This window comes from Passer domesticus, chromosome 16, assembly GCF_036417665.1.
Source record: "Passer domesticus isolate bPasDom1 chromosome 16, bPasDom1.hap1, whole genome shotgun sequence".
NCBI lineage: Eukaryota > Metazoa > Chordata > Aves > Passeriformes > Passeridae > Passer > Passer domesticus.
The window spans coordinates 7,789,554-8,033,878 of NC_087489.1; the positions used below are offsets into that span (position 1 = coordinate 7,789,554).

At 52.8% G+C, this 244,325-nt stretch overlaps 10 protein-coding genes and 2 long non-coding RNA genes across 20 annotated transcripts; 4 read left to right on the forward strand and 8 right to left on the reverse strand.

The window, feature by feature from the left end:
* Positions 1 to 1,505: 1,505 nt before the first annotated feature.
* Positions 1,506 to 39,079, reverse strand: LOC135282088 (BPI fold-containing family B member 4-like). Of its 2 annotated transcripts, XM_064391588.1 has the most exons (18): positions 29,581 to 29,759; positions 29,030 to 29,093; positions 9,088 to 9,214; positions 7,896 to 8,007; positions 6,782 to 7,610; positions 6,356 to 6,457; positions 6,124 to 6,246; positions 5,689 to 5,752; positions 5,182 to 5,242; positions 4,740 to 4,819; positions 3,933 to 4,142; positions 3,766 to 3,819; positions 3,517 to 3,687; positions 3,058 to 3,125; positions 2,724 to 2,766; positions 2,275 to 2,338; positions 2,076 to 2,152; positions 1,506 to 1,839 (listed from the first exon to the last, which is right to left on the reverse strand). In XM_064391588.1, exons 4-18 carry the CDS (start codon positions 7,990 to 7,992, stop codon positions 1,765 to 1,767), a joined length of 2,118 nt encoding a protein of 705 aa, XP_064247658.1. In that variant the 5' UTR covers positions 7,993 to 8,007; positions 9,088 to 9,214; positions 29,030 to 29,093; positions 29,581 to 29,759; the 3' UTR covers positions 1,506 to 1,764. The 2 variants fall into 2 exon arrangements, with proteins under 2 accessions (XP_064247658.1, XP_064247659.1); XM_064391589.1 differs by lacking the exons at positions 1,506 to 1,839; positions 2,076 to 2,152; positions 2,275 to 2,338; ... (11 more) ...; positions 7,896 to 8,007; positions 9,088 to 9,214 and adding exons at positions 27,926 to 28,082; positions 28,613 to 28,689; positions 30,680 to 30,747; ... (9 more) ...; positions 38,257 to 38,386; positions 38,975 to 39,079 and having other exon boundaries at positions 29,581 to 29,623.
* On the forward strand, positions 16,187 to 24,206 carry BPIFB2 (BPI fold containing family B member 2). Its single transcript, XM_064391590.1, has 14 exons — positions 16,187 to 19,584; positions 19,853 to 19,957; positions 20,095 to 20,232; positions 20,657 to 20,702; positions 20,942 to 21,002; positions 21,246 to 21,337; positions 21,458 to 21,634; positions 21,988 to 22,029; positions 22,196 to 22,360; positions 22,631 to 22,698; positions 22,973 to 23,018; positions 23,276 to 23,339; positions 23,446 to 23,522; positions 23,814 to 24,206. Exons 1-14 carry the CDS (start codon positions 19,163 to 19,165, stop codon positions 23,880 to 23,882), a joined length of 1,572 nt encoding a protein of 523 aa, XP_064247660.1. The 5' UTR covers positions 16,187 to 19,162; the 3' UTR covers positions 23,883 to 24,206.
* A 33,817-nt stretch (positions 39,080 to 72,896) lies between the features above and the next one.
* On the reverse strand, positions 72,897 to 79,817 carry MAPRE1 (microtubule associated protein RP/EB family member 1). 3 transcript variants are annotated; one of them, XM_064391161.1, is made up of 7 exons: positions 79,687 to 79,817; positions 78,941 to 79,064; positions 76,188 to 76,333; positions 74,725 to 74,914; positions 74,248 to 74,357; positions 73,414 to 73,566; positions 72,897 to 73,044 (listed from the first exon to the last, which is right to left on the reverse strand). In XM_064391161.1, the coding sequence occupies exons 2-7, from the start codon at positions 79,059 to 79,061 to the stop codon at positions 72,988 to 72,990; spliced, it is 777 nt and encodes a 258-aa protein (XP_064247231.1). In that variant the 5' UTR covers positions 79,062 to 79,064; positions 79,687 to 79,817; the 3' UTR covers positions 72,897 to 72,987. The 3 variants fall into 3 exon arrangements, with proteins under 3 accessions (XP_064247231.1, XP_064247229.1, XP_064247230.1); XM_064391159.1 differs by having other exon boundaries at positions 74,710 to 74,914; XM_064391160.1 differs by lacking the exon at positions 79,687 to 79,817 and adding an exon at positions 79,537 to 79,560 and having other exon boundaries at positions 74,710 to 74,914.
* Positions 79,818 to 80,982: 1,165 nt separating this feature from the next.
* On the reverse strand, positions 80,983 to 103,580 carry DNMT3B (DNA methyltransferase 3 beta). Its single transcript, XM_064391557.1, has 21 exons — positions 102,835 to 103,580; positions 99,461 to 99,537; positions 98,761 to 99,038; positions 95,112 to 95,238; positions 94,323 to 94,426; positions 93,146 to 93,229; positions 92,494 to 92,685; positions 91,217 to 91,375; positions 90,325 to 90,432; positions 89,567 to 89,708; positions 89,099 to 89,227; positions 88,643 to 88,687; positions 88,236 to 88,315; positions 87,840 to 87,952; positions 87,279 to 87,462; positions 86,953 to 87,037; positions 86,265 to 86,410; positions 86,017 to 86,107; positions 85,665 to 85,813; positions 84,959 to 85,044; positions 80,983 to 83,854 (listed from the first exon to the last, which is right to left on the reverse strand). Exons 3-21 carry the CDS (start codon positions 98,863 to 98,865, stop codon positions 83,713 to 83,715), a joined length of 2,271 nt encoding a protein of 756 aa, XP_064247627.1. The 5' UTR covers positions 98,866 to 99,038; positions 99,461 to 99,537; positions 102,835 to 103,580; the 3' UTR covers positions 80,983 to 83,712.
* Positions 103,581 to 106,716: 3,136 nt separating this feature from the next.
* On the forward strand, positions 106,717 to 112,471 carry COMMD7 (COMM domain containing 7). 2 transcript variants are annotated; one of them, XM_064391892.1, is made up of 9 exons: positions 106,729 to 106,981; positions 108,256 to 108,309; positions 108,395 to 108,497; positions 109,994 to 110,050; positions 110,132 to 110,169; positions 110,730 to 110,820; positions 110,944 to 110,993; positions 111,475 to 111,523; positions 112,061 to 112,471. In XM_064391892.1, exons 1-9 carry the CDS (start codon positions 106,898 to 106,900, stop codon positions 112,135 to 112,137), a joined length of 603 nt encoding a protein of 200 aa, XP_064247962.1. In that variant the 5' UTR covers positions 106,729 to 106,897; the 3' UTR covers positions 112,138 to 112,471. The 2 variants fall into 2 exon arrangements, with proteins under 2 accessions (XP_064247963.1, XP_064247962.1); XM_064391893.1 differs by lacking the exon at positions 111,475 to 111,523 and having other exon boundaries at positions 106,717 to 106,981.
* Positions 112,472 to 116,995: 4,524 nt separating this feature from the next.
* Positions 116,996 to 118,032, reverse strand: LOC135282271 (uncharacterized). Its single transcript, XR_010348542.1, has 2 exons — positions 117,964 to 118,032; positions 116,996 to 117,125 (listed from the first exon to the last, which is right to left on the reverse strand). It is a non-coding gene; the product is annotated as an uncharacterized LOC135282271 (long non-coding RNA).
* A 366-nt stretch (positions 118,033 to 118,398) lies between these two features.
* Positions 118,399 to 133,862, reverse strand: LOC135282270 (uncharacterized). Its single transcript, XR_010348541.1, has 5 exons — positions 133,725 to 133,862; positions 126,184 to 126,374; positions 121,969 to 123,346; positions 119,194 to 119,374; positions 118,399 to 118,615 (listed from the first exon to the last, which is right to left on the reverse strand). It is a non-coding gene; the product is annotated as an uncharacterized LOC135282270 (long non-coding RNA).
* NOL4L (nucleolar protein 4 like) lies at positions 133,593 to 196,501 on the forward strand. 4 transcript variants are annotated; one of them, XM_064391888.1, is made up of 11 exons: positions 133,593 to 133,901; positions 151,331 to 151,486; positions 155,070 to 155,181; positions 159,548 to 159,657; positions 175,755 to 175,896; positions 187,121 to 187,392; positions 187,789 to 187,974; positions 188,055 to 188,246; positions 188,333 to 188,455; positions 188,715 to 188,916; positions 191,715 to 196,501. In XM_064391888.1, the coding sequence occupies exons 1-11, from the start codon at positions 133,593 to 133,595 to the stop codon at positions 191,912 to 191,914; spliced, it is 2,004 nt and encodes a 667-aa protein (XP_064247958.1). In that variant the 3' UTR covers positions 191,915 to 196,501. The 4 variants fall into 4 exon arrangements, with proteins under 4 accessions (XP_064247958.1, XP_064247959.1, XP_064247961.1 ...); XM_064391889.1 differs by lacking the exon at positions 133,593 to 133,901 and adding an exon at positions 148,584 to 148,606; XM_064391891.1 differs by lacking the exons at positions 133,593 to 133,901; positions 151,331 to 151,486; positions 155,070 to 155,181; positions 159,548 to 159,657 and adding an exon at positions 169,654 to 169,806.
* Positions 196,502 to 198,324: 1,823 nt separating this feature from the next.
* ASXL1 (ASXL transcriptional regulator 1) lies at positions 198,325 to 216,356 on the reverse strand. 2 transcript variants are annotated; one of them, XM_064391167.1, is made up of 12 exons: positions 216,184 to 216,356; positions 211,610 to 211,692; positions 208,433 to 208,541; positions 207,225 to 207,345; positions 207,056 to 207,150; positions 206,626 to 206,719; positions 206,200 to 206,352; positions 205,638 to 205,801; positions 205,455 to 205,551; positions 204,904 to 205,009; positions 203,860 to 204,475; positions 198,325 to 203,148 (listed from the first exon to the last, which is right to left on the reverse strand). In XM_064391167.1, exons 2-12 carry the CDS (start codon positions 211,663 to 211,665, stop codon positions 200,278 to 200,280), a joined length of 4,482 nt encoding a protein of 1,493 aa, XP_064247237.1. In that variant the 5' UTR covers positions 211,666 to 211,692; positions 216,184 to 216,356; the 3' UTR covers positions 198,325 to 200,277. The 2 variants fall into 2 exon arrangements, with proteins under 2 accessions (XP_064247237.1, XP_064247236.1); XM_064391166.1 differs by having other exon boundaries at positions 216,189 to 216,344.
* A 4,600-nt stretch (positions 216,357 to 220,956) lies between these two features.
* KIF3B (kinesin family member 3B) lies at positions 220,957 to 229,470 on the reverse strand. The gene is made up of 9 exons (XM_064391283.1): positions 229,380 to 229,470; positions 224,742 to 226,180; positions 224,069 to 224,170; positions 223,301 to 223,423; positions 223,070 to 223,188; positions 222,728 to 222,841; positions 222,146 to 222,251; positions 221,760 to 221,938; positions 220,957 to 221,187 (listed from the first exon to the last, which is right to left on the reverse strand). The coding sequence occupies exons 2-9, from the start codon at positions 226,122 to 226,124 to the stop codon at positions 221,091 to 221,093; spliced, it is 2,223 nt and encodes a 740-aa protein (XP_064247353.1). The 5' UTR covers positions 226,125 to 226,180; positions 229,380 to 229,470; the 3' UTR covers positions 220,957 to 221,090.
* A 387-nt stretch (positions 229,471 to 229,857) lies between these two features.
* On the reverse strand, positions 229,858 to 235,473 carry POFUT1 (protein O-fucosyltransferase 1). The gene is made up of 7 exons (XM_064391869.1): positions 235,259 to 235,473; positions 234,585 to 234,706; positions 234,314 to 234,496; positions 233,684 to 233,796; positions 232,843 to 233,035; positions 232,096 to 232,338; positions 229,858 to 231,662 (listed from the first exon to the last, which is right to left on the reverse strand). The coding sequence occupies exons 1-7, from the start codon at positions 235,419 to 235,421 to the stop codon at positions 231,474 to 231,476; spliced, it is 1,206 nt and encodes a 401-aa protein (XP_064247939.1). The 5' UTR covers positions 235,422 to 235,473; the 3' UTR covers positions 229,858 to 231,473.
* Positions 235,474 to 235,489: 16 nt separating this feature from the next.
* Positions 235,490 to 242,434, forward strand: PLAGL2 (PLAG1 like zinc finger 2). The gene is made up of 4 exons (XM_064391868.1): positions 235,490 to 235,552; positions 236,006 to 236,115; positions 237,522 to 237,910; positions 238,710 to 242,434. The coding sequence occupies exons 3-4, from the start codon at positions 237,648 to 237,650 to the stop codon at positions 239,929 to 239,931; spliced, it is 1,485 nt and encodes a 494-aa protein (XP_064247938.1). The 5' UTR covers positions 235,490 to 235,552; positions 236,006 to 236,115; positions 237,522 to 237,647; the 3' UTR covers positions 239,932 to 242,434.
* The last annotated feature ends 1,891 nt before the right edge of the window (positions 242,435 to 244,325 follow it).

A 244,325-nucleotide genomic window follows, 5' to 3' on the forward strand; every position in this document is an offset into this window, starting at 1 on the left:
ACTGGCCTTTCTTAGTAAAATGGCCCCTTTTTAACCTTATAATGATAAAAATAACCAGAGCTTCAAAAGGATATCAGGACACAAAACCTCCTTAAACTTCCATGTTAAATGAATGGATTTTCAGAAAAGGGTTTTCATTTTGCTATAATGACCTATTTTCTGATTTTTCAGACTAGTCACTAAATATAAATTGGAATTACTTCATTCCTACTATTGTTGTATTTATTCCCATTTTTTTCTTGGTTCACTGGAATGTATCATAAGGTTTGGGGGTAAAACAAAGCTCACAGTACCTTGTACCACTTTTTGAACTATTTTTCTTTACCTGACCTTATCCTGAATTTCAAGGCTGGCTTTGCTCAGCTCCTCCTGAAGTGAGACCTTGCCCATGGGCAGCTCTGCTTTAACCCACACAGCAGATCCTTCTATAGTGAAGATGCTGCAGGAAAAGTGGAAAGGTGCTTGAATTTCCAAAGCTGGCTAGTGGATTGAGGGTACAAAACACCATTTGTGAGTTTCATATATTCCACTATAAATAATGACTTGTGAACCAGAGAAAAGCATTGAGCAGCAGGTTACTGGACAGCACCAGGCAGCACTGCTCCCAAGAGCCCAGGGAAAAAAGGGAAGGAAAAGTGTGTGAGAAAAGTGTGTGAGAAAAGTGTGTGGCTGCAGCACGTGAGGCTGCACTGAGCTGAGAGAGCCGTGTTGGGAAATCAGCTCCTTCCACAGAAATCCCTGCTGACACCTGCCCACGGGCTGGCACACACGTTACCACACCAGGGGAAGTTTTTAACTTTCCAGCGAATGTGTGGGGAGGCTTTTGTCTACTTTAGTGCTCAAGGAACCTCGAGAAGTGGTTCCTGAGGCTTGTCCCACCCATCCTGCAGCTGCCAGCTCCTTCCCAGCAGATGGTGTTTCCTCCAAAAAACCCCTGTGCTGGGACACCTCCACGGCCCCTCCTGGCCACAAGGGCACCTTTGTTCTGGTGCCCTCAACACTTAATACCTTTGTGAGATCAAATGTGCTTTTTTTGACAGCCTGGTGTGTCTTACACAAGAAGGGGATAATACACACCTAATTAAATCCCCATGGAGTGTGTGCTCACGTTATCTGTGCCTGGCTCTGGACAGAGCCTTGCACAACCAGCACCAGCAGGCTCCATGTGGGACCTGCTGCCAGCAGGAGCTGCTCCAGAGGGTTCCAAAGGAGAGGGAGAGATCAGCAGGAGCTGTGCCAATGCTGCATCACAAGCCACCAGGCAGGCATGAGAGATGGGCTGCAGCAGGGCACCCACGTGCACCCAACCCAGTGCCCCTCTGAGAGGCTGTTTCACACCTGGTGCCACAGGCTGAGCTTCAGAAATGCTCTCTGTAGGTCCCAGTTTATCCTCTGAAGGCACAGCCTCCCCACCCATCTGTGTGCCATGTGGCACAGGGGCACGGAGCAGGTAAACAGCTGTGGGGAGCCAGAAACTCATATAAATAAATATCCAGAGAGGAAAATACTGTGACAGTGAGAGATTTTATTTAAGGAGCAATAGGAGAGCAGCCTTTGTGCCTAAGAGCTCTGCCTCCTGGCTATGGATCTTAAAAGTGGCCACAGGAGCCCCCAAACATCCACCAGCCGAGCAGCTTTCCCACATGATGCTGGCCAGAGGCTGCTGCCACTCCTGCTCAGGCCACAGCACAGCACAGAGCAGCACTAGAGAGAAAGGAACAGGGAGAGAGTGGGGCAGAGCAGGATTGGGGGGCATGTGCTGCCTCAGAAAGGGAACAGCATGGAGGTTCCTCTCGAGCAGGATTTTTCTAGAGTGTTCTGGCCAGAAAACTCGTCCACCTGGAAGAAGCAGAGCAAAAAACAGCTCAGTTTTCTCATTCAGACTTCCACCAGCTTTTTGCTGTATGCCAGGTGAGCTTTTCCTGTGGAAAACCAGCAGAGGGAAACTGGGAGCAGCCCATGGGAAATGAAGTTGGCCAGGGTGGTGTGGGGCTGTGGGATCTGCATGTCCCAGCCCTGGGTGGGCACATTCCCACTCCCCAGGACACAGCACAGTGGGAAAACTCAACCCTTACATCAGTGATGTCGACTTCAGCATTCCTGAGGCTGGCGTTGAGGACGTTGGGCAGTGGGATCGACACACGCAAAGCATCTGCAAAAACAGGGTAAGAATCTCATCACAGGGATGAAACCCGGAATGAAGGCAGCACGGGGAGGGGGAGAGCCCCAAATCCAGCTGAATCTGAGATGAGGAGGGGGACCTGACCCCCATACCTTGAACAGAAGGTACATATACAGCTGTGAGGACCTTCTTGAGCCATTCTGCCAGCATGGAGGCCTGCAGGGAAGAGGATGTGTCAGAGCAATGGTTGTGGGGCCATGTCAGGGTTATCAGTTGAGTTCTACTCAGTTTACCATGAAATACAAGAACTAGGAAGCTTCCTTCAGTGAAACACTCCCAGAACTGAGGGTGGATACACTCTTTGGGTAATTTATTTTTTAATTATTCCTCCCCCATTCCCAGCACCCCCAAGTGAGGGGATACACCCAAGTGTCACTGCTGTAGAGCACAGGGGATCTGCAGGGCAGAGGGAAATTGCCCTCTGCCAAGAGACGTAGAAGGATGAAAAGTGAAGAATTAGCTTGTGGATTTCCTCCCCCACACAGAGCCTCTGGCCATTGCATCACTCACTGCAGCACCTCAGCCCAGTGCATGCACTTACGCTGGGAGCGTCAAGGCTGGCGGGGAGCCGTGTCAGGTTGATGCTACAAAAGATAAAAACAAGGAAGGGTTGGGGTGTGTTGGTGCAGCCTCCTCCAGGCCCTTTCTCGGTCTGGAAGTTTTTTCACTTTCATAAAGACACAAGATTTTAAAATTAGAACAACTTTTTTACAATTCTCTCATCATGTCAACCATGCAGTTGGTCTGAGGTTGGGGCTGGGGGGAGGCAGGAAGCTCCAGCAGCCATTGACATCTTTACCATGTCTACATCACTGTCCCCCACAGCCCCATTTGTCCCCAGGCAGAGCCCCCCCACCCACAGAGCTGGGCTCTACCTGTCAAGAGCCAGGGAGGTTTGCAGTTTGCCATCAGAGACTGATGGGGTGATGCTCAGAACGATGTCCTGAAAATGGAACAATGAAAGAAATGAGGTTATTCCCCTGCACAGCTCCCAAGACTGAAAAGTGTGTTTGTAAATTACCCATTCTGAGAAAAAACACTTGTCTGTGCCGAGAAGGCACATTTCTGTGACAGATGGCATCATGTATCTCTCTCCCCAGGGTTCGCCTTCCTGTCTTTATTTTGTGTTTTTCCTGAAACATTTCACTTACGCTTTATGCTTGGTTATGAGCTTGTTTAAAGGACTGGGCATCACCGTTTTGATGATGCAGTAAACACAAAAGTACAAACGCTGCAGGGCCAAGGGCAGGGCACGCCAAGGGGATGCCAGCAGTGATCCAGCCTCAGCCAGCGCCCTGTTACTGGGGCATCTCATCCCCCAGGAGCTCACTCACCGCATCAACGGAGAACAGGAGCCCCTGGGGGTTCTGCAGGGCAGGGCTGGCGACATCAATAGTGGCTTTGAGGGTGACAGTGGCTCTTCCATCCCTCACAGTCACCACTGGCTCCTTGCTTACTCGGACACGCAGCTCCAGGGGCAGGGAGCCAGGGAGGGCCCGGCTGAGCTGCAGGGACAGAGGAGGTCAGGGCAGGGGTGGGTGAGTGAGGGGTTGGAGTCAATGCACGTGGAGAGGGTGACTGACCTGGGGGATGAACGGGAAAAGGGCGGACACGGTCAGCGAGCTGCTCTGGGGAGCCTGTGGGGACAGCACCGGTGACATGGCTGCTGGGAGGGGCTGGCAAAGCCCACACGGGCGCAGCCGGACCCCACAAACACCGGCAGGCAAAGGTGGGCAAGCAGGACACCAACCTGGCCTTGCAGGGGGGAATTGCTGCCCGTCAGGCTGGTGATGGTGAGGTTGAGGGCGGCCTGGCCCTGGGCCTGCTCCAGCAGGGCGCTGAGGGTGTCCTGGGGGAGGCTGAGGCGCGGAGGGCGGCCGGTGGCCAGCTGCAGGCTGGCAGTGAGGGGCACTCCCTGCCCGGGGGTCTTCGTGCCATCCCTGGCACTCTCAGAGAGGAGCTGCAGGGGACAGAGCAGGGAGGGGCTCAGGGGACTGCACTGGGCACCCTGCCCGCCTTGGGCCTCGTGAAGAGGCTCTCACGAGGTTTGTCAGCGTTAAATGATGGCAGGGCTGCTCCAGGCTGCTCTGGCACAGGCAAGGGCTGCATCTGCTGCACCTTCCCCACTGAAACACTGCCACATATCCTGATTGGAAAGACACATTGCTGATATTTTATGCATGATTCTGGTCCCTGTCAATTACCAAACTTTGACAAACCACTTATAAACAGAACATGCCTGTGAGCAGTGACTGCTGCTCCTGTATGAAATTAAACTTTTCTGATTAAAAACTGTGAGAGTGCTGCAATTATTCTTAATTAAGTAGCATCAAGCCACTCTTGATCATGCCGCCATCAAAGATTAGCAGGTAAAAAAATAAAGTAGAGACCCAGCAGTGGCAATAGCAGGGATGTGGCTGGAGCAGACTCATCAGAACCTTCCTGTGAGCAAGTGCCTGAAGGCAGCTGAAATGTGAGCAGCCTTTGATAAACATCTACCACGTTCCAATGAATCAAAGCCAAAGGTTTTGGGACCAGGGAACACAGTGGTACTTACATTCAGATCCATCTGGATGGCGTCAGCACTGAGGATGGAGAAGGAGGGCAGGTCCCCCAGAGCCCCAAGTGGGAGCACCTCTGTGAACACAGGGAAGAAAGCCCTTCAGCTGCAATGGCAAGGGATTCTCCCAAATCCCCTGGTCCCAGGAGTTACTGGAACCAGCACAGGCCCCATTCACAGCATTCCCAGCTAGAAAAGCCACTGGAAAACAATAGTTTGCAGCAAAAAATTGTTTCTAAAAGGAACAGTTCCTGTGGTGGGGCTCTGCTAGAAGAGCTGGCTGCTGCTGCTGGGGCAGGGAAGCTGAATGTTGGGTTTGAGCTGGGAGTTGTGGTTTTAGAAAATTACTAAAATATTTGTATTTGCCTAATGTAAAAAGCCAAGCAATGCTAAGGGCAGGATGTCACAGGGAGGAGGGGAACAGGAGGTGTCAACTTACGGTTCCTGGAGCCGAGCAGGGAGCTCAACACCTTGAGCCTGGCGTTGATGATGTTGCAGCCCTGGGGAAGCAGAGGGGAGTGAGAGGGTCCTGGGACCCACTGCACCACTGGGTGACATGGCACCAACACAGCCAGTGACAGCAGGCACTGCTGGCTGCACATGTGGGCAGAGCTGCTGCAGGCAGTGCTGGGGGGCACATCCCATCACACAGGACTCAGCATGGCATGGGTGCACAGCCCCTCTGAGCCAGCGTGGGTCTCACCTTGGTCAGTGGCTGCTAAACCAACGCCTGGCTCGGAAATCTGTTTGCCAGCAAGCCTGGCACAGGTGATGGTGCTGGTGCCTTTCAGCAGGAGGAGAGGCTGACCGCCCCACTGAGCTCACAGCTGTGCAAATATCCACATCCATGGGCAGCCTGGCCTTCTGCCTGCCCTGCCCTGCTGCCTGCCCTGCCCTGCTGCCTGCCCACCCAGCACTGTGCATAGAGGTGGCTCTGCAGACTCACCAGATCCTGCAGGACATTGCTGAGCAGGCGATTCAAAGGCTCTTCCAGAACTGGCACTCTGGGTCTGGTAACAGGAAAATAGGAAATAGCAAGTGACAAAGATTAATGCTGGAAAGTAAGGGGACTTCACACAACACACAAGAGAAACATGAGGCCTTGCTTGCATTGTCCTTACTCAGTGCTGAAATATCACCATTCCCAAGCCCTCTGAATCCTGCCCAGTGCCAGGTTCCCCACACCCAGAAATGTTCTTTTCTTAGCCAAAATTTTAGAAAAAAGTCAACAGTTCCCGTCTGAGCCCAACAGCTGGATCACCCTCAAGGCACCAAGCAGAAAGGCACTGCCATCAGTGACCAACAGCACCAAGGTGTCCCACTGCCACAGGAGCCACGGGCCACCCCCTCACACAGGTGTTCCCTCACATCTGGTTCATACCTCACATGGACGTTTATGTCAACAGTCTTGCAGTTCAGAGCCCTCTGCTGAGGTGTCCACGTGTCCTGCACCAGTATGGTCGCATCTACCTCCACCAGCTGGCAGAGGGGCTGGCCCGGCACGCTGCCCAGGGGAAGCACAGCAGGCAGCTCAGGACACTTGCTGACCATCTTCTTTCCAAAGAGATGGTGCCCCCCTGCCCCAAGCCATGCCCCTGATGGACAGGCCCTACCTGCTCTCTACCAGCAGCTGTGTGTTGAAGTCCACCTGGTGCCCAAAGCCCGGCAGGGAGCGCAGACTGATTTTGGGCAGGGTGTTGTTCACAATTCTCAGTCTGGATGGTTGCAACAAGGAAAAAGGCAGTGAACAGCACATTTGCACAGCCCTGTCCCCTCAGCCCCCAGCACTGCAGCTGTGCTTTGGGGTCCTCTTCCCCCTGGGTCATCAGGCATCCCCACCAGCCAGGAGCAGCCTGTGGCACATACAAGGCACCCTGGGATGCCAGGCAGAGGCAGAAACTCCCAACAGATGAACCCACATTTATGAGCCCACCCCAGGAGAGGAGGGAGGGAGCCCTGTGTGTGCAGGCTCCAGAATTCCCCAGCATGGCTCAGACAGACCAGGCTGCTCAGGGTCACCATCTCCCACTCGCACTCACCCAATGAGTTCTTCACCATTTCTGCCAAGGAGTCTGCCAACGAGACCGTTTTTGCCAAGGAGACCATTTTTTCCTATGAGAAGCTCAAGGACCGTGTCAAGGAGAGTGTCAACAAGGCCATCTTTGCCAAGGAGACCATCAATAACACCATCTTTGCCAAGGAGACCACCGAGGATGCCATCTTGGCTAAGGAGACCACCAACTACACCATCTTGGCCAAGGAGACCACCTAGGAGACCATTTCCACCAAGGAGACCATTTCCACCAAGGAGACCTCCAACAGCACCATTTTCTCCAAGGAGGCCACCAAGGAGACCATCTTGGCCAAGGAGATTGCCTACAGGACCATCTGGGCCAAGAAGACTGCCTACAGGACCATTTTGGCCAAGGAGACTGCCTACAGGACCATCTGGGCCAAGGAGACTGCCTACGGGACCATTTTGGCCAAGGAGACTGCCTACAGGACCATCTGGGCCAAGGAGACTGCCTACAGGACCATTTTGGCCAAGGAGACTGCCTACAGGACCATCTGGGCCAAGGAGACTGCCTACGGGACCATTTTGGCCAAGGAGACTGCCTACAGGACCATCTGGGCCAAGGAGACTGCCTACAGGACCATCTGGGCCAAGGAGACTGCCTACAGGACCATTTCGGCCAAGAAGACTGCCCACGGGACCATCTGGGCCAAGGAGACTGCTGACAGCGCCTTCTTTTCCCAGGAGACTTCCAGCAACTCCATGCTTGCCAAGGAGACCACCAAGCAGATTGCCACCAAGGAGACCACCTGAAGCTCTCTGGGGAACACCTTTGGCTGCTGAATCTTTAAAACCTGAAGAACAGAATCAGAGGTCACTGTGAGCTACACAAGGTGTTCCAGCCTGGCTTTTCCCTCCCCTCCCCTCTCCCTCTTCATACAAAAGAGATGGTGGCACCAGCCTCTGTAAAGTAACTGAAGTGCCATCTCCAAAGTGCTTTATAAATGCAAATTTCTTACATTGCTACTATTGCTGGGCAGATGTGCACCAGCTTCTGATTTTCTGACTATGGTCAAGAGACAAAAAAAGCAGAACTGGCCTCAAAAGAAGGATAAATCCTGTTTCTTACATACACTTACCATTTGTATCTGGTCTGGCAACCGATAAGGGGATTATAAATCCTTGTGAAGGGATCAGCAGGCTGTTGAGCAGGACAACAGTCCACAACACCGACATCTTTGGTCCTGATAACTGTGGGAAGTGATAGCCATGAGTGCAGTGCTGCGAGAGCGAGCACCAGCCCATGGAGGGAGGAAAGAGAAGGGAGGGAGGAGAAAGGAGGGAGGAAGGAGAAGGAAGGAATGCCTGTCAGAGAAGACAAAATCAGGGAGGAAGCTGCTGGCATCTCTCCTGCCTCCTCATGACTGGTGATGATGGACAGTGACACTCCTGGTGGCTCTTTCCTGCCAGAGGAACCAGAGTGTGAACACCAGTCACTCCAAAGACCGATGGCCAGAGCAGCCAAGGGGAGAGCAAAGGGTTGTTGGGATGCTCCTGCTGTGACCCCCTCAGTGCTGGTGAGCAATGGCATGACTGAGCTGTGTGATTTGGGATTCATCCATCCTGGATGGGGATTTCTCCAAGAAACACATCCTGCATGCCACAGGATGGGAAAACAAGACATTTCTGACAACATGATTTTCTGTAGAAGAAAAGCAACAACATCTGCAGAGTACAAATACAGGAATGTATCGAGCAAGGAAAGAACCTCCAGGGTGAATGTCATGATTTCTGCACAAACATCAGATTCTGAGGCTTCTCTCTGTATGGAAACACCTGATAGAATTGTAAGAAAGAGAAAGTAAACTTTAGCATTTCAATGTCATTGAAATATTTCTGTGGGACCTACAACTTGAAGTAGATTATTTTTCTTTTTTAAAGAACCAAAATGAACTTCATTGCTCCAAATCTATTTAAATGTAAATAACTCATCAAAAAGGGATCAAAACAAGTGTGAGAGGTCTAATTCACCTTAGCTAGAAATCTATGGCAGATAATCGAGTTATACCAAAGATAATTGAAGTGATAATTGTTTATGAAAACCCTGAAATACCCTTTCTTCTGCAAGGACTGCAAATCCAATGAACACGCACATCTCTTCTGGAGAAACTTGCACTGAAAGGCACCATTTGCTTCTCAGAGCATAATTCAGGCAGGCAGCAGGCAAGAATAACAATTTTTGTTAAAAGGCCAACGCTCCCAAAGGAACACTGAGGGTTTGCAGAGGCAGAAGCAAGGAGAACACTTTTTGAGGAATAAGTTTGCTCTTACCTGACCAAGTTCTCTCTCCAGCCAATGTCCCTGTCTTCTGAAGATCACCGGGATCCAAGGTCTTCATATATAGAGCTTCTCAGCAGGAAAAAAAGGCAGCTGATGTCATTTGGGACATCCAAAATAACTGGTGGGGAGCAAAACAAACAAGGTCTTGTTTCTGGTGACTTCCACTGCAAATATTTCCTTGGAGATATTAGGAGTTAGGTAAATCATTGAGCAACGAGCGGTAGGTACAGACTGAGCCGGCCCTGGGTGCCTGGTGTGGTACATCATCCTTTCATCCTGCCTCGATGCGGACGTGGCTGAGATCTCATGCCCTGATAAAATACCTTTCTTTCTTTTTTCCTTCTGAATAAAATTGATGTTCTGACTGAAAAATGTGTCAGAACACTGGCCACCCCTGGCTGCTCTTCCTTCTGCAGTTGTCAGGGCTGCAGTGCTGAGCAGTAAGCCCCTGTGTGGGGATGTGCCACATGTTATGATAAATGAAGGACCAGGCAGCACTTTTTCCATGTAAAGACAGACTGTGGAGACAGTAATAGCCAGGTATTCCCTGTCCAGGCCTCCAGGACATGCCCAGCATTGCCATCCAACTTTCCTACAGCCTGATCAGATGTCACAGCCTAGCAGATACCCTGTTAGGTGACTCTTTGGAGAGACACCATCTAACTGGGAAATGTTGCCTTATCTAACTGGCATGGAATTGCTTCCAAGTCCATCACCCCTCCTCAGATGCTCCAGAGGGCTGGAGGTTGGAAGACTCTGTTGAGAGGCTGATGCCATTGACCTGGAAGCTCCCAGGCCAGAACTTGTTGGTTTGGGGTCTTTCTGAAGTTCTGAAGGATTGTTAATCCCACTGTGGGCACACCACCCCATGCAACAGATGTGCTGCAGCTGCCCAGGTTCTTCTGCCTCCTCCGTGCAGCTCTGTCCAGGCCCATGTCCTGATTGCTGCCCAGGAGACACAGAGACACTGCAGCAGCTCTTTGGGGCAGGGAAAGGAAACCTTCCTCCATGGACTCCAGACCAAACTGGGATGTGGGATGTGGTTCCCATGCATGGGGCACATCCCAACAAGCACAGCAAAAGCTGTCTGTGCTGAAGGGAGAATGAACCAGCTGAGGGGACTGGGGTGAGCTCTTCACTCCCTGATGTGCTCACTGGCAGGAGTGGATGGCAATGGCTGCTCCCCAGCTCTGCTGAAAAATAATCCAGAAAAATTGCTTGCTCAGTGTTAATACTTTCTGTAAACTTGGAAATAAATATTTCCAGCAGATTAGCCAGCTTTGGACACACATTATTTCCAGCTTTGAAAAAATACCTTCGTTAAAGGCCAAGGAAATGGAGGCAAAGATATCAAAGCACTGAAGGAGTTGTCACTCTCCCTGCAACCTGAGCAGCCAGGACCTCTGGAGCACAAAGCCCAGCTGTCATGGTGAGATCATGACCTTTGATAAGATGGACGAGGGTGTTAACAAGATGGCATTAAGTTATCATTTATCCTGAACTGCTTCATGGTCCAGGAGCCACTGTCCAAAACCTGAATTACCACGAAGACAGCCCCGATACTGGTCAGTGCACAGGGAAGGGGCAGGGTGGCAGCTCTGGGAACAGCTCCCGTGCAGTGACCTTTCAGGCATGACAGTATCTTGGCCTCTCCCCAGTGGCTGCTGAATGCAGAGGTCTCTGACCATTGGATATTTTGGAAAAACCGAAGCAGATTCCCATAAAGAGAATGACATGGTGATGTCCAGGTCTCGCTAAAGTGACTTTCAAAGCCCCAAGAGCACAGAGCCAAATTACTGAGTGAGGACAGAAACCAGAACGGATTTGGTCAGAGGGAGAAGAATAGGACTGGTGTGAACAGACATGTTTGCCTCAGTTCCCTGTGCTTGGATCACCTGAAATGAAGCTGTCAGGCAAACAGTGAGGGCACGTACTCCCAAGAAGAGTCAGACCTTGACATCAGCAGGCTCCAGCCAGAGCCGGCTGGGGGAAACGTCCTAGCTATGGCTGGAAAATGAGGTGGATCTGCTCTGCTCTCCCGTTGATGGCATCATTCACACATGGCCTGTCTGCCTGAGGAAACCAAGGTTTGCCCTGCCATCCCTCTGGGACCACTGAGAGGCTGGTACATCCCTGCTGCTGAGGGATCAGGGCCTCTGGGTCCGTGTAGGGCTCCAGGGAACAGCGCTGGACAAGGCTGCACGTCCACCCCAGGTCACCAGTACCAGGGACAGTGTGGCTCAGCAGCAGAGCTGCTTCATGAAAAATTAACTAGGTGCTCTCTGAGATTCCCAGCCTTGAATTCTCTAGGAAAGCCGTGGAGAGATATTTGGATTCATTTTTTTTCTCTGCTCAAAGGATTGAGGCTCAAACTCTTTGATTTGTTTGTTAGCTAACACAAGAACAATAAGGGAGATCTGGCCCATGCTTGCAGTGACATGAAGAGAGGCATCACAAACGCCAGATTTTGTGGGGAGCTGGTTTTACAGCTCCTTCCTCGCTGTTGAGGACTCCCAAGGAGAATGATTCCTTACTCATGATGCAGAACAAATCCCTGTGGAGAGCACACGGGGTTTTTGGAGCCTGCCTCCCCAGCAGGTTTTCCTGGGAGTCATTTCCTAAAAACACAGCAATCTTTCCAAAGATATCCTCGGTTCAGTGCCAGCTTCCTGTCACCAGGAAAAGATGTGCAAATCATGTCAGCTCGATGAAATGAGGATCAAAACTGTTTATTGACTTACTAATGACAAGAAATTATCCATGAGTCAGTGAGTTACACACTCAGGATCAATATCAGTGAAGCAGCTGATAAATACCAACACCAGCCTGAACCTAACTCCTGCTGGGGTCCTAATCCCTGGGCACACTCCCCACCCCTCCAGGGTGTGCACCCTGGGAGCAGGGGGTCACATTCTTGAATCCACCTTGTGGGAGGTGTGGGTGATGCATCCTGACAATGCAAATGTGATTTATTTAGGGATCAGCTCTTTCAGGACACAGCCTCTGCCCAGCCATGCCCAGCTGGATCTGACAGTGCACAGCAGGACAGTCTCACTAGGGGGTCATGAGGTCTTTTTACTTCAGTTTGTGGAGTCAAAAATTCCTGGAAAGCCAAAGAAAGGAAGAGACACCCCAGGAACACCAGCACCCTGCTGCTCCCTCCCCCATCCATTCCCCTGAGTCCTGGCCACATTGGAGATTGGGGACTGCAGCCACAGAGTGCCCATCCCTCAGGTCTCAGTGACAAACATGTCCAGCACCAGCATGTTCTGTGGATTTAACAGCAAAAAGCACCTGGGTGGGATTTAACAGTTGATTCTGTGTTTGTGTGTGATGGACTAATGGCACCAAGCCCAGGGTTGGCCCAGGGTATGGCAGAGCCACCACAGCAGGGTCCCTACCTTGTCCCCAGTGATGGCAGGGTCCCTACCTTGTCCCCAGTGATGATGTAGGTGCTGCCCAGCAGGTCAGACAGATCCCTGCACACAGCACCCCTGAAATGAGTAGGAGACGCTGTCAGAGACTCCTTGGCTGTGGTGGGCACTGCCAGCATCTCCAGCATTTCCCTGCCTACCAGAGGATTTTGGGAATACTCAGAGGGAAACTCAGCAGGGTGGGAATTCTTGGCTTTGTGTATTTTAGTTTAGTCTCTGCTTTTGGCATAATTCCCACATGAGATAAGTAGATAAATGGGTGCTACAAGGTGGGGAATTTTGCTGCCATTTCAGATGGGTTTAGGCACAGTTAAGGGAGATGTGTTGATTTTTGGAGATTTCAGAAAGGCAAAGAACTGTGATAGCAAGGAGGTTTGATTCTGAGGACAGGAGCAATGCTCCAGGAGGCCTCAGAGAAGCTGTCTGCATCCCGTGCTGTGGCTCTGTCCATGCAGGCAGATCCCTCCTGCCTCTGAAGGACTGGGCAGACAGAGCCTGGCTGCAGGCACTGCCCAACACTTCCCCCTCCAGGCCCTCTGCAATGGAAAGGCTGGCAAGTGACTGTCCCAGCAGAACCCCTGACAGTCCTGGCGACTGGAGAAGCGTGCCAGGCTCCCATCCCACAGGTGACACACCCAGTGGAGTTACTGGTGGCCAAAACTCTCCCACAAATGCACATGTGATTCAGGGATCACTTCTGAGCGTTTGTGCTTGGGGGGAAACAGTTTAGGAGGCTGATTAATCATTTGTTATTCTTTGAAATATTATTCCTTGAAATAACATTCTCATTTTCAGAATGCACTTCTGGTGGGAGCAGAGCTTTGAGGCTGCCAGACCACAAACATCAGGAGCCTCCACTGCTGGTTACACAAACCAGGGCTTGCCTCAGTTTCCCCTGTCCCTGGCTGAAGTGGGTTATTCTGGATTAAACCTGCCTTAAAATGAGCAAAGAGCAGGGCCAGATCCCCACAGGTACCTGACTGACATGGACTGACTTTATGACGTGTTGGGGGGCTGCAAGTCTGCCCTTGGACAAGCCTTTGGGAACTAGTGCTCATCCCCAAGGGCAGCTCACATCCCTGCCCGCCAGGCTGGGACAAGGGCACTTCCAGCAGTGCGTTTGCTGCATAAACCCAGGAATGGCTGGAAATGCTGCTTTTCACCAGCCTGAAAGCTCCTTTGTGTGGCAAAACTGTGAAATCTGCTACAGTGCACTGAGAAGAAGGAGGAGGCGGAGGAGGTGGAGGAGGAGAAGGAGGAGAGGGAGGAGGAGATGATCTGGGAAACAGGGATGGGAGGAGGATGGGACTTAGCAGAGCTGGCAGCACTTTCTGAAGGCTGCTGTGAAGGACCTTGCTCACGACTTGGGTTGCACACTGGACAGGGAGAACATGTCACCCTCGGAGCCTTCATGTACCCAGCAGTAATTATTTATTGAGGATCAAAAGGTGGGAAAGTCACTCGCTAAAGAAATTGATCTGGTACGGATTAGAGCAAAATTTGCCTCGTGTATAATAAAATGTGTTTGCTCTCTTTGCAAACCTTTTCTCAAGAATGCCATCTTCTGGTTTTAAATGAAGTTGAAGGTTTACATCCCTAAAAGAAGCTCTGACAGTCTGGGAGTATGAGGCAGACAAATATGCACATTGCATGGAATAACACAACTAGAGCTGGCCTGATTTTGTCCATAAAATCTTTGTTTAGTGGGAAAAAAGAGCTGCAAAAAGTATTTGTGTGCTGCAGAAATCCAAACCTGAAGACTGAAACCTCTAACAGTGCTGCTACCTGCCCCTGAGGAATTACCAATCCTGGCAAACCAGCAATGTGTCCTTTGGGATTTTCCTGCTGGGGGGGTTGTTCTAACACTGACAAAGGGGGTGTGGGAGCTCCTGGGGCTGAACCTCGGGGTGCCCGTGGTGTCCTGCCCCAGCCACCCTCCGACCATGAGGTTTACAACCAGTAAACCTCAGTGGTTTCAGTGTTCCTTCTGTAAAGCTGCTCAGAGCAAAGTTTGCTCAGCACAGGATAAACCCCAGGGACAAGTGAGACCCCAGATCCCCCAGCCCTGCTCCCCGTGGGCATTGACTCCCATTAACCCTTTCCCAGTTTTTCTCATTTGGACTAAGCCATGAAGAGCCCTGAGCCAGGGGAGAACACCACAAAGTTCACCAGGACACAGAAACTTTTCACCTTCAGCCTGAAGGAAAGACAGAGAAAAGAGCTGGGTGAAGGGGAACAGTCAGAGCCTGATGCCCAGTATTTTTGTTTACAGCAAAGTCACCTCTTTCTGGTATTCTCACTACTTTTTTCTCCCCCTTCTTGTTCAAACTTTCAATTTAAATCTAATTTAGAAATATGTTTTTCCCAATGAAAAATCACACTGTCTAATTTAGGAAAAAATTCTTTTGGCATTCAAAACATCTCCATGCCCCCATCCAGCATGGATCTGGGGGATGGAAGGCTGGCTTTGACCCCCCAGAAATTGGGGGGTTGCGTTGGGACATCATGGGACACTGCAGAGCTATGACACCTGCCCTGGACGGTGCTGAGGCGGGAGCTGAGGCGCTTTGCTGCCTTTAAGTTACAGTTTCTTTGTGTGTTTGTAGACACAACCATGCAGAAAATCACCAGCTTTAATATCCCACTTGTTAGCAGGGAGTGATTGGTGGCTGCCTGCGGGCTGACACTTCCCAGCCTCCCGGTTTTATTTGCTGTCCGCGGTTCCGGGCTGGCAGCGCGAGGCTGCGGCTCATCACTCACCCCCAGACGCCTTTCCTGGGCTTGGGCTTCTTTTTCACAGCTTCCTCTGCCATTTTCTGCAGAACATCACTCCCATTTAGAGCAGCTGAGGCTGCTGGAGGATTTGCAGAATGTGAGGAGTTCAGCACAGACCCAGGGGGGAGCCTGTGCTGGAGGGTGAGGGGTTGCAGAGTATCATATAAAATATCTCTATTAACATATCCCATCCCAGCACAGCCAGGACCCCTGCTGATCTTCTGCAGAGAGGTAAGGAACAGTCAGTCTATAAAACCTGACTGAGAAAGACGAGGGCCAAAAGAATTAAACAGGATACTGTTGTGTGAGCTGGTCCCTGAGGGTTTCCAACATCTGCCAATATAAATAATTTCACTGATAAATCTGAAAGTCTGGGTAAGCTCTCAGTCTCGGGTCCCAGATGAGAGTTCCCAACAAAGAGACTTGTGCATCAAGTCTGAAGGAAAAAACTCATCTCCTTAATTATGTGGTACAGACAGAAGTGGGAGCAAGAAGAAACCTAAGATGGGCAGTGGCAAATTCTGCTCCTGGAGCCACACATGTAATTGTGACTCTTGGAGGAGCAGCTCCCCAAAGGTTCTTGGGGTTGTGCAAACACTGAGGGAGGAACAGTGTGCAAACACTGATGGGCTGAGCTGGGGGATAACCCAGTGAAAATTGTGGTGACCTCAATAATATTCTTACTGATTTCAGGCAGGGTTAGAGTGAGAATGGAAGAGCTTTGCCCAGAGAATGGGCTCCTCAGCCCCAGCCCTGTCCTAATTCCACCAAGGGACATCCACACATCCCACCAGCTGCACAGAACCCTCCTCCATCCTGCTGCTGTCCCTTTGGCCACCACTGTGTCCTCCCCATCCCGTCCTGGGTACCCCACCCAGCAGAACCCAGCTCTGGGAGCTCAGCCGGGTGAGGTAATGCAGCACAAAGTAATTTATTTCCTCTCTTCATTTCTGTATAAAACTTGTCATGAGGTTTAATCCGTCATTACCTCCCTCCCAGAGCTGTGCTCAGTGGCCTGCTGCTAAGCCCAGACAAGGAGATTTACATCTTATCTAACAGGAGTGTAAGATTTATGGATAACTCCCGACAAGGAGCACATCATGCCAGAAAGACACTTTTGTGCTAGTAACTTGATCAGTCATTATGCTGTGAGTTGACATCTAATTAAGCCTCCACAGGCATCATCAGGTCCAGAACAGCTCTTCAGGAGGAGAAAATCCACCTCTAAGCACCGTGGTGGCAGCTTATCCTCAACCCTTGCACTGCTGGAACAGATAATAATGCTCCCCAGAAAACCCCCAGTCTCAGGGAGAGCTGGTGGTATCACCTGCACTGGGAAAAGAAACCACAGGGGCAAATTGCTGCTCTAAAATGCAACAAACACTCATTTCTCAGAGGCTTTCCTAGGCTGTGTCCATGCCCCTGCCAAAGTCAGATCCCACAAAACACCTCCCATGGCCACAGGGGACTTGTCTGAGGGTTACAACCTTCTCAATGGATTTACTTTTCTGAGCACATTTCTTGCCTCTCAATGGGCTGCCTACACCAGCGTGGAAGTGTAAATCCTGCTCTCCCTTGGCAGGCTGCTCGATCTTCATATTTTCTCCTGACACTGCTCCAGGATGCCTTCGATGGAAATGCACAGCGTGGCTGGAATGCTGCTTTTTTGGCATTCCCCTGCCATGCTGAGCAGGGAAATAACACCATGTTGGGGAGAGCCAAGGGCTCTGAACGTGTCAAGATGCTCCTGGACCCAGAGCCCGGTACCCGACGTCACCGAGGCACAAAGGACAATGCTGCTGCCCGGGCTGCAGGTGTTTCAACAAGCCCTGAACACCTCACCCCACTGCCAAGGCAGTCAGAGCAAAATGGGCAGCTCAACCCTCTCTGGTCATGCTGAGCTCGTGGGGAGGATGGGGGGAAGGCAGAACACAAAGGGGAGCTGCTCAGGCCATGCAGGGTGTGTGGATGTGGTGTTTGCAGTGGTCCATGCTCTGTCCTCCAGGCCAAAAGGAAGCCAGGGGAACATGATGGACATCAAGCACAGGAAGGGAGGAACTCCTATTCCCTCCCACGAAGGGTTTCACTGTTTGTGGAGATATGAAAGAGAGTGGATGCCACTGACTATATTCTCAGCCAATTGTAATAAGTATTGCTGGTGGCTTTTGTTAGGGAATGGGTTTAAGAGAGGAAGGGATTATTGCACATGGGCCATTTCAGATCTTCTGTCTGGTCTAAAACTCGCTGAACCCAACTGAAACACTTCTGTTACCTTCAAAAGGCTTATCCAGCTCTGATGGAGCCAGAGAATGTTCTTAATAAATTGCCAGGATCTCCCTCAGGTCGTGTTCAAATCTCATCCCTTCTGGCCTGAGCTCCCAAGCCAGGAGAGTGACACAAACCACAGCAGCCTCTCATAGAATCCTGGAATAGTCTGGGTTGTGAGGGACCTTAAAGCTCATCCAGTTCCAAACCCCTGCCATGGGCAGGGACTCCTTCCTCTAGACTTTTCCAAGTCCCATCCAGACCTTGAACATTTCCAGGGCTGGGGCAGCCACAGCTTCTCTGGGCACCCTGTGCCAGGGCCTCACCACCCTCACAGGGAAGAATTTCTTCCCAATCTCTAACATAACCCTGCACTCTGTCTGTTTAAAGCCATTGCCACTTGTCCTGTGGCCATGGCTTCCATGACCCAGTCACAAGTCCCTCTGCAGCTCTCTTGGAGCCCCTTTAGGCACTGGAAGGGGCTCAAAGGTCTCCCTGGAGCCTTCTCTTCTCCAGGCTGAACAACCCCAGCTCTCTCAGCGTGTCCATAGCAGAGGGGGACATGGAACTGCTGTCCCTGTGGGGTTCAGCAGAAAGGGTGGCTGCAGAGCAAAGAAATCCACGTTTGCTTTCTAACAATGTTTGATTTCTTGGCACCCTCCAGCAGAGGCCTTTCTTTGTGCTGCTCAGGAACACCACAGTGAAGACAAGCTGCCCCAGGACCTGCTGTTCAATCCTTCACCTCGCCAGGTCAACGGCCAAAGTAATCAATTCGGTGGGGAAACAATAAAAATGGGACAAAAAAACAAAATGTCCCCCCAGTGTCCTGGTTCCCAGCCCTCTTTGCCAATTCCTGCCCCATCAGCTTTGGTTGGAGGGTATATAAAACCACAGAATTTCTCGGTGTGGCCACGGCAAGGCACAGACTGAGTCAGAAGAATGGGAACACCGGCCAGGAGAGGTAAAGATGCTTTTGCAAACTGAATAACTTGATACAGGCATTGCTCCTACTTTTGTGTGTCTCCATAAGGGTCAGCACTCACCAGAATGATGCTTTCTGCAAAGACTGAGATAAACATGTATGTTTTCTGCAGGTTAAACTTTCTGAATTACTTGTTTTCATAACATTGTAGGAACATTACAGACATTATAAATGATTCCCAAATGTTTTTCAGAGACAGATAACACTTTCACCTTTTCATTTGACTTTATAACTCCTCCATAACTTCCATTTCTTCCTCTATTAATTTTAGCTTCTGTTTGTTTGCTATATTTATACCAGTTGTGGCCATTCTGTGCTCCTCAGTAAGTGAGATATCGCTGCAGGCACTGTTCTAGCTCACAAGATTGCAGAGGCTCTTCAAGGCTGAACCTTCTGTCAGTGCTTTTGAGACACCACACGAGAGCTGTGGGCTGTTATTGCACCAAAGCTGACAAGCTCCAACCACAACCCCAGTCAAGGAGCAGATCTGTGGCTCCTTGGCCAGACAAGGGCCACATTGTTCTGACCAGGCTGCTGTGGGTGCCCTCTTCCTCCCCCTCCTCCTCTTCCTCTTCTTTCTCCTCCTCGTCCTCCAGGTGCCTGCACGGCGATGCTCCGCACCCTGAGCCTCCTCCTGAGCCTGCTGGTGCCAGCTCACACCACCAGGTCACCCGACTGTGGGGGCATCCTCAGCCCCTCTGGACTGAGATACCGTAAGTGCAGAGCCACACCTCCCCTGCCAGCAGCAGGCAGTGACACCTTCCTCTCTGCTGGTGGAACACCAAACACTGGCACCACGATCTCCTGCCACTGCTCAGCTTACCCACCTCACCCCCTGCCCATTGCTGGGGGTCAGCAAGGGATGGAAATGGGTTTTAGTCTGTCCATCAGGACACAAGCTCCAGAGGCTCTCATAAAACATCTGCTGTGTTTCACAGTTGCTGAGGTTTCAAAGCCACACGCAGAGTCGGTCCTCAGGAGGGACCTCATGGCCCCGCCAGCCCCAGCCCCATCTCCCACCTCTCCAAGTAGGTGAGTTGCCTTCTCTTGCCCCTGCCATACCCCTGGCTCACACTGGTGTTTGAATATTGTGACAAAAGGCACTTTGCCAGGGAGAACAAAAATCCTCCGGCAGACCAGGAGGTTTAGAAAGGAGGTCCTGGCTCCTTTGTTGGTGTCCAGCAGCAGCAGAACCCACTCTGCTCTCAGAGCATGAATTTATCTGTGCAGATCTTGTGAACTTTTGGGGTTTCTCAGGGTCTGTGCTGGTCTCCCAACACCTTCCTTTCTGCTCCAGCAGGAACCAAATTATCTCTGTCAAAGTTGACAAGTTTTCCCTGACCATTATCCCCGACACCGGGATGCGGCTGAGCATCGAGGTGGACCTTGGCACCTCATCTGCCCCGTGAGTGCCAGGGCTGCCGGGCTGCAGCCACCCAAGCTCCTGGCTGGAGTCACAGGGCACTTGCAGGAGCAAGGGTGGCCTGGGGGGAGTGTGGACAGGAGCACCCCCCAGCTCCAGCCCTCTCCTCTCCTCCACAGCTCAGCCACCAAGGAGATGAAGCTGTCCATCCGGGCAGACCTCCACGTGGACATGAACCCCGAAGGGAACCTGGAGCTGGTGACCTCTGACTGCAAACCCACCCTGGAGGAGGTGCAGAGCACCGAGGAGACAGGCAGGTCAGCCCCACGGTTTTCCTCCTTGTGGGATTCAGGAAATGGGTGAAAGAAGAAACTGAGGCACAAATGTTTCTAGGAGTTAGATTGAGACTTGCTCACTGCCCTCAAAGCTAACAAAGGCCAACACTAAAACTTTATCTTCATGGGAGGAGCTCTGCTCTACTTTTGGGGTGGTTTCCCCATTTTAAGAGAGTTTCAGTCTGTCACAAGGGAGTGGTACCTTTAGAGCTGTGCATCTGGAATGCTTTTAATGTAGGTCCAGTGGCAATTCTCCAGTGGTTTGTGATTCTGAATTGTAATCATAGCTTGATAGAAAACAGAGGAAATTCTGTCTCTCGATACCTTTTGGGTCAGATAAAAGACACTCACCCACCTTTGGCTGATCTGGTTTTCTCTTAACTTCTGTTCTGTTGTTTTTACCCAGCAAGTCCTCGGGCTCTGATGTGGACAAGCAGATCGACATTGAAAAAGTAAGATAAAGTTTGTAAAGACATAAGAGAGCGTTGTACAGGTCTGTAAGAATTAGAGCAGTTTATGTCTAGCTGGTGCTTTTCCAGATTTCCCCCACACCTCCGTGCTCACTGGACACTGCCATTGTCCCCTGGCTCCTGCTACCAGCCACCTCAGAGGCTTTCTGGGGACACCCAGTGCCATCAGACCCCCATGTTCATCTGTCACCTCTCTTTTCTTTTTGTTCTTCATTCCACAGATTTGCCTGGAAGTCTCCAGACTGCTGCTTCTCCCAAACGAACGGCTGATGTCCCTGGCAGGTGGGCAGTTGGCTTTCAGTCCCATTGTGGACTGAGGGGTTCAAGGAGCATTTTGGAGCAGATGATGAGGTGGGACAAATTCCTACCCTGCAGTAGCAGAGGCTCTGCTGCCATCATCTCCCTGGGACCTGCTCCCTCTGCCCAGCTCTTTCTCTGTCTTTTTTACTCTGGAAACCCAGGCACTTCCCAGAGCCTGTCACTCCTTCCCTCCTCTTCCTGAGCATCCCTCTGCTCCATTTGCAGCTCCATTCCCCATCACACCAAACTGCCAAGTCCAGTACCTGCCCCTGGCTGCCCCCATGTACTCCGAGCAGGGAATCATCATCTCTTTGCAAGTAAGCCTTCACTTTCCAGTTCTTACAGCCCAGCTCCAGTCCTTGGAAGAGCTGCTACCACCAAGTGCTACAGCCCTGAGACACTTGAAATTCATTTTCTCTTTGCCTGTGTCCCTGCAGACAACTTTCCAAGTGGCAGGGACAGTGGTCCCTCTGCCAGTCAGCCCTGTGCCTTTCAGCATGCCCGAGCCAGCGAGCTCCAGCCCTTCCCACCTCATCCTGGCCTTCTCTGAGCACTTCTACACCAGCTTATTCTCTGCCTTGGAAGAGTCTGGAGCCCTCAACGTGAGTCTGCTGGTGAGTGGAACAAGAGAGGGAGGAAGGAGGGGGAGACACACACTTGGAGGAACAGCCCTGCCCTGGGAATGTCATGGAGGAACCAGAAGCCCTTCACAGAAATGAGAGTGTGTCCAAGCACCTACAGGAGTCCCACCCCCTCACCCCCAAGCTCCTAAAAATGTTCCTAGTCTAATGGATCATAGAGAGTTCGCCATGAGGAGTAACCTGCACTGCTCCTGGCATGGGCTGGTGTGAGGAGGGCTCCTGCTCGTACCCAGGGTGGGATGGGGCTCATCAGAGGGGCTGCACGGCTGGACACGAGCCCTGCAGCAGCCCCTTGGTCTGATCACGAGCTGTGCTTTGTGTTTCAGAGCTCGCTGACCACGGCCACCTTGGCTGAGAGGATCACTCAGGTGTGTTGCTGACCCTGGAACCCCAAGAGGCACAACCCCAACCCAGGCAGGGTCCCCCAGCTGCCCTCCCCACCCTGGGGGTGCAGGGGTGGCTGCCTGAAACAACCCAGAAACAACCCAGAAACAACCCTGAAACAACCCAGAACCAACCCCACTCCCTCGGCAGATGGGCTCCCTCTTCCAAGAGGACCTTCCAGTGGTGCTCCAGGCTGTGACCCGGAGCTCCCCTCACGTGGTGCTGGAGGAAGACAAAGCCATCGTGCAGCTTTTCCTGACTGCCCACATCGGAGCGGGATCATCCCCCTTCCAGAGCTTCCTGAGTGTCAACGTGGTGGGTGTGGGAGCTCGGGGAGCGTGTGCTGAGAGTGTCTGTGCTGCCCCCAGGCACTGCCCCTTCCTCTGAGCCCCAGTGCAGCCTTGCAGGGCTGCCTCAGCCTTTTCCATCACGGTGTTCCTGGGGTCCAGCAGTGTTTGCCTGTGTGGCATCGTGCAGGATGCAGGGAGCACACTGCAGAGGCAGCACGTGGATGGGTTCCTCACACCCCACAAAGCCCGAGTGGGATTGTTTCCTTGCTGATTCTGCCCTCTGTTCCCCCCACAGGATGTGACTGCCAGGCTCCACCTCAGCGTCGCCGACACCAGGATGATCATCTCTGTGGCAGCCGTAGAGTAATGGCCCTGCAGGAGCCCCAGGGGGACACGTCCCACCCACAGCAGGGAAAGGAGAGCCAAAGTGGGCTGGGGAGGGCTTCAGCTTTTTGAGTTTGGGCATTGCAGATGTAGCTTCTTCCCCAGGGAGACAGTGAAATTCCGGAAACATGGCTAGGGAGAAAAGTGGGAACTGCAGCTTCCACACTCCCACAAAGGCCCAGATGAGGAGTTTGGGGAAACTGCTCAGTACAGCTCAGCCCCAGCAGCTCCTGTGCTGCTCTTTGTTTTCCAGGGATATCGAGCTCAGCCTGGCCACCTCTGACGTGGGTCCTATACTGGTAGGTACCTCCAGCTGTGGCCACCCTGGTACCATCCTCTAAGAGCCTGGTGCCCCTCAGCTGCCCCAGCCATCCTGGGCAGTGGGTGCCAGCAGGGAAATATGGGAATACTGACTTTGGGTGCTTGCTGCACCTGGTGGGAGGCACAGTTGAGCTCTTGTGGGGTGGGAAGAGGTGCAGTGAGCATCAGGACCCCTCTGCCCCTCTGCTCCTGCTTTAGCCCCACACCATGAGCTGAGCCTGACTTTCCCCCACAGGCTGCCTTGCTGGAGGAGCTGTTCCTGCCCACGATCCGTGAGGAGGTGCCAGCCCAGATAAACAGTGAGGAGATGGGAGCTCTGCGAGTGCTGCCATGTGGGAAGTTCAGCATGGACCCAGGCAGCACCCAGCTGGCAACTTTCCCTCTCTCTTTCTTTCTTTCTTTCAGAGGTCCTGAGACAAGGGGTTTTCCTGCCCCACATCGCCAGTTTCACCTACACCGATGTCAACATCACCATTCACAAGGTAAGAAATAAGACATTGAAATTGCTCCCTGCTGTGCTTGATTTAAAGGAAGCCTGGCAGCAATGCTACCCTCCCAGCTCCAGAATAAATCAGAGCCTGGTTGTCCAGCCCTGGTTACTTGCAGGATTATGTTCCACTGCCTGAAATAGGCCCAGCCCCTCTCTAGCCCCATGACCACAGGCAGTGGGGTTAAAGTGGAGCTGTGGGGGTGATGGTGAAGCCCTGTGTGGGCTGATGGAGCCACACAGGCACCATGCTCAGTCCTCCTTCCTTCCTTCCTTCCTCACTCAGGATTATGTCTTGATCCCCTGCAACCTGCAGCTAGAGGCAAGGGCTGCAGAGGCAAGAACCTGGGAGTGAAGTTTGGTGTCTGGAGTAGAACAGTGGCAGAATCATTCAGCTGACTCTCACATCGTGCTCTGTGGTTTGCCATTGCTTGGAATGTTGAAAGTCTTCTTTCTTGATGTACTAAAACATCATGGTTTGATATTCTGGATAATAATGGTGTTGCACTAGCAGCTTTCTCTTCCAGCCCTGCTCCTGGTAGTTTTGTTGCACAGAGAATGGATTGTAACAACGTTCTGTTCTTTAATTAAACATTTCTCTTTAATTCTGCATTTGTTGGTGTGACTATTGACATTTTCCCCCCTCAACAATTTGTACCTATAAACAAATAAATTTTGTCCATCATGTCCAGACCCTCCATTTAATTAATTCCACTCATTTACAAGGATGCAAAACAGACTTGTGCCTCTCAGCTGCAGAACAACATAGTCCCTACAAGGAGAGATCTTTCATCTGCTTTTCCTCCATGTCTCGTGTTACTATGGGAACATTACAGCTGGTGAGTTTCCTGGGTCAGAAAGAAGAGGAGGGGGAGGAAATCAGTCTGCAGAATGGTTTCTAATTTTAGACCTGAAGGCAGTTATATTTTCAACACTTTGCTTCTGAGGAAGCTCATCACAGAGAAGATGCTGAATGAGAGGTGACTGCAGGCCTCCGACTGCGCCGGCGCCGCGCCCGCTGGCATGGGGATGCTCCTTCCCACTGACCAAACACATCTCCTGGCTGTTCAGGAACACAAAGGGAGAAAAAAACACCCACAGCAGACACAGGCATCCAAAAGAGGAGGGTGAGTCATAACAGAGCTTCAAAAGCTGCCCCAGTCACTCAATCACTGGGTGCTGTGGGCATCTACCCCAGACAGGGAGAACATGAGACTGTGCTGATGCCCAGGAGGAGAATCCTTGTCCCTGACCATGCAGCCCAGAAGGAGCATCCTCACCCCTGACCATGCAGCCCAGAAGGATCATCCTCATCCTTAACCATGCAGCCCAGGAGGAGCATCCTCATCCCTGACCATGCAGCTCCCACCTCAGCTGTCCCATGGTGATGCTTCACGTAACCACAAAACTTTATTGATTATATCTACATCTGCTTTCACTTGCTACAACTATACCCATCATTTCTAGCTGCTGAAAAGCACTTCAAAACCTTCTATTTCAAAGGCTCAGAAATAGGAAAAGCAAACAAAACAAGCCAGGTTGATTTACTGCAAGGAGTAAAGAACCCTGAAGGTTTATATGCCCAGTGTGGGGACCTGACTAATGATGTTAATGCCTGAGGTTGGCCATAGCAGGAACAGCTCTGAAGAAAAGCTTCCTGGTAGAGCTGCAACCATTACTCTTTGACTAATACATGTTAAACCAGCTTCCCAAAAGGAATAAGCTACAGTAGTGAAAAGATGCATTTCTTTGGCAGGGAATATTCTGGCTCCAAGTTTTACTGCATGACTTTGCCTCTCCAGTGCAGGGCTGGAGTCTCGGGAGCTGCACCCACGACTGCCAGCCCCACCTGGGAATAGCCACAGCTTAGAGCTGCCTCATGCTGGAGAACAAGGGTGTTCTGTTTCTCCTCCAGACACCCCATTTACTGAGAGTCCCAGCACAGCCAGGGAAAAGGAATGCTGAAAAAATTGTTTGCATTAGCCCCCTTGGCAAACACAGAACCCATCCCTTTCCTGGGCAGTCTTGCAGGAGGAGCTGCCTGGTGACCCCCAGCTTCCCCCACTGCTGGCACATGGAGCAGCACACACCAGCCAGATGGGGAACAAGCCCCTTCTCCAGCCCCCACAAAACAGAAGGGGGATGAAGCTTTCGCCAGGGGCATTGCTGGAGCAAGAGCCAGAGAGCTCCACCAAACCCCCAGCAGCACAGCCAGTCCCTGGCACCCCCTCCTGCTGCTCACCCAGCAAAAGATGTTCCAGCCTGTCAGGGTTCCAGTGTTAAAGGAACTTTCCTGAACAGGATTATTCCAGCTGTTAAGGGTTCTGGGTTGCAGTTTCCTGCTCTGGGTATACTCCTGAAGCCACTAGAAATTCAGAGCATTAGATGTACAAGTTGCAGAAGTGACTGGGAAGATGCTGCCTTTCCCTTTGGAAAGGCTCCTCTGCTGCTTCCCCCTCAGTTCTATGTGATAAGCAGCACGATGGAGGCCAGACCCCAAGAGGAAAAGCCTTTTCCAGGGGCACAAGATGAACATTTCCACTCCTCTGTGGCCCTGGGCTCGCTGTGCCAGCACTCCATGCAGCAGCAGCCTCTCATCACACGCTCTCACCACACTGTTTTCTTTCTCAAGGCAAGCAGAGGCCTGGGACAGTGCCAGATCACAGAGCCCTCTGCAATGTGCCAGAGAAATGAATGCCTCCCAGCAGAGCAGAACACACACAGAAGTGATGGCCAAACGGGAATGAAAAGAGGCCCTAAACTTTACTCACTGTCCAGAAGGTGTTTGCTCGGGAGCCAGAACAAAACCCTGCATCAACACAGCCTGTTCTGCCACCTGTGGGCAAAAAGGATGCATGGAGACACCAAGGCCCAGCAGTGCAGGAGCCCTGAAGTGGCACAAAGCAGGGGCCAGCACAGGTTGCTGGGGAGGTGTCACTCATGCCATCCTCCAGGTAACAGGGTCCCACAGACCCCCAGAGCCTGCTCTGCCAGCGCCAGGGGCGTGCTGGTGTCAGAGAACATGAGCAATGGGATCTGAGCTCCCTGCTCCTGGCTCTGAGCAGCTTCCAAAGCTCCACAGTGCTCACTCTTGTTGGCAGCTCACTCCACAGGGGTTCAGCTGGTGGTGGGACCCAGCCCAGTGTCACCACACAGGAGTCACTTCTGCCCAGGGACAGGACAAGGCTTGTGTCACCAGCAGCTGAACGGTCACTGGGGAGCACAGTGCCACAGGCAGCACCAGCCTGCACCATGCTGGGAACCAAAAGAGCTGTTCATACTCACCAGGACACTCACCCATGCACTTCAGCCCACCCAAAGCCTTTCTGCTGGACACAAGGCAGGCCAGCCCTGTGGTGACAGTGTGTGACACCAGGTTTGTGTCTGGCACAGCTCAGGAGGGCGCTGGCCAGTTCACACAAAGAGGGACCCCCGATGGGTCCAGCACCTCCTCTGCTGTGCTCAGTGACTCCTCTGCAGCACCTCACAGTGGAATATTGCCCCATCCCTCACCTGGTCAGTGCCAGACTGCCACAACCTCTGGGGACACAAGGAGTAAGTCTGGGGACACAAGGAGTAAGTCACACACTTGTAATAACATCCAGTGCTGGGAAAAACTGGTGTTGGAGAGGCCATTTAAAAGCTGAGATTTGTAATTTTTTTTTTTTAACGCAGAATAATTTGGGCTTTTTAAAATCCAAAATGCTGGGATTCCTGTCACTGTGACATGCAGAGACCAACAGGCTGTGACATCAGCCTGAGCAGTCATGGCTCTGGCAGGCACAGCAGTGTTCTCCGGGGCTTTCAGACCTCTCAGTCCTCTGGTTGGGAAGTTTTCCCTCCAGATTCTATTAGGAAATGCTTCATGACCTTTGGAAGTTCGATTTAATTTTGATTTCTGCTTGTGGATTAGCGTTTGGTCAGCAGGTTATCAGGCCAGGAGGAGCCACTGAAAGTTCAATTTTTTTTCTCAGGAAGTTCAAGTGGGAAGACTTTTCAAACCCAAACTCAAAATATTGATTGTCAAAAAAGGAACAAGATCCCAGAGTGGAGGCAGGACAGAAGCTCACCCTGAGAAGCATCAGAAACCAGAACCTCATTCCAAGCACTAAAAAAGTAGGAACATTTATTAAAAGAATTACATGAAAAATGTATGCTGAGCTCCCACTCAGCACTTCACATCCTCCTGGTCAAGGATGGGGAGATTCACTTCAGAAGCCACATGCAACAAATTTTTTCACTCTATCAGGAAAAATTTTACTCAGAACAAATTTCCCAATTCCACTGCAGCACCACATTCAACTGCTGTGACTGTGACCCCAAAATCACACCAACTTCTCCAAATAAATATTTGTACATAGAGCTGCCAGTCAGGTTTGCAAGTCTCAAACTGTACTCACACAAGCCAATTCACTTTAAAGTGTCTTAAATATTATCAAGAATCTTGAATCAAATTTAGTAAAGAAAAGCAGATAATGCTGGTGCTGGCATTCCATTCCTGCTGCTCTCTTCCTCTCTCTGCCCCCACAGCTCACACCAGAAACATGATCAGGCCCTGGAGGACAGCAGGGAAAAACACAAACACATTATCTCCCATCAAGGGATGTTGGTTCACGACACACAGCAAAGACAGAACCCTCCTGCAAAAGCCCTCACGTCCAGTTTGTAGTAAGGAGGGCACAGAACTCTTTGGGAGTGTTGAGAATTATCCTGGCTATTCCAGGACAGCTCCGGGGTGAACAGGGCTGGAATTTGGGGCAATTCAAGATTCTTTGAGTGGTGCCACTGGAGAGGGCTTGCCTGAATGGCTGGATCCACATCAGAGCTGCTCCCACTGAGTTCCTCAGAAAGAAAAGAGGGCCTGGGCAGGGAACTGGGACCTGCCCGGTGCCTGAGCTCTGCTCATGATGCAGCTGGGCCCACCCCTTGTGTGGGCATCACATCCTCAGGACACTCCCTGGCCAGGGAGGCCTTTCAGTCCTTCAGGGAGTGGATTCTCCAGCCCTTGCACACACAGCCAGCACCGGCAGGGCCCTGTGAACACCCTGGAGCCTTGCAGGAGGGAGCAGCCATGCGAGCACTCACCGCTTTGATCTGAAATTCCACATTCACTAAGGGAATGCGCAGCACCTTGGGCAACGGGATCCCCATGCTCAGGGCACCTGCAGGGCACAGACAGGAGCTCACGTGCTGAGCCAGCTCCAGGGAGGGCACAGGGAGCAGAGCTTCCCAGGGCCAGCACTGTGGGCTTGGCTTTCCTTAGCTCTCCATCACTGGCTGCTGCCAGAACCGATGCTGGGGTGGGATGGTGCAAATATAAGGTTGGGCTTTTAACTACATACTCAAAATGGGGATTTCAGGGTTTGAATGGCTCCAGCACCCCTTGTATATCTTCCAAACACACACCCACATACACCCACACCCACACAAGATCCCCTCTTCCCTCCTTGCCCAGAACTCAAAGTGCTCCCAGCATTACAGCCATCATCCAGGTCACCTTACCATTGATCACAGGCATGAATGTTTCCACAAGCAAACTGCTGCAGTGGGGCTTCAGGGTGGAGATCTGAATCAGAGAAGGAACAACCATGTGAGCAGCACTGCCTGGCCCAGGCCAGCAGCAAGCAGGACCCTTGGGACTGCAAACCACTGCCCAGTGACACAGCAAAAGAACAGTCCCTCTTCTCTTTGAAGTGAATCCACTTTTCTTCTTCAATTTGTATTCAGTCCTTCCTTTAGAAAAACTTCTGCCTCGTGACACTTCTGCTGCAGCTCAGTGTGAGCTTTGCCCAAGCAGAGGTGAATAAACAAATAGATTTCAGCTTTACATTTTCTTTATTAGAAAAGGCAGAAGGGAAAAAGAAACCCCAGCAACAGAGGAATTGCTACAGCCTACACCACAGAGCAGCTAACAGCTCTGACCACCAGCAGGGGTAATCCATCACAGCATCCCACAGCCACTGCCTGGTTCCCTCCCTCCCCAAGAGCCACAGGGCATCATGCTTGGCTGCTCTCCCTGCCCAGTAAAGCCCAGAGTAGTGTCAGAGACTTACATTACTGATGCCAACATCAGAAGACTCCAAGGAGAGGGAAGTGCTGCAGGGAAAGGAGAGCAAACAGCAGGTCAGGCACAAGGCACTGGCCAGAGCTCACAGCCAGACCCAGCCTCCTCCAAGCACACTCAGCCCCTGGACAGAGACCCACAAAGGGACACCTGCATTGTGACATGAAAAACAGGGGCTGGTACACTTGCAAGAGAGAACAGAAAACAGGAGAATCAAAGCTTAACCTAATTTTAATTTGCTTGTCAATGATGCAGCACTGCAGCAGGGCAGACACAGCTCCTGGCTGCGCCTTCCCTCTCCCTCCCTTCACTTTCAGGAAGGAGACAGCTCCTGGCCAGCTGGGAGCAGAGCTTCTGGAACCCTGTGGCAGCGGGGCTGGAACTGGATGATCTTTAAGATCCCTTCCAACCCAAACCATTCCGTGGTTCTATGGAAAAGCACAGAGTCTGGTGAATTTGCTACAGCTCATCTATCACTGCAATCACACCACTATCCATACCTAAAATGGATACTTTATTTCCACTTTCAATTTCTCTTTTCTACTTCTACTGAATCTTGTTATGCCCTTGTCTATTGAATTAAAAGCCTTTTGAGGCATTTCTATTCCCTATATCGCTGCATACAAGCTATGCCAATTTTGCTTCTAAATCCAGCTCTTTGACAAGCTAAATGGCCCCAAATCCTCAAACCTCCCGCTATAAGGAATGCTCTCCAATCTTTAATCATGCCTTGACTGGCATTAATGACAGCACTTTCCTTTACTGCTTTATCATTCATGTCCAATATCAGGCATTTCGAACCACTGCCCAGGATCAAAGTCAAGCTGACAGTCTTACAATTATTCAGGTTACCTCATTCCTCCTTGTTATAAAACTGACACACTTTTCCTCCAGCCTCTTAAAACTTTCCAGCTGCTGCAATCCTTCCTGAACTACCCCATCCACCTTAAGCCATCAGTCAGGCATGAAACTCTCACATTCAGATGGAATGTCTGCTTTACAGACACAGAAAACGTTTCAAGGCAGGAGCCCCAGAGGTAAAATTGCAGAACAGAGAATGTCCCCACCTGCATGAGGGGACAGCTCACCTGCCCAAGGCCAGCTGCAGCACCAGCCTGCCCCCAACAATCGACACACGGACGTTCAGAGCAAGGTCCTGCAAGCAGAGAGGGAGAGGATCAGCAGATGGAAACATCCCCATCCCAGCCACCACTCACTGACCACTCCCAGCCACCACGCTGCACCCCTCGGAGGCAGCTCCATCCACACTTACAGCCTTCAGCAGCAGGAAGTTGAGGATGGATCCATCTAAGTGGTTACTGAACAGCTGAATCAGGACTGAAAGCTTGACACTGGCTTTGTTTTCTTCCAAGAGGATGAGCGGGTTCCCTCTCAACACCAGCTTGATGCTCAGAGGACTGGTCCCACTGCAGGCAGAGCACTGTGGGAATTGGGGATGCATGGAGGTGGCTGGTGGCACCCCACACACCAGCCAGGCAGGGGACTGGCAGCCCTTGGCAGACTCTCACAGCCCCACAGCTCCACAGGGCCTCCCCAAGGTCACACACACCCTGGACAAGCCAAATTTACAGAGCAAATAGGTCTGGCAGCAGGGATCATTCTCCATGCTGAGGGCAGAAGGGATGAGGAAGGCAAGGTGGACACAGAGGGGGCTGTGGGTGCCAGAGGGTGCCCAAGAAATGGGACACACCAGACGAGGAAACAGGAGATATTTATCAGCTTTCCATGTCAATGGCTCCAGGCTGAGAGAAGCTTTCCCCTGGTCAGGGAGCAGGAGAAGGCAGAACAGACAATGGCACACAGAGAGCAGGTCCTGGGCAGGGCTGTGCAAACCCCAGCCCCTTCTCCCACTCCCATCAGCAGGTCAGGCAGCAGGACAGGCTCAGGCCATGCTGGTGCAAGAGGAGGGGAGCAGAAGACTGGGGACCTTTGGCAGGGGCATGATGGCACATCCAGGCGTGTCCTGGAGAGCTTTACACAAACCCTTGTGGCAGAAGAAGCTCCTCACCCCAGCAGGAGCGATGGTCCGCACGGCCTCGCGCAGGCGGCTGGCACCCGAGAACTGGGGGGACAGAAGCAGCCCCAGTGAGCCCTCCAGATGGTTCCAAGCACCCATCCTGCCAGGGCCACCCCATCACACAGCACCCCGAGCCCCCCACTCCCTCCACTGTTCCCCAGCTCTCTGGGTGACTCCTGGGAGTTGTTAGGGTGATGGCACCCAGCTGTGGAAGGTGAGGAGTAGCAATGTACCCCCTGTTGATGGAGTGGCAAAACTATTATGTCCCCCTAAAAAAAAAAAGAAGTCCAGAAGTTTCTCTCATTGATTAGGTGAAAAGACATCTCATAAGACCTTGAAGACTTCACCTCAGACTTAAGGATAGCTAATTGGACAGAAGCCAAAAAGTCCCGCCTGGGCAATTTACTAGAAAAGAAGTGAACAAAAAAAAAAACTAATCGCTTTTGTGAAGCGTTTTATCAGGGGCAAGAGAGCCTCTTGCACCTAGATCAGCTTTTCTATCTGTTATTTTGCCTTTTATTAAACCTCTTTGTTTCCAACACTGCAACAAAAATCATCCTGCTAATTTTTATGCCTCCAAAAGTAGCTAAGCTATCTTAAGTGTATTATATACCTCCAAGAGCTTATGAGACCTGGCTTGAGGAGGCACACACAACAGTGATGTCCCCCAGAGGCTTTCGACACCTGCCACGTGTGGACATTTCCCATTGCAAGTGGAGACTAGAGGCACAGGAAATGCAAACACCCAGGGAATGGCACTGCAGACATGCAATGTCTTTTCTTGGTGGCACTTTGCAGACTCCTTGAAAGGCTCACAGCCTGCAGGGGTCATTGGCACAACCAGTACACAATTGCTCTCAGCTGGTGTCCCCAGGGATGCCCTCAGAGCCAAGAGCACATCTGGGCAGTGCAGGGGCTATCAGAGCTCTCTGAGAAGGGCAGTGCTGGCAGCGAGCACACACACAATGCACACAGCCAGGGACAGGCACAAACAGCCCTCCCTGGTGCTGTCCCTTGTCACTGGAACACAGCCCTGCTGTACTCACAACTTCTGGCGTGCAGGGGAAGGTCTGTGGGGGCAGCTGGAGCAGCAGGGACAGCACTGCATTGAGGAAGCTCTGGCGCATCACCAGGAGCAGGAGCCGGTCCATCAGAGGAGGCAAAGCAGAGGGGGACGAGTCGTGGGGGATGGTGCTGCCTCCCACCTGCTTCACCACGCCCTGCAAAGAGAGGGGACACAGACAGACATCAGCCCTGTCTGAGGCATGGTCAGGTCTCACAGGAGAGCAGCGGGTGCCCACTGAACATCTCTCCCTCCCTCCCTCCTCTCCTCAGAGCTTCAGGAAAGCACCGGACTCGGAGCAGGTCCCTCTGTTTTTTCATAGATGGCAGGAGCTGACAAAGGTGCTATTAGCTAAAACACAGTGTCCAAATCACAAATCTCTGCTTCACTTCATCCCTGAGGTCCCACTGCAAGCACCGAGGGGTGATGGTGCTGCACACAGTGATCCCAGAGCTCCCCACAGCCACCCTCCAGCTCCACAGACACCCACACCGACTTTTTGCTAAGGAGACTGATTCTGACCATCGGGGGGTTGGGGGCAAAGGCTCCTCCCAATGAAGTCATTTCACCAAAGTTAGTTCAGCAGCATGGGTTTCACAGGCTGCAGTGTTTGCTATCAACCCCAGATCCTCTTTTAGTGCTCACGTCCCACTGGCTTCTTGCTTTTTTAAGCAACTTGGTTTTTTAAGCAACTTGCTTTTTTAAGCTCTGTTAGCAAGTAATTTGCTTTTTGCTGGTTTTTTTTCCCCACTGGTTTCTGTCCAGCTGCTTGCCTTTTGAAGCTCTCCTGTTAGCAAGTAGTTTGCTTTTTGCTGTTTGGGATTTTTTCCTCACAGTGAGACAGAAGTAAAAAAATGCATCCATTTTATCATTCACCCATTGCAGAGGCTGAACAGTAAGGGCTAAAGCACCAACGCCAGGTCTGCAGGGCAAGGGAGATGAGGAGAACTGCTCATCCCATGAGAAGGAAAACTGCTCATCCCAGCAGCTACATCCAACAGACACAGCCTCGAGCAGACTCAGGGTAGGTTGGCATACAGAGCACGAGAAGAAAAGCCCACACAATCACTTAGTGGTGATTTGGATAAAGATCTAAGACTTAGGAGCTGCATTTCCAGGTCAAATCATTAGCCCAGCTCCTCATGGGATTCTACAGCTCCCATGGGATGAGGAATGAACAGCCACGCTCCCAGGGTCCTGCTGCCCAGCATTAACTTACGTCTAAATCCAGCCCAAGGAACTTGCCAGAGGTGTAGGGGATGCTGGCCAGCTGGTAGTGGATTGTTCCTGCTGTGCCCACCGGGATCACCGCTGCACACAGGAAAAGGATCATTAGAGCACCAGGAAATCAGCAGCACCACAACCTCCCCTGGCCCCAGGGGCCACCAGCCCCCAAACCACAAACAGGCCCAAGCATTCAGGGCTGAGTGGTGCTTGCTGCTACTCCAAAAGGCCAGAACATCCCCAAATTTACCTTGGTGGGATCTGCCTTTAGGATATAGCACAAAAAGAGCATCAAAGACGTAAGAAAAATCCAAAGGTGATGCATAAAAATGGAATAAGGAGGGCCAAGGTGAGAGCAGTTCATTGAATGCTGGGGTGTGAATTCCAGGCTCACCAATGGCCCTGCAGAAGTGCTGGACTTCTGCTGATGCACCAAGGGACTTGATGTGGGAAATGGGTCTTGCTCCCACTGTGGGAAACACAGGGCAGCAGTGCCTCAGCCTCCACAAGCAACGCACCATTGAGAGTGCTCAGCAGATGGATGTTCACCAGGTTCATCACGATATCGACCACGGGGCAGAGCTGCAACACAAAGCAGAAATGGGACTGCTCATCCCCCTCACCACCAGCACCCACAGCCTGCCCCGAGGCCCTCCTTTCCCCACCAGGGAACGAGCTGCATGGCAACAGACACAGCTGGGATGCTGTGAAAGACTTGGGGCAGTGCAGCACCCCTGGGGCGGTGGGACCACACTGAAGGGAAATGTTTTGATCTGAGGCTTCACCCCACAGGCAGCAGCCCTGTGGACAGCCCAGCCCCGTGGCAGTGATGTGGGAGAGCAGCACAGAGAGACAGTGGATCTTGCTGCGAGCAGTTTTCCCCAGTATTTCTGTGCCTCAGCTGTGGAAGGAGGACAATCCTCAGCCGTACCAAAGCGGGCAGAGTCGCTGTCAGCTGGCGGAGCACCAGCTCATTCACTGACAGGGTGAGCAAGCTGGAAAAGAAAGAAAAAAACCTCCAAATCAGCACAAACAAAGCTCCAGGACAGGAGACAAAAAGATCTCCAGCCTTCATTTTACATTCTCCTACACCCTCAGTCATCCCTTCAGGGCCAGTGCTGTGGCTGATGCTCACCAGAGATAAAAAAGAGCCACTTACCCACTGAGGAGAGAATTTCACTCATTGCTGAAAATCACAGAATCATTAAGGCTGGAAAACACATCTAAATTATCAAGTCCAACCATCAGCTCTGCACTACCACCAGGTTCCCCACTAAACCATGTCCTCAGGTGCCATAGTCACATTTTTTTAGCACTTCCAGGGTCCCTGCCACATCCCTGGGCAGTTTGCTCCAATGCTTGACAACCCTTTCTGTGAAGAAAATATTCCTTCAGCTCTCAGGGAGCTTTCACTGCATGAAAAGAGTGAGCCTGTCACAGTCTAACCTTGTGCTTGGTATCTCCCTCAGGTATTTAAATCAGTGCTGTAGTTAAGGGAAGAGGGAGCTGTTAGGAAATATCTTCATGTTAGTTACTGGGAACAAACAATTTGCATCTGGAATAACAAGAGGAGAAATCTGCTGTGTGACATTTCCACACTGCTGCTGAACAACTCACTCAGGACCTGTGATGCCTGCAGCAGCACAGAGGCAGTTTTATCTGATAATCAATATATTTCTGGACTGTTGAGTTGGCAAGACACAGACAGCTGGAATTCATAGAGCACCTGTTATTTATGCCCAAATTCTGCCTACAAATGGATCTGAGGAGCTGCCATGAAGTCATTTGTGTATATTTACACTTCCCTTGGCCCCCTAGGAGTTCACTTCCTGCAAACCATCACTTTAATCCTGCTAAAAATTAAACCATGACCCCCCAGAGCAGGTGAGTCGTGTTCCTCTGTTCACTCACACAGCATTTTTCAAAGCAGCTGCTGCACTGATTGAAATATAATGCATAATGCAAAGATTAATAAGGAGAATTTCGATGAACCCGAAAAGTGAGTAATTCAAAAGCAATAGAAGAAAATATTTCCCATTATCAATGTACTGCTGAGTTCATCAATACATGAAGTCAGCAGATCCTTGCTGTCAAGAATTTAATAAGACTGAGTAAGAGATGGCACATTTGCATGGAATTACACACAACCACAGCAGTCAGAGGGAAACTCCACATGCCAGGGATCCTCCTGGGACAGCAGCCAAAGGCAGAGCAAAAAACCAGGGAAAGTAACAGTCCTGTTTTCCTGGAATTCTCCCAGCCCTCTTACTCCTACCCTTTGGATATCAATTCTCTAGCTAAGTCTAGAGAAAGTGTGTTGGGAAAGGTACCAAACTTCATGCTTCAGACCTTAAAATTTCCACAGGCAAACAGGGCAAATTAACCCTCATTCCACTGATGCAACTGGCACTGGCAATAGGGAAGAAATTCCATCCCTGAGGCCTGGCTCTGTATCAGCGAGCACTGGCTGTGTCCTGGCAGACTGTCCATATTAATAAAGAGGAGAGGATTGCACATAAAGAAAACATAAATCCACAGGCACTTACCCAGAAAGGACCTTGATCTTTATGGCCCCAAGAACGCAGAGGCAGTCTTCAGTGACAACCTGGAACGTGCCAGATTCAAAATTCGTGCATTTAATGTTTGCAGTAATGTTCACCTCCACTAAGATATCAATGAGCTCTGAGAGCAGGCCAACCAAGCTGCAAAAAAGCAAAGGGGATTATTGCATCTCCCAGCCTCTGCACACAGAAACTCACCAAAGGCAGGAGAAACAGATTTCTCCATTTCCAGCAGGCTATTGCCAATGTCACAGGTCATTTTCGGTGTCTGTTTTGCTCTGTGACTTTATTATAGGTAAGAAACACTTCAAAATCCTTAAGAGATGCAAAGTACGTCAGGGTAGGGGTTTCTCTCCCTGAATGCCCCACTCACCAGTTGCCTCTGAGCTGCAGCCTTGCCCCGATGGTCAGCTGGAGCCCGATCCCTGGCAGCAGCACCACCGACAGCCTGGGCACCCAGACCTTGATCAGGTGCAGGCTGTGAACAACAGCAAAGGCTGGCACAAAGTACAAACCCCTTCCAGCAGCTGAGCAGCTGCACCCAGGGAGGACCTACGGCACCCACAGCACCCCTGCCAATTCCAGCTGGAGGTACAAGGACAAGAGACAGCCTAGGACAGACTGGGGGGGAAGCTGACTTTGGAGACTGTCTGCTTTTTCCCTCTGTGGTGCTTTTCCCTCTCTCAGCACTGCCAGGCATGAACAGCACCACCAGAGCTGTCATTCTGCACCCACAACCTGCAGTGTCCCTTGCTGTCCCCACCCACACTGTGACCACACTGACAACTCTATTGGGTCAGATTTTCAGGATAAAACAAGGATAACAGGCCAGGCCAGCCATGCCAGGGACAGCTCAGCTCGTCTTGCTCAGAACTGATGCTGAAGGAGCACTCAGTGAAGCACTTACTCCGTGATGCTGGTGGGAGAGTTCAGCTGACCCCCTTCACCCATGATGTTGGGAACCACGAGACCCTGCAGGTGCTGGTGGATGAGCCCATTATGAATTATGGCATCTGAGAGAACTGGAAAACATCTGTGTGTGAGGACCAGCACGGGCAGCAGTGACCTCTCCCCCCTCAGGCAGATCCAGCCTGGCACAGCAAAGCCCCTGCACTCCCCAGAGCTCCTCATGGAGACATCAGCTGTCTCCATGCAGTAAAATAGCACAGGGATGGCATTTTACACTTTGCTGCAATAAACCAAAGCTGTCCTTGGTGAAGTAAACAGGAGGGGCGGCAGTGGAAGCATCCCAGACTCCAATTCAAACATCACAGCTTGGCTGTGCACTGCCAGGAGCACCAGTGACCCCACTCAGAGCCTGGGCTCCCACTCACAACTCATTTCCCCTTTCTCAAAGAGGTTTTTACTTGTTGATTTTTGCCTGTTTATTTTTGCTTTTGGCTTTTGGAGTTTTTTTGTAGAAATAACTTGAAACAAGCCTGAACATTGCAAATATTATTAAGTCTGCTGCTTCAGAGCAGCTGTTTGTCAAATATCAGCTGCTCCAATATGGAAATGAGAAACTGAGAAAAAAAAGAGGAAATAACCCAGATCTAGCCCTGAAATTCTGTGTGGCTGCTTGGAGCTGAAACGTGCCCCAGTTCTGGAGCAGAGATTTCCCTGACCCATGAATCCAGTGATGGCTCTCAGGGGCTCTGAGCAAAGTCTGCAGCCCTGGGGAATTATGAAATAAAGATGATGGGGAGTAAAACTCAGAAAGTTATACTTTACACAGAGCTTTCAAAGCAAACACAACTTTGAGGTGGTTTTTGTAGTTACCGTTCTGCATTGCCTGTGGGCTGACAGCACAGGACAGCCCAGACAAGACTTCCTGAGAGGGTGAGAGCAGGCCACAGAAAAAGATGATTCCAAAAAGCTTCAAAACCGTCATCTCCAGAAGATTCCCCTGCTGGCAAGGGAGACATCAGAGGGGACAGTGAGGAAAAAAAACTCTCAGAAGCAACCCCAGTGTCTTTAGAGGAAAGAGGTCAAGAAAGGAATCCCTCCTTTACTCTTTATCTGGATCAAAGGAGACTCTGTTCAAGCCAGAGCAACAGAACCTCCTTCATGTCCACACACATGGACAGGCTGCATGTGTGGGTCAATAAAAGCCCTTTCCTCATCCCTTGTGACTGGCCCAAAATGTTCACACAAAAGAAGCCAAACTTGATGTTTAAGCTATTTCTGTAGCCCTGCAATACACAGTTACAGATCTACTACTGGTGAGGGGCTTTGCCAAGGGAAGCATCTGAGAACTCTCTGTGCTCCTTCTGCCTTTCAAAAGCAATAAACTAAAGCACGGGTGATAAAAATAAGCCAGCTAGAAGTTATAACTTAATAACTACTAACATAAATTTAATTATGCCATAGCAGACATAGAGAGGTGATCAGGAGCTTGGTGCCCAGCACAATCTCCCACCAAGCACTTCCAGCATGGGGACCCTGCCACTGCAGCTGTCACCCTGCCACCACACAAGCAGCACCCAGAGGATGTTACCTGACTCAGGTGCAGCCAGCTGGGATGGCTCTTGGCTCCACTCAGGCTCCTCTGGGCTCCTCGAGACTCTGTGATGTCCCTTTTCTTCCCACAGCAGAGATTAAAGCATGGCCCTTATATAAAATCAGCCAAGAGGACACGCCTCTTCTGCTCAGCCTCCCTGGCCATGGGCAGCCATCCCTTTGCTCCTGCTCCTTGCAAGCAGCACCCAGCTGCCAGCTCTCTTGTTGGAAACAAGGCAACACCACTGAGCCATCCCCCTGAGTGCTCACTTGGCCTCTGGATGCTGCTTTTCAGCCACCCCCCTCACCCCATCTGTTCTGAAAATGGTGTCACACAAAAGTCAATACACTGGGGACCCCATGAGGTAAAAAACCTTTTTAGGAAATAGAGAGAATTACTGAAGAATCTTGGCAGAAAGCTGATGTGACTTCCTGTGCAGGAAGGCAGCACACAGAGCACAGGAATGTGGGTTCTAGGAGGCTTAGAATATCTATTTTTGGCAACCTGGTGAGGTGTGAGATGTAAAAGACTCATTCCTGGTTCAAGTGGACTCCTGGGAAAAGATTTTCTTGACAAGAGGCAATACTGAGAGTTGCAGAGATCTGATAAAGGCCAGCATTCAGATTGATTTCAGATGGGTCTGCAAAGTGCCATGTAAAAAAATGAAGTTGTATTGAAATGCACAAAGCCAACGATTAACATGATTTGGAATAAACAACACTTATGGTAGCTGAACACTGGCAGCAGCAACATGGATTTCAAAGGAAAATCTCATCCTGCAGGAATAAGGCTGTCACCCCTCAGCAGATGCCTTGGCTGGGCTTAGCAGAAGTTTCCATTGTGCAGGGCCCCAGGGAGATCTTATCTGGGCACTTTGTTTGGGTCTGGCCACCCGTGTTCAGCTGGGATGGACGTGGGGGAAGCTGGGCAGCAAAGGGCTGCTGAGAGAGCTGGGAGATGGAGAGGGGCTGGTGTGCTCAGCCTCATGGAACAGGGAGCAGCAGAGATACAATCACCCTCCACAAACACAGGAGAGACAGGAGAGCTGCCTGGGCTCAGGGACAAGGCTGGCACAGGAACAAACAAAGCTGATGATTCAAGGTGAAGTTAGGAGAAAGCTGCTGCCACCACTGTGAGTTTAAGGCTAGTTGTCCCCTGGGAATACAGAAAAATGTACTCAGGATTCTCTTCAATGCTGCTCAAGGTGTGTTTTGCAGCAGCAGCAAAGTGCTTGCACTGAGTCCCTCAGCATGTGCTGCCCTGGGCTGGGGCTCAATGGAGAAAACTTTTGCTTGTCACAGAAACTTGTTTTATTTAACACTCAACCAGCACTGCATTTGATGTGCTGGTGGCAGTCCATTCCCAAAACCAGGGGATGAATTGATGATGTTAACAGGCAACATGCTGCTCCTTTTTTGTCCCATTTCAAAGATCCAAGTGCACCAGGCTGAGCAGTCACCATGAGCACATCCGCAGTGAAAAGTCCATGACACTGCTCCAGCCAGGAATATCACTGCTGGCAAAAGGCAGCTGCTGAGCATGAGCAATTGTGGATTTCCAGCTGGTTTCAGAGTGTCCCTGTGTGTGCAGGAAGCTCCTGAGTTGCTGTGTACGTGCACGTGCCCAGCAGAGCCAGGAGCTCCCGTTGGATCCTCTCGCTGTTCCATGGATCCATGTCCACACCCTCACGTCCTGCACCACACCTGAACCACGGCACTGACAGCAGCTGTGAGGAACACAGCCCATTTTACACACCCCATCCATATTTCTTCTTGCTCTCTGACTTTTTCCTCCTCAGCCACCTCCCTTGTCTCCCCTCTCCTGCGCCCATATTTCATCCTCTCCTTGCAGCAGTGATTTAGATATCACTTACCAGGAGGCTGGATTCACTCCTGCAGTGACAAGGGAAGATATATTAAAATAAAGCATTGCAAGAAATTGTAGAAGAGATTGTCTCAACACAACTGCTGGAAAGCAGAAGGGCTCAAAGAAAGACCAACACCCACAAAGAAGAAATGCTCCAGAGCAGCCTCTGGCATCCTGCACTGCCCCAGGCTTGGGCTTCTGCAAGAAGGCAGGTTAAAAAGCAACAGGACCTTTAGAAGAGTAATATTAAAGTAATTAAATGTAATAATTTATTAAATATTATTAAATTAACTGATTTTTTTTTTCTCTAATATTCAAACCATGGAAGCCTAGGGAAAACTTAATAGAATTGCACCATACAGGTCAAATTAAAATGCTGAGCAATGCTGGAGATGAAATAAAATAAGAATTTTTGCACTACATTTTAATGACAGATGGTGGTTTTGGGACATTTCAGGAGTTTGCAGGCTAGAGGAGCACAGCTTTCCTTCACTGCTATGTGACAAATAAAAATTAGAACTAAAACTAAAAGGAATAACCTCAGAGTGTTAAAATTCTTTAATGGGCAAATAGTAACTCCTTGTTTAGAGTATACATAAACTGAATCCTCTCTCTCAAGGTAAAAAGCCTAAATCTGGTGGCAGGACTTGCAGCCTGTGATGGAGCTGCTTTGTACAGATGTTCAGCCTTTTCCCTCCCAGAGACACCTCCTAGGAGTCCGTGACTGCTTCCAAACGGGTGCTGTGAACATTAATGAACTGCTCAGCCCAGATGTCAATGGAAAAAATTCCCTGATGCCAACAAGAAGGCAGCAGCCCAAGGGGAAGGAGAAAGCACTTGGGGAGGAAAGCGACGCAGCAAACTGCTGTGCTGGAACAGAAACTGGGAAAGGGCAGGGGGAACAAAATAAGTTTTAATTGCTGACTGCAGCTGGGCTGTGAACTCGCAGCCCGGTCTCCGAAATGCTGAAGTTTGGGTGATGAATTGTTTTTCCCACACAGGGCAGCATACCAGATCTGCCCTGGGAGGGGATCAGGCACCTCGGTCAGGGCAGCTCAGTCCAGAGCCTGGGCATGGAAAAGTGGGACTCATTGCTCTAATTCTTCTGCCTCACTACGAGCTGGCTTGTTCAGAGATTTTTTTTTTCCCACTCCTGTTAATGAAATTGCTCAGGGAAGTGGAAGGAAGGAGCTGTCTCTGAGCTCCCCAGTGCAGTGTAAAATGCTGAATTCAGCACCAGAAACACGGCATTAGTGCAGCACTGTCTCTGTGGAGTCACCTGTGCCCTGGTTGGTTTGGGATGGATTAACCTTCCCAGAGCCAGGCTCCAAAACTAATTTTGAGCAATAGGATTTGCCAAAACTTAAACTAGAGTCTCCTAGAAAGGACCTGGAAGGTTTTAGTAAGAATGGAAGGACTCAAACCCTCCTAAAGTGTTGGGACTTGACTCGAGGCCAGGATTGACAGAAACCCACAATCCCCAGGGCCACATTTACAGTTGCTGGTTTAGCAGCTCCCATTGTCAGCAGCCCAGGAGGGCAGAGCAGCTTAATTAATACCCATCACTCCTGCAGCACAGGCAGCCTGGCCGAGCTCAGGCTGACCTGGGGCTGCTGCTTGGCACACAAACCCCAGGCCCGTGGCAGGGCGTGCGTGGGCAGACGTCAGAACCCTCCTTTGCAGCTGTGCCCGTGTCTGATCGCTCAGCCCTGCAGTTTCCTACACTCGAGAAGCAGGAACATGATCTCAGGCAGGGGCCACACAGAGAGCCCAGGCAGGGAAAACAGGGAGAAGGACACAGAGAGCTGCCACGAGCTGCCTGTCAGGGGGAGGCAGAGCAGCAGCATTGATTTCTGGAAGCATCCGCAGTGCTGAGCATAAACAGCAAAGCTGAGTAAAATCACTGCCATGAGATAAGCACAAATCGATGTCTCCAGGAATTTTATAGACAGGAAATTTTCTTCTTCTGAGACGCCAGCAGAAGCAGAAGGAGCATAATGTTATCAGCCTGCAAAAAGAGACAAACTTCATCAGGCAGATGCAGCACAGTGAGACGGAAAAGAAATGCACAGAAAACTCACTGGACACTCTGCAGAGCAAAAACGGGGGCACTTCTGCAGTCGGGTGTTCAGACCTTGCCCAGAGCTCCCCAACACAACACTGACAGCAGCACAGGCTGGGGGCTCACAGGGACACCCAGGGAACCCCGGGCAGCCTTGCAAATCCCTTCCCAGCTGCTTTGGGCAGGCACTGCTCCACCAAGTTTTGCAATATTTTATCAGTGTCTGTCACTGCAAAGACCAAAGTGCAGCCAAAGTGCTGCCCTGAGCACCTTTCTGGGTGGGTGTTTTGCACCTGGACTTTCAGGTTTGGCCCATTCCGGGTTCCCCTGGGGAATCCTTTCTCAGCTGACCCCACACAAGGGGTTGTGACCTTCCTGAAGCACTACCAGGAGCCTCCAGTGATGGACCACAGGGCACACACCAGCTGACTGCCCTGTGCTTGGGGCCAGAGCCATCCCTGGCCTCTGCAGCAGCTGACCTACACCAGCCCCTCTCTATCCCTCCCTCCCTCCCTCCCTCCCTGCTGCTGCCCAGCAGAGCCACGGTAGCCTGGGTTCCTCAGTGATGCAACGTGCACCTCAAAGTCAATTCCAGTTCTGTGTTTTAAGCAAATGAATCCCTCTCCTGCTTTCCTCCCATCACTTCCAATCACTCGCACTGCGAGGGCTGTGAACGCCTCAATTCCTCCTCACTCTTCATTCTTCCAATTTATTTTTTGCCTTCCTCTCAGGCTGGAAAATGGATTTCTGTCCATTTTGTTGTCTCAGAAAGTGTTGGCACTGTGGTGCCAGTGAAGACTTTTTAAATAAAGACAGCTAATTCTATTTGACTGAAGGATAGCGACACAGACTCAAAGTCATGTTTCTGCCTTGCCTGAGGTTTGGGGAAGCTTTACTTTACAAAAAGAAAAGCAGTATTGAGTGAAATTGTCCTTGATAGTCTCCATTAATCCCTGGGAAGAATTAGCAGCAGCTTTATATTACATTCATACATCTTCTAGAAGCAAAGATTTCAGGCTTTCTGTCTTATTCACAGCTTTTAATAGAGACTTGACACGGTCTCTTCGGACACATCATCAGCACAGGTGGCAGAATTAGTGCCCTGCTTTGTCCAGATGCTCCTCGGGGGATAAATTACAGCCCTGCAGGCAGGCAGGGTTTGGAGTCAGCGTTATGGAAATAAATGCTTATATCCAGGAAGACACCGACTGCTCTAAAGAAATTGCAGCTGAAACCAGAGAGTGAGTTCATGTTAAACAAACCTTGCTGATGAGTTAATTAGCCTGACGAGCACGGATGAGGTCTAACTCACCCAGGTGCCATTTTCCTTCCATCAGTTTGGTGATGGTGTGTCGATTCTGTCTTGGGGCAGAAACATCAAAACAACCAATGTGATTCTGAAAGAAGACAAAAAGGCATTAAAGAACAAAGAGGCATTAAAATCCTGAGCAGGCTGGAGGGCAAAGAACAGGGTCACACCACGCAGGTGGGTGGGTGGCTGTCCTGCCTCTGACCCCGCGGGGCTCAGCATCCCATTCACACCTACAGCTGATGGTGGTGTTTGTGAGCACTCATCCCGTGTCCTGTGCACCGAGGAGAGGCCACATTTCTCACAGATGCTGCCTGGCTCCCCATGGTTCCACACGGAAGAGCCATTCCAGTGCAAAGCATGGGCGAGGAGCTCGGCTCTCGCAAGCAGAGACGGGAGTGAGGAGCAGCCGCGCGGGGCAGGGCGTGCACGGGCCCAGAGCTACCCTGGGGACAGGCCTGGAGGGTTTCTGGTGAAATACACTCGAGAGAAAGAGAGACACTCCGGGAGCGGGGACAGCGGCTCGGACCCCAGCGCGGGGTGGAACCGCGGGACTCGAACCCGCGGCCCCTGGAGTTCAGGGCGGCTCCCTGGGGCTGTGCTGCCCCCTGCTGGCGGCGGGCGGCCCCGCGGGGCACGGACCGGGCAGGGACCGGGCAGGGACCGGGCAGGGAAAGGGCAGGGAAAGGGCAGGGACCGGGCAGGGACCGGGCAGGGACCGGGCAGGGAAAGGGCAGGGACCGGGAGGGAGAGGGCAGGGACAGGGCAGGGACAGGGCAGGGACCGGCAGGGACCGAGCAAGGACCGGACAGGGACCGGGCAGGAACCGGGCAGGGACCCCCGCCGTAGCAGGGACGGGGCACGGACCCCCGGCCCGTGCAGGGACCCCCGGCCGGGGCAGTGACCGGGGAGGGGCACGCGGCAGCGCAGGGCGGCAGGAGGGTGTTGATGGAATGCCGGGGGTTTGGAGCTGGAAGGGAAAATGCACTGGTTGGAAAGGTTCATGAAGGGGCTAAAGCTGCTTAAAGTGACTCCCGGTGTGGGCAGATCGATTCCTGTGCACCAAATGCAATAAAGACAGAATAGAGACCATTTAATTCCCTTTTCACTAAGAAGAGCTGTTTGATATCGACCTGACACATGGCAAGGAGGGCAATGCCAGCCCTGAGCATGGACACAGCCCAGGGGCTTGGGGCACGTGCCAGGGCAAGGTAACTCACACTACAGCATCACAGACACTCAGGGTGATGGGAACAGACATTTTAGCAGGGCCTGTTCTCAAAAAAAAGGGAACATTTAGACTAGAGATAAGGAGGAAGATTTTTTTTTTTACTATGAGGTTGGTAAGACTGGCACAGCTTGGCCAGAGAAGCTGTGGCTGCCCCATCCCTGGAGGTGCTCAAGGTCAGGTTGGAGCAATCTGGTGAAGTGGAAGATGTCCCTGCCTATGGCAGAGGGGCTGGACTAGGTAATTTTGGAAGGTCCCTTTCAACCCAAACCATTCCATGATTCTAAGTTACAAAAATTATGTGGCTCAAGGATGATTTCACTCACACAGTAAAAGCAAAACTTTGACAGCCCAGATTGATCTGTTAAGAATATCTATTAAGAAACTCCACAGCAGAGCTCCTCACATGCACAAAGGGACTCACTCATTGGCACAGCCATCCCACATCCTCTGGGAAAACCATGTGTCCCTCACCTGCACAGCAGCAAGGAAGGAGTCATGGGTCAAACCCCACTCCAATCTAATTAAAACCTAAATAAGCTTCCACAATTGCTTTTAGCATCCCACCACTGAGCAAGAAACATCCATTGTAACCATTTGGGGGCAGAGGTGCTCACAACTGGAATTTGTGTGTGAAACCACCCCGTGTTCCACCAAGGTGTTTCAGCTGGATCACCCAAACACTGAACCACAGCGTGCAGCCCTCCAAACTGTCTTCAGAAGGAAGAAGAGGATTTTTCACAGCATCGCCAGGATCTGGTAATTTCCAGCAGCCTCTCCTGACTGCAGATGCTCAGACTGTAAATAATCACTACACGTTTTTGCTGCCACTGATATTTTCTCGCCCGAGGCAGCCGCTGGCTGTCCTGCCTCTGAGATAAGGCTGGGGAGCTTCACAGGGTTTGGGCGCTTTGAGGGGAATCTTCTCAACATCAAAGTCCCAGTAGGGTTTTTAGCGAGGCTTTAGAACCAAGTTAAGGATTTTTAATGTGCCATACAGCACCCAGCATCAAAGGGACAGCGTCTGCAGGGGCCTGCTGTTAACGAAGTCACCAATAGCATGGAAATACAGCTGAACTAAACAGCCCCATCACCACTATTTTGGGCAACTTTTATGTAGAGATGAGCACTCCGGAGGTTTACTCGGAGCAGAGAGTCTGAATAAAACAACCAGACTCCCCTATTGGCCATGTGAAATTAGTCAGATGGAAATGAGGAGCTGGGAATCTTTGAGCTTGTGCCGTGCAGCTCAGTATAAATATTCTCATTGAATTATGACACTTTGCAGGCCTCACACACGGAATCAAGGTCATTGGCAGCAGTTGGCAGGAGAGCTCTGCTCCTTCAGCTTTGCTATTTCAGGATGCAATTGTTTTTTCGCTTTCAGCAGAAGTTATTGTAAGCAGGGGCTAGCTGGGCTGTCAGAGGAGGGAGTGTCCAACACGGCCATGGAAATGTGCTCTGTGTGAAACTCTGGTAGCACCAGCACCCTGCAAACCCTTCCCTCCTGCTGCCCATTTCTTCCCAGGAACCACGAGCATCCTGTCACTCACACAGAATTCCCCAGGTGCCCTCCAGAGCCACTGCTGCAGAGGCTCCTGAGGAGCCCCCAGCACTGAGGGGTGACGGTGCTGCCTCGACCAAGTGTCAGCCACAGTGAGGGCAGAACTGCACCTCCATCCCACTGAAGGGCACAAACACAGCTCACACACAGCAATCCAGCCCTGCTCCTGCACTGTGAGCTGGAACACTCTCAGAAACACAAGCTGTTTTTCTGGGAGCTGGAGCAAATACACGTTTTCCACCAGTTGCCTCTATTTTTTAGAGAATAAGTAAGACAAGCAAGGGCAAAGCAACACCCTGTGGCACAGCAGGATCCAAGGCTCCCCTCTGCAGCATGCCACACCAAACAAAGGTGAAACACGTGCTGCCTCACCCAGGTGAGTGGGCATTTGGGACATAACACAGCAAACACCATGGCAGTGGCTGTTTGTCCCGCTGCAGTACAGTGGCAATTTCAGAGCCACAAGATTCTCACTTGTTTTTGCCAAGCCCTGATGCAAGGAGGACATAAAGCATCTTAAGGGGTTTTTTGTTGCTTTTTTTTTTAAGTAACAGTCTCCAGCATCCTTTCAGACCAGTAGGAACCATCCCTACAGATGCTGTGGCCCCATTTCTGAGCATGACCCTGACTGCCTTTGTGCCAAGCAGCAGGTCTGGATTCAGAGGCTTTGGACAGCCTCTCCCCAGCCCTCCTGCTTGGCCAGCAGCAGATTTCTGCTGTGCACCACGGCTGGGTGGTTGCAGGGCTCCCAGCTGCCACACAGCTGAGAAAATCAAACTAATATTATTAAGTTAACGCCAGCCCTGGGTGCCTCCACCAGCGATCAAAGCCACCTTCGGCTTCACCGACACGCAGTGACTTGTAAAAGGCTGAGCTGAAACAGTATTTCACGGCTTGAATTGCTTCAAATCCCCCAGGAACAAGTGTCAGGGCTTTCAATAGCTATAGTGCTAATAATAAAACAGGGACCTCTTCCAGTATCACAGCACAAACAGTAGTTATTTCTCTCTCAAAGCTTTGATTCCTAAAACCTTTCTTACATTCAGCTTGACATCAAAACACCCATCTCATTCACTCAGGCTGTCACAAGAGAGTTGTGTGCTGCTATTAGAAATAGCCCTGAGGTGAATTAAGAACAGTCTGTAATGATGTTCCACTACAGCATCTTTATTTCTACCAAACCAAATAAATGAGCAATATTTTATCTGATGTGCCTTGGCTCAGCAGAGAACGGCAGCTGCTCCCCTTATGATTTATTGAATTGATGTTTTCTAAATAGCCAAAGCTGGTCTCTGAAGCCAGCCACCAAATCTCCCATTCCTAACAGCCCAGCAGAGATAGGAGAGGGACATTCAAGATCTGGATAGTGGCAAGTTTGGACATGAACTCTTTTATTTGTAATTTCCCCCCAATAAACAAAATGCACAAACAATAAATTGTATTTAAAAATATCTATAAATATTGATGCTCAACAGCTGGCAGCAGATACAGGGCACAGACAAAGCTCTTCCTGAACAGCTGCAGAAGCAACAGAGTCCAGCACAGCCAGGGGAGCTTTGGGTGTTCTGGGTGCTGCCAGGAGCCTGGGATGGGGGCAAGGAAAAGGTGGAGGGATCATGGAAAGATGGAATGTCTTTGGGAGTGGTACAGGCAGCGCATCCCAGCACTGCAGACACCCCAGGCTACAGTGGGTCCCTGCAGCCATCACCCCAAAGCAGCACCCAGTGAGGTGAGCAGGAAGGGAAGAAAAATCAAACAATCACAGAGGCACCAGCCCTCCAGCAAACAGGACTGTGGCAGCCACAGCTGAAGCGGGATTTGGGGCTTCTGGAAAACTGGCAGGAGGAAATGCATGTTCACATCAGCTATTAAAACATGGGCTATTCTGCCAGAGGACATCTCCTAAGCCAAGAAGTTGATGAGATGCAAAACAGGTCTGGACACTCACACAGACACTAAGGACACAGGGAAGCATTGCAGGAGCAGCAACACATTTCATGGAGGTCACACTTCACAGAGGTCACACTTCACAGAGGTCACACTTCACAGAGGTCACACTTCACAGAGGTCACACTTCATGGATGTCACATTTCACAGAGGTCACACTTCAGTGGGCTCTGCTCCCAGAGGCTCCAACACCAGCACAGGAGGGAGCAGGGGGTGTTTTAACACGTGCTGCAGAGTGCTGGTGCCTCGGAGGGGCCTGACAGAGGAGCTGCCAGCGAGGAGTGACAGTCCCGAGGGACAGAGATGATCCATTCAGGGTGTTTTCATTCTTTTAATGCCAGAGCAAAGGGAAAGCTGATGAGGGCAGGGCAAAATCCTGACCCGGCAGCAGCAAGGGCCTGCTGTGGGCACCACTGGGATTCCTGCCCTGAGAGAGGAAAAATGCCCCACTATTTATAGCCTGAGGAATGCCAAGCACTTCACTGCACACGCTGGCTGGATGTTTGCTCCAGGAGCAGCACCAGGAGCAGCAGTCTCCAGGGATGAAGGAGTGAAGGGCCTCCAGACCATTCTGGAGGACACCAGTCCCAGGAGCTCCCATCTGTGGAATTGCTGATTAAACACACCCAGGCTGGGGGAAAGCTCCAGAGCACGGCTTTGCTGGTGTTAGTCAGCACATCAGCCCTGTCTGATGAAACAGGGAAGGCTTAAGGGAAAACAGCTTAAAACCTTTACAAAAAGCTCACAAAGGCTTGTCCTGATGCCAGTTCAAGTCCCTGTCAGCAGATTCCCAAACCAAAGCAGCCTTTGATGCCAGCTGGGCACACATTCCCCACAATATTTCACTCGAAGGCTATAAAAACAACAACAAAAATAATTTCTCTGATACTTTGCCCTTGACTAATGTGCACTTACTGAAATAAATAACCACCTGGTCTTGCCATTGAAGAGCAGCACAAACATTGCCACAAGCAGATTATTGACCAGAAATACAGAAGCCAAGGTATAAACAGGTTGGTAATTCAATAAACAGAACTGTGAAGCATTTCCAAACAGACCATACAAACCTCACTCTACCTGCCTCCAACAAAGGAAGTCAAATATCTATTTATGAGATTCTAACTCCCTATTTTCTATGCCATTCAGCACAAAGAAGAAAAAAGAATCAAGATAAAGAGAGGGCATATTTTAGCTGTTCAGGATTTATTCATTCCATTTACATTTGAATCAATTATCCAGGCAAAGCTCGAACACTGCCAACGTGATTCAGGTGGCTGAACACACATCATAAATAGTGCAGCATTCAAGTCATATAATCCATGCCTGTCTTTCCTGGATGGCTCCATAAGCAGCAAGAATATCCCGACTCACAGCGTGCCATTATTTCCAAGCAGGAGCGTGCTTGGCTGCAGCTTGGAACAGAGCCTCTGAAACCTTTCAGACAAAGCCCTGGCTAACATCCAGCCCAGTGGATTAGGGATAAACCCCTGGAAGGCTGGGCCAAGCCCCCAGCTCGGGCAGGGCTGAGCAGGGCAGGACAGGGACCTGCCTGAATGGCTTTTTGGACATTTGTCACTTAAGCAGTGCTGGGGTCACTGACGGCTCCTGGGCTGGGAGAGCCCCTGGACCCTGCTGTGCCCACAGCAAGGACACAGAGCTGCCTCTTGCAGGCTGGGGCAGCTCACATTCACCTCAGGGTTCCCTTCTTCTGGCTGTAGCTATGGCACACAATTCATGTCTCTGAGGAAAACAGATGAGAAAACTCAACTCATTTCACAAGCAGAGAGCGGAGCCGCTCCTCTGCTCAGCAGAACATTTCTGTGCTGCAATGGAGTTTAGCTTTGCACAAATGCAAGAAAGGAGACAAAGAATTATGAAGCCATGTATCCCATTAGCATCCAAATGCAGCTGTGGAGGCAAGGGGTTTTTCTGGAGATAAGGTGGTTTTGAAAGAGTACAGAAGGAGGAAAAATTTCCTTTATGAAACACATTTTTCACAGACCTGAAATCCACAGCGCATTATAAAACTGAATTTGTTGCTGTTGTTTTTATTTTACAGCATTAATCACTAAAGGCTTGCTTAGGTGGGCAGGAAAAATCCATTTCCCATTGTATTAACTTCACACAATTTAAAAAGCCTTTCAAGGCCCACATAAATGCAAGTAAACACTCCCAAGTCTGCTGGTCCTGCACTGGCTGGGCACACAGATGCTGGAAGCATGTCAGTGGGCATGCCAGACACTCCAGAGGTGGAGAGCACTTAAATCCTGCAGTTCCATCACCCATCACTTGATTTAAAGTCTGTGGGAAATGAGCTTTCCCAGAAAACCATTTCCTCTGGGACAGAGAGCGAGAGGAGATTCACCCTCCATCCCAGAGGATTGGGAGGCAGCAAACACCCTCAGATCCTGAGTGCTGGGATCTCTCCACCTTTGAGATTCTGAGAATTAACAAACACAAAGGCTTCACTCCTTTGGCCTCCCCAGCCTCACATCAAGGTTTCAGAGAACAAGTGCACAGGGTGAAGAGCCAGAAAAATTCACTGAAGATATTTAACAAGACTCTTTAGTGTTTGCTAAAGCAGATGTGCAGTTACAACACAAAACTCTTACCCCAGTGACAACAGACTGCCTTTAGTCAATTCTTAGTAAAATTATCTTATTTCAATGTGGAGAAACAGATGGATTTGGTGCATCATCTGGAGATAAACAGACCCGGGTCAGGTGTAGGCAGAAACACATCAGAGCTTTGGAATTTTACTGCTCACTCCCCCAGACAACTACATTTTCATACAATATACATAAACATTGTTTTGGCACATGAGCAGCCCAGCCTAAGAGCCAAAGGGATGGTTGTATATATGCAAGGTTCCTAATGCCCAGCTTGACTTTTAAGAATCAACAGAAATACAACAAACAATTGCTGCAGCAAAGAGCAGGCACTTGGACTGCTGCAAAAGGGAAATTTAAAAAAGGAAAAAAAAAATAGAAAAAATAATTTAAAAAACCTATTGGCTTGCATAATTTCAGTTTTGTACCAGGAGCAATCAGGGAAGAAAACAGCCCTGTGGACTTGCAATTGATTTCCAGAACAAAAGCTCCCAAGGGATCTTGAAGGAGTTTGATCTGAAAAACAAAAGATGACCTTCCAGGCCAGCCACAAGAGCAGATCTCTGCGATCCTCCCCTCTCATCCAGCAGGAAGGAGAAAGGCCTTGCACATCCTTGCTGTGTTTGCAGGCGCTGGTGTGAAAGGAGCTGGCGTTGTCACAGCTCTGTCCCCTGCCTGCCCCGGCTCCCACGCAGCTGCTCGCAGGAAATGTCAGGAAAATCTGGGGAAACTTCAGCCTCTGACAGACACTGAGCTCGCGCTTGCCTCCCCGGGCATTTCGGAGCAGTAATTACGGGCGGCTCGGGCACACACTTGCTTTCCCCTTTCTGAAACGCAATTACAGCTGCAGAGAAACAGGAGGAGATTTATGGAGGGAACACCAGGAGAATCAATATATCAGCCCAGGTGGAAGAGCAGGATTTTGAGCTGCTGCTGAACTGCACTAAAGCACCTAAATTAACTTAATTACGTGTCAAAACATGTTTACTTGATATATAAGAGATATTTGTTTTTAAAAAGCCTCTCAGTTCAGTTTAAAAAAGCAGGCTCGGCTCTCAATCAACATAGCTCCTCCAATCAACTTTTAAAGACTCCATGCACCATGAGACCCAGACGTTTTATAGCTCATCTCAAAGTTATATTTAGATAACAGGCATTCAGCAATTTACAGACAAAATCAAATCAGAAATATCAGCCAACTGATTCAAGAGAAAATAAGGAGGCAGTCTAGGATGAAAGCTAACCTTTACATGCCTAAGCTTCAGTACTTCCACAATTAGCTGTTCATGTATCTGGATGGTGACAGCCACTTTGGAAGATATTTTTAATATATATATGTGTGTGTGCATATATATATGTATATGTATATATGTGTTTTTATATATATGCGTATATATTTTAAATATATATTTAATATATGTATATTAATATACATATATGTGTGCTTTTATTTATGTGTATATATTTTAATATATGTTTTAATATATGTATATGAATATACACATGTATGTGTATATTTTAATGTAGAGTTTTTATATATTTATTCATTTATTTATTTATAGTTATATGTATATATATATGTATGTATGTGTCTGTGTGTATATATATATGTATGTGTATATATATATATGTATGTATATGTGTGTATATATATATGTATGTATGTATATGTGTGTGTGTGTGTATATATATATATATTTATATATATATATTTATATTTATATATATTTATATTTTTATATATATATATATATATATTAAAAGAACTTAGTCCATTCCCTCCTTCCTCCTTTTCCATAAGTTTTTCACGTTAGGGCAGCATTTCAAAACACAGTAACTTGTCTAAACAATTAGTGAACACTCCACAGGGTACACCCTGTCCCGAAGCTGGTGACAGGTGTGAGTGCAGCTGGAGCAGGCACATTGCAAACGGGGTGCCCACACCACTGCAGCCCACAACAAACACCCCGACAGGTCAGGCAGGCACCAGGGCACCTCCCCACCAGCATCGCCAGGGACACAAGGACACCTGAGAAGCAGCAATATTTACAATTTCTGTGGTACAGCAGCTGCTGTGTCCAGTGGAGAGCAGCTGGAAACATGAGAATGTTATTGAGTTTCAGGCTCAGAGATTTAAGCTAAGTCAGGGAGAAGCCCAGGCTCACTGTTTTCCTTTCAGGGGTGCAGGGTGTCACCCGTGCTGTCACACATGGCTCCAGGGGGGCTGTTATTCATCAGATCACAGACAGGGCAGAGATCTCCTCCTGCCGCAGAGCTGGGCACCGAGGGTGGCACGCTGCTCCAGCACAGCCTGTGACACACCTACAGCTCCCACAGGGACCCTCCTGGTGCAGCCCGGGCAGGTGACACTGCCACAGCCAGGGGGACAAGCCAGGGTCCTGCCCTCTTCCAGTGCAGGCTTTGTAAAAGGTGTCTCAGAACACACTCCATGGCTGCAGCACGGAGCTGAGTGAGAATAATCCCTTTTCTCCTCTCTTGGCCCCAGGGACTGCCATCAGCAAGGAGCTGAGCCTTGCTTTGGAACTCAGGGGATGTTGGTGCTGCCACACTTGCATCAGCACTGCTGCAAAGGGAAACTTCTGCGGAACTAAACAAACCTTTAGCAGCCAAGAGCAATTAGAGAAATCACCAGGAGAGGACTGGAGCCCAATTCAGTGTTTGGAAGAGCTGTCTCAGGAGAGGGCAGCCTCAGCAAGCAGATGCATGCTCTCCTCTCCCCTGGAGAGAGAAGAGGTGCACACAAAGCTCACCAAGGCTCTGGTTCTGGGCTCTCGTGGCCAGCCAAGGTCACAGCCAAAAAATCTGGTCCAAATCCTTGTCCAGAGCCTGCTGCCGAGCCCAGGGTCTGGATGCAGCCTCCCCAGCAGGGTGTGCTCCCTAAGGTGCTGTGCCACAGCTGGATCCCAGCTTTCCTCCAAAATAACCCAGCCAACACCCGTGATTCCAGGGACTGAAACAGTTCACAGGGCCGCCCTGAGCTGCTATTTGAGGCACACATTTAAGTCTCTATTTTTACCTAACACACTCCAGTCTGTACAGGGAACACTCCCTTATGGAGGGAGGAAGCCAGACGTCCTTCCCTGAGACACCTGCTCCAAAATCCAGCTCTGGCAGGAGCTGCTCACAGAGCAGCCACCCCAGTGATACTCAGGGTGTGCCCTGCAAAACCCAGCCCAAAACACTCCTCTGGGCAGCTCTCACATCACCTGCTGCTATGATTCTCAGCTCCCCAAATCACGACAGGAAGATCATTATGTGCAAAACATTCATAATAATATAGTTACCATTTATAGGGTACTGCAGACCTCACCCTGTTGGTTTATTCTTATCTCTAAGCATGAGAAAAATGTGTTTAGTGCTGGGAAGGTGAGTGATAAGATCTGGATACAAACAGCCCCACAGTGCAATGAGGAACATAAAAAGATCAGAAAAGTGCCCTAGAATGTTAGGAAAAGTAGAATGCAAGGCCCATGGGCTAATGCACCTTCCCAGAGGCACCTCCTGGCCCCCCTTCCTCCAGGCAAAGACCAAGGTCACCTGCAGACTTCCCCAGCTGCACCACCAAGCCAAAGTCCTGCCCTCTCCCACTAGAACGAGCCAATAAACATGAATTAATAAAAAAACAAGGCACAATGCACAGCATTGTTCCACCACTGGTGTTTACCTTTGTGTTCAGCTCAAGTAAAGCCCAGTAAAGCTCAGGCTTAGAAAAAGCAACACGAATTTCTTGCTAAAAGCAGTTACAGGCATCCCTTTATTTATTTCCTTACAACCATACAGACAACTCAGGCTCCCAGGGTGACCACCTGCCCCCCAAAATCTGCTGCTCTGTGCCTGGCTGAGGGAGCTGCTCCCCCTTCCCCTGCTCTGCCCCTTTTTAAGCTGCGATCCGAGCCTTGCTGGTGCTGCCAGAAATGATGAAGTGGGAGCTGACACATGTTTAAGCTTTCCTAATTATCCCCCACGGCCTACTGAGTATAATTACCAAATAATGCCTGGGAACACGGCTGCCTCCTTGGCAATTAGGGTGATGGCACAGGAGGGCCAGCAGCCCTCCCAGCATGTCCTGCTGCAGTTCCTGGCCAGCCAGCTCCTCCAGAGCCTCAGCATCCCACAGGCAGTGGCAGAGCAGCACCCAACATCCCACCTTCCTCTAGCCAGAGTGGTTGCTCAGGATTTTTGGCCATAAAAACAACAAACTCCCAGCATTGTAAGGATCAAGTGCTCAGAGGGAGGGTGATGAGCCTGTACAAATGGTTTATTTGCACTTCACACCAGCTGCTCCCTTGCAGAAATGTGTCTGGCCAGGTCTGGTCCCCACTGCCCTGAGTTTCACCTGTGGTCTCATCCCTCAGACCCTGTGGCCCCATCCTGCTCCAGAGCAGTGCCATGAGATGGAGCTGTGGCAGACAACCACCCTCAACAGCCACAGAACCAAAATGGAGAGGGGCACAAAGCCAGAGAGGACTGCAGGGATGTTTCAGCCACTGATGGAAATAACAAAGCTCGTGCATCCTTCTCTGACTGTCAGACCTCTGCTCTTTCCAGCAATCCTGTGCCTGCCCTCAACAGAATTCCTTCTCAGAGGAGAGGCAGAGTCATGCCTGCCCAGCTCTGAGCAGCCTGCTCAGCCAGCTCTCAGCGAGTTCTGGTTTGAAATCATCTAGTTTGAGAAATGGCACAGGGAGGATGCAACACCCACACCAGGCACCCCAAAACCCTGCCAGGAGTGGGCAAGGCTGCAGTGGCTCCTGCCCAATGGTCTGCTGCTGCTGGGGGCTCCAGGAACCTGCCCCACCTGCGCCCTGGGCTCAGCAGCCAGGTCAGGCTTCGTTCACCAACAGCTGCAGCTGCTGTAAACATAAAGATTTACCCTGGTTAAAAATTACAGTGTGAGCTGACAAGAATTGCAGCTTTTTCACACTGATTTTAATTGTGTTTTGGCCAGCCTGAAGTAAATTTTTATTTGCTGTAGCTCCAAAATGCGTCTGCCTCTAAGCTGGGGCTGAACCCAGATTTGCTAACTCATGAGCACAGATCTTGCAACATCTTAGGAGATCAAAAGCTAGAGGCCAAAATAACTAACTCTTTAGGGACCAGGCAACTAAAAATAAACAGAGATAAATATTTATGTATTTCTTTTTTTTTTTTTTAACCTACTGTAAGGTCTGTCAGGGACCCAGGCATCCTCCTCCACTTTCAAATAAGAATATACAGAGTACAAACAAATCAAAAGTTAATTATAAACCTGGTCATAGCAGCTAAGAAAACACTGGAAGGTAAATATCTGCTCAGGTGAGATAATTCTGCCATGGAACCAATGTCCTACTCCACAAAGGCCAGCTCCCATTAACAGGTGAGTTTTCCATGGGGTTGTGTCTGCCTCTCTTCCCGGGAGCTTCCACCCCTGACATCACAGCTGCTGCTAAAGTAATGATAACCCTGAGACTTTTTATATACAAAATGGGTGATATGTTCTTCAAGTGACCCTCCAGGATCTCAGGAGCTCTGAAGGGATGAAATCCAACCACTGGCAATCTGCTGGACAGATAAAATAAAATTAATTAATTAAGATTTTCTCTAAGGACAAGATTAATGATTTATGGGCATTCTTGACACTTTACCCTTTGCAACTTCAACAAATAGCAAGAAAGCGATCTGCAGGGAGAAATTTTTTTTTTTTTTAAATGAGGACTTTGATCACTTCAGCAGTGGACAGCAATACAAAATTCTTGTAGTTCACAAAAAATGTTAGATTAAAATATTAGATCTCCTCCTTCCTCCTCCACCGGTGGAGCAGGACCACAGCCTTCCTCAGTGCTGATGGTGAGGTTGGTCATGCCAGGATTTTGCTCACCTGTCTTTTGTAAAATCACCTGGAAGGGAGGGCACAGTGACTCATGTTCTGTCTGCTCTCCTTCCTCTGTGCCCAGCGGGTGGGCTGAAGCACAGGACCAGCACTTCCCACCTTTTGTACAGCTGCTACTTCACTCCTCAGACTTTTCTGCCAGTTTTGCTCATTTTGTTTTTGTTACAATTTAAAATTTCAGCAGCAGCTCTCTGGGTCTTGAGAGAATCAGCTCTTATCTTGACTTTTTCACCTTCTGCTGGTGTGGTTGTCTGCAAATGTCAGAAGCATCATCACATTCCTAAAGCTCCTACACTTCAAATCACACCCCATGGACCATCACAGTCCTGCTTTTATCTGAAGTACATTCAGCATGTTTGAAGTCTGACAGCACTTCTTGAGGGGCATTACTTCTTTTCAAGATTAAGCACAAGAGAATGTCATGCAAAGACAGATTCTGCAACAACTTTACTGGGATATAAAATAACCAGAATTAGAAAGTTATACTGCTGTCCAAGACAAGGCAGAGAGAGAAGCAAGGACACCAGGAGGTGAAGCTTCCTCCCTTCTGAAGGGGTTTGCTGCCTTGGAGCAGCATTCATGGAGAAGCAGTAACAGTGCTGGGACAGTGAGCCGGGTTTGGGTTGAGCCTGCCTTGGCTCCAGCTCTTACCCAAAGCCCAGAACCACACTGGGCAATTCCTTCTGGCCTGGGCAGTGCCCTCCTTTGGGCTTTCCATGGCAAGGGAAGCCAAGTCTGCAGCAGGAAAACAGGAAATGGGAGTGGGCCTGGCTGTGAGAGCCCACCCAGCACATGTTCATCCCAGAGCACTTGCAGCTCACACAAAAACTTTCTGTTTCCTTTGAATGCTTCTCATGGGTTCCTCTGGATTCTCAGTAACTGTCTGAGCACTGGAAATAAGTTGTGTTTCATCATGAAAGCCTCTATTGTTTTTTTCTACTGTTTTTCAGCATGCTGCCTTTAATACCACCCATTGGCTCCAAGAGCAGTAAGAGAAACAGAATCCACTACTAAAAGCACTCAGAAAAGTTGAATCCCTTGTTTAGGGGCATGTGTGGCAGGATGCCTGCAGCATTTCCATTGGAGCCAGCTTCTGATGGCTCCACAGGGAACAGAACAGAGCCATCAGCTCAGCACAGGCTCCACATCCAAGCAATATTCATTAAAATACCAAAAACACAAACTCCCACCCCCCTCCTTCCTCAAACTCAACTGTTTGGGGAAATGTATGGCAAACAGCATGATGCATTTGCAAATAACAGCCCCACTCAGGTGCTGGCAATGCCCCTGGAAGCTGGAGGAGATTCTGAACATGTACATCAAAGCATTGAGTCATGATCAGAGCTTTAATCTAAATTTGTTCCATTGATGTGGCAGGAGATTTGTTCCACATCAAGTTGTTTATGTTTTGATGTGCAAGTGAGTAGATTTAGCTCATGGTTCAGTCTTCTAGAAGTCAAAATATTTCTTAGAAACATGGCCCATTTAATTCTGCTTGTTCTTTGCTGCTGGAACACTATGAACATGCATGCTGCTTTTATTTGGATGCCTTCCTATCACTCTTCAACTCATTTTTAGTGGGCACTTCTCCAAAACCATAATCCTCCATACAGGCAATTCACTTAAGAGCTGGGCTCCATGATCCTCGTGGGTCCAAATATTCAGTGATTCTGTAATGCCTCTACAAATATTCTCTGTGGTCCCAGCCCAGAGAAGGCCAGAGACAGCCTGGACTGCAAAACAATGATAAAGCAAAATGTAGCAAAGTCATTCCCATGTGTTAATCAGCACTGATGACAAACAAATCCAACATTTTTCAAATCCCTTCAGTGTAAGTGTAACTTGGTGAGCTGGTGACTGGAGTGTCTGAATCAAAACTTCCCCCAGAGCTGGTGGTGTCACAGCCAGGGAGGGGAGCAGGTGCCTGTGCCTGTCACCACAGACCTGATCCCACCAGATCAGCTCATGCTCCCAGTGCTGGAAAACCTGCACCTTGCACAGCTCACCCAGGCTTTGCAAAGGAAGCCTTGGCATCCCTGGCAGGCCAGGCTGGGGCTCAGGTGAGCCATCCCCAGGAGGAGGGGGCACAGATCCCACCAGCTGCACACCAGCTCTTTGCAAGGTACAACTTCAGAGCTATTTCTTAGACAAATGTGCAAAAAGAGCAAACCCATTGGTGGCTCTTGCTGGAGACAGGCTGTGGTTGCCATCAGACAGGGGCAGGGCACGAGGATAACTGGATGAGGAGAGCCCTAAATGCAGCTTGTTGGGACTGGGAGCTCTGTAACAATTTTAAAGGAGAAAGGAAACCATGCCCCAAGGCCATCTGCAGTGCCTGTGAGGAGGAAAAGACCCTCAAAGCCCAGCACATACTGAAATCCTGGTCATGCAGAGTGTAAATCATCTCCTTGCAGGCACTCTGAACAGGATTTCTCCTCTCACCCATGTCCCTCTCCCACCAGGAAGGTATGGCACATGAAGCTGCTCACTGTACTGGAACCTGCATCAACAACAGGACAGTGATCCAGCATATTCCTGCCAGGAATTATTTGCAGACAAATGTGATCCATCAAGTACAGCCCAGGAAAAACCCCATTAACATGCAAAAAACATCGTGAGGCCAAAAAGACAAGGAATCAGGAGGCAGAAAAACTAATTGCATGAAGGCTGCTTAATTATTTTTAAGGTTACAAGAGAAGCCTGACAGAATATGGGCTCAATATAGCAGGCACTGCAGAAATTTCTATCAATCTTATCACAATTCTGCCCTCCTACTGGAGCAGTGCAGCCATGAATGCTGACCAGCATCAACTGACTGATTAAGACACAAATCTCAATATTACTAATAAAACAGCAAGTGCCAGAAATAATAGGCACTATGAGCATGTTCAGTTTCAGCTGCAGAATGAAGAAAAAAGAACTTTTATGGTGTCTTGCCAATAAAATCTTCTCTGGGGAGCCATCAAAACAGAGGATGCCTTTCTGTAAAGCAATCACTGATGGCCTATGAGCAGAGAAAATCTCCAGCTCTGCATGACAATGACAGCAGGGCAGGAGCCATGGAGCAGATCCTCAGCCAAGGCTGAGTGGGACAGGTCCCTGTGCCTGGCAGGCTGCATGGAGGAGAGGAATTCCAGGGCAAATAAAGAGGGCACAATAGGGAAAGTTCTAGAAAATCAGAGAATATTAAAGAGGAAAGGTTAGATTAAAAAAAAAGGCAAGGCAAAGAAAGGATCAGAGGAGAGGGATTTATAAAAATATCCAAACTTTGAAGCTCTGCAGTGATCACAGACAAATTCCTGACCTAAACAGATTTAGACAGTGAGGCTCAATCAATTGGATGAACATCCAGGTTAAATAAGATTTCAGAAGAGCAAGGGCCAGTCCTGGCCTCCCTTCCATGCAAAGCCAGTGTTACACACAAGTGCTGTGCAAATCCTCCTCTCTGCTTCCAGAAGGAGAAGCAGAGGAGCCTGGCACAGAGCTGGCACTCTTTGCTGAGGAATATGGGAAGGAGAGGACAGGAAATCTCCTTTTGCAGTGGGAGGCAGTAGAATTTTGGGAGCTGTTAAAAACTGCAAGGAGAAGGAAAGGCAAAGATGAGTGATCCCATAATCCATACAGAAAAGGCAGCAAAGAAACAAGATTTGGAAAGGGTTGCTCAGGAGAAGGATGTGCTCTTCCTGCAAGCAGGAAAATCTGGGAAGCAGAAGTCAAATGCAGCTGCTCTTCCTACAATCCCTTGGACAGGAGAGCAGCCAGGCCTGGGCTCTGGCAAGTCAGTGATTTACAGCCTAAAATCAGAGAGTCCTAATAGAAAAATAACAGCCTGTCAGTGTAAGTGATGGTGCTTGCAGGGCCTGCCAGCCTCCTGGAGCAGCTGCTCACCACGGCCTGCCAAGGAAGGGAGTGACCAGGAGAAAACAGGCTGCTCTGCCAGGAGGGATGGGGGTTTCTCTGCTTTACAGGTCCTGGACAACCCCCTGAGCAGGATGCTCACACACCCAGCAGTGCTCAAGATCAGCACCTGGTACTCCAATGGAAGAAACACAGCTCCTGCTAAAAACAAGAATATCTGTGAAAAATGAGGTGAATGCTGTAAGCACAGGGGGTGAAGGAAGCACGGGGACAACTGATTAAAAACCAACATCAAATTATCAAATTTCACCTTTGAAAAGGGGCCTACACAAGAAGCTCACACCTTAGCCATGTACCAAAACACCTGGAAATTAGTGCTTCCCTGGACTAGAGAAAACTGCTTTGCAAACAGAAAAGGCATTTCTAAAAGGATCCTCTCTTGACATTTCCTCCATCCCCTTGCCATGGAGCACAAAGTGGGGGTGGCTGAGGAGCAGCTCTGGCCTGCAGTGCCCTCCCAGGTTTGCTCAGTTCCTAAAATCCCCAAAACGACCTGTGGTTTGAAGGAATCCAGGAGTACACATTAACACCAGCAAAAGGGGCCCAAAGAAACAATTTAAACAGCCAAATTCTAAATATTTGTGAGCAGTCAAGAATTTGCAAGCTGCTCCTGGGCTGAAATTCCCCCATATGCAAAGCTTATGTGCAAATAACAAAACAAACCCAAAAAATTCCGCAGAGATGCCCCAGGTTAATCCCACCATATAATCCCATTTCCCAGCTCCTTCACTGAAAGCCTGACACAAACCCCAGGCTGGGCAGAGCACAAAGCAAAGCCCAACATTACCACCTGGTGGAAATCCTCTTCTGCTGCAGCCACGAGCAGAAAAACCATTAAATTCATTTTGCAGAGTAAAAGAAGCTGGGTGTAGACAGTGGCAGTGTTACTCCAGTGTCGAGTCCTGCACACCAAGGGCCCACCAGGGACTGTGGGTTTAAAAAACACAAGTTTGGCAGCACAGAAAAATTAATTTTTCAAAGAGAAAGGCAACAAGTCCACATGCAAAGCAGCCTCCATGTGCCCATGTCATTTCCCTTGAGTCCACCAATACAGATGCCAGAGAAGATGCACAAGGATTTTTTTTAGTAAGATAACACAAAATTTGCAGGTAGATAAATCGTGACAGCCACAGAAGACTCAACATTACCCTGTCCACCAGCATCAAACCCAGCCATTCAGGAGCCCAGGTGCCAGCAATCAGGATTTTGGACTCTTGGAAGCAGTGATTCAACATTCGTAATTTTGTTATTGCAAAATTATTTGGACAGGAGAACCCCCTGCTGCAGAGACCCCCAATTGCCAGGCACACGTTGTGCTGCTGAACAGCAGAGCACAGCCCAAAGGGTGAAAACAGGGAGAAAACAGCAAGGAAAACAGCACAAACAATACAGCTGTAGGTACAAAAAAAAGTCAGATATCTCCCAGCTTTATGGCAGCCCAGATACAGAACCCTGTCTGGGTGGTTTAAAGCATCTTAAACAGAACCATGGGGTTGGATCCTTACTGGATCTCATCAGTGTTTGGAGCTGGTGGATGGCTGAAAACAGCACAGAAAGGGGGGTGGGAGAATGCAGAGCCAGAGAGGGGAAAAGTAAGAAATAGGAATGAAATGCAAATAAAGAGAGACACAATCAAGGAGTGTGAATTGGAAAAAGAAAAAAAAAAGAAAATAGAAGTTCAAATGGTGGGAAAGTTTGGTATGAGAATGTTGGACTTGGAAGGAGGATAATGTTAAAATCCCAGCAGCATGGCCTGGTCCCATGTGCAGTGGGGAAACCCCAGCTCTGAGGCACAGAGCTGTCCTGCAGGAGCCTGCCTGTGAGATTTTAATGGGAAGCACCATGGATCTTATCAGAGGCTGAGCAGGAGACAAGGCTGGGTGAGGAATGAACTAATGAACTTTATCTGGAGGTGCCAGTCCCAAGGAACGCCTGCACAAGAGGAAGGATCCCACAGAAGGATGTTGTGCTTGGAGCCTCAGTGCCTGTGAACGCCTTGTTTTCGAGGGAGGATGTGGCAGCAGAGGCCATTTGGTTTAGTCCCCTGCTTCTGCTTCCTCAGGAGAGCCCAGTGGGACACAAACAGTACAGGGGGAGTCTGAGACAAGGCAGAAAGCAGGAGGGAGCAGAGGGGACTGGCCACTGAAGGTGGAGAAAGGAAAAGCAGAATAAAAAGCCAAAGGGGAATAGAGGAGCTGCAGTATTTCTGTGCATGCAGAGGTTTGGGACTGACAGAAGCTGAAGGTGCATCCCTGGCACTGAAGAAAGGCCCTCAGAGCAGCAACATTCCCCAGGATTCCCCTCCACAGCCCAGAGAGCAAAGGCTGTGTGAGGATCTGAGTCTGGGGAGAGCCCAGAGCTACAGAAGGATCATGACCAGGACCCTGCTGTCCCTGCTGGCCTGGGGTGCAGCTCCCAGGGACACAGAAGGTGCAGGAGCAGCAGCAGCAAAGTGCAATTCCCATTTTGGTATGGGAAGGTACAGGGCAAGCAGAGCAGTCCCACTGATCCACTGCTATCCATATTTATAATATGCCAGCATCTTACGAGCAATAAAAATATCCAAGGACAATTTTATAGACCAGATTCACAGCCCATTTGAGACACAGCCACAATAACAGTTTGCTACACTGTCTTACATGAGGCATTCAAAGTCCAGAGCTCTTGGAGAGAATCTGTGAAAGAATGTCTCCTGGCCAGAGATAAATGCAGAGCTGTAAGCCTAGAAGAAAGGTACAAAAGGTTGATAAAAAATTTCTGCATAAAATACATATATTTTAGACGTATTTCATCGTCTCCACATATCATTTCGCAGAAAATAGTAAAAAATTAAATAAACTTTATAACCTGCAAAGAGTAGATGAGAAATGAGTAGTGACCTGAAATACTCCATGAGTAAGAAATTTGCAGAGTTCTCAGGAGCTGCCAGAATTGCTTTACACCAAGGAATGCTCAGGGCACTCCCAGGGACCCCTTTCCCAGCAGGGAGGCACAGACTCCCAAAGTCTGGAGTAAAGGAGGTGTTTACCCCCTTGGAGCAGCATCCCAGCCATAATGCAAGGCCATGGAGCAGCTGTCCCAGTGAGGGAGGAGATCCTGACACATTTGTTGTCACAGATATCAAGAATTTGGTGCCAGGTCTGCAGAGATCCCATGACACAGGAGTCACACTGTGGTGGCTTCACACACTTTTAACCTCAGGCACCCACAGCCATTTCCAGAGCATGCGGGGTGTTGGATGTGCTGGTAACATCCCTAAATCACAAAACACCTGACAAAGGCGACATTCCTTTGACTTCCAAGAAAGGGACACTGCATAGCCCCAGAACAGGCAGAAATTTTTGTAAATATCACAGAATCACTGTCTGGTTTGGGTTGGAAGGAACCTTAAACCTCAGCTGGGCAGGGACACCTTCCACTATCCCAGGTTCCTCCAAAGCCCATCCAACCTGGCCTCGTGCACTTCCAGGAATGGGGCAGCCACAGCTCCTCTGGGAAATAGTTCCACCCAGAAAACTGGCACTGCTCAGACCCACATTTTTTGATGTAGCCCTTGATTAATGTCCCCAGGCTGCAGAGAAGAAATAGGTTGTTCCCAGAATTCAGGCAAAGGCTGCCACCATCTGCCTCTCTAGACTTCACTGTCACCTGAAGTGACAAACAGGTTTCCTCGTGCCCCTGCTCTTGGATGAGCTCTGTCCCAAAAGAGCTGCAAGTCAAATGTTTTTCAGCCACAATAACCTTTAGAGACAAACTAAAAGTTCAATAAAAACTCCACGAACAATGTGATAAAGGGTCCAACTGCACCTCTCCAAAATCCAACCTTGTGACCTTGTGCTCAGGCTAGAACGCTTCACTCAGCCAGCAGGAACCTGAGTGAGGATGAGATGATCCTGTTTAAACAGACCCTCCTCGGAAATTAATGAAAAATTGCTTTTTCTCCATCTCAGTTCCTAAAAGGCAGCAATACAAACAAAAAGCATTTCTCTCAGACATGTTCAACCCTCAATCCATGCACACTCCCACCTTGTGACACTGCCCTATCCCTGCTGTCTCAGCACTCAGGTGTGCAAACCCTGAAATCTCCTCAAAGGGTTCCAGTCTGGATGAAGAGACAGGTACAAGGCCAAGGAAAAAGCTGGGGGTGGGATGAAGTAGGAGAGGGGATATACCATCATATTTCACCTCACTGAAAACCTTTCTAATCCCTAAAGAATCAGAAATGTTTGGCTTTTGAAGTACAGAATAAAGAATGAAATGGAGGGGCCTCACAGCAGAGGGGGGATGCAATCCAACACCTGCTTATGGTGGAGTTGGAATCTTTATCCTTCTGCTGAATGTCTATCAAACTTTTCCATTTTTCCTTAGAAATTCACGCTCTAGTCCTGCCCTGCCTTTAGTATTAGAAAGGGAAAATAAGTGTTCAATGTGGAATTTAATTCCATGAGTTCATTTCACCATGGACATAGACTGTTTTTGCAAGAGGCTCTTGAACCTTTAGTCTCCTCCTCCAGCCCTGGTGCAGTCTCTCTCCAGGCTGGATTAAACTCAGTTCTTTCAATCTTTCTGAATAGGCCATTTTACCTCTAAATCCACACCCCATGAAGGAGAATAGCTGTCATAACTTATATCCTGATTTGCCTTTGTAACAGGCACAATCTTCTACATTCATGGTCTCATATACAATAGCCTAACCAGACTGGTTAAACCCAAAAGAGAACCCATTTGAAGGAGTCATTTATCACCAAATCCATTGCTTTACAAGAGACATTCTCAAATGAGGAACTGGTTTATTAAGCCAATTCCATCAGGGAGGATGCTCATGTTTTCTGTTTGATGGAGAAATGAATGCTCAAGGAGCAGACAAATTTCCTGGCAGCACAAGAGAACCAGTTCAAGTGGAAGACAAATCCCAGCAGCTCTGGATGCAGGGTTGGGTCTCAGAAATACTGACTCTGACTCCCTGGAGTCAGAATGGCTTTCCAGCATGGGAATTTGGGTTGCACATGGTCCAGACCCTTCCTGCAGGACAGACACTGACATCATGTGCACAGCACCAAAGGGAGCAGAATTAATTACTGAGCTTCTGTGGTGCTGACAGGAAGAACTACGGAAGATTACCATGAAAATAAACACTGCTTACCACTGGCAGCAAATGGTGTTCCTTTTCTTACTTTTTTCTTCTTCTTCCTTTTTTTTTTCTTTTTTAATACATCAGGAAATTACTTTTGCAACTGCTACTCCTTCAGCTTCATCTTTCATTCCAGAGGACAGTGTCATTAGCCAGGCTGTGAAGCATCACAGTCAATGTCAGCCTTCAGAAGTGTCAAAAATGTCTCTATCATTAATATTATCTATAATTTCTTTCATTGCCTGCAGAACCCATTCAAACCTGTGAAAACAAGCATTGTAAATTCACACCTAGACTTACCCAGGTAATTCATAACTGAGGAAAAAAAAATCATAGACATGGCAGGCTGTAATAGATGAATCAAAAGTGAACCCCAAAAGAGCCCTGCAGCACACTCCCAGAGTTTCCAAACCATTTATTAGAAGCCTGAATGGTGCAGTTCATGGCCATTACACACCCACACAGGTATGACAAACAGTTATTTTTTAAATTGGCTATTTGGACATGCTGCTTTTCAGCTTGCACACATATCTGCAGTGATTTTGCACACAGAACAAGCCACTATGCAACTCTGAAGTATTAAACTTGCATTGTGATTACTGCTCACTAATAAAAACTTTCCTAAATTGGTCAAAAGGGAGTCACAGGTTGCAGCTGTTATCTTGCCTTACTACTGGAAGCCTCGAGCCTTAATGCTATTGCCTTTAAATATTGAATGTTTGAAGGAGGAAGCAAAGGAACATTTTTCATAAGAAGCATATCATAAATTAGGAGGAGAGGAAATTCATTTCCTCAAGTATTTCCAGATATTTTTCCCAGCCAGTTTGTTGTTTACTGTAAGTGATCAGAAATACCTCTCATGCTCAACAAGAGGAAGATACAATCTGTGAAAAGCAGTCATTGACCCCTGCCTGAGAGTTTCCTTGACTAAAAACCAGTCTGATTCCTGAATGGATTACGTGGAGTTTGACAGCACAGGGAATCTCATCACTGTATCCTGCAGAAGGGGAGGAACAGGGGCAGTGCAGTAAATGTGCTGAAAATGGCTTCTAATTGTGCCAAGGAATTTAGGGTGGGTAATAGGGGAAATTTCTTCCCTGACAGGGTGGCCAGGCACTGACACAGGTGGAGTCCCATCCTTGGAGGAACTCAAAAGCTGTGTGGATGTAGCACTTGGGGACATGGTGGCCTTGGCAGTGCTGGGGGGACAAAGGGACCCAATAATCCTGGAGGGCTTTTTCAACCCAAACAATCCAGTGATTTTTCCAAGGTCACTCTTTCTGACCCTCTCTCTGAGGAAAAGCTCTGCTTGCAGAGCTTTCCCACCCCAGTAACCCCTCAGAGCCCTGTCAGTGTGAAGATGAAGCAGAAGGAAACCAGTCACCACCAGCTCCTCGTGTCCCACGGTGCAGCACTGTGCCAGGGGGACTTGGCTGTCACTGCTCTGGTGCCACTCACCCTTTGCAGCAGCACATTCCATCTGCTCCCACCTCCCTGTGCATCCTCAGCTCCAGGGTGGCTGCCCCACCTCTGCTGTGGGGCTTCCCCCCTTCCTGACAGCCACTGTCAAAACCTCTCCTGCCATTTCCCTCCTCACTCTCCCAGAAAACCCTTCCTGGAGAGAAAAGCCAAGATTAAACACAGGTTTATATTCAGGTCCTGGAAATGGACCCACCTCCACCATCCCTCATTTTAATCTCATCTGCTCATCACTCTCCATAAATATCAACCTGCAGAGCGTTGGACATGTTAAGATTTATATCCATGCTGTCCCCTGAGATTTAATGCCTCCTGAATGTCCATTCATCCTCAGCATTCCCTGGGGACAAAATCAGAGTCAAAGAAGATTGACAGGCAACCATTTTATGAAATATTTTCAAGAGGAAAATGTCTGCAAAACATCTGTTGGACTTAAAAACAAAAATTGCACCAGTTCCTGTGTCCTACAGCTCTGAAAGGTCAGACAAAAGAATTTTTAATATATAAATACATATATTTATATATAAATAATAAAAATGTATATAGCATAGCTACATATAATGTTTAATATTATTGTATGTTATCATACTGTTTCAATATTTATATATTGTTTAAATAAATATTTACACCTATAATAATAGATATCAAAGTTAAAGATATATTATTTAAAGGCCACAGTTCACAAGGCCAGCCAGCTGTGTTGAAAAAGAGAAGAATCATTTTTACAGAGAGCAGCCTTTGCCTCCTCAAAGCCAGGGTTGCCCTCTGAAAACTTCCCTTTTGGTCTTAGAAGTTTTGGTTTAGTTTAACTTTGTTCCCTCTCTATTAAAAGGAAAAGATTAAATGGAAGATAAAGATTGTCTTATTGACAGTTTACATCTGCACAGCCTCAAAAAGACCATTTTCTTCCCGAGAGCCTGATTCTTCAGTTTAACAGGTGTTACTCAAAAGAGAAACCCCATTCATTTTGCCTTTCTTTGGCTGGACTTTGTCCGGATCAAACCCAGCTCCCTTCCTGCAGCACAGCAGGACAGCTCTGTCCTGCCTAGAGCTCGTGCACCCATCCCTCCTCTCCAGCCACAGACCAGGGCACTGCTCCTTCCTGTCCCTAGGGCTGCTTTCCCACACCAGACACCTTTGCAGCTGTCCCTGTACCACTCCATGGCACCACTTTGTTCTCATGTATTCATCCCCTCCTGCAAACCTCTCGAATTTCTCCTCCCATAGACACCCACCACGTTCTGGTCACACGTTTAACATCCTCCTTCCACTCATTCCCAGCCCATTAACTCTCCCAAGGGAATTTCTGTGAGGCACCAAGAGGCCCAGACACCTCTCAGGTCTCACTCAGGCCGCTCAGGTGTCCTTCCTGCAGAGGATGCTGTGGGTTTGCTGCCTGGTTCAGAGCTGCCCTCCCTCCCCAGCTGCTGCCCTTGCACACTGCATCAACAGGAGTGCTTGTTATGAACTGGCAATGCTCCATCTCGCCTCACTTCCTCCACATTAGGAGATCAGTAATTCCTCAGCTGTCCTGACACAAATTTTCTCTCCTCTGCCAGTAGCCTGCAGTAACAGCCCACATTATTATCCCCTTTTACTTGTACTAGTACAGGATTAGAGGCACGGGGTGTGCACCATCACACTGCCCTGAAATCTATGGTACAGCCCTTTGAGTTTACACTCCATCGTGCAAAAAATACTTTTCCCTTGGGAGCAGCAGATTCCGGCCTTATCCTTGACGAGATGCCCTCAACTCCCACCCCTGAGCCTGTTCCTGTGAAAGGACATTCCACCAGACAGCCTACGAGATGACTGAGTGCTCAAGCAGCCACATTAAACTGTGACATGATATGACAACAAGAAAGTTTCTGGCCTTTATTTGAAGGCTTTTTACCAGTTACAGTAAGAATTGTCATTGCAAACCAGGAATTTTTAAAAAAATGAATAATAAAAGTTAAAAAAAACATCCACGAGTCCACCTGCAAGTAAGACGTGTTGGTACAGAAAGGAGACATGAGCTTTTGCTTCTTCCATTCTGTTTGTTTTTCAAAGAACTGATAGAACTAAGATACTAGGAAAGGTTGGATGCTATCAGAATCATTCCAGCAGGTGAGCATTTAACACCATATACTGTACCAGGGTAACAGAGTAGCTATGTTAAGTCTATGGGTTTGAGTTGAGCCTATTGTAATTTTCTTCCCAAAAAGGACATTAAAAACCATGCCAAGATGTTCCAATGGAGCCATAAGTTTGCTACATGAGTTTGTCCCCATTCTGTTTAGGACTCATCTTGGTAGCAAAGGAGTGATGTAAGCAACTGGAAATCTGAGCAGTGTGGCTGACCAGAGTGCCACTGCAACTCAGCTTTACAATGCACCTTCAGTGTGTCCACACATCCACGGGCCTGCCAAGGCACACCAGCAGCAATTCTGACTCGGCCTTCTCTTAGCAGGAAAGGCCATTTACCTGCTTTGACCAAAATCAACCCCTCTGATGACCTGTTGCTTCCCAGTTCCACACATGCAATCCTCTTGGAAAGAGACTTGAAGCAACCAGGTCCCAGTGCACAACTTCTGACCTCCCAAAAGTCATCTTCACCTTCAGCCACATCCTGCTGCCACCTTTTGCTTTGAGTTGCTGGAATAATGGAATATTTAGAGTCGAAAAAAAATATGCTTCCGACTTCAAAGCAAGGAAGTAATGGGAAAGAAGATTTTATGTGCATCAAACCCTGGGTCTGTGTCCAGCCCCAGCTGTGCCACACCAGCAGGCAGTGCCAGCAGTGCCTGTTCTCCTCAGTAAGGCACCCACAGAGCCCTCAGGGGCAGGGAAGGTGCTCCCCAGCACAGGATTCCCTGCAGGGATCCCTTCCCATTCCATGAGCACTTCTCTGCAGATGCTGGTCTGTGCACACAGCTGTGACAGGAACATTTAAGAAACACAATTCAAGTCAAACAAATCAACTCAGTTTACAGTCAGTCTGCTCACAGAGCCTGGTGACAGAAACAATTAACATCTTGCTTGTCTGTAACTCATAACCAGTGTTTTAGCAGTTTCAAAACACGTTAAACACACATAAAGCCATGGGACAGCACTCCTGTAACACATCCCTATTCCCACACCAAGAGGAGGAGGAGGAGGAAGTCAACACCACACTCACATCCCATTGACTTGTGGGAGGGAAAACACAGAAAGAAAAAAACCCCAAAAAATACAACAACCATTTGTGCCAGCACACTCCAAACAAAGTTCCAAGACTACTGCTACTGAGGTTAGCAATGCCTGGGGCTGGGGAATGGAAGCTGAAATTCCAGGTCCTGCAAGCTTCATCATGAAACTACCACGGGCTTCAGCTCTGCCTGATCGTATCTGAAAGCATGAGAGACTCCAGCAGACAGGACACTCTTGAAATACAGAACTTTATTTAGAAACTGCTTAAAATAGAAAAACCCTGTCAAGAAAAATCCAAGTCAAATATGGTTTCTCAGTAAAATGGAGTTTTAGGGCAACAGAAGTCTAAAAGGCCACAAGAGAAATAGCACCACTGCAATTTCAAACAATGGCTAGATACTTGCATTTTTGGCATTCACTGAATTTGGGTTTTTCTCTGAACTTCACAAAGATTCATGCACTACACAATTACCATAAAATGCTCTCCTACACACATTTTAGGACAAGCTACCACCAGAAACAAATGAATACAAGCACAACAGGACTGATCAATCTCAGTAGTGAAGGGGGGTCAGAAGTCTTGCAGGATCTTGCCAAACACAACAGTAATGAGGGGCATGATAGAAAAAAAGGACAGTTAAGGAAAGTATTTTAAATATTAATATTTAAGTTAGTCTCAGTACTGTATTTTCTGCAATAACATTAGCTCTGTTAGCCAGCATCTTTTAGTTTTTACCCCAGAAGACTACTGAACTGGCAAGTGTTATTACTAATATGCCCTGGTTCAAAGGGGGGGGAAAAAAAAAAGAAAGCAGACAGAAAAATATCATCCTCATGTGCTCAATTCACTTTCATTCAAAGCCAGTTGCACAGTGCCAGTCCTGTTACAACTATTGGGCGTGCTCAGCATTCCATGGGATGGGAAAGGGAAAAGTGAGAGAACAGAAGGGACTCCAACAGAAATGAAAATAAACAGAACAAATAAAAACAAGAGCCAGGAAGAAAAATCACTTCTGAAGGACATTTCAGGCAGTAAGACTGTGTGCCCTTTGCTTTGTTTTGCTTTTCTTACAGAAAACACAGTACGTTTTGGCAAAGCCACAATGCCACAGAAAAAGGCTTCAGCACTCTTCAAGGTAATTTATGTGTCTCAGCTGTTCATACTCCCTCTAATCTTGTGACAGGCAACGTTAAGGCCCATTTCATCGAGAACTAATCACTTAGTAAGCAGCTTTACATAGGAATGGAGTTTTGTTTTAATAGCCCCTTTTGAGCACTTGCTGACACAGTGAGACTGCCACGCAAGGCCTCTCGGACAGCAGTGAATGGAGTTAAACAAACGTCTACCCCAATATGAAGCACATAAAATCTCCCATCACATTACTTCAATTTGGCATATGGAAGCATATTTTAAATACTCTTAAGGCATTTATTATAATTTCTGTTCTGCAATTTCACATTAACTCAATCTTTCTGTGAGTCAGTCTTTAATTTCTCTACTGCGCACCGCCTTAGATACAAAAAGAGTCTTCCCACAAACCAGTGTTTTACCAGCAAACCATTCTGCAACAAGTTCCAAATATTCAGCCTCTTGCTCCCTAAATATACCACCTCGATGTGAATACTGCTCTGCTACAGCGTGAGAAAGAGCTCCTAACTCAAACCCACTGTAAAAGTGAAACTTCTGCAAAGTGCACTTTAAGAAGAGGTACTTTTTGCTTATGAAAAGAGACCAGTGAGTCCTCTAAGAATAAAGTGGAGTATTTTACAGTTAAGCACATGATCTGGGGCAAAGAATTCTGATGTTGCTGCTCTGCTGGTACAGTATGTGGTCTGTTAATACTCTTCTTGTTCCTCCTGCGGTGCTCCTTCGTCAGGTATCACAAAGCCTTCCTGAAGGGGAAGAAAACAAGTGCTTTAATGAAAATCTGATGTCAAACCAGTTCCTGGCTACTCTGTAGGTACTTTTTTTTTCCTCTTACTTCAGGTAAGACACCCTTAAGTCACTGTTTACAAGATGTATTACCAGAAGTATTTTCCTCATCTTTGATCTGTTACATACTACTCATGAAAGGTGTACCTTGTTTGCTGTCTGACAATAGTTAAATTATCTGATGCTTTATTACAGGAAAAAGCTAGGCCATAAACCTCACAGGGAAAAAAAAAATAAGGTAGAACAAGAGGGAGGCCTGGAAAGCAAACCAGCTTCCAATTACGAGGGCAGGAAGAACTGTGCAACCCCGTCTATAACAGATTACTTACATCTGTGGCATAAAGAATTTCCACAATCCTCTGCAACACTGGATCATTCTCCCCTTCATTCTCCTGGCAGATCAACTCAATGTTCCTCAATTTGCCAAAGTAGAAGTCTCTCTCCTTCTCCAGATCTTCAACAGTAAGTTTCAATGCATTGATCTGCCAAAGGGCATCAATAATAATTATATCCACCAGAGACAGAATTCAGTAGGATCTATGCAAAAGGGGAGTCCCAAAAGTTCTCAGAAGGGTGTTGATATGCAAAGCACTTCAGCAGTAACCAAGATATGGGGGAGGGGGGACTGTGACAGGAAGAAAAGGGCCATTTCTCAAATTTTAGTATCACTGCCACAACAAACATCCAGTCCAACACACCCAAATCCACTTGGAAAGCCTAAAGGCTGATTCCATGAAATAGGTAAAGCACTGACTGCCTGCAGTCCCCTCTGCTAGCACATTCTTTCATGACAACTCTCCTGCTGACAGCAGGCTCAGTTGTGTTCACTCCGGATTTCAGTGAAGGAGCAGCTGCTCATAGCTCTGCTGGAATGCTGGGAGAGCTGCAACACAGCTGTGGGAATACTTACAAGCCCTGCTATGTGTGACACAGCCCACACTGGGGTGAAATGTCTGGCCACTCGTGTGCTACAGGACGGGGGTTTGCTTCCATCAGGAGAGCAAGACCATTATAACAAAGGGTTCCAATTAAGTGATTTTAAATTAGCTGATTCACATCATTTTCTTCCATCTGCCTGACCCAGACATTCCATGGTACTGGAAAAACAAACCTGCCCATAACTCTACCAAGCAGAGGTCAGTCACAGGGCTGTCCTTACACACCTGCTCGATCAATCCCGCTGATTCATCGTCTCCTCCACCCTTTTTGCCCATCCCAGGCCCAGCTCTGGGACCTGCTGGGGTCCTCTGTGCAACAATGGGCCTCTGCGGGGCTGCAAGATAATTCACCAATTAATTCCAATTCTCCCTCCCATAAAGGTACTATCCCCCCTCCTCCTAACATGCTTAGGCATGAAAGAGATTGAAGATATGTTCCTTCCTTAACTCCATGTAACATGTCCTTTTATTTTGGCACCAATTCTTGCCATTCTCTTTTATACAAGACTGTTCTTTCTGTAGCCTCCAGACACCTGGGTACTACAGCAGCCTCAGTCTTTGAGCCTGGCATCTCTGAAACAAGATGCAGAATACTATAATCCCATACACTGATTTTAAATAGCAACCCACTCTTCATTTCCCCAGAGTTTTTCATGATCTAGATCATCTTTTAACTATTTTCTCTACCTGCACTGCCAGTACCGAGAGATTTCCTGGTTTTGTTCACAACTGGAGTAACAACGTTTGGTGCTATTGTGTCTTGGCCTTGTCGAGCAGCAACAGGATCATACTCCTTCCCGTCATAGTTTGCATCAAAAAATTTTTTGAACCACTGAACAAATTCAAAGTTGTCCTGAAATTTTCCTTTCACTAGTTTGTCCACAGGAATTATCTAAAGAGGGGGAAAAAGAAAAAAAAAAAAAAGTCACACTCATATTATGGGTAAAGAACCTCTCTGGGATTTTATGTAAAGATTTAAAGTTAATGCACTCAAAAGATATGCAAATTTAATTCTAGTCCAGTCTAGGGAAAATCCCCCTTGACCATAACTATATCCAATAACCGGATTTTTGTAATTATTGGAATGAAAAACCAATCATGCTTTGCTTTTGAGGGATAATTTTGAATTATTCTGCAGCAAAGTTTCTGCTAGACCAAGTTTACAGACAAAACTTCTTCCTGTCCACATGAAGCTGGTTCTGATGGATCTGAACTGACCAACTCCAGAACTGCTACAAGAGCTAAACATCTCTGTCATAGCAGACTCCAGCTTCCCTGGCATGAGGTGTATAACTAAGGACTATTAAAAATGAAGAAAATAGTGAAGTTTTGTTAGTAGAAAAAATTTCTTTTCATAAGGCATTTGGAAGGCAGGCTGGCTGTCCAGATGGGTTGTGTGGACAGACTGCACAAGCCACTGTCCCCAAGCAGAGACTGACTCTGTGCTGGAGCTGCCAGCCATGGAATGAGACATCTTCTTAAAGATGGAAAAAGCTTCAACCCTGCAAGTTCTGCATCCTACCAAACACATTGTCTGTAACTATTACCTGAGTAAATCCCCCCTCCATCAGCAGAACTGTCAGTCCATCTGAACAAGTGTTTTCACAATTTCATTTTCACTACTAAAACTCACTGATTTTAGCATCTGGAGGCTTTTAAAAGCCATGCAGATGTGGCACTTGGGGACATGGTTTACTGGTGGCCTTGGCAATGCTGGGGGAAGAGTTGGATTTGATGGTCTCAGACAGATTTTCCAACCTTAACAATTATGTAATCCTATACACTTGTAAAGAGGAATTTGGAATCCTTAGGACCACCACAGCAGTAGGTTATGGGAACATATCTCCTACGAAGATGGTCCAAAGAGGAAGCTCAGGCATACCTTATCTCACAGAAATTCCAGTATTATTTTGTGCCACAGAAGTTTCCCACAACTAAAAAGGTAACATTAATCTCATCATTAAGAGCTGGAAACCTGACCTTGGCTGCAGCAAAGCAAAATGTGTCCTAATTGATGTGAGGCCCCCAAGGCAAGCCAAAACTAAAGGTTTTGAGGTTTACAAACCAAAACCAAACTCTGTTCCCAGATTTATTCAGTTTTAAATCTGAAAGTTCATCCCATCTCCATTAACATTAAAAGCAGAGTCAGTCATAGCCCAGCTTACTTTGTCAACACCCATTCGTTTAAAACCTGCTTGTAGAACCTTGAAGTTTTGAATGTACTCATGTTCCAATTTTGCTTGAAACTTCACTTTCTTGAGGGCTACAGAACCTGGGAAGAGCATGTCCATGAACTGACAGTATGCAGCACCTGCCAAAAGGAAAAGAACACAAATCCTGGCATGAATTAAGTCAGCTCAGCTCACTAACCCTTGTGAGTTTCTTTCCTGTCAGGTCAGCAAACTGACCTGACTCACTCCTCAGTCACACAGGCCCTTTAAAGGCAACAAAGGCAAGAAAACAGGAACCTTCAGTCTCCTTTTTGGGGCAGCATGGCCATAAATAAGCTTAAAGGAGCTGGAGAACCAAACTTTTGGGCTCATGACTTGAACTCTTATGAATAAGAACAAACCTGCCTCCAGAATTCCAAGGGGAAAAAAAAATCTAATGAATAAACTTGACTTTCCTTTCTTCGTGGACATCAGCACAGATCTGAGATGTTATGTGTGTCTAACAGGCATGTAATCTTCTCTTAACAACACTAATAGAACTAAATCAGAAAAAAGCATTATTCTACAAATTGTACTTAAGCATTATTGAAATTGTAATACATTTACCTCCTACAAACAGAACCTATACACAATTCAAGGTGCTCTCAAAGATAAGAGGCTAATGAAGCTGAATTATATTTAAAGCAGGTCTCAATTAAAGAACCAAAATAAGATAAGTGTTTCTTCCTATTAATTTAAATCCTTCATGTCCTCCAATTCAACACTTGCTGGAGTAAGAGGAAAAGAGAGATTCAGTCCAGTCACAAAGAGTGGACAACCATCTCCATATTGGCAGAATACACACAGTTAAAAAAAAAAAAAAAGAAAGATCTAAACTAGATTTAGATTTAAAGAAAGATTTAAACCAGATCCTCACTCTGCAGTGATGATGCACACCCATTAAAAGCACAAGCACAACATTCAGAGCATTATTCCCACACCAACGCGAATGAACCAAGGAGTAAAGGAAACCCTAACCTAAGCCATCCAACAGCTACACAACAAGCTGTTGGGAGCTATCTGAAGGCCAAGAAGGAATATAGGAGAGCATTAACCTCTGTTCAGCTCAACCACATCCTACAACTGTTCACTCTCTTACCAAGACACTTCACAGGCACTCCCACTTTCACCTGCTACCAGAAGACTGATGTCATCCACTGGTGCAAATTAAAAATAAAAACAACAAGGCAGCTCTTGCTGTTTGCTCTCCACTGTGTCTCAGTTCACTAGCTGCAGAGCTCCAATCCCAGCTCAAACACAGAGGATTTGCCAGAAGCCAGGGGTTTGCTCTCCATTGGCAGTCAGAGTGATAAGCGTGATAAAAACAGAGGGAGCACAGCGCAAGTCAAAGGGCACTTTTTGTGCATTTATGCAACCTCAAACTGCTGCCCTTGCCAAAGACAGCAAAACAAGCTTGGGAACTCCAGCTTCCACAGGACTATGACAGCAAAAGCCACTTCATCCCTGCCAAGGCACGAAGCATTATTGCAGATGCAGAAAAGGACATTGCTCAGGACATACCACATCAACAGCTCTCAGTCTTTTCCCAAAAACAGGTGAGCTGAGCTGGAATTCTGCAGAGCCAGTATTAATTATCCTCACTTCAACACAGAGCTCTCACAGCATTCAAGGCTCACACCAATCCCATGCAAATCAACCCTGCACACCACAGGGCTTAACCTGCCTATCTGAAAGCAGACAGTGCTTATCACTTCCCCTCCTCCCGTGTCTTAGGTCTTTAGTTTTCTCACCCTTACACTTCTTGTGCATCATCTCACTGACAAAAGCCACGACCAATAGCTGCCAAATGCCTGTTGTGAGTCCCTTGCTTCTCTGTAATCTTTGGGATTTTTTTTCCATCGATTCAGCCTGTACTGACAGTCTAAAAACCTCATTTTTAACTAATTCCTCCTTTTATTTCCACATCTCTCCTTCCATGAGCAACACCTTATCTTAAAGTCACTGTATGAGCCAAGCTTCCACTTTTCACTGACTGCCTGTTGTAGTTATCCAAATTATCTTGTACCCAGGCTGCATTCTTAGCCTTGGGTTTTTTTTCAGCTCTTATTCCACAGACTATTATCTTTTATTTGTTCTTACAAGCCTCCTCCTCCCACACACTCCTCCCTACGATGACACTTGACTCAATTTCTGTACCACAGACACTTCCCCTTTCCTGCCTACTACTGTGTATGAGATTCAGCTGTGCTGGAGTTAGTTCAAGCCCAGCTAAGCTGGGCTGACACAGACTGGATGTGCTCCAGGACCAAGAGGAGTTTTAAAGTCCTGCAGAAGACCCCACGAGTCACTGCTCTGTCTTCCTCACACTCCAGTTCTCTTCCAGAATAAATCACAATTGTTTCTGCCAGTTACACTTGTAAGACTTACTCTAACCATGAAGACTAAGCACTTAATTCCTCATGGGAAAACACCCTCTTCCTCAGAGTCACTTTTCACATTAACACCCATTGCTTATAGCATCAATGCTGTAGTGAGTCATGAGAACGTGCCTTTTCATTACACTGCCATTATTGACAGCCACTTCAATAACACTCCAACCATAACTGGATCGTAACACTGACCACGAACCTGCTGACACCAGGAGCCAAGCCAGGAGCAGAGCTGCAGCAGGGCAGCACACAGGCTGCAGCTCCACAGAAGCGGGGTGCACATGCCACTGGGAGTGCCCTGGGGGTGAGCCCCCTTACCTGAGCACAGCTGCTCAATCTTGGTCAGCGTCAGCTGCAGAGACTCATTGATCCACGCCAGCATGTCATGTCGGCTCAAGTTATCGCTGGTCACTGAAGTAGAATACACATTCACTGCCATTTTCTGAAAGACACAACCAGAGCTGTGAGCGCCACAGACGCCGGGCAGCGGTGGAGCAGCTCCTCGGGAGCCCTCCCGAGCGGTGAGAACGGCGACGCGCCCGCGGGCACCGGCACCGGGAGCGCCCTGCGGCACCACCCTGCCACGGGCTGGGCCGCGCGGCCGCCGACCGAAAACGAGCACCGGGGCGCTCACGTGGGGAACCGCTGCAAGGAATCACGGCCAGTCACCGATCCCCGCGCCACCGGGAACGGCGGAGGCGCTTCCTGCGCGGCCGCGGCGCGTCCCCGGGGACCGACACCGAGCGGCCGCTCCCCGCCCAGCCCCGCCGGCACAAAGCGGAGCCGCCGGTGCGGCTGCCGCCGGGCAGGGCCGCCCGCGCTGCGGGCGGGGCGCGGCCCGCGCTCTGCCCGCTCCTACTCCTCACCGCCCGCCGCCGGCCCCTCCGCGCCGCCACCCCCGGTCCCCGCCGCACCTCCGCCCGCCGAGGGGCGCGGCCCGGCCCTGCAGGCCTGCCTCGCGCCGGTGCCCTCAGGGCGGCGGCGCCCCGCCCGGCCGCTCGCGGAGCCCGGGGCCCTCCCCGCCGCCGCCGCCCGGCGGCCCCGCCGCGGGCCCGGCCCGGTACCTGCGCCGCGCTCGCCCCGTCGGCCCCGCGTTCAAACCGGCCCCGCCCGCCCTGACCGGGACCGCGTCACGCGCTCGCTGCGCGCCTGCGTCACGCGCGCGTCACGGCCCGCGCGGGGAGCGCCGCGCGACGGCACGGGGAGGGGAGCCGTTGTCAGGGGGCGGGGCGAGCTGCTTGTTGCTATGGAGATGTCACGCCCGCTCCGCCCGAGGGCTCGCCTGCCATTGGCCGGGCTGCTGGCCCCGCCCACACCGGGGGTCCCGCGTGCCTGAGGGTCGCGCGGGGCTCGGGCCTGAGGGTGCGAGGGAGCCGCGCCGGCCGCGAGCGCCGGGAGCCTGAGCCCCGGCACTGCCCGGCCCCGAACCCCGGCACTGCCCGGCCCCGAACCCCGGCACTGCCCGGCCATGAACCCTGGCACAACCGGGCCCCGGACCCCGGCACTGCCCGGCCATGAACCCCGGCACTGCCCGGCCCCGAACCCCGGCACTGCCCGGCCATGAACCCTGGCACAACCGGGCCCCGAACCCCGGCACAGCCCAGCCCCGAATCCCAGCACTGCCCGGCCCCGGACCCCGGCACTGCCCGGCCCCGGACCCCGGCACTGCCCGGCCCCGGACCCCAGCACTGCCCGGCCCCGAACCCCGGCACTGCCCGGCCATGAACCCCGGCACTGCCCGGCCCCGGACCCCGGCACTGCCCGGCCCCGAACCCCGGTACTGCCCGGCCATGAACCCCGGTACTGCCCGGCCCCGAACCCCGGCACAGCCCAGCCCCGAACCCCGGCACAGCCCAGCCCCGGACCCCGGCACTGCCCGGCCATGAACCCCGGCACTGCCCGGCCCCGGACCCCGGCACTGCCCGGCCCCGAACCCCGGTACTGCCCGGCCATGAACCCCGGTACTGCCCGGCCCGGGACCCCGGCACTGCCCGGCCCTGATCCCTCCGCACAACCGGACCCCAACCCTTGGCACAGCCCGATCCCGAACCCAGCAGCACAGCCCAGCCCATAACCCCTGGCACAGCCCGGCCCCGACCTGCGGTACAGCCTGGCCCGGGACTCCCAGCACTGCCCAGCCCTGATCCCCCGGCACAGCCCGGCCCCGACCCTTGGCCCAGCCCGACCCCAAACCCAGCTGCACGGCCCAGCACGGCCCAGCACGGCTCCAGCTCTCCGGGCACACCAGCACCGGCCACCTTGGTGTCACTGGGGTCACCTCAGCAGCAGCTCGGGTCCCTGGCTGTGTCCTTCCTCCCACTGTGAAGCCCCTTTATTTACCCAATAAGACTGTCCAGCCATACAGAAATACTCGTTTTTAATCAGACACGATAAATGGTAAACTGTAGACAATTTTTTTTTCCCACGTGGAAACCAGTGAAATCATGTGGACAAGGCAGAGTTGCGAGTTTCCACACTCCAGGATACAAAAACTGTGAAATGTGTTAAAAAATTATACATTTCTCTCATTTTTAAAAGATTGTATAAAAACCCGCAGCATGTTCAACATTAGAAATCCTTAACCTAAAAAAATAGCACCAGGGAGAGTTAAAAACCTTTAAAAAGTATTAAAAAGGAATTTCTGAGATCCCCCCTCCCTTAACATTTTATAAACTCAAAATAAAAGGCAGCTCTTACAGGGAAAAACATTTCAAGGAAGACTTGTCTACTACAATTCTCATCAAGAGAGCTTAATGCCAAGACAATTCTCATTCCTCTTTTATCTTTGTTTACTTTCCCCAAGTCCTTTTTTCCCCCCTCATCTATTTGTTTTCCTTTTGATCAGATAGGAAAGGATGTGAGATCTGGAGTATACAAGATCAGGGATGCCATGGAGTGGAGGGCAGTCTGGAAAGATCACGCCCATCAGAGCAGGGGATGGCTGTCACCCTGAGCCCCTGCACTGGATGCCTGTTTGCCCTCAGGCTGGGCTCCAAAGGGGACTGCAAGGACCTGGGATGAGGAATTAGTGTTGTGGCTGGGGTCCAGCTGGACAGAAGGATCACAGATTGGCAACGAGTCCAAAAGCAGCTGGTGCAGCGCTGGCAGTGCCAAGGCTTCCCAAACAGCTCCAGCATGCACAGAACCCACCCTACCATCTTCCCAGCACAGGGGCTGGTGGCACGAGGGGGCTACGTGTCCCCAAGCACTTGTCAAGCATTGGAGGTGCCAGCAGTGACTTGGACCAGCCTGTCTGGCTTTCCTCAGTTTTCTTAATTAAGGCACATGACTTGATCAAGTCACCGAGAATGAACCCCCAAGGAGTTCTCTCTAAAGAGTAACCTCCAGCTTAAAACAGGGGAAAAAAGCCTTTAAACTACCTGGGTTTCCCTTGCTGTTCCCTTGCTTCCCTTGGATTGGAGACCAAGAGAAGATGGTTCTCAGAGCTGGGATGGAAAACTGCACACAAGGGTGGGAAATGGGAGGCTGCTGTCCTCCACCACAAGGACAGGGGTGCCAGAGAGGTAGAAGGAGCTGGGAGAGAAGTTCTTCCCAGTGATGCTGTACAGCACCCTGCAAGAGAGCAAGGCAGCCTGGCATTGATTGGGTGGAGGGTTGGCCCATGGTTTGAACCTGAATAATTTTGAGAAGGTGCCCGAGGGCTCTTCCAGAGCCAGGTGACAGGGGAACAGCAGAGGTAGGGGAGGACAGAGGGACCAAGGGGGGAGTGGTTTCAGTGCATTGAAATGTGCATTGGATTCAGAATCCCCAGAGATGCCTGCTGGAACAGTAGCCCGGTGGCTACAGAAAACCTGGCAGAAATGGACACAGGCACCTGCACCTTCCTGCTGACCAGGACTTCATGGAAAGCATGATAATCACTCTGGCAAAGCTGGGGACTAGAGGAAGGCAATCAAAAGTGAGCACAGTGGTGGCCACAGGAGCTCCCAGATTGGGGGTACAGCCCCAGGAGCCCCCCAGGCTGGGGCTGGGCACGCAATCCCACCTGTGTGCACAGGGGAGGAGAGGTACAGCCCCAGACCCCCCAGCAGTGGCACAGCATGAGATGGGCACAGCAAGGGCAGTGCTGCACTCCTGGTCCCTGCACTCCACGAGGGCGGGGTGGGATTTTCCCTGGAAGGAATGCCCTGCCACCACTGCCTGGGTTCATGACATCCTACATGACATTTGGGGTGCTGAGATTTGAGGGTGCCATTGACCATTACACTGTCCTTCCTGCTGACATACCACATTCATTTGGGAAATGGATGCTCCAAGAATATTTTCCTTTACAGACCCTGGAGCCCAAATCCTCCCTGCTCCAGTTACTGTGTAAGCTTTCAAACCATTCAGCAGGAATTTAAAATGTAAGGAGAGGTTTTAGATGCTTTAAAAAGGAAGTAGTGAATATTTGTAAACTACAACCAAACATATAAAACAATATTTCTTTAGTTCTAGCTAGAAAAGTAATTCTATCACCTCACAGTTCAGTTTCAGCTACATTCAGGTCTAGGAATCTCCACATTCTTATGTAATGCCTTAAAGCAGCAATAGACATTAAAACAACAAAATTAAATTTTATCCAAAAAAATAAAAACAAAAAAGATTTGGTTTCTTGATCCTGTGTTCAGTGTGTAACCTGAGCAGGGTCCCTTACACCTGCTGCTACAGTTTGGGGGTTTTTGGCAGTTACTTCAAGAGGTTTTGTTTGTTTAGGAAAAGCACCAATTGACTGTAGTTCAGGTTTGCCTGCAGCTCCCCAGCAGCTGCTGCACACTGGCTGCTCAGCAATGGTGACTTCCCAGCTCCAGGCTAAACAGGAATAGTTAATGCTCTGGAGGATGAGACTCCCGTCTCATCAGTGATGCATAGAGCTTCGTGTGCTGGGTAATTAAAGCTTCGTCCATCATTTCCTACTACTGTTAGTCCCTTTAAAGAAGTTGCCCTGCCAGGTTCTTTGGTTACAGACATTCCGTGGGGCCAGGCTGCCGTGCCCCGCTGGGGACAGGGCCCTGGCAGTCCGGTGGCCGTGCCCGTCCCTCTCCCGGTGCTGTGCATCGTTACCAGAGAGACGAGGGACGCTCCGTTTGCTATTCACAGGCAAAGTAATCCTTGAGTGGGGAGAAGAGGTGCCGGATGACAGGGACGCTCCACGATCCCCCCAGCAGCTTCTGGCGAGTCCCACGGCTGATGTTGGAGACCTCCGTGTAGGGGAGGGGGAAGCCAAAGATCCTGAGGAGCAGAGGCAGGACAGGTGAGGCAGAGCAGGAGCAGGAACCCCTTTCCCAGGCCACCCAAAGACAGTGAGTATCAGGAATCTCCTGTGGGGAGGGGATTCAGCTCTCCAGCCCCACACAGCCTGGATGGGGCCAGGCCGTGGCTTCCCACCATCCCCAGTGCCCTGCACCTTGTAGGATTTCCTGGCAATGCTCCTCTGGCTGGGCACCCAGCCTGCCTCTGCTCAGCAGCACCTCTGCAAGCATTGCCCCAGGGCTACTCCATGGAGATAGGACTGAGTAGCTCTGAGTCATGGGCTGGGCACTTCCCTTACAATCAGACAGATGAAAGTCCAACAGCCATTTCACATGACAAAGGCTTGGAATTGTTATTTTACTTACAAATGCCTTTAGCTCAGTGGTAACTCCAACAAATACTGGCAATTTAAATAGAAGCAAGCAAAATTATTTAACCCCAGTCTTGTGTTTACTGGCCAGAAGCACCCACTGTGCAAAACCTTCAGGTTTTATCACACATACTTGGTGTAATGGACTGCTTGTAATTGGATTTATCTGCTCCCAGTCCTTCTGCTGTATTTTGCCATGAATTCAGGGTGTGAAGTGTGAAGCAGGGTGCACTCATGCTTTGCCACAGCAGCTGCTGGCTGTGGTGTGAGCTCCCCCACACCACCCACCACAGCCACAGCAGCCACTCAGTTCCCTTCCATAAACCACAGCCAGGCACTGACCAGGGCAAGGGCTGCCCTACAGCACCCCACATCAGCCTGGGCCTGACCCCAAAGGCAATCCACATGTGCACCCCCAGGCAGACCCACCAGAGCACCCTGAGCAAGCCCCATCACTCCTCCCTCCAAAACCTTCAGGGCCAGGGCAGGGGATGCTGCTACACTTCTCCCCCGCAGTCTCATCATTGCTTATTAGTAAGAGCATTAATTATCATGTGCACATCACTGCAGGGAAGCTGCCCCATGCAGGAGCTCTAGCTCTTTGCTCCCAGGAGCTGGGCTTAGCGCCAGGGAGACAAAAAAACCCGAATGGGCACTACAAAACAAACCAAAACCACCGTGAGAGATCCAAGGACAGCAGACTGACTGATTACCTGTCCATCCCAGGGAGGTTGCCCCAGAAGTAACGAGCTCGGTGGGCAGCTGATATCTTGATTGCATCAATCATAACTGGGTTACACTGCAAGCCAAAAAGAGGGGAAATAAAAATTAGAAAAAATGTTGGCTTGATTCTCTCCTGCATGAACAGGCCTTCCCACTGCACTGCAGGGACTTAAATAGTTAGGAAATCCCCAAAATGTTGTAGCTCCCACAAACCCTGTTTCACACCAGAGAACAGCTCGGGTGGCCACATGAGCTCCCAGGCCATGGCCAGCAGCTATTGACCATCACAAGGTGCTCAGTGCTGGTTCCCATGAACCAGGATCAGCCTTCAATGGTGATTTTATACCAGTGGTCCCTGCTGACTCACAACTCACCCTGGCTACCACAGAGTTAAAACTCCTTCCCAGTGCCTGACCCCCCTCTCCCTAGAAATAACAGGCATTGCTGGGAACAGATGCTTTCTGCAAGGCTGGCAAAACCCCTCCCCCAGAGGACTTGTGCTTGGGTTTGACCTGATGAAAGCCAGAGGGGAGGATCCAGAGCCAAGACTAAACTTGATTCCTTGGCATGTGCACCAGGCAGGGGGTTTTCCACCATCAGGGCCACAGGAAACCATAGCCAGACCCTCACACCCTGCACAGCCCAGCAAATGTCACCTGCTCCAACGCCTTTCCCACAGCTGTCAGCAATCCCTACCTCCAGAAACCGGGAAATGTCCCTCTTGTCGTTGATCCTCATGGCCACCACGTTCTCAAACATCCAGAAGAAGGGCCGCTCCTCGCCCGCCTTGGGACGAGCGTAGTTGAGCAGGTGGTAGAACTCGAAGAACAGCCGCCCGGTTCCTTCTGCGGGGAAAAGCCGAGCAGAAAAAGCAGGTTGGGACCAGCTGGGGCACGGGCTGGGGGGCCTGGCTGCCCTCCCCACCAAGATGGGTATGGAGATAGCCCATCACCAATACAGCCTGGGGCTGAACCACCACCCATAAAGTGGCTCCACAGCCCAGGAACATCCCAAGGCATGCAGCCCAGCAGAGGCAAAGCAGCCTTACCAAAGAGCGCCTTCCTGGTTGGATTGACAAGGGAGACGTCATCGCAGGGGCTGCCACCGATCACCAGGTCAAAAGGACCCCACTCCTCAATCTACAGAGAACAGACAATCCAGACTGTTAGGGGATGCCACAGAAATGGGTCTCTCCTCCCTGATGGGGCAGGGCACAAGCTTGTCCCAGAGCTGGCGGGGTGAGACCCATGCCCCCAAGGTGCCATGTCCCTCAGGCCCCGCAGAAGCAGAGCTCACATTTCTCTTGGTTATGTTCCTGACATCGTGCACGTAGGTGATGTTGCCCTCGGGCCGCACTTTGCCCGTGGCAATAGGCTTCTCACAGATCTCTGAGGCAATGTACTTCTCCACTTGGATGCCCAAGTCCTTCAGCACCGTGTACCCTGCCAACGGACAGAGGTCTGAGGTGACACTGCTCTCTTTAGCCTCCAAGTCTCCCTCGTCAGCACCGCTCGATGTGGCCGCTCCTGGATGTCCTAGGTGGGTGTAGTCAAACAGCACTTCAGGGTGAGTAAACTTTTATTTGACCCCTTCCTCCAGGCAGGTTTGCTCCCAGAAAGCAGAATGCCAGAGCTGAGTGAACTGAACCAAACCAGTTGCCCTCAGGCACTTCAGAGTACAGGTTACTGGTGTCCCCACAGCTCTGGCTTCTCAAAGGAACCAGCCACCCCAGATCACACTTGGCACAGCAGGAATACCTCTGTGAGGTGCCCACACATGCCCTCCCCTCCATCCCTCCTTTCCTCCACAACCCTGTCCAGCAGGAAAGGCAGACCCTGCCCTCATCCCTCTTCTGATGGGGATGTCACTGCTGTCACCCCCTCCTCCCCACCAAGCTTTTAGAGACAGGTTTGAGCCCACGGAATGATTCATGCCCAATGCCCAGTGCCAAGAGCTGCCCAGCAGTGCTTCCCTACTGCCTCACCTGTTGTCACCCCATCGAACAACGAGAGCACTCGAATTGGTCTCCTCTTCGCTGGAGGAACTGTTGGGTAGATTTTGGGTGCAGCCTGCAATGGAGACAGCCATGAAGCCCCAGCCCTGGCAGTGCTGCATTGTCCCATTAGGCTCTGAATGCAGCACCTCCACCTTCAGGAGAGCATCTGCAGGACCAAGAGCCTGGCACCCTTGGAAAGGGTGGGTGAACAAGACCAAGGCAGAGGGAAGAGAAAATCCAGGTAGCTCACCCTGCCCTCAGTGACCCTCTTCCCCACATCCCAGCACATCAGGCTCCCTGCCCCCAGCCCTTACGTATTCCTGTCCCTTGTCACTGGTGAAGAAGTCCTGCAGGCGCGTGTTCCAGTCCTGCCGGCGCTGCAGCACGCCGCGGCTCTGCTGGGGCTGGCACATGTAGCAGTTCCAGGGCTCCTGCTCTTTTACTCTGGATGACGTCCCTCGCCCCACCAGCACGTCCAGACACTCCACACAGAAGCACCTGCCCAAACCACAACAGTTTGTGCTTGTCACCCCAGCAACCCCTTTGGTCACCCCAACTTCTCCTGGAGTCTCCCCTGCCATGCACCAGAGCCCCCACCATTTTACAGGATATTTTTCCAGGCAGTGCCCTGGTTTTTAGGGCTGCTAACACAAGCTGGTGACCAAGGCATGGGTAAGTCTCCACCCAACCTCCACAGCTTATTCAGGAGATAGCTGGCTCAGTAAGGGCAAGTAGGCTGTGTTGGGATATGCTGCATGGCAGCCAGCTGGGGAGAAGCACAGCCCCTGCCCAGGCTCATGGAGGATCCTGCTTCTTGCAGCTCCCTGGGAATGATGCCAGGCCCTCAGCCCCAGGAGCAGAGACATGGGGCTCACCTGCAGCAGCTGGCGTTGCTGCAGAGCAGCAGCTCCTTGCCAGCGCAGCAGACGGTGCAGTAGGACTGGTACCCATCTTCATCATACATGTAGAAGTACTCCAGGAATCTATCCTAGCAAAAGGACATCCAGGAGCAGAGAAGGACAGAGGATCAGGAACCCTGCTCAGACGGTGGAAAACACAGCTTTGCTTCATTCCCAGTGCACGCCGAGATTTTGGGGATGCACATCCTCAGTGTTTCAATGTGGTGAGGACATGCCAAGGGACAGCTCCGTGGCAGACACAGCATGGCCAGGACCTGGCACAGCCAGCCCCTGTCCCAGCAGCACTGGCTGCATCCCAGCCCCACCCTCAGGCCCCAGGCTCCTGCTCAGCCCCAGCACAGCAGCACTTACCCTGCATGTCTGGCAGAGGCCCCCCTTGAACAGCGGGTGGAAGGTGGCCGGGTTCCTCCTCCCACAGGACAAGCAGCTCTCTGTGGGACAGAGAGAGCTGCGCTCACCCAGGGCAGGGAGCACCCAGGGCAGGGCCCCCTTACACCCACCACAGGCTGCAGAGGCTGGAGCCTGGCCTTGGAGCCATGTCTGAATAAAGCCTGCACTCAGAAATGCACCCAAACGGGGCCTGCCCTTGGAATTGCATCCAGAAGAGGCTGTGGCATGGAGGATCTGCTCAGCACCCTGTGCCCCTCAGCACCCTGTCCCCACTCCTACATGGTGCAGTTGAAAAGGGACCCACAACCCTTGATGGGCACCCTCAGCACCTCACACCTCTTCCAAGGAGAGACAGGGCCAGTCTTTACCTTCCAGCTTCCCGCTGTTGTTCGTGACTTCGGAAACCATTTGCTCTTTATAAATTTGAAAAGGAAAAAAAAAGACATTATAATTCCTTGTTACAAACTTTAAATGCACTCTGCTTACAGGTGCCTTATTTCTTACATTAGAATTACTCCAGCTTTGCTGAGATTTTGGTGCAAAGCCCACATCCTTGCACTGATGGAGATATCAGAGCTCAGTGTAGCAGCACATGGTCATGCTCCAAGCTGAGCCACTGGTGGGGCCAGCCCATGCCTTGCAGTTGGGTTTGCTGGTGTCTTGTAAGGCACAAGTCAGCACCACCAGACCACAAAAGCTCTTCCCTTCAGAAACCAGGCTCATGGCTCCTGGGAAGAGCCAAGCCCTTTGCCAGGATGGTTTCCCAGAGCTCTTGGGGTGCACAGCCCAGGCCAAACCACTCCCCAGCTCTCTCTGTTGGTTACCTCGGGTCTGGTCCTCTTCCACACGCTGCTCCTTGCTGCTGTTACAGGGGTAGGTCTTCAGCCTCTTAGTGGGGGGACACTGTTCAAGGGACACCACCTCCTCTGTCCCATTCCTCAGCACCCCATTCTCTGCATGGAAGAGGAACCTCCTTAAGGACAAGCCTCCAGCCTCAGGACCAGCCCAGGGCACCTCCTGCCAAGGCCTGCCAGGTCTCACCCCAGCCCCAGCAGGACCCTTCCTGGCCACCCAGGTCCTCACACATGGCACAAGGCTCTGCCAGGTCTGATTTCCATGGGGCTTTTGCCTCAGCTTTGTGCAATTCCACTGAGAGTCCCAGAGAGAAGCTCCAGGATCCCCTTGGGACTGGTCTGGCATGACCACAGCACAGGGTGAGCAGGATGAGCCAGGGGCAGCCCCCAGTGCCACTGCCCATGCCAGCCCCCAGCCAGCTGATGCCACCACCTCACCTGAGCCTTTGGGCGGCCGCAGTCCCTTGAGCCCCAGGGGTTTGAAGCCAGTGATTGCCCAGTCGATCATGGGCTTCAGCTGCTCCTCCAGGGACTCCCTGGGGCCAGTTGTGAACGTCTTCCCCGACCGGCTCCGGGCCACCTGATGAGGATGGACAGCAGGGAACAGTGTGACAGGGTGGTCTCTGTCAGGGGAGCAGCCACAGCCTGCCAGGGCCACAGCCCCAGGCCCCCTCCCCACCCAGCACCCACACACACAGGGCTTGGTGGCCCTGGGATGGTGGCAGCTGATGGATTCCCACTCTGGGTGTGCTCAGCCACAGCCCAGTGCCTCCATCCCTGCAATGAGCCCATCTGTCCTTCACCAGCCCCAATGGAGCCAGAAGCAGGGACAGCCCAGCCAAAGCTCTTGCCCAGATTCTGCTCCATGGCATGTGCCAGGAAGAAAAGGCAGAGGAGATGCCTGTGGGTCTGCACTTCAAAGGGCATCCTGCCCTGACCTGGGACACCTCTGGCCAGCCTGGCACTGCTATCTCCAAGCCCTTACAGGGAGTCTGGCCCAGGGTTCTGGAGCAGTGAGACCCTGGAGCAGCAGCAGCTGCCCCAAAACCCTCAGGATAAGCAGAGTCTGGCCCCACAGCTGCACTTGGAAATAATCTCAGCAGTGAAAGGAGGGTTTTGCTGCACCCCATCCCACTGGCCCCCAGCCCAGCTGGTTCATCTGGCAGCTCCTCACACACCCCACCCCTGGTGGTTACCTCCAGAGCGTGGTAAATGGCACGGCGGTAGGACACCAGCTTGTTGAACGTGGAGGAATTGAAATGTTGCCTGAAGGCCATCAGTCCCACCAGTTTGTCAGCAGAAACCTGGGAGAGAGCACCAAGACCTCACCTGTGAGATGGGGATGCCCTGCTGGCCATATCCCCCCAGCACTGTGCAGTCCCCAGCTCCAGCACTGTGGCCATAGGAGGAAGCCCAGTGGCAGCTTTGCCAAGAGCAGCAGCGTGACAAGGACGGGTGGGTTGCACCCTCTGCTGGCACTGCTGGCCTGACACCAGCACAGCACTTCCTCCCTCCTGCCTGCAGCGTGGGAGGGGTTGGTGTCCTCATTGGATATAGGACATATCCTCATTGGATATTAGGAAAAGGTTCATGGTTGGGCACTAGAACACACTCCCCAGGGAAGTGGTCATGGCAGGAGCCTGACAGAGCTCAAGGAGTGTTTGGATGACACTCTTGGGCATATAGTGGGAATTTAGGGCTGTCCTGTGCAGGGAAGGAGTGTGACTCGAAGATCCTTGTGGGTCCCTTCCAACTCAGGATACTCTGATTCTATGAGGGGCTCTGAGGGCACATCCCTCCCCAGGCAGGGAGTGACAGGGAAAGCTCTGGAGCATGGACAAAACCCTCTGAAGTGGCCAGGCAGATGTCCCCATGTCTGAATGATGTCACCAACCTGCCAGTGATTAGCTACAGACACCAGAGCCATGAGAACCTGCCAGGGCCTGGCCATGCTTAACACTGGGAGGGGAGGCCTGGGAGGCTGCAGGAGCACATCCACCCCCCTCAGCCAGCCTCAGGAGTGGGGCAGAGACATGCAGGGAAGGGTGTTTTGGGCTGGGCCAAAACAGAGTCCAAGCTCTCTCTTACCTCGGAGAACTTCCCGTCTCCAAACCACTGCACCCACCGCATGCCCGACACCGCCTGGCGCTTGGCCGTGGCTCTGTGCGAGACGACGATCGCAGGCCACCAGGAAAAACCTTTGATCTTGCCCCAGACAAGCTCCCCGATTCCAAATTCCTTCCCATCCTGAAAGCACAACACAACAGATCAGCGAGAAGTACAAATTCCCCATTTTGTCTGGGCAGTTGGTCAGGAGAGCCCTGGAGCATAGGGGACAGCCCTGGTGTGTCACCATGTGTGTCACGCGTGTGGAACCTCTGTGCAGTGATCTCCAACAACTGCAACCCCTCCCTCAGTCACAGGGCCACGCCATTCCCCCCTGGCAGCACTGTATCCCAGCCCTGATCCATGCTGAAGCTTGGTGGGGAGGCCTGTGTGTGCCAGCCCCGTGCCGAGCCCGTGCCTGGCACACGGCGTGGTGCATGCTCCATCCTGCACAGCCCACCTGGCACCGGGCCCGTGCGTGTCCACTCCTGCCTGCCCTCCCAGGGTCTCTGCAAACACGGGGAAGCCTTGCACCCAGGCTGTTCCTGGTGCCCTCAGCAGATGAGGCTCCTCCTTGGCACAGAACAGCCCCCTCACAGGACTCACACACAGCCTGTGTGGTGTGGCTGCACCCAGGGAGAGGACACCCACCCACCCTCCTCTTTTCCTGCTGGGGAGAGCAGGAAATGTGGCAGAACGAAAACAGAAGAAAAAAAAGAGCCAAGAATTTTGGCGGTACCCGTCGCAGGCCACGCTGGGTGCTGTGCACAGCAAGGAACCTCACACGTAGAAAAGTCACCTCTCTGCCTGCAGAGCCCTCCTCCCCAGCTTTGTTCTGCAATTACGTACTTAATTATGCAGCAAGATGCAATTGCCCAATTCCTGCAAGTCTGGGGCCCTGCCCTGCGGCCCGCAGGCACCGAATCCTGCTCTGCAGCCCCAGCAGCTTTGCTTCTCTCCAGCATCCCCGACAGAAATGTTTTCTGCACATGCAACTGCCTGTCTGAGCATGGCACACGGCACACTCATGTGTGTCTCGGGGGGCCCACGTGTGGCACCAGTGGCAGCTTGGCAGAGCTGGTCCCCAAAGCACCCCAAGCCTGATAGATGGAGACAGCCTGGCACCATCAGGCATGCAGGGAAGGGTGGGCAGGAGAAACAGCACTGAGGTTTCCCAGTTTGTTTTGGGACAAGTGACAGAGGCTCATCCCTGCCCCACACCACCCTGGGTGCAGGAGCAGAGCTCAGCCCCTCCGTACCTGGTATTCCAGGGCCATGCCCATGTCTCTGCTCTCTGCCTCCTCGGCCCCCAGCTCAGCAGAGCCGTTCTGCCCCTCCTGGGAGCTGCCACCCGAGAGTGTGCTGCTGCTCTGGGACGAGTCCTGGGAGTCCTCCTCCTCCGTCAGGTCGATGGTCACGGGCGTGGGCACGGCGGAGCGACGCCTGGAGCTCTGCATGGTGGAGGGAGGCAGAGGAGTGTGAGTGCAGGGGGAGCAGAGACCTGCCCCACATCACCCCCATTCCCCACATCACACCCAGCCCCGTGTCATCCCCCAGCCCCGCAGCTGGGATCGGAGAGGGGCAGCCAGGCAGTGAGGGCACCACTGCAGCCATGAATAGAGAGGAGAGCCCTTAATGGGGGCATCTGCAGGAGAACTGCTCTGCTTCTACCTGCCAGACCCAGAGCAAACGGTGCACCACTGCCCCCTCCCATTTTCCTGTCCCAAATCCACCCCAGGGTGCTCAACACACCCAGTTCACAGCAGCACAAAAACACCCCTTCACAGGGGAAACTGAGGCGCGGGCAGGCTGCACCATCTCTGAAGACACTTGACCAGGGCACAGCAGCAGTGCAGGTCCCTGGAGCACAAGGGAAGCCCCAGGGAAGCCCTGGCCCTGCCAGACCCTCACCCTCACAGGAGTTGGCAGGTCCCTGAGAGGCTCCACACTGCGTGCTGGGTCCTTGAGCCGCATCTCCTGCCGGGTCCGCCCTGCCTGCAACGGGAGGCACAGGGTGGGCTTCTGCCTCAGGCTCCTCCTGAGGCTGCTCTCCCACCCAGCCCTGCCCCAGGGTTGCACCTGATACCAGAACACACGGGGGCACAGCATGGGTGCCCTCCTCACACAGGGACACGGACATTCTGTGCCTCATGGGGCTGAGCACCACAGGCAGTGCCCTGGGGAAGGTGAGAGGAGACAGATGGATGCTGGAGGCACTTTGTGCTGAGCCCCTTTGGGTAACTTTCTGCTCCACAGCATCTCTGCAAGGCTGAGGAGCCCCACTGCTGCAGCCCACTGCACCCAGAATGATAGAGAGAGCAGGAGGCACAGCTGGGATGCCAGGAGAACCACAGACCACATCCCAGGCATGGACCACTCTCACACCCTGGATGCTCTCACTCTCCCATGGGTGCTGTTTCCCACAGCAGCCCTGCAGCAGCACCCAGGGCAGCCCTTCCCTGGTGGTCAGAGCTACAGCCCATCCCAGACTTGCTGCCTGCACCCAGCATAACAGAGGTTCAAAATTAAATGAGATTTTGCAGTGAAACGCCCCCAAACTAAACAGTGGGAAAGATCAATTTTCACCCACTGGATTTATGGCTCTTTCTTTTGGAAGATGCCTCATCTCAGGCAGATCTCCAGCCTTGGGTTTTAATTCTAGCTCAAAACAATAAAGCCAGAAGGCAAAAATGCTTCCAGACCCTGGAGGTGTGTCAACAAAAGAGGGTGAGTGAAATTGGGGTCCAGCCTCACAGCAGCTAAAAGCAGCTCACCCCACCAGTGGGAGGCATGAGATGCTCCAGTGTATCAATGCAGCCAAGACTTTAAAGAAAATATCAGCATATTTTATTAGGCTGCTGCAACATGTAATGGCCATTGCTGCATCCCACACCACCCCCTCCTACTGTTGTATCATGAGAAGCAGGAATTTAAAAATTAAAACATTACACTGTGAGTATTGCATTCATCACTGGACTGCTCCTCTGGCACTGAGCACAAGAGAAGCCCAGAGGGAAAGAGATGAGGGTCCTGGCACCAGATACCACCCACAGACAGCCCCCAAAAAGCACCCTAGGTGTTCACTTACCCTCTGCACTTGCAGATCGAGTGGCCAGGCCAGGTCCTCCTTGGAGAGGTCTCCATTGCTGTTCTTCTCCTTCTTCAGGGGCAGCAGCCCCAGGCCCCTGGAATCTGTGCAGAGACAAGACAGAGCAGCCTCAGGCTCTGCAAGCCCTCCTGGCCGTGTCCTTGCATGCCCCAGCCTCCCACTGCTCCCACAGCACAATTTGGAGGCACCAAAACCTCATCTCAGAGAAACGTGGCTGGGGGCAGAGACAAGAGGTGTCCCCAGGGCTCCCCACTGTGGCAGCACAGCCCCAGATCACCCACCTGTCCCTAAAACTGGGAGGGACTAGCAGCATGCATGGGGACATTCCTATCCACTCCCCTGTTCCTGAAAGCTCAGAGGCACAAGGAGGCCACGTGCCAGCTCTTCTGGGCTTGTCACCAGGTCATTTACAGCAGGACCTTGTGAACCCAAGAGGTGGGATTTGGGAACCCTGACTGGAGAATCCCAGCAGCGATGCAGCCCCTCAGGTCATTGGCACCCCTCAGGCTGGAGGGGCTCCCCTGCTTTCCTCACTCCATGGGAGTTAAACTATGGGGGGCAGAGCCAGCATCCCAGTGTGGCACCCATTCCCACAACCACAGCATGGCCTGGATGTGTTCCTGGGTCACAGAAATCCACTGGGGTCATGGGGGGACTCTGGCCACAGCCACAGCACTCCATCCCCCAGCAGGGCGTGGGACAGAGGCTGTGACATCCCCATCCCTGTGCATGCCTGGAGCACTCTGGGCTCAGTGTGGTGACCCTCACCTGGAGTGCTGGGCTTCCCATTGGCCTCCAGGACAACGCCAGGTGCATTGTCCCTGTTGATGAGGATCAGCTTTGCCCTACAGTCTGCCTCATCCTGCCCGTGGCTCTTGTCCTTCTTCATGGTTGCCTGTAGAAGCCAGAATGGAAAGGAAATTCAGCTGTGCAAGGAAGCCCCAGGGAGGGCAGAGCAGACAGTGAGGTCCTTGAGCAGCTTTAACTCTGTGCCCTTAGCAGAAGGGTCTGACTGGAGATGCAACTAAAGGTCCTGGGAAATAAACAGCACTTGCACATAACCTCCACACAAACGTGGTGGCCCTAAAGCTCAACCAGCTCCATCTAAGAGAGGTCCCAGATGCAACCCACTTATCCTTAGGGAAACACACCAGGTTTTCCCCCAACATCTGCATGCTGGCTCGGAGCTGCTGAGCCCCAGCTCACCCTGTCTGGGGAGGAGCTGCACTTCCCGGCCACCCTGCAGAAACCAGGGGCCAGCCCACCCCTGGGGCCAGCCCACCACTGGGGAGAGCCCACCCCTGGGGCCAGCCCACCCCTGGGCCACCAGCCTCCCCGTGTTCCAGCTGCCCAGCAGGCCCAGAGGCGGGTGGGCTGTTCCCTCTGGAGCAGGACAGGCAGGCAGCCCGCCATGGGGGGCAAAGTCCTGGAGCCTGCATTAAACTCTCTCCGAGGAGAAAACTCCTCCTGCCCCAGGGTGAGGGGCAGAGCAGGGGGCTGTGCATCCTGGCAGCCCCTGCCCGGGTGTCCCCTGCAGAGCTGGGGCTCGCCTTGCTTGCTGCCTTCCCTTGGGTGCCCTCCCTGGCTCCTGTTTTCTGGAGTGGGAGCTCCCAGCTCTCCCAGAGGCAGCCGGATGCCATGAACTGTGCTGCCTCACTGCCGGGCTATGTGTCTGTGCTGCAACTTGCCTCTTCAGCAGCACAGTCATTTCAGCAGCACTGAGAAGCTCGCAGGGCTTTGCCCACCTACAGCCCTGTTAGGAAGCCAAAGTGACACTCCCTCAGCCCCAGAGACCCCAGCTCCAGCCCACCACCCCTTCTGTGTCACTCTCATTCTGCGTTGCCTCCAAGCACTGCCCTAACAATTGAGATTTCTGCTTTGAAATCATCTGTCAGCACCTCCGACAAACAAAGACCAGTTGGAGTTTGATGTTTTGGACGCAGAGGGCAGAGTTAAAAACCTGGTAACACTCAAACACAAAGAAAAACAGGTGTCCAGCACCCACCTCCACAGGCAGAAACCTCTGTGCACATACTGCCTCCCCCCTGGACAAAGGGAGGAGGAGAGGAATGGCACCAGACTGCATAACCCCCCACAGCTGTGTGTGCAGAAATCCCTCTGCTGCAGCACATCTGCTCCCGGACCCAGCAAACAATTCCTGGGAGCTGCCCAGACTCGCCGCCTGCCCCCGGCCCCGGCGGATGGTCCCACATGGCCCCAGATGCTCCAGGATGCAGCAATCCACCACGGCACAGCACAGCCAGGTCGGGGCCAGCTCCTCCTGGTCTGCTCCCCCTCCCCAGCCCACAGTGCTGCAGAGCAGCAGCAGCCGTGACTGGCAGCAATGCTGCCACCAAAACCAGCAAAACTCACCAAAAAGTGAATCTCCCTTGGGAATCCCTACAGGGAGGCTGCTCTCCCAGCATGGGGGTGGATCTGAACCAGAGGGTACAAGGAGATGGAGCTGCATGAGGCAGGCAAGATTCAAGGAGGGCAGAAGCAGGCAAGGATATCTCCCAGCCCTCCCAAACATCTACACCCACAAAACTCCACTGGGACTCTCAACCTCTGCATTCATTCCTTTGTCAGGAACCTGAGTCCAGGAAGTTCAAACTTGCACTTCAAAATGGCTTTTCCTTCCTCAGCCCCACGACTGCCTCATGTCCAGCACACCAGGCAAGAGTGTCCTGTCAGCCTAGCACTGGGGAAGTGAAGGGCTAAGGTGACACAGTGGCCAGGTCTCCCCAGGGACACAGCCAGGACTGAACACCTGATGCCCCAAGCTCAGCTTTGCCACGTGCTCAGGGAGCTCCCACACGGCTTTTATTCCAGTTATAAAGTGGGGAAAAAAAGGGTTATCCCTTTGGAAGGAGCTGCTGGCTGGCAGCAGAGACCCGCAGGTCACAGCTCTGTGGGTCCGTGGCACGGGCCACAGGCCCTGCCGTGAGCACAGGCACGTCAGCTCCCTGCTTGGTCCGTGCCCTTCTCCAGCTGCACTGCCCAGGATCACCTGAGGACATCCCGCCACCATCCTCTGACGGGAAAGGAAACAGCAGAGCATGGCATAAACTGCTCATTAAAAGTGCCTCTCCCAAAATCCTAGTCCTGTGCAGCAGGACTGCAATTCCCACCCCTTCTCCTGCTGTTTGCACCAAGTGCTGCAGGCACACGAGCCCATCCTGCTGCCCGCTGCCCAGCCAGGGTCCCCTGCAGGAGGCACATCCCTGTGAGCTCACCCCCTCCTCCTCGGGAGGAAGGCTTGGTTCTTTGTCCTCGCCTCCCCTCGCAGAAGCACACCAACATGTGCACTCAGGGCATTAATAATAAGAAACAGAGCACTGCCCTCACATGGGCTGGCTCATGGGAGACCAACCCTGCAGTGTTTGCATTGCCCAGCGCCCTGCAAACACACCGGCTGCTCCACAGCCACGCACTCCAGACAGGAATCCATGAGGAGGCAAATAATGCACAATTCCAGCTCCATTGCCAAAAGCTCCCCAAAAACCCGGCACCAGCGGCAGCCCCGGCACTGCCTGGTGACCAGGACGTGCCCTGCAGCCAAATCCCACCCGAGGAGACAATGAACCCACTGACTCCACAGCCCGCCCTCATTTTGCAATACCAGTTTCTTTAAGATTTGCCAAACTGGTTAAAGACCATGCCACAGCATTAACTGCTTAGAGAGAATTCTGGTCCCTGCCCGGCCACGGCTGCTGGCCACCCTGCAGCGGGCAGAGCAGGCAGAGTGGGCAGGATGGCTGGGCTCACCTGGCAGGGAGGGCAGGGTGGGCAGGGCTCACCTGGCCGGGCCATGCTCTGGACTGGACCCCTGCCCCTGCTCCCGGGGCTGCTCCTCCAGCCTGGCCCAGGCTGATTTCAGTTTTCCTTGCTGGGAAAAGAGGCCGCCCTGTTATCAGGTGCATGTCCCCAGGAGGTGGGGAGGTTTCGGACTTTGCCTCCAGACAGGGGCATGCATATCAAAAGGCTGGAGGGAAGCTTTACCCATGGCTGGGATGGAGCCATCGCCCAAGCCCTGTTTGAATAACAAAAAGAAATAAAGGACCCTAATGGCCGGGCTGGCTCTGGGCTGTGGTGCACACTAATGGCCTTTAAGTCTCCCCAAACCGAACATTTCCCTCTAATCCTGGGAAGAAAGGAGTTGCTGGGTTGGCAGTTCCGTAAGAAAGGCGCCGATTTCGCAGATGTGCTCGTTGGGAAGGGCAGGGGGCGAAGGGCAGGCTCCCCCTGCCCGCTTCCTGTGCCTGGCCTCTCTGCGCTCCCGCTCCGGCACTTCCCTCCATTTCCCCCGGTTTCCTCCTGCCCCGCTCCGCTCCCCCCGCAGCCCTCGGCGCCCACCCCGGCTCTCCCCGCTGCCTCTCAGCAAAGCCGGGTTAAAGAAAAGAAACAAAACACAAACCGGCCCCTCCTCTCCCAGCGCAGACCAGGCTGGAGACGTCTCCCGGACAGCCACCATCCCCGCCAGCCGCTGCTCCAGCGGCTTCGGGCTCTTTACCATGTTCATCCCGCCGGGATCCGCCCGGGCCGAGCCCCCCGGCGTGGGGCAGGGGCTGCCGGCGGGCGGTAGCTGCGGGCAGGGCTGGAGGCTCTGGGGGCTCTGGGGGCTCTCAGCACAGGTGAGGCTCTCTCAGAGGTGGCCAGTCTTCTGTCCGGAGTCGTCACCGCTTCATTCTCCCCCTGAACAAGAGGACCAAAGATGACAATGACACCTCGCTGTCCCCACGGCCGCCCGTCCAGCCCCGTGCAGCCCCAGAGGCGGGACTGGGATACCCGGCCTCCCTCCTCCTCAGCTGATTAAAAATTTGGAAACTGAGGCAGGAAAGGAGAGTACCAGTACTGCTCAGGGCAGCACGCTGCAGCCGCCCCCTCCTTGCCCTCTCCCGTTCCGAAGGAGGTCGTGCAGGAGCACCTCTTGCCCCAGGACCACCACTCGCCCAGGGTCCCCCCACCGCTCCCCTCTCCCGGCTTCCTGGGACTTGAGCCCCACGCTGGGGCCACTCCGAAGAGTTCATTCCTGCTTCTCCGATGATCTCCCCTCCCCGGAGGCTCCCCGCGGGCTCGGCAGGAGGCGGATGCCAGCACAGCCCTCCGGTCGATACCTGCTCCGGCCACCCCGTCCCTCCGGATCGGTCCCGGGGAGGCTTCGCGCCCGAGGCGCCGCCGGGAACCTCTTTTCCTGCCAACAGAGAGGGAAGATGCGCTGTCAGATCCCCCGACCGAGAACCGAAAACAAAGGTGCTCGGCCCGGGGCAGCAGCGCCACCGTGCCCCGGTACCCCCGGCAGCTCCCCACGGTGCCCCCGGCCTGGAGGCGGCGCTGCCCGGGACGACCGAGCCGGGCAGGGGGACCCCGGCCCCCCCGAGCCACCCCCGCCCCGCAGCCATCCCTGGCCGTACCAGCGGGGACCCCCCCGCCGCAGCCCCCGGCTCAGCCCCGGCCCGGCCCCGCGGGTCGCGGGGGGTCCCGCACCGGCGCCGCCGTGACAGTCCCGGGACGCGCCCCCGGGGCTTCCGCGGGAAACTCCCAAAGCTGCAACGGGACCGGAGGGGTGGGCGGGACCAGGGGGACTGCGGGGACCATGCCCGAAGCTGTGCGGGCAGCGATCCCTACAGCACGCCCCAGAGCCGAGTGCCGGCAACAAGTGGCGGTCGGGCCCACGCCCTGCCCTCTGTCCCAGCCCCCGGGGCGAAGCCGTGAGCTCCCGGTTACCGGGCACCGGGGCCGCCAGACCGGCCGGGGCGCTCCCGCCGCGGCGCTCCGGTGCGCCCCGTGCCGCCTTCCCCTCCCGCCTCATTGTCCCCCGCCACCGCCGCGGACAACAAAGCCGCCCACGAGGATGTGCCACGGCTCCGGCTCGGACCCTCCGGTGCCCCCGGTCCAGCGCTCACCTGCGCCGCGGCGGGACGCGCCGTCCAGCGGGGCCGCGCCGCCGCTCGCCGCTGCCCGCGCCCCGGCCGGCCCCCGACAGCCCCGCGCTCCGATTACATGGCGTTTTAACCCTGCCCGTGCTGGGCAGCCCCTCCTCCTCCTCCTCCTCCTTCGCCGCCCCACGGCGGGGGAGGGGAGCGCGGGGCCCGCAGCACCACCGCACCCGCCAGGCCCCCCGAGCCCATCGGGCGCGCAGCCCTCGGGGTCCCGCATTCCCCCAGGCCCCGCATCCCCCGGGGCGCCACATCCTCCCCGCCGCGACTCCTCACCCCCCGGTGCCCCAGTGTGTCCCGTCCACTGCCCCACATCGCCTGGGACCACCGCCTGGCGCCCCACATCCCCCTTGCCTCGGCTCCCCGCGCACCCTCCCGGTGCTCTCATCACCCCCGCGGGGCTCAGCATCCCTCTCCGGAGGCTCCACGTTGCTCCGGTGTCTCACACCCTACCGGGGCTCCCCACCCCCTGGTACCCGCCGGCGTCCTGGTATCACCTCCAGTGCCCAGCATCCCCCAGGGTTCATCATTCCTCCGGGGCTCGGCCCTCGGGGCCCCACGCAGCTCAATCCCCGAGGCAGAGGAGACTCCCTTGGCACCCCAGGGCCGGGCAGAGCCCTGGCCCACCGAGCCACTGCTCTGCCCGCCAGTTTCCAGCAGCACCGTGCCCCACACAGCCCCATGCAGCACAGCAGACAAAGCCTCACAAGTTTTACATTCAGTTTTTGTTTGTTCTTTCCCTTTCCCGTCCCGAGGCAAGACACTTGCAGGGCTGTCCCGGGGCCAGGGACAGAGCCCGCGCCTCTCCTGCCCCAGACAAAGCATCCGGAGTCCACGTGGGGTATAATCTTCCCTGCTTGCCTGTTATTACTTCTGGATTCAGCAGAAAAGTGTATAACAGTAAGAAAAGCAGTATGATTATCCTGGTGTGATAGAAATGAGCTTTCAAGGTCAGGAGGAAATCTTAGCTAGCCAAAGTGTCTGAAATCTGCAGGACCAGCCCCAGGCCTTTACAGCAGGTTCCCCCAAACCACACCTCCATCCCTGCAGAACACAAGCATGAAAAATTTGGCAGCAAATGTAAAAAATGCTCTGCAAGTGAACAGGAGGAGTTGAGAAACTCACTCTGAATAAGCCCCTGGGGATACTAAACATCACCATTCAAACAAACATGCACCACAAACCTAAAGCAAATTCACAGCTCGGGTGAGTAGATTAAAACAAACAAATAGATTTTACACCCATTTGTTTTTCCAGATTAAGGAAAGGGAAATGCTTTTGAGAGCTGTGCTCATGAGAGTTTCCAGGGCACTGTGAGGGTGGAATCAGCCCTTCCAGCATCCACAGGTTCCTCTCCCTTTCTACGGAAACCTTCCTGCTGCTGTTGGCCTCACTGACCTGCCATCAATCTCCCACCAGCCGAAACGCCCTCTTTCTCTCTCTGCCCCTCAGTTATCATTTAATTCAGGAGAGCAAGACTCTGCAAACTGCTTGTGGGAAAGGTCTGGTACCAGACAAAGCAGCTCTGGCAGACGGTGAGCCAAAGCCTGATCCTTTTCCTGTGTCTGCGACACACACCACAGAGAGATGCTGAGAGTTTATTTCATAACAACCAAGAGAGTGTGTACATAATTTTACAGGAAACAAGGTACTTCTACAGAGATTTTATACCCAGGGTCCTGCCACACATTCCAGGTAGCTGCACCAGGCTCTCGTGTTGAGCCTCTGTCAGGAGAGTACCAAAGCAGCTCTCTCACTGCTTCCCACCAGCCCTGTGGCTTTCCAGCACAGACCAGTGATGGCACATGGCTGTGTGGACAAAGCTCCTCCACTCCAGAGCTGGAGCAGCTGCAAGGAGCAGGCAGCATGGCCAGGCTGCTGTGAGCAGGGAGGGAGAACTGGGGGGTCCCTGAGCACCCCGAGCACAAGCAGCATGTCCTCTGCACACTGTGCCACAGACACATCCCTGCCCATGATGGAGGAACTCCCATCTGCAGCAAGGCTGGGCTGCCCAGCTTCTGCAAAATGTCATTCCAGCAAGAGCCATTCCCCCATCTGGCTGTGCTCCTTTGGCTGGCTGGCATCTCAGATTCATGGAGCCAGTGACCAACCAGCTGAAGGAGCCATTCCCTGTCACTATCACACAGCTGGGACTGGCAACATCCATTCACACTGGAAGTGACTCCTCAGTTTTCACATGCTTCCCAGCAGCCATGCCAGCTCTTCCACACATAACTCCTCACTCCCAACCCTGAATCCTTGTCTTCACTGAAGGCTGCTCAGCCAGTGCCTTCTCTAAAATACACCTGGGGTACGGCACCAGGCCCAGCTCCTCTTTGCCCACCCATTCTCCCACTCTAATTTCTTCCTAAAATTCTCCTTTGCCACCCTGGCCAGGCAAACTAATGCCACCCCCTGCCCAGAGCTCTGCTCTGGCTGCCACCACCTCCCATCTTTTGCTTTGCACCCAAAGGTTTGAGTTGGGACCTACTCCATGGATCACAGCAGCGTTCCTGGAGATCCTCCACAAATAAATGAATATGTGTCATTACCTACAGCTGTCAGCAGTGTAACCTTGTCACCTCTGGATCTTGTGGGTCCCAGATTCCCACGTCCCAGTAACGGCTGAGCACTTGTTCAGTCTCCTTGCAGGCAGGGAGGAGCACCAGCACCATTAAATCAGCTTGGGCAGTCGCAAGCTGGGGCTGAGAGCAGGAGGAACTTCTCTTTCCACCGAAGTCGGCAGCGATGCTCCTGCTGCGTTCAGGCTTTGGGGCTCCCATGTTGCTGCACACACAGCCCACAGGCTCTTTCCCAGCCCACAGTAATATCATTCTCACTGCACAGCATTCTTCACTGCAAGACCCCATCAGAGCACGTCCCACAGGATGTCTCCTCCTCTTCCATGAGTATCTTCATTGTGTGAGCCCTCACCCCAGCCCTGTGCTGGCCGCCTGCCTCTCCCCCAGCTCCACCAGTGCTGCTCCACCACAGCTCTCAGCAGCCAGCCGCTCCTCACCACGGCTCCCCAGAGCAGGTCTCCTGTTCCTGGCACCTCTCCTGAGCCTGGGGAGAGCTGTGCTGCTCAGCAGGGCTCTGGCTGCTGGAAACAAGGTCTGTTCCTGTTGTGGGAGAGCCTCATCCTGCTGCCACATGTGGGAATGCAGCCCCAGCCTGCCTTACAGCTGGGCTAGCTTTTCCCATCTGGGGGGAATTGCTGTTTTCACAGAGATAGGAAATGTTATCCCTCCTACAAGAAGTTTCTAGCCCTTCCTGTGGGCTGGCCAGGCCCACATGATACAAACCTCTAATAAAAATAAGGTTAAAAATAAGTGTCATCCGTGTAACCAGAACATCTAGAAAGTCTGCAGCTACCGCCTGCAAACTTCAAACGCCAAGGCACACAAAGAAAAATCTTCAATGCCTCTCTAACAAAGCTGGCCACAAAATCCTCTTTTTCCTAGAAAACAGGATACGCCTGCTACAGCCTAATCTGAAGTGACGAGGCCTCCCCAAACCACCCTCCTCACACATATACTTTTATCAAGAGGAACACTGCTCCCAGGGGGTGGCTGCCAGCAGAGCCCCCTCCCTCCACGCCACGTCCAGAGCTGCTCTTGCCTGCCTGGGTCAGGGATTATGGTCCCTGCTCAGGAGCAGAGGAGCCGGTGGAGAGGGGGAGTGTTTTGTCTGTGGCTGCAAGGCAGGAGTGTGCCAGAGCCCAGCAGTGGAGCTCCCAGCCCTGCTCCACCTCTGCACAAAAGACTGGCAGCCGGTTGTTGCTGCAGCAGTGTCTGCCTGGGACCAAAGGCTGAGGAGTGTGATGGGGCGTTAAACTGCTGAAGAAACTGAAATCCTGGTCTCAAAGATCTCATTTATCCAGTGGGGCAGAACTAACTCCTTGGAAGTTTCAGCTGGGCAGCCAGGAAGAGTCACAGCATCCCTCAGACTGTGTCTAGAGATGTTCTCTTAGTGCTTCCAGCCCAAGGCAGACACTGCAGGTGGGCAGAACACCCAGAGAGCAGGTGGGTGAAAGCCCCCCAGGCTTCTGCACACACTCTTGCCTTTTCCAGGCCTTTCTCAGGCTGACAAATGCAGGCAACATTCCCCACTTCAGCTGCAAGGCTGACCTGGGAGCAGCTGTAAAGGGCTGGGAGAGCTTAGCATAGATAATGGCATCAGAGAACAGGATGGGGACACCCCAGGATGTGATCTCTGGCGAACACATAACAAGGACCCTTCCTGAGGTAACACTCTCCGAGTGAAATGAAGCTGAAAAATGCATCTCAAGTAGGGCGCATGGATCCTCTGCTCCATTTGGAGAGCACCAGACTTCTGCTCTGCATGTTTGTGTCCCCACTGCTTTTTGGCTGTTGTTTTTGCTTTGGTATTCATGGTGAACAAGGGCACATACCTGCAACTCCAAACTGCTGCCCTTGGCCTGTCCCCAGCTCTGATGAGTCCATCAGCAACGCGCTCTGCATGAGAATGGCAGGAGCACCCATGGGCTGATGGCTGCCTGCACCCCTACGGCAGCCCTGGGGCTCTGCCCGGGATGCCGAGCACCATCCCCGCTGGACACCCCCATAACTACGGTCATCACCCTTCAACCTGCTCTTTTATTCGAATAAATCTCATGGCACCCGCATGTCGCACTGCCCTCAGCTCCCAGCCCAGGAGGAAGGACCACCGAGTTTCCTGGTGATTGTTTGAACAGGATGTTGTGACCGCGTACGTCAGCCGAGACTCTTCTTCTTGCATCCCGTCACTCAGCTTTCCTCAAGAATTTGGTTCTTTGCCGAGAAATTGTTTATCAGCGCTGGTGTCACCGTGCTGCCGTACCTGCGGCGAGCTCACACGCGCACCCAGATCGCCCTTAATCGGCTCCCCAAGCATCTCCCCGGGACGACACGGGAAGGAAAGGTCTGCCACAGAGCCCCTGCACGGCTGACCTCGGCTGCCAGCCAGGCAGAAGGCTGACTCTCGCCTGGTTTCAACTTTTCGGACACAGAGTACGGGGGGGAAACGTGGTAGCTGTGAAAATGTGCGATAATTAACTGCGACTACTAATTTACACTTGGGGGGAAATTGCATAGGGCTGTATGCAGCATTTTAAAGCCAGAGAGGAATTCTGTGTTCACACATACTGGTATCCAGTGCTACTCCCTGCATCCCATTCCCTGGAGGAGTTTTAGTTCAGATTAACTCATTTTTAGACACAAGGAATTCCCATGGTTTAAACACGCTGACTTGGAGGGTTCACCACAGAAACGAATACAGAATACATTGTTCCAATATGAAAAAATCTACCTTGTTTAAAGATGTCTTAAATATTTACGATCAAATTTTTTCACCCCAAAAATCGAGGAGGTGCACAGTCTCACCTTGGATCCATGAAACAAAAACTTCCCCAGCTTGTCTGGGAGGTAGAGGGGGAAGAAAAGGAAGTTGGAAGCTATTTCCAGCCAGACAACCAGGAAATATCTCTTAACTCCCCATCATTAGTGGTACTTAGCTGCTTATCTCCTTGTTTATAAACCACTGCTGGGATAGATACTTTCACAAAGAAAGCGCTACAAAATTTCCTATATTGTCATTTGCAATTGCAAGTGTCAGAAATAAACCAGAACACCTGTGGGCTGTCCGGGTTTTACCTTCCGTAGAGGTTTTTACACACTGTCCTCTGGCCCGACAGACAGAGAACACCTTCCCTGATAAAATGGATCACACTGATAGTGGAATCCCGGAGAGCTCCTGCTCCTGCTCAAGGGAAGCTGTGAAATAGCAATTTAAGGCAAGAGAGTCCTTCCATTGTCCTCTGCAGGAATAAATCAAGTTTCAATATTCTTGGACCAAGGCCTTCCTCCCAAGACGGAACAGAAACAAGACTGTGTAACGGCGTGAGAAGGCAATTCCTCTGCCTTCCTACAACACATCTTCGAGTCAAGGAGACCTCCTGCATACGGATTATGTCCAGAATCGAGCTGAAATCTCCCTGTGGAACCCTGACCCATGGGCATCTGGGCACTTTCTGCCCAAGAGCTGGCTCATCCCAGGGCTGCTGCTTCCTTGCCCAACATCTGCTCATTCCACAGAGCCCAGTCCTGGGACGTGGGCTGCTCATCCCTGGGGCACCCATCACCCCGAGCTAGGCAGAGAGCAGCGCTGGGGACAGCAGTCAGAGAGGGAAAAGCACACCGAAGTTTCAGTTCCCACGTGGAATTTTTGGAGGAAAAAACCAAAAAACCCAACCAACCAAAAAAAAGAAAAAAAAAACCACAAAAAACCCCCAAAACAAAACAAAAAAATTATTAATCTTATAAACCATGGGTTTAAACTCGTTTTTCTTCTTTTTTTTTTTTTAAGGTTTTTGTACAATAAAAAATCCTACAGCACTCAGCTGCCAGCCAGCTCTCCAGCCCCCGGCTCCACCGACCGCCGGTCCCGCTGCGGGGGCCAAGGGGCCAGCCCGGGCTCCGCCAGGGCCGGACGGGCCCGGGGTGCCCGGAGCGCGGCCGGGAGGGCGGCGGTGCGGAAAGTGCGGCCGCCAATGCTCAGCTGAGGCGGCGGGGCCGGGGCTGGAGCCGGGGCCGGGCGGGCGGAGCCGCCGCCGCCATGGGGCTGCTCAACTTCACCCGCGAGCCGGTGCCGGAGGCCGTGAGCGGCGACATGCACAACCTGAACCAGCTCAGCGCCCAGGTGCGCCGCGACGGGGACGGGCGCGGAGGGCGGCGGGGGCAGCGCCGGGCACGGGACCGGCGGGGGCAGCCCCGGACACGGAACCGGCGGGGGCAGCCCCGGACACGGGACCGGCGGGGGCAGCCCCGGACACGGAACCGGCCGGGCGGCGGCGGCGGGCGGGGCGGGCTCGCACCGGGAGCGCGGACCCGGCTGTGCCGGTCCCACCGCCTCAACAGGGCCCTGCTGGGCCCGGTGCCCCAGGCAGGGCGGGCAGGGGGCCCGGTGCCCGGTGGTACCGCCCCGATCCAGCCCCGAGCACACCGGTGCAGCCCCGATCCAGCCAGGCCAGCCCCGAGCACACCGGAGCTGTTTGAAGGATGTTTATAGAGCCATGGAATCCCGGAATGGTTTCGCCTGGAAGGGACCTTAAACACCATCTAGCTCCCCCCGCCTGCCGTGGGCAGGGACGCTGGTGGAGGGCTGAGATGGTGCCTGGTGGGCACTGGGGTCCTGCCAAGCACTGGGGTTTGTGGTGGAGTCACAGTGTTTGGGTTGTGATTGCCACCCCAGATTCCCACCCTGCGCTTCCTGCCCCAGGCTGAACGGGCCTGGTCATTGGTACCATCTGCCTCCAGGCACCGACACCGGGTGTGCAGCTTGGACTGAAGTCAGTGGAAACGCTGAGGCTTTTCCAGCCCAGCTTGCCAGAACTGAGGATATCAGCCTGATGACAGCCCAGTGCCATCTCTGTTACATGGCCAAGCCGAGGACAGGGCAGGATCTGCAGCCACAAAGCAGCCAATACCACTTTTGGCCATACCAGAAGGTCACCCAGCGCTAGTGCTGGTGCCAGCAGTCTCTCCATCCCTGCCTGCCAGCTGTACACCCAGAGCACTGAAAGCAGCAGCTGGACCCTTAACCAGTTCTGTTCCTTTCCCAAGTTAGTCTGGTTACCCTATGGGGTTTGTGAAACGTGAGACTGGATGTTCACAACTTTTCCCGCTCGCAGTTTTTGGGCTGCACAAGATAGAACAGCAGCTTCCCATTAGCCACAAGTCACAAAAGCCCTGTGCAGTGCCAGCTACCAGCTGCACAGACCCCTTGGGAGGCTCTGAAAAGCATCCTGGGCAAATCCCATCCACAGGCATCACATAATGCCAGGGACAGGACACCAGCACAGGTCCAGCTCTGGGATCAATGTGCTAGAGGCAGGTGGGGATGGGTCAGGGGGTACATCACCACCTCATTGTGGTGCTGAGGTCCGAGTCTAACACCCTCCTGTTTCTTCACAGCAATTCTCAGCGCTGACTGAAGTTCTTTTCCGCTTTCTGACAGAGCCCAAGGAGGTAAGGCAGAACTGGAGAGATGTGTGAGTGCAGCTCTGGTCAGAAACAGCGAAAAGATTTTGTCACTGCTCTTTCTCTTGAGCAGGTAGAAAGATTTCTGATGCAGCTCTCAGACTTTGCCACCATGAATAAAATCAGCTTGGGCCCCCTGAAAAACATTGTCAAAAGTATTCTTCTGGTACCCAACGGTAAGTGATGTATTTGCATATCCTGCCCTGAGGCCAGTCTGTCCCAGCCATTCCCGCAGGGCTTGGTTTGCACAATAAGTTTTAAAAGGTAGCTAATACAGTGCTTAGCACTTAAGAATCAAAAGTTCCCCTGTTTGGTGACTCTTTGTATTATTTATACCCTGCCTGCATGCACATTTCACGGGCTTAAGTAAACTTCCTTAAATATCTGTGCATTAAATGCAGCACAACATCGTGGTTTAAGCAGCACCTGTAAATCCCTTTTGCCAGATCAGGGCAGCGTGGTGTTGGCACCGAGTGTCTGCAGGAACTTCACCCAAGTGACCCAGGGCTGTAATTCCTCCAAGGCCAAGCGCTGCTGGAGACAAATCAGAGAGTGCACAGGCGTTTGGAGCAGTTCTAGGCCGTGTGAAGGAGACAGCTGACCTTGCAGCTCTAGAGAAACACTTCCCGTGTCCATAAACAGTGACACAGAGGTTTGGGGGGATTCCACTGGAATACCCCAGACTCCACCACTTTATAGGATTACCGTGATGTTGTGGCTGCTGTTTGACACGATAATGCATCAAACACTCCACGGCACGTTCATCCCATTGATCCTTCCTGTTATTAATAGTCCCTTGCTATTACCCTGGTTCCCTGTAGCTTCCTTCACAGCCCTGATGCTGAGCACAACTGTTTTTAGAATTTGTTTTAAACTTTTTCTACTGCTTCAAGCAACTTGTCCTATCCAGGAGTAGCGATAATTTCCTTTCCTGCAACTGTCTTGTGAGGATTTAATGCAGAATTTGCATTTTTCCCATCCTGATTCAGGCCTTGGTGCCCCCATCTTGTCGTTCCTCTGTGTGTGTGCACTGGCTTCAATCCCGTTGTAACTTTTCCTCAGCTCTGGGATGCCACGATATCAGGGATCAGAACAGATCACAGCAGATAACTTTGCCTCTGTGCTACACAGCCGGAAAGCCACGTGGGGCTGGCAGTCTCCTTGAATTTATGAGATTCCTGCTCTTGGCTTCAGAGAGCAGAATCCTTGTAAAGGTCCCTGCGCTGCCTGGGCCCCAGAACAAAGGGGGAAGGCGCAGCGGGGGAAAGTGTTATATGCACACGTTCACACCCATCATCCCAAACACAGCAGGTAGGGCAAATTAGCAGCCCGCCAGCCTTAACAGTCCTCCTTTAACAAGCAAAGCGGCTACAGGAGAGAAAGCAGCAGCTTCAAAACATAACCGAGGCCGCTGTTCCCATGGATACCTGCAATGGGATCTCGCCCTCTCCCCGGCACTCCCAGAGCCCGGACTTTTAAAGCACCGGGCATCTGCAGAGATACTGGCAGGCACGACTGGGTTTCCAATCTCCGAGGAGCCGTGGTTTGCTTCAAAACACAGCTCAGAAACAGAGGCTTTCCAGCGTCCGTCCCGTCCCTGCCTCTGACTCAGTAAAAATTGGTTTGACTCTTTAAAAAGTGATTTCTTTTCTTCTTTGTGGTGTTTGTTCAGGTGCCCTGAAGAGGAATTTGTCTTCTGAGCAAGTCAGAGCAGATTTTATTGCTCTAGGTAGGTCACATGATTTCCACTAAATAAAAAGATAATTAATATTTATCACATATAGTAATCTCATATGGTTTCCCCCTACAGGCCTCAGTGAAGAGAAGGCCAGTTATTTTGCAGAACAGGTATTCATATATTTTTGCTTGTTTCTAAGCTAACAAAATGTCAGTTCTGTGAGTGGGAACTCATAAACCCCGCTGTGCTCCTGAGACACGTCAGCACGTTGGGTATTTTCTTCAAAACCAGCTTGGGATTTTGAACTGAAGATCCTCAGAGAACTAATAAGGAGCACTTTGTCTGATGATACCTCTGGTTTGCCAGGGCCTCGCCCCCATCAGTGTCACAGTTCCTTCACTGCTGTGTGGCTTTCATGTGATGTTTTTGTGCTTCCCATGCTTTGAGCCCTGGGGTCATGCAGTTACATGAACACATGGCTTTTTGCACAGATATTGTTACACTGAACCAGTGCTAAAACAAAACCGGTGAGTTTCATTTACAGAAGTGACATGGCAGATGGAAATCCTAGCAGGACTCAAACACCTCTGCAAGCCCTCCTGACCACATTAGTTCTGTCTTTACTCTGGGCTTCTGCCACCCTCTGCCTTCCTTCTGACTCTTGTTGAAGTTTCAGGTACAAACAGAGGCCTCTCTGAATTAATTGCTGGTGTGTCTTTTGCTCTTGTAGTGGAAGGTGAATTCCCCCACCCTAACACGCCTGGCTGTGGGTCAGACACTGATGATTAACCAGCTGATAGACATGGAGTGGAAGTTTGGAGGTAATAGAGCTACAGCATAAACTGGAGGGGTTAGGAAGCCCAGCAGCAGCTCTTGGCTAAATAATGTTTTATTTCACCACTTAACTAACAGATTATCTGCCTTCTCTTCTTTCTGACTCACAGTGACTGCTGGGAGCAGTGAGCTGGAAAAAGTGGGAAGTATCTTCTTACAGGTAAATCTCCCACATCACAGAGTTCAGCTTGTAGGGCAGTTGAGGAACAAGCTCCAGCCAGGCATGTGAGGAGCACTGGCTGTGAGGGAAGGAGAGGGAAGCTCTGTGGGTCTCACAGGAACGGGCTCTGACTGCATCTTCAGTCTCCAAGTGCTGCTGCCAGCAGAGAGCAGGCACGCTGCTTTTTTTTTCTCTGGAGACATGAGGTATCACAGGAACATGGCCCGTTCTGAAAAACTGTTCAAAAAGCTCAGTTTAGCAAAGGTCAACCATCTTTGGGTGGGAGGAAAGTGGGATCAAGGACTTCCAGAGATCTTCCCAATGCCCAGGGTATCTGTTCCTACAGTGACACTCTTGGCAAGCCTGTCAAAGATGTGTGTGCTGTGCAGCAAACTCACAGCAGAATCCTGCTCTGCTGTCCTCTCCTGGTGCTCTGAACAGGTCTCTGAACTAAAATACTTCTGCTTTTCCTTTCCCCAAGCTGAAGCTGGTGGTTAAAAAAGGCAGTCAATTGGAAAACGTGTATGTTGGTGAGTAAACAGTTCTGACAGAGGGAAGGGTGGCAAAGCTGCAGTTTGGGGCTTGGGGTGTTGCTGGGGGAGTCTGGGGGCAGAACCAGGGTGGGATAACTGCAAGAGCATCACTGTGGTTGCTCCTGCCTCTCCATCACTGGCTGTTCCTGCCCCACAGGCACTCCAGAACTGTTCAGGAACACTGACTTTTGGCATCTTCACATCTGTGCCTCAGTAAACACAGATCTGCCACAGAGCAGTGCAGGGCAGTCAGAGCAGCAGGGCAGAGGAGGAAAAGAAATGGTTCCCAAGCATGGAGTGCTGTTGGGAAATCCCATCCCAGGGGGAGATCCCTGCCTGGCCCCCCTGGCAGCCTGGCTAGCATAAGGAACCAGCTGCTGGGAATCACAGTGGCTAATCCTGCCCAGCTTAGGTGAACATGAGTTGCTCTGTGGTAGCACCAGAGCAGCTTTGCCAATATTGGAAATGTAACCTGAAATCTAAGATTTCATCTTTTTTTTTTTTTTCTTTTTTTTTTTTTTCTTTTCCCTGCAGAGTTAACTTTGCCCCAGTTCTACAGTTTTCTGCATGAAATGGAACGGGTCAAAACCAGCCTGGAAAGCTTCAGCTGAAACTGCACAGACCTGAGCCGACATCTGTCCGGGATGTTTAATTCCTCCTCCTGGGCCTGCAGATCTGCTCTTTCCCAGCTGACTCTTCACACCCTGATAAGAGAAGACAAGCTGTGCAATGAGCAGTGGTGTCATGGCCCAGCAGGACCCATCAATCCTTTAGAACCTGAAACTTGGGCTAAGTTTCAGCCTTTTCAAAGCACCTACAAGTCCACTCATCTTTTTTTTTTTTTTTTTTTTTTTTACTACACTATTATGAGAAACTGTGGTCAGAAGTAATGTGGATACCTTTACTAAAATAGCAAAGAAATAAACCCATTCCCATCCTGCTCCATTTGTATCAGAATCTGATTTTGTGAGAAAAAGAGAAACAGGAGCAAGGAATAATTTTGAAACTTGGAAGGATTAAGCAGAGAGGATGACGAAAGCAAGGAGAGCATCTAATGTGGGGAATCACTTAGTGCCCCCTTCAAGCCTCTCCCTTCTCTTGTATTAAGAAACATGTTGATTGTCTTCTTCCCAATTGTGCCTCTTTATGGAAAAGTATCTCAGTGGTAGGTGATTTTAAATCCTAAATGACCAAACAGCTGCCTTTTTGCACTGGGGGGGACATCTCGGAGGGTGATAAATCTCATTTGTATGTGCTGCTCTTTAATCTGCAGCCTGTGTGACGTGGCACAGTCAGACCCAGCCCGTTTGGACATATGTCCAAGCCCCATGAAGTGCCATTAGCTCGACTCTTCAGTTGTCTGAGGGCAGGGATGAGCTCTTCATCAGGAAGCAGAAGGATGCTCCAACCCACCTGGGTTAGTGTTACAGTCACTGAGGTTCCTCTCAGACTGTGGAGTAGTCCAGCAGCCTGGGCTGGCTGAAGCCTCTCCCACAGCACAGGGATGAAGGAAGCTCCTCTTACAGGGCACTTCCCAAAGCTTCTCTGTGTCCCTGGCACACTCAGCAGTTCCAGTGAAGGGAATAAAGGACATTACCAGGGAATATCCCAGTAAGAATCTCTGTTCCCAGCCTCCACCTGAAGGGATTCACTGTCCCGTGGTATCCTGCCAGTCTGCTGTGGGGCTCCCTGCAGCAGCAGCTGCTTCCAGTTAAACCCATCCCAAACAGATCATTTCTGTGAGAAAAGCATCACAAAGCTCCCTGCAACTCACAGCTTTACTCGTGGGTTTCCAGCTGCAGCAAACCCAGCACTGAGTGTCCCTGCACTGCATTTCCTGCGGTGCTGCAGGAGTGACAGCGGGCACAGGCTGAGCCATATATTTGGGAACTGGGAATCCTGCTGGCAAACCCAGGAACGGATTTATTTATTTTCCCACATATCAGATCAGTCACAAGCATTTCAAGCCTTGTCACATGCTTACTGTAAAAATGAAATAACAAAACCAAAAACCTCTGAAATAATGTTCTACAGAATATTCTCTCTCCTTTTGGGTGGCAGGAAAAGCTATTTCGGGGAGGAAGAAGCAGTCCAAATGGCTGCTGCTTTCTGAAGACAAAAGCAATTTTTTTTGCTTTGCATTTTCTGCTGCCTGTTCCCATTATTTCTCCTCACCCTCCCAGTGCCAGGGCGGCACCACTCAGCCCTATCCAGTTATGTTGGGAAGTGGCCATGGCGCTGCAGAGAAGATGCCAGGCTCGGCTGTGGGTCAGGAATCCGCCATCCCCCCGCGCTCCTCCCCCTGCCCGGTTGGGATTAAGCTGCTCGGGGCTGACGCACGCCGAGCCCGCTGACCCCGAGTGCAGGGGTCACCTCCATGCTGCTCTGTGGTCCCCACGGGCAGCTCTGATGGGCGGCATTTGCGCCGTGGCGTGACCTTGCTGCTGCCGCCGGCGCTCCCGCCAGCGCCTTTTCATCCCACGCGCTTGGCTGTGCGAGAGCCGAGCTGGCAGCCCCGTGGGGAAGGGCTGGAGGGGAACCGGCTCCGGCAGCAGCGGCACGGGGTGACGCCAACCGTGAGGGAATCGGGTCACCCTCCCGATGGGGCCGGCCGGCAGCGAGGACGGCTCTGGGAGAGCCATGGCGGCCATGGCCCTCCTCACAGCACGGCCTGGGCCTCGCCGCCAGCACGGGGGTGATGGCCGGTGTCCAGGGCCCTGCCGGGAGCTGGCAGGCGGCGGGCACAGCTGGCACAGCCACGGGCAGGGCTGAGCCGGGAGGGAAGGAGCGGCCCGGTGCCCGTTTCGCCCGTGTTTCCGGGCGGCCCCGCCGCGCTCGTGTGCGCGGCCCCTTCCGCCTGCCCGTCAAGCGCAGCCAGCCGAGAGCTAATCTCGGCGGGACAGCGGGCGCGGGGGAAACAGGGGCCTCTCACCAGCCCGGGGTGCAGCTAACCATACTCCCGCGGCCGTTTGCCTCCCGGAGGCCTTTGCCGGCCCGTTTCCTCCGGGGCGGCCGTGCCACAGCCCCCCATCGCTGTCCCTGCTGCGGGGGACACGTGGGCCTGCAGCGGGGCAGGGGCAGCGCGGCCATGCCGAAGCCACACGCGGTCACCTCCCTGCGTGTGCGGCCATGCCGAAGCCACACGCGGTCACCTCCCTGCGTGTGCGGCCCCCCTCTTGCAGCACAGGGGACTCTCTGCTGCCTCGGGCCTCCTGAGCACGCCCCGGGCTGCCAGGCAGTGTCTCTGGGCACAGGGGAGATGGCAGCGTGGCCCTGGCAGCCAGGGGGATCCTGTGCTCCCAGGCATCCTCCCGCTCACCCCCGGCAGCGCCGGCAGCGCAGCACAGAACAGGGGCTGCACTCTGGGCTCTGTCAGTTCCCACCGGGGGCTGCACTCTGGGCTCTGTCAGTTCCCAGCGTGGATTCAATGCTGTTGTGATTCTCAGCCATGTCAGATGCTAATGACCAAGGGAACTGGGATGTTTTCAAATGAAGCATCTTCTCCCTACTGGAAATGCCAGTGCTGCAGCTCCTTTCCTGTGTGAAGGAATCCTCCAAACCCTGAGAACAAAAGCCTCTGCTCTGAGGGAGCAGAGCAGATGTGGGCTCCACACATGCCTGTGAGCCCACGGGCAGGCAGGGAAGGAAGGAAGGAAGAAATTGGGGCTCCTTACTGCTGGCTCTGCCTGACCTTGAGCAGATCATGTGGGAACTGACAGAGCTCCCCTGAGACATCCTGGTTTCCACAGACCTCACCAGGAGCTGCTCCATGCTGAGGACTTTTAGCTTGGTGGGTATCCCTGTCCCAGCCTTCCCATTTGCAAAACAGAGTGACAAATCTCAGGGCAGACCAAGAGCTGGGAGGGAGCCATAGCAGGTGAGACAAGGCAGGGAGCAGAAATGGCAGGTGAGGGCCCCAAGGCAGCTGGAGCTCAGCCCAGTGCTGAAGGCAATCCTGCCCTTCCTCACTCTATGCCATCCTCCTCCCCAATTCCTCCAGGTTTTGGGGTGATGCAGCACCCAGCAGAAACACCAGCTGTGAACTGCAGCTCCCCAGATTGCTCTGTCTGCCTGGGAACAGCAGCCCTGAGCACACTGGAGAGCCCCGGGGCAGCACCACCACCCTGCTGTGCAACACGGATCCTTGGGGACAGGGACCCTCAGGGGCTGTGTGGAGCACCCTGGGGTAACCATGGCGCTTGCTGTCTCCTCACAGGAGCAGACAGGCGAGGGTGGCACTTGGCACAGCACCATGCAGCTCAGGACACACTCGAGGGACGAGTCCTCAGCCTGCCTTGGGACAGGATTCTGCACCCACTCTGCTCGGGGCAGGGGGAAGGCGTCCCACCCTGCCTGTGGAACAGAGCTGCTGCCTCCCGTTCTTGCAGGAGGTGGGGGAAGAGACTGCTGGTGTCCAAGGCAGTGGAAATATTCCTAGCATGTCGTCTGCTCCTAAGCCTTGCCATCTCTCTAGGCAGTTCTTTGTCCAAGCACGCTGGGAACAATTGGGGTTGCTCAGCCAGACCGCAGGCTGTCGATCAGCAGAGGGAATGAATGCTGCAGCATACGGAACCCATCTTCTCCCACAGCAAGGGGAGGTGGCCACCAGAAACCAGCCTGTGGCACAACAGCACAGGCAGAAACAATGCCCGGGCACCCACGGCAGTGCCAGCCTCGGGAAGGGGGTGGGTGCTCCCCAGCCCATCCAGGGAACAACCCAGAGGGAGGGAGTGGCTGGGCATCCCCAGGCCCCACGTGGGCACGGTTGGCACAGCCATGGTGACAAGGTCCCTGCATGATCCTGCACTGCGAGTGGCTGAGAAGAGTCCTGGGGGCAGAGAGGAGCCCCCAAGCTGTGGGATCAGGTCTTGGCCAGCCCCTCTCAGCACCCAATGCCTTTGGGGTGTCCTATCCAGAGCTGATGGCATTTATTCCCTTGCAGGCACAGCTTCACAAAGGATGCCAGCTTCACAAATCCATCCTGTCCCCGAGAGCCTGATACAGCTTCTCCTGTCCATGACACCCTGAGCAGCCACGGGCTGGTGCTTGGCGGGGGGAGCACCCACCAGCCCCCCGCGGAGGCAGCTCAGCCCATTTCCCAGCACTCAGCTCCAGTTTATAGGGCTGCTCTGTCCCAGGGGCATTACTGCCACCACTAACGAGGTTATCCCAGACCAGGCACCGACGGAAAGGGAAAGCAGGGTTAACCCTTGTGCCACTGACACATCCCACAGCACTGGGGAACAGCTTTGCTTGGAAACGAGATTTTAACAAGCCCCAGTGGGGATGGGGAGCTGTGAAACACCGGGGGAGGATTCCCATGCCATTCCCATGCCAGCCCCAGCACCGCAGGCAGCATCCCTCCTCTCGGAGCAGCCCATATCCACGACAGCAGCACCAAGCCCTGAGGCTACACCTTGCAGCCGGTGTCCATGGCAGCAGCGTAGAAAGGACGGTGCATGACCCCCATCATGTCCCCATCTCTCAGCTTTGTTTCACACCGACAGCTGGGGTGTGGATAAGGAGCAGGACGCGGCCAGGGTGCAGTTGGGTGGCCGAGGCCACTGCTGCCCACAGGGACACGGCAGCGCTCACATTCCTGTGGGGAAATGTGAAGGCTGCAAGCAAGGTCAAGGGCCCTTCCCTTGCTGGAACTCGGCGTCACGCCAGCACCCGGGTGGCCCGACAGTCCCCGGCGGGGCTGGGGACTGTCCCTGCACCATCACCCCACCGCCCTTCATCTGCAGGGCTGGCTGGGGCACGGGTGGGTGCTGGCAACGCTCCCCAGGGACCACCAACACGGACAGCCCGGTTCGTCCGGCTCCCCGCGGGGTGAGGATTGGAGTGGGATAGGTGGGATCCCCAGGCAGGGCGCCCCCGTTTCCACCCCCGCTGCTGAGACCCGACGAACTCGCGGCACCGCCGGGCGGGGCCCCCCGGCCCGCCCCCGCTGCGCTGCGCGGTGCGGGGCAGCAGAGGGCGCCCGAGCACCGCGCAGGGCCCGCGCCCCCCGCACCCAGCCAGTCCCACCCTCCGGACACCCCCATCCCTCCCCGCACCCAGCCAGTCCCACCCTCCGGACACCCCCAGTGCTCCCCGCACCCACCCAGTCCCACCCTCCGGACACCCCCAGTGCTCCCCGCACCCACCCAGTCCCACCCTCCGGACACCCCCATCCCTCCCCGCACCCAGCCAGTCCCACCCTCCGGACACCCCATCCCTCCCCGCACCCACCCAGTCCCACCCTCCGGACACCCCCAGTGCTCCCCGCACCCACCCAGTCCCACCCTCCGGACACCCCCAGCGTTCCCCGCACCCACCCCGTCCCACCTTCATCTCTCCCCGCACCCAACCAGTCCCACCCTCCGGACACCCCATCCCTCCCCGCACCCACCCAGTCCTACCCTCCGGACACCCCCATCTCTCCCCGCACCCACCCAGTCCCACCCTCCGGACACCCCGCCCCGCGCCCTCCATTCTCCGGGCTCCGCTCCTGCATCCAGCGCTCCCGTCCCCCGCCCTCTCTCCCCGGGGCGTCCTGCCCGCCCTCCTCCAGGATATCTCCCTGCATCCTCAATCCCCGAGCATCCCTCCCTCCCCCGTCCCCTTTCCTCGACGCATTCCTCTCCCTCATCCCTTCCTCAGCCCCACTCCTCCTCCTGGCCCCACGGACCCTCCCTCCCCGCACCCGGCAGGCAGCCCCCCGACCCCGACCCCCCCGCCTCTCGCTGCCAGCAGCACCATCTCCCCCGCAGTTCCCACGAGCGCTTTCCCAGCCGGGAGCCCCGCAGCCACACTTTTCCTCGCCTACCCCAAAGCCGGGCGTCACCCCCGTCATCCCACCCCAGCCCCCCCGGACTGCCCCTGCAGCAGCCCCAGCCCCGAGCAGCGGCTCCCACCGCAGAGCCCCCCACACTGACTCAGCTCCGGGATGGGGGCAGGAGCCCCCGGACTTTTTCAAAAGCAATAAAACTGAACCCGAGCGTCCCTGTTCCGTTCTGTCACCCGCGGCTCGTACTGGAGCGAGCTCCCGTCCCAGCGCACACGCCCTGTGCTGCGCTGGGTCAGGCAGTTCCTCGGTCGGGATGGCTGTGATAAGAGCAGATTAAAAATAATCATAACAACAACGAGGAGACCCGTCACCTCTCCGGGGGGCATCTCACGGCGCCTGCTCCCAGCCAGGCAGGCTGGGACTTTCAGCTTCCACTAGCGAGGAATTAGCTGTATTTATGGATTTATCGATGTTAGCCCACCCTCCTCCCCCCACACCCACCCCGGGGATGCCGGAGGGTGCCTGTCCCACTGCAGGTGGCCTCAGCAGGGCCAGGTGCCAGGGAGCCAGCAGGAGCACGGCATGCTGGGCTCTCTGGAGCCCCCCCGGGCAGAAAAACCCGGTCTCAGGCAGAGGCAGAGCCCAACATGCTGGCCCGGCTGCGTGGGGTGGGACTTGGGGGGGAGCCAGAGCCCCCCTCCCCGTGCTGCCGGCACAGAGCAGCTCGACAGAGCAGGTGAAGGAGAGGGGGAGCACCCACCTTTCCACCAGTTTTTCTACTTGCTCCATCTCACATATAGCGAATTCTGAGCACACAATGCAGTTATTGAATAAAATTATGCTTTTTTTAGTACTTGTATGCATGTGGTTTTTAAGGCTCTGCCTAGAAACCAACCTCTGAGCCAGGAGCAGAGAGATCGGAGGGGAAAGCCAGGCCAGCCGTGGACAGTTGTGGGACACAGAGATGCAAGCACAGCACTGTCAACCATAGCAGCTGGCAGGTGACACATCCAGCCCGTGCAGCTGACGCGCCCATCGCTCCTTCCACTCCAGGAAGAAGGAGAAATCGCTCCTGGCTGGGGCAGGGATCATTAGGAAGAGCGGCCACCGCAGCCAGCCCGGGGCTGCCTCTCCTCTCCCTGTCACTATCTCTGTCCCCCATGGCGCCAGCTCTGTCCCCCTCCCGCAGAGCTCTGCCTGTGCCCGTGAGGACGAGTCCTGCCTCCCCTCCGCCATCTCGCTCTCCCTCCAGGCAGCGGAGCCGAGGCGCTGCCAGCTCCATCTGCACAGTGAGCGAGCACCGGGCCAAGGGGCAGGACCCACAATCACATTTCCTTGGAGCACATTGTGCTCCCGCCTTGCCGAGGGTGTTGGAAATGGGTGGCTGTAATAATGGCGCTGTGAATAACCGCAGCTCACTCACTGTGCCCTCCAAGCTCAGTGTGCTCCAGCTCCAGCCTCATCCCCTCCCGAGGCTCTTCCCTGCCATGATGTGCCCTGGTTTCCAACCTGCCTCACAACCTCCTGCCTTGGCCCAGGTATCTGCAGTCCCCCCACCCACCCACAAGCTCCCATCAGCACTTCCCCATTGCAGCTGGTTTGGCTCTGACCTGTGTTCTCCTCCCAGCAGGACCCCCCTGGACCGGGGACACAAAACCCAAACAGGGACTCAGGCAGTGCTGCCCACAGTGCAGCACAAAGGGCTCATGGAGCTTTTATTGCTGCTGATCCTGCAGGCTCCCCCAGACCTGCCTGGAGCAGAGCCTGCCCTTGGAGGCAGCATTCTGCAAACAGCATCCCCAGGGCGCTCCCCAGGGCCGGGGCGCAGGTCCCCGCTCCCGCGGCAGCCCGGATACAGGGCAGCAGGTTCTCCCCTGCCACCAAACCTGGCTGTGGCTGCACTGGTGCCATCTGTTCGTCAGGCACAGTCCCGTGTCACGCTGTGCTGTGGGAGCCGTGCCAAAGCTGGGGACCCTGCTGGAGCACCCGCACAGGAACCGGGCTCTGAGTGCCGCGACCGATGCGATTTGCAGCCCCGGTGAAAAGATGAGGGCACAGATGCCAGCGGCGTTTCCTGGCTCTGGAGATGAGCCCTGTGGGGCGGGGCTGAGGGTGCTCGGGTTGTGGGGGCAGCTTGGAGGGGTGCCAGGGCTCAGGTGGGGGGCATCTTGCCAGACCACCCCCCAGCTGGGGATGGGTGCCCTGTGGGCTCCCAGCAAGGACGCGGTAGTTGCAGGGCTGGAGTGGCATTGGGAAGCCTCGGGCTGGGCTCTGTCCCGCTCTGCTTGCTCGAGAGTGAAAGGATTTGTCAACAGGGAGCTGATGAGTCCCGCGGGCAGCCAGCTCGCCCTCCTCCCAGCACCCCCTGTTCAGCAGGCGGGCTCCTGACGGCACACGGCCATTGCAGGCACCCAGAGCAGGCTGGCCCTGAGTGCCGACTGCACCGGAGGGTGTGAGCCCACCGTCCCACCAAAGCCCCCAGGGTGGGGGCCCCGACCCCACGGGCTGATAGCACAGCAGCTCTGGAGGCTCTGACCCTCTGAGGTGTTCCTGCAGGATGCTCAGTGTGACCCGGGCAGTGCTTGGCACACGGAGCAGCCACACGCGGCGGAGACAGGAATATGCTTTCACCAGGAGAACAAGAAGAGCCTCTGATGGCTGCCATGTCCCTTGTAAACACCAACTTTGAGAGCATCAGATTACAGCCGCTGCCTCGGCTCCAAACAAGATGGTAATCGGGAGCACGGAGGCACCCTGCCTGCATCCTGCCTGCACAGCGGGGAGCACCGGGAGCCTGGTGGCATCGCAGAGGCCATGACACCCTCTTCTGCACTGCAGGACTGCCGGGGCGGGCTGTGCCCCGACCCCACGCGGCACAGCGACCCAGCGCGCCCCGGGCGAACGGGAGCTGCCCGCCCCCGGCGGAACCGCTGCTCGCTCATCCCCGGGAGCGGGCACAGGGTCCCCGCGGCAGGGAACGCACCGCGGCTCGGGGCAGCCGCCTCGGGAGCCGCCGATGGCTCCCACCGAGGGCTCGGTGAACCGACACCCTGGTCCCGGGCCCCTGTGCTGCTGCCGCCCCCGCTCCCGGCGTCCCGGTGTCGGTGCCACGGCCGCTCCCCGAGGCTCCTCTCGCAGCAAGGCCGGTGTCCGGGCTGCAGCCGCCGCCCCAAGGAGAGCTCGGGGAGGGCACAGCCGGGCAGGGCCATTCCCGGGGCCGCAGCTGGCGGGATTGGAGCAGCTGCCCGCAGCGCGGGCCTCCCCCTCCCCGCTGCCCGCGGCCCCCCTTTCTCGGGCAGGAGCCGCTCCGGCCGCTCCCTGCTGAGCGGTCCGGGCTGCGGGGACGGAGCAGCCCCCGCTCCCTCCTCCCCGGCCCCGGCCGCGGGCAGGGCCGAGCGGTTCCTGCCGCCACCGCCCCGCCGGTCCCGCACAGCGCAGGGACCCCGGGACCGGCCGCTCCCCCCGCGGGGGCTCCACGCCCGGCCGGGCCGGGTGCGCGGTGCCGGCGGGGACACGCGGGACCGCGGCTGCGCCCACGCTGCGGCAGCTGCCGGGGGGCGGCGGGGATCAGCTGCGCCCCGCCGGGGATCAGCTGCGCCCCGCCGGGGCCCCCCCGCTCCCCGGGGAGCGGCCCCGGCTCCCCCCGCACCGCCCGCCCTGCCCGCCCTACCTGCCCGCCGCCCTCCCGGCCCTCCCCGAGGCGGCTGGCGGCCGCCCAGCCCGGAGCTGCCCTGCTCCCTCCTCCTCCTCCTCTCCTACTTCTCCTCCTCCCGCGGGCACAGCCCTGTCTAATCCCACGGGTGTCAAATCCACGGTGCGGCTTTGGCCGCGGCGGGGCCGGAGCGTGCCCGATGGGGCCGGCGGGAGGAAGGCGCGGGATGCTCGGGCGGGGGCAGCCGGCCGAGCCCCCCCTCCGCACACCGCAGCCATGGCAACGGCGATGGGCTGTCCCAGCCCGGCCGCAGCGCAGCGAAGGCGAGAGGGACGCAGGGAGGGAAGGAGCCGCCGGGCGATTCCTGAGGGGCTGGCACACACACAGCCGCTGGAAGCGACCGGAGCCAATCCCCCGGCTCCCTTTGTGATGCTTCCTGACACAGATTCCCTCTCCATGGCTGACTTTGCAAGTTTCCCCATCTTCTTCTCCTCCTCGCGCGGTTCCTTTTCATGCGACTAAATTATACACGAGAGGAGGGACATGCTGGAAATTCTAGTGACAAAATAGAAATGAGCAGATTTGCGCAGGCGGCTGCAGCCCGGCCGCCTCCGGGACTCCTGTGAGCCAAGAGGGACCGGACCCAGTCCCAGGGCAGCAGCATTAAAGCCCGAGAATTTTGAAACCACCAAGGGAAAGGCTTTTCCTGCGGCAGCAGAGAAGTGCGGGCGTGTGGAGCGATCGCGGAGGGTGCCGGGACCGCGGCCCCTCCGCGCAGAGCGGCTGCTGTCCCAGCACACAGCACCCTCGGGGACGGCAGGCGACGCATTCGCTTCCCCGGAGAAATGTGTTGTTTGGGAGCCAGTAAAAAATATGCAAATCTGAGAGGGCTGGGCCTCAGCCTCTGAGCAGCCTTTCTCCCCTTCCTCCCCATCCCAGAGCTCCGTGGGGCGAGCTGAGCCCTGGGCGACCGAGGGAGGGGAACGGCGGTGCCCGGGGAGCGCGGGGGCGGCGGGACGGGGGCAGTAGGGTGAGATTCGGTGTGTCACGGAGCAGGACGGGGAGATGTGCTCGGGATAGCGGCTCCTCCAGACCGCGGGCATGCGGAGAAGGCTCCTGCTCCCGCAGCCGGGGTGGGTGGAGCATGCTGTCACTTTTTGGTGCTGGGCAAGCCCGGCATCGCTGTCGCAGGATTGCTGCCTGTGCAATGAGTCAGGAGCAGCGCTGCCACGTTTTCCTCCTACAGGCAGCGTCCCGTGGCGGGTCGGTCGTGCTCCGCACCGGGACGCGCCCGCACACGCGGTGCTGCTTCAGCTCCGACGCCACGTGGGTGGGTGAATCTCCGGCAGCGACTCTCCGGGGAAACCCCTCTCTTTGGAAGGATGAGGACACCGACCTGCAGCTCGGACGAGATGTGGAGCGCCTGGCTCAGGCAGCGATCCCGCGGGACACGGGCATATTCCTGTGCCTGCGTCCCACCTCCTCTGCCAGACAATGAAACACTGCCCTCCTTCCCAAGTCGCAGCAGAACAAATAAAGCAAGCGCCATATGGTGCCAAGACACGTTGGAAATGGGGCCAAGCCCAGGAGGTAGGGGAGGTGGCAAGGCTCCATCCCCACACCAGTCCCCATCGCCAGCTCCAAGCCAGGGCTGTCCTTGGGGGAGCTCTGTGCCCACTCCTCCTCCTTCCCCCTGCAGCCGCTGCCCCGCTGCCAGGCACAGCTCTGCATTTCAGCCATGGCTTTGCCTGCAGTCCTGGGGGAGCACAGAAACCAAAGCTGTCCCTGAGAGCACTTTTCCCTCTAAGGGCTGCCCGGGGACACAGGTGTCACCACTGCACTGACACTGTTGTCAGGAGATAATGCCCTGCACCCTGCCATGGGACAGGGCACTGCTACCTCTTCCCCAGAATTACCAACAGGAGTGGGGCCACAGAGAGCTTGTCCCCACAGTGGCTGGAGGAGAAGCCTCCCACCTGCTCCAGGCTGCCACAGATACCCCTCTGCAAGAAGAAAGTGGCACCATCTTTCTGCCTGTCACAGCAATCCTCCTGCCGGGATCCTCCCACAGCCCTGCAGCTCCTGGATACCCTGTGTGTTTTCAGGCGAGTCACCTCCACGCGCAGGCACCCAGCAGTGAGGTTCCTCCCAGGAGATTTGGGCACCCTATGGCAGGGCTTTCAGAGGTGCTGAGCGCCTGCAATTCCCTGCAGCCTGCTCTGTGAGCAGAACACCTCCCTCTGAAAACCCAGCCTGCCCAAGGCCTGACTCAGGAGAGCAGATCCCAGAGCTTCCTTGGATCCCAGAGCTTCCTCGGGGGCATATCCAGGATATGATGAGCTCCTGGGGGAAGAGGGGGCTCCAGGAGCCCTTCACACTCTAACAGACCTTCTGCATGTGTGGCAAGCAGATGCCAGCCTTGTCTGTGCCCGGGAGCCAGGTCACAGAGCTCATGTGGCACCTCCCCACCTGCCACCCTCATTCACCCCATGCCTTCTGCAAGGGCCTCCAAAAGTGAAGCACCTGGCTCTGTCCTCCAGGTTGAATCAAAGCAAGGTTCTCTTTTGTGTTTGAGGTTTTTTAGCCAAGGGGCTCAACCCTCTCGCTGCAAATACAGTGAGCAGATCATTTGCACCTGAGTCACAGAGATGAGAATCAAGTAAGTTGTGCAAGCAAAGGACTTTGTTGAATCATACACAAAAATGTTGGGATGATAAGGATCAGACAGGACCCAGGAGTAGCCCACAGATCTCTCCATCTCTGTGCCATCCTCCTTCCTTTGCTGTAAAGAGGCAGCACTGCCTGATGGAGTGTCTCAGGACCTGGCTCCATCCCTACCTATCTCTGCTCCCATGACCTGGCTCCATCTTCCCTCCCTTAACTATGGATCCTCTGGGAATGCTCCACACCAATGAGTGCTTGACAGCTGCTCTGCAGATCCAAAGCACTGTGTGAAAATAGCGTTATTTATTGACAATGTTAGAGGCAATGAGAAAAGCAAGAGGCAGCCTTGTCCTGCACAGCCCACCTGGATCCCTGCAGAGTGGAAGTGAGCCTGGCAGAGGGTCCAAGTGAGCCTGCAAGAGGGTCCCAGCTGTGCTGCTGTCTGCTGACCAGTGGCTGTGGAGGTCTGCCCTCATCCTGGTCCCAGCTCCACTTGGGCTTCTTACCCACCACGTGTTGATAAACAGAAAAAAAAAAATGTACAATGGCTGCATTGAAGTTCCCAGTTAAACAGAAGAGCAGTGGCTGCTCAGAAGGGGAACTTCTGCATTATCTTTTGCTCTGTTAATTCAGAGGTGGGACTTGCTGAAACAGGGGCAATCCACAGGGCAAGATCTGGATTTTTGAACACCCCTGGTGTGAGATCTCAGGCAGGGTTAAATGCCACCAGGCAAAAGAACAGCAGCAACCCCAGGAACAAAGGGGACACGGGTATTTTGAGAGAGGCTGACTCCAGGGAGCAGGGGAAGGAGGAATGGGGCTTGGCCATGCCATGGTCCAGCACATGCAGGCGAGGCCAGGGATCCCAGGTGTATCACCAGCTACTGAGGGGCAATGGGCTCCACAGAGGTCAGGGATCCTGCCTGGATCACTAGGCAGGAACGGGCAGCAGGCTCTGCTGGAGGCTGGGGATCCAGCTCTGGCACTGCAGCCACGCACAGGGCATGCCCAGCTGCTGCAGGGTGAGCAGTGGGCACAGCTGAGCCCAGCAAGTCACCGAGCTGCAGGCAGCAGCAGCACAGGCAGGCAGAGCAGGAAGGAAGCCCAGGCAGGGAGCACAAGCAGGGGAACAGAGGCAGGGTGTGCAGGCAGGGAACAGTGCCAGCAGCAGCAGCAGCCTGCCCAGGGGAGAACCAGGGAAAGCCTTGGGTCCACGCTGTGACCCAGGACATTGCTGCTTCCCAATCCCAGGGGTCTGCAGCCTGGTTTGTGCTGAGCTGGCAGGGTCCTGCTCAGCAGCAGCCAGGTGGGATCCTGTGCCAGGAGGAGGCACGGCAGGACGAGCCCAGAGCAATCTGCTCGGTTCGAAGTGGGTGGTGAATGAACGGCAGGGGAAGATCGGCTCCCCGGTAGCTCCAAAGTGGGGCGTCGGCAGCGAGCTCTAACGAGCCTCGAGAAGGCTGGAGCCCTCCGTGCCACTCCATCTCTGCTGCTCTGCGTCGGATTTCCCAGGAGCCCTGCAGCCTCGGCCACATTAATTATGCAAATGAAAAGGTGATGCCAACTCACCGCTCCTCGGCAGGGTCCCTGCGAGGGAAGTTGTGCCCGAGCAGCGGCCGCTGCCCTGGCTGGGGCAGGGAGGGTCCGGGAGCACACCAGGCAGGATGGATGTTTGCAATAATTATCCAGTCATCCCCTTCAAGTGTACTGCAGCCATAGCAACAGACAGATGTTCTGTCCCAGCCAGAGTCCGCAGCGAGCTGGGGAGGGAAGCACAAAAATTAACCCGTTCAGCCCTAGGATGGCACAGAATCCACTTTATCCTGGGACCATCCCACACTTGGGACATCCCTGAAATCAGGCAAAATCCCAATCACACAGTCCCCAGATTAATCCAGGAGAAATTGCCCCAGTGCTGTCTGACACAGAAAGTTGGATGAGAATCAGCAGCATCCCATGGGATGGAGTTTGGCTCTGGGAGGGTTCTGCTGTCTCCTGTCCCACATGGAAGCAGCTTGGCTGAAGCTCATCATCTCCTGGGGGTGATGCTGCAGGTGAGGCTTTTGAGCTCTGCTGGTAACCCAGCCTTTGGAGAGGGATGGATGGCACCAGGGACTTGCTCAGGGACAGCCACAAGCAGCTCTGCCATCAACAGCCACAGTGTCCTCTGCACAGACCCTGCTGGGCAGCCAGCTGGGTTGGATGAGCCACATGGACCAGTGTCCACTTCTGAGTTAACAGCTGGGTCAAAGCCTGTAAAGTATTCAGAGGTGGGATGCAGCCAGACTGAGGAATAGCTGGCATTTCACTGTCCTGCTGCTGTACAAGTTCCCAGGATTCAGCCTGAGTGCATCAAATCTCACCCAGAAACATCACCGCAGGTCCCCCAATACACCAAAAATGTAAACCCAGCCTTTCCTGGGGCCTGCTGAGCAGGCAGCACTCCCCAGGCACAAGGTGTCTTCTCCACCTGCCAGGAATTCCTTCCAGCATTGGCATTAAATGTTGTAAGGCCAGACCCCCGGGGAGGGTCTTCCAGAGGGACCAGAGCTGCCCACCCCAGCTTTCCCCTCCTGTGCCAGCTGTGCCCAGGGGTCCTGCAGAAGCAGCAGGGATTCCCCAGAAAGCAAAGCAACACCCTGATTTCAGAGCAGGCTCATTGGAAAGCCCCATCCAGAGGTTTGCAGCTGCAGATGCTGCTGGAGTGTACCCATGGTGAGGATTTCAAAGGAGGGAGAAGGGGCTGGGTAGGACAGCCTGAGCAGATGTGCCTGGAGTAACAGATCACACCTGGAAAAATGGAGAGGACCCTGCTCTCGACTGGTGGAGGAAGACAGACCCCCCAGCACAGAATCAGAGAACCAAGGAACCACAGAGCTGCAAAGGATGGAAAAGACCTCTAAGATCATCGAGTCCAACTGCTAACCCAACACAACTGTGAGAGGTCACAGGAACAGTCTTACTTCTTAAACTGTAAGACTATTTTTGGTTCATACTCCTTTCCTCTTGTCCTCTGCCACGCAGACAATGAGATCTCCAGCTTGCTGAGGGCACCCCAGCTCCTCCCGGCTGCTCCCGGCGCGCTGCTGACAGCTTGTGCCGCCCTAGCACAGCCCAGCCTGCAAAGCTGTGGTCTCCAGGTTGGTTGGGTTTTTTTTTTTCCTTCTTTCTCCTGAAGAGAAAAAGCAGGGAAGGGTGAATTTGCTGGTCTTGAAACCGAGGGAGACGTGGCATCATGTGCAGTCACTGAGGATGTGGGCAGGTGCCATCAGCCTTCCCCACGCAGCTCTGGGAATGGAGCTCAGCCCTGCTCTGCAGCTCCCTGGCTGTTCCTGCCCAGGCTCCCACACAGCTCTGGCAGCTGCTGGGTATTTCGGTTCTTCCCCACGGCACCAGGCTACCCCACTCCTTCTGTGGCTCTTCCCCCAAGCACATCAATCCAGTGGCCACGTGGTTTGATTCCCAGCCCGCTGAAGACACGCTGGAGACTGAATAAGAAGGTGGGGAAAATGTCTATTATTTCCACAAATCTCTGCTCAATCTGTGACTCTGGCTGCTCTGTTTCTCTTAGTCCCAGGCCTCTCCCAAGTTGAAGGTCTGACCAAATGATGTTTGGTGCTGGGATACAGACAGAAATCCAAGAGGCTCCAGAAGGAATCCACGCTCCTTGCTGACTTCCCTGAGCTGCTTTGACTTATTATCTGACCTGGATCTAAATTGGGTTTTGATTAGAGTCAAGAATAATTCTACTTGGGGAAACCTCTTTGTTTAGGCTCAGAGTTAGCAAAAGCTACAGGAGAATTAAATTGGATTTCTCACTTTGGGCACAGAGACCCCAATGGGACCCCTGGCAGTGCCCACTGTGAGAGGCAGCCACGCTGGACCATGTCACCCAGAGGTGACCAAGCTCTTTTTTGCAGCCACCAGATTCTCTTCCCAGTTCTTCTCTGAGGTCACTCCTGTGGACCCTGGTGGCTCCAATGCTTGGTCAGCATCTCCTTGTTTCAGACACAGGGATATTCATGGTCTGTTCATTCTTACTCATCTTGTTCTAAGGTTTAGCCCATGTCCCTCCCTGGTGTCTATCTCTGGTTTTCCACAAATGTGTCTTCTCTCAGCATCCATTTCTCAGAGATCAGGAAGCTGAGTCATCTCTGTAAGACACTCTCCTCTCTCCTGAACAATCCAGCAAACTCTCCCTGCACTAGTTTCAGGCTAAATTCTCCCAGTGTGGCTCACCAGAACCAGGTGGCAGTCCAAGTGCTGCCAGAGCCCTCATACTTGTCTGTGCCTCCCTTGAAATGATTCTCCCGAGACAACTTGGGATCATTCCCCTCTTCCATCCTGCTGGTGGATCACAGGTCTGCCCTTGGTGGATCACCAGCCTTGGGCAGGTGAGCATCTCAGATGCAGACAGAGACACGGAGGCTCCCTTTGTGCTTGATGGGAAGAATAAGGCAGCTCCAGTGAGCAATTCATCTCACTGCACAGGGAGTGTTCAGAGGATGGGGATGAATGGTTTCTGTGGGTGCTCATTGTCTCACACTCACTGTAGAGACAGTTGAGACACTCAGGTACCACTGGCTGTCCAGCTGTAAATGTAAAGTTACCAGAGCCAAACATCACCCGTGGTGATGCCATCAGTACCCCAAAATTCTCTGTCCCTCCCAAGGAAGCACTCCTGGGTGCCAGCAGAAGGGATGGTTATTAACACCTGAGTTCCCTTTGTGGGGCCTGGCACTCAGCGATGTCTAAGGATGGGCTGGGTGCTGTGCCCACCCCTCTGCCTGGCTCTGATCCCACCCAGCAACTCTCAGGGACAGCCAGTAAATAGTTCCAGTTTTGGCTCTGCTCAAGTACGGATCCAGATGGTGACCAGCAAGATCAGGTGCTCAAGGCCAGGCTGGACAGGGCTTGGAGCCACCTGGTCTAGTGGAAGGTGCTCCTGCCCAGGGCAGGGCGTTGGTACAAGATGCTCTTTAAGGTCCCTTCCAACTCAAACCATTCCATGTTGCTATGATCTCTGGAGTATTTCATGGAATGTCTCTGGCAGCATGGCAGGATTTCTTCCCATCTCAAATGTTCTTCAGACCTCAGTAAGTCCCAATTGCTTTGCTTTCTGCATGTCCAATCCCTGGTCCAGCTGAGCATTTTTGTCAGAAGACCAGAAACTTATTTAGAACAAAACACAACTTGTAAGAAATTAGAAATTTTAGGTGCCCTAAAAGAGGAAAGAGCAGGAGAGTGCTTAAATAAAACCCAACTTTTTTTTTAATGCAGCATAAATAGCAATGGCCCTGGAGTCACCACGTTTGTCTATAAAAAAGCCATCAGCAGAGACCCTGTGCTGAGCACACCCAGTACCTGACAGCCTGAACCAACAGCTGAAGGTCCAGTGCCACCAAACAATTCCACTTTCTTCTTCCCCTATCTTTAAGGACAAGAGTGCCTCAACATCATGCATTCTAATCTGGAGCATCATGAGATTGCTCATGCAGTGCAAGTGAAACCCTCATTGAATCCATGCTGGGTTTGATCTGAAACACTGATCTGAGCCTTCATGCCAGGTGTGAATGGTCTGCCCTGAATCCTCACTCAGAGGACATCAGTTCTTGGTGTGACTGGCCTTGCATCCACACACTGAGGAAACTCACGTCCATGCTCACCAGAGAGAGACTCTCTGCATTGCTTTATAAATGACCCCAAACCTTCCAAAGGTTGGGCTGAGGTAGGAGGAGACTTCTGCTGCAAGAGGACATTCCCTCTGCACCAGCTCCTCAGCAGCTCAACTGCGAGGTGGGGAATTCAGTGGTGACCTCAGTGAGGAAGTCTGGTCAAGGTGAAAAATGCAGCATCACTCCTGGGTACACCAGCTCCTCAGCAGAAGCAAAATGTTCTTTTATTCCTTTCCTTTCTCAACATTTCCTGGAAAGTGGTTGGACTCCAGAAATGGGATTTACCCTGGCTCTCCTGACCATCCAATGGTCCCCACATCTCCCACAATGCTGATTCAAGCTCTCATAGCATCCCCCATAGGCTGTCCTGTGCCAGTCAGCTCTGAACAACAGCTCAGCCATTCACTGCTTTTTTTGGGACAGGTGTCCCAAACAGGGGCTGGAGCAGGCTGAGAGCTGAGCCTGACTTTATGCACAGATTCATTGCGAGAAAGTTGTCCACTGAACACAAATTCTGCAGAACATCCTTTTATTTTCTTTTCTTCCATTTCCATCCACTCACTGCTCCTCTCAGCCATCCCTGGATACAGCCAGGCTTCTATGAGGCTTCAGAGGATGTCCATCCTGTTTGTAGTGGCCATCAGAAATACTGCAGCACACCATCAAGTTCCTGTAGGCATCCTGCACAACGTGCCTGGGGGTGAAAATCCACAACAGGGAAGACCCTCTGAGCTGCCCAAGTCCCTCTCCAATGGTGTCATGTTGGGCCCAGAGCAAACTGGATGGTGGCACTGAGAATTTTTTGAGTTGTCCACATATCCAGTGGCATAGGGACAGTCAACACGATCTACTCTGGCATATTGCAGCAAGCAATGCCAATGCTCCAGTGTCATGGACATCCCCTGGTTTCACCATACCCCCTCTGGCATGGCCAACCCATGGCTCAGCTCCTGCAGCATTCCATTCTCACCTCAAGATCTTTTGGATGGGCACCATGTGACTGGCACAGGGCAAGGGACAGTGAAGAAAATTGCCCTTCAGCCATCAATTGCCCTCATCTTCTCCTGTCTCCAGCCTTGGCACGTGGCACTGCTGCCTGCTGCACCCTGGCTGCTCCAATGCCACGCCCAGCACCTCCAGCACTCAGAGAACTTCCAGACACATCAAATTCCTCTTCCAGGTTCCAACAATCTCCTGGCTCCTGCTCCTACATCCTCATGCCAGCCGTGCTACTGCTGGCCATGCATGCAGCCCTCATATGGACCCCCACTGTGCCCCTGACTTGGGATGGAGCAAGTGTGTGGCAGTACAGGGTGGGCATGGAGCACATGTGGCACTGGTGGACAAAGCAGGAGCACATGAATGGCACTGCCAGATGGGCATGGAGCACATAGGTGGCACCAATGGGCAGACTGGGACCACAAGTATGGCATTGATGGGCAGACAGAAAACACAGGTATGGCCGTGATGGACAGACAAACACAGGTATGGCAGTGATGGACAGACAAACACAGGTATGGCCGTGATGGACAGACAAACACAGGTATGGCCGTGATGGACGGACTGGGAGCATGCAGGTCACTGATGGACAGGGAGCACGAGTATGGGACAGATGGACAGATGGAACACACATGTGGCACTCAAGGACAGACTGGGACCACAGGTGTGGCAGTGATGGACAGACAAGGCACTGGGGTGGTGGCACCAAGAGACAGACCAGAAGCAGAAACGTGGCACCATTGGGTGGGCATGGAGCACGGATGTGGCACTAATGGACAGACCAGGAGCACACGTGTGGCATTGATGGACAGACAGGGAACACATGTGACACCAACAGGCAGAAGAAGAGCACACACATGACACTGCTGAGTGGGCATGGAACATGCATGTGGCACTGATGGACAGAGCAGGAGCACACCGATGGCACTGATGGACAAGCAGCACGCGCGTGGGACCGAGGAGCAGACCGGCAGCATATGCGTGGCATGGATGGGCAGACCAGGAGCACACGCGTGGCGCTGCCAGGTGGGCACGGAGCACACATGTGACACCGATGGACAGACCGCGAGCACACGCGTGGCACCGCCAGCATCTCGGCACATGCGTGTGAGCGCCGGGCAGAGCCCGAGCCGCAGCCGCGGGCCGGGACGGGCCGCCCCATCTCACCCCCCCGGGGCCCGCCGTGGCCGCCCTCGCCTCCGCCCCCTCGGGGCCGGAGCATCGGGAGCGTGTCCCGACCCCCCCGCTCGCCCCGCAGCGGCGGCGCTCGGTCCCGCCGCGGGACAGCGGCGGCTGCGGGGCGCGAGGCGGATGCGGAGGGCGGGGGAGCGGAGCGAGGCACCGGGGCCGGGGTCCGGCCTTTGTCTCCCGCTCCAGGGGCCGGCAGGACCGCGGCTGCCCCGGGGCCGGGCTTGGGGCGGGGTGCGGCTCTCGCGGTCCGGCGGGACAAGCCGCAGCCGCTCCGGTCAACCGAGGGCGCTGCGGGGCGATCCCGGTCCTCGCGGCGGGTGGCGGACCCCCCCTCTTCACCTTCCCAGCGCCGCTCCCGCTGCCCCCGCGGCTCCTCCCCGGCTCTGCGGCGGCTCGGCAGGTGCCCGCCTCCGCCCCCGCCGGCCCGTCCCGCCGCACACGTGCGCCCGCGCCCCGCCGGCCCTTTGTCTGGGACCGGCACCGGGACCCGCGCCCACCGGCACCCCCTGCCCCGCCTCGGCCGCTCGCCCCCCCGCTCCGCTATCCCGCTCCCCGGCCGTACGGGGCCGTATGGCCGGGGAGCGGGGAAGCGGGGGGGGAAGAGGCGGCCCAGCCAAGGGAGCGCATCCCACCGGAGCCGGGGCGGGGGGGAGCAGCTGCCCCGGGACCGGGGGTTGGAGTGGGGGGGGAACGACCCGTCGGTGGCGGCGAGGCCGCTCTAACAGGTGGGATCCCGCTGAGAGGAGGAGGCGGCCGGAGGGGGGCGGAGGAGGCAGGGACGGGCGGGCGGGCGGGCGGGCGGAGGGAGGGAGGGAGGGGGACGAGCCGGAGCCGCCTGTGATCCTGTGACAGGAGCGGCTGCTGCTGCTGCTGGCGCCGCCGGTACCTCCCTCCGGTCGCTGTCCGAGCCCCGGTGCTCCCCCCCTCCTCCCCGTTACAGCGGCCGCCACCCCTCCTGCGCCTCTCGCTCCCCGCTCCATCCCGCCCGTCGCCCCCGCAGCCCGTCCCGGGAGCGCCGCTGCCCCTCCGCCCGCTCCGGGACAGGGCGCGGGGCCGGGCGCCGCCGCTGCTGCTGCTACCGCCGCCGTTACCGCCGCCGCCGCCGGTCGGGCGATGCCGAAGCCGCCGTTACTGCTGCGGGGGAGCCGCCCCGGGGACAGCGAGCTGGGGCGGCAGTTCCGGGACTGGTGCCTGCGCACCTACGGGGACTCGGCCAAAACCAAGACGGTGACCCGGAGCAAGTACCAGCGCATCGCCGAGGTGCTGCAGGGGGGAACCGGCTCCGGCGGCGGCTCCGGCGGGGGGGAGAAAGGCAAGTTCCAGTTCTGGGTCCGGTCCAAGGGCTTCCGCCTGGGAAACGGCACCAGGGAGGCGACGAAGATGGGTCAAGTGGTGGTATATGTGCCGGTGAAAACGGGAACGGTTAGTGCGCTCCGTGCCCCGGGGGCTCTGTGTCTGTCTGTCTGCCTGCCTGTCCGTGTCTGTTTGTCCTCCCCGGGGGTGCGGGCGGGGAGGGGGGGGGGAATTGCCCGGGGTGGGGGCGGGCACCCCCGGGGCCCCGGTCCCCTCCACCGCCGCGCCGGCCCTGTCCCGTCAGCACCGGGCGGCCCAGCCCCGCCGGCCGCCGGGAGCGCGCATGCCCCATGCGGGGCGCGACGCGGGGCCCGGCCGCTCCCGCAGCCCCCGCCGCTCCCGGGGCAGCCGCCGCGCCCCCGCCGCCCCGACCCGCCCGGGATGCGGATGGGGAGAGGCGCCCGCCCGGAGCCTCGCACCTTCCGCTGCCCCCCCGATCCCCATCCCCGTCCCCGTCCCATCCGGTGCTGCCGCCTTCCCCGGGCGCTGCCGGCGCGGGGGAGGTGGGGGGGCGGCGGTGCCCCGCGCCCGCCGCCGTGCACCTGCCCCCGCGGGGGGGCCGCGCCGCCGCCCGGTGCGGGCCCCGCCGCCCCCCCGCCCTGTCCGATCACGTTCGCCCGGCATTTCCCATCCGCCCCACGGCCGGGGACAGGGCTGCAGTCAAGGGCAGCGGGCGGCGGGGAGGGGGCGCCGGCACCCCCCGCCCCCCCGCGCCGCCGCCGCGCCCTGCCCGCCCCGCTGCCGCGCCGTGCCGAGCGGAGCGGAGAGGAGCGGAGCGGAGCGGGGCGAGTCTCGCCGAGCCGAGCGGAGCGGGGCGAGCCCGGCCGCCGCGCCGAGCCCGGCCCCGGCGTCCCGCGGCGCTGCCCGCCCGGCGCGGCCGCCGCAGCCGGTGCCCCGGGGGGTGCGGGCAGCGGCAGAGCCCGGATTAGGGCAGCCCCCCCGCCCGCTCGCGGCCGCTGTCCCGGGAACTCCCCCGCCGGAGCCTCATTGTTCGGCGCCCGGCCGGGCCGGGGAGCGGGGCACCGGCCGCCGCCTCCCTCCCTCCTCCCGCCGCCGCCCGGGGCTGCCCCGCCGCCCCATTGTTCCCGTCCCGAGCGTGTCCCGCTCCCCGGCGCGGGGGGAAACGCGCAACTTTGGCGGCCCCGGCCCCGCGCAGGGAGCGCCCGGCGGGGCTGCCCCGGCCCCGCGCCCCCCGCCATCCCCCGCGCCCCTCTCCGCCCCGCCGGGACCGCGGGCACCGGAGGGCTCTGGCAGGGATTTTTTTTCCCCTGTCCCTCCCCGCCTCTCCCGCTGCTGCTGCTGCTGCCGCTGCTGCTGCTCTGAAGGGTGCAGTGTTTTCTGTGCACACAGACTCCAGCATTGATGTGGCTGGAGGATGCTTCCATTGAGGGCAGCCCATCTGTGGCAAATGCTTCTAAACGCACTATTTACCTCCCATCTGGTCCGCCTGATTATTGGGGGGAGGGGGAAGGGTCATTATTTCTCCCTCTCCCTTCGTGGTGCTCAGAGGCTCCTTTCTTTCTCCCCTCTCAGCCCCCCTCCCCCATGCAATGCCCCAAAAAAAATTCTTTGCAATTTTTTTTTTTTTAAGACCTCTTAGCAGCCCTCCTCTGTCACTCCCCCTGTGCCAGGAGCCCCTGAGGAGGGCGGATTAGGAGCTGTACCCCCTTCCAAAGATCCTGCACTCCCTCCCGGGTCCTCTCCATGCAGTCAGCGACTCTATCCCAGATCTTCCAAATGCTGCAGAGTCATGGTACCCCAGAGAGGCCGAGCCAGACTCCCTCGACCCCGCTGCTCGCTAGATGCCCCCTCCCCTTTGTCCGGGAGGGAGTCCCGAGGGTCAGCGGCTCAACCAGGCCGGCACAAGCCCGCATATTCCCAAAGGGCCTCTGCACAGATGAAGTTTCAGCGAGGAGCATGCCTAGGCCCCCGCATCTTCCCTGGCAGAGTCCCTGCAGGCTACAGACAGGCGTTACACCCAGACTCCCCTAAACCAGCAAACACAGGCAGATATCCCTAGGGGACAACCGAATTTTCCAAGGGGCAATACAGCTTATTTCCCAGTGCCTAGATGCCAGCCAGATGTTAGGACTGGGAGCACTTTGCAGGGCCACTGCAAAGGGAGACCAGTCATTACAGTCCCCAAAACCTTCCAGAGTGGGGTCTGTAGAAGTTGTTGCCTCCTGCTCCTTTGGTCCTGACCTCCCTGGCCCCCCTCGGCCAGGAATCCCGTGGATCATTTCAGATGGGTGCAGCTGAGAGTTTGGTTTTGCCTGAAGCGGCTCTCAAATTTAGAGATAACTTGTCAGGGATTTTCTTCAGCTCCTTGTAATTCAGTGCTCTCTGCATCCTTGGTGGTTTGGGCTGGGTTTGGGGTGTATTTCCTTGCTCTCAGGCACACAGTCAAATAATTCATGAAGCTGATATGAGGCTTTTGCCTCATCCAGTAACGCCTGGATTCTGGTTTAATGTCTGTTCAGCTGCTTTTCCCAAATACTTGTGGAGCGGTGTTTTGGTTGCTTTCTCCTGGCTGTGCTCCTCAGCAATCTGATCCCGCTCGTGCTGTCCGGGGCCAGCACCGTTCTGGGGATGTCCCCTGCTGCAGGGACAGGCAGAGCCCCCACCCCGGGTGCAGTGGGGGGGTGGCAATGGGTGCATCTCGCTCTGCTCTCACTGCAGGATGCCACAGGAAATCCAAGGGACCAGGAGGGAAAGCTGGAAAAGAGGTGGTAAAGAGCGCGTAGAGGGCAGCAGTGGGGATAAGATTTTCTTTCCCTGACAGGGCTGGGGCCACTCCTCCTCTGGATAATAATAATAATAATAATGACAATCCCAAACCCCCAAAATAATCACAGCCTGCCCCCCCCAGCTAGCCAGCTGAGCTGTTCCTTTTGGCTTATGCACCCTGAGCTGGTTTGTGTATTTTCTGTGCATCCGTAGTGAAAAATTAATTAACATGTGGTTATTATTTTCTCTCCTGAGTAACTTTCCCTTGCCCTCCTCCAGGCCTCTCATCAGAACAGGCCTAATCAGATTTGGGTGGCTTGAGAGCAGGGACTGTGCACTGAGAAGGGGGCATCTGCCTTAGGTGGTGGTCAGAGCAGATGGTGGTCTTCTCAAAGAATGCACTGGGAATAGGAACAGCAGTGCGGACGGATGTCTGGCACAGAGACTGTTCACATTTCTTTTTCCCAGATGAACGTCCCAAAGATGCTGGACGTTTAACACATACAATTAAAAAAGCCCTATGCAGATAAACACAGGCAGTTTAGTGGTGTAGGACATAGTTGCCTGACAGTCCTATTCACACGTGGGCTGGACTCTGCATCCTTTAGGTCAGGGTATTGGAAAAAAATACATTTAGGCTGTACTGAAGAGGAGGAGGAAGGGTATCTTTGTGTGCTGCTGCGGCACAGACAATGGATACAGCCCAAAGTGCTCAGATCTGCCCTTCTTTCCTATGGCTGACACACTCTAAGGTGTGAACCCCATCATTATCCATGGGCTGGACCAAATCCCAGTACTGGATGGGCAGCACTCATCCTTCTCCCCATCTTTGCTAAGAACTGTGGGAGAATTTATCCATGACAAGGTGCTAAGACGCAGTTCATTATAATCTCATGTCCCTCTTGTCCTAAGCATTTAGCATCATTTAGACAGCCTTTCCCAGACAAACGTGGAGCAAGATGGAGCCGGGGTGCAGGGAAGTGGGCAGCGCTCGGTGACAACCGGCGGAGCAGATGGCTGTGGCCGGAGCAGCGGGTGTGCAGGGGAGGGCTCTGCTCAGACTTGGGCTCGGGCGTTAGCTGCTCTCTAAATCGATGCTGTACTTGGCCGTGTGTGGTGGGAGCTTGTCACAACTCCGGCGTGGCGGCCAGGACAGATCGGCACTGGCAGCCCGTGGTGCGGGCTGGGGGGCTGCGGGAGGAGCAGGGGGAGCCTGGCGTCAGCCCGGCCCTTCGGGGGCTGTGCGGAGCCGTGGGGACCAGGCAGGCTCTGCAGCACTGCCCACGTTTGATTCTGCTGTGCTGCTCTCTCCCCGTCCCCCGCAGCGCTGACATGAGGCTCTGGGGCTCTGTAGGCATCGCTGGCAGGAGCAGGGCATTGCTCGAGTGGGTTGCTGCTCTTGTGCAGGTACAGCTCACCTGGGCCAGCTCCCCTGGAGCCAGATGTTCAAAATTATTTCATGATTGTGCCTGGTGGAACTCACCCAAGGAACGATGGTGGGGTGGGGGGAGCACTGGAAATGCAATTGGTGAGTCCAAAATGCAAAATGCTTTAGTGGACAGCGGGAAAACTATCCCACGGGACAGCAGATAAATCCCAGAGCACAGCCTAGCCTTAAATTCGTTTTAGCTCCAGAGACAGGGAGTGTTGTGCTGTGAAAGCTGTGGTGCCAGGCCGTGGGACAGCACAGCACAGTGGCAGAATGCCGGAGCTGAGGAGCCAGGCATGTCAGAAAGATGCTGCTCCAACAGCTAATAGAGGCTACATTTTTCCTGATACAAGTACCCTTCAATGCCCATATTCAGTGCCCCAAAAAGCTGCACATCTATAACCTCTAAGAACATCAGTCAACAGAAGGTTTTCACGGCGTGAATAACCACTCAGACTTTCTGGGGACTTCAAGTGATAAAAAAAATAAATCAAGACCATTCAGAAGAGCCTTAGACAAGGCAGATGGGCCTGAGGGTATTATCCGAGAAATTGTCTATTACTCCCATTGCACCAGCCTTACTTAGAGCATGCAGAGCTTTCACCTGTGGAGATCCCACCCTGAGCACACGGGGCAGCAGCAGCTTTTCCAAGGAGTGGAACTGATGGCAGGTTTACATTTAAATGTGCCCTCAGGAGACTGGAACAATTCTGGCCTGGGTGCATGGTTCCATTTAACCCCATCTAAAGAAAATCTCCCACATTAGCATCCCCTCCAGATTTGGCTCCAAATTTGCACAGCATCAGTAACAGATTTCACATCTGAAGCTGCTCATGGTAAGAGTCAGAGAGGGCAGTGACACCCAATCCCCTGGGCCCAAGAGCTGGCTTAGCCTCACCAGGCAGTAGCTAAAGCCTTAGCAAGGTGAATTTAAAGAGCTCTGATGATCTGCAGTTACACAGACTGGCAGAATGAAGTTCCTCACTGCTGGGAGCAGATCTGGCAGCAAAGCCCACTCCCTGCTCACTCCCATCCTTTCAGGACACCTGCTGAAGCCATTTCTAATGATAAGGGGGAAACCAGCATCTCATTCAGTCCTTGCTTAATTTCTGCCAAGCCTACAAGCCTGATTAAAGGCAGTCCCACTGTGGTTGTTAGTACAGTGTCCCAGCCCCAGAGATCCCACCATCCCAGCCACCCTCATCCTTGGGTGCTGGCCTTGGTCACCAGCACTTGTGAGACCTGGAGCTCCACCAGCAAAGGTCCCAGTTCCCAATACATGTCTGACCAAACAGTTTGTGAAAAAATAACTCTGCCATTTACACTGCACATCCTACACGATTCCAGAAGCAGGCATGGCATTGCTGATCCAAGAGGAGAAGTGGTTTTTGGATAACATTTATCTGAAAGTTATCTCTTTCACCTACAACTGTTTTCATATTTGTAGTTCTCAAAGGGTGTCACTCTGAAGAAGGTCCAAAAGCAGACAATCAAAGCACAGCTCTGCCAGGCCCTGGTCAATGAGGCTGAAATGGAAAGAACCCCAGCTCTGACAAGGGGCTGTTGTTCCCACACTCCAGGTTATTCCCACCTTTGCACAGGAAGAGGGTCTGAGCACTCAGGGCCTAGTTCATGAGGAGCAGAGTGGACTGGTGTGAGGACAGTACATGGCTGTTCTCAGCTCTCCTCGTGGGCCTTGCTCAGAGGGGCTTGCTGTGACCACAGGCAGCAGGGGGAATTCAGTCAGTGACTGAAGTCTGCAGCACAGCCCAGAGAGGCAGCCACAGTCCCTTCAGTGGGAAATTTCTCAGGACCACTCTCAGCAATAATCTCCTTCTGATACAACTTACTCAGTTTTAGTTTTATCATTATGTTAGGCTTGATATGAGCGGTCTGTGAACTTACATTGTGGACAGGCAAATGGCAGGGAAAGCCCAGGGGTGTGGAGGAACATTGGTGGAGTGTCCATCCACCCTGCCTGGCCAGCATGGATGCTCTGGCACTGCCATGACAGAGGGATGCATATTAATGTCTCTTTCTTTAGTGCAAATCATTAATTATCTTTCCCTGATCTCGTATCAGCTGTGCCCACCTCTAAAGAATCACACTGAGAATGGGCCAGAGCCACCCCTGAGCTTCAGTGTCTGGTTTAATTAGCTGATTGTAGCAAGGGCAGGTACCTGTTGGCCAAAATCATTGTCTTTGCTGGAAAGCTACTGCCTTCCACTTCTATGGCTGGTGCCAAGGAATAGCAATTTATTTGAGGAGAAATAACTGCAGAGAATCTGTGCTGTGTGTGAGAGCAGAGAGCAGAGCAGAGGTTTGGGTAACAGTGTCCATGTCTGAGGCTAAGGCAGCAGCCCCTGGAAGGGGAGTGGAGGCTGGTTGTGTCTTCCTGGCACGGTGCAGGGCCCTTCACGGAGTGACAGCCAGGAAGACAATGCTGTGTGAGTGGTTTCTCTCTGTCCTTGCTCTTCTTTGGCTTGGCAGCCCCAGAGGATGTATTTCCCTTCCAACAGACGGGCAAAGGCTCTGATGGATTTGCTCCTCACCAGGAGGGAGGAGTGCTCTGGAAAAGATGGGGTCACTCAGTCTCTGTGGCTCCAGTGCAGGTTTTGCAGTTGGTAGTGGGTTGCTTTTATGGGAGTCTTTGGGCTAAGAAAGGAACCCCCTCCCAGAAAAAGGAGCCTAAAGTTTGGGACTCCTCTCCTGGCTTGCATTTGAAGGAGGGATCTCCAAGCAAATACCGAGTCATCCACTGATCCACACTGTGGTGACATCCTAAACCCCCTGGGTGTCGGTGCTGCAGGTACCACCCACGCTGGTTCCCAGGTGCCGCAGGGTGTTCCAGTTTGCAGTCTCACAGCACTGGGACAAGCAGCCAGTCCAGAGAAGCTGGTCCCATGGGGATGCTTTTGGGTTTGTCATTTCCATCCTCAGTCTGAACGCTGGTCCTGTGGCTCCTGGAGCTGGGAGGAGGCTGGGAGGAGGCCTGGCGTCTCCCTCTCACCTGCGCCCGGCGTTTGGATCCGGCAGAAAGCCCTTGAGCTGGTGACAAAGGTCTGGATGTGGGCTGGAAAGTACAGTCCTGTCTCTTAGCAACTGGTTCCTACCTCTGAGCTCTCGGAGCCGTGTGTGGGACAGAGAGCATCAGTCACGCTCCCGCTGCCGCAGCAGCGACGCGCCGAGGAGGGGATGGGGGATCAGGCCGGCTCCAGCCACCGCCGAGGCGCTTAAAGAAGCTCAGGCATTTCTAGCACAAGCAGTCATCTGTGAGCCCAATCAAAGCTCCGGTTTAATTGCTTTCCTCGTGCCCTTCTCTGCCCGGCCAGCGGCGCCGATTGGCTGCGGCAGCGGTGCCTGCCGGCACCCAGAGCCTGCTCCCCACCGCGCCAGCGTGGGCACGGCCAAGGGAGCAGGGAGGACACAGCCCGGGTGTTTCTAGAAAAATTGGGTGTCCTCGGGTCCTCCCCTGAACTCCTCCACAGGGCACCTGGGAATCCCCATCTCCTCGCAGACATTTGCATGGCTGTTTTCCCTCTCAGTGCTCGTTCTGCTGTTTCACCCTCGTGTTTCCTCTCCCAGCCCAAAGCAGCTCCTCTCTGCTGCGCGTTTCTCAGGGGCTCCCTTGCCAAGCACTGTTTCATAAACATTTTCACGAATCCTCTGCTTTGTCCTCCTAATTAACCATCCAATTGGCCCCCAATGGAGCCTTCACCTCTCCTGTGAAGATCCTGCTTGCACAGATTATAACCTGTCAGCTGCCAATTTATTCCTCACACAGAGGGCAGGTTGTATTAATTGTCTGCCTTCCCTGCCCCACTTGCTTTGCCCCTCCTTTCTTTTCCTCCCAAAAGCATCCCTGTTTGGAGACACAGACTCACAAAAGACCAGGGAGAGCCAGATGTGAGGCCACTCCATATGCCTCATGTGTCCAGCCTGCAGTGCTGTGGCACTGAGACCAGATGTGATGGGATGAAGTGTCACACCTGGGAGAGGGATCTCTGTGGATGGATTATCACAATAGAGTGTTTAAGACCATGCTTGACTTCTGCCTGCCCCACATGTAGTCTCAGTTAAGACCTCAAAAAAATTCCACTTGGTCATCCAAGGTTAGTGGGGAATCATTCCTGGGCTTATCTACAAGTATCAGTTTGGCTTTTGGAAGGGTTGGGGTTCACCTGGAGTGGTTATGATGGACACAAAATAGAATACAAGAGGGGGTTTACCTGAATGCAAGGGGAGAACAAACAGATTTCCATCTGTGTCTGTCCCCTGTGGCCCCTGCCCTGACTGCCTGTATAGGACCCTCCAGCCTTGCAGAGCCAGAGCCCAGGATAAATGCAAGTGAGCCCAGGATAAATCCAAGTGCCTGCTCTCACTGAGGGCACTGGACATCAGTTTTCCTGGGTTCCCATGTTGGGAAAGGGCGTGATGGAGTCCAGCATGACCCTTATGGTTCCACAATGTCCCAATTTCTTGAACCCAGCGTGGGTCCATGGGGAGCAGTCGTGGTGGTGCTTGGCTGTGGCAGCCTGTGTTTCCAGGCTCTGGCGTCGGGGCCAGGCTGTGCTGAAGCCACTGTGGTGTGGTGCAGCTCAATCCCTGCTGTGCCCTGACCTGGAGAGGAGGCTGGTTTGGAAGGGGAGGGCTTGCAGGCCTTTTACCCCCCCTCCAACATCCGCTGAGCTGTCAGCATTTCCCTAGAGGCACATCACATTGTTCCTGTGGGAGTCTCCGACAGTGGCCCACATACTGGGAGCTGCCAGGGCACAGGGAGCTGGCACCGGGATGCCACACATCCAGGGCTCAGCCTCTCAGCCCTGCCTGACCTTGATTCACTGTAGCATCATTTGTAACTGATTTTACATAATTTTTCTTACCACTGTTGAGCTGAACTGCTGCTGCTCCGTATCTCCTCCTCCTCAGTTTCATTTTGACATCACCACGTTCTCACTGTAGGTGTGATGATGTCACCTGGCTGCCCTGACACTGCTGGGTCTATTCCTAGGCATAGAGAGGTCACCTTGCTGTGACAGGTCATCTTGTCATTTGTTACAGTGCCTTGGCCCCCCTCTGACTCAAAGGATTTTGCTTTGCTTGTGATTTTTATTAGATTAGTGCTTGGTGCTGGGGAGATCACTCACAGTGATAAGTTACTTCAAGGAAGAGCCACCTCTAGACATGTTCTGAGTTTGTGTTACAGCTACATATTGCCAATATTCCTTATAGTCCTAGTTTTATAATTTTTTCAGGATGCTATGGAATATAAAAACTCTTCTGATTGTTAATGCAGTTTACTATTTCCCCCCCTTATTTTTCCCATTCCAATAGCATTATCCCCCAAATCACCTAACCAAGATCCAAATAACATTAAGAAATCACTGCCCTGCCTGCCTTTGTAGAGATATTTTAAAAAAACCACCAAACTCACATTTTAGAATAATAGAATTCTAGAAGGGTTTGGGTGGGAATGGACCTTAAAGATCATCTCGTTCCAACCTCCTGCCATGGGCAGGGACACCTTCCACTACACCTGGTTGCTCTAAGCCCTGTCCAACCTGACCTTGAGCACTTGCAGGGACAGAGCATCCACAGCTCCTCTGTGCAAACCCTGCCTATTTCAAAATAGTAAGAAACTCTTCAGCATTATAATAATCCCCAGATAATAACGCTCATGATCTTGTCCCTCTTGGCACCCACACCGTGGCACTTCTCCCACCCAGGTCCCTCACACCTTGGAGAGGAGGGTGATGCTCAGCAGCTGACAGGGAGTGGGAAGTCCACAGCCCCAGGGAGCAATTTCCCAGGAAGGTCAGTCAGGTGCTCCACTCACGAGGCTGCAGGAGCCTTTCTCTCAAACCCAAGTGAAGCAGTGCTGCAACAGCAGCTCGGGCTGCCCCACAGCACCCAGTATTTTGTTATCCCTGAAAGAGCCAGCTCCCCCTTGCTCCCATCCAGCAGGTGCAGGGTCACATTTATTGGGGAGCCCTGTGCTTGCCTCTGCCTGCCAGATCCAGCTGCTCCTGCAGCTTCCCTGCCGGCGCACAGCCTGGTGCTGGCAGCGAGGCAGCTCTGCTCTCTTGCGCCGTGCAAAATGTCCTCTGCCTCCCGGGCAGAGCAGGCATCCAAGGAGTGTCTAGGCAGGCATCTGAGCAAGAATCTCTTCCTGCTGGCCTTCTCCTCTGTCCTTCAGGCTGCCCTGGGATGGGTGGCAGCCCTGGCATGGATGGCAGCCCCATCCCCAGCTGCCCACCAGACCCTGAGCACGCCAACCTGCCCTTGGCACCCTGCACCTGGCCCTCTCCACAGCTGGAGGCAGAGCTGCCATTTCCAGGCTCGCCCCTCCCAGGCTGCTCTGTTTTCATTCCCAGGCCTGGGAGCCAGGAGAGGAATAAGCTGAGGTCAGAGCAAAGGCCTGGACCCATCCCCATGGCTCAGCTGCGGCGGCTGAAAGAGCAGCTCGCTCTGAGGAGGCGCCTGTGCCCCGTGAAAGACACACACCTCAGCTGTGTTTGCCAGCTAAAAATAAAGCACCCGGCTCCCCTCATGAGGAAGTATTTACTTTGGGAGGGAAAAAAAAGTATTGTGTACAGTTCTGGCTAGAGAAACAATGTGAATGCCCCCAGTCTTGGCTTGAGTCAGCACAGAGTATTGGGAAAATTATTTCTTCCTGTGCCTCAGTTTCCCCAGGAGAAATGAGCCCTCTTGGGCCAGAGGGATGCTCAGCTGCTCAGGAGGGCTGGGGCTGTTTTCACTGCAGTGAGTGGAGCAGGAGCTCTAAGTGCAGGATGGGGCTTTGTGTTTGCTTGGTGCAACAAGACACAACACAGAATGCTCAGCACAGGGAAGCACCATCAGCATTTTAGCAACTGCTTTTCTCCCATTTTTAAACCAGAAATGATCAGAAAAATTTCCTAGCAAAATATTTCCAGGAGAAAAAAAGAGCAAAATCTGTCAGTCAGAGCATTTCCCATCATCTTCTTGTGGGTTCTTTTATTATGAGCAATACAGCTGATACTGTTTTCAGCCCAGTGTCTTCCTGGTGCCTATTTCTAAGGCACGCTCTGTGCCCCTGGCATGAGGGGCAAGAGGAAGAGGGAAGTTCGAGGAATCTAGCTCCTCTTTCTCCTCGCAGCATTAGCAGAGGGAGCCTGCTGTGGTTTAACATATCCCCCGCAAAAGCTGCTTTCATCCTACACCTAAATACCATGAGGAGTGAACTTCCTAAAGCCCTGGAGAAGTCTAAATATAGAAGCCAATCAAGGGCTGACTTCCCAGAGATGAGAAGTACCAAGAACAGTTTCTTGATCAAAAGTTGTAAGAGTCCATATTGAAATAAAACGTCTGTTTTGGTGCTGAAGCCTGAGAAGGAGGAGTAGCTCAGAGGTGGGCTGTGGGCTGGGCGCTGGTGGTGGCCACAGTGCCAGCACAGGTGGTCCCTGGGGGGCCATGGGCTGCCCAGGGAGGTGGACTTGAGGAATCTTGGTGTTCAGAGGAAATTCTTCCCTGTGAGGGTAGTGAGATACTGGCACAGGCTATCTAGAGAAGTTGTGGCTGCCCCATCCCTGGAAGTGTTCAAGGCCAGCTTGGATGGGACTTGGAGAAATCTGATCTAGTGGAAGGTGTCCCTGCTCGTGGCAGAGGGGTTGGAACTAGATGGTTTTTAAGGTCCTTTCTAATCCAAACCATTCCATGTTTCTATGATCTCTGGAGTATTTGATAGGAAGTCTCTGGCATCATAGCAGGATTACATCCCATCCTTATGTCACAGTTTCTGATCCCAGTAGGTCCCAATTGCTTTGTCCTGTACACATCCTCTCCCTGATCCAGCTGAGGATTTTTGTCAGAAGACAAAAAATTCCCTTAGAACAAAATACAACTTGTAGAAAATTAGAAAGACACTTCAAAGAGGAAAAAGCAGCAGAGTGCTCAGACTTTTGCCCTTCTCAAAAAAGGGATCCTCCTTTGTGCAGCAGAAGGAGCCACCCAGGGCTGGAAGAAAGGGTGACACAGGAATGGCACTGCTGCTGGTGTCAGCTGGGCAACCCACGGTTATGCCATGGGGTGACTCCAGCAGAGGACAGGAGAGCTGTGATCCCGACCTGGCTGGGGACAGTGGCTGTGTCCCACAGGCAGCAGCAGCTGGAGCACAGGCAGAGCGAGCGACGTGGCCTGTCTCTGTGTACAAAGGAGGTGACCTTGAGGGACAGCTCGATACGGCTGGCCCCAAACATCCAGCTCAGCTGTCCCAGGGATGAGGGTGACAGTGGCCCTTCCAGCCAGCAGCAGGAAATTAGTTTAACGTGCGCCTCTGCACTGGGGCGGGGAGATGCTGTGGTTGGGAGATACAGAGGGGAACGCTTTCATGTGGGAAGTGCAAGGAGAGGCGAGGGCAGAGGGTCTGCTCCCGGGCAGAGAGCAGAACACAGCCATTATCAGGCAGGGCTCTGCTGGCAGGAAGCGGCTTTTGACTCACAGGAAGCTGAATTCGGCTGGTATCGCCCCTGGCGCGAGGGCTGGGGCAGTGTTTTATCTGCCGTTGAGCACAGCAGATGGGGAAGCAGTCGGCACTCCCTCCCATCCCACTCCAGCAGTCCCAGTCTGATGGCCCTGCAGTATAACGCCCCTGGAGAAGGGATGCTTCCCTGCAGAGCCTGCAGAGTGGAGCTTCCTGGGCCCCAGGAGAGCTGCCAGTCCCACGGGAGAAGGCAGATATTGCCCTGCCAGCCAGCGCAAGGGCAGAGCCAAGACCCTCCGTGCTGCTGAGCCCAGAATGGGCAGTTTCTAGTTCTGGCAGTGTCTACCCCAGTCAGCCTGAAGAGGAGCTGGGAGCATGCAGGCTTTGGAGGGCTGTTTAAATGCTCCCAGATTCTCCCAAACCCAAGCTGGGGAAGGGCTTGCAGGTTTGAGAAGTCCTGTGCATGAAGCCTGCTGTCATCCCTTGGCCTCCCTGGAGCTGCCTGGGTTGGGAGTCTGGTTTCACTGGGGTGGTGGCAGGTCGCTGGGGCTTGGGGTGGAGGTCACCGCGGGCAGCACGGACTGGATCAGGTGGCAGCTGCTGGCTGTGGATCTGCTGCCCCACAGAAAACAGGGCTGGCTCGTCAGTGCTGCAGTTTGGCTGTGAAAATCTCCCATTATGGCAGCTTTCACACCCAGGCCGGGCTGCTGAGGAATGGCCACAGGGGCTGGTGGAGACACAGCAGGCTGCTGGGAGCACAGGGAGCTGGGTGGGTGGAGGAGGCTGGCCATGGAGATGTGTGGGTGCTGCTGCCAGGCTCCCAGGCAGGACCGGGCTGTGTAGGAGCCATGGCAGGGCTGTGTGGGAGCATGGCAGAGCTGTGGGAGCCATGGCAGAGCTGTGGGAGCCATGGCAGGGCTGTGTGGGAGCATGGCAGAGCTGTGGGAGCCATGGCAGAGCTGTGGGAGCCACAGCAGGTCCATGTGGGAACAAGACAGGTCCGTGTGGGAGCATGGCAGCGCACTAGGAGCATGGGACTGCTTTGGGAGCCATGGCAGGTCCCTGAGGGAGCCGGGGCAGGCCCGTGTGGGAACATGCCAGGTCCATGGGGGAGCCGGGGCAGGTCCGTGTGGGAGCCTGAAAGGGCTGCGGGAGTCATGGCAGGTCCCTGAGGGAGCCGGGGCAGGTCCGTGTGGGAGCCTGAAAGGGCTGCGGGAGCCGGGGCAGGTCCCTGAGGGAGCCGGGGCAGGTCCGTGTGGGAGCCCGACGGGGCTGCGGGAGCCATGTCAGGTCCCTGAGGGAGCCGGGGCAGGTCCATGCGGGGGTGTGGCGGGGCTGTGGGAGCGAGGCAGGGCTGCAGAGAACTGAGCAGAGCCCCGGCGGGATGGCGGTGCCTGGGGGTGGTAGGAACCCGCCCCTGCCCCTGTCCGCCCGTCCCAGGCTCGGCGAGGTGCGGGCCCGGCCCCAGCGGCCCCGCCGCCGCCGGTGCCTGCCCCGGGCCGGTCCGCGCCGGGCGGGGCGCGGGGGCAGCGGGCGCGGGGCGGCGGCGGCGGGCCCGGGGGAGCGGATTACCGCCGGTTGCCGTGGTTACCCGCTACCTGCCGGCGGGCCCCAGCCCGGCCCGGGCGGGGGGGCTGGCCCGGCCCTGCCTCCCTCCCTCCCTCCCCGCCGCGGCAGATGTCACCCCGCGCCGCCGCTCGGGGCTGCCCGGGCGCTCCCCGTCCCCTCCCGCCGCACCGCCCCCGTCCCGGGCCGGGCGGGGGCCGAGCGTGCCCGGGGCGGCTGCCGAGAACAAAGGTGCCGGGGCTGGGCGCTGGCCCCGGGAAGCGCTGCCCGGCCCGTGGCGCAGCCGGGACAGCGCTGCCTGAAATGGCTGTCGCCGCCCGGGGCCGGGCACGGGAGGCGACCTCGGCCCGCAGAGGCGGCTCCCGGCACGGATCCGCCGGTGCTGGAGGTGGCCGGGGGCGGCGGGACGGAGCAGGGACAGAGGAGGTGCAGGGGCAGCCAGGCCCAGGAGAGGGGTCCTGGGGCAGAGGGTCCCGGGGGTACGGCTGCTCAGAGATGTGGAACTAGAGGAGGTGGGGAAGACAAAGGACACTGGGGAGGAAAAAGACCTGATGGAAGAGAGGAGCTGAGAGTGCTCACAGCTCTGGGAAGGTGGGGAGGATGAGAGGAAAGGGGGGTGGGAACTGTGGGGCACTGTACACAGAGAGAAGGAGAGACTGGGAAAATATGGGGAAAAGGAGGATGGCTGGAAGGTGGTAAAGGGACTCCTCAGCGCCTGAAATGCCACCCGCTTCCAAGCACCTCTGTCAGGGCTGAGCTTTGCTCCTGAAATCTTTCACTCCCTGTGGGGGCAGGTGACTTCTAATAAAGCCCCAACACCAGGACAGGGTAAAAGCATCCCTTCTTCCCATTCTGCTTCCCAAGTGAATTTTTATTGCTATTTAAACCTGAGGGGTTTTAAGCCTTTCTGAGATATTATGGGCTCTGACTCATGCCTTGAATACTGGTGAGCAATGCTGGGTGTGGAAGGAGGAACCCGAGGGGCGTGGGCCCCTCGGAGAGGTACTTTACAGCACACGTGTCCTCTTAAATCCTAGGTCAACATTTGGATATATTGCCAGATATAAACCTCCCTAATCCTGGAGGCACTGACTTGATGCAGCTTCTTATACCCAGTGGCTTTGATACTGCTTGCATCTCACCTGCTTCCCAAAGCTAAATAATCACGGGGAGAGCAGTCACAAGGCTGAGGAGGGGATGGAGGAGCGCTGCAAGGAGTCAGGGGAGGATCGCTGCAGGGAGTGGGATGCTGAGGAGGCAGCTCCGGCATCCGGCATCCAGCCGGGGTGGAGAGGAGAGCGCTGCTGGGTGAGCAGGGAGGCTGTAGCAATGCCCAGACCCTGAGGTTACCTTCACTGCATTCCTTCTGAAACCGGGGAGGAGACACGGACCTGCTGGCCGTGCAGGGAGGAGGATATTAGCTGGTTGGAAACAATGATTTGCATACAGGGTTGGTTACAGCCTTAATTTTGAGGGCTCTGCTTGTTAGATCTGACTGTGCTTTTCTCCTGCTGCATTTTCCTTTGTCCTGTTTCTGTAATTATCCTCATTTCAACCCTGCTCTGAGGATTATTGGTCAGTAGGAAGCCTCCTAATGCCCGCTCCTCCTTGGCAGGGGAATACCCATGCCCTCGATTAAACTGAAACTCTCTGAACGGTGACAGAAGAAATTAGATCTATATTCCTCAAAGACACTCCCCGGGGCGAAGTTTCCCGACCCCCTCGACGCAGCCCTGCCACCCTGCCCCTTGTGTTCGCTCTCAATATTCTCTTTGTTACAGCCACCTTCAGACCCGGCTTGGGGCTCCCCGGGGAGGGGAGAGGTGGTTTGTGTTGGAAAATCCTCGTGCCCGTGTCCCGGCTGAGCTCAGCCACCGTCCCGCTGCAGCCTGTGCCCAGGACAGGCAGTCTCTGTTCCCAAATTGGGAAATCGGGGTGAGGAGCCAACTCTAATAGGCAGCGCTGTACATTAAATGACTGCTCCTCGGAGATGTTGGGTAGCTTTAGCAGAAGGTGGGCCCACTAAGTGATTGATTTTTGAGAGGCCCTTCACTGGTGGCTTAAAGAACAGCATTTATTCAATCTATAGACTGTGTAAGATACACAGAGCCCAACCAAGGACAGCACAAATGCAGGTTAGGAGGCTGGCTGTTCCCTGCCAGACCCTGCCCACAGCTCCCTGCCAGCTTCTGCCTGCCCTCAGGGATGTGTGAATGCACGTGAAAAATGTAGTTTGCAGGTAATTTAGATGTGCAGGTTGCTGCTTAGCAGCCTGGTAGGTACCCACTGGACAACATCCATGCATTCCTTTTGGAAAGCAGCCCTTAAAGGGATGGAATATATACACATATACATACATACAGACATATATATCATTATAATATTTAATTTTTTTTTGTAGATGCAAAAATAGCATTTTTCCAAGGAGCAAGCTAAGTGACCTCCCTAAGCCTGTCTCTTTCTCAGTCCCCCTGCCATTACAGTAGCCACTGACCAGCTCCCAGTAGCCCTTCCTGCCCTGGTGCTTTGTGCCAAGTGCCGATAGCAGCTGCCGGGTCCCAGAGGCTGCCTCCCCTTCCCACGGCATACCCTGCCAGTGTGAGCTGACACCGTTGGTGCCAGTCAGCTCGGAGGAGCACTGCTCCCCACACTTCCCACTCCCATCAGTCTGTCACCACTGTCGTGTGGCAGAATTACTGCCTCCTGCTCTCCAGCACATCCGAACACACAAAGAGCTGTGCTGCTGCTGCCAGCGCTCAGCTGCTCTGCGTCTGTGAGAGGGAGGGAGCCTTGGAAAGGTCAGTGCAGGGAAGGAGGGGATGCTGGCTCCTTCCTTTAGGGGCTGTATCCTGGCATCACAGCGAAACCTTGTCCTGCTGGCTGATCCATGTCCACAGGGACTGCAGCCAGCAAGAGTACCTCACATCTCAGGGCTTCCCGGGATGGTTTAGCACCATGTGCAGGTCCAAAGAGCTTCCCCCGCCTGTTCCCCGCCTAGCAAAACCATCCCACGTTACGGAAATTGAATTTTTTGATCAGTTGTGACTCCACTCTGGACTCTCCCCTTGTTTTTATTCCTGGCCCAATTTCATTGCCAGCTTTAGCAGCACGACAGCAGCAGCCGCCACTGCCCTGGCTACAGCAGGATCCTCCCTGAAGCGATGTTTAATTTATCCCCCACATCCCCCGTGCCCAAGGCAGCCCGAGGCTGGAGCACAGCCACTCTGCCCCCTCCAACCACATTAGCCCCGGGCCGATCTCGTCACCCCTGTCACCCATCGCTGACACTAACTCAACTTGCCTGCACTGTTGTAGGGGGCAGATGGACTGTCGGAGCCCGAGGGCATCTCTCTGAAACGCGTGGCTGTGGTGGAAGATTTCTTTGACATCATCTACTCGATGCATGTGGAAAGCTCGTCGGAGCCGGGCAAAGCACCCAAACATGCCGGGCAGAAGAAAACCTACCGAGCGGTGAGAGTGCCCCCGCGCCCGGGCACCCGAGCGGAGGGGCTGCGGGAGGGAGAATCCCTCGGGAACGGGGATGGCAGGGCAGGTAGGAGCAGAGGCACTGGCGGCAGGCAGAGCCCAGTGTGCCTGTGCGGGGAGGCGTGAGGAAGGAGGGGTTTAAAGGCAGAGCAGCTGTGCTGGGGACGGGAATCCGGGCTGCAGCGGCAGCACAGCGCGGCTGCTGGGAGAGCAGAGAGCAGGGGAATCATACAAAGACACCGTGCGTGTCTGAAGGGAAAAGGGAGAGAAATCCTCAGTATTAGTGATGGATGAGAGAATGTTTGTCCGCTCCCTTGCTTGCTCTGGGTCATCTGCCTCCCTGTCTCCCTCAGCCAGAGGGAAATGTCTCGTGTGGGCCTTGAAGGTCAGGAGCAGCCAGACAGCAGGAGTGGGGCATGGCCCTGGCCTTTCTCCTCTCCTGCCCATCCTGGGTTTCCTCAGTTACAAAATGGAGGCAGGCACCAAGCTGAGTCTTTTCTTGGTTCCTTGGTTCTGTGGATGCCAAGAACCAGCTCTATCCACCCTGAACCACCACTCTAGTTAGGTCAGGAATAATTTAGCTTGAAGTGTGCTTCTCCAGGGAGCTTGCTGTTTCTCCTGACTCTGCACAGCCCTTCGATGCAAACATTTGGGCTCTCCTTTTACAAGAAGAGCTGAATTTACTGTCCAAGACCAAGCTACTCCCTTGAATCCCACAGCCCTAAGGACCAGGTCGCTTAGAGACAGGAGTGGTTTGCTGGCAGCTCATCTCTCTGGTGCATACAGTGTCTCAGAGAGGTCTTTTCAGGCTGCCCTCATCTCTGTGATGTTGCCTGAGGTTCTGCACAGCTCTGTGCTGCCAGAGTCAGCCCAGGGTTGGAGTCTACCCTGCCTGCCTGTGTCCCTGCTCCATCCATGCTGTGGTGCTGGCAGTGCTGGTGAGGCAGCCCCGTGCCCTGCAGCCTCCTACATGTGGTGGGAGTCCCCAGGGAGCAGGGCTCTGCACACAGAGCTCATGGCATGGCTCCCTGCCCTGAGCACTCCAGTCCTGCCCCTGCAGCACAGCGTGGGGCCAGGGGCTGGGGCACGCACTGACCCTCCCTGGCTGGGGGCAAGTGATGACCTTTCCATGGTCCAGGGAGGGCAGCCCCACCAGCATGACCACAATTCAAAAACTTTCTGCTCATTTCCCCAGCAGACCGCTCCGACCCTTCCCTAATTCCTTCAATTCATCTCTCTGGAGGACTAATCTGTGCCCTGCACAGCCCCAGGGGAGCAGGCTGGATCCGTCTGTTTTCCCAGGCCTGCTCACAGCAGTCAGAGAGCTTCACGCTCCACCCCTCATCTCCCTCTTGAGCTGAGATCATCACATTAGCAGCGTGTATCCCCTCCTGACCTGGCAGGACGCTGCTGGCTGGGCTGCCCAGCCTGGCTCCTGCCCTCCCTGCTGCCCTTGCTCCCCGGAGCCTTTGTAGCCTGAGCTGGAAGGTGAAATGGTGCAGAGCACACGCCACGCCTGGCACGGCTGCACAAAGGGACGCTGCTGGGTGGCCAATTGGGAGGCTCCAGGGTCCCCTGCCTCCTTCTCCCTGCTCCCTTTCCCCACCACTTCTGATTAGAGACACTGGAGAGTTTGCCCTTGTCCATGACCTCCGGAGGGAGGCAATCAGAAAGGGAGTTTGGATGGGAGATAACTCATCAAGGAAGCTGTCTGCTCTGCAGAGCATCAAATCAGCTGAGAAATAACAACTGTATCACTAAAATTAGCCGAACATTTGCAGCAGAGACTGTGGGCTTGCTGGAGCAAAAGAGGCAGGGAGACGGCTGAGCCCGGCAGGCAGCACACGGGGACAGTTCCCTGCCTGTGACACCATGCCTGCAATTTCCAGACCCCTCCTTTCAGCGTTTCTGCGGGAATCCCTTGTGCTCGTGCACCGATAAATATCGCACAGAGGCAAAGACTGAGCTGGCATCGGCTCGGCCACAACAGAGCTCGCTGGGGCTGCAGCTAAATAGGAGGAGAATCCCATGAGGACCAGGCACTGCAGCCTCCATTTGAGCGCTGGGACAAGGTCCCCGCCTGAACTTTCCACCCATCTGGCATTCTGTGCGTGTGAAAGCCCGGGCTCTGCTGCCGCGCAGTGGAGAGGGATGCGGCTCCCTCCCTCCCTCCCTCCCTCCCTCCCTCCCTCCCTCCCACCGCAGAGCCGGGCAGGCGCTGCCTTAGCCATGCTCCAGCACAGCCTCTGCCCCTGCCCCGCTGCTCTGCTGCCAGAACAGCACCCCCTCAGCGCAGAAAAATGCCTGGAATTTGGGTCTTTTTGTATTTAATGTGGACTTCTGGAATTTAGGAATTGTTAAGTGTGTCAGGTAGGATGCCCACCGGCCGGAGGAGGGGGATCAGGACATCCTGGGCTGTCCTCCCAGCTCAGCCCCGGCACCCCGAGGTGTCTGATTGCAGCCCCACTTCCCGTCCTGAGCCCCACTTCTGCCGGGCTGCAGCCCCGAGGACTGGCACAAACAATTGCATTTCTGTCTGCTTTATGACCCCACTTGTAAGTGCTGTGACCCCTGTGGGGGTCACGGCCCCTGGTTTGGGAACCACCGTGGTCGGACAAGTCACTCAGACCAAACAGGATGGGTGATTAACCAGAGGAGCCAGCCCAAAGTGAGAGGTGGGCTCTCTACCTTTTAATGCCTTCCAATTAAGACCAGATGTCTTCCTGGATGATGTTTTAGGCAAACCACAGGCCACTGGGCTGCAGGAGAACCTGGTGGAGTTTTGTGACTTGTGCTACACAGGTCAGACTCCAAGATTTGATGGTCTTTTATGGCCTTAAAGAAGTCTACATTAAAATTGACTCATTCCTTCTCCAAATAACTTAGCCTTGATCTTCAGAAATACCGTAAAATTATTGCTGGCAGGAATTAATTGCAATAACAGGGATTGCCAGACACCTTCTGTGGGTGCTTAGGTTTGGATCTAGTGTTTAACTCCAAGCATTCAAGTTTTAAATATTTATCCTTAGCTTTTCCTCATCTGTAAAATACATACCCCACAAAGGTTCAGGAGACTTAATTCATTACTGTTTGGAAAAATGTTTTCAATTCCCTAGATAAAATATGTCACAGAAGTGCAAAGTATTATTAACAGTAATTGATTGTCATTGTGGGAAAAAGTGACCTGCCCTTACAAAAGATTAATGGATTCTTCAGGTTACTGGTGTGATGGTAATTAACAATGCAAACAGAGCTGACGAGGCCTTGCTTTCACATTTGATTCTTACATGTTCATAGCTGTGCTCTTCCCAGACTCCAAGGGGGAAGAGGAAGGAGTTTCTGGGAAGGTGTTGGTGTGCAGGGATACCAAAGGTCTGGTCATTTGTATCTTGGTGCCTCACTGGCACTCCAGTTACTCTCCCAAAGTGTTCCCCCACCAGCAGCTGCTCTGCAGGGAGGGATTTAGGGCTGGAGGGGACAATGTGAGCTATGAGTTGTGCCGTGGTCCCTGTGCTCTCCACCCCATTCTCCCTCTCCCAGGACATACAACTCTCTTTTGTTTCCCCAGATTGCAGAGACCTATGCTTTCCTCCCGAGAGAGGCTGTGACCAGGTTCCTGATGAGTTGCACTGAGTGCCAGAAGAGGATGCATTTCAACTCCAACGGCCTGGAGCCCAAAGGTAAAGGCGAGTGGCTTCTGCCAGCAGGGCTGACTCTGCATTTTGCACCAGCACAGTGCCACCGACAGCTGCCAGGCACTGTCCTACCACATCATAACCTAAGGGTTTTCCTAAGCTGGAATATTTTCATTTTATAGCCAAACTGAAGGAATTGTTTAAACCTGCTTCTTTCAGTTTATGGAGCAGAAGCAGCCTGGCTTTCTTTCTGAGCTTCCCCAGTGCCGCCCAAACAGGGTCAGAAATGCCACAGATATGGCTGCAATCAACCCATGATCATGTGAGGGTGGAAACCTCAATGTGTAGAAGAAACAACCTTAAGTTTTTCCCGGAGCTGGTAATTTTGTATTGAAAGACACGGAATATGTCTGAATAGCTGAAGTTTCTGATAAAGAAGCAATTTGCACTTAATTAATAGATAAGCAGGTGATCCTGAGTTAGATAATGGCAAGTGTTTTGGCAATCACAGTTACACCGTGCCTGTGTACACACACAATTAGTGTGGCCACTGAGGTGGTTGACTCCTTATAGTTCTTTTGTGGACAGATCCAATCTGCAACTTCTTAGGTCTAAGAAAGAGCAGGAGTGGGAAGAAGATGGGACCAGGTTCTCTTCCAGAGTAGCTGGTTAAATGTTTGTGTGGTTGTTTTGTGAATTACAAACTTGCTTTCATGATCAAGTACAAAGCAAGTGCAAAGTGATGTTGATTTCAGCCATTAAAATTGCTTATTTTAAAATAAACATAAGCAAACTGCAGGGAGTTGGTCTGTTTCAAAAGTGGCAAGGCAAAGTGGCTCATTTGGCAGCTCTTATCAGGAAGAGACGCAGAATTTAAGGAACAAAAGGCCCAACAATACAGAATTTCTTGTATTAAATACTGATTGCCAGCTGTTTACTGCTCGAGCAGAGCTGTGGACATCCCAGAGGTTTTGTGTAAGTGGATTATGTGCCATCTATCCAAAGGTAGTGACTGAAATGCTTTGTACTCATTATATTTAAAAAAAAAACCAACCAAACTCTCAAAAACTCTCCCAAATAGCTCCATATGAATTCTGTTGAAGCTCCATTACCACAGCACTTCCCACTCTGTCAGCTAAGGGCCTGATCCCTCTTTCCAATTATACCCTGAAAAGTTTTGGCCTTTGGCCTTGCTGGGAGCAAGCCTGACCTTCACACGGACTGCACTGCGTCCATCACAGGTGCTGTTCCTTCAGAGTCACGGACTGGTCGGGTTTGGAAGGAACCTTAAAGTCCATCTCATCCAACCCCTTGCCAAGGGCAGGGATGCCTTCCATCAGATCAGGCTGCTCAAAGCCCTGTCCAACCTGGTTTTCCTTCAGGGGCTCCCACCCACCATCCTGCATCTGCTGTGCCTCTCCCAGCAACACACCCCCATCCCAGTTCAGAGGCAGCTCAGGGAACCCCTGGTTCTGGATGTCCCCCCCCGTGTGGTCTCCTAGCTGTGGGAACCATGGTCAAGGCTGACATCCATCTGTCCTGAACAAATGTATAAATTAATATCAGTTATTCATTATTTTCATAAAGCTTCTGCCCTTTGCAGTTCTCTTAAAAATAAATCAATCAGGAATACAAAGGATCCCACAGGTAAAAGGTCTTAGCCGCCGTGAATGAAAGGACAGAAGTGCTTCTCTGCCTGAATAGCACCTAAATAGTGACTAAGTACATGTGAAAATGCATTGAGTAGATTAGATAAGGTTACTTTTCCCGGGGAAGGGTGTCTGATTTCACTAACACGTATTCAGGAATTTATCAGGAGCAAATCACCTAAAAAAACCACTGGGGTCCTAGAAGAATTACTGAGGTGTATGCACGTGCACACACACATAGAGGCACATACAGGTAAATTTTAACTCAGTAAGATGACAAAATTTCAGTAATTCCCATCTCTTTCTACTTATCTTGTCTGTGAAAGAAATCTGAACACATTTAATTTGTGATCACAAAAATCCCTAATTAAGCATATCTGACATCAAACCCTGCAGGGCACCCACATCATTCATAAAAGCAAATTGTCTTGCTTGTGGGAAAGTTTGAACGTCACTGGACTTCACTGGGATCTCTTTACAGTGTTATTAAATTAGGAGTAATTCTGGTGGAGTGATAAAAATGTGGAGCTAGGATGAAAACCATTTCTGCCTGTTCCATCTGTGTGTCCAGCATGTGGGGCATGTGATAGAGATAACTGCAAAATGAGCTAAAGGATTCCAGGAGCTTCCTCTTGTGACATAGGATGTGAGGATTGTTCCCGTGGAGCCCCCCAGGCCTTTTAAAACAAAGGTTTTCTTTCTTTCCCAGATAACTTAGGAAAAAGGGGAAAAAAAAGGGTTTGGTTTCTTGGGCTCAATCCCTTATGTGGTGCAGTCGCACAAATTCACATTAAATTTGTGGCCTCTAATGGGATTGTTCCAAATTTACATCAGAATGGTTTCAGGCAGAATCTAAGCACTGAAAGATCACTTACCTCCCTCTTCCTCCCCATCTGAGGTTGCTGAGCTGCTCCTGTTCAGCTTCATTCATCTCTGCAGCGCTGAGCAGTGGAGTGGGGAGTGGCAGGAGAGCAACTTCTCATCCTCAGAGATCCCAAACACTCAGCTCGTGGGGCCTGTGCTGCAGCAGGGAGCAGCTCTATCTGTGTTACTCTGAGCAAATGCTTTCCCAAACTCTTAGGGACTCAGCCAGCTGGGGAAGGTGGCAGGTTTTGTTCCTCTGAAAAGCTCCCCTTGCACTGGGATTTTAACATCTTTTCATCACAGCACAGCATCCCTGCACAGCACAATAAAGGTTTATTTTGGGTGTTTTAGAGACATATAAGTGTTCCTAATCTGTAGGTCAAAGCGTGACAGAGACTGCTGACATATAGCCATGAGAAAAGATGGAGGAATCAGTTTACAAGGTTCCTAAAAGCTTTGGACCTTCATATTTGGGCAAGCTGATGGCTTGAGTGGCACTAGCCACCCTTCCCTGCACCCACAGGCAGGAATGCTCTTATCTGCCCAGGAATGGACCAGATGAACCTGAGAAAAAAACCATTGTATTTCCATGGACCCAGTCAATGTCTTGATAGAGAAGATTTGCAAAGACCTTTGTGATGTTTAAGTCGATTACAGGCAGTTTTGGGGTCAGGTAATTTCTTAATCAGGCATGATAGATGTGGTGTTTCCAGAGGTGTGAAGCATCTTCAGGTCTGCTGAGTTCCAAGAGGATTTTTTGGCACTCAGCATTTCTGAGAAGCAGGCCCATTAGGGTTGGGTTGATGGCTTTTCTGAGGTGCTGTAAAACATTTTGTGAAGGCACTTTTTCAAGGGGCTCTGTCACACATGCCTGTGAAACCAGTGACCCCAGAAAATGCAAGCCAGCCAGGGAGATTCAGAACCAGGGATGGAAACCTCCCACCATAAGTTCACCTTCAGCTCCTGGGAATCCTTCTTCCCTCATTGCTGCTTAAGCTCCCTGTCCAGTGGATACCACACGTCCCTTCAGCATGTGCTGGAAGGCTGGATTAATTCTCCAGACTTGCCTGTGCTGGGGGCAAAGAGATCTTGCTTGTAGCCATCAGCCATCCCTGTGGACAATGGCAGCTTTCCTCCTGGACAAACCCACTGTGTGAGCCTGCAAATTCAGTGTTGGAACAGATCATTCCAGCAGCTTTCATGTTCTGTGTCCTGCAGGATCTGTAGTGGTGGTGGCAGAGCAGAAAAATCTTTGAGAATTCAGAGAAATCACTGAGAATTTGCTTTGTGGGGACTCAGCCTGGCCAGACAGAGTGATTTGCAGGAGCGTCCTAACCTGGAGCCATCTCTAGAGCTCAATGTGATGCAGCCAGAGGAATCAACAGGAACAATTTAAATTAAAGATCTCTAAAATTAAGTTTGTGGTTTAATGAGGATGTTAAAAATAATCTTCATCACCAGATAGAGATACTTAATATGTTGCCTTAATGTTAACTCCTACCTGAGGGAATCCCAGCAAAATTGGCAAGGCTTTGCAATGCTGAAGCTGCAAATAGATCCTTGTTCATCACCCCCTGCATAAATCCCATGTGCATGGAAGCACTTCTGAGGCTTCAGCAAAACTCAGTTTCTTCCTCAAGTTTGGGGGACACTGAAAAATTATACATTACGTGTAGTTTTTTTCACAGGTGACAGCAATGCTTTTTTTCTTTATTTATTTTTTTCCCAAGACAACATCTGTTCTGTAATTATGTTCTTGGTGGGGTCATGTTCTTAGAGGAACCTTCTCTCAGCGGGAGGCTCTTGCCAGGGATTTGAAGTTCTCCTGAATACCCCTGAGTTACAAGAACAAACCTGCAGGTCCCTCATCTAAATGAAACTTTTCCTCTGTTCTCCAGAGAGCGAGCCACCTTCCTCCTTGGTTTCTGGGATCATTGACTACAACATGCCCCTCACCTCGACCTACCTGAAGCAGATGAAGCTGCGGGTGATGAATTCCCAGGAGCAGGTGAGTGACGCGCCGGGATCTGCCCGTGCCGAGGGGCTGAATGGAGAGTGGGGAGGGGCACTTTGATTCCAGAAGGATGTTTTTGGGAATGGCTGGTTTGTCTGACTTTGTGAGGCTCTGACCAGCACAGCACGTTGGAGGCAGTGCGTCCTGGATCTCCTGGAAGCTGAGCTGCTTCAGAGTTGTGCCAGTGGAGAGAGGCAGAGATGGGGTTGATTAAGTTATAACAGTCTCCTTGTTCTTCAGACATACAGTTCTTCTAAGAAATTGTTTTAAAAATAAATATGGCAAGTAGTAATTTGTTTATCTCCCACTGATGTCTGGGAGCTTTAGCAGATGGGGTCTGAAGCCCAGACCTGGCTTTGGTTGCTCTGGGACTCTCTTAAACTGCTCAGCAACTTGAGGGGTTCAGCTGCAGCCACTCCATTCCCACGTCAAAGTGGGACACGGCTCTGTTGTTTGGTGACAATGTTAAGCCACTGGATTTTGCTTTGGGGATGCATGGGGCACTCTGCCACAGGATTATACCCAGGCTGTGCAATTTTCTGAAGTTCTGCAGCTGCAGAATTAGCTATGGGAACCTCTGTGCACCATGGAAACAGTCTATAAAAAGAAAAGTATGTTTTACTTGCTCCCCACAATCTGCACTGGAAGCCAGTGCTGGGTTTTCTTTCCAGCACACTGAAACCTGAACCTGATTTCACACATTGCTGCCAGTGGCAAGATGTGACAGCATTTGCATGGTGCTGTGGTGGAAAACATTGCTGGGAGCCTGAGCTCCCGTTGCTGGGGGCTTTTATCCAGCAGCTTCCTAAAGGGATGTGGGTTAGAGCATCACTTCCAGGGTGTAAAGTGCCAAGTGTGGGTTTGCTGGAGGGATACCAAGCTCCTGTATCACTTCTGTTGTGAAACCTTCTTGCTGGAGGACAAAATGGCATCTGGTGGGAAGCACTTCTGTGTCTCAGAGCTTTTTCTTTTGTACTTGTTTGACACTTGAGTGAGTTTCAGGATTTGTTTCAGGTTTTGAAAGGTGAAAGGCTGATGTGCCAGGTTTTGTGTTCATGATGGGTCAGGCAGTAGAACTGTGGACAATTTGGGGGGCAGCTGGGCTGAACTGGGCTGTGCAGATGGAGTGGATGGATGTGCCCCTTTGTGCCATCTGATTGTTAGTTTGGGACCACTTCTGGACAAACAGGCCAACATGTTCCAGCCACCTTGGGTTGTGCACTGTTTGCTGGGTCTTAGTGCAGCTCCTGGCAGAGGGGCATTGGTGTGGCAGACCCTGCATCCTGTCCTTCACCACATCAGGGACTCAGGGCCATGAAAGCTGGCTGTGCTTTCATTTGAGGTGGTTGCTTCAGGTTAAGTTTGCTGCATACAGAGGACTCAGTGGTTTGACTTGTAGCCATTTATGCATTTTCAACCAGTTCCTCTTGGCTCTGAAGCTGCTTAAGGGAAGTGTGCTACAAAGCTTCATTAAACTCCTGTATCCAGTGTGTACAGGTAGCAAACTGACCTTGCAGTTTGATCTTACTCCCAGGACAGCACACCACCCAGAAGCTGGGAGGCTTCAGTAGTGGATCTTGGGTTTTTGAGCCGCCTGCTTAGGGATGCTTGTTTTGAGAACTTTGGTTAGTAATTTAGAGTTCATACCCTGAATTTTGGTGCAGCAGTTTGCACTGGAACTGTCACTAGATCGATACAACGTGCTGCTAACATGAATGCTCCTGAAGCTTGCAGAGATTGGAATAGAAGTGTATGTCATGTGGGAACAAAAAGGGACCAGCTGAGGCAACCAGCAGTTGTTGGTTTAGATCATAAATCAAATGGTTTGATGTTATTCTCTGCCTCTAAAGTTTTCCTTCTCCTGTGCTCCTGTCGTTACGCTGCAGCGCAGCTTTCGAAGCTTTTCAAGCCGTAGCAGCCAAGGGAAAAACCTGTTTGGAAGAAGTAAAAATTGCTGTTCACTGTGTTACTGAAACTGATTCCTGAGAACAAAGTAAAAAAAAGGATCAGTCCTATTGCTCAGACTTCTGAAGCATTGAAATTTTCCATCATGACAAAAGTCTGGAGAGGATTCAGATGGTTGGACCTGCTGGGGAAAATGCAGCAGGATTTGAGTGCAGTCCCTTCTGACATGGGACATTCCCCGGCTTCCCCTGGGGAATCAATATAATTATTTAGGTTGAAAAGATCTTCAGGATCATTGAGTCCAGCCATTCCCCCAGCACTGCCGAGCCCACCACTAAACCATGTCCCCAAGTGCCACACTGACATAGCTTAAATCCCTCCAGGGATAGTGGGCAGCTTGTTCCAGGGCTGGACAACCCCTTTGGTGAAGAAATTTTTCCTGATTCAACCTAAACCTCTCCTGGTGTAACTTGAATGAAAACAAGTGCCACACCTGAGACAGCTGTGGCTGGACCTGGAGCTGCTAATGCTGAAGCTACCTGGAGATAATGTGTGTAATAATGCAAATAATAGGGGGCAGTTCCCTCCACAAGCATTCCCCTGCCACTTTTATTCTATTTATTCATACATTGCACTGGAAAGAAAACAGTGCCATCCTTTTTTCCTGGAGGAACCTGGCAGTCTGTGTGGAGCGTGGTCCTTGGAACAGAGGCTGTGTGACACAGGCTGCTGCTCTCCCTTCCCCAGGGTTAGGGTTGCACAGTCCAGGTGTTGCAGCTTTTGGAGTTCCAGGTGTTTGCCATCTGAAAGAGCCCTCTAAAGACAGTAGAAATAATTCTGACTTTTATGCAAATGCAGAACAGGGAGAAAATAACCTGCTTTTAAAATTTGCCCTATGCAGATATCCCCTGCAAGGGTTTTATCTACCAGCATATGCAGGCTGCTCTCGCTGAGCGCTGCCATTGTGCCACTTTGCTGCCTCCCTCTCACTAACATTTGATGGTGTTAATAGAAATAAATTAAGCAATGGACTCGTGTTTCCCTTGGCTTTGGCCAAAAGCAATTATTTGTATGCAGCAGCACCAGGAGAAACTCACTTCACTTGGGGTAACAATGAGTGAATTTATGCCAAAGTGGCCTTTTAACTTCATTATTCAGGAGAAAAAAAAAATAGTGCATGTAAGTGTAATCTATTAGTGCTGCTAAGCACATCAGTATTAGGGCACCAGTGTCTCCAGAAGGAAGCACAGCCAGAAGAACCTTAAAGAAAGCATTTTATTCCTGCTTAGGGACAAAAAACTGTCAGAAGAGAAGCTCTTTACGTGGTTGCTCACAAAATGAAGAGTTCCCACAGAACATATTTCTATATATTTTTTGGAGTCAGAACATCTGTTCTGGGACAGTGGAAAACAGCAGAGAGCCATGTTGCTTATACTGGGTTCAGTAGGACATGCAGGTTCTTCTGGGGTGGGAATCTTCCATTTTTTTACCAGTTCTCATGTGTGTGAAAAACCAGGCCCCTTACCCTTTCCAAAGTGCTGAATTAGCCCCGTTTCATGGTATCAACCAAGGCATTAAAGCATCTCTGAACTCCTGACCTTCCCAATCTAGAAGCAAAAAGGAATGAATAGAAGATATTTGATATTTATCTATAATGATCCTTCCACCTCATTTTCAAATGCTAAATATTAGCATTTTTAAATGATTGGTTTTTCTATTGCAGTCATTTTTCAGACAATCTTTTCTGTGTTACTCAGCCTCAGCCTTGGATTTATTTTTTATGCTGCTGTTGGGCAGGGTTTCCACTGGTGACAGGAGAAATAGAAAGATTTTAAGAGGACAAATCTCAGCACTGAAATGCCAGGCTCTCTCTCTGTGCTCGAGTTGTTGCTGCTACCTTGGCAGGAACAGTCCAGGGCCAAGTAACCAGGTTTAAATGATACAGAAACGTTTTCAAAGATTGCTTCAGTGCCTGCTGGCAGAAGGTCACACAATCAGTGAATGGCAGGAGCTGCTCTTGGATGGGAAATAAGAAGAGTGTTTTCCTTGTTGCTATGGCTTTGCTGCACTGACTTGTAAGTGTCTGAGAGGGACAGAGCCTTGTCCTGCACCATCACACATCCCATCCATCCAGTAATTTCCTGTAAGCCTGGAGTGTGTGATGGTGCGTGGATGTGAGGTGGTTTTCAGAGCACTATTTCAAGCAATGTTTTAGCTCAGACAGCTGGATAATCCTGGAAGGGGGTGCAGGGGCTTAAATCCCACTGATGTGCATGGAGTTGGTCTTGTCTGGTGCTGGTGAGGATCAAGCCTCTGCAGGATTTGAGAGCTCACAGAGCCTCATGACCAGAGGCTGGCTGGCAATGTGAATTCCTCCTCCTTTTTCCCTGGCCCACCCATTACTGTGCTTGCTCACTTCAGTGTCTCAGAGGCTCTGAGAGCAGCTAAGATGCATCTTCTCCTGGCAGCTCGCTCACTTCCTTCTGCTTTGGAGCCATCTCCAGCCAGTCCTGGGGGTGCAGAAGGCAGGGAGGGGAGCCTGCAGCCGCAGAGGAAGGCACACTGGGTTTTTATTTTCACCCTGGAAGTAGTGAGAATTGCAGACATCTCATTCCACATAGTCCAGAGACCAGGAACAAATTTGGCAGAGCTGGCAGCTGCTGGACAAGCCCTGGGACCTGGGTTTAGCTGAGTGGTTCATGAAGGCATCCTGAAGAAACGCTGTGTGTGTTCACAGAGGTGAGGAAGGCAGTACTTGACAGGAAGTGGGATGATGCGTTTGCATCACATGAGGATGATAAGGTACTTCCCAGTCCATTAAAGAGAGTGTTAAACATCTCAGGGGGAATAAATACCTCTAGATCAACTTGACTTGAGCTCTAGATAGTTCTCACTCAAGAGGTTTTGTCATGGTTTGGGAAGATCATTGTTTCCTGCTGCTAATTTTAAGACAATTTTTGAGCACTAGAGAAGTTCCTTAAACGCACCCTTAGGCACAGAAGGGACCACCGGCCGTAGGCACAGGGACACACCGAGTCAGGAGCAGATTTCCTCGCTGCTCGGCTGCACAGCCCTCTAGTGGGGACAGAGCTTCTGCCGCCGGAGCCGGCTTTGCCTGGGAAACTTCAGATCTGCTCTTAACGACAGAGTTAGTCCAGGCAAAGCCAGGTCCAGCTGTCACACCAGTGTTCTTTACGGGCAAAGATGCTTTAGCAAAACTTTCATCCTTGTCCTAAAGGCTCATGAGATGCAGGAGGTCAGATGACCGATCCATTTAGCCTGGTTTCACCCTGGTGTGAATGGGTGGCTTTCAGTGAAAGGCAACTTTTTTTTTTTTTTTTTTTTTTTTTTTTTTACTGGGAATTAACTCTGGCATTCCCAGCTAGTAAAAACTCGGCAGCTTTTATTTCCCACTGTGTGGATGTGTCAGTACTTTTCCCAGTGCTCCAGGTGAGCTCTGTGTTTGTTCAGAGTGACGTGTGCTGTGAGCAAACAGTGTGAGACCGACGTGGGCTGGCTGGGGTCGGTCCTGCCACCGGAGCTCTTGGCTTCCAGTGAGAAGTGATGCCAGGGCTCTGACTCTTTGCTGTTTTGGGGCTAATCATGCTGTTTTCCATAAGAAAGGAGGTGGCATTGCCTGTTTCTAGTGGTGCTGGGGACAGTTCACCCCCCTGAAGTACTCAGGTGTATTTAGTTGCTCCATGTGACAGCTCCAGTCCATTCTCTTGCACTGGTGGTCCCTTCCCCACTCTCTCTTCACTTCCCTGTGGTGTTGTGCAGCTCAGCTAAGGTCCTGGAGAAGTGGCTGGGGGATGTTTAGAAGTTTCTGTGGCTTTTGGTGGTGCTGTGGTTGTCATGCAGATCCACCCATAGAAAATTGGGACTGATCACTCTGCACCACACACACCTATCCTGGTGCCTGTTACCTGGTCTCAGAAGCCTGCTACAGCCAAGCAGCATGAGCTTGTGTTTGGGAACACTGAATAAGAAGCCACACTACCTCTCTTTAATTCCTCATTTCTTCCCAGTACATTCTGTGTTTGGTAAGGAGAGCTGCTGCCCATTCCCTTGTGTGTTAACCAGTATCAAAGGCAGCTGTTCCCAGGAAAACTGGAAACAAGGTTTTGGTTCAGGGCATGTAAAGTGGGGCTGGGAAATATTTCCAGGGAAAAAACTACAGATGTCAGCCTCAGAGTGAGGAAAACACTTGCAACATCCATGGAGTAGTCTCATGGATCCAGTTGGATCTGTCCTGTTCCTGTGGAAAGCTGTGCATGGTGGGCTGTTCCGCATCATCTCAAAGCTCAGGTGCTGATGTGCTGTACATTGACTTTGATCAAGTCACACAAATGGCTGTTTCTTAATTGCCTTCTCCCTTTAAAAAGGGGATAATACCTTAGAGAGACTTCTGAGGTCTTGCTCACTAATAAAGCTCTTCAAGAGCTTGGATGGCAACTACTTTGAGAGTGCAAACTGTTATTAATGATTTCCGTTATTACAGAAGATGAAGCTGTGTGGTTCAGCTTTTTAACCTTGAATTGTGTGCTTGCTTTTGTTTCTGCTGCTGTACAACCTGTGCGGGCAGGTTTGCACCTTGTGTGCTTGCACACACCCCTCAGACCCACACCAGCAGTTGTGTGTGCACAGAAGGAGCTGAGGAGTCAGTTTTACTCACAAGGATGGGTTCTGAATCATGTGGAATGCTTGAGAGTGGCCAGAAATGGGTTTAGTGGGGGTTCTGTTTGTGGTTACTCAATTCTGATTTGGGGGACCAAGAGATAAGCTGTGAGCAGTATACAGCAGTGCAGAGATCACTGCTGGGCTGCGGATTTGGGCAGTGGAAAGGAATGTTAGGGGATATTTGACTGTCAGGGACCTGTCCCTTCAAACACCCATTACCTGTGCTCCCTAAGAAGAAAATTCTATCCACAGAAGCTCCTTCCCTGCTCCAGTATTTGACAATGACTGGTGTACCCTGTGAAGTACAGAGCTGTATTTCCTTTCCTCGGTCTTGGCTCCTGGGAGGAGAAAACCCCTTTTATTCATGCCCATGCCAGATGCTAACTACTGCTGCTTCTAAGGAAGGAGTGGTCAGGATCAAGTGGAAATACAGCCCTTAGCCCACAAGGAACCTGGTCTTTAATGAAGTTTCCCAAATTTTTACCCTCCATTTTTTCCCTGACTCTGCTCTGGATGGCAGATAAGGTACAGTGTGGATAAAAGCTGTGTCTGCCCCTCATGCCATGCCCTCCTTCAGTCCCTCGTGCCCGTTTCCTTCCTGGCCTCACCCCTGAGAGAAGCACATTTCACTGCTTATTCCTCAGCAGGGTTTGATGGTCACGGAGGACCCAGTGCAGGAGGTCCCGTTTGTTATTTAACCTACTTTTCAGAGGCACAAGAACATCAAGTGACTCGCACAAGGTCGTCCATGAGTCAGTGACTCCTCTGGCGTGATGGCCAGAGCCTGCAGTCCCTGCTCCCACCACTAGATCCCTGTGCCCACAATCCATAGCACCACAACCATTCAATTAAGCTCCTGCAGCGCTTTAAATGTCGTGTATTCCTGGGTTTGACAGCAGTACTGGCATTCTCGTGGAGCCTTGCCTTAGGAAATGACAACAGATGAGGTCAGGTCATTGTTAGTGATGCCCTTGGGAGCATCCCTGCCTGGTGCTGGGGCAGGCTCTGTGGTGTGGGTGCTGTCACAGCTGGGACATGGCTCTTCCCAGGACCTGCAGCTCAGCTCTGGGGGAATCCAGCAGGACCTGCTGGACCAACACAGTCGGACAGGGAGCCCCAGGCTCTCTGCATGGGCAGATCTGTGTCCGTGTGAGGGGGCTGCCAGGTACCAGAGGTAATGAACACATTGTGCAGAGAGAGGGAAGGAAGTGACTTATAAATAATATATTTGATGTATATTATATATATGATATAGTAACAGCAGCACTGGTTTGTTATGGTGTGCGTTTTTTTTTAATGTGTAATCTCGTAAGGCACTTACCCCTGTTCCTGACAACTCGATAAATTATTATTACCAATTTTATATCTAATTGCCAGTTATTTCCCCCTAGACAATTTGAATCCGAAAAGTACCCACTGGAAAGGCGCTTGGTGGGCTGTTTCCCAGAGCCTCCCTGGCTGTTTCTGGAGGCAGCCCCTCTTCCGCTGGTGAGCCCCACTTCTGCCAGCCTCGTGACCCCGTGTGCTGGCACAAACAATTGCATTTCTGTCGGGCTCATGACCCCACTTGTAACAGCGGTGACCCCCCTTGGGGTCAGGACCCCTCTCCTGCCCGGGGAGCAGCTCCTGCCCAGCAGCTCTTGCTGAATGGCTCTTCCTCCCTCAGTCCCTGTGTGGACCCGGCTGTTCCACACTAAGTTTGCCGATGTGAAATTTAGGTTAATCCATTTCCAAAGTGGATTAAGCTAACCCACACAAAGGCACTTAGTATAAAATAAGAGTGTCCACATGGTGAGGCAGCACGGAATAGTGACTGTGCTTCAAACTCGCATCCTGGCCAGTTTGTGTCCTCTGCAAGCTCACCAAATGGAGGGACAGGCACTCTGGTCCCAGGGGATGTGCTCTCTCAAATGGCTTTAAGCCGGTCTAGCTTGAAGCCAAAGGAAGTGCAAGGAGTAAACAAAGCCCAGCAATGGGAAGGGGTTAAAGCCCGCTCTGCTGAGGTTCTCGGCAAGGCTCCTGTTCACCTTAAATGGTCAGGATTTTATTTTAGCTTCAGGGAGGAGCGGCAGCCATGGAGCTGGAAGGGAGTGTAGAGAAGTCCCTGTGGCTGGGGGCTCATAGGCCGCTGGCCTCCCAGCCATCCTCCTCCTGCAGAAGGCCCCCAGGGCTCCCGTGCTTGCATTTCAGCCTCTGGCTCTGTGACCAGCCTGGAGGAGAGGGAAATGTAGTCAGTGATGCCCATTTTCACCTCTGGCCTCAGATCTTCCTAAGCCACCCTCTTCCCTTGCCTCTTCCCTGGCAGTGTGGTGGTTAACGCTGGAACAGATAACATCATAATTGGACATCCCCACTAACAAGCCATAAACCCAAACCTGGCAGTTCCCATCCTGCCTCTGGCACCATTTCTGGTACCAGCCTATTGCTGGCTCAACACTGAACTGCTACACTTGGTTTATTTCATAAACCATTTCCTTTGTAACCATTAAATAGTGAAACATGAGGTGGGCTGGGGAGTGGGATGGGGATTACTATCCCATCATGGTGATCCCAAACTAGGACAGAGCTCATTGACCCACTGCCCTCGGAGCCCAGCCTGGGAGCAGGTCCCAGCCTGGGGGGATGCCGGGACCCCCAGTGCTGCCCTGCCAGAGCTGGGCCGCAGCATCCCCATCCTCCCGGGGACCTGGGGCCGGTGCCCTGCCCAGAGCTGTGCTGGGCAAGCCGCTGCTTTCCCAACAGCCCTGCTCCGGCGTTCGGAGGCTGCGGCGGTGGGTGATGGTGCTGCCGGCAGCGCGGGGTCCTTCTGCTCCCGCGGAGCGAGGGAGAATCCTCGGGAACAAAAGGATTCGGCACCGCGGCACCCACCGCGCGGGGAAGGGGCTGCGGGAGCCACCGCGCCCGGGGCTCGCTGCAGGAGCCCCGCGCTCACACCCGCGCACGGGCGGACCCCGGGACGGAGCTCCCGGGGCCGCCCCGAGCCGGGCGGGCACAGAGTCCCCGGTGACGGGCGGCAGCCCCCGGTGCTGTGCCGAGGGTCCCCGGATCGGCTGCAGCCCCCCGGGCCGTGCGGAGCGGAGGATGCCCGGTTGGGTAGCGGCCCTCCCGGCCGATCCGAACCGATCCGTGCCGTGCCCCGGCCGCGCATTCTCGCGCTCTCCAGCAGGCGCCCGGCCCTGGACATTGTCTCCTCCCGGGGAAGGGCCCTCCCGGCCCTCCACAATGTGCTCTTCCAGGCGCGGCTCCGCGCCCCCCGCCGCGCCCGGCCCGGTGCGCCCGCCCCCCGCGGCCCCGCTCCCCTTCCCCCGCCGCCCCCGCCCCCTCCGCCCGCGGCCGGGCCCCGCTCGCCCCCCTCCGCCTCCCCGGCCCCCCCCCCGGGAGCCGGGAGTGACGCGCTCCGCAGCGCCGGCCCCTCTCCCCGGGCAGCAGCTGGCTGTCAGCCTCTCCGGAGCGCCGCCAGCCCGGGCCCCCTCCCTCCGTCCCTCCGTCCCTCCGCCCCGCGCTCCCCGCCGCGCCGCCGGGCTGGCGCAGGCCGGCAGGCCCCGGGCTCCGCTCCAGGTAGGCGCCCGCCCGCGGGGGGCTCCGGTACCGGCCCCGGGGCGGCGGGCGGGGGGAGATGCGCGGGGGCTCCACGCGGCCGCGGCGCTGCGGGGCTGGGGAGGAGCGGGGGGGGCAGCGGCGGGCGGGGCGGGGCGGGGCGGGGGGGGCGGTGGCCGCGGGGCCCGGCCCCAACTCCGGGGGGAGCGGCCGCCCCGCGGCCCCGGGAAGTTGCGGGTCGCCCGCCCGGCTGCCCGGCGGCGGGGGGGGGAGGGCGGCGCGTCCTTCCCCGCGCCCGGCGCGGCTCCCCCGCGCCCGGAAGAGCACAAAAGCGCCGAAGAAAGTGGGAGGAGGCGGCGGCGGGAGCGCTCCGTCCCCGGCCATCCCCGGGCACCGGCCCCAGCCATCCCCGGGCACCGGCCCCGCGCCGCCATCACCATCAGCCCCGACCCCGGGAGGGGATTGTGCTGGAAATAGCCGCCTCCCTGGAGGTAAAGCCCTACTTACGTGTCAATCCTCGCCGCACGCTGAGCCCCGCACACGCGCGGGCAGGGCTCCATCGCGGGTGTATCTATTTACCTGCGGGCGGGGGTAGGACGGGGACGGGGACTCTCGCCCGGCGCCTCGCACCTCGCTGCCGCGGGGACACGCGCGTGGGAACCGCGTCCCCCCGGGGTCCCGCGGCCGTCGGGGAGGGTGGGGACAGGGGGACCCCCGGCCGCTCAGCCCACAGCGCTGCTCCTCTTGGCCACCGCCTCCAAAACCGGGTCCGTCCCCCCCCCGGCACTCGCTTCCCGGTGCTGGGGGAAGAGCAAAGTGCCCTTTCACACCGCGCGGTATCAGTCACCGTCCCCACCTCGCACGGAAAAGCAAACGCCTGTGAGCAAGTTCAGGTGCGGGGGAGGCAGGTGCGGGGCTCCGGGGCGGTGGTGGTGGTGGTGGGAGTCGTGCAGCCCGGTCCCCCCTGCCCCGCGTTCAGCACCTCCCCGCTGAACAGCAGGAACGGGGCAGCGGCTCCGGGAAGGGGCTGCGGGGCCGCCCCCCGCCCGGGCAGCTCCCCGCGCCTCGGGGCGGTGGGAATGCTCGGGGGGTTCCCAGAAGAGCTCTTAGAGAAGGGGGAGGGGGCGAAGGGGATGAGCTTCCCTTCCTCTTGCATTTGCCGTTTGCCGTTAAAATTAAGTGTTTTGCCCATTTTCGGGAAGTAGGAAATTACTCGGGTTTTGCCGGGTCCCGTAGAAATCAGCAGCAATCGCGGTAAATAAGGACGTAAGTGACCTGACAAAGAGCGCCGGGGATGTTCTCTTTGGTGTGGGAATTGTACACACGAGTAGGCAGCGCAGTCACAGCTCACCGCCGCCACAGCCCGCGCACACCCGTGTGCCGTGAGGCTTTCTCGGCTCTTTGAAGCGATGTCCACCACACCATTCGCGGCCGCAGTACCAATCTTTGACCCGGAGTGTTTTATCTTCCATTAGTAAGCCTTTCTCTGCGCGGAACTGGTTAAGTTAGGGTCAAATCTGGTTCAATACCTTCTTGGCATGCTCAGAGGGCTGGGTTTAAACAGTGGCTGAGGCGGAGATGAGGCTGCCTTCCTGCGGGCTCTGTCCTGGCCGGGCTCGGCGGCTCTGGGGGCTGCCTGTGCCGGGCAGGTCGTGCACGGCACCGGCGCGGCGGTGCAGCAGCTCCGGGGGCTGGCAGTCACGCGTTGCCTTTTGTTGATTCTAAAAACACGGCTGGTTCTGGTGGGAAGCTGAGCGTGGCTGTGTGCTGGGGAGGTTGCACGGCACACAGCCTCGGTTCCTGCTCCGCGCGAGGAAATCCCGTCGGGATAGTAGGTTGTGGCGTGAAAGGACATGCTTTAAAATAAAAGACTTAAAGAGAGAAAATAAACCGTCCTGAGACTCGGAGCTTGGCATATTAAACGTGAGGCACAGCATGTAAATGACTGGAGAGAGATTGGAAGGCAGTCCCCGAGAAACTGAGCCTGGCTGTAAAATAAGCATGTTACCGATAGTCTTGCATATATTTACGAGGTTATAAGAGTAGCTTCCCCCCCTGCCCTGCTCCAGCCCGTGCTGTGGGAGGTTGCTCTCCAGGAGGAAGGGCTTTGGTGAAGAAACATTGTCTAGCAATTACAGCCTTGCAGTCCGGGGGGCTTGATTAGGTTCCTGGACCTGCCAGCGACTCGCTGTGTTCTTGGACCAGCCAGGGTGGCTGTCAGTAGCCCGGGTTTCCAGCTTTATAATACGAGGAGTAGTTTTCTAACTCGCAGCGAAGTTGGGAAGCTCAGCGGGCACTTGCAGGCACAGTGCTTGAAGATCGTGAATGGAAAGTGGGACAGAAATGTGGAGTGTGAGCCCTGCACATGTGAGTGTCTGCTTCTGCTGGGTAGAAAATATTGGCTGTGAATGTCTGCAAAGCAGCTGTGAATGTTGGACTGTAGATAAGGAGAGTAGCAAGGATTTTGTTTTCCAAACCCTGAGTGGTGCCGGGAGCCCTGCTCCGATGTTTGGGTGTGCCCTGCGAGTGTGCAGCAGCAGGATCTGACTTCCCCTTGCAGAGAGGAGCTCTGCTGCCTGACCCTTGATCGCTCAGTCCCTTGAACATTGGAAACAAAGCGATGGGACTTTACTGCGGGGTGAGATCTCTCCGGAGAGCTGGGAAAGGCAGGAAGGAGGAGGGCGGCAGCAGCAGTGCCGGGGTTCAGGGTTTGGCTCTGGGCTGGCTGCTTGGGGCGCCACTGGCATTTCCATCTGTGCCACGAGTGGTGTGGAACTGGGGAAAAGGCAGCAGGTCCTGAGACAGGCACTGGTAATGGATTGCATTCTGTTTTCTAATGAAAGTTTCATTTGAAGTTTGTTTACAGGAAAGAAGAAATTAGCAGAGGGAATTCTCCTGAGAACCCAGAGAGGAAAAAGAATGAGCTGCCTGACTTGCAAGCCAAAAGAGGGTGGAAGGGTAGATTACATTTACCGTATTGCTCCGAGTCGTGGCTGTTGCTGCTGTTGAGAAATGCTTCCTTGTTTGGCTGGATGGGGAGCCCCCTGCAAGGCTCAGCCTTCAGCCAGGTTACTGGCATCCAGGGAGATTCAGAGCTCCCACTAACCAGAAATTTTGATCTTGCTCTGGTGTCCTGTGCTTTGAGGCTGGATTTGTGCTGTGCTGCTGTCCCTCTGCTCCTGGCTGTGCTGGGCAGCCGGTGCTCTGGACGCTGCTGCTGGGGCCTCCTGTCCCTGGGATTGTCCCTGGTATGAGGAGGCAGTGCCAGCAGTTCATGGGCAGCCCTTGGAGGTCACAGTGTTCAGCCTTTGGTCTCTGAGGGGTGTGCTGAGGCAGGAGTTTGCTGGTGGCCTCTGGTGTTCCTACAAGCAGTGAGGAATGCAGCCAAGGGCTAGTGCAGGGTGCCAGAGCGGGAGTGATGGGCATGGCCAGAGCCACTCTTGAGCCTGGGGCTTTTCTTTCTTTAGTAAAGAGGCACAAAGGTGTGAGGAGTTCCTGGGGCACTGTGGTGTGGGCAGAGCCGGGTGGCTGCCCAGACTCAGCAGGCAGTGGATGCTCTCTCCACAATTCCCACTGCCAGGAAGGGTTCTACCTGCACGTTTGGCTTTGCATTCTGTTGGGGTGGGCAGTGTGAGCTGTGAGATGATGGGAAGTTCATCCTGTTGGCATTTTGGCCAAGGATATTAATGCTGGAAAGCAGAAAGCTCTGTCTGGAAAGCGGGGGGTGACTTTCTGCTGGTGGCTGATCCTGGGCTGGTGGATGTGTGACAGCCTTGTTTAACTTGAGTCATTTATAGCTTATCAGTTTCTGGTTTGATAGCCAGAGTATTTCTAATAATAGGTGAATGTTATTGCACCTCAAGAGAATTGTACACATTTATAAAGCACTTTGCATTGCATGTGCATGCGAGGCATCCTTCGTGTCACTGCTTCTCCCCCGTGTGTGAGTGCACAGAGAACCTGGTGCCTCCTGGGTTGTGGTCTGGGTGCTGGGGCTGGATGTCCTCTGCACCTGGGCCTGAACAACCTGAAAACATCATGGGTCGTTCCCCGTGCTCCTCCTCCTCACCGGACAGGTGAGAGACTGTGGGCAGCAAGGACCTTGGCATTTGCATTTGTCTCTTAAGCCTGACAGTAATCTTGAGTAAGCCTTGTGAAGAAGGCCAGATATTAGGGTGGCTGCTTCCCTGCAAATGCTTACAATAAAGAGACTATTTATAGTTTGCAACAGGGAGACCTTTGCAGTTCTGTTCCTGTACGTACAAGATGGAGTTTCTGGAGAGGCAGGATTGCTTTGTGGCTGGTGTGGCAGTGGAGCTGAGCTGAGCCAGGGACCATGTGCCTGTCCCTACCTTCTGTCCTCCTGCTCAGGGACACCTGGGCACGGCGGGGCTGCTCAGGGGCACCTGGTGGGTCTGGGGTCAGGGTGTCCCTCTGGGGGGCACACGTGGGGCTGTTGAGCCCTGTCTGTCTGTCCATCAGTCCGTCCCTTGGTGCGTGCAGGGTTTCACAAGCTGTAAATTCCAGGAAACTCCCCGGGAGGCACATGGAGGGAGCGGGCTGGGGCCAGCACGAGCCCTGAGCCAGCAGATGTGTCTGCAGGGACGAGGAGCTGGGAGGAAAAGCACAAACCTGTCTTTAAAGACATTTGTTTGTTCACAATAAAAACTATCAGCCAGCGGCAGCCAGACAGGGCCGTTTTTATGAGGAGCAGGCGTAGGTTGGAGGGGTGCTGCCAATTACTGCTTACACGGAAAGGGAGCAGGGATTGTATTTTATCTCAGGACCAGGGGGAGGGTAAAAAAAAAACAAGAGCAGAGAGGTTTACAAGCCTTTGAAATGTTTCAATCAAAGGAAAGCAGAGTTGAAAGCAGTTCTGGAAGCATTTTTGGTGTTCCCCTGCACCCCAGGGCTGTCTGTGCCCCTGGCTTTGGGAGGGGAGCAGGGAGAGGAAGGCAGATAAAGGGATCACCAGCAGGACCGTGTCCATACAGGAACATGTATCTGCTTCCTCCCAAGCTTTGCATTGGGAGAGTTCAGCCTGGGGAGGTCCCACAGCCCCTCCTCTCATTCAGGATCTCAGTGCTGCCTTTATGATGATGGTTTTGAAATCCTGTCGCTGACCTTTCCGGCACTGGAAGCGATCCAAGGGCTGTGTCTCGAAGTACTGTAAAGGTTAGTGAGAAGGGAGAGAGGGAGAGAGAAAATGTCCTTTGAGCTGCAGAAGTGGGAGAGAGGAATGTCATCTATGCCATCGTCAGGGAGCAGGCGGCTGGCTGGGGTCCCTGGCCTGAGCTGGGGTGTCCTTGTCTCCCTGGGGACCTCACTCCCCCAGCCCCTTCCCAAGGTGTGTGCTGTCATTTTTGATCAGGGTACAGAGGCAATATCCCTCTGGGGAGGTCTGGAGGAGCCTCCTCTGCAGCATCAGGCAGTGCAGATCTTTGGGGATCCATACCTGTGTCCAGGTATGCCCCAGAAACCTGCTCCTGCTGCTGCCTGTGCTCTGGTGATTCCTCGTGTAGCAGATGATTTGATCTCAGAAAAGTCCAGGTTGTTTTATGGAGCCATTTCTTGCCTGTCCTCAGCTCCCCCAGGCCGCTGCCTCGCCAGGAGCACACTGGGGTGGATGGAGATTAAAGGGTAAACTCCAGGGCTCAGCCATCCGCTCCTACAGGATGTGAGCTCTTTCTAATTGTCCTCAATTAGAGACAGTGCCATTGCTCAGGCAAGTCTTCAGGCAGGAAGCAGAGCCCTGGTCCCTGCTGGGGTAGCCACCTCGCCCTGCACAGGGAAGGGCTGCTTGCTGTGGCCTTGGGAAGCCCAAGGGGCCAGCAAGGCTTCTCAGGGCGGGGAACAGGAGCTGCCCAGCCAATTGTTTTTAGGAAGGAGTGTGGTGAGGAGATGTTAAAACCAGAGAAAGGAGGAAAGGAAATAGCTCCATGAGTTAACCCTTTCCTGCTTGCCTCCAGGATGAGACGTCGGTGAGCAGCGAGGACTTTGATATGAACGACTCCACATGGATCTCAGCTGACCAGCACCTGAACTCCAGCCTGAGCCCCAGCCAGGACGAGAGCATGCGCAGCCCGCAGAACCTGCACGGCCATGAGGACGGTGAGTCCCCCGGCAGGCGGGAAGAGCCCCACGCCTCTGCCACAGGATGTTTTTGTGGCTGATTAAACATTAACCAGTCCTTTCTGATCAGGTGTCCCACCTGGGGGATGGATTTCATATCAGCTCAGAGCTGGCTTCCAGTCCTTCCAATTTAGCCTCTGGGTTCCTGCTCAGCCAGGGCCCTGTCCAGCTCGTAGCTGATGGTTCTTCTGCCTGGAGCTGTCCCCCAGCTCCTCCAGAAAAAGGTCACTAAATCCCCTTCTAACGGGAGGATTTCATTCCCCATATCCTCTTCCCAGGTGATGAGGAGAGCCCTGTTAGTTCTGAACACAGGGAGGATGCCAAGGCTTTGCAGCAGTCACAGGTTTCTGTGTTTGGAACGCTGCACCTTTGACAGGTCTTGCATCCCCCAGGCAAGAAATTGTGAATAATCTGCAGCAGCCACAGCCATGCTGTGCGGGGTGAACGTGGGTGTCTCCTCCCTCGGGGCGGGCGGCTGCAAGGGCTGAAAGCAGCACACGTGGGCTGGGTGGGAGGAAGAGTTTTGTGAAGAGCGGTGCTGTGTTGCGTCTGTGAAACATGCAAGCCCAAAATACAAGAGCAAGTAAATAAGTGGTAGAAGTACGAGTTCAGGTCAGAGTTCATCGCTGTGATGCTTGGGAGGATTTGGTGGTTGGACTCTTACTGGCTTTTGCTCAGGAGGTTGAATCTCTCATTGTCCCAGCCTGGCTGCTGCTGGGAGGAGCAGAGGAATCTGAGGAACATCTGAGGGTTGGTTCTGCTTTAAGAAAGGGGACTGGAAAACCACCCCTAAGAAAAGAAAAGGCTTTTGTGCTGGCAGGTCTCTCTGGGGTGGCTTTAGCTGGTGGTGTGGCCAGTGGCAGGGATGGTAGAGACAGAAGGGGCAACAGGGACACTGCTCTCTTCAGTCCCAGGGACAGCAAGGCCACTGCTCTCTTCAGTCCAGTGAGTTGTGGCACCTCAGTTTCCATTGCAAATCTGCAGTTTTGGGAAACTGCTGGTTTTCCCTAGCCAGCCCCAGCCCCAGAGCCAGGCAGCCTTGGTGAGGATGTGAAACCTGACTGCACAGCACTGCATCCCGGTGCTGGGACGGGCACTTCTGCTTGCCCAGGGCCCCAGGGGGCTGTGTCTTGGCAGGAGGGAAGAGTGTTTTGGTGGTGAGACAGTGGCTCCCATAGAAGCTTTTGGCTCCTCAGGACTAGGCTGCAGCCTCCACCCCAACAAGCAGCTCTCATCCCTGCAGCCTGACTGGGTCTCTCTGTACCCCCTGAACTTTGCCATTCTCCCATTGGGACATTTCAGGCTTGTGACTTAGCCCTCACCACTGAATTCCCAAGTCTCATTTACAATCTAGAATGACATAGTTTTGATCCCTTTGCTGAACATTATTATTCAACAGGACAGTAATTTAATAAGGGACTCACGTATTTAGGCAAATCAAGATGTTCTCACTAAATCTAAATCCTCTCTCTCTCTCTCTCTCTCTGCACTCTCTTAGGAATTGCTTCCAATTTTTCATGCCCTGTGGTTTTACTTCAGAAGCAGGTGTCCTCTTTGGGGCTCTTCTTGGCTCCTTTAATTTCTTTTGTAAGGTTCAGTGATGAGAAATAAAGCAGAAATAGTCCCATAGGATTGCAAGTGTCCCTGTTGTCAGCATCAGCTGACCTGGGTAGACTTCGGTGGATCAGAAGTGATGGTGTCAAAAAAATAAGCAAGCCAAGCCCAGGGTGACAAATGAGACCCATACAAAAAAACCCCAGGAATTGCAATTTTCACCAGGCTGTCACACTTCAGAAGCATTTTGTGGACTGAGGTTTTGTGCCTGTGGGAATGTCCATGATCTGTATCAGAGCTCTAAATACAGACTGATGCTGCCTCATGGCAGTCCCTCTGCCAAACCAATGCTCCCACCCAGGAATGGAGCACACACAAGAGAGTGAAAGCAAAAAGGACAATGGAGTAACCCAGGAGGGCAGTGGGTGCTTAAAGGAGAGGAGCACAGAGCAGAGGAGCATGTTGTGAGAGGAAAAAGCAGATTACTGCTGTGGGGAAGGGAACGTGCACAATCAAAGTCTCGACCAGCCTTCAGTTTCCTCTTCTCTCGACCTATGAAAGCTTTTTTTTTTTTTGGAAACAAATGTGTTTTCCGGGTTCACACGAGCTTGCTAAGGTTGTGCAAAAAATCTGAGTAACCAGCCCACATAAGCTGTGGAGCCTCACTGGAGCCCAGCTGCCAGCACAGAATGCCTGCACTGGGGCAGCCCAAGTACTCCCAAGCATGAAGTTTGCCCACATCTCCTGTGCTCAGTTGTGCCCTGTGCCCTGCCCGAGTCCTGCAGAGCTCTGGCCAGTGCTAAAGTGAGCCCTACACATCCCCTGCAGCCAGGCTGGGCTCAGCTCTGGGCATCCTGGAGCTGCAGAGGGATCTGGTTGCACTCCACATCCTTCAGCTGGGAGCTTGTTCAGGACTGGATACTCTCCGCCTTCGGGGAAACCTTCTAAGTTACTAAATTGGTCCTGCCCGCTGCTGTTTGACGGGTGTGATGCTTGGAGTGTGTCTTCAGTGAAAGGCTTGCTAAAGTATAAAGTTTTAATGAAGAGTTGCCTAGTAGGAGAGCAGTATCATCTGACAGGCTTGTTAAAAAAGTCTTGTTTAAAGGACCAAAGCACCAGCTCCAGGTCTTTTTAAGGCCTGGGAGTGGCAAATGCTCTTCTGTGGCATAGAGTAGAGCTGTTTGAAATCCAGAGAGGTGGGAGAGCAGGGAATTGTCATCCCATGCTTTGATAAACAGGTACCTGCTAAATCATCAGAGGCCTAAAAAGCAGCTGGAGCAAAAGCCAACACCTTCTTTGTCCTGGGTGCCCAGTACAGCCATGCTACAGCTGCTGTCAGCCCTGGAACTTCAGGGAGAGCAGAATACACCTGAAGGCTTGGGTGGGTCATGGACAGAGCAGGCACTGTCAGGAGAGCTGGGGTCCCAGCTGGGTCAGTGAGCACACGGTGGGACTTAGGATACACCAGCCAGCCCTGAGTAGGGACACTGAACACACACACACACACTCGCTCCTTCCATTTTCCTTTGTTACTCATCCTGCGGGCCCCAGCACGGAAAACATGAAGCTCCCAGCAACATCCCTTCCCAGTCGGATGTTGCTCACAGCGTACGTGCCCGCAGGAAGCCGCCGGCTGCCCAAAGCAGCAGCAAGATCAACACAAACTCTGCTGCTGAAGCGCAGCTATTGTGCCGGACATCCTGGAGGGACACATCTGCGGGGGCCAGCACACGCTGCGAGCAAAGGCACCCTCAATGCTGCTCCATCCTGCTGTCTGAGCCCATCTCCGTTCCTGAAGGCATCCCGTGCCCAGCCCCAGCTGAGCACAGGTCCCAGGCCCTGGTGCTGTGTTGCTGTGGTAGTTTGAGCTGGGCTCTGTCCATCTTCAGAGCCTCTCTGCTTCCACAGGCGAGCACTGCACTACAAACCTCCCAGTTTGGTCTGGTGTGTGGGGTTGGGCAGGATGTCCACCCCAGGTCAGCTGTGACTTTCTGGCAAGTGCAATGCCCTTGAAAGTAAGCAGGACTCAGACCCCAAACCTCAGTGTGTGACATGGCAAAGTGCTTGAACTCATATAGAAGAGCCTCTGTCCTGCCCACTAGCAGGATCCACCTTGCCTTGTCCCTGGCTGTACATCCTGCTCCACTGCCCAGGAGCAGTGCTCAGCCCACAGGCAGGGCTTGCTGCTCCCCAGCCTCTTTTGAAGAGCAGGGAAAACTCCTGGGTGTACGGTGTGCTTACTCTATGTGGGGAGCAGGGGGTTGCCTCATGGCACCATGTTGGCCTGATCCCCTTCTGCTGAGATCCCCACGTGCCGTCCTCGCTTGCCTGGCAGCGTCCCCGCTGAGTCTGTTCTGCCCGGAGCAGCAGTGGCTAATCCAGACCTTGGAGAAAGGACTTTCTTAACCTACTTAACTCTGAAGGCACACGCTTCTTGGGGGCATCCCTTGAGGCAGCTGGCTGGGGAGGCTTCTGGGTGTTGGGGACATTCCTCAGGAGTGCTACAAGGAGGGACCTCAAGGACATGTGGGCAAGCATTATTTCCATAATTCTGTCCCAGGTGAGGTGTGTCACTCCCCTGGACACCTTGCCCTGGGATGTCAGGGATGGCACCCCCAGCACAGCAGACTCTCTGCTGGTATGGCACATCTCCTACAGCTCTGGGTCACACTTCTGGCACTTGATGAGATGCCCATGATGTGCTGCACATCACCAGCTCCCCTGAACCACTGGTTTGGCAGAGCTTTCTGGGGAGGAGCAGCCTCTTGACAAGTGCTGACCAAAAGCCAGGCTCCATCCCCAAATGATGTCTTACTCCACAGCTGCACTTCTGACAGCTAGCATCTGACTGTGGGGCAGTGGTGCCCACCTCACTGTGCCCTCACAGGGTCACTGCTGCAGCACTGGGTGTCACACAGCTCCCAGCCAGCCTAGCCCTGCTCCAGGTGAATACAAACACCCTTTGTAAGCCACAGGGAGAGCCCAGCAGACCCTGGGCAGCTGTCTGATGGCTGGCTAGTGCGGGAGGTGGCCTGTGGGCCTCAAGACAATTGTTTAGCCCAAGGTGCAAAATCCTTGCTCTTTCCAGGGCTTTTTGTGCCTGTGTTGAATTTTGGCCCCCTAAAGCCTTAGCTCTAAACAAGACTAGGACCAGCAGCAGCTGGACACAACCTTATCTCATTTTCATTGGGGATCTATTTCCTCTTTCTCCAGGGTGTCCCCATGCCATGCTGGCTCCACAGCAGGAGTCAACAAATGTGTGCCTGCCTCACCTGGGCGGTCTGGGCTGGTGACTCCATTCCTGTCACCTCTTCCAGGGACACATCTGCTCCTCCCGAGCAAAGGCCCTGGCCTGTGATAAACACCCTCCTTTCGGTGTCCTTTGAAAGTTATCCTTCCCTGCTGCGAGGCTGGGGAGTGCAGCAGGGATGCTGTGAGGCTGTGGTGGCTTTCCCAGCCTGGTGCACTGAGCTCAGCTCCAGCTCTCATGGCTGGTGCAGGCACTGCCCAGTCAGTCAGTCAGTTTGTCCTGCTGGTGCACCAAGCAGGGTTTTGAGGGTCCCTTCCTTAATCTGGAGCAGAGAGGATCACCGGGCTGTGGACAGCCAGACCACCTGTGCCCCTCCCTTCCTCCCCAAATTGAGTATCCCCAACCAGAGGGGTAGTGGAGACAGAGGGGTGAGCCCCACAGTGCTAAAGGACAGTTCCTAAAGGATTGGGGGTGCTCAGCATGGTCTCTCTGGTGGTAGGTCTGTGTTGGAGGCACCAAGTTGGCATGAATCCAGCCCAAACCCACCAAACTCGTTTGTTTGGCGTGGGGAGAGGCAGTGCCCTGGCAGCATGGGGCCACAGCATGTCCCCTCCCTGCAGCAGGATCCGGGTGGCTGCCAGCAGCAGTGGCACAAGGAGAGGCTTGGGCTGTGCCACCTCCTTCCTCAGTGTGAGCAAGGGCCAGCTCCTTGCTCAAGCATTCCTCGAGCTGCAAGGTGGCTGGAGGAGCAGCAGTGGGAGGGAAGGAACAGTGTTTGGGAGGAGAAGGGAAAACCGAGGGACAGAGAGTGTTTGTGACAAGGCTGCTCTGTGCGGCGGGAGCTGACGAGCTTTGGCGATGGGAAAACGTCCAGCACGGGGCTGGCGCGGTGAGATCCCGGTGCCGGAGGGAGCTGCTCCCTCGGGCCGGGCAGTGGAGCCGGGGGGAGACGGCACTGGGGGGCACCTTTCATGGCAGGGGACAGGGAGGCGGCCGCACAGCGCTGCCTTGTCCCGCCAAGCTCTCCCTGCAGACGCGCATTGTGTCCGGCCCTGCCAGATGTCTGCCTCGTCAAGGGCTCTGGTCGAGGCAGGGACCCGGGGAGGGAGTGTGGAGGGTGGACACTTTGTCTGGGACATAACGAGGTTTGCCTTAGCGAAGGAAGACAGGAAATAGAGCGTCTTAACTGGAGCCTGGCCAGCCCCAGTGCACTGCGGCCCTCAGCCACGTTGCTTTTTTTCTTTCTTATGCATCTTGGAGGCAAACGCTGGGCAGGACCTGGAGAAAATGGGCTCCGTGCTCTGACTGTGTGAGCAGTGCGGGGCCAGGGCCTCTCCTGCCACTCACCACCCAGTCATGGGTGCAGGATCCCTGCAGTGGTGGTCCCTTGCCCCTAATGAGTGTGGCTCTAACACCCAGCAGTGACCCCCCCACGGGGCCCCCATTCCCACTCGGTCTCTCTAATTTGTATTAAGTATCCCTTCCTCGCAGGCTTTCCTCCTCCCCTTCTTCTCCCTTCTTGTCTCTTTTGTGAGTGAATAATTTATGGCACTTTTCATCTTCCTGGCTGTTGTTCCAGGCGGGCGGCGGTGGGATGCTCTATGCCCTCCTGACGGCCACTCCCAGGCTGGGTGTGCAGCTCCATCCTTTTCCGGTGCCACGGCAGGCTGGAAATGGGACAGACCCACCCGCGAGCCACAGGAAGAGTCAGGTGTGGCAGAAGCACTGCCATCACCCGTGGAGCCATGGCAGGCAGGGCACTGGCTGGTGGATCCATGATGGCCCGTGGGGCACCAAGGGTCACTGGTGGGACCTGGCATGGCTGTGACACCCACAACCGCCCAGGCAGGTGGGCAGCAGCCGAGGGAGGGCTGCCCCAAGGCCAGCCAGGGGTCCCATGGCAGTGGGATGTGGGCAGAGCCGGGTGGACCCTGGCCCACTGCATGGTGCGGGGCTGTGGCGAGGTTTCCGTGGGCCGCTGGCTCTTACATAAGCTCATTGTTTCCTGAGTCAAAAGAGGTTTTGTCTCCGCTCTGGAGATGTGACAGGAGGAGGAACAATTTGCCCCATTCATCTTTAACTCTGCTCTGGAGAGTGGTGCGGTGGCCTGCGCCGGCAGAGACGTTAAACCCAACCACTTCCCCGCCATAAAATCTCCCGGGGAGCAGGTGTTGGAAATCGCCCCTTCCCCTCCTGATCTCCTCAAATCCAGCGCCACAGAAATCAAGGATAATCCAGCAGCCTCTTCAAAATGAAAACGCTGAGCCCTGATTAATTCATTTAATAAGTGACTGATCCCCTCCTCCCCCAGCACGGCGGCCCAAGGAGCCATTTTGCTTCTTGCTCTCCTGGGCTGACGCCGGGGAGATGCCGGGGCTGCAGCAGAGGCACAAGGCTGCTCCCCCACAGCCACCTCCCCAGCCTCTCCACGTGTCCTGTCGTGGTCTGGCCTCTGCAGAGGGGCCGAAGAGGGCAGCACTCCACGGACCTCAGGGCCAGCTGCCTCTGTTGGGCTCTCCAGCCTCAGCTCTCCTGCACAGTGCCAGGGGCTGCTCCAGCTCCGTACAGCCCAAGGAGCCCCAGCTCGAGGGGATTAAACAGGAGAACGAAATAGTCCCGTTTTCCAACCGAAAGATCAAACCGGTTAGAAGTGACATTGTTTTTGCAGTTCCATCTGCTTCAATTAGGGCACGGGGGTGGAGCAGGGGGGCTCCCAATTATCCTCATTAGAGGGGCTCCTCGTGCAGCCAAGCTCCAGCCGTGAGCAGGGAGCTCACCAGGCTCGTGCTGGTTGATAATGAATATATTCATGGCTGCACAGCCTGGCCTTGCTCGCCTGCTGCTGCTGGAGCCCTGCTCCTGACATGTGCTTTGGGCACTGCTGGGAGATGCAGAAAACCTCTCCAAGCTCCAGAGCTTGGTGGGTTTTGCTGAAATGGAGTGTGGTGAACACAGCCTCAGCACTGCTCAGAGTCCTGACACAGCTGCCAAAGCAGCACAGGAGCCTAAATCTGGTCCCAGCACCCAAGGTGGGAATGCTCCTGCTCCCTCTCCCCAGCTCCCACTCCCCGGCTCCTCTCAGGAATGGCTGTGGGCTGGAGATACCCCAGGGAGGCTGCCCAGGCAGCAGCTTCATCCCCATCTTCATCCCCAGCCCATGCATCCCAACAAGGAGACTGCAGCTCCCTCCTGAGCTTGGCTGCATTTTCAAGCTGGCTGAGGCCATTCCCACTTGGACCCAAGGACTCAGCAGTTTGAATTTGTGGCCATTTCTCTCCTCACAATACTGAGATTAACCCACCACTTTGTGTGTGGAGCTTCTGGTAGCGTATAACGTGTAAAAATACAGAAATAAGAAAATATCTGTACCTCATGGGTTTTAAAACCTCATTATTTACGTACATCCATCCCTGTATAAACTAAATTGTTCTTTTAGTAGGTGCTGGCTACTGATATTAGATTCCCATTTCATTTCCTATACCACCTGGCAGGTTTCTAGAGACATCTTCTTCTTTGTTTGCAATATCTTTTGCCTGTAACAAACCCAGGGTTCATAAATGCAGCAGCATCGGGTGGAAACCTGACGTGCAGCTGCTGCTGTGTGTGTTTTGTGTGACACAAAAGAAAACCTGAGACGTGGAGGAATCGGGGAGGTCCAGGTGTCACCCCCAGGATCCTGTCTGGTGTCAGCAGCCAGTGCAGGACTGTCACAGGGGGGCCAGACTTGGGGGCTGTGAGGAGGCTGGAGGTGGATGGGCAAGGGCACAGTGGGATGCCCAGGGGCAGTGGGGGTAGTTAAGGCAGATTGGGGATGTCTGGGGTTGCTCATAGCAGGCTGAGGATGCTTTCATCCCTGCAGGGGTGCCCAGAGGAGGTTGGGGATACCCAGGACAGGTTTGGGGATGTGCAGGTCAGGTTGGGAATGCTCAGGGCACCTGCACATTCTTCTCCCAGGTAACCAGAGAGGCAAAGGCCTCTCTTGGTGCCCTTACCTGGCAGGGATTTTGTGCCATGGTGGGCCCCCAGCCCTGCTGGTGCAGGGAGCTGAGGGAGGAGGTGCCCACCATCATCCTGGCCACGGCAGCGATTGGCCCAGCGCTGTTGCTGTGGCTGTGCCCGGGCCCATGGCGGGGCCTGCCCTACAGCTCGTGCCTCCATGCATGGGAGTAATTCTCCTTAATCCTTCCAAGAGGCATCGCTGGATGAGACTGGAGCCTCCCTCTGGGAGCCCCATCTCCCCTGGCGCAGAGAGCAGTGCTGGGGGAGGGACAGCCGCCATCCTGGGCAGGGAGGCCTCTGTGCCCCCGGCCACCTGCCCGCTCCTGCTGGGGACACAGCCAAGCCAGCATTGCTCCTGCACCCTGCAGAGGGACAGCAAAACCCTGGGGGACTCAGCACCAGATCAGTGCCCTGGGCCAGGAGGGGTGTGGGGGCAGGAGATGGCAGTGCCCCCAACACCCTGCCCCTCCAGATGCAGCAGGAACATGTGGACGTGGTGTGGGATGCAGCCACCCACTGCAGCCCCACCACTGCAAACACTGGGACAGGAGACTGGAGCTCGTTTTGGAGAGGCGGCTCGGAGGGTGCCCCTGGATAAGTGCTGGCTGCTGAGCGCCTCTGGAGCCCCGCACTCCCTGGCACAGAGAGCTGGCACCAAGGGCTTTTGCCAGCACCCAGCCCCGTGGTGGGGCGGGTGACGCCTGCCACCGGCCCGGAGCACCCGGCACATAAACACCACCCCGGGATTAGGTCAGCTCTGGTCATCGCTCAGACGAATAAGTGGATCAGCGCAAGGGAAAGGAGGGGGAGGGAGCTCTGCTGAGCGGGGAGCTCCAGTAGGGCCCTTTTAATTTAGGGGCTCACGGGGCCAGGAGCCGCCTTGGCGCAGGCGCGGGGCTGGGCAGCGAGCGCTGGCGCCCGTGGCGGGGTGACTGGGGACACGCAGCAGCAGCCCCGGCCGGCCCCACGGTCGGCCGGGATGCCCGAGTGTCCTCAAGTGTGTTTATTTTAAGGGATACAAAGTCCTGGGCCACCGCAGGGTCACCGCAGCGCTCGCCCAGCCTCGCAGGAAAGTTTCCCGCAGGTGCTGGCAGGGGGAGGAGGAGGAGGAGGGTGGATGGCAGCAGCTGGGCACCATCCCTGCGCCTGCACACCTTTGGACCTGGCGCCCATGTGCCAGGAGCCATCGGCGCGGGGCTGCGGCCGCCCCACAGCCCCGGCCCATTGTCCCACGGTGGCCGGGCCGGGCGCGGGGACGGCCATCTGCTCGTCGCTGCCGACAGCTTCTTTGTTCAGCCCGGCACACGCTGGCGCAGGAAGCGGCTCCCACGTGCTTCGCCCTTTCCCTCTCGCAGAGGCACCTAATGAAATAAAGGATTTACTGCGGCGAGGGGGAGGGAAGGGAACAGGCTGAGCAGTTTGAAATGTCGTGCCTGGCCCCAGGGCTGGGCTCCCTGGCCAGGTGCAGGCAGGGTGGGTGCAGGCAGTGCTGGGCTCTCTGCCACTGCTGGGCTGTTCTTCGGGAGCCGCCGTGGTGGGAGCAGGCACAGGCAGGGGGATGGTGCCAGGGCCTGGGGTGTGAGTGCAGCCAAAGTCTGTGCACTGGGTGTGTGTGGCACCGCCATTGCCAGGGCCCTAACCTGTTTATGTGGTGGGGAAAAGGCCTTGTGCTGTGGGGATGGCTCTAGGGCATGTGGAAACTGGGAACAGGAGTGTGCATGTAGGGTGTAGGTCACTTGGGCTTTGAATGAGACAGGAAGGACATTGTGCAGCCCCTGTCCCCTCCCTGCAGCAGCATGCCAAGGAGAAGCCTTGCTGGGTGGTGCCAGCTGTGAGCAGAGCTCCTAATGCTGCTTCCAGGCACCATGGATTTAGGGTTTTCCCACCCAAGTGAGCCTGTCCTCATTTGTCATCCCCCTGGCCCAGCACTCTGCAGAACTGCATGTCCCTTAACCACCAGTGCTGGAACTTGTCACTTCCCATTGCACCCAGCCCCAAACTGGGCCAGGAGGATGGCAGGGGACCTGGCAGGGAGAGGCAGTGCCCCTTTCTCCTCCCTGCAATGCAAACAGAAACTGAAAAGGACCAAATTCCAAAGTTCTTATTCAAGCCCAGGCACCATAGCCTAGGGCGGAGGCGTGGGGACTGTCACCTGCAGAGGGATGGGTGGCTCGGGCATGGGGCACGGCAGCACCTGTTGTGCTTTGAGGGATGAGGGAGTGGATCCCTGTGACAATGGCCTTGCAGGCATGGACACCAGCATCTGCTGCATACCAGGGCCCAAAGTGCAGCAGTGCCAGCCTGGCTCCCAGGGGCAGCTCAGCCACCAAGTGAGCCCAGAGCAGCTTTGGGAAGATGGTCGTAGGGTGCCAAGGGGGTGACACACATCCTTCCTTGCAGACGACTCCTCGTCAGAGAGCTGCAGCGGGAATGGCTCCTCCACCCTGAACCCCTCCACCTCCAGCAGCACGCAGGGCGACAGCGCCTTCCCCGAAATGAACGGCAATGGCACCACAGCCCCCATGGACTTCACGGCCTCGGCTGACGACCAGCCCATCAACCTCTGCGACAAGCTCACGCCTGCCCACATCACCCCTTCCTACCAGTCCGACAGCTGCAGTGCCGACGGGCTGCGCAGCAGGGTCAAGTACGGGGTGAAGACCACAGCAGAGGTACGGCCTGGGATGCTCTGGGAGAGCCAGGGACGCGCCCCACACCCCAGCTGCCCCAGAGCTGGGCACTGCAGTGGGCTCACCTCAGCCCTGACCAGCTGTGCCACAGCCACCATGGGACAAGGAGCCCATTCATGCTGGGTCAGACAGTGTTTCCCACAGGCAGAGCTATGGCCTCACCAGCCAGAGCTGTCGTGGGGCCACCAGGTTATCACAGGCTCGCTGAGGCCACCATGCTCCCCGCTGCCCAAAGCAGGCAGGAGGTGACACGCAGGGGAGCCTGGCCATGGGTTCATCTCCCTGGGTTGCAGGGGAGGGATCAGATGCAGCAAGACAAGGAGAAAGGGCAGGTGCATGAGGTGAGAGCTGCTGGTGGTAACCCCTGTCTCCTCTCAGTCCCCGCCGTACAGCTCTGGCAGCTATGACTCCATCAAGACAGAGGTGAGCGGCTGCCCCGAGGACCTGACTGTCGGCAGGGCCCCCACAGCTGATGAAGATGATGATGACCACGATGACCATGAAGACAATGATAAGATCAATGACTCGGAGGGGATGGACCCGGAGAGGCTAAAGGCCTTCAATGTAAGGAGAGCTCCACAGGGAGGGTGAGCCCGCCTGCCTTCCGTCTCAGGGTTCCCACCGCCTGTCTTCTCTATTTGCAGATGTTTGTGCGCCTTTTTGTGGACGAGAACCTGGACCGGATGGTTCCCATCTCCAAGCAGCCCAAGGAGAAGATCCAGGCCATCATCGAGTCCTGCAGCCGGCAGTTCCCCGAGTTCCAGGAGCGGGCGCGCAAGCGCATCCGCACCTACCTCAAGTCCTGCCGCCGCATGAAGAAGAACGGCATGGAGATGGTGAGTGGCCACCCCAGTGCCCTGCCCTTAGTCCCAGCACCCAGAGCAGCACATCCTGAGCATCCTCTCTGCTTGTGTCCCTGCAGACCAGGCCCACGCCGCCTCACCTGACCTCAGCCATGGCAGAGAACATCCTGGCCGCCGCCTGCGAGAGCGAAACGCGGAAAGCAGCCAAGAGGATGCGGCTGGAGATCTACCAGACCTCCCAGGTACAGTGCTGGCAGCTGGAGGTGGGTGGGGAGCAGACCTGGTGGTGTCCTGTGGTGGGGTCAGAAGTCTTTTTGAAAGTCTGAGGGGCTGCAGGACAAAGCCCTGTGGTGTGTCCTGGGGCCAGTAGGGATGGGAGTGATGGTTTGGATTGGGCACACTGCAGTGCAGGACACCAGGCATCCCTGCCCTGTCCATCCTGCTGGCCACAGAGGACAGCCAGGCTCCTTGCTGGAGTGGGTCTGTGTTTCCCCTGTGCAGGACGAACCGATCGCTCTAGACAAGCAGCACTCCAGAGACTCCACAGCCATCACCCACTCCTCCTACTCACTGCCAGCTTCATCTTACTCCCAAGACCCAGTCTACATCAATGGAAGCCTGAACTACAGCTACCGTGGCTACGGGTCCCTGGGGGGCAGCCTGCAGCCCCCTGCATCCCTCCAGACGGGCAACCACAGTAATGGTGAGTGGCTGTGCCAGGGGCACAGGGAGCTCACCTGGCAACACCTCTGCCCCATGCCCGGGCAGTGCACCAGGGTTCCTGGCATCCCCAGCTGTGGGGTTGAGCTGGTTGCTGGAGGAGAGGCAGGAGCTGCTCCCAGAGCTCCCACAGAGCTCCCAGTCATGGCAGCACCTCTCCCACCGCTGCACAGAGCTGCTCTGAAATCCCCTCTTGTCCCTTCTGTCTGGTGGCTCTGCTCACGTCATCAGCAGGTGGTTAATTGTTGAACTGCACTTGGAAGGACGGTTTGGGTGGCACTGGTAGAGGGAAGGAGTGTCACTTAAAAAAAAAAGGAGAATTCATACCAGATTCTCTGTTAATTATTAACAGGGGCGGGTGCCTATCGCTGCCCTGATCTCCTGCTGGTATGAGCCGTTCTGCTCTCGGGGATGGGGCAGGGTGGGGGGCACAGCCACAGCTCAGGAGGGCTCTGAGGGGCTGGGGACTGCCTGGGAACAGCTGAGAAAACAGGACTGATGCTGCAGGGCCGTAAGGTGGAAGGAGAGCGTAGGCAGAGCTTGAGATAAGGAGCAAGTGAACAGAGCAGAGTATCCTGGAGCAGGGCACACAGGAAGGCTCCAAAGTACCTGGTGACTCGCCCACACCTGGAGAAGGAGGTATGGGATGAGATCAAGTGCTCCCTCTGGCTCTGTCCTGCAGCAGCAGTGGCAGGAGGGGCTGGATCCCTTGCCAGTCCTTGTCCAGTCCTTCTGCAGTCCCTGGGTTGCCATTGCCTGTCCTGGTGCACTCTGGGCTCCTGCCCCAGCCCACCCTGACGGGAGCCAGGATTTGGAAGGATGTGATTTCCGGAGGCCTGAGAGATGCCTGTCTGGGATTAACTCTTATCATCCCTTCCTAATGCTTCTTAACCCTGAATAAAGATCCTGTCCCGGCCTCCAGCTGCTGAGACCTAATCCTCACAGCAATGGTTCCTCCCCAGAACAGCACAGCCACCCGGTCCCCAGTGCCAGGCACCCTCCTTTGGCTCCTCCATGTGAGACAGGGAACATGCGGGAAGGTCCCTGGAGGAGCAAACAGGCCCTGGGTGCAGCACCTCACCTTATTTCTTTTTAGGGGATTTTTAAACCTCTGTTTTGCAGTTATCTTTTTCCCAAGCTCTTGCCCAGTCCTTCAAAGGAAAGAGCACTCTGCAAGGAGCTGCGTCTTCTCCTCCCTCTGAGCAGAGGCCCCGCAGGGCTTTTCTGCCCAGAAGTGTCTTCACCCTCCATCCCCCACCTCAGGCAATTCTTGCTGAAGCCCACATCCCTGCTCCCAGCTCTTCCCCCTTGGTGAGCTGGGAAACAAGCTCAGGCTCAGTTTACTGCTGCCTTTTCTGCCCAGTGAAATTGCTTTCGCATGAGAGCCTCCTCCTTCTCCTCCTCCTTCTCCTCCTCCTCCCCCGCTTTGAAGCTCTGGTTGTCTTGGCATGGAGCACTTCTGCTGGTGCTGCTCCTCCCGCAGCTCCAGCATTGCTTTCCTTGAATCCTTTCCATTCCCCCCGGGGCAATGAGCTTCCCTCCCTGCCACCATCAGCAGTGCCACCCACCTGGACTCAGGGCAGCTGAATCCTCCCATCCTGGTTTGCAAACAGCCACAACACCTTGCTCCGTGTCCCTGGTGTCCCATGGCTGAGTCAGGCCACCCAGCAGGGCTCAGCCATCCCAAAGCCTTTCTCCAGCATCACCAACTGCTCCATCCTCCTGCAGCACTCAGCTCACAGCCCAGGGGTTGGTTCAGTGTCTTCTCTCCTTCCCTCCAGGCTGCAGCCTCACCAGCCTCCTCTCCCTGACTACTATCACATCTCTAGTATATCTTCTGGCATTTCCCTCCTCATTTCCAGTTGATTGTGTGTGTTTCTTGCTCTTTGTTTTGCTTCTCTTACTTAGTCCAACATGAAGCTAAGTCCACCTTTTCCCCTGCCTTTACTTTCTGAGGTCATGCATCAAGATAAACCAGGGAAGCACAGCCCATGTGGGATGTTAGTCCCCATATGCAGAGGGAAAACCATGACCTGGAAGGTGATTTTGATGGTGCAGGTGCCAACAGGAGCTGGCTTACCTCCCAGCAGACCCTCTCTTCACAGAGCTGTGTGCCAGGCTGCAGGATGGGATTTTTGTCATATTGGCTCTGAAACCTCTTTGTAGAATTGCAGAATTATTTGGTTTGGAAGAAGCCTTGAAGTTGACTTCACTCCAACCCCCTGCCACAGGCAGGGACACTTTCCACGAGAGCAGATTGCTCCAAGCCCTGTCCAACCTGTCCTTGAACACTTCCAAGGATGGGGCAGCCACAGCTTCTCTGGGCAACCTGTGCCAGAAACTCACCAGTCTCACAGGGAAGAATTTCTTCCCAGTATCCCATCTAAGCCTGCCCTCTGTGAGGTTGAAACCGTTGCCCTTGTTCTGTCATTCCATGCCCTTGTCCAAAGTCTCTCTCCAGCTCTCTTGGAGCCCCTTTAGGCACTGAAAGCAGCTCTGAGGTCTCTGCAGAGCCTCCTGTTCTCCAGGCTGAGCAACCCCAATTCCCTCAGCATGTCCCCCTAGCAGAGGTGCTCCAACCTTTGCAGCATCTCTGTGGGCTCCTCTGGACCTGTGTTCCTGTTGCAGAGGCAGCGAGTGGCTGCTCTGTGGGATGGGAGCTCCTCCCGTTATCCGGGCACTGTGGGCACCTCCCAAGCGGTGCAGAGGTCTGGGATCACAACAGGATGAGCACGGGAAAGTTTGCTATGCCTGAGCTTCCCTCTCCCTTGTTCTTGGCAGGTCCGACCGATCTCAGCATGAAAGGCGGGGCGTCCAGCACAGCCCCCTCCAACAGCAGCAGCCGGGGCATGCAGGCGGCCCAGCTGAGCCCCACGGAGATCAGCGCCGTGCGGCAGCTCATCGCCGGCTACCGGGAGTCGGCGGCGTTCCTGCTCCGCTCTGCAGACGAACTGGAAAACCTCATTTTACAGCAGAACTGACTCCCCGTGTCTGCATCGCTCCTCGGTCGACAAGACAATTTATACCTGCTAGAGAGAGGCTCCCAGCGGTGTCCTGCTCAGGACCACCATCGTCCTCCCGCCGCGTGGTGGGCACATGTAGTTTTAGAAGGTGGGATCCAAAAGACCTGTTTTCTTTTACACTCCAAGCACCTGGGACTTCGGGCACAAGGACACATTTTGGAACCGTACCAACACCCGTGCCTCCGGCCGACCAGAAGCCAACCCTGCAGCTTGGAAGGATGTGGGACTTTGAAGGGCAGAAGGGAGCCTGGGGAGGTTTGGGGCTGCAGATGTACTTAGAATAACCTTTGTGGACCCAAATGTTAGATTCCCATCCCTGGATAATTTCCAAGTCTTAGGTGAGCTGAATCACATATTTATTGAGAAATGGACCCTCCTCTCCCCTTAGTAATTTATTTTTCTGAAAATGGATTCTTTTGAGTTTGTACAGATTGCCAGTTTTTTGTCTGTCTGATCAGAAGGAATTTATTCCTGTGAAATAACACATTCCATATCACTACACTACTAATTTCCAGGCAGCTCTGCCTGTTTCTCTGGTGAACCCTTGTCCCCCAGGGAGCAAGTTTGCCATCCAGCCCTTGACATCGAGGCTGCTCAGCCTCCGGTGAGCGTAGGTGGGAGCTGAACAGCAGCGCAAGCATCCTGCTTAGGCCTTTGTTCTAAGAGGTCCCGTGGCAGCAGTGGGGTCTGAACCTCCCGCAGAGACTCGGCAAGCTCGGCAGACCTCCGGCTGGAAGGACATCTCACACTCATTAAAGTCATTGCAGATAAGAGAAGGAAGGAAGAAAGGAAGGAGATACCTGAGAAACACTGTCTTGCGGTCACCATCCGTACTCTACCTCACACTCCATTGTGGGCTTCTTCCCGGACTGGCGGTGCCGGTCCTGGGGGCCAGTGAGCGTTGCAGACATGGGGATCGTGCCGAGGAGGCTGGAACCTCCGGCTGGGTCCTGCTGCTCCCGGCTCTGCTCCGTCTGCAGCCGGCCCCGGGCCCCCGTGAGGCAGGGCAGGGCTCACCCCGAGGGGAGCTGGGGTGGTGACCGCCCGCTCCTGCGGGCAGCACTGAGCAGCAGAACTGACAAAGCCCTCCCCGGGGCCCAGGATCCTTCCCCCTCCCTGCTCACAGTCCTGGAACAAGCCCACAGTTCCCAAAGTGTGGAAGAACCGTAGCCCAGTGACCATTCTGCCCTGTTTCCACCCCCCACAATGATGCACTTCGTTTTGCTCAGTGCAATACCTACTGCCAGTGCTGCTAACCCAGGGACCTCGCTCAGGCCAGGGGTGCTGAGCCCAGCCCAGCAGTGCAACGTGCTCTGGAGCTGTGCAGAGACCAGCGAGGGTCCCGCTGCTCCCTGTCCCCCACAGCCCCCCCACCTGGCTGAAGGCCACACCACGAGATAGAAATTCGATAAGTGTAAAGCTGTTTTGTAGGTAGAAACTTTCTTGGTTTGGAGCCAGTTTTTATCTTATTTTTTGGCCACTCGGAGCCAGCAGCCAGGGGCTGCTGCTCCAGGGGCCAACGCTGGTGGCACGGGCTTGAGCAGCCACTGGTCTGGCCAGGAGCAGGCCCGGGCAGTTCCCCTGTACCCTCTGCACCCCATGATGCTCCACACACTGGAAGAAAAACAGAACTTTACCCTGCTTTTAGTCTCAGATCAGAAAAAGCTGCTGGCTCCTGAGGCCAGGTGTGCCTGGCCCCACAGCAGAAGGGATCAACCATTGCATTGACTGTTTTCCCCAAACCTTAAACTTCCCATAGCATTTGGAGAAAAGGGACCCAGCCCCTCGCTGTGGGGTGCAGCTGAGGGGTCAGTGCAGAGACGAGGTGATGGTGGCTCTTAGACCTGACCCGATGCTGGAACCAGGAGCATCGTGGCCACATCCATCCCCTCCTGCCCGCAGCAGTGGGGAGGGGGCCCCCGGGGATGCCAGCCCCCAGCCAGGGCTCAGACTTAACGCTCTCCCCAGCACTTCAGAAGCCTGCTTGGTTTGTCCACTGCATCCTCCCATACTTGGAATTTATGTAAATATTTATTTTTGTGTGAATACCATGAAGTAACAAACCTTTGACAAAATCTGTAACTGCAGCCATTTGTGAAAAGTCTTACCGTTCAGGCAGGAGAGGCAGAGACAATCGCTGTCCCGGGATTCTCCCTCTCCGTGGTCTCCCACCCTCGCCGGTGCCTCCCTCAGAGGCAGAGGAACCTTTAGCCATAAGCTTGCCATCAGTTTGTACTGAAACAGAGGTAACCCGGGGGCACGTGGACAGACCACCAACAGCCACCGTTGGGTTAAGTTCTATTTATCCAAGTCATTCCTGATCACCTCTGAACCTGTCTCGGCACATGTGGAAGTTCAGGAGCTCTCACACGTGGTCAAACTGCTGTAGAGGACACCGAAGGAGGGAGCCCAACACGGCCCTGTCCCAGCACCTGATGTTCATAACCTGCAGCTGAATGGTACAGACTCAGATTCCCAAAGCCCTGGTGACAGCCACATCTGGGACAAGTTGTAAAACAAACGGGATTGACTCCGAATTTCTGTCAGGGATATTTTTTTCTTTTTTTTTTTTCCCCTTTCTTTTTCTTTTTTTTTTTTTTTCTTTTTTTCTTTTTTTCTTTTTTTTTTTTGTGAGCCACAGCGTTCTGGTTCCTTTGGCATGAGCTCCACAGACATCTCCGTGCTCTGCAGCTGCTCCGTGCTCCACCGTGGCTCCCTGTGCTCCAGGACTGTTCTCAGCCACATTCCTGCACTCTCACTGGGCAGGACGGGGTCAGGAATTGCTAGTCCAGGTTCTCAACAAGAAGGAACAAGCAGGAGCAGAATACACCGGCTTTCCAGATATCTGAGAGGTGGAAGGAGAATGCTGGGTTAGCAAATGGTCTGGATGGTCTTGGGTTTGGTTAAGAAAAGCTGATCACTGGTCAAAAAAAAGAGATTTTTTTTTTTTAAATTTTATTTAATTTCAACACACCCATCCTGCCCTGGATGTGCGGTTCCCATGACGCTGTTTCTCTATGGGAGAGCGTTCCCAGGGTTGTGAGCAGATGTAACTTGTACCTCCCCGATCCCAAGGGCCACTTCCCTCCTGGAGCGGCCGTCGGATTTAGTACCAGTTCATGAAAAAAAAAAAAATGCTGCTTTGAACTCAGAGGGTTAATATACTTTTGATTTGTAATTTTTTGTAAAACTTTTTACAAGGTAGCATAGTATTTCACCAGACACCAACTACAATCCGTCCATGGTCTGATTTTTATATAATTTAGTGGTGCTTTAGAAACTTTTGTTCGGTTGTTTCGGAGCTGCACAGCTCAGTTCTTCGCCTGTATCTACCTAAGACCAATGTGAACCTTTGTATTTTTGCTCCTAATTTTGGACTCAGTGAAAGTGTACTGTTTACATGTACAGAACTCCCGACCCCGTGTGTTCTGCCAGACCTGCTGTTGAAGAGGAAGCTGCCCCTCACCCAGTTCATCTGCTTAACCCAGCCACAGCCTCACCCACCCACCGCCACGCGCCCGCCCAGGGACACCCCACCAAACCCGCACACCCTTTAAGCAATTTTGGGTTTTGCACAAGTTGTATTCCCCCCCCCACCGCTGTAGTTTTACGGATCGGCTGCAATTCCAATCGGGAGCTGATCCGGAGCTCTGAAGCACCAGATGTGGGCAGTGCTGCTGCCTCCCCATCCTCCTCCTCCTCCTCCCGCACGGGTGGGAGGGCGGTGCTGCCCGCAGGGTCCGGCTGATGCAGGGGCCCAGGAGGAAACACTCCTGGCAGAATTGGGAATGCTTTGGGGAAGGGGGTGAGCTCGCCCGAGCCGGCTGCTGCTCGGGGTGGAGGTGGGAGCGCCGTCCCACGGGAGGCTCCCAGCGAGGCACAAGAGGCTCTTTGGGAAGCTGCTGCTTTCCCGAGGGCTCACACAGAAAGCGTATGGCACTTAATCCAGCTTCTAAGGTGACACTTTATTGCTTAATCAATTGATTCCTTTGGAAATGATATTTTTGCAGATAGGCACCTATGCAACTTCATGTGGCTCTTAAGCAGATGAGCACTTCCTCCTCAACGAGCTTGATAAGAGTTATTTGTGTTATATACTGTGGATTTTTCCAGTAAATGTGGCTTAATATTTTAATTCTTAGAATGTGTGTCTATTATATATGTGATGCAACTTAATTCTGTTCTGTTTGTGGAATGATTAGCACAGGCCAACTCCCTGTCCCCTCACTTAACAAAGACCAATGAGCTGTTAATCGAGCTGTTATCTCCATGGTATTACTTGCTAAATGCACTGATTTCATAAGTATGTGGAATCCTTTTTTTTTTTCTTTTGAATCTGTATATCATATATAAGACTGAATCTACTTAATAAACACTGTATAACAAAAAGGGCTTTCTCCTCCACTGTCGAGCCCCGCTGGGTGCTGCTGGCCCCAGCGCCGCCCCTCGCCCCAGGCCCTGTGCGAGAGGTTGGTGCCATCAGTCACCAGAGCGGGACCTAAATTTACGTGTTAAAAGGAAGAAAAAAAAACCCAAACCAAACCATCTCTCATTCCTGTTGACATAAGCTGTGCTTTCCATTCCGTAACAGACAGCGTGGGTACCAGAGAGAACAGTGGCAGCACTCACAAAGGGGGCAAGGCACCAGTTTTATGCTTAACTTATATTTTGACAAAATTAATTTTGTGAAGTGTCTGGTTTTTGTGAGAAAAAAAAAAGAAAAAAGAAAAAAAAACTTTTCATTGAAGTTTGTGCAAAGTTCTCCCTCATGGAAAATACTGATTTTTCGTTATCAGCTTTATTCACTAAGTATAATAAACCTTTGCATCCATGAATGTTCCTCTTCAAGCACTGTATAGATACCATCTCCTGGTTTGATCATCAGGAGACCCAGAGGGTCCAGGGTGGGGTTTGCAGCTTCCATGGAAATGCAGCTGCCCAGGGGTGGGGATGCTGGCGGGGCAGGCGGGTGGGCTCCCCCTTCCCGGGATTTGCTGCGGCTGCAGCCGGGAGCGAGGCCAGGAGCACCCACCTGAATGTTTGTGCTTGCAAACGATCACCTGGGACAGCACATCCCAAACGGAGCATTCACAGAACTCAATAATGTCTGGCAGCACAGCACCAGTGGCCCTGTGCCCCTGACACCGACAGGTCTGACTGAGCCTCTGGCTGGGCTTTGCTTCCAGATTTCCAAGGGAGCAGGGACAGGGCTAAGCAGTGCTGGGCCACACCAGGTGCAAACCAGTTGGCATCACCTGCTGAGGCTTCCAGAGCCCCCTGGCCAGACTGGTTCAGGATGTCCCCATGCCTGCACGGCAGAGCCAGAGCCAAACAGCAGCCGGGCTGGGAGGGAGAAATCTGTAACTTGGCACACAAATATCACCGAGAGGAAAAAAAGGAAAAAAGTATTGCTCTGTGAAATTCTGATGTTAATGGGTTTTACTCTTGAAACCCCCAAGCTCCCCTATTCCAGAGGTAGCTAACCCTGATGCCATCACCCCCCACCAATAAAACAGGGAAGGATTTAATACTGAGTTTTAAAGCCTGGCTAGGTAAATACTCATTTTTTGCATTCCCTGTATTTAGCTTATTTAGATTATCCAGGTATTCTGTGTGCAGACAGCCTGCCAGAGTCAGAATATCAATGAACCTCCAAAAACCACAGAAGCCTCTTTTCACCCCAAGTGCTGGTGCTGGACCATCTGCTGCCCCAGCCCTGGCTGGTGTGTGAGGCCATCGCTGCTGTTCTGCAATGGCAGAGCTGTGGAATGCCAGGAAGTCAGGGATTGTGTCACCACAAGGATCTCAGCACTCCCACAGCCCCAGGCAGATCCCTGCTTGCCCTGCAGAACCCAGACACATCACATTATAATTCATGTTATTTCCTTACTGCCCAAAAAAGAGAAAGGACTTGGCCATAAAGTGAGTTTCCAAGTAGTTTCAATAAACTGTAATTGGTATCACATTTATGCTCTTGAGAAACATTTTTAGATCCATTTATCCAACAATGACGGCAGTAACAGCAGGACCTGCCCTGACACTGGGAAAAGTCTCAGTGCTGCTGCCCAGAGGCATCACCCCAGCAGGGCAGGGAGCCCCTGCAGTGTCCCACAGCCCCCCATGGCTCTCAGAGCCTCCAGGGTGTCCATTCCCCAAGAGCCACACGGCATCTCTGCAGGAGCTGCACCATCCTCAGTGCTCTCCAAGTGCATAAAACCAGATTTAACAAAGCCAAGCAGCAACACAGCCCCTCCCCACAGTGACTTGAGCAGAGCTCTGGAACAGCTGCAGTTAAAAGGGAGGAAAGGAAAAGCCACATTGCCTTAGAATGGAGGAGGATTTCAGAAAAAGGACTGAAACCACACAAGCAGATTTTACAGTGTTTATTTTTCCAATAGCACAAGGGACAGACACGAGCAGGCCCCCCCGAGGGCTCTGCCCCCCAGACCAGTCCGAGCTGAACACTGCAGTGGCCCCCAGGAGGCAGAGCCAGCCCCCTGCTCCACTCCCCATCTTTGGTAAGCAGGTTCCACACCTCTGCTCGCCCCCAGGGGCACCGCAGCCCTGCCCAGGCGGGGGTGCACCGGGCTCTCACTCTCGTGGGATGAGGCTGGTGGATGCATTGAGGATAAAAAACATCTCAGGGACTGAACTTGCTCCACCCCTCACGATTGTGGCTGAAAGAGGAACTTGCACGGCTGAAAGAAAGTGCATGGTGAAGGGAGGTAGGATGGAGCTGGAAAAGGGACAAGAAGAAAAAAATGAAAATAAACTCCCTAAAATTCTTGCTACTGCCCGCTTGAATAAGCCAGCGGCTTCTCCCCCTCACTGAAGCAATTAACTCTTGATTAGGAATTGCTCCAAAGAGGAAGAGAACTGCAGTTTTGCTCTCCCTCTCTGGATGCACGTGGATGTTCATTCACCTCCTTGCAGTGCAGGTACAGCCATGCCCTGGGAGCTCAGGTGCAGCAACAACTGGCAAGAGCTACAATGAGCAACCGGGGAGTGAGCTCGGCTCAGCAAATCCCACCTGGTCATCCTGAGCCTGCTCAGCACAGTCCACCCGGGCACCTCGGGCACGGGGAGGCTGCTGGAACCAACCCCAGTGTGGTGAGCCTCACGTCAGGCAAGACGGAATACAGTGGCTCTGACAATAACTAACACCACTTTAATGCAATACTGCTGTAGAGCCTGGAAATCCAAGGAAAAAAAAAGACCCCTTTATGCTCTATGTACATTACATCCATTTACAGAGTTGGCCAGTACTGTGTACAACATATAAATATATGATCAAACAGATGCAGAGAGGATACTTACAGGAGCCAAATAACTCACTTTATACATCCAATAATGAAAATATATAAAAAAAAGGAAAATAAAAAAGAGGAAAGAACACTGCTTTAAATGTTAGGTGATGGTCACACAGATGCACAGCTCGATGCTCGCAGGTGCTCAGCCGCTGTGGGCTTTCAGGTCCTCACCACAAAGCTGCAGTGCAGAGCTCACTGACCCTATCACTGAGCTCCAGGGAACCTCCAGTGTTCCACAGCAGTTTGTGGAACTTGGCCAAAGGAGGCAGGCACAGCTGCTGGGCCAGTTCAGCCAGGAACAGTTCCCTGGCCACACAGCTTCCTGCAGGCCAGCAGAAGGCATTTGCTTGGCACTTGCCCCGAAATTTTTTTCCTCTTCTTGCATCCTCCACGTGGGTTCCATGTGGCACATGGTGGGCTGTACACGGCTCCAGAACCACCTGCAGAGCACACCCCTGGGCACCACATCCTGCTGCAGCATCCAAAGACTGCATGGGACCATCCCTGCAGGGCAGCTCTTCTGCTTACCCTCACTGCACAGCAGCACTTCCCACACAAACCGGGAATGGAGATGGCAGAAGGGGAGAGTGGAAGACTGTAGGGCCTCACCTTGCGCAGCCCTGAAACAGCAAACACCATCTTCCAGGTCCTTTGGATGTAAGGATTTCCTCCACAGAAGGTCCAGGGATTGCCACAGCGAACGGCCTCTCCCCCGGCGTCAGCCTCGGTGCAACACCAGAGCACAGCTGGAATTTCCATGGTGCAGGAAGCAGCAGGATCGCTGCCATGGGACACAGCCCACCCAGAGCAGGGTGTCCCCATCAGCAGGAATGAGCTCTGCACTGTCGACCTCCGTGGGAAGGCAGCTCAACGTTCCTCACCAAAACAAAGTGTAACAGCGTTTCTACTATGAACAGAGAGTACTTTGTGTACTTGGTGTACAGGCGTTAGGATCAGTCGTTATCAAAATACACACACTGAATATACAACCTGTCCCATGGCCATAATTTATTATCTCACCACAAGGCACAATACACAGAGCTTAGAGGGTCCTATACAGTCGTCGTGGCAGAAGGCGCCGCAGCCTTTGCACATGATCATGGCTTTGAGGCTGCACGAGCACTGGAACGAGATCTCGTCGACGCTGCTGCTGTCAGCAAACATCTGCACAGCCAGGGCCGTGTTCCGGCTCGCAGCAAAGTTCGCTTTGTGGGTGAGCTGCACCACGCTCCCAGCAAGGCCTCGGGGGAAAGCCGGAGCGTTGGATGAATAATTAAAGCTGGTGGAATTAAGCTGCAGCTTTGAAAGCTTCCCATAAAACGCTTGCTTGATATTGAGCTGAGAGGGGATGGATGAAGGCTCCAAAGGGTGACACTGTCCTTTTCCTGGATCCCTTGAAAACTTAAAGAAGGGCCAGTCCATGACCAGTGGCTCTCTCTGTGTGTGCCCGGCCAGTTCCGTGGGCTGCTGGGCCACATCCCCCCGGTTCTCTGCATTACTCTTGGCTGGGCTGCCACACACCAGCACCTTCTCGCTTCTGATCCCTCCAGGGGTGCTGCTGTGATGCTTTGAAGTCCATTCCTCCCTGGCAGCTGGGATTCCTTCTCCCAGTGCACAGCCCTTGTCCAAGGGAATCTGTTTGCCAGGGGAAAAGGTTTCCATGGCTGAACTGTGTTCCAAAGCCCTGGAGTGATGCAGCCTCACGCTGGGGCTGGAAGGAAAACCAGAACCAAAGAGCTTTTTGCCTTGAACCCCACCATAATTTTTATTGACTAATGCACCTCCTGTCTGGTTTGGTCCAAGAGAAGTTACACCTGGAGATAAAAACCGAGGTTCTGTAGGGGCATTCAGCTTCTCTGGGCTCTTACTTGCTGCGACACTTGCTAACGGGTTGTGCTGTGGCATCCGGTGGACCTTGGGCAACTCCTTCTGCTCCTCAAAGCTACAGGAAGAAAACGTTCTTTCCCGAGGGTCTGCATCTTCAGACTTCAGAGAGGCACTTGCCACGTTTGCCAGTTGGTCCTGGCAGCTTAAAGTCGAACCAACTTTGGAATGTTTTTCTGGGACAGCCTGATCCTCTGCACCCTCTGCTCTAGGCAATGCTGCTCCTGCTCCACAGGTTTTTTCCTGAGGATCTACGGAAGATCTCACTGAGCAAACATCATCGCTCCTGCTTTGGGCACTCGTCTTTATTCCTACATCTGGAGAAGATTCTTTGCCAAAACAGTGACCACTGCTTCTGTCCAGTTGCAGGGAGAGGCTTTCTGACTGCTTCTGCAGCACTGGCTGTGCAATTTCCAGCTTGATGTTGACGTGAGACACTGGGAGAACTTCTTCCAGTGGAAGCTTCCCCTTCAGCAACTGCATCACCAGAGGGTTGTTGGTCTCGATGGAGGACATGGGCCGGGCAGAGCTGGCCGGGCGCTCGGCTTTCTGGGGTCCCCACCTCTGAGCTGGGGGTGCAGCCATGTCCCCAGCACAGGCCAGACTCTCTGTCTCTACAGACAATTTTGACCTAATCCCATTGCGCTTCTCACTGCTGCTGTGATAGGAAGAGCTTTTCTCAGCCATCTCCCTACAGCTGACACTTCTGAAACACATCTCCACCTCCACATTCTCATCAGCCATGTCCCCTTCCCAGTCGGAAGCAGTGTCTGTTGTTTCACTGTGTGTACTCTGTATTTCTTCATCTCCACTTCTCTTCAACTCCTGAGTCTCTCCCAGGGGCTGAAGTGCATTTTCTGGTTCGGTTCTGGGGCACCTCTCCTGTGGCTGCAGGAGTTTTTCAGAGGTATCTATCCTATTCTGAGAAATAAAGTCACCATGCACAGAGGGCTGCAGAAGAGCCTCTGCCTTTTGCTCCTCATTACTCAGTTTGCCATCACTGCCTTTCTCTGCCTGCATGTGTGCAGCATCACACACCGCAGGGATCGCTTTCTTCACTCCAACAGTCACTGTTTTGGAGCTATTATCAGCAACACATTTTTCCAGAAATGTTTGGGAGCTGTTATATCTAAAACCAGACACCTTTTCGGGATCATGGCGTTCTGTGACACTCGATGACAATTCTGGTGGAAAAGGACAACTGGAGGAACTTTGCTTTACATCAGAAGCATAATCCAGCTGTATGGTGGGAGCACCAACATCTCCGAGTTCCACCACAGCCCTGTGTCCCGTGGGACTGACCCCAGCTCCCTGCCCCCCCGAACAAGACAGATTGGTCACCACAGGAACCACACATCCCAGCTTTGTGCTCTCCTGTGATGCAGCACAAGACGGGAGCTCTGTCCTTGGGTCATGGAGGAGCTGCTCAGGACTCTCCTCCTGCCTCTCAGGAGTTGCACTGTCCAAGGATGACACAGTCAGAGAACCACAGATCGGTCTCCTGGGTGACCCATCACCAGGCTGAGTGTCCCCTGATCCCGTGGCACAGCCCGGAACGCTGCTCCTTTCGCTTTTTGAGGAAGAGTGATCTTGTCTGGAAGAGAGGCAGGAATTCACGCTGGCCTCCTGAGCAGCCCCTTTGGAGTCAGCCTTGCCCCCGCTCAGATGAACAGACAGCTGTAGTTGTGCTCGCTGTAGATCTGACGCACGCTTTCCGTGAGCTCTCTTGGATCTCCTGTGCTGGGAACGGCCGCTGGATTCTCCTCCACCACCTCCTTCATCGGAGCCTCTCCCCCCACCAGGGCCACCCCCTCCTCCGATGGCGGCGGCTTCGCGCTGGGCTCGGGCTTGCAGAGCACGGGCCTTAATGTCTGCGAGGGTGCGGGCCCCGGGGCGGCCCCGGCCGGAGGGCTCCGTGCTGGGGATGATCCGGGGGCAGATCTGGTAAGTGGGCTGACCTTTAACCACCCAGGGTGGTTTAATACGTGAAAGTTGAATCTGAAAGAAAGGGAAAAGAGGTGAGTTCTAACACTGCCCATCTCCAGTGAAATGTGTTCTACTGGCAACTGCGCATCGCAATTTTTAGTACAAAATTCAACAAAAATTTCAACTTAGAAACTAATTTGGGCAGAGAAGCAGCACGGTCCTACAACCTCGGCTCTGTGATCTTTGAAGCTCAGTTCACACAAATATTGTTTTATCAGAGCCTGCAGGCAAATAGGAAATAAGTTATTTATATTCACGTGTTCAGAGATCAAACTGCTCTTCTCTGCACCAGGATGACTGCACTGAAGCTACCAAAATGGGTATCCTGGTCAAAATGGAAAAAATCAGGAGGAACACTGAGATTCTGTCCAAAAGCAAAGGAAAAGAACTCAGAAACTATACAGGATAAAGAACACAATTTCAAGGTCTTTTGCAGTCAGTCAGCTCATTTCAGGCAGTGTTTCTGTAGCCACAGAAATGCAAATGAAGGGAGTAAGTCAAGGTTACCCTGTGCTCTTGTGCAAAGACCTTGGGATGATTTTCCATTCTTTGTCTGTCTAAATACGACAGCAAACCGTGGCAGTCAGAGGCACTTCACCAGCTCTACCAATGAAACCCTTCGACTCTTTCCCTTAAGATGGCAACACTTGACATTTTAATAATGTTTTGATACTACTGAGCACGGCAGCCCTGAGATACAGCAGCTCTAAAGCTCTTTCTTACCCGGATGGGTGGGACTTTGGGCTCCTCTTTAGTAGGCTGTGGCTTTTCTGGGTGAACACTTTCAATTGTGTTACGAAAGGACTGACGATCTTCAAGCCGGGGCTTCTTTTCGGGGAAGGACGCAGAGGCAGCCTCCTCAAAGCTTTTTCTCTTCTGCTCCTTGGACTCCTGAGCAGAGTTCTCCTGGGGCAAACTGGGAATTCTGCTGGTAGCTGCCAATGATGGATCTTCTGATTTGCTGTTTGATTTGGAAGTCTCTGGAGAGAGGTGCAGGTCGGTACTCTCTGCCTTCAATCCTGCAGCCGAGGGGCTGGTCAGATCATCTTTCTTCAGGTCTGTCTCAGGCTTTGGCTCTTTATGCAGTGAGGGATCTGGCCCCACGGGAGCAGGCTCCTTGGGAGTCTCCGTGTGCTCAGGTTCCCTCAGTCTGTACAGGCTCCTCCTGGCCCGGCACCGCAGGTCGGCCCGGGAGCGCTTCCGGAAGCGCCCGTCCCTCTGGCGCGTGGCCGGCCCGCGTGGCAGCCTTGCTTCTCCTTTCACAGACAGCTCTGTCCTGTTCTCAGCGTCCTCCTGCACTGAATTCTGTGCCTGGGATTCTTCCTGGGTCAAGCCCAACCTATAAGGCAAACACAAAAGCCAGCTAAAAGGTAAAGTTCACCCCAATTTCAGTGTTACTGAATACTGCCAGCACAGGCAGAGAATCATCAAAGCCTCATTAACTCATCCTGCAAGGGGAGAACCCACACATTCTACATTGCTATCACATGGAATGAGAAAAAAAAAACAAACAAAAATTTGTGATGGAAAATGACATCAACTTTTCTTGGAAACAGAAGAGATGGGCTACAAAATTCTGCTGAACCCAGCCAACTCCACTGGATTTGGAAAATCCAGTTCCAGGATTTTCCCAGAACAACAGCTGGAACAATTCACCCCACAACCCGTGTTTTTCAAGGAGTTTATGCATCTGCTCAGGTAAACAGAAACACTCTGCCACCTACATAAACACGGATAAAGCAGGATAGACATGGTAAAATTTCTCACTTTTGCCCATAGTAGTCCTCGAAGAACTTCTCTTTCCATTGCTCCACTCTCTTTTCCTTTTCCATCTCCTGCCGGATTCGAACTTGCATCTCATGGGTGAATTCACCTACATGGAAGCAAGAGACTGGAATTCAGTTCCAAACAAAACTCATTCTGCAAATGCACCCTAAAGTTTGAACTGTACTAAATATATGTTTGAACAGCTAAATATATGAAAGACAGACCTACTGTTAACACCCTGCTCCCCATACCACTCTGGATCCACATGCTGCCTATGGCTCCAGGAAAAATCATGTCTTAACAGGCCACCTTTTAGGGAAAAATAAGTCTGGCACTACTTTACACCTTGAGCACTTAATGCTGAAGGTCCCATGGTACCAAAAGAAATAGTATCTTTGATTTTAAACAAAAAAAAAAAAAAAAAGAAAAAGCTGGGGGCAACATACAGCAAAGCTGGACTAAGTGCCCACTCATTAACTGCAAAAGAAAACCAAAAATCCTGCAAAATGAGCAGCTATTCCCCAGGCACTCAGGAAAGCAAAGGCACTCACCATCAGCGAGCCGCTCCCTCCAGCTCTGTGCAGCGTGGGTGAAGAACTCGTTGTTCAGAGCGCTGCCACTGAGGCGCATCAGCCCGTCAGCCCCCACCTAGCAGGACGAACAGAACACATCTGCTCCAGCTGTTCCACACTGGAGAGGCAATCAGGGAAGGGAAAACACCCGAATGCTCATACCTGTCTGTCGACTTCAGGCAGCAGGTAAAGCAGCTGCTGCTGGAAGTGTGACGGAAGCGCGTTAAAGGTCCTGGAGTTGATCAGCGCTCGCAGGTTTGTGTTGACAAGGATGGAGCCTGGGGTTTCAAAGTCAATATCCTCACCCCTGTTCCGTTTCATTTGTCCTGGAGTTTAAGGACAGGCAAATGAAATTAACGTTGTTGTACAAAAGTATTTTGGCATTATGGGCTGAAATTTATGTCAAACTGCAATAACAAAAGGAGCAAGAGAGATGATAAAGATTGCAGTATTTGAGTGTGAAGAATGACTCTCCAGCGCAGTAATTAACAAACACAGATCTGGAATTCTGACATGAGGTCACAGTTCTGACATATTCCGGTATGATTCTCAATGCTGCTCTTCAGACCAGGCAAACTTTTAAACAATTCTACCACTAACACTCAAAAGTGGAAAGCCTGGCTTGTGACCTCATGTCATCAAATGCCTCCTGGTGCTCTTTTCTCAGATACATGTGGACTTCACCATCACCAATTATTCTTCTGCCTTTCCCAGGAGCACGTACCAGCCGTGGGCTTTCGGATGCCCCTCAGCAGCTGAGGAGGATCCCTGTTTATCTCTGTCCTACTGCGCAGGCTGGTTTTGCACAGGGCCAAGGAGCTGCTGCTGCTGCTGGATGTGCTGCTGCTCTCCCCATCAGCGTGCCTTCCTGTGAAGCCTAAATGCAAAACAACATCATAAAAATATGCAAAGAACAGTCAAAGCCCAACTGGGAGAGTGGTTTATCATACAGGAATTCTCTGTTACTAACAAATCTGCTATTACAGGGTATTGCCCAGGTACCAACCATTTTGAGTGAGTTAAACACACACACAACTCTGCAGTCTCACTCATTCTCAGCAGGTGTTACAGAAATCCTCAGGCAAACACTGATGACTGGGGACTGTCAGAGATCTGTGAGGTCATTAGGACCCCCCAAAGCCATGCTCACCCGAGGCAGACTCCATGTGTGCCCCGTTTACTTTCAGTGGGGTTAACACCACCCGTGGCAGCATCACACCCGTCTTTTTCTTCTGTTTGGTTGTCTGCAGACCAGAGAGAAACCAAAAACAAAACAAAGGAATGAAGGCATTATGGAAGAGTATAATAATCTTCTAAGCAGCATGCTCCTCAGTTAAAGAGCTGCCTGGCTCCTCCTAGCTGAATCTTCAGGCAACACTACGTTTAGGACTAGCGGAGAATTCAAAATTGTCTTCCCATACATGATCCCTCACCATCCTGCCACTTCTTGCCCAAGGAGACAGACCCATAACTATCTCTGAGGCACTTGTGCACAAACAGTCCCTGTCATACGACCCCAATAGTAATGAAAGCTCCCCTTGAGAGGCTTCATCCTTCCCATTAGTCCCACTTTTTCCTACCTGGGAAGCAGTTCTGTAGCTCTCCCTGGTAGCAGGTCCCTTGCTCTGAGATTCAGTGGAACACGAGGCATTAGAAGAAGTTTCATCAAGAGACACTGAAAGAGATGAGCCCTCAGTCAGACACAGAAGTAGGTCCTGGAGTTTAAGGTTAATGTCACCAGACACTTACCATCGTTGTCACCACTCACAGTGCTGGCTTCGTTGGACCCACAGCTTTCTGCATCTGCTGTGTCCTCCAGCTCCTCCCCTTCTGGCACTGACAGGTTCCGGGACCACTGCAAGGCATCTTTCTAGAGAGGGAACAGAACTGGGGTGGCTACAGCCCTCCTCCCTCCCTCCCCTCCCTCCCTCCCAAATCTACACCAATGAGATCAGACAGTTAACTGGATGTACTTTAACCTTCAATTCTTTTCCTATTTTAATCCCAGATGCAGAAAGGTATTTTAAAGCATATTTGGGCTCATAGCAGAATAGAAGTCACCTAAACTAAGAGTACGTCATAGCCCCTTCCTAGACAAGTACATATCCAAAATACCAGGTTAATAATAATTAATTTAATAGAAAGGTTCATAATATGTCATAGTTTTCTGTAAGTAATGAGTTCATATTAAAGAGGAGCAACTCACTATGAAAGAACAAGTAACATCAGAGTGGTCAAACACTAAGAGAGCAAGCTTAGGAGATGTATTTCCTACTTGTACAATAAAAGCCATTTCAAAGCCATCTATTTTCAGCAAAATGTGTCAATTCAACAGGATTTTCTAACAGCAGAAAAAAGATGGAAATGAAATAGCTGAGATCTACCAAGTTGATATTTATCAAGGAATCCAACAGTACAAAACAATGCAAAGAAAACCTCAGTAACAGAAACATTTTCAATATTACTGGAACAATAAACTAAAAATAAAAAAGTATTCCAGAGAGATTTTAAGATCTGAGGAAAATACTGATGTAAAATAACACGGAATGTAGTGGAACACAGAACAAGCAGCCAGAAGAATGAATATACATTTTCCTATCAAGATTTTACTTGTCGCTACAAGCTCTTGGACCAACTCCTTGGTTGGCTGTTTTCCCTTGTGGCTGGCAGCAAGGGAGTGCACAGATCTGTTCTGATGAACAGCCACCTAAGCTGGACACCAGCTACTGCAGTAAGAGGATTCAAGAAATAACAGTTGGGTTTTTTTAAAATAATTTATCATAGATGGCTGAATACAATTGAATGGTGCAAGCTCCAAGGAAATCATGAATTGCAGACCCTCTCTCACAGGATGATCTCACTGCTCATGATGCTCAGTGACAGGGTAACACCCAGCCCTGCACAAGGAGCAGAACTCACCCCTGAGCCCTCAGCTGGGAGCAGAGCTCAGTGTTTACCTTGAGTGTGAAAAGGCTGATGCGTCCGGGCAGTTTGTAGAAGAGCCCATCCCCTCCCCGGGAATTGGAGTGCAGCATGGCGTTGAGGCAGGCCAGGGGAGATGTGCCACTGCAACACAGACAGAGAAAGGACAGAGTTTAGGAAACAGATCATCAAGAAAACAGCCTGAAAGGTCTGGTTAAATGGGCATCCTTTAGCTGATGAGGGGAACAGAGGTGATGCTATTAACTTTATGGGACAGGCACTTCAGTCAGAACAGTGTCACTGGTTTCATTCTGACCTGTATGTCAGCCTTGCACATCACAGCAAACAGTAAATGTGACACCAATTTTAAAGCTATCCTTGTCTGTTTTTAGACATTTCTAACTTTTATTACTTGTTTTCTCCCCTCCTCTCCTGGAATCCTTCAGTGCTGGAAAACCCCCAGATTTATTTAGCAGTAGAAAAATGTAACAAACTGTAGAGACACATGTTACTGGAATGTCTCCCTGATAAGTCACTGATCAAACTACTTGAGCAGAGCTCAAAGGCTCTGATGCTCTCATTTGTTAATTCCTAAATAACTCCCTGGTTAAAGCCCCATCCTACACTCACAATGCTGGAACTGCTGTGCCACCTAATATGGTGTTTTCCAGTAAGTCCCACATGTATGAGCAGAAAGTTGTCTGGAAGACACATTACAGCACTATCGACTGCATTCCTACTAAAAGTGAAACTGAAAACTGGACTGAGATAAAACATTTCAAAGAAAATCATTGTCAAATTGAAAACACAGAATTTCTGTTTCCACCCTCTACGTGCTTGGGTTTTGGACATTTCTTCACATGCCACAGCAACAGGCAAAGTTACCCTGTATCACTTTCAGATCATGTGAACAAAATTTCCAGCCTTCGGTCCTGTTAGACAGTGTTTTCCCCTCTGTGTTTACCAGACACTCCAAGCACACCCACTAGCCACAGAGCTCTCTTAAAACAGCAAACTAAGTAATTTTCCCCAAAACAAGAAAAAAACCAAGCAGTTAAAACTCTACCAGGAGCTAAACTCAGCATGGTACTGGGTACTGGCTCATGGGAATGTCAGTGCCTGATATGGAACACAGCCCTCCCAGCAGAGCAGAGTGACCCCCCAGCCAGGGAGCCCCACCTCAGAATTGATTCAGAAGGAAAAACATCTCAAGGCACTGAGCTATTTCCTTCAGGAAATGGAGTTTCAGGAAGAGCTTCTATACAAGCACCAGCAAAGTCTGCTGCACGGTCAGCCAGGCAGGCTCACTGCCTTTATTCTGCAAACAATCACGCTCTGAAGAAAACAATCTTTTCTTAAAGCAGAGAATTAATGGCCAGGGAGGAAAAGCAGATATCCCAAGGGAAACTATCGACCTTTAAAGGAATGAGTTAGGTTTGTGGGATTTAACATGACACATGTTCTGAAGTCTGGTCTTTACTTACACAGTGTGACAGGTCACTTGTAAGAACTGGGAAAGCACAGGATAATTTATGTGTGTGAAGAGCCCTGCTATTATCTTTGGCAGGGGACAGCCTGTGCACAGAGATCTTCAACTGCCTGCTTAGGTAACAGGACTTATGTGAGAGAGCTGTAGAAGATTGATTAAAGCAAAGCCCCTCTTATGAAGATTCTCATTAAAATCTGTCTGAATTCTACTGAAACCACAGCCCATATCCAAACCAGAGAAGATCTCAGCGAGCATCACAGAACCACAGAACAGTTTGGGTTGGAAGGGGACTTTACAGGCCATCTTGTTCCAAACCCCCTCCCCTGGGCAGGGACACCTTTCACCAGACCAGGTGGCTCCAAGCCCTGTCCAGCCTGGCCTCAGAGACTTCCAAGGCTGGAGTAGCCCCAGCTTCTCTGGGCAACTTGTGCCATGACCCCCCCCACCCTCACAGGGAAGAATTTCTTCCTAATATCCCATCTAAATCTACCCTCCTTCACCTGAAGTCCATTGCCCCTTGTCCTACCACTACATGTCCCTGTGAGAAGTCCCTCCCCAGCCTTTTTTAAGCCCATGGAAGGTGGGTGCTCCAACAGTTCCAAATCTGATGCAGCAGCACACACCAGCCTCGTGCCTCTCCAAACAACAGCAGGTCCCCCACCCAACACCTCTGTACACGTCACTGATTTTCACTATTCAAAACACCCCAGCTGTTTCCTGATTTCACACAAACAAGGAGCAGAAATGAGCTAACATTTAAGTCCCAGAAGAAATCAGTTTACCTTCTGTAGTTGGGTAAAACACAGGTTCAGGAAATGCAAACACCACAGTGAAAAACAGTCCACGGAAACAAAGGGAGGCAGAAGCAAGACTAGAAACAGTCCTTGCATCTGGATTTGTCAGAAGTCTATCCCTGGACAGCAGCTTTTCGTGTCTCTGGTAGTCAAATTTCCTTTTTTTTTTTTTTTTTTTTTTTTTTTTTGCCAGGCAGCAGTAACTGAGGCATTTGGACTATCACAGTTACCCACTTTCTTTGAGCTGCAAGACACTCTGTATTTCTACTACTGTCATGGAAACAGATGGAAGCTCACAGGAACTTTACCAAGGAAAGCAGTCTCCCACTTCTGCCCTTTTCAAGGCTTTGTATCAGGTTCTTTTCCACATGAAATCCACTCTGAGATGGGCATCTCCTCCTACAATGTGTCAAGAGCCACAGCCGTGTGATGTGAACTGTGTTCTCTTGGTGCTCAAGAATCTGAGCACAAGCCAGTGACACAGGGAAGACTGTCTCTTCTAAAACATAATGTCTGCTCTAGAAATGAAGCATCAGAGGAGATAAAACTTAAACTGTTCTCAAACTCAAGTCACAATAGCAGAAACTGCTGGGAGCTACTTATGTGAGAACCATGGGAGTGAGTGGTAAGTACAGCACAATGCAGGAGCCTGATCTGCAAGAGGCATTTACTTCACAATAGATGGAGGAAGGGACTCTGTATATTACCTAAAAATCCAAGAACATCTTCCAGTTATTATCAGTGAAAAAGAAACCCTCACAATCTGTATATAAATGTCTGTACTGTCATCTGAAATTACCAGGCTGAAAAGAGAAAAAGGGAAGCAAAGTGGGCTGGGGATGAGGCAGAACTGTATGAAGCAACACCAGCCTTCATACACTGCCTCCCCCATGCTGCACACTGGTTTAGACAAATTCATCAATACTAACCTCATTTCCTTTAGACCTTCAGCCTCTATGACCTGCAGAATCTGTTTTGGGGTCATAGGAGCATCTGAGTAATTTTCCAGCACCTGAAAAGACAGAAAGAGCAAGTGTCATTACAGAATTGCCTCCTGCATTCCCAGAACTACTCCATCAGCTGTGGCCCAGACCCAGTAATGTGCCCCCTCAAACTTGATTCACCTGCAAAGACACACAGGAAAATTTCAGGCTACCTCAAGATCCTGGTGAACACGGGTCAAAGCCACAAAAGGCTTCACCCTCATCTCTTCCCCAACTAACTGAAATACAATAATGGAGGAGAAAAAGCAGCAGAATTTGGCCTTGACCCCACCCAATGGAAGCTTTACCAGACTTCACTATACAATAGATGGAGCTGCTGCCACATAAACCTTCCAAAGTGAACAGTGGTGACCTGTAACAATGTAAAACCTTTTCCTACCTCTCCACAAAGCATCCAGTGCTTTTTTTGTCACTAGAAGTATTACTGTGCAGCTATACAATTCAATACTGTACCTTCCTCAGATTACTGCATTCATTTCATCTTCACTCCATCCCAGGAAGGGAACCACAAGTTTAGAGTCAGAATTCGTGTCAGAGAAGGACAGAATTCAGAAAAGGACAAAAATCAGTAAAGGATTTGGGGGAAAAAAATTGGCTAGAGACACTAAAAAGGCTTAAGAGTGCTTGCCTTTGACATAAAATGAAGAAAATCAGGTATTAAAAGGCAACACAATAAATAACAACTCATCCTTTCATATATCATATCAAGGATAGAATTGTCACTTATATACAAAGTAATGAGGTTATTACTTTATATTTTTTTTTAAGCCCGTGGAACTTACTGCTCCGAAATGTCTAGAAGCAAAAACTCAAGGATTCAAAGAGAGGACCGGACATTTCTGTGGATAAGAAGATTATCCACATAAACAGGAAACAATGAGCAAAAATAAGCTGCAGTAGATGTAAACCACTCAGTTTCTTTGGGAGCAGATTACCCTACAGCTGCCGACCACGCGCCGCTCCTGCGCCTTCCCGGCAGCAGACAGGGCTGCTCCTGGAATGCAAAGGCACCCAGCTCCACAGACCTGGGCACGAGCAGAAAGAGCCTGAGACAGGCACAGGCCATGGCCTGGAAAGCAGCAACAGGAATTCATTCAGGAACTTCTTCATAACCGTGGTCTGAATTCCCCCAGCATCACGGTGCACAGCCCCGGTGTCACCTGTCCCCACGCTTCAGGAGTCAGCAACACGGCGCTGTCTCTCAGTCTGACTCGTGTGGGAAGCCAGAGGAAGGACCCAGACACCCCATTTCTACCAGTGACATCTAGAAGTGAGTCACTGCAGCAGCCACGCCAACGGGACATGAGCAAAATCACCCCAAAGCTGTGCAGGCCAACGTTTGCACCTCAGACCATCTCCACCCTCCACAAGTAATGAAAAACCCAAGTGCAGTTCTGCACTTCAACTGTATGTTGTGGTATGGCTGGGCTGGATGGGGCTGGGAGCAGCCTGGACCAGTGGAAGCTGCCCCTGACTGTGGCAGGAGGCTGGAACAAGATGATCTTTAAAGCTCCTTCCAATCTGAACCTTGATTCTACAAATGGAATTCCTCTAATCATATCCACCCAGATTCCTGAAGCTCACAAGCTTCTGAGAATGAGGTAAGAACCTCATGGGGAAGAGAATTACAGAACTAACTTGAGTTAAAACCCAATGAAAACACAAAGAGTGTAAAGAAAAACCAAAGCAAGTGATGAGCCATATTCAGAGAGAGTAAACTAATTAAATTCCATACAGCTCCATCACACTTTTTCCTGCCTCCATAGGTTACAAGGTCTCCATGCCTCCCTCCTGAGCTGTCACCCCATCACTCAAAGGCTGCAGACAGCTGACACGGGGAAACTCATTGCTCCCGAGCCCAGCGAGATCTGCAAAATACAACACGTCTGTTCCAAAAAATCAGGGAATTATTCAAACCTCTCTCCAGTGACAGACACAGCAAGTGAAGTATGTGGCCTAAAACTGAGCACAAAGGAGCATTTACATACGGATAAAAGAATCTATGCTCAGGGGAACAATTTCCAATCAAGAGCTGTATTAAGTATACAGAGCACTTAATGGAAGAACTGGAGGAGAGGATCCTGCAAGCTTCAGACACCAAATCCCAGCCTCCAGCACTGCCCCTTCTATCCCTCCCCAACCTGACACTCCCTCCACCAGAGCTACAGCTTCAGCACTGGCTATTTCTTACCCCCAAAACAGAATTTTCCCCCCTCCACTATTCACAGCAGTGGTAGCTGAGGATTCCTGTGCCCCTAATTCTGGAAGTTTACATCACTTCCCCAATTTACTGGTCATCTAGCTCTGACAGCACTTGTGGGATCCTGCCATGGCTTTGGGCATCCAGATGAACCTTTAAAGTTTATTTTATGGAACGTGCAGAGTTTTAGCTCTGTAGGAGGAGCAACACTGAAGAACATTTTTGCCTGTGATTCTCAGAAACGTTGAGCAGAATACAAAATACACCAGCACACGTCAGAGAGGGAAATTAAAAGCATTTTGACAGGGAGCATGTGTAAGCCTAGTGTGAAATAAAGATCTATTTTTAGTGGATTTACAATCAGTCCTGCAAGCTGGAAGTGCAGCTACGCAACTGTAGGTCTCTTTAAGTGGATAATCTAGTATGAGATCCTTCTATTTCTGGTTCATCAATGGCTCTAAGATGCTGTTGAGGCTTAGACATCTCATGCACCCACCGTGCCCGAGGTCCTGGCCAGAAGACAGGTGAGAGGAACTGTGTGAAGAAATGCATTCCCCACCACACAAGGGTGATGAGGTGTAGTAGGTGACTGCTTCAGAGTCACAGTCTCATGTGCTGCTTTGGGCAGCCTATAAATACTGATTTTTTTTCACCTGTCAGAGCTCAGGATGTTTGAATGAGCTGACTGTGTGCAAGGTCACATAGCACAGCCTCTGCCCCCAGGGTCACCTGGCAGAAAAGCATCCCTGCCATCTGCAGTGACACACCTGGTTCAAAGAACCTGGATCCTAAGAAGAAATGCAGGATGGAGAATGAGACCACCAGGCTCCTGCTGGGAAGTTCCACAGTAGCTGCCTTGTGCCCTTCTCCAGTTTTTCAAGCAAAGCCACATGGGTCTAAAATATTATCATTTACACACAAAAGATGATGCAAGTTGCTGGAAGTCAGATGCTTGTCTGATTAGGTTTTCTCCTGGCAAGAAGTAAGAAAACACTCCAATAGCCAAAAAAATCTTACTCAGAAGCACCAAGAGTTATCCTGAACATCCTCAGTACAAGATATGAGCCTCACTGGACTCACCCACACTGTTCCTCCTGAATGTTTACATGCTTCAATGCATAACCTGGGCTGGCAAAACCAAAACAAACATACACAAGAGAAATAACAAGGAAAAACCATCCTCAAGCCCTATAAATCCACTTCTGCACAAGTCCAGGGGCTACACAGAAGGAACACAAGTATCCTCACGAGCTGCACACCACTGACAGGGCTGTGGGGAGGAACTGCAGGATGCATTCACATCCAAGCAGCTGGATCCTCCCTCACTCCATCCCTGGCACTGCTGTACCTGTGTCACTGGGTCACCAGGAGAGAGCCAGCTCCTTCCACCCAATGCCAGCCAGCCTAAACACCTCGGCAGGCAGCCCTTAAACCAAACCTCTGACTAGCTCCCTGAGAGACCCTGAAGTTATTTATGTTTTTTAGATTTCCTACTTCATAACTGGGGGTCAAGACAGATCCAGCTCAAAGGCTTCACAGATGGAGTCACCTTCCTCGCAGTGCAACGGTGCAAGGACAGTGGCACTGCCACAGACACCGCCGGAGCAGAGCTGGGCTTGGAAGTTGAAGCCTTCCACAAGGAGATTCTTTAAGACAAAAGGACTGAGACATCTCAACGGCCCCGTCTCCTAAACCCAAAAGTGACCAAATACGGGCTGACTGAGGGATGTTCAGCGCAGCTGCTGCTCCCGCAGCCCGGCTCACTCCACCGGCCCTCGGGCGCACAGACGGACCCCGCGCCCTCGGAAATTAAACCACAAACTTCTGACAGCGGCCGTGCCCTCTCGGGAGGCTCCGGTTCCTCCCCCGGGGCTTTAAAACCATCTGAAAGGAAGAGAACGAGCGGCACCGTCCCGGCACGCACGGAACCGCCGCGGGACCCCCGGGCCGCGCCCGGCGGGAGGCGGCGGGGACCCCCGGGACCCCCGGGACCCCCGGCGGGGGCCGCTCGCCGCCGAGGCGCGGGGGCCGCGCTCGCACCGCCCCGGGGCGCATCTCCCTCGCTGAGGCGGAAAAACAGCGGTGCGGGAGAGCCGGGCCACAGCGGCCGCGGGGGAGCCGCGGGACCGGGCGGGGAGCCGGCAACGCCGCCCGCGCCCTCCAGGCGGCCGCGGCCGCGGCTCTCGCCCCCTCAGAGCGATGGCGGCGGCGGCCCCGTTACTCGGGGAGGGGCGGCCGCGGCGGGGAGGCCCCGCGGCACGGCCGAGCCCCGCGCCCCCTCCCTGGACGCCCCCCCGGCCTCACCAGGCGGGCGGCCTCGGCCCACGTGCGCTCCTTCTTCCTCCTCTGCTTCATCTCCTTCATCCTCCTCCTCCTCCTCCTCCTCCTCCTCCTCCCGCGCGGGCGGGCGCGGCGGGCGCGGACCGTTGGGCGCGCGGGCGGCGGGCGGGCGGCGGCGACCGGGGCGGGCTGGGCGCGGCGGGCGCGGCGGGCGGGGCGCGAGGCGGGGGCGACTCCGGGCGCTACGGGAGACGGCGGCGGCGGCGGCGACTCGGGCCCGGCATAACAACGGGGTCAAAGGGCCGGGAGCGGGGCGGGGCGGCGGGGCCCGGCGACGGTGGCCGCGGCGGGACACGGAGGCACCGGAGGGGAGGGACCGGAGGGGCGGGCCTGGGGCTGGTTTGAAGGAAAACAAATCGCAAGGACCACCGGGAGTTGTAGTTTTATTGCGCGAACCCAGCGCAGCATTGCTGTAGCACGCGGACTACAAGTCCCGGCGGCCCCCGCGCTGCATGGCGGGAGAGGCCGCTGCCGCCGCATGGCCGCGGCGGGGAGGTGGCGCCGCCCGGGCCGGGGGCGGCCGCGGGGCCGAGCTGGGGCTGAGGGCTCGAGGCTGAGCCCCGCGGCTGAGGGCTGCGCAGGACGGTGCTCCAACATCCCGGTTAGCACAGTGAGGCTGGAAAAGAGCTCTGAGATCAGCGAGTCCAGCCTGTGACCGACACCGCCATGGCCACCAGAGCAGGGCGCTGGGCGCCACGTCCCGATGTCCTCAAACACCTCCAGGCACGGCGGCTCCACCGCCTCCCTGGGCAGCACCTTCCAACGCCTCATGGCCCCTTCTCGCAAGAAATTCTCCCTGATGTCCAAACTGAACGTGCCCTGGCACAGTTTAACGCTCTTGGCACCGGTGGGCAGAAGAGCCCGACTCCCACCTGGCTACAGCCTCCTTTCACAGAGGTGGAGAGAGTGGTAAGGGCACCCTGGAGCCTCCTTCTGCAGGGTAAACACCCCGGCTCCTTCACAGGACATGTGCTGAAACTCTTCCCCACCTTTGTTTCCCTCCTCTGGGTATCATGGTTATACTCCAAGGCTCCTTCTCCCCATGGTGCCAATAAAAACTGGTTTAAATCAGCACCACCCATTGCAGGAGCCCAGCCTGGACTGGGATTCTGGCAGGGTTTCACCAGCACTTCTGCTTCCCAAAGTGCCACATGCAGGCATCAGCACCTTCTACTCACATATATATATTTTTATACACATATATATTACAATACTTATTGCAGTTCCACTCATATTTACATTTTCCTGCTTATTTTGCACAGACTTTTTTTTAATGAAAGAAAAATAACGGGAGGCATTGTAAAACATGAAGTCACTGAGCCCTGCCCCAAATCAAAAATGAAAAACACACGTTTGGATAGATGCAATAAATCTTATTGACTTTGTTACACGTTGTATTTTAGGATCACTTTACATTCCTAGACAAAAGAGATGATACAAATAAATATAAGCTGTAAAACTATGGACAGAACTATGGACAGGTTCTTTTTCTACAGATCACCTAAGAGAAGGCGGAGGTGGGCGTATCTCCAAGGAGCTGAGAGTTGCCATCGACAGCTGTGCCCATAGAAGGATCCTGGGTCACCTCTTCAAAAGGAAAGGGGGCTGGAGAAGGCAGTAAGCACCTGGATCCCAGCGAGCCAACCCCCCACCGCACAGTGCAGCAGGCAGCACCAGCCTTCCCATCTCAGCTCCATCTCTGTAGCTAATTATGGCTTTTGCAGGTTCTCTTTTCCAGTCTGTGTTTGGACACAGCAGGAACAGACCCCCAGGAATTCCACTGAGCTGTTTAAAGACTGGTGCAGGCTGCCCAGCACGGACAGGAGAGGGGACAGGCCCAGGTACACAGGTGCCTCACTGAAACTCCGGCGAGGGCAGACTTACACAGCCCAAAGTGATGAGCACTGCCTGCTCTGATCTGGAAAAGGCACCGGCGCAGCCCCAGGTGCTCTGGCAGAGGTATGTGTTTTAGAAGATTCAAGCAGCATGCAAATATTTTTAAAAAGGCGCTAGACCTAAGTTAAGGATTTAAGAAAGTGCTTTAATTCCTATGCTTCAGTGTCTGGTGGCCTGCCCGACTCCTGCTCCATGCCACTTTTTTAAAAAAAAAAGATCCCATTATACAGATCAGAGCAAAGACAATTATTTTGAATGTTAAACATTCCTATGAAGAAAAGGTGATGGTGCAAGGCTGTCCCAGGGCCTCTTCCAGGAGTCCAGCTGGATTTCCTGCCTTTGGTGAACCAGCAGGAAGCCCAGATGGTTCAGATAACACCAAAGAAGGGCAAACTCGGCAGGAATGTTTCTTAGAAGCTTCAACCCAGAGCTCAGTATGTTTTGTACAGCTTAAGACAATGTATCTTAACATCAGTGCCACTGAGCATCTGGTGAGGGTTAAGTCCTTTGGAATGAGAATCCAAAGGCTTCTGTAACAGGCCGAGATTGCCCATGAATACACTGACCAAGTCTCCACCAAGCCCCAATTTACATACAATGACTAAATATGCAGATTTATTCTTTTCCACTCTACTGAGTTTCTTTCACCTTGCTAATGAATTTCTACAGAGTTAAAAGCAGAGCCTTTCTGACACTGGCTCATCAACATGAAAACGGGTTTGCACTGCAGAGCTCCATGGTACCAGCCCTGCCACGAAGGCAGTTTCCAGCATATGAGTTTAATATAGAATAGAATTCCCTATGGGATAGTAGCAACTGAGGAAAATGTGCACATGTGCAGACACAGATGTGTCTGTGTATGCATTATTCACATAAGACATGTGTACATAGGTATGTACATACACGTGGTTGTACACTGTGCTGCTGTTTCAGGGTTCTAAACCTCCACCCCCAATTTAATTTCAATTCTCTGAGCACTTAAACCATACAATCATCTTTTAAAATGTCCTAGTACAGAAGATTATGTGCTGGAGAGAAAGAAGGAAGAGAGGGAAGAGAAGGTGATGTTACACTATGCAACAAAAGCTAGTTAAAAAGCTCTCTGGATATAAACAGTGCTTTGTGAAAACAAAGATGATGCTGGGTTTCCATGTTCAGGTTGAAAGAAATTGGTCATGTGCCTGCTCTCTCAGTTATAAGCAAATCCCTCCTTCCTCCACCAAAACTATTTTATATATGTACGTGTGCATATATGTGTGTACATACATTAACCTCGTGGCCCAGGAAAGCAGCCTGTGGAATGCAGCAGCCAAGCTGGTGTTTGGGGGCCCACCTGGCTCACCTGGGCACCGTGCCTGCAGGATGCACAGGTGAGCTGTGCTGAGCACTCCCTTCCTCCTGCTCAGGGGGTCAGTAGAAAGGAGTTCTCCAGCCTGGAGGAAGTCACTCCGTGGGCACGTAACGAGCACAAGGCAGAGTCCACACATCAGAGCATGTCTACAACCAGGCAGGTCCTCACACACTCACACGTGTCAGTCTGGAGGGAGTCATCAGTCAGGGAAAACAGGTAAAAACGTTCACAGGATGACAGCCAAGAGCAACCAGAAAAAGTAACATCCCAAGTCTCAATATACAGTGAACTAAAACTTACAAATGAGCTGTGGGACACTAGACAGGGACACCTTACTCTGTCCTTAGTGTGGAGTTCCACCTCCCTCTACCCTGCTACACGAGCCTGCTTTAGTCATAGGGCAGCTTTGCAATGAGACTGTCAAAAGCAGGAGTTCTCCCTCCCTTGTTTTCAAAGTAAAACCCCTGGAATTAACACCAGCCTCCACCACCAGCCTCAGTTAGGTTGGCTTCACTCCCAGCAGGCTCTGAGTGAGCTGGGAGGTGCAGAATGAAAGCTGCTTAACATGGAACAGGTGAGGCACGAGAGGCACTGAATGCTAAACCTCCTCAGACACCAAGGAAAGGGACCAAACTCCCAGGAGTGCACTCAAAGGCAGCTCCAAGTTCCAGTGCTCTGCCCAGCTGAGAGTCTGAGCCTGGCAGGGAGAGCTCTGAGCTAGTGCTACGTTTTCCATCAGCAGTGGGAGGCATGAGAAAATGGCCATAAGCCATTAAAGATGTCACATGGACACTGGTTTTAAATGCCAGGGGTAAAGATGGAGGCAAGAGAGAGGAGGAAAGCTGTGGAGCTGACATGGCATGCAGAGGTGTTCCTTGACAAGGTGGCTCCTGTTGGTAGGGGTGAGGTCTGTAGGTCAGCATAGAGGAGCTCTCACTTATGCCTGTAAACAAAGAAAGGACTTCAGATTCTACTGCTTCCTTTCTAGAGACCACAGAGTTGTTTTTTGAGACTCTTTCTGTCCTACAGCCCTTTGGGGAGGCACAGCTGTGTGGTGGTGAGGACATGCTGGCCACTGCCATCCTGCCTGTTCAGACCAGTGCCTGAACCCCAGGTGGTGATGCCAGTCTCTCAAGCAGGAAGAGAAAGAACCATAAACCTTGTCGAGTTTGAACAGATCCTCTGCTTTTCGGCCTCTTTTGGCTCTCACTGTGGAGCTGCAGAGTGGTGGTCCTGTTGAGATGACTTTCAGCTCTGTCTTCTCAGTGCCCAACAGCCAAAAAGCGCCGTGCAGCAGGAGGGCTGGTGCAGGAGGAGGACGGTGATGCTGTGAGGTGATCCCCGTGCTTCCCATTGCTCCTAACACACTGTAACGTACCTCATGCATTTTTGATTTCCTAACTAAAATCCATTTCCCACAGAGGCCAAATGCTGAATTGCAAGCACGGATCTTCCCATGGCTCAGTGCCCCTGGACTGGCCCGAGTCAGTTAAACAGCAACAAGGCCATCTCCAGGGAAAGGGGCTGGAGGCTGGCCAGGAGCTCTCTCTGCAGGTTTGTCCTTGTCTCTGCTCCCAGAAGGTAAAGGCTGTTCCCTCCCTGGAGAGGCGTTGCTGGTTTTATTTTGGAACCAGCCCTCGTGACTGTGGGTAGAACTGAGAAGTGGGGGTGCCTGATCCTGATGCAGATCCCACTGATTTCCTTCCAGTTTTCGGTCTGAAGAAGCAAAAATGAAAATATAAACAAGAAAAGCTCTAACAATGTCACCCGTTACTTTCCAAAATTAATCTGCAAAAAGCTGATTTTTTTAAACTGGAGTTATTCTCTAATAAACAGTTTCAGCTTTTTCTTCTGTCCTATGTCCTACACCCTGAAAGAAGGTTGTGGTGAGGCAGGGGTTGGCCTCTTCTCCCAAGTAGCAAGCAACAGACCAAGGTGAAACAGCTTCAAGTTCTATAAAGGGAGGTTGAGGCTGGATATTAGGAAAATTTTCTTCACTGCAAGAGTGCTTGAGCCCAGGCACAGGCTGCTCAGGGCAGGGCTGGAATCTCCATCCCCTGCAGTGTTCAAAAAATTAGTAGATGTGGCACTTCAAGATAAGGTGTAGTAGCATGGTGGGATTGAGTAGGAGGTTGGACTCAAATCTTAAATTAATGATTCTATGTTCCTTTTTCTCTCTGCTTTACTGTGAAGCTCAGCTTCACTTCACTGATGAGAAGTGCTGCCCAACAGCAACTGTACCTGCACCTCTCCCGTGGGCCAGTCTGCTCAGGGCAAGTCCAACTCACCTGGGTTTTGATTTTTTATTTGAAGAGCTCTCAAAGGTGGAGGCGTCCACTTGAATCTCATCTTCATCCTGCAGAGCTGCTTCCAGAGCTGCCTGGACCTTGGGAGCAATGGCTGGACCCTCATAGTTCCTCGTTGTCCGGCTGGGCATGTCCATTTCCAGTAACACAATGTTCTCTGCCTGAGACAGGAAAAGCAGAGTCAAAGTCTCCATGTTTCCACAAAAACTGTTACTTTGCCCTCCAGAAACTTAATCTGAAGCACTTTATAAATGTATGCAGGGCACCACAAATTTACATCTCAAAGGAGAGCACACAATCCCCTCTGGAATTCACATTCCCCTGATCACAGGGTGAAGAGGCAAAGGCTCAACCACATCTGGGCTTACCCTGTACCGAGCAGCTGTGTGATTCATCATGGACGTCCTGGCGTGTTGGCTCAGGGGCCTTTTGTACCCCACAGCAGATACTGGTCTTTTCATCATCTGCTGGTTACTAGAGAAAAACACACTCAGGCTGTTATACCTTAAAACCAAAAGCTCCTCTTGGAGTTTATGAGCTACAACTCCTCTTGGAGTTTATGAGCTACAGCATCTGCAAATTCCATGCAGAAATCTGTTTCAACACAGCAGAAACCACCCAGGCTGCGTTTGTAGCAGCAGGAAAGAAATATGATAGGAATGCACTGCTATTTTAAGGGTGAATGCACTATTACATGTATTTTACATGTAATTATTGGGTTTGCCTATTAGAAAAATCATAATCTCTCGAGAATTCTCCTAACTGTACTTTTGTATTTTACAGCACCTATTAAGAGGAATAAATTGATTTGTTTTATTTTATTACACAACAAGAAGCTGTCAGCCCTAGAAGGTCAGTTTAAATCCCCAATTCAATCCCTCTTTTGTTCTTGACAGCTAGAGGGTTTCCTGTGACCTGTAATTCCATCCCAAGAGCAGAAGTACACTCACTCCAGACGGGTTATGGGATGTAGTTTCCAGTTGTCTTCCTCTTCATCAAGGAATGATCTGTTCATGATCTTATTCTTTTCTTCCAAGGGAATAAAGTTTTCAATAATCAGGTGCCTACATGCAACCACAAAAATGAGAAATATACAAGAAACATAATTAGCAATGACATTCCTCACTGCTCCTCTCCCACTGATGTAATACAACCCTGGAAAAGGAGGAATGGTTTTGTTTTCTCAGGGTTAAATCTTATTCCACAAGTATGTGCAAGGCAGTCCCTCCACTCCCTGCCCCGAGAAACCCTCTCTGTTACAGTTAATAGCTTACTCAAGTGATGGGGCTTACTTTAGCTTTAGTTCCCTGGTGAGTTCATTCTGGGTCTGCTCCATTTCCTGGCGCCCCTTGATGTGCTCTTCTTGGAGATCATGGATCTCTGCCTTCACAGCTTGCAGCTTGGAAAATAACTGGAGCACACAACAAGAGCCAAAAGCCATCACTTGCCAAAGCTCCTCTCACTTTCACACACAAGTTGATTTTGTTCCCAGCCTGGTAGACAGGGAATCATTTTCTTTTTACCTTTTTGAGTTTTTTGGTCTTTATGTCCACCTCTTGCTGAAGAGAACTGTAGGTCTCCTTCAGCTCTAGTGTTTCCTCATCCTGACTCTCCATCTGTTGCTGGATTTCTCGCTCCCGACGTTTCTGAAGAATGTGAAAATATGGCATTAAAGACCTCAATTACCTTGTCACCTCCAGCTGACACACATGAAACCAATGCTCAGGATGGGTTTCCTTCCCTGCCTTCCAGTTCTTCATATCTCTTGCCATAGAAATACCAGAAACATCTTATTTGTCCTTATTTTGTTATTAAAATCAGGTAGTGTGAACAAGGCTCAAGCTTCAACTACAGGAATTAAATGTCATTTTAAGAATTTTTTTATCAGTTTGTACTGGTTATTGTATTTAAGAATCACCAACAAAATTTGCATTAACAGAAAATAAACTTTCAGTACAGAATAAAGGCCCTTCCCTTGAGCTAAAGGCTGAACTGATACTCTTAGAGGTCTTAAAAATATTTCTTCATTTACAAACAGCTCCAATCAAGATAGGAAGTAAATCTTTACCATGAAGAACTAGAAGAAGACTTTTATAAACCTTCTCTACATATTTCAAATAATGACAAATATGACACAAGCCCTTCCCCCTTCTTTTCAATAAATGATTGCCATTAAACCAATTTTAGGGTTAACCTTGGGAAAACTTTCTGGTAATTTCCCATACACAATGTTTTACAAATGTTCAGCAGCAAGGCTTTTTACACAAAATAACAAATCTCCTTCCTTGTACCTGTTCTGCAATTTCCTGTCGTTTCTGTTCCAGGATTTTCTGCTGTTCATTTGTGTGATCCACAATATTTTTCCCTCCCACCAGCAGCTTGCTTTCCATTGTCTGAAAAGAAAAACCAGGGTCAGAAGTTTCTCTCGGTGACTACAGAGGGTAACTTTCTCTCCTATGGATACAACTTATTCAGGACAGCTCCATTATTTAACCTTCTCTTTCAAGGCAGCTGCTACAGGAATCACTAGCTCTTAAAATTTCTATAAAACTGTGGGATTAATGCAACAGTAACTTGTTTAGAATAAGGCACCACTGCAATGTGTGGCAAAGCTGGAGAACCAAAATGTATGATCACCTGTAAATAACTTGTTAATGATCAGTGACAGAAGGAAACCTTTTTAGTGCCACAGCTTGTGAAAAGATGCATTGTCTTTTACTGTGCCAATTGCTTAAGATCAGCACATAAGAACAATGAAACAACTCATGAATATTGAAATATGTGATTAATGGTGGAAATTTCAACTTCTGGCTAGAAATGGTTTATTTGAAAATCTTCCAACCTAAACAACAAATCACTATCCTGGAAATTTCTGTGAAATATCTTTCCAAATTGGGAAACCCTTTATTTTCCCCTCAGCCTAAGGAAACTGCTTTCAAAGAGTATGACCAGGAAGAATTCTACCTTGATTTTAGCACTCAGCATCTCCGTTGCTTCCTTCTCTCGCTTCAGGTCCTCCATTTTCTTCTCCTTCTCTTTCAGCAGCCTCATCTTTTCTTCTGCTACCAAGCTGTGATCCTCGACTATAGCTCTCTTCTCAATCTCCAGCTTTTCCTGTTGCTCCCTCCAATAGTCATCTTTGTCATCTCCTTCATCCTCACCCTCTTCAGTGTCCTCCTCCTCTTCCCCACCCTCCCTCCTCCTTTCCCTCCTCTTTCTCTTGCCAATAGACCGTTTTTCCAACTGTGCCTTGAGTCGAGCAATCTCTTCCTGGAATTCCCGCAGCAGAGCCTCCTTAGGATCCTCGTTCACCTGCGGCTTGTTCTTGATGTTTTTGGCACGGTTGGCATATCTCAGTGTGGTCAGGGTCTCCTCTACATTGTAAGAGGCAGGGCCTATATTGGCCACCATCACAGTTTTGGCATTGCCACCTAATGAGTCCTGAAGCAGCCTGGTCAGCTTGGAGTCCCGGTAGGGTATGTGCGTGCTTTTGCCATCTACCAGGGCAGAGATAACGTTGCCCAAAGCTGAGAGGGACAGATTGATCTTAGTGGCTTCCTTCAGCCTTTCCCCCTGTGCTCCAGTCTTTGCCTGCCGCTCGCTGCCTGCCAGGTCGACCAGGTTGAGCTTCCCCACACGGATGTGGTTCTCCCCATCCAGTCCCAGCTCGCTGCACTCGATCGTGATCTGGAAGATGGCGTGAGACCGAGAGCTGTGCTCGTTCATGTTGGTGGCACCAACGGAGCGGTTCTGGTTTCCCAGATTCATGATGTGCTCTATCTCTTTGACGCTCTTCGTAACAATGGTGGTCAAATCCTTAACAAAAACGCCTGTGTCTGGTCTCTCCTTCAACTCCAGCCGCTTGGACTGATCCTTTGATAACAAGTCTCTGATTTCTTCTTGGTATATTTCCAAATAAGACGCTCTAACTAAGTATTGCTGATTTTGAGATCTAGAGATGTGGGTGAAGATGTGCTCGAATGAATTGGGGATGACCCCTCTCTTTTCAGGATCACCACGCACCCCTTCCATCGTGTATGTTTTCCCTGTCCCAGTCTGCCCATAGGCAAAGATTGTCCCATTAAACCCTTGCAGAACAGAGTCCACGAGAGGTCTGAAGGTCTCATCGTAGAGTTCGACCTGTTTGGAATTCCAGTCATACACAGCATCAAAGGTGAACGTTTTAGGCAGTTCATGAGATGATCCCCGTGGATTCTTCACCGAGACCTGCCCTAACTTGACATCCACATTGACAACTTTTTCATAGGAAGCAGTTTGCTCTTTGCTGTTCATGGGCCGGCAGCGCACGACCACCCGCACGGACTCGGAGCTCTTTGACTTGGACATGATGGCAGGGCTGTGCCTGGTGTGGTCCTGCTGATGGATGATCCCGTGCTGCACACCTGAAACACAAACAAAGCAGGAATGTCTGAAGGCAGTTTTCTACAGGGGGCAGCTTTTCGCAAAGCTGAAGACTCGCCTCATCAATTTGAGCAGCATTTTGTGTTCATTAAGTTGCAAGGGATTTTGAAGTACTAAAATAATGTATAACATGAGAACCCTGTAAAGGCCTGACCTGAGACAGAATTATTTTACCAAAGGCTGTGCATCAAATGGTATCATTTTTACAAGCTCTGCTGCAAAAACTCACCATCAGATGTATGAGATCACATCTTTACAGCTCGTAAAAAGCCTTTTCTTGACCCTTAAAAATTATAATAAGCCTTTAAAAACTATTTATGAAAAGAATACTTTGCCAATAATTTTCTTTGCAGTCAGACCTTTTGTTTTAAATCTCCCATTTTGAAAATCTAGTACAGCCTTGCTCTCTCTGGAGCACAAATCTGCCATTATCTTTTCTTTTGGCAATATACTTTTATCAGGATTCCCCACAAAAGCCAGCCCTGCTCAGCTACACTGACCTACTGACATCACTCCTGCTCTGGTGTTCCAATTGCATCAGGTCTACAGGATTCACCATCAACCTAAATTCGTGTTGCATAAACCGAGATCACAGATCCAACTCGTTCATGGCTCTGGGCAGAGAGGGAGGACACACTGGTGCAGCCTCCAGACACCAGCAAGAGGAGCTGCCATTGAAAATGGAGCAAAAAGCCTGTGCTCCTAAACTGCTAAAGCAGTCACTGCCAGAGCCTCACACGGCAGATCTCAATGGCACAACTTGGGGAATGCCATGCAATTTCTAATAACCCTTTTTATTTCCAAAATATCTTCCAAGAAGGGCCCTGAGGTCCTTCTGCCAACTAGAGCTAAGTGTAAAGCTAATACACAGAGGGAAACCCAGGTAGTGCTGGCACAGGTTCAGGTGTGGCCTCCCTGGAATGTGTTCACTGTTCCCTTCCCAGCTGGATCAGCAGGAAACAAGGATTTTTGTCTAATTGTTTTTCACTTGATAATTGCATGTCTCAGGAGAGTTTCTCCAACAAGGTGGCAGAGAACTGCAGGGCTAGAGCTATTGGATGGAAAAGGAAACACAATTCCAGCCCAATATACAGACAGTCAGACTGGCAAAAAGTAAAAGAGAAGTAGCAGAAAAACATGGTTAAGAATGGTACAGAAACCTCAATATGGCCTTGGGAATTTCCTTGGGTCTGTGGGGGGAAACTCTTTGCTTCTCATTCTTCCCATAAAAGCACTGAACTGGACATTCATTCAGAATTCACTCCACACCCTGCACAGTGAGTTCAAACTGTTACAGGAATTTTGGGTAGCTACTGAATAAAACCATTTCCCTCCTAACTGACAGCTCCAGATAAAGGTGACCTTCCTGCCTGACCCACAGCAAACACGAATTCTGGAGCACAAACACAGAAAGAATAAGTGAAATGAGGACAAATCCTGGCAGAATCACAAAGGACAACTCTCCCTCTGTTCATCCCGAGGAGTTGTATACATTAACACAGGCTTCCCCTTCCACAGCTCAGAGACATTCCAGTAATTCAAGTTCACGAGAGACAATTTTCTGACAAGGTCACATGACAACCACTGTGTCACGTATCTGCATGTTCACACTGGCAAACACTCAAATTAGGCACAAGTTCTGACAAGGAGAGCGTGGATTTACTTTATATATTGAATATCTAAAATACTATTCTGATGAGAAGTGCTGATCTAGTAAGCAACTATGACAAATATTAAATGATCAGAGTTTAGTCTTGCCAGAGGTACACCTTGAACAGAAATTATGTTGCTGCTCCTCTGGGTGTACCTCCTCACCATCAGCTTTTGACACCTTTCCCCACTTCACTTGCAAGTCTCTTTTTATAGTCACAAAAAACTAAATTTGCCCCTGATGTGGGCTATTTTCATAACCGCCCATCCTGAATCATCTTCAATTATTTTAGCTACTGTGATGAAGTTTACTGGAAGCACAACAAATTATGGTTCTTCTCAGATTTATTCAAGTGTGTAACTGGAAAATAAAACCAATTAGCTGGCAGTGTTTGTATTCCCCAGAAACTCCTGAGCAATGTTTGAACTGCCAGTGGCTGGACATGAATGGCAGAAAGCTGGGAATTCTGCTGTGCCATCCACTCTGCTCCATCAAAGATGGGAATTTTTTCATGAAATTAGTTCAGCCTAAAGTGACCTGGGCCAGGTCCCTGCAAGTCAAGGTCAAAGTCAAGGTTGAGATAGATGAATTTGCAAATGTGCCCCTGGTGACCAAGAGGGGAGGATGGGCAGAAATTGAAGCATTTGTATTTATTTCAGTCAAGGCAAAGGTATGCCTGAAAAAATGAGCAATGCCACAACCTGAATACAAGCTGGGGCAACCACTTTTCCTCAGAAATTTCCAGGACTGGGAGGTGCTGTCTTGGACAGCTGTGCCCCAGGCATTGTGCTCACCCCAGCCACCTGCCCTGACAGGTGACATCCTGAAGCTGCTCTGCCTCCTGCCTTAAACACCTCTGAAAGATTCTCCAGAACTGCCCAAACCCTTCCCTTGCATATCTGCACATCCCGAGGTACCACTCAAAACATTCCATTGCTTCTCGCCATTCTAATCCTCCAAATATTTGTGGTTTCATAATGTCACGGTTGAATTGTGTCCTTCCCTCGGTCCCAAGCCAAGCCACCCTTGGTGCTGCTGTTTTCCAAACGCTCCGCAGGCCGGCCAGGACACCCCGGGGCTGGAGCTGGAGCTGGGCCGGCGGTGCCACCTGTGAGCCGTGATTCCACTCACCGGGGGTCACCCGTGGTCACCGCTGTCGCCTCAGCACGGCACCCCACGGGCGCTCCCTCCCCCGGGATTCACCGAGCATCACCCACCGCCCTCGGGGCTGCGACACCGGCCGGGGCAGGGAAGGGAGCCCGTGGAGAGGGGGAAGGACCGCGGGGGAGAAGCACCGGCAGCGGGGGAGAAGCACCGGGAGCGGGGGACACCCACCCGGACGGAGCCACCGGCCCGCGGCCGGGCTGCGGGGGCGATGCCGCGGGCGGGTCCGGCCGCCCCACCGCGGAGCGGGCCGTGCCCGCGGCGGGCACCGGGAGCAGCGGGCCGGCAGCGGCCCACCGCGGTGTGCCGGCCCGGGGAAGGGTGGGCGATGCTCGGGGCGCGGTGCGGGGCCGGGCCGGACTCACCTGCGCCGTCACCATGGAGCCGCCCGGGCGCTGCTGCCGCGGCCCCGGAAGCGGCGCGGCCGCTCCGCCCGCCCGTGACGCGCTTCCCCGGCAACGGGCGCGCCCGCGCCGCCGCTCCCGCCGCACCGGGACAAAGGGGCCCCGCCGCACCGGGACAAAGGGGCCCCGCCGCCCCGGGACAAAGGGGCCCCGCCGCTGCTGCCCGCGCCGCCCAGCCCCGTAAACCACGGGTCTCGCCCCCAGCCCGGCGGGTCTCTGCCGCAGCCAGGCTGGGGGTTTTTAAATCGTCCAAAGCTCGGGAGTATTTGCAGGGGGGGAAAGAACGTTTTCTTAAATGGCAGAATTTAATTTAAGAGTTAAATAATTTGAGTTAAAGCCCCTCAATCAGAGCCTTCTGGATGGCAGCAGTGCAGTGCAGGCTGCAGCTCTGGTACCAGAGATTCCTGCAATGGATGAAGGAATGTTGGCGCACTACGAGTGAATACAAAATCAAGATTTTATTAGTACAAAAAATACCTTATTTGAAAAACCAAAAATGAAACACCCCACCCCAGCATTTTGTTTTAATACTTTGTCTTCCCAACAGTGTGGGGAAAGGCTTCCCCTGCTCCACAGCAAGCCAAGGCAGCCCCAAGGGCATCACCCAATATCAGTAAACTGTATGACATAAGGAGGTTCAGTCTTCAAAAGCCCAGCTTCCAAAGGCCCTAAAACAGATCATTTCCCCCCAAATCCCATGATTTTTGAAGCCAGCCCTGAGGAAACAAGAGATTATTTTTTGCCACCCTGACACTGGGGGACCCTTCTTATTTTGCCCTCTTTTGCTCACTCCCCTGAGCCCTCAAACTTCTTCAAAGCTCAGAAACATTTCAAGGAGGAAAAGACCACCATAAAAAGACATTTGGAGTTAACTGCTGATGACAGCCTTGCCTGGACTGCAGCAGTACACTGGAGGCAGCAGCTCTGGTAGCACAGACTCACCCAAGAGGCATTTTTGAAAAATGAACCGTTCTGTACTCAGTCTTTGGACCAGAAAATGAAATCACAGAAGCACCAAAAGGCATTGTTCAAGTTGAATCTCACCATGTTGGGATTATCAGTGTAACCAGCATCAAACCACACCAGGCCAAACAGAGGGGTTTGGGCTGTTGCTTCCCCATCAAGGAATAATTTTCCAGTTACCTCCACTGGGAAGTGCCCCAGACAAGGATAATGCTCTCAGACGGGTTATCTTATAAAGTACAAAAACAAAACATACCATAGACCTAGGGCTGACATACCTAACCCCACTACAGCTATTTTAATAACCTTGGCTCAAAGTTTCTCTTCTACCACAGACCTCACTGACATCAACAGCTACAAACTACGAGCCCTCAATCTTCAGTTCTGGCCTGGCTGTGACAGATCTCCTCCCACGTCCCTGCACACACCTTGCCCCAGGCTGATGCAGAGAGGCTGAACAGGCAGCTGCCATGTCACACCACGTCCCACTGCACTCTTCCACCACCACCAGAGATCCAGGGGTATGGAATCTCTTTGGACAGGAGAAGGGACACTGAGGCACTGTGGTGACACAGGTCTGGTAAGACAACCGTGGTCCTTGATAAACCCCAGAGCTTTTTCAGCCCTGAGCTTCACCTTGCACACCCTTTCCAGGGAACCTGATATGCCTGACAGAAGTTTTACATTCAAAGAGAACCAATTATGATCAGTTTTGGACACAAAGCTTCAAAACATCTCCAGGTGAGAGTTAATTAACAGGGAAAGAAAAGAGGAGGAAATCTGAGCAGCTGCTTCATCATGATTGCTGGTGAATCTCAAGTAGTGAGAATGGAGAACTATAAAAGCTACATCTTAAAAAACTATATATAGCTTATAGTTTCCTATAAACTACATGATTTAAATTTCTATCTGAGCTCACACTGGAAACACAGGAGAGATCAGACAGAACAGTCTAGAAAGGGACTGTGAGGAGCACTGGAGGGCAGGAGCTCTCCCACAGCCCAGCAATGACTGCCCACAGGGAATGCTGCAGCACCAAGGACCCAGCTCAGAGCCCTGGAACCACAGAGCCTCCTCCTCCTCCTCCTTTGGTCAGAACTCATCCCGCAGCCTTGGTGGGTGGTCCATGCCAAAAAACGAGGAGGGTTTCCCATGGATGTCACGTTCTCTTTTCACAAAGGCAGTGAAGGAAGAGACACAGTTCCCAATGAAGTGGTCGGACTGGCCAAGGATGTAGAGATCAATCTGAGGCACTTCTGGCTGCAAGCTGACAACCTTGAGCTGCAGAGAAACAAGGAGAGCAGATGAATCCAGTCAGCTATTATCACAATCCAATGTCTTGGCATAATATTAGAAATGGAATACACAACAGAAAGAGAGCGAGTTTTGTCTTTCTCTGCCCTATAACTCATTTATGATTAGATCAATGTCAGACCATTTCTGAAAATCACTTAGGTTTATTTAATTTAAACCCTTTTCGTGGAAATATTTACTACCATGCCAGACAATGCTCTTCAATCTCCAGGAAAAAAAAAAGAATTTTACAGGATAATTTTTATTGCTATGAGCCAAATTCACTTTGAGATGCCAATATTTGGCTGTGAATAACCTATTCCACAGCTGCCTGTCTGCTATCCATGACAGCCTCGGGCCAGAAGCCAAGGAAGGTTTTTATCCAAGCACTCCTGCCAGAAGAGGTTTCTGGAAGCCTCACCTTTTCCTGGAAGAACTGCTGTATTTCCGTGGTGTAGGGCTCGGAATCAGTAGCAATGTAAACAGATTTAGCTTCAATCTTTGCCACCCAGAGCTTGAGAGCCCGTTTGATCTCGCGGAGGTCTGGCAGGCACATGTCCATGGTGAGCGGCACGGCGGCGCTGCGGTCGTAGCCCACGCACTGCGGCGAGGCCATGAAGTGCGGCCCGGCCGTCCCATCCTTCAGCATGTTGCAGGCATTTTTCTGTTGGAAGAGGAAAAGACAATCACAGAATCATCAAAGTTGAAGATCCCTGAGATTATCAAGTCCAAACTTTGAACAGATACCCCATGCCCAGTAAACCTTATTAGAAAATGCCACCTCTAGTTGTGTTCTGGATACTTCCAGGAATGGCAATTCCACCACAGCTCTGGGCAGGCTGGGACAGTGCTGTCGCTCATTCAGTGAAGAATTTTTCTCTAATATTCATCCTGAACCTCCCCTGGTGCAACCTGAGGCCATTTACTTTTGTCCTGTCACTGGCAGGAGAGGCTGAACCCCACCTCACCACAAACTTTTTTCATTTTTTTTTGTACCACATTCAAGTCAGAAAACACCACCACGTCTCCCACCTCTGCCTGTCTGAAAGAATCCCAGCACCACTGCTAACACACAGGGAGCTCCTGGATGCCAGCAGGGATCAGGTGGCTCTCCCTGCACAGCACAGCTCCTTTTTGAGCAGCTTTGTCCACACCCGCTGCACCGTACCCAGTCGGAGCCGATCCTCAGGTGGATTCCGACGTAGGGCCGGAGCAGCAGGGACTGGATGTAGGCTTCTCCCTTCTGCACCATGGAATCTGACCACTCCATGTACTTCTGCAGGGGCCGGTGCTCCTCCAGGACAGGAAACTGGGCTGGAGCTCCAGGTAAGGCGAGAACAGGGTGCTCAGAGGCTGGAAACCTACAGAAAACCAAGCGCAGCAGTCTGAAACGTGACCTAACTGCACAAAGGCTGCTGTGAAGGTTAGAGTAGAAACCAGGAATGCCCCAAAAAACACAGCATGTATGGCTCAAACTGATATAATTTTAGCTGGTTTGCCATCTGAACTGAAGAAATCTCAGGGGCTGTATTTTACCTCAGACCTTTTATCTGACAGACCATAAGAGAAGAAGCTCAAACACGCAGTGAGGAGCTACCAAGCAATGGGATGTTACATTTTCACCCCAGACTAGACCAATTCTGTCACCCAAACTTACTGATAACCACTAAAGTCACTCATGGCTCTGAAAACACAAGGTAAGCAGCAAAACACAGTTCATAATCCCAAACTGAGAACCAAATTATTTCTGATGATTAATTACATACTTAATAAATTAAATATTCCTGGCTCAGAAGTCAATCAGCCTAACAGTGTTCATACCTAAAATAATGCCCACAGGAAGTGCTCAGCAAATATTTAATGGAAAAAGCATTAATATTTTTAACTATATTACTAATCACTTCAATCTCTCCCCCAAAATGTAGTCACAATACACAGTCACAGCTGCTCTCATGAGTGACTCTAAACGCCCACAGTGATCTGCCAGTGCTCTTGCATCTTATTGCTACCTTTGGATCCAATGGTCCTTGTATGCAGGACTGAAGGAAATTCCCTTGAAGAGCTCAGACTTATCAAAATCCACTTGGAACTGATCCCAGAAGGGACCAAACGGGTTTCCATCCTGCAAAGAAAAGACAAGTGTTCATTTAGTGCACACACAGAGCCTGAAAGGTGGATCTAACAAGATCTTGAGGTGCAAAACAGGAGCCTGTTCCAGGATGGAAGCAGCTGGAATACAACAGCCTGTTTGACACACCAGCTCCACAGGAAGGACACAGAGAATACATTAAGGGAAGTTCACTGAGAAGGTTACAAAGGTTGTCTTAAAGAACAAGGACACCACAGCTTTCAAACTTGTAGTTAAGAGACGGTGCTTTAACACCAGCTGGAAAACAAAGGGCAGGAGATAAGCTACAGTCAGAGGTGGTAAAATCTACTTGCACAGACCGCATCCCCAAGCACTTGTAGACAAAGAAAACCGACGATGGCACAGCAGCCACTCCACAAGCGGTGAAGCAATACCGCACAGACCGATCCGCGGCGGGCAACTCCCAAATTTGCGAATCAATAGCGACCTGACGGAGCCGGCCGCAGCCCGTGGAACAAAGCCGTGCCCGCGGGGCTGAGGAGGAGCTCACCTTCATGGGACACGTGCTTCTGTCGGCGCTCCTCTGCGCAGCGGCCTCGAAGCAATAGGCCACCCTGCTGCCGGGCGGCCAGTGCCGCGGCGCCAGCTGCTCCATGAACCGCTCCAGGCTGATCACGCGGTGGAAGCGCCGCAGCGGCTCCAGCCTGAAGTGCTCCGAGTAGGGGACGTGCAGCTACGAGAGGGAGCGGAGCCCTGAGCCGCGGCTCCCTCACCGCGGCCCTGCCCGCCGCGCCCGCTCCCTCCCGCGGCCCCGGGCTCACGTTGGTGTAGGGCGGGCGGTGGTGCCGGTACTCGATCCAGGGCGGCACGGCCAGGGTCCGGTTGAGGGCGCGGGCGAAGGCCAGGGCTCCCAGGAAGTGCTCGGCTTGGTTACCGAAACGGCCTGCGGGAGACGGGCTCGGCCAGGCGGGGCACGGAGCGGGGCACGGGCCGGGGATGGACACAGCGGGGCACGGGCCGGGGATGGACACAGCGGGGCACGGAGCGGGGAACGGGCCGGGGATGGACACAGCGGGGCACGGAGCGGGGATGGACACAGCGGGGAACGGAGCGGGGAACGGGCCGGGGATGGACACAGCGGGGCACGGAGCGGGGATGGACACAGCGGGGAACGGGCCGGGGATGGACACAGCGGGGAACGGGCCGGGGATGGACACAGCGGGGCACGGACCGGGGAACGGGCCGGGGGATGGATACACCCGGGCACGGAGCAGGGGAAACAGCGGGGCACGGAGTGAGGGATGCAACGGGGAACAGACCGGGGGGATGCAGTGGGGCACGGACCGAGGAATACAGCGAGGAACGGGCTGGGGGATGCAGCGGGGCAGGGAACGCGCACGGCGCCGGGGGATGAAGCGGCGCCTGCAGCACCGGGGTCCGCAGCGGGGCATGCAACCGAGAGATGTACAGGGGGCCTGCACCGCGAAAGCCTCACCCATGCAGGGACAGTAGAGCAGGTACCCGGCCTCGTCCCAGGCGGGCGCCGCGCCGCCTCCCGCGGCCATGCCCGGGAGGAGCAGCAGCAGCAGCACGGGGAGCAGCGGGCCCGGCGGCACCGCCATGGCGGCTCCTCGGCGACCGCGGCCCGGCGCCGCCATCCCGGCATGCCCCGCGGCGCGCCGCTCTGGCGGCCACCACCGAGGCGTGACGTCACTCCCAGAAGGCCCCGCGCAATGGCGCCGCCGGGGCCGGGAGCGGAGCCGCGCTTGGCGGGGCCCGGGGGAACGGGGTGAGCGCGGGGGGGCCGGGCAGGGGGGCGGCACCGCGGCGAGGGGCGGTGGCACGGCCGTACCCTCCCCTCGGTGGCGGGGTCCCCTCAGGGGACAGGGGGGCGTGTGAGGAGGAGGAGGAGGAGGATGCGGGGCGGAGGGGGGGGCGTAGGCCGGGCCCGCCTCCCTCCCCTCAGGGCTGCGGGGCGGGGGTGGGATGCGCGATCCCGCTCCTCCGGGGCTGCTTTATCCACGGGGCGCTGCCGGGGGTGGGGGTCTCCCGGCTGGCTCTCGAGGTAGACGGCGGAGGTGCCCGAGGGAGGAGCGCGGTGCCCCTCGCGGCCGCCCCCCGGCACCTCCGCCGTTTGCAGGGCGGTTGCAGCAGCACCTCTGAATTCCCTAAAATTCCAGTGTGGTCGTTTATGCGCCTGGCTGTTCAGAACATCAAAATTCAAACTCTTGTCTTCTTGCAGGTAGCTTTGAAGCTGGCCCAGATGGCCAGGCTTTTTCGGAGGGAAAGGAGCAGCTCCCTGGTGAAAGTGGTGGAGACTCTCGGGACACCTGCACAGCTCTGGAGCAAGAGGTAGAGAACACTCATCTTTTCTGGGCCATATTTCATAGAGAGCTGAAGTAGTCATGCTTTTGGCACCCAGGAAGACAGATTGCTCTGAGCCACAGCCCTCCTGCACCCTGAGGGGTCAGAGCAGCTGTCACATCACGCTGGTTTGTCCCAAAGTGGCACCTCAGCAGTTCTGCTCCTTTATTGTTCTGCTCTGACCACGTAGATTTAGCCTGCACAAAACCAAGTTTTGTTCTTAACGGGCATTCCCAGAGCCCACAGTGACATATTTCCTTGGAGTCACCCCATTTCCCAGTGTTTCCCACCCTGAGGGAGCCATCCCTGGTGTCTGGGGTGACGGTGCAGGCACAGCAATTGTTGTTTCAGCCCTTCTCAACGTTCCCTGGGCACTTTCTTGGGGGTTGGTTTGTTCCCTCGCAGTTGCACATCCTGCCCACAGCTCGCACTCGTGTTGATGTGCAGCAGGAAGTTCCTCCTCTGAAGCAATCATGGAGTGAGGGTTTGATGCTATTTTAAGTAGAGTTTCTCAGGCAGCCAGGCTGAGTGAAAGAGGCTGGTTTTGTTTCAGCTGACCGTTTACCAGTCGGGCTGGCAGCAGAGCCCTGTAAAAACCAACACACAGCTCAAGTGAGATTCACCAGAACCTCACCAGCATGAAAGCCAGAAGAGCTTACAGGAGGTGTATTTTGTTGAACAGGAAACAGTCAGAGCTCCCATTATTAATGGATGAGAGTGCCAAGTTAAAAAAAAAAGAGTTAAAAATTGCTCATTACAGTAGAAAACTTGCTGATCCAGAGAGGCAGAATGTGCCTCACAATCGAAAAGTGAAAATGCAATGAGTAATCCCACCCTGCAGAGGAGCAGCATCCGTTGCCTTCCAGAAAAAGGTGTGATGTTGGTGATAATTGAGAGTTTCCTTCCTCAGCTTCGTTCAGCCACATCTGGGGGTTCACATTGATTTGCTCTGGAGGTTGTTTTGCCCAGTGCACGAGGTTGGTAGAAGAAATTATGGGAAAAGAAAATACAAGAGAAACCTTGGTTTCTCTGAGAATTTCTGAGAGGGAATTCCATGTAGGCAGAGACCAAGAGCAAGTGAGAATATAAAAAAATGGGATGAGAAATTATCTGCAAAACACACAGGGTAAGGTATTCAGAGCTACAGACAGACACCATTTATGATATTTCAGGAGAAAATACATCCAACACGTAATACTGGCTCTTAATAGTGGCAAAAAAAGCAATCCAGAAAAAGTTTAACATCATTTTATTCAGGTAACAGGTTAAGGGGGAAGAGACAGAAAAATATTATTGATTGGAGGTCCCCATGACTGGGAACAGACATTTTCACATGTTTACTGTGTGCACGGGTGAACTGGCAGTATCCTAACACCAGCCTTCTGTGATTTCAGATGAAGAAGTTCTGCTATTGAAGCAGTTTGGTCACAGGGGGCTCCAACAGAAAACGTCACCAGGACAACATCACAGCCCACAGGCTCGAGTTCTGCTTGACATGGCCATGTTCTACTAGACCTGCCATGACGGCATTTTTTCCCAGTGTTCCCAACTGGATTCAAGATGCAAAGCAGGAGGAGGAAGAGACAGGCTGGAAATTAGTGCCCAGACCAAGAGGTGAAGAAACCGAAAGTCAGGGAAAATGCCAGTGTGAACTATCGGAGCCCTCCTTCCCCCACGTGGACAAGCTGAGAGCTCACACGCTTTCCCATTCGGAGCAGAGGCCCTACAACTGCCCCCAGCTGCACTGTGGCAAGGCCTTTGCCTCCAAGTACAAGCTCTATAGGTAGGTATCTGCAAGTGCCTCTGCCCAGCAGTGCCAGGAGAATGGGGAAACCCCCTCCCTCTGTGTCTTTGGTTGAATTTCTGAGAAGCTGGAGGAGGGGAAATGCCCTTTTACCTTGCAAAGCAGTTGAGTCCCAGATGCTACCATACTTGGCATCTCTTTAGGTGCCTTCCAGAGAACTTCAGCTAATGCTGTATCCTGAGCTCAAGCTGTTTTATGTTTCACTGAGGAGGAAATAGAAACAGAAAGTGAAGTTCACAGATTAAAAAACAAAATGGAAAGCAAGAATAGCGTTTGCATTCATAAGTCCTGCTTCTAACCACAGGGATAATTCCATGGCAGCTGTTGCTCCAGTATGGAGAAATAGAGTTCCCATTTGTGTAGTGAAGTACAACACAAAATAGTTAAACAGTGATGGCTGAGAACTGGAAACCAAGTGAACCACAGTGGGGATAGTGTGAGACACCAAGGTGAAATCAGACCACAGTGGCTGTCAGCAGACTTGGGCACAGCCTGACCCTCCTGATGAAATGAAGTTTTCTCACTAGTGTCACAAACTAGGGAGGTTTTCTTTGGCAGCCTCATCAGAGAGCAGGAGCAGAGGAGAGACAGCTGCTGGGACAGATGTAGGTTTTGCCTGAAGCGTTGTGTTCCTGTGCTCCTTGTTTAATGGAGGTAAAATGCCATCTGGGATTTTTGTAGCCTAAAGTGTAGGACACAAGGAAAATTTTGGAGAACTATTGTGTGTTCCCTCAGAGGCTGGATGTTTGTCTGACCTTTCCTGCTTTTCTCCCCTAAGGCATATGGCCACGCACTCTGCTCAGAAGCCCCACCAGTGCATGTACTGCGAGAAGATGTTCCACCGGAAGGATCACCTCCGGAACCACCTGCAGACCCACGATCCCAACAAGGAGGCCCTGCACTGCCCCGAGTGCGGCAAGAACTACAACACCAAGCTGGGCTTCAGGCGGCACCTGGCCATGCACGCGGCTGCCAGCGGTGACCTCAGCTGCAAGGTGTGCCTGCAGACCTTTGAGAGCACCCAGGTCCTGCTGGAGCACCTCAAGGCCCATTCCAGGCGGGCTTCTGGCGGGGCGAAGGAGAAGAAGCACCCGTGTGACCACTGCGACCGGCGCTTCTACACCCGCAAGGACGTGCGGAGACACCTGGTAGTGCACACGGGGAGGAAGGACTTCCTGTGCCAGTACTGTGCTCAGAGGTTTGGGAGGAAGGACCACCTGACCAGGCACATGAAGAAAAGCCACTCCCAGGAGCTGCTGAAGATTAAGACGGAGCCAGTGGACATGTTGGGTCTGCTCAGCTGCAGCTCCTCTGTGGCAGTGAAGGAAGAGCTGAGTCCTGTCCTGTGTATGGCATCCAGAGACATGATGGGTGGTAAGAGCTTCCCTGGCATGCTACCCGTGGGCATGTACAGCACACATCTCCAAACCATGCCAAGCTCAGGGATGCCCCATTCTTTGGTTCCTAATTCTCTTCCAATGGGAATGAGCTATCCTCTGGAGTCTTCTTCTCCCATCTCCTCCCCACCGCAACCTCCTCCAAAGTATCAGCTTGGATCTACCTCATATTTGCCTGAGAAACTACCCAAAGTAGAGGTGGACAGCTTTTTGTCAGACTTCCCTGGCAGTCTGTCTCTCTCATCTGGTGATCCTCAGTCCTCTTCGCCTCAGCCACCCGCCCTGGATGAGGCTTTGCTTTCCAAGAGCCCTGCTAACCTCTCAGAGGCTCTCTGTGCTGCTAACATGGACTTCTCTCATCTTCTTGGCTTCCTTCCCCTAAATCTTCCTCCTTGCAATCCACCTGTCTCGTCGGGGGGATTGGTCATGGGCTACTCGCAGGGGGAGGCGCAGCCACTGCTCACCACTTTGCAACATCAACCTCAAGAGTCTCCCGGAGCCGGGGCCTCGCTGAACTTTGGGCCCCTTCATTCGTTGCCCCCCGTCTTCACCTCCAGCTTGAGCACAACCACGCTGCCACGGTTCCACCAGGCCTTCCAATAAGCTGGAAATAGCACTGGAGAACAGATCTTTCAGTCACCCTTTTGTGGAGAGCCTTAAAAACGCACAACTCTTCCTTCCTTGGGGGTGTGAAAGCTCTGGCAGAGCTGGGTCAGACAGGAGGTTTCTGATCTCGGAGGGAGCACTTGTAGACTGGAACCTGTGCAAGTCCCAGTCCTGTACAGCAGAAAGATTTCAGCTGATAGACTGGATATATTTTATCTAATTTTAAATCTGTGAATCAGGAGCCGCGCTTAGCACTGACCTTCCCTGAGAATGCTGGAGCTGTATTCCTCTCTGGGAAGGGACTGTCCCTCAGAAGGAGTTGAGACTCTTTCATCCTGGGCTAAACTTTTTGAAGAGTCCAGCTTCCATTTCATGTTACCACACTGCAATTCTGGCAAACCAGCCAACACCTCCACATGGAGAAGAAGTCAAGATAGCGCTCTGTATGAAGCCAATGGGGAAGAGGCTGTCCTTCCCTGCTACCTCTCATCCCATCACCCAACACAGCTTACTCCACATCAGTGTTAAGCAACAAGCCCGTTTACATAGTGAATCCAACTTTGGAGCTGTTAGGATAAACTCGTTATGGTGAACACTGTTTACACAACGCAAATCTGTTTCTGCCATCGCAAAAATAGGAGGCACCAGAATACACTGGGTTCATCTCTGGTGTAGCTAGAACACTGTTTACACAACGAAGTCAGGTTGCACTGATTTCTCTTCACTTATCATGTTCTTCCCCCATGGGGAAATACACTGCTTTTGGACCACTTCAGCCTCTGCCCCTGTAGGCAGCAGCTTCCTGCCTTTCCTCGCTGGCTGTCCTGAGTGAAGGGGATGGAGCAGCTCTCCCAGCTTAGCTTGGTGTGTGCTGTATGGACAGAGCCCTTTTAGATATCTCCCCCAGGCAAACAGATCTGGAAACCAAAGCACGTGAGAGCTGGGTGAGGAGCTGGGGACATCGGGCACCGGCGTACCAGGCTGGGTGAGAGCAGGCTGCAGGCCCTGCTCCATGGCTTCCCTTGGGACGAGGAACAGAGTATGAGTTTCTGGGGTTTGGGGTTTTTTAACCACTCATTGAGGTCAGCACCTGTTTTGGCTTACCCAGGAAGGAATCTCAAAGGTGTATTTTAACCTCAATGGTGATAACATCCAAGAATCAGGGAAAAATTGCTCCCAGCTTCATGTACACACTGTCAGTGTATTTGAAGCATTTCTCCCAACACCAATAGTTCTGAAAAATGCTGAGGTTTGGGGCCTGCAGTCAACTTTTCACTTTGGATTTGATTCCACTGGCCTTTTTTGTTCTTTCCTGCTCAAGCCTTGCCTCTTGAAGTTCAAGTCCTGCTTCCCTTGCTCCCTGCCCTACCTCTTCAACTCTTCCATGGGCTGTCTACCTACCAGGGCAGAAGGGTTATACTGGAAGTGGCAGCCAGCTGCTGGTGTCATTTAGCACCTGTATTGTCTCCTGCTCCTGTTTTCCTGGGCACTTACAGTGCAGATGGGGAATATGGAGGTCACTCTGCACTGGTGCATGTTTATGGCTATGGACAGGCAGATCTTCATACCTCAGCATGGAGGAACCATTGTAGGCCAATATAAAGCAGGAAATCTGTCAATATTGTTCTCCATAAATCTAGGAAATGCAAAATCTACCTCTACTCTGTTATCTCAGCTCCTTGGGTGAAGCCAGATGCTGTCCTCCCTTGTCTCCCCAGAGCACATCCACCTCAGTTGATGCAGATTCCTTCCTGCTGAGCCGTGATCCCACTGTGTGACATCAGCTGTGCCTCTTTTGGTCACAGGCTTGTCCCCCTTCCATTTTACTCCAGAATTTTATTTTTAATTTAGCTTAGTAATTCTTCCCAGAATGACTTTTTAGCAATCCATTGATTCTCCAGAACATAGATCGGTTGTTTTAGGTTAGCCAGCAATGCTGCAAATAAGACTTTTGTATCAAAATGTAATATAAGATTTATTTACCTCAGCAATATCCTGTGGCAATGATCTCCCCGAGTTGAATGCAGTACTTTTTCCTTTTCTCCACTGGAAAATGTTGCCTTTCCAAGTCCAACGAGTGCCTTCTTGTTCTCTAACCTAGCAAAGGTAAACAGGGCATTGCAGCCAGTCTGTTTACCAGCATTGAATACCTCAGGCCTGTCTTCTATTGCTTTGCTCTTTGCAAATTAAAGAGTTTCACACTGTTATCAATTATATGCAAGCCTTATCCCTGTCTTCAGTTGAGAGGATTATTATTTTTTGAGAAATAAATGGTCAGAACTGATCACTCACTGCCAGTGAGGATTATCAGATTTATGCAATGCCATCACACGCCTTCTCCCACTGCAGAACATTCAGCTTTTTTGCTTCCTGCCTGCATTGTACTCTGAACAGATGTCATCACTGGAATTCCTTTAGCAGTGGTAGCTAAACTTAGAGCCAGGCATCTTTTTCCTACCAGTAGTCTGTCAAAGAATAAATGGAATTCATTTTGCTATGATTTGCACGTGTGATTTGCTTTCCACAGCTACTTTAACAAGCAGAACTGCAGTAACCTTTGTCAATGCAAGGAAAATGTAACCCAGCAAGGGCAGCGTGGTCAGAGACAGCATTGGAGCTGATTCCAGGTGTTTGCACAGGAAAATGGATTCCAAGTTCCTCTCCCACAACAGCTTGTAATCTGAAGGTATTTTTCCAGTCAGTCTAAAACTAACAAGAGTAATTCCATTTGAAATAGCAAATATGCAACTCACAGAACAAATTACAGTGAACAACTTTTACCTGTTTATAAGAAAATGCTTTGAACATCCAAGCTTACAGCACTTGGGAATCCCAGTCCTCTAGGAGATGTGTACCAAGCTCTTAGGCAAGCCAGTGGAAGTCAGCTTGGCCAAGCTCCTGCTGATGCAGCTGGAGGTAAGGGATGAGGGTAACTGGCATGCTGTGAGGGGGATTGCTGCAGCACAGCCTGCAGTCTGTTCTGTGCTGTATGTGCAGGGCTTTGTGGCAGCCACTGTGCTGGTTATGTGGTATAAAAAAATCATCCCAGAAAGAGTTTGGGTTTGGTTTTAGACCATGAGTTTGGGGCTGCAGGTGCAGGACACGGCTGTAAGTCAGGCAGGCAGAGCCCAGGTAACCATTCCTCTCTGATCCCTCTGTTCCTGGCACACTGTACCACAAACACTGCACCAGAGCCCAAGGGCAGCAAGTACAGCACCTAATTGGTCAGGAGGATTTAATTAAATAAAGGGTTATTTTAAATTGGCTGGCTTGGGGGGGAGGAGGGGGGTCCAAAGCAGTAGGAACAGTGCAGTCAGCTAAGATAGAAACCCACAGACCTCCAGTTACTAAAAGGACAGGACATGAACTTGCCAGCCCTTATAAATCAGACCCTGGATTCTCAGAAAGCCAAGGACCTAATGCCCCCTAGAAATAAGAACTAACAAATAGCCAAGCCACTCCCTGGCAGCACAGGGTTAACTCTTGCCCATCCTTCCAGGCTCAGATTGCCAGAACCATGTGAAAGGCTGAAGATCTTTTTTTCCCCCTGGGATTAAAGCTCACTCAAAATCCATTTGTAAGAAGGAACAACATGTTATCTTGCATTTGCTTCCACTGAATTTCACATGACAGAATACCCACACACCATGTTGTGACAGACCCCCTTCTCTGTCTCACAACATTGCTGCTCTTTAGCCTCAGTGTTGAAAAATTGTGTCACTTCAACTGGAATCCTTTTTTCACCTCTGGTAGATTGATGATTTCAGTACTTTTGTTGAGCTCAGCTCTTTGTTCTTTAATGCCTTCCTTGCTGACAGGTGAACAGCAGCTGCTGGGAAGATTTCCTGCAGTTCACTGAAAAAATCCCCTTTTCCTTTCTCTACCATTGCACCACCTTTGCTCTCTGGACAGAACAACCCCACAGAGGCATTTTCTGCTGCCTGCAATTAAAATTCCACAAATAAATCTTCAAAGATGTGCTTCCCATCACCCTACCTTCTTGCTTATCCTCTAATCCCAGTTAGTCAGGCTGACTGAATTCTCCCTCAGGTGCCTATTTTTAGTTAATTGCCTGCCCAAGCCCTGGAGCTGTTCTACCACTGAACAGGGAAGTGGATGAAGGGCTCAAACAGAGCCACTTCAGGTTTCCATCCTCATCCAAAATTTGTGTCTTTTCCATAACTTACTTCTTGTATTTTTTTCCCAGTTCCTAGAGATGAGAGCTGCCACCTGAAGCTCTGAATCCCATCCTGGCTGACCCCTGTGCAGCAGGAGAAGGTGGTTTGGTTTAGCCTGCTCTGCTGGATCTGGGAAGCCCAGATATTTTTCACCCCAAGCTCTGGCTCTGGCACCTCTCACCCTTTCCATGCCTGTTTACCATAACATGCCCA

Excerpts from the sequence above, each read along its gene's own strand:
- LOC135282088 (XM_064391588.1), bottom strand. The coding sequence starts at position 7,992 with ATGTCGGTGTTGTGGACTGTTGTCCTGCTCAACAGCCTGCTGATCCCT. Across the intron at positions 5,243-5,688 it reads GCAATGTCCTGCAGGATCTG|GGCTGCAACATCATCAACGC; the intron begins GTGAGTCTGCAG and ends CTGCTTCCCCAG. Across the intron at positions 4,820-5,181 it reads CCTGCTCGGCTCCAGGAACC|AGGTGCTCCCACTTGGGGCT; the intron begins GTAAGTTGACAC and ends CTGTGTTCACAG.
- NOL4L (XM_064391888.1), top strand. The coding sequence starts at position 133,593 with ATGCCGAAGCCGCCGTTACTGCTGCGGGGGAGCCGCCCCGGGGACAGC. Across the intron at positions 187,975-188,054 it reads AGAGGCTAAAGGCCTTCAAT|ATGTTTGTGCGCCTTTTTGT; the intron begins GTAAGGAGAGCT and ends CTCTATTTGCAG. Across the intron at positions 188,456-188,714 it reads AGATCTACCAGACCTCCCAG|GACGAACCGATCGCTCTAGA; the intron begins GTACAGTGCTGG and ends TCCCCTGTGCAG.
- DNMT3B (XM_064391557.1), bottom strand. The coding sequence starts at position 98,865 with ATGAACATGGTAAAGAGCCCGAAGCCGCTGGAGCAGCGGCTGGCGGGG. Across the intron at positions 93,230-94,322 it reads TCGATCTGCAAGTGCAGAGG|GCAGGGCGGACCCGGCAGGA; the intron begins GTAAGTGAACAC and ends CTCCCGTTGCAG. Across the intron at positions 92,686-93,145 it reads ACCTGCCAACTCCTGTGAGG|AGCTCCAGGCGTCGCTCCGC; the intron begins GTGAGGGTCTGG and ends TCCACCATGCAG.
- COMMD7 (XM_064391892.1), top strand. The coding sequence starts at position 106,898 with ATGGGGCTGCTCAACTTCACCCGCGAGCCGGTGCCGGAGGCCGTGAGC. Across the intron at positions 108,498-109,993 it reads TATTCTTCTGGTACCCAACG|GTGCCCTGAAGAGGAATTTG; the intron begins GTAAGTGATGTA and ends GTGTTTGTTCAG. Across the intron at positions 110,051-110,131 it reads AGCAGATTTTATTGCTCTAG|GCCTCAGTGAAGAGAAGGCC; the intron begins GTAGGTCACATG and ends TTCCCCCTACAG.
- BPIFB2 (XM_064391590.1), top strand. The coding sequence starts at position 19,163 with ATGCTCCGCACCCTGAGCCTCCTCCTGAGCCTGCTGGTGCCAGCTCAC. Across the intron at positions 22,030-22,195 it reads TGGCTGAGAGGATCACTCAG|ATGGGCTCCCTCTTCCAAGA; the intron begins GTGTGTTGCTGA and ends CTCCCTCGGCAG. Across the intron at positions 22,699-22,972 it reads ATCTCTGTGGCAGCCGTAGA|GGATATCGAGCTCAGCCTGG; the intron begins GTAATGGCCCTG and ends TTTGTTTTCCAG.
- POFUT1 (XM_064391869.1), bottom strand. The coding sequence starts at position 235,421 with ATGGCGGCGCCGGGCCGCGGTCGCCGAGGAGCCGCCATGGCGGTGCCG. Across the intron at positions 234,707-235,258 it reads GCTCTACTGTCCCTGCATGG|GCCGTTTCGGTAACCAAGCC; the intron begins GTGAGGCTTTCG and ends CGTCTCCCGCAG. Across the intron at positions 232,339-232,842 it reads TGAGGATCGGCTCCGACTGG|AAAAATGCCTGCAACATGCT; the intron begins GTACGGTGCAGC and ends CTCTTCCAACAG.
- KIF3B (XM_064391283.1), bottom strand. The coding sequence starts at position 226,124 with ATGTCCAAGTCAAAGAGCTCCGAGTCCGTGCGGGTGGTCGTGCGCTGC. Across the intron at positions 222,252-222,727 it reads CATCCCATAACCCGTCTGGA|TAACCAGCAGATGATGAAAA; the intron begins GTGAGTGTACTT and ends GTTTTTCTCTAG. Across the intron at positions 221,939-222,145 it reads ACACAGCTGCTCGGTACAGG|GCAGAGAACATTGTGTTACT; the intron begins GTAAGCCCAGAT and ends TTCCTGTCTCAG.
- ASXL1 (XM_064391166.1), bottom strand. The coding sequence starts at position 216,248 with ATGAAGGAGATGAAGCAGAGGAGGAAGAAGGAGCGCACGTGGGCCGAG. Across the intron at positions 208,542-211,609 it reads GAAGGTCTAAAGGAAATGAG|TGGCACATCTCCCCTGGCCT; the intron begins GTTAGTATTGAT and ends TCTGTGTTGCAG. Across the intron at positions 204,476-204,903 it reads GAGGACTACTATGGGCAAAA|GTTGGGCTTGACCCAGGAAG; the intron begins GTGAGAAATTTT and ends TTTGCCTTATAG.
- PLAGL2 (XM_064391868.1), top strand. The coding sequence starts at position 237,648 with ATGACGGCATTTTTTCCCAGTGTTCCCAACTGGATTCAAGATGCAAAG. Across the intron at positions 237,911-238,709 it reads TCCAAGTACAAGCTCTATAG|GCATATGGCCACGCACTCTG; the intron begins GTAGGTATCTGC and ends TTCTCCCCTAAG.
- MAPRE1 (XM_064391159.1), bottom strand. The coding sequence starts at position 79,061 with ATGGCAGTGAATGTGTATTCTACTTCAGTGACCAGCGATAACTTGAGC. Across the intron at positions 76,334-78,940 it reads GATTGAGCAGCTGTGCTCAG|GTGCTGCATACTGTCAGTTC; the intron begins GTAAGGGGGCTC and ends TCCTTTTGGCAG. Across the intron at positions 74,915-76,187 it reads AACGAATGGGTGTTGACAAA|ATAATTCCTGTGGACAAACT; the intron begins GTAAGCTGGGCT and ends CCCCCTCTTTAG.